The 288,358-nt window shown below is 42.0% G+C and overlaps 10 protein-coding genes and 1 long non-coding RNA gene across 12 annotated transcripts in view; 7 read left to right on the top strand and 4 right to left on the bottom strand.

Moving 5' to 3' along the window:
• The window catches only part of DLL4 (delta like canonical Notch ligand 4), a gene marked incomplete at both ends in the record, with an annotated part of 8,302 nt that extends 5,184 nt beyond the window's left edge, over positions 1-3,118 (top strand). The window contains 3 exons of the mRNA XM_080619073.1: positions 869-1,088; positions 1,514-2,222; positions 2,980-3,118. Of these exons, the coding sequence (XP_080475199.1) occupies positions 869-1,088; positions 1,514-2,222; positions 2,980-3,118 (1,068 nt within the window). The remainder of the gene's footprint in view (positions 1-868; positions 1,089-1,513; positions 2,223-2,979) is intronic.
• A 31,979-nt stretch (positions 3,119-35,097) lies between these two features.
• On the top strand, positions 35,098-36,126 carry CHAC1 (ChaC glutathione specific gamma-glutamylcyclotransferase 1; the record flags this gene model as incomplete). Its single annotated transcript, XM_080619623.1, has 3 exons — positions 35,098-35,358; positions 35,457-35,492; positions 35,695-36,126. The coding sequence occupies 3 exons, from the start codon at positions 35,098-35,100 to the stop codon at positions 36,124-36,126; spliced, it is 729 nt and encodes a 242-aa protein (XP_080475749.1).
• A 13,908-nt stretch (positions 36,127-50,034) lies between these two features.
• INO80 (INO80 complex ATPase subunit) lies at positions 50,035-115,223 on the bottom strand. Of its 2 annotated transcripts, XM_080617680.1 has the most exons (36): positions 114,746-115,221; positions 105,764-105,949; positions 104,889-105,055; positions 104,718-104,785; positions 102,478-102,636; positions 100,774-100,894; positions 98,962-99,176; positions 97,920-97,973; positions 96,191-96,394; positions 95,138-95,333; positions 94,874-94,941; positions 94,355-94,564; positions 93,285-93,365; positions 91,984-92,079; positions 90,541-90,600; positions 89,780-89,922; positions 88,630-88,714; positions 88,014-88,131; positions 86,988-87,073; positions 85,850-86,017; positions 85,300-85,433; positions 84,415-84,482; positions 82,333-82,426; positions 81,099-81,276; positions 75,286-75,426; positions 70,672-70,897; positions 64,808-64,935; positions 63,153-63,247; positions 60,689-60,761; positions 58,355-58,513; positions 56,853-56,955; positions 56,199-56,287; positions 55,253-55,408; positions 53,966-54,125; positions 52,944-53,162; positions 50,035-52,371 (listed from the first exon to the last, which is right to left on the bottom strand). In XM_080617680.1, exons 2-36 carry the CDS (start codon positions 105,904-105,906, stop codon positions 52,154-52,156), a joined length of 4,683 nt encoding a protein of 1,560 aa, XP_080473806.1. In that variant the 5' UTR covers positions 105,907-105,949; positions 114,746-115,221; the 3' UTR covers positions 50,035-52,153. The 2 variants fall into 2 exon arrangements, with proteins under 2 accessions (XP_080473806.1, XP_080473807.1); XM_080617681.1 differs by lacking the exon at positions 55,253-55,408 and having other exon boundaries at positions 114,746-115,223.
• Positions 115,224-117,388: 2,165 nt separating this feature from the next.
• EXD1 (exonuclease 3'-5' domain containing 1) lies at positions 117,389-137,586 on the bottom strand. Its single transcript, XM_080617229.1, is given in 13 exon segments — positions 117,389-119,046; positions 119,048-119,128; positions 119,130-119,303; positions 122,878-123,069; positions 127,028-127,171; positions 130,335-130,415; positions 130,533-130,637; positions 131,715-131,801; positions 133,262-133,329; positions 134,568-134,695; positions 135,880-135,931; positions 136,895-136,963; positions 137,428-137,586. Coding segments are annotated over 13 exon segments (1,374 nt in total). The 5' UTR covers positions 137,555-137,586; the 3' UTR covers positions 117,389-118,980.
• A 208-nt stretch (positions 137,587-137,794) lies between these two features.
• CHP1 (calcineurin like EF-hand protein 1) lies at positions 137,795-154,656 on the top strand. Its single transcript, XM_080619622.1, has 7 exons — positions 137,795-138,042; positions 142,310-142,382; positions 147,863-147,943; positions 149,207-149,334; positions 150,248-150,309; positions 151,315-151,437; positions 152,722-154,656. Exons 1-7 carry the CDS (start codon positions 137,976-137,978, stop codon positions 152,773-152,775), a joined length of 588 nt encoding a protein of 195 aa, XP_080475748.1. The 5' UTR covers positions 137,795-137,975; the 3' UTR covers positions 152,776-154,656.
• A 7,795-nt stretch (positions 154,657-162,451) lies between these two features.
• Positions 162,452-168,096, top strand: LOC308221587. The gene is made up of 3 exons (XR_013956925.1): positions 162,452-162,488; positions 163,053-163,275; positions 164,076-168,096. It is a non-coding gene; the product is annotated as an uncharacterized lncRNA (long non-coding RNA).
• An 8,156-nt stretch (positions 168,097-176,252) lies between these two features.
• Positions 176,253-181,108, bottom strand: OIP5 (Opa interacting protein 5; the record flags this gene model as incomplete). The annotated part of the gene is made up of 5 exons (XM_080618318.1): positions 176,253-176,481; positions 177,630-177,711; positions 179,549-179,671; positions 180,676-180,742; positions 180,826-181,108. 5 exons carry the CDS (start codon positions 181,106-181,108, stop codon positions 176,341-176,343), a joined length of 696 nt encoding a protein of 231 aa, XP_080474444.1. The 3' UTR covers positions 176,253-176,340.
• A 403-nt stretch (positions 181,109-181,511) lies between these two features.
• On the top strand, positions 181,512-193,189 carry NUSAP1 (nucleolar and spindle associated protein 1; the record flags this gene model as incomplete). Its single annotated transcript, XM_080617544.1, has 12 exons — positions 181,512-181,607; positions 185,440-185,505; positions 186,574-186,765; positions 187,782-187,956; positions 188,128-188,217; positions 188,870-188,982; positions 189,730-189,795; positions 189,961-190,145; positions 190,667-190,851; positions 191,871-191,981; positions 192,541-192,649; positions 193,102-193,189. 12 exons carry the CDS (start codon positions 181,512-181,514, stop codon positions 193,187-193,189), a joined length of 1,476 nt encoding a protein of 491 aa, XP_080473670.1.
• A 1,914-nt stretch (positions 193,190-195,103) lies between these two features.
• On the bottom strand, positions 195,104-203,189 carry NDUFAF1 (NADH:ubiquinone oxidoreductase complex assembly factor 1). The gene is made up of 5 exons (XM_080619137.1): positions 203,003-203,189; positions 201,165-201,726; positions 198,784-198,969; positions 197,607-197,681; positions 195,104-195,526 (listed from the first exon to the last, which is right to left on the bottom strand). Exons 2-5 carry the CDS (start codon positions 201,672-201,674, stop codon positions 195,386-195,388), a joined length of 912 nt encoding a protein of 303 aa, XP_080475263.1. The 5' UTR covers positions 201,675-201,726; positions 203,003-203,189; the 3' UTR covers positions 195,104-195,385.
• Positions 203,190-203,327: 138 nt separating this feature from the next.
• RTF1 (RTF1 homolog, Paf1/RNA polymerase II complex component) lies at positions 203,328-238,622 on the top strand. Its single transcript, XM_080619072.1, has 18 exons — positions 203,328-203,475; positions 206,657-206,767; positions 217,737-217,884; positions 219,748-219,952; positions 222,284-222,398; positions 223,979-224,090; positions 224,929-225,064; positions 225,660-225,837; positions 226,969-227,051; positions 228,857-228,944; positions 229,032-229,139; positions 229,710-229,787; positions 230,939-231,060; positions 231,429-231,486; positions 232,034-232,111; positions 233,244-233,339; positions 233,639-233,750; positions 235,872-238,622. The coding sequence occupies exons 1-18, from the start codon at positions 203,398-203,400 to the stop codon at positions 235,976-235,978; spliced, it is 2,013 nt and encodes a 670-aa protein (XP_080475198.1). The 5' UTR covers positions 203,328-203,397; the 3' UTR covers positions 235,979-238,622.
• Positions 238,623-283,448: 44,826 nt separating this feature from the next.
• On the top strand, positions 283,449-284,848 carry LOC308221996 (carbohydrate sulfotransferase 9-like; the record flags this gene model as incomplete). Its single annotated transcript, XM_080619476.1, has 2 exons — positions 283,449-283,542; positions 283,998-284,848. The coding sequence occupies 2 exons, from the start codon at positions 283,449-283,451 to the stop codon at positions 284,846-284,848; spliced, it is 945 nt and encodes a 314-aa protein (XP_080475602.1).
• Between the last annotated feature and the right edge of the window lie 3,510 nt (positions 284,849-288,358).

Genomic DNA, 288,358 nt, shown 5'->3' with positions numbered 1-288,358 from the left:
AGAACTAGTCAACTGATCCTTAGGTTTCTGTGGCAGCCATTATGAGAACTTGGCAAGATGCGAGGCTGGTGAGGGAGCAGGCCTGTAAAAAATAAGCTGCTCAAACCAGGGTTCATACAGAAATGTGCTAAGTCTTTATTTTAATAGCAAATAAAAGAAAACTTCTGTTTTCTGCTGCAGTGTCAGACAATCTGAGGGCAATCAGCTGGAACACTTTGTATGAAACAGGGTTCTGCAGTTCTAGTTTCCTGCAGTCTTGTGTTTCAGTATGTTTTCGGCTTCAGTCAATGATTGATTTTACCTGTTGATAAAGGCTGATCAATTATAGATAGCAAATATAATCTGATGCATGTTTAGATTAAAGCTAATGGTGCAAGACCCTAGCTCCATTCTCCCCAGGCCTTGGATATACATGACTTGGAAAGAAAAAGCAGTTTGGTTGTGAGCTGGGTGGTGGGGACTTACCTATGACAAAGCAGTGTAAGCCCTTGTAAAATAAAAAGGGCTGAAGACAAATAGCCTGATCCCAGCTGTGTAGGCTGACACATACCACATTCTCCTCTGGGAGACCTCCAGGATCCCAGTAGACAGTAGTGGTATTAGTAATGTTTTTGTCTAGCTGCCTGTAGGCTCCCTGCAACTGCATCTTGCGTAGCTGCATACGGCTGGTTCACAGCTCTATCTCTCACAGTCCAGCCTGCAGCTATTTACTCGCCAAATGTCACCTTTGTCAAATCAGTGTGGCAGGGACTGAACATCAGTGGATGGGCAGGGACTGAACAGTGCTCGCTGATGACCAAAATCAAGTATGCAAACAGCTATTATTTGGTGCCATCAAATAACAGTGGCCTAATGTTGTGTTTTGCAGGATATGGAGAATGGTTATCACTGCCTGTGCCCCCCTGGCTACTATGGCACTCACTGTGAGCACAGCGCTTTGACGTGTATAGATTCTCCGTGCTTCAATGGTGGCACCTGCCTGGAGAAAGACCAAGGAGCTAGCTACACTTGTATTTGCCCTTTTGGCTTCACAGGGTCAAACTGTGAAAAAAAAGTGGACCGGTGCACAAGCAACCCATGTGCAAACGGTGAGTCTTCTTACCCCAAACTCCGTGTCCCTGCATCACTCGTGCTTTTCAGTGTGGAAGTGATAGAAATCCAATCTGACCTCTACTCTTCCTTCAGTACATTAGTCCCTCTCCCTGCTGTATTCCACATCTACTCTAATTCTACTCGCTTGTTGGGCTATTCACTGGCATTTTCTGTGCAACAAAACAGTGCACAAGATTTATCAGATGATGGCAGGATTAAGTAAATTGAATTAACTTTGTTGTGTATTTAGAAGGGGAATATTTTAAGGCATGGTGATACAAATGGGATACAATGAGCTTGTTCTGTAAAATAACCTCTTTCTTATTGAGATAGCACAAAATGCTAACGGGGGGAGGTTTAGTTTTCCGAGTGAAGTGCCTTGCAGACTAACTTGTTTTTAATTGTACTTTATTCTCCTCAGATGGCAATTGCTTTTACCTTGGTCAGATCCGTGTGTGTCGCTGTCGGCCTGGTTTCTCTGGTCAGAAATGTGAGATTAACATCAATGATTGTGCCAGAAACCCATGTTCCAATGGGGGAACTTGTCATGACCTGATCAACGATTACACCTGCACATGCTTGCCAGGCTACAGTGGCAGGAACTGTGACATCAAAACCAGAGATGAATGTGCTTCTGGACCATGTGAGAATGGAGGCACATGCTACAGCGGACTTTATAGTGCCAACTTCGTCTGCTACTGTCCTTCTGGCTTCATGGGCAACCGTTGTGAATTGCCAGTTTATTCAGTGCCCGTTACACTTCCTCCTAAGCCAGTCCCCTGGATTGCTATATCCATGGGGGTGGGACTGGTGGCTTTGCTCATACTGTTCTGCATGATAGCAATGGTCATCAGACAGATGAGGATGCACCCAGAGCAAGACTTGGAGACAATGAACAACCTCTCTGATTTCCAGAAGGACAATCTCATTCCAGCTTCCCAGCTCAAAAACACCAATAAAAACAAAGACCTTGAAGTGGACTGTGGGCTGGAGAAATCAAACTACAAACCCAAGAATCATAAACTGGACTACAATCTGGTAAAAGACCTGACAAGTAGAGGGACACAGGAGGAGAAATACTACAAAAGTGAAAAGTGTTTAGGAGAAAAGTCCCCTCTCCGATTACACAGGTGAGAATGCAGTCTTCCTTCTAGTGTTTGTTAAGGCTTCTCATCTTCATTCCAATCTAGAAACAGATGAGAAAATATGGGGCGAAAAAGAAACCTCAAACAGCTAATATACAAAACAAACCAGGGCAAATCCAGGAATCTTCATATTGGAGTATGTGTGTCACAGTCAAGTGTTATCCTTAGCTAAGTCAATTGGATTAAGTGTTTGTGCAGGGTGTTGCTAGTATGGGTACTGTGAAGGGGAATGGGAGTGGCTAAGTCAGTGGTGAAAGAAAGAAGTGTCTTTCCTTCCTCAATAGAACTTGGAGGAACAGCAGTTTAGGCATATAGTGATTAAAAATAAGTATTTTACTTACTAAAAAGGCAAAATGATCTGCTTACTGAGGAGGATAGAGTAAAAACAGCTACTGTTCTTCAAAGAAGGAAAACGGCAAGTATTCATTGGCTCATCAGTTTTCCTATGCATGTACTGAAAGTCTTGTCTGGGATCAGCTTGGGGCTGTTACACTGAGGGATCTGAGAAGTAGGCTATTAGGTTGGACACAGCAGAAGCGTAGGAAGACAGTAGCTATTGCTTATTTCCATTTCTCTAGTATAATGTCCTGCCACCACATAGAACATGTTAAACTTCATCCTCTGCACTGCCCTCCCACACCTTTACGGCTATCTCATTACACCCCTCCATATTCATGATAGATTTTGAGAGTCAGGCTTGTTAGAAGTCAACTAATGTTAATTTGTCTCTCCCCTGCCTTAGTGAAAAGCCGGAATGTAGGATATCAGCGATATGCTCTCCGAGGGATTCAATGTACCAGTCCGTCTTCGTGATAACAGAAGAAAGGAATGAGTGCATCATAGCCACAGAGGTAAGTAAGAACATAGGTGGAGGAGCATAAATTGACAAAGTAAAGGGGTAAATCATCCTTTTGAATTGCATATAAGGATGTTACTGTATTTTCAGGGATCCCGATGCTTCCCAGCATTCACCTCTCCTCTTTTGTGGCCCACACAGAACATACAGTGAAGAAAATAAGGAAATTGGCAGCCCTGATTCTATTAAAGCAGAGATTTTGAGCTTAGATATGTCAGCAGGGGATGAAAGCACAAAACATCAGCCCGTAAAAATTCAGCATGTTGTAGGATTATTTCCTCTTAAATAGGTAGCCAGCAAAAACAGAAACAGTAATCATTCATAGGCCCATTGATGTAAACCCATGTTTTTTCCCCATGACTGCATGGATAATCTGTGTTCTGTGGAAATGGGCAAAGCTATGTAGATTTCCAGCAGCAGATGGAAGGTAGCTGGATGTGTTGTTGGATAGGCATAAAAGCCATGTAGGAAGTCTTGATGTTACATGGAAAGTCAGAGGACAGATACACGGAAAAGGAAGAGCATAGCGTTGAACTCTGAAGACATTAAAAAGGAGTTATTAAAGAAGCAACCAGTTCCTAAAGAATTACTGACCCTTTGGAAAAAGGCTCCATGGAAGTTAAAGGCAATTTGATGTTAACCAATACCTGCTTCCTTTAGTGTAGCTGTCTTTAGGAGCCGTTTCAGGCTTGAGGAAAGAGAAGCTTGCTGTGCTGTGTAGCAGTGATCTGTGAAGTCGGATCTCCAGGATTCTGTCTCCCTTGCCAGGGTGGATATCAGATTTCCCCTTGAAGGCAAGCTGGAACACAAGTCAACCAACAGTATTAAAAGTTTAAGACTAAGTGAAAGGATTTTCAGAGATACAGATGACAGCTAGACGCTTCATTCCCATTAACTGACCTACATACCATATCTTCCTTTGAAGATCTTGCTGACCCAAGCTAAACTCTCACATTTACATCAGACATCTCCAGAAGTACTTTTATTTTCAGAATGCCAGCCTCTGAAACCTCTCTCCACATAATTGAGGTTTCATGCTTCTGAACACAAGCTATTTAACTATACTGTATGCGTTTTACAGAGACATAATGCACACATATTTGTAAGCATTCTTGCCTTCAGTCCAGATAGAGAGGATACTCATCATAAAGACAGCTTCTTTTGCTGGTGATTCCTTGTCTCTGGACCCAGCCAAGACCGTTGAACTCTGATAGTTAATCTGCAGTAATATCCGGCTTAAATTGCTTTGGTTTGACACACTTGTTCCGCAGTACTCTGTGCTGTGCTTCCTTCTCATTCCTGGTATTCTTTTATATCCTGACAGGTATAAGACTGAAGATCAGCCCATTTGCACCTCAGATATGGTAATGCCAGTAGATGGACGTTCCTGCTGCATTGTTTACAATTCAGAACTGGATTGGACTGTTTTTACTTACATGCAACTTGCTGCTCTCAGGCGGAGGATGGAACTGGGTGAACTGGACAGACTGTGAATTTACTGAAAGATGCAATACACCTTTTTGTTCTTACTGCCCTTGTTTGAAGTTTGATACCAGAAATCTCATTGGCTATAGAAGAGGGGAGGCAGAGGGAAGAGAGAGGGGTTAAACATGTTGTTGGATTTTGGTTTTAAGAGATACTGAGGCCAGTTCCTCATGGACAGACCCCTGGCTTTCCAGAACTCTGGTTATGGGAGGTGCCGGTAGATGAGGAGGCACTTAACTATCACAGATGTTGCCATGGAAGGTGTGAAGAAAGACACATTGCTATGCAGATAATGGATACAGTATAAACGAGGTCTCCATGTTTTTCTGGGTTTAAAAGTGCCTAAAATGTGTTAAGAGAATCTAACAATCCCAAACAAAGACTTGACTGCTCTTCCTGCAGTTACCTGAACAGTATTGGGCAGGGGTGGTTGATACGTCCTGCTACACAGCTACTTGCGTCTCCTCTCTCCTGCTGCATGTATTGGAGACTGTGTAAGGGGCGAGAGGAGGAAGGAAAGAGGAATACCGAATTTACATGTCATCTCATTTGGTGATGCTTTGGAGAACTGATTGACCCAAGCCACAATGTGGGACAGGATTCTTGTGGATTTAAACATTCGAGAAGGAAAAGTTGCGATAAGGAACGTGTACAGCCTCTTCCCCATTGATAAGGAGGAGGCGTGATCCCAGCTCTATTTAAAGCCTTACAAATGCGTTTAAAATCAATCAGCTCCTAGAACCTTTATGTGCTGAGCTGTCTCAGCTGTTTTCATGCCCTTTGCACTACCAGTGATTGTGAATAGACATTACTTTTTACTTCTCCTTCCTCATTCTCTCCCTCCCCCTGCCTTATTTTGACACAGAGTTGGGGGTTTATGTTGTGTTTCTGAATTAGGTGCCACCTTCTACTGCAAATAGTCTCAAAATTGCAGCTGTTATGTTCTGAAGGAGAAGCAGCAGTGTGACTCCCCCCCCTCCTCAATTTCTCCATCTGGTTGCAAAACCCCACCTCCCGTCCTTCATCCCAGTTCCAAACACCCAATAGTGAAGCATCCACAGAGACACCCTCTGCCAAGACAGGTAGAGATTGGAGTTAGAAGGTTCTAGGCTCGTCCTGTTTCTTTCATACCCACTCATTGCTACACAGAAAGGGGAAGCCTGCCCCCGGAAACCAGAGGTGTGCAGAAGCTCTTTTCTTATATGCATATTTACAGCAATACTGGACACCCCAGTGGAAAGTGCTGTGACATGAATGAAATGAGACCATGGGGTGGGACAGAATGAGGAGGGAGGAAACAAGATCTCTTTGAAGAAACCTGGATCATGCTATCTCTCGGACAGCGATATTCCTGCCCTTGTAAATCCTGTTGTTGGACTTACCCATTTACTGCCTTGAACTGTGCAGACAAGACCCCTTCATAATGTCCACTACTGACCTTCTGCTCTGACCACGTAGGACCAGTTTGAAGATGACCTTCAGAAATCAATAATATGGGTTTTAGTTTGTCTGTTTGTAGTTTATTTTGAAGACTAGTATTTCAGTAATTTAAAAAGAAAAAATCAGAAGCACTGAACTTTCTACGTTTTATAACATTATTTTGTATATAATGTATATTTATAATCAAAACAGAAGTGTAAATATGTTTATTACTTCTCATGTAATGTTTTTAATGTGATGACAAAGTTTGAAGTTTATTTTTTTTTTCAAGCAATGAAAATACTTTCCTGCTACTACGACGTTTCTTGTGGTTTGTCCTTTTACACCTCAGGTTCCGTCCTTCTGTGACAGGCCAAGCTTACTTGAAGCCCCTGAAGTAAGCTTGCCTGCCTGCTCCCCGCAGCCAGCCCTACAGTCACACTTTACACACCAGCTGCTGTCAGCTGCTTTATGTAAAACAGTTATACTGCTAACTGCTGTCAACAAAGTTGTTCAGCCGAGTGGCATTCATCTGACAAAGTTATACATATTTATATTGTGATATATAACATACATATATTCACACATATATATACATCCTCTTGCTATGGAGTGGGACTGAACTGTCAGGGAAGTTATTTTTATTAACATCTCACTCTTCCTCTTCCACGACAACTCATGGCATGGAAGATGCAGATACAACTCATTTCAAAGTGGCTTAATATTTGTGCTGGGCTGGCTTGGGTTTCACTTACAGAACAAGATGCGATTACTATTTCTTTGTAATCCCATTTCTTTAAAGACTTTCAGTAAGACCTAGGTCTTGCCCTCAGGTTACTCTTGCCCAGCATCTGCATTTACACCTGCAAGATGGTGTCCTTGCTTGTTTGATTGTGATGGGTGAGATCTGTCTTTCACTGGTGGGATTAGAGGGAGTTTCAGGCTTTCTCCTCCCAAGTTCCCTCCACTACACCAGCAGCTGTGTCCTCCCAGGGCATCACAAGGTCATTATCCTTCACAGCTCTTTTGGAGCACGTTGCCACAAAACAAGTGTATAAAACACCCCCAGCAAGTTTAGTAGCCTTTGAAGCACATACATTTACGGACAATTGAATCTCTCGCTATATCAGCTAGGTGCGATAGGGCCAACATCTGAATGCACAAAAGCAAAACCTGTAAGAGCAGGAAACCAGTGCTGCTCTATTTTAAAACCAGACTTTTTTTGTTGCTGCTGCTGTTGACAAAATGCCAAAAAAGCATCTTAGTGGTTGATGCTTTTCCTATCTTTCCCCAAAATAAAATCTAACCAAAATCTGCTGGTTTTGAAAAGAACACAAACCCCCAAACCCCCACTGGCGTTAGATAAGCACCATAGCAAATTGTTTTAATTTTTTCATTCACATACTGCAAATAATGGTTTATAAGGGTCCTTCTGGGTGTGTTATTAAGGTTACATAAATACTATTTACTCGGGATGGTTTTGTTTCACCCTCAGTTCTATTCTTAGCAAAATTAACTTTCAAATCCCAGCCAGTTTTTTCCTGGCCACCATAAAAACAAATCTAGGATGAAACGCAGAAATAAAAAGCCACCTCCCCCTCCCCAAACATTCACCCTGTAGAGCAAATTATGAAAAACAAGCCATTGACAAAAAGCCGAGCAGATGCTCCCTGCTTGCAGTCCTTCCTCGGCAATGTGAAATAAACCCAACAGATGCCTCTCTTAATTGAGCACATGGATTACATACACACATGCACTCTGTCCTGCTTAAAACAAAACACACACAAAACTCAAACAGGAAAATAGCCAGAGAACTCTTCTCGAAGCCGAAGCAAGCAGGAATGCTAAGACCAAAAAAGACTCGGCTTTTCCTGCTCAAAACGAGACAGGAAATCGTATCCGTAGACAGAAGGGAGTTGAAATCCATTAAAACCCATGGACCTGATTATGTAGATCCCACAGGGTAAAGCAGGTACAACACATGCCTTTGTGTAGCCACACAGGAGAGAGGAAAGAGAAAAAAGCATCAGCTTACAAGGAAATCTGTGAATATTTACTGGAGGCACGACTGCACTATGCAGCTACCAGAATAGATCACAGATCCCACACAGGAAAAACAGGAGCGGTGCCTGCTTCCACACAGGAGGAGATGGAAAGCATATGTGAATCTATGCACGTGTGCACATCCCCGAGTCCTTGCCAAAGAAACCACAAGCAAATTAGCTGAACACAGAATATGACCTGGATTTAACCCACAGCTTGGCCAAAAATGTCCTTACTGAGAGGTGCTGTGCGCTGACTGCTCATCAGCCTGCCCCCCGCCGTGAGTGCATCTCTGAGCCACAGTATGCGAGCTCACCAGGGGGAGCTCCGAGATCCTTCTGGGCTATAAGGACTTGACCTGAATGTCAAAGATTCCTTTTGAGGGTCACAGATGATGCCAGGACTGCAAATGTACCGATAAAGAATACCTTTTCTCTGAACAAGCTGATAGAGTTCTCAGGTCCAACTGTACAACTAACGTCTCCCAGCATTGTTCACACCAACAGATTTGGCTCGAGGGCTGCACCAAAACTTGGTTTTCGTTTTCAAAAGACTGCACAAACTCACTTAAATGCAATGTGACAAACCAACAATTTTAAGAACAGACTCTGACTGAGAAACTCTGGTGTTCCCTTGTATTAGCACCTAATAGAAGCTATTTCACGGCCATGCAGAGCCCTTCAGCCTAAACAATTTCAGAGCTGGTTTGAGCGAGAGGGGTGCTGCTCCCTGCAGTGCCTCACTGAAGTTGTTCCATGTTCGGTTACAGCCCTTCATTTACCTCTTTAACCAGCCTGCTGATGAGGGGAAACAGATGCTGGGATATACCCGTAGCTATAGCACCCACTGGTGCTGAGACAACATGCAGCAGGACTGTGCTGATGCAGACACAGCTCAGGGCGCAGAGTTCAATTAGGGCAGATGAGAGGTGCTTGTAGAAATTCAGTTTGATACAGGATGTGCCTAAAACAGGATAAAATAGAGAATCTTGATAAAAATGCAGAATGCATTTTATGATACACAATACTCGTCCAGCAACAGCTCTGAATGAGCTGCTGAGAAAGCCGAAATTAGTTGTTGTGCAACTGCAACCATGTAGTCCAACAGATGAAACCATCTCTGTAAAAATGCATTTCAAGCATTTTCATTGCTCCTCAGTCTTTTTTCATTACTTCATGATAAAATGAGACAGGCACAGCAGCTCACTAACAGGTACATTAGTGGCTTAAGAGACAGTTATGTATCTGTGTTTGCCCATCATTCCCTTATCTCACATACCTGATTCATAAATACAGACTGATTTTACACAGCAGGCACGGCACTACCAGCACATTTTGTTCACAATTCAAACTCTGGTTGTGCAGAATTGACACAACTCCATGGCCCTCTGCCATGCTTCACTGTTTTCATAACTTCAGTTTTACAGCCTCTATGGAAAGTCAACATCAAGATTTCCCCCTTCCACGCTCTCTTTGTTCAAGTTTTGCCAGCTCAGCTCCCAGATCTTGCGGGCAGTGACCCTGCTGGCTGGTGACACCCAAAGCACTGAGATTTCTCCTTGATCATCACTCTTGTGCCTGCTCTAACCCTGCCTACTCTGCTCTCAGACCTCGCCTGGGCAACAGCGTGACTCAGCACCATAAAACTATCCTTTCTCTTTCTCCTCCCTCCTGCTGGTCTTACCACCTCCTTATGTCCTTAGGTTTCTCTTCCCCTGTGCAGCTTTGGGGCATGTTTCTGCAGCACAGTGGTCTATCATGCTGCAGGGTTAGGACAGAACTCTCTGATTCATCAAGTAAATGATGGGGCACAGAACAATAATTTCAGACGCTAAAGCAATTGTTCCATGCACAGCATTTAATTCTGGGGAGCAGCATGTATCTTTGTCCTGTCCCTTTTATATCTGATGGCAGACCATCACCTTCCCAAAGGTGCTCCCATCTCCACAGATAGATCAACCGCCCCTTCCATTGCGCTCTTCAACCCTGGGGAGATGCAAAGGGGGGAGACACAATGTCCTTCCCTCTGACTGGGTCACTCAGAGCTTCTGACTGACATATCATGTGAGGAGAGACCTGATAGCTAAGGCAAATACAGTGGTCCATATCTGGAGATAACATAACCTCAGATGTTATGTGGCCTGCATTATACAGGTGATCCCACAATTACTTTATGTCTTCCACATACTGTAGTGATGGACTTGCCTCTCACATAGGTAGCAGTGTTGTAGGTAACTACTACAGAAAAGCTTAATCCCTCATTTCCTCTGCAAGCACTGAGTCTTTCCTCCTGCCAACCACAGTGGAGACTGTGGTCAGACTCCATCTACCTCTGCAGCCAACCCACCCTGGAAGAGTCCCAAAGTGCAAACCAGCACCTTGTTCATAGTCATGTTTAGCAAATACGTGGACAAGTGAGGGAAACACGCAGTTTGGGGAGAGGCTGTTTGGTGATGACATCTTTTATCTGTGCTTTATGACTTATTTATTGAGCTGTTGCTGGCTTCGCCGTGGTTTTGTTGATTATGTTTTTAACTGCCTAGAAGGTCACAGAGGCACTGTGTTTGTTTTTATAAATTAAGTTAAACCAACTCATATTTAATATCCAAACAAATCTGCCAAGAGTTAGGTTTATAGCTGCAGAGGCCATTACCAGTCAGAACAGGAATCGACCATTCCTGGCACAATGCAAGAGCTCTGACGATCCCTGTACTTGGGCACATGGCTCCCATAATGGTTTAAGAGCAGGGTCAAGATTCCTGCTGCAAATGTGAATCACTGTGTGCTTGAAATTCCTTTTCTATTAACACTCTTTAATATTTGCCTTACATGTTCCGCTTTGGCAGAAAATGCCAAAGCATTGCCAAAGCATATTTGTTCCTGCCCTGCTCTTCCTAAACTCATTTGTTCTCTGGAAGATTGTCATCAAAGAAACTCAAGACAATGCATTTGGGGGGGGACATGATCCACATGGGATAAAAGTGTGATAATTACAAAAGAAAAGGCCCTGCTCTAATCCCTTCTTTCAATTCAACGCAGTAGGTCTCAGTGTTAGCTTCTTTATCAATAGCTTCTCCCCCTCTGCTGTCTCCTTATAGCACAGAGGCTCTTTTCTTCCTCCAGACCACCTCATACCCCCCGCTTCATGTTAGATTAAACTGATTTTCACACTACTAATGGTATTTATGTTACAGTATCACAGTATGTTAGAGATTGGAAGGGACCTCAAAAGATCATCTAGTCCAATCCCCCTGCCAGAGCAGGAACACCTAGATGAGGTTACACAGGAATGTGTCCAGGCGGGTTTTGAATATCTCCAGAGAAGGAGACTCCACAACCTCCCTGGGCAGCCTGTTCCAGTGTTCCGTCACCCTCACTGAGAAGAAGTTTCTTCTCAAGTTTAAGTGGAACCTCTTGTGTTCCAGTTTATACCCATTACCCCTTGTCCTATCATTGTTTGCCACTGAGAAGAGCCTGGCTCCATCCTCGTGACATATAGTTATATGTCAGTTATATGTTACAGTTATAACATCCCCGTTTATATATTTATATACACTAATAAGGTCACCCCTCAGTCTCCTCTTCTCCAAACTATAGAGACCCAGCTCCCTCAGCCTTTCCTCATAAGGGAGATGCTCCACTCCCTTAATCATCTTAGTTGCCCTGCGATGTTTGCCATTAGTTGCTTAGAAGGAGGGGTTTGAAATTCTCCAGAACTCTAGATACAATTCACAATGCATGGCTGGGTTTCTGGAAACAAGAGGCAGAAATGCCCATGTGCTTATAGCTACAAAAAGCTCTTTTGGATGAATGCAAGCGTGGTTAAGAAGCCTTTACATCACAGCCCAGAAAGCCAACCGTATCCTGGGCTGCATCAAGAGCAGCATGAACAGCTGGTAAAAGGAGGTGATCCTGCCCTTCTACTCTGCTCTTGTGAGACCTCACTTGGAGTATTGTGTGCAGTTCTGGTGCATACATAAAATTCATAAAATTTTATAAAAATAAATTTTATTTTTCATAAAAATTCATACATAAAATTCTGGTCCTCAACATAAAAAAGACATGGAACTGTTGGAACAAGTCCAGAGGAGGCCACGAGGATGATAAGGGGATTGGAGCACCTCCAATATGAAGACAGGCTGAGAAAGTTGGGGCTGTTCAGCCTGGAGAAGAGAAGGCTGCGTGGAGACCTCAGAGCAGCCTTCCAGTATCTGAAGGGGGCCTACAAGGATGCTGGGGATGGACTCTTCATGGGGGACTGTAGTGACAGGACAAGGGGTAATGGGTTCAAACTTACACAGGGGAAGTTTAGATTGGATCTAAGGAAGAAATTCTTTACTGAGAGGGTGGTGAGGCACTGGAATGGGTTGCCCAGGGAGGTTGTGAATGCTCCATCCTTGCCAGTGTTCAAGGCCAGGTTGGACAAGCCTTGGGTGACATGGTTTAGTGTGAGGTGTCCCTGCCCATGGCAGGAGGGTTGGAACTGGATGATCTTAAGGTCCTTTCCAATCCGAACTATTCGATGATTCTATACATGTTTTTCATAGGTGGGAAGAATTTCCTCACTGCTCTGGCAGTTGCTTCACAATCTGCTCCATTGCCTTCAGCAGACGCAGGTTCATCTCACCTCACCGCAGCCATCCACGCGTGAAGCGTCTACTTTAAGCCAACCATGTGGCTTATCCAGGGTCATGGAAAAGGTAAAACCTTCCGGCGTTCTCCCTGGAGAGGCATCTGACATAGCTGTGAGTGAAGGGTGACTCTTGGAAGGGTCAACGCTGTTAATGGAAGTGTGACAACTACCTTCACGATGGTTGCAGCCATGAAAGAGGCATCCTTAGGCATGAATCTGAGGAGAATGCAATGCTTCTATGGAGATGCAGATGCTTAACCCTTACATGCTGTTGAGAAAGCCTCCCTTTCAACAGCTGCCCTTCCCCTCTCCTGACATACAAGGTGGAGTTGTTAACACTGACATGACTCAGAGGATGTTGTGAAGACTCATTCATATCCTTCAGACTCCTCGTGGCCGCACAAGTGCAAATAAGCCTTTACCATTCTCATCTGATTGTTTAAATAGCAGCTCAGTGTAAATAGCATCTGAGCAAAGCACACAGTGGTACACAGGCGCTCCCACTGCCTCCCCTCGTGGCAGAGGAGAGCTTTCCTTGAGCAGGAGCCCAAACCGGGCCCTGCTGTGCTGCCATCATTGCTTCCTGTTTGTTACCTCACGACACCGTTTCCTGTTTCCTGCCTGATTACAACGTGCCAACTGTTTTTCCCAAGCCTGAACCAGCTTCCCAGCACCCCCCTTTTCGGCTCACACACTGGTCTGGTGGTGAGGGGTGCTGCTGGCTGCCTATGAAGCACAGTCCTCTTCCGCAACCAGTGCCTTTCCTCTCCCTGCCCATTTGGGTGCCCAGTCCCAGGCTAAAGAAGTGAGTCTCACGCATCCCATAAAATGGGAGAGAAAGAAATGAGGTGCTGGTAACTCATAGGGGTTTATTGCAAGCAAACACAAGGCGGCAAGGTGCCCTGCAAGGCATCTGAGTCTGCTGGATGCAGAAGGTTGTGATGTGAGGGACTTGTGGGGTTCATCTCTTCAGACACCCTATATGTCACAGGGCTTTCTGTTTATTCAGCAACCTGGCACTGAGCTGACTAAAGCAAATGGTTTGGGAAAGCACATTAAGGCATCAAAGTATGGGGAATTAATGTGGTGCCCAGTAGTTAGTCCCAGTGGCCCACCACCGGATGTTAGAAATGCTCCCACTTTTGTGGGATGTTAGAAGTGCTCCAACTTTCTTCTCTCTATTTAGGGCCTTGAGTGATGTCCCCAGTCCTGCTTTGGTACCTTAGGTAGCTGAGCCCTTTCAATCTCACCCTGAATGTCACAGCCTCCAACACTGAGGCAAGTTCCTTGGCTGGAGTGTAGAAACACACAGAAGAACAACCTGCATTTAATACCAATTCACACTAAAGCACACTGGAACCTCCTAGGAGCTGTTAAGTAACTCTGATCTTCACCTGCTCTGCTGCAGTCACAACAGCAGCGACCTGTTACAGCCAGATGAAGAGAATCCTCTTTAGCATCCAGTACTCAGTTCAGTGCCTGACCCAGCTAATGCATATTGCCACTTATGGTGTTGGGTCAGCACCTTTCAAGTATGAAGAAAAATAAATAGCCTTTGCAGACATATACCAGAGGCATATGCCCATTTAAGCTTAACAGTGCCAGGGAAAATGTCTGCTGGCACTTTGTTTCCTCACATCTCACCTAAAGTAGGCAAAAAAACCCCCCAAATCCTCTCTTTTCTTCTGCTCCTTCACCTTTTGCCTGCCCTGTGTATTTAAACTGTAAACTACTTGAGGAAGGAACTGTTCTTTGCTTCAGTGTTCATAATATTCAGGTGTTTCTGAGATGCAGCACAGGAAAGACCTTGGACATCCTAAACTGCAGAATGAAGACATCAAAGTGGCAATAACTGATCTACAATCAGAAAATGAAAACCGATTTCCCTTGCTGACCCTAAATGAACATGATATAGCATGCTTTGAACTAGCTGTTTCTTACTAAAACACATGGAAAGAAGACTGTACCACTAGGAGTGGTCCCATTGCAGTATAAAGCTTTATGGCTATTTCATTTGAGCAGGCAATGGTAGCAGGGCATTTTCTGTCCATTACCTTCACTACAGACTATCCCACCATGAGTAACTGTGAGGCATGCTGCTGGGAACAGGTTGGAGACAAACAGATCATACCATGCAAATCCAAACTGGCAGCACGTGAGAGCTCTGGTGTTGAACGAGCTCTTCACCGTATACCAGCTACTGCACTTAACAGTTTGTCTCAGGAAACCCGAATACATTCATCTTGTGCCAGAGGACAGGGAGAGCAGCGGGAAAGGGATGGAAGGATTTGCAGCAGTTCCAAAAGCCTCACACATACACGTGTAGAGGAGCCTTGTAGTTTTACAGGAGCGAGAACCGCAGCATCCCTACCAGCGCTGTTCAGCCAGTAGAGGTCTGTAGAGCAGTCGCAGCCTGAGGCTGCAGCCCTGCGGCTGGGAAGGCTCAGGGCGGGTGGCAGACTCTGACCACCTCTCACAAGAGGCACCTCAACTGAGCAGAGCTGTAGGGTCTCTTGTGACTGAAGACACAGCAGGGCTCTGTCACTGTGCACTCTGGTTAGTGGAGAATAGAGTAGTGGGGCTAGCAGAGCGAAATGCCCTGTGCTGCACAGCTGCAGGCATGTACTGTTACTGTGAGCAAGATCTGTGGCTACCTATGTCAGGGTTGCAGGGTCACAGATGGAAGATGCCTGGCCAAAGTGCTTTCTTGGCACAGTTAGAAGGTTTTGAGCAGCTCTGGGATCGCAATGGCAAGGTCACAGATGAGCCTGTGAATAGGAAGTCTGTATCACCATGGGAAGTGCACTGAAGTGCTGCAAAATGCTGCCTGCAAGGACAGCTTCCAGGCTGGAGTCGTGGTAAGAGGGTGTACAGCAAGAAGACCCACATTACAATACAGACAAGGTATCAGGACAGACCCCTGCAGCCAAGGGGAGGCAATACAGGCATTTTCAAAGAGACTGAAAGCTAATGCCCTCTCCCAAAGCTGTAAGAGATAAATCAAACCCTACCCTATGAGAAACCGACAGGGATCGGGGAATTTACACCCTGACTCTCAATGACTTATTGCTGAGTGGCACTTGATGCAGTGCACCAGGTAATGCAACACATGAATTCAGGGCCAGGAAGGGCATCTCTCTGACAGTCACTGCTCACATTGCAGCTTCAGACTGCAGCTGTACACAAGGAGCACTACTGCAGAGCAGCAAACAGCATCACTCCCCCTCAGTATCAGATTCCCACCGCAGGACCCTGCTCTGCTGTGCTCCCCCAGCCACGAGCAGGATTCCTGGGCTGCAGCTGTAGCATCAGGATGAATTCTTCATCCACAATAGACAGCTAACAAACAGAGAAAGAGGTTTGTGTGGGAGACAGCAAGCTGCAACTCTCCCCAGGCTGCTATTACAAAGCTGACTGCAAATAGCTGAACTAGAGGGCTGCAGAACAGCCACCCTCTGGTCTATGATTTGAAGGGCACAGAGAGCTTTCTGGTTTTCTCAGTTGTTGCTTTAGGGAACACCTGGCTCAGCAGCAGCAGTGGGGGACCATCTCCAGCCCCCCAAAAGGCAGCCTGCACTACACAACGTTGTGTTTCTTGTCAGAGGCTTATTAACGTATCAATATTTAATCACTACCAGTAGAACGCAAAGGAAGAGGGGTTGGGGAGTGCAGGGCTTTCAAATGCTTGCAGGAGAGGCAGCGCACGTGTCAGTGGGGCTGCAGGCTTGAAAGCCTGACTCTCAGGGCAGCCTGAAGATGGGTGGGAGAGGAGGTTTTGTGCTTCTCTGTGTGCTTTGTCGTTGGTTAAGGATATCAGCATGTCCCCTCAGTTACTCACTTCTGCAGCATCGATGGTTTTGGGGTATGGCTGGTTGGCTTCTGATTTCTTTTTCTCAGGCTCACACATAGGATGGAAATTATACCCGTGAAGGGCAGTTAGCATAGTTTAAGGGGTATTTATAACCCTACAGCAAAAGTAGAGGTTAAAAAAAAGGTTATGGTTATGCACTGTAGCTTACAGCAGTTGTTTGTACAGTGCTTTGTCAGTGGAGGCTGTGTTGCCATTAAAGACAAACACCTCTCTCCAGTTCTGCCCTCCACCTTGTTGTCAGTGCCACCTTACCGGATGTGCCCAAGTGAACGGCACAGCTCCTATCCCGACACAAGCAAGGCGATACTGAAGAGACTCCTTTTCGCTGCAAAACCAGACTGCCAAAGCTGACTGCTTGTCCAAAAAGAGGTGTTACCACACTATGGCGCTGTAGCTCCTGTGGGCACTCCAGTTCCCCCACTCTGAGCTGAAAAGCATTTATGCTCTCGTGAGACCTCACTTGGAGTATTGTGTGCAGTTCTGGTGTCCTCAACATAAAAAGGACATGGAACTGTTGGAACAAGTCCAGAGGAGGCCACGAGGATGATCAGGGACTGGAGCACCTCCCGTATGAAGATAGGCTGAGAAAGTTGGGGCTGTTAAGCCTGGAGAAGAGAAGGCTGCATGGAGACCTCATAGCAGCCTTCCAGTATCTGAAGGGGGTCTACGAGGATGCTGGGGATGGACTCTTCATCAGGGACTGTAGTGACAGGACAAGGGGTAATGGGTTCAAACTGAAACAGGGGAAGTTTAGATTGGATCTAAGGAAGAAATTCTTTACTGAGAGGGTGGTGAGGCACTGGAATGGGTTGCCCAGGGAAGTTGTGAATGCTCCATCCCTGGCGGTGTTCAAGGCCGGCTCGGACAGAGCCTTGGGTGGCATGGTTTAGTGTGAGGTGTCCCTGCCCATGGCAGGGGGTTTGGAACTGGATGATCTTAAGGTCCTTTCCAACCCTGACTATTCTATGATTCTATATTGAACAGCTGGAAGAATTAAGTGAACATAGGAAGGGTTGGTCTTTACCTGGTGCTCCACTGGGCTCAAATGTTTTCAGCATGGGTTCATTTTTTGCTCCTTTCTGCCCCCTTCTCAACAAAACGACTGCAGATCCTCACACATACTGTTACACAGAACACAAAACCTCTACACAAAAGAGAGACATGAGCTGTGCTGTGCCATAGAGGACTCTTTTGGTGCATAGCCATTTATGCTTGCCTGACAGGTGAGACACACACGCACATTTTCTATTCATGACTACCTCATTTAGGGAACAGTTAAGCTATGCTTTTGGTGATGTTTTCCTCTAGGGCCATGGGGACCTCTCAGGGGATGAGAGAATGTACCCTTAGTGCTGTTAGACAATCACACGAGTCTTTTGAATAAGCCCATAAGGAATTCAACCTTCAGCTCATAATTAAGTGTATTATTATCACTATTACCAGTGTACTGTGCAGTTTCCAATAGGCTATTGTCACTGCCCCAGGACTCATGTTCTCCAAATCATTATGAATGCCAGATGCTGTTGTATGGCTCCTACTGGAATTCTCCAACACAAGCCACTGCTCAGTACATAATCAGCTCTTTTCTTCTTATGTTCACTTACAAATTCATCTGCCATAGAAGATGTTCATAAAGGGAAACACTATCTTTCCCAGTTGTGCTTTGCCATAGGCAAAGTGCCTACTCCAAGAAGTACCTATTTATTTAATGAATATCTCGCTACTTCCAGGCTTCCTCTTCATATTCTAGGTCAGCAGCTGACAGTGAAGTTTGAGGACTGACCATGAAGGATGAACCTTCAGGCTCTTTGGACCACAGAGGAGCTCACTTGTGATGCCTTTAAACCTACTCACTCACACTTTCTTGCAGAGAAATTCCTACTAGCTCAGGATGACATTCCTGCCAGACTCTGAATGTCATCATATGGAGATCTGCTCCCACACAGAAGGGTGCAGAAAAGATGATGTGCTAATGAGCTACCTTCTTATCCCTGCTGTCAGTTCACTGACTCTCCCTCCTCCTCTTCCCTTCCCATGAACTGCAAATGTAATTGCTTTCCAGCAGCACTGTGAAGAGCCCAGTCCATCTGCAACCCTGGAATCCCTCCAGAGGGCAAAGTCTTGGCTTTGTGCTTCAAATTATCTTGTCTTTTCTCTAGAGAAGAAGGAAGGAAATACCAACCAGGGCACTGATGCAGCCAGACTGAGCAGTTGAAATGAGGCCAGAATCCCTTTGGCCATCGGACTACCTAGGCTGTCCTGCCAGCACTCAGCAGGCCAGCGCAAGCCTGTTGCCACCATGTCACTAGTACTGTTATTCTGCTTGGCAGTGCAACTTGTGTCTCTGAGCCTGCTCCCCTCATGCCTTTCTCATTACCTAGCACCCAGCAAGCAATATAATAGCCAGTGTAAAATGGATAGCCCAATGCTTCACTCATCTCCTGTGTTCCATGAGGAACTTTACAACCTCAGGATGCACAAGGTTGGGATGCAGGCAAACAGGGTACTCCAACATCACTCACACCAGCTGCCACTTAAACATGGGCAAGCCACTTTCGCCTCCCACTCTTCCTAGGTGTAAAGTGGGGCTAATACTTACTCATCTGCATCTGAGAGGGACAGCCTCAATTAGCTAGTGTAAGAAGAGTTCTGTGCATTACTAGAGGACACTGATGCAATGTCTGAGCCTGCTCAGGCGGGAAGTATGCTTAGGCTAGAGGCAATGGATACAGCAAGATAAATGCTATGGTTCCATGCTACTTGTGGTCTACTGAAGGCATAAAATCATTCCAAGTGTCATGGTTATCAGCATCTTTCTTTCATATCATCTCTCCATATGCTGATTAGCATGAGCTGAGAGGCAAATAGTTCTGCTTAGGGCCCCTGGAAATGAATAAGGAGAAAGGGATATCAGTAGAGGAAGAAAACTGATAAGTGAGAACCCTGCATGGGAAGAGGAGCAATTTGCCAGACCAGTTTTTTGGGAGATCCATAGGTACAACATTTGATAAATAACAGTATCTAAGAGGTTACTTTAATTTCTCTCATACAGAGGCAATATACCAGAAAAAGATTTGTCAAGAAAAATTTGATGAAAACCAGCGATGCTTTCAAATTTTGCTGTTCCCCAACTCCCTTGTTTATGAAATCTGTGCCAGCCATTTCAATTTAAAGGGTCATATTGAGAGCTCAACACTGTTTTTCTGCCCTCTCATTGTTTCTCAGTTTCCTATTTATAGCTGCTTTTTGACAAGCCTGGTCACAGAGTATGAAGTTATTTGTTTTCATATCCAGTGCACTTGGTTCTCAGCAAACAGCACAGAAAAACTGGGGGATTCAACTTGTACCTATTTTGATCTGATGTGTTCTGGGAAAAAGCTGGATTTTCCACATGGATTTCTCCCACTTTGCAGCTCTTCAGATGGTCTTTACTGCTAACGCTCAGCCATCTGATGCAACCTCTGCTACATATAGCACCAATACTGTACCATGCCACAATGATCCTTCCACTCAGGTACTGAGTCCTCTCACCTCATTGCATGAGCAATATGGAAACCACGAAGCTATTGCACAACCACACCATGACACCTTTCTTCCATTACCTCCACCACAGCGTCTTGTAATTCCTTTTTAATGGCTCTCATAATCATCCTCTACCACATCTATATATAAAGCAGAAAATAGCCCAAAGGAAATAGGCAAATTCTGTTACGGGAAAGTGGCTAAAGTTTCACAGAGGGGTTACTTCTCAGGCTGAAGGTGTCACAGAGGATGCTACGGAGTCTGGTTTTGACTCTTCTATGGTGCAGAACTCATGATAGTGACAGAACTAGAAGACCCCCCCACCTGCTGACGTTTGAAAGAAGACACATGACAGAATTCTGTTTACGTTCAACATATACCAAGTCACCCTGGCTTGAAGGGAGCAAGAGAAGAGACCCAGTTCTTGGCTTGGATTCGCTCTCTCATATTTGCACTACTTGACTGCACGAAGTGCAGTGTGTAGGCATTAGATGAGTGGAACCCTCCTCAGCTACATCCATCACCACTTTGGTCCAACTCCATCACCTTGCAAGCAAAATCTGAACCCAGGCTGCTGCACTTAATCTACTTACCCAACTATTCATTGACAGTTATTCATAGCCAAGCCCTTGACTATGCAACAGCCATCTGCTCCCCTCTGTCTGCTCACCCATGGAAATCCAAGGGCTAAGTAAACCCAGCGTTCTACTGTGCTGCTTTGCACTACATGCAAACTTGGAAAGCCAGTTTAATGAGGCAGCGCAGGGGAAAAGAGGAATGCTGGAGGTGGATGGGCACTCTAAACTGCTGTGCCATCAGATGTGAGCTTAACCTGTTGAATGGCAGTTTGCTTGTCTTGCTTATTTAGGCTAAAATGTATACACAGAACCCTGCCAGCAGGTCTGGAGGGCAGTGAGGAAAAGCTGGGACAGACTGAGTGTGGTGAACTGTCCCACCAGCCAGATCTAGAAGAGAGCAACCATCCACAACCTTCGTTCAAAGAGATTTCATATAATAGGCCCCCATTTGAGCACAGAAGGTAATGAAATAGGGGACAAGAGAGGGATAGGTAACAATGATTCAACTAGAGACGCAGAATTAAACAGTCCCTGGACAACAGTTTGATCACCTCAGCCATCTCCAGGATCAGAGAGAAAAAGAACTGACAGATTTAGAGAGATTCTTCATACCTCTGACTCTGAAGGCACTTGTCATGCATAGACTCAGACTCACCATAAAAGAATCACTAACTGCTCAATCTTAAGTACATGATTAATTTCAGCATCAAGTGATTTAAACACATTCTTTCCAGCCTTCACCCAAGAACCTCTGATAATTTTGACAAAGCCTTGCTCTGGCAAGATCCTTATTTCCATGTGTAAGCTTTAAAACAGAACAGGGTCTGATCATAACATTATACACACAGACAGATGGTCAGTCCATGAGTGTGCAGCACTATGACTACCCTTTCCAGTTTGAAAGAGTGGAATATGGAATAAAGCTAAAGATTTTGGCATAAGCCTGCAGCAACCAAGATCCTACATAGCAGAACACTTCTGCCCTCTCATCCTACATCCATCTCTGCATTAAGCCTCTCTCCTCCAAACAGCATCTAGGTGCTCCAGCTGAGGTTGCAGGCTATCTGCTGCTAGAGGCTAGGGTCTTGCCAGGTTGTAGCCAAGCTCTACAGGACTGGAGGCAACATCCTTCCTAACTTAGCTGGGACAGATTTCCTAAAATGGGACTTCTATTAGAGAAGACTAAAATATATTGGAACATATATTCCTCACTGTACTGGGACATGACATGTATGTGTGCCCTACAAACAGGACCACAAATAGGCTGTGAATGTCCCAGCACTGCCAAGAGCAGTTTCATATTCGTCACAAGCTGAATGCAAGCAACTGTACAACCACTTTGCTACAATAGTCCAGGAGCTCTGGAAAGAGGGACTGAAGGAACAGGTTTCTATGTAACAGAGGCAACAGGACAGAGTCTTTCCTCAACACTGCAATCTGTACCAAGATGGGGTTCACAGGTCTTTGAGGGCTTAAAATACACGTTAGCTGACAGTTGTGAAATCTTATGCCAAGGATACCATCCAGGGAACATTTTGAGGCTTTTCCTCAAAACAAGAGGAGGAAAATACCTATCAAAACCAGCTGACATTATCAGTTGTTGTCTTGGCACCAGCCCAGTGTTTTCACCTCACAAAAATCTGGCCGTGCTCTCCTTAACCCAGTGTAACCTCAGGCTATGTGTAACACCAGAGTTAGTAAACAGGCGATGATGGTGCCTCTGCTTGTGTACAGCATTCCAGTCCAATCGTTACGTCACATACCAGTCACGCAGGTCATGACTTTGATATTCCACTGACACACCAGTCATCAGCTTCCAGCGTCTGTGCGGCCAGGGTGCCCACAGCTTTAGCCTGCCTCAGGAGAAGATTCCCCATAGTCAGCACTGTACAGCTCACAGCCACATCTCACGCTGGCCATTAAACAGGGAGGATGCCCTGGTAAAATTTGGGTCCGATTCATCCAAACTACGCTGCATTTCACCCTGTGTTGTTATGACTGGCTGGGTGGCTCTGGGGGATGAATGCTACAGATGACATAGAGAGACGAACGTGGAATTCAAATTGGATTAATTTAATCATAGAATCAACTAGGTTGGAAAAATCCTTTAAGAACATCAATTATAACCATTACCCCTTAAATTAAGTATATTGCTTGCAAAATGTAAGCCACATCAGCCTCACTTCTCACTCTTCAACAACTCCCCTCAAAAAGTCCCATTGTTTTTCAAGAGCCCAATAGGCCCAGATGTCTGTATCCCTGCACCCACACTACCCTTTACTTTAGCCAAGGCATATAAACTGCACTTACATTCTGATCTGGTCACACTGCCACTGTCACAATGCACAGACACGCGTTAACTAGGCAGGGTATCTGGCACTGGGAAGATGCCACAGCCCCTCAAACTACCAAAGAGCTGCTGAGTGCTGACATTAGAGGGGAAACAAGAAGGAAAAATCTGGCCTTTTTATAAGTAGATGAAGCTACTGAATTCAGCCTGGCCAAGTTGAGCTTCTGCTCTCAGGTCAGTTCCAAAAAGCTCAGCAGGTAGCAGCGTCTGGGATAAGGTTAGGAACATAACAAGAATTAAACTCTGCAATGGAGAGATGTCATGGCAGAGCTGGAAAAGGTCAGTGCCAGGTCAGGACCAATAGCAGAACCAGAGCAGATGGAGAAAAACAATTTCATTGGGAACACTGATAGGTCAGAGTCAGCCAAGGGAGCAGCAGCGCCAGGACATGGTCAGTGAGTACAGGAAAAAGTTCAGTCCGTGCCACAGCAGCTACATGTACAGAGGAGTTACACAAGCAGATGTGAGAACAGGGTAACAGTAAATACCTTGTTCTGGCAACACTGGATGCTGTTTTCATCCACAGGGATCAAAACACTGGCAAATTACAACAGCTTCTGATGGACAGGAGCTCTATTTGCTGGTGCCCACAGGCCACTGATCACTGAGGAACTCCTAAGCAGAGCTTAAATGCCTGGCTAGTGATCTTAACCAGCCAACGGCTTGGTCACTGCCAGTCTGTACCATTTTGCTGTCAATCTTACAGATACCATGTGGCCCAGCACCAGTCCCTCAAGTCACCATGTTCCCCGTGCAGAAGGGGATGCAATGCCACATGAGTCACTTTCCTGTTGTCTCCCAATTAGGAGCACAGACCACAGAACTGCACTGTCAACACTTCCCACACACGGCTTACATGGCGAGAAGGTGCAGCAGGAACATCTTCTCTGAGCCTAGGAAAGCTGTCAAGTTATCCTTCCTTACCATGCATCCCACCAAAAGGCTTACAGTGACCTTCTCACATGTGCACTGGGAGCAGGGAAGCTGTAACTGGTTAACAAACTGGCTGTTGAGGGCTGCAGGAGCTTTGCTTGCTTAGGCACTCAGACACAGCGTGGCAATACAGCTACCAATTCATGCAGAACTATGCCCAGGGAACAAAAGCAAAGGACACTGCCTCTGGGTAGCGAGTTCTTGTTTCTGCCCAGAGAAGGGAGGTGCAGTCAGTCCCTCCAGGTACAGGCATGTCTAGATGACACAAAACCAGGGCAGAAGCACCAGTGATCACGGTAAGCCCAGCTGGTACAGCCACACAGTCCAAGGCTCTTTGCACTCAGAGTGCCATGAGTCATGAGCAGTAGAGGTGGAGTAGCCCAGCAGCTCCTGGTCTTCATACGTGCCTGGAGTCAGCTTCCCTAAAACACACCCCCTTGCACAGTGCAGCCACAGGGAATTCACCCCAATTTATGCTAATGCTCTGACTCACCCTGTTGATCAGCCTCTTTGCAGCCACTACAACAGGAGTCTTGGCTGGGCAAGTCAAGTGCCTGAAGCCTGGCCATTGGTGTTCCTCCCACCTTCCTTCTGTTACCACCATAGCCTGCAAGTTGATGCAATATGCCCCCACAAGCCTTCTGTTTCCATCTCAGGGCAAGACAGCACAACCATTCTGCCACATGGCCCAGGTTTTTCATACAGAGCATACACCTTCCCTCCCACAAAGAGCAGAGTAAGACACACGTAAGGCTGGTTTTCTTTTTAAAGCCAGACCCAGACTGCGACCAGAGCCATTGCCAGTCTGGTACCAGACCACACAAAATCATGACTTCTCTTTAAGAAAGAATCCATTTTATTTCACCAGAGAAAATCTGGTTCTCACACAGGCTACAGCTGCGCTTTCTGACCCCTCATTCCAGAGGATGTGGAAGCATCGTATCTCCTAAAATGAAAGAGGTTTAATGTTTAAAGCATTTTATCTTCATCATCTTTAATAGTTTCTAAGTGTTTGAGAGTCATGATATCCCCACGATGGAAGTGATAACATTAAGCTTTCAAATGCTGCTACAGTGAACTGCCAACAAACGTTATGAAACATGGAATGCCCCAGGATCATCCAGAATGGGTCACAGCCAACACACACAAGAGCTCTGTCCAGGGAGATGCTTTTCCTGTTTTGATCTGGTATGTGGTTGAGCGCAGGAAGACAATGCCCATTACTGGCCATACAAAAAGTCCAGCAGCCAGATAACTTTTGAGTAACCTCAACTGTCCAGCCATGCAAGCTCTTGCTGTTCCCATATACAAGAAGGTGGCAGACACTTGACTTCACAGAGCAGCATGACTGGCACCTAGGTTACAGGCAGGAGCATATCCAACTTTGGAGAGCTGCTCAAGGACTGATGGCTGGCCCAGAGCATGGGGAGGATGGTGCGGACAGGCTGCTGGGCAGCACATGTTACTTAAGCATTTATGCTCCAGGCTGGAGGAGTGTTTCTGTGGAACCTGTGCGTATTCACGCACGTCCTCCATGCCTGTTATCCTGGCACTCAGCTTTGTCTTCTGGGGCAGAGAGAGACAGCCTGATCTGATACACAGATGCTCTCTCTGAATTAAAGAGCTGGCAGAACTTGCTTATCATATTTGCCAGGGCACCACAAGGAAGACAGGCAATGCTTAGCAGGTGTGTGAGTCATTTCTTGGCTTATTAAGTGTTTTTTTCCATAACATTTTGTTCTAAATAAATAGGATTGTGCTTTAAGGAAGGTGGTGATCGCTGACACGTTCTGCTCCTCATCTTTGGGAAGAGCACCTGTAATTAAGGACAGAGCTTCAGATCTCTTGGGCTAATCACAAAAAGATTCAGAGGGAAAACTGCAGACCTTGGTTACCAAACTAAAGGGAGAAGAAAGCAGGATTTTACTTTGAGACAGCTGAGAACCAAGAGCTTAAAACCTAAGTGGGCATGGTTTAGGAAATCACAAAAGGAATGGAGTTACTGTTGAGCCAGAATCTGTCCTATAAATTAACACTAGACACGTTAGCTCACATGCAACACATCTACAGCTCTTTTTCAAACCTCAGTTTTCAATATAGGTCCTAGAGGTACTAAAATATACAGACAAATATTTTCAGCTGTTTATTATAGGAATTTTCCCCAGGACTGCAAATTGCCTTCAGACAGAGACATAGACTTAACATCAGAACATAAAATTCTGCCCAGTCTGGCCATGTTTAAAGAAAAGTCTTTCAGTATTCATCACTAACAATAATCTACTTGGGTTTTTTGTCACAGGCTTTTAGTAATTCTAGAAACAAGCAAATCTCATCTGCAATACAACAGCATAAACCATTTTGTCTTCCTCTGCAATGAGAATCACATTAGCTAGCTCTGTTGCTCGCGGCAACACTAACCCATTCAAAAGAGTAAATTGCAGTGTAAGTGAGGCATACTTACACATTAGAAGCTGTAAAGGAGAAAGGATCCAATGCAGGAGCAGTTTCTTATCAAGATTACTTATCTCTCCTTCTCCACACTGATCTATAAGCCCCACATGGGGACTAGTTGGTTTATTGCTTTGATTGGATAGTCAATACACACATTTTTCTGCCCTGGAGCAATCAAGAGTCCAAACAGAAGCACTGTTGCTATCCTCCTATTTGCCTTGATGGGAGTTTAGGTGAGTGGATAGCAGGTGGGTTTCTTTTCTCTCTCAGATGAAGACTATTAGTGGCTGCTGCAGGTACAAATCCTTCTCTCTGGCCACACAAGGACAGGTAAGGTATGCTGGGTGTAAAGGGAGGATTTGGTTCCTCTTTGTACTGGTTACTCTCATTCTAGACTTCATTCTTACTCATTCTTCATCTCTTTATGGGCCTTTTCCACACTTCCTTTGCTGTGTGGTTAATGGGCTTTGTTTCTAAGGAGAAGCCTCTTATGGCATTATTACACTTGGGAACCTGTTGCTTCCTGTCTTCAGAAAGCATGCTGGCTAGTTCTGGTCCTTTCTTAAAGCTTGGTGCCAGAACTTGTAGTTCACTTCTCTGCTGGCAATTAGAACATGAATTTCAGCTTCCTTTCACCCTGCAGAATTCCAGTGATACTGTAATGTCAGCTTGTTTGGGGGTTCTCAGTAGTCAGGGGATGAGATGGTGCTTCATGGTGTGCATTTGTTCTGCAGCTCTTGCTTTGCCATGTACCTCAATCAGATATTTCAGAACTCTTAGTTTGTGTCTGGTTGGGGCTTAGTAGCCCCAAACTTAGCTTTGGTCATTCTCTGACTAGCTGTGTCTTGGGCTTAGTAGAAAAGAAATCCGTAACATCTAGGTCACACAGAAGCAATGCTGGTTATGAAGATGTTGTGATGATGTCTGCAAGAACAGCTGCTAGCAAATCAGGACAAACCTTATCGTTGCAAACCAACGAAGCCTTTCTGACACCATAAATATGTGAAAATTCATCTCCTTTTAGTCTGGTAACCTAGGTCTGCAGTTTCCCGTATGAATCTTTTTGTGATTACCCCAGCAGTTCTGAAGCTCTGTCCTTACTAATTTCAGGTGCTCCTGGCTCCAGCTGACTGAGACTACACTCAAGCTATTTTCTGTGATGCTCCTGAAATGGAAACCTTCTGCTCTTCCAACAAGAGCATCAGATGGAATGGCGCTGTAGGTAATAGACACAACGACATCACATAATCTCTCTTGCAGTTGAGTCTATATAAAGTAGTTATTTTTTGGTTATTGGCTCTTCATCTGGAGGAATGCAATTTTAAAAACTTGCTGCTCTGCAGGTTAGGATACTCTTTCAACCTTCAGGCTATGCCACTCATGTCCAGTTAATGCCCTTATGCTTTTGTGCTAATTCAGTTTAAATAACATCTCCCTTCTCCTCTTTCTCCCAGTCACCAGGATAAAGTAAGATGAATGTAACTATGTCCTACTTCCCTGTTTACATATGGCCAGACTACGCAAATCCAGCATCTCCTAGGAGGGAGGGCTCTTCGTGCCCTCAATCAGTCTAAAAGCTCTCCCCTGATCTGTCCATGCTTTCAGTTTCATTTGAACTATAAATGTCTTTCAGTCACAGCTTCAGCACAGTATTGTGCACCAGCATTAACTCTTGTTCATCTGACTGGTGTTCCCCTCATGCAGCCCAGAACCACACTGGCATGTCTCATAATAGCAGCACTCAGTTAATGCCCCCCAGTTTTTCTCTCTTGTCCATTGCAGTCATCTTTTCTTTAACAGTTCCATCTCCATCTCACCTAGTATCTAGTTATGCATTACCCTCTTAAATACTTTGCTGAAGCCTAGACAAACTACATCTGCATATTCTACTCCCTGCAAAAGTCAATTACTGAAGACAGTTGGGAAGTTAGTCTGCAGTTTTGCTAAGCCCATTGTATGTTTCAACTACACTTGCATCCGGAGCTATTCTTTCCGTCAAAGCATATGATAGATTTATGTGTTATTGAGGTCAGGCTAACAGGTCTTCAGTTTGCTACGCTGCATTTTATTTTTCATGTCTCAATACAGGCACTGCTTGCCATTTTCCAGTCATATGGTACCTGCCCCATTTAGATGTTTACATTCCTTGCTAATAAAGCCTTGGTTTGTGTCTGTTCTTTCACCTCCTTTGACACAAGCACCAGGAGTTTAGAACTGTGCTTTTGCTTCAGATGTGGTAATTTATTTAAAAGCCTCACAACAATCACCAGCCTTGTCTTTTATTAGTTTGCATTTATCTTTCATCTTGACAGTCACATCAATGCCTGTTATCTCACTTCTTTCTTGATCCTCTTTTTATTGGGTTAGAAAGCTTCAGAGTCTTAACTCTTTTCAATGTGTAAATTACCCCTAACTTCCGCAGCTCTTGCTTCATTCCATAGCGAAGTGCCAAAACAGAGGTTTCTCTTGCATTATTCCTTTTCCATCCTGTATGAGCTCCCTTATTGAAATGAGCTGGCTACTTCCCTATTCACTTCTCCTTCCCTGCTTAGGATGCAAATCACAGATTGCTTTTTAGCTTAAAGTTCTGAGGGTCTTCCACATTTCTGTCTTTGGACTTTTCAGTCTCTCTGCTTGTATCAATCAGATCCTTCAGGTTTTTCTTAAATCACCTTTGTTAAAGTTTTAGCTATAAGCCCATTTTTCTTCTCTTTATACTGGAAGTGAAACTAAATCACCTCTCGAAGTGAAACTAAATGACAAACCTAAATCAGCCATGATAAGGTGCTGATGTTGACAGGCAAGGCTGAGGTTCCCAGCCCCAGCGGTGTGAGCCCATGTGTACTCTGCTTATGTCTCTCTTGAAAGATGCCAACGTGGACATCCACATGACTCCTCAAAATGCCCTTCTAGGTGTCAGCTTAGCATCTGGCAGCAGAATGGAACAAAGAACAGGGAGTTATGCTGCACCGGAAGATGAGCCTATCTAGTTCACAGCCCACAGCCTGGCACTCAGATGAGCTCCTAGGCTTGGGATGCTCTGGGCTCAAGGAAAAGGAGTTTCCAGCAGGTCTGTACTCAGCTTTTATGCTCAGTATCCAATCTTCTCATCCCTCAAGTTGTGCTAGTAGAAGTGTTTGAGTTTCTTACCTACCCTAAAGGAAGAAGACAGAATTCCCTAAGCTCCTGCTACAACCTTCCACACTCTCTCAGTCTCTGCTCACTGTGTCTGCCTTTAACCAAGATAAAATCCAGTCTAACAGAGGAGTTCCAACTCTTCATGGAGAATACCTTCATGGACCAGTGCTTGGGTACCTCAGTATTGGACAGCAACATGGAATGTGACAGAGGGACAGGGTGACCAGAGCAACCAAGGGCAACTCCTGCCAGCAGAGTCAAAACTACCCACCAGCTCCAAGTGAGAAGGGGAGGGGGAGCTGGCAATAAGCGTAGTGCATCAGATCACTTTGGTGTACGAGACTCAAAAGTTAAACCAATAATGCTGGGTTTTCTTCAGAGGCCTTCTCTGTCAACTTCTAGGCCACAGGGGATTGATGGCCCATGAAAATGCTCTTTGGATCTATAGATTTATTATTTTTTTCCCTCATGTCACTAATTCAAATACAAATCAAGTTTGTTGTGGCTCAGTCACGTTTGCCATTCCCATCTGTGGGCATTCAGCAGTCTTTGGGGTCTGAATTGGGCACACTGCAAAAACTACCAACAGACAACAGCAGTCAGAGCTGTAGCAGCCGTGGGGGTGAATAGACTGAACACAGAGTGGGTCAGCATCAGCTTAAGTGCTGTCCTGCAGAAGAATCTCCCCTGACTATTAATCCTGTTATTAGTGTTGACATGTAGATAGAATCATAGAATAGTTAGGGTTGGAAAGGACCTTAAGATCATCCAGTTCCAACTCCCCTGCCGTGGGCAGGGACACCCCACACTAAACCATGTCACCCAAGGCTCTGTCCAACCTGGCCTTGAACACCACCAGGGATGGAGCATTCACAACCTCCCTGGGCAACCCATTCCAGTGCCTCACCACCCTCACAGTAAAGAATTTCTTCCTTAGATCCAATCTAAACTTCCCCTGTTTAAGTTTGAACCCGTTACCCCTTGTCCTGTTACTACAGTCCCTGATGAATAGTCCATCCCCAGCATCCTTGTAGGCCCCCTTCAGATACTGGAAGGCTGCTCTGAGGTCTCCACGCAGCCTTCTCTTCTCCAGGCTGAACAGCCCCAACTTTCTCAGCCTATCTTCATACAGGAGGTGCTCCAGTCCCTGATCATCCTCATGGCCTCCTCTGGACTTGTTCCAACAGTTCCATGTCCTTTTTATGTTGAGGACACCAGAACTGCACACAATGCTCCAAGTGAGGTCTCACGAGAGCACAGTAGAGGGGCAGGATCACCTCCTTCGACCTGCTGGTCACGCTCCTTTTGATGCAGCCCAGGACACAGTTAAATCACCTAAATGTGGAGACTGTTTTCCCTGATTTGTTTGATTTCCACCTGAATCATGCTGTGTATGCCCACTTCTTTGTTATCTTAGGCATGCAGACTTTTGTTTTTCAGTCTGGTGTCCTTACTGTACTGTATCCACTAGAGTTTAGGGTTGCTCTCTTTAAAGTACTTGTATGTCCTTTGCCAGAGTTTCTTCTTTTTGCTTGGGACCAGAATTGCACCCCACGAGTTAGAGCATTTAATGATGAAAAGTGCGTTCCCTTTGGATGTAGCATACAAATCCAAATACACCCGTGGCTACCATTCCATATATAGTTCCTGATCCTGGTGCTTTAGTATGGAAGCTTTGACAAAGCCACTTCTGTGTCTCCACGTTTGAAACAAGGATGATTGCATATTTGTATGGTAAATGTTTACATTTGGAGGAGATTTGCAAATGCTGCAAGAACTGGGTTCAACAAACAGAAGTAAGAAGAAGAAGGCTCCCTGGAGACCTCATAGCAGCCTTCCAGCATCTGAAGGGGGGCTACAAGGATGCTGGGGAGGGACTATTCATCAGGGACTGTAGTGACAGGACAAGGGGTAACGGGTTCAAACTTAAACAGGGGAAGTTTAGATTGGATCTAAGGAAGAAATTCTTTACTGTGAGGGTGGTGAGGCACTGGAATGGGTTGCCCAGGGAGGCTGTGAATGCTCCATCCCTGGCGGTGTTCAAGGCCAGGTTGGACAGAGCCTTGGGTGCCATGGTTTAGTGTGAGGTGTCCCTGCCCATGGCAGGGGGGTTGGAACTGGATGATCTTAAGGTCCTTTCCAACCCTGACTATTCTATGATTCTATGATTCTAAGACCCTTGGTGATGCACATGGACATGGCATCATGAATATCAGGGGAATAGTACTGATCTACATCACTTTAAAATGCCTATGGCATCGTTTGAACCTCACTTCTAGTTGCAGTAGCTGTAATTTTTGCTGAAGCCTCAGGGAAAAGGGGCAGATTTCTGTCTCAGATTCTCCTATTTGCTCACTATAGAGAGAAGAAAGCAGCGCCCAGCTGTTGGAGGAAGATGTGGTGGTACCTGGCAATGAACTGGCAATCCTCCTGTTCCCTGTTAGTATTTTACGAATAGAACAACTGGCAAAAGCCAGTGTGTGCCCTCAGCTCATTGAAGCAAATAAGAGCCTGAAACATGAGATGCAGCTAATGACAGTTTCAGTCCACTGTTACGTGTCCCTCCAGCCCTGTTGTTGGTTCCTCTGGCTCTGGGGTGATTCACCACTATCCTGAAAAACAGGCAGCTCTGGCACTGTTAGTCACCCCGCACGGACATGGGAATGCTCACTCTGGGGAAGCAGAGCACATACTGCTAAAGAGAAACTAGCTCCTCCTTTGCCCGAACCCTGGAAAAACTAGTTGCAGGATGTAACAAATAAAGTTATGTTTGCCTTTTTCTCCTTCCTAAAGGTTTCCAGGCCAAACTTGTTTAAAATTGCAATTAACACAGTATGACCATTATCTTCCTGTCCTTTTGAACTGTTGAAGTCCTGTGGTTTTTTCCATCTCCTTTTGTTGCACTCCTGAATCTACATCATGTTCCTTAACAGTTAACTCCATTGCTCCCCCACATCCTCCTTCACACCTAGTTAAGCATTCCTGTGGTTCAGTTTGGCAGGCTGTTCTTCTCTTATGAATGCAAGCTCCAACAACACTGACAGACACTAAATCCTCTCCTTAGTAGCTACCTGCTTTACTTGCATAGCTGCATCTACACTATCTGCACTCACCTCTCCTGCTCAGCTCTTCAGCCCGGTGATCCTCATGCCCTTGGTTTATTTAACCAAGTACCATGACGGTACAGTCAGCAACAAGAAATGGAGTAATGAAAGCTTGAAACCAAAAAGATTCTTAACCTCTTGCTGTATATGCCGCAACTGCAGTAACAGTCTTCCCACAGGCTCTGCTCCTAAGGATGGAGCAATATCCCAATATCCTTACACAAGAAAATCAGGGGCTTGGTTTCAAAAGGAGTTTCTAACCTCATATGTAATGGATTTGGGTGTAACAGCACTGAAGGGAGCAGAGATCTACAGTGTTAAACTGGTGCAGGATCTGAAGCTGGTCCCCTAATGCTTTTGCTTTATGCATTGGCTCTGCGTTGTGAATCTGGCCAAGCTACGTAGCAGAGCCTGTGGCACAGACAGATGTACAACTGAGGCAGCTCTACAATGGAAAGGAGCAATTCTCCTCCCACCTCAGCAAGCATGCAGTCACTTCCCAGTAGCATGTTTTTCATTTCTTGATTCAATTTTCTTTAGCTTTTCCTAGCAGATATCCAGTGCTTTGTCTGGGAGACACGCATAATCCAGCATGTTTCTCAGATGGATAAAATCACATCCTGAGGAAAGCTGAAGAAAGAGCCTAGATGTTTTTCATTGCATCACTAAGATCAGAACCCAGCAAGAGCTTTTTCAGCTTACCTTTTAGACACTGAATTGTCTGTCACTGTTTGTGCTGTTGCATGATAAGGATGATGCAGCTACAACCAAATGTCTTTATGCTTTTATTGACGGCATATTGGGGTTTTGCTCAAATTTCCTTGATTTTAGCAGGGGGTGAAAAAAAGAACTAAATATGAAATATATACACTTGCTGCAATGGGACACAGAGGACTGGTTTAATACTCCGTTTATACCGGTTTAACTTGATTGAAAGGACACATTATTTTCACATTGACAAACTGCACGGCTAAGGAGGGAGTCTTGTATCTTAAGAGCCAGGATCCGCAAGACTGGAAATGTAAGAGTAGAGATTTAATTCTTGCTTTGCCAAGCAGAGCTTTCATACAGACAGCTGCTAAGAAGGTCACTTTCTAGAGCACTTTCTTGTCTGTGACTAAGACCTCCAAGTACAGCAGCCATAGGAACAGGAGATGCATTCACATTCTGTTACAGAAAGGGATTGATGAGGAATCAGTAGGAGGCTGCAAGCCTGTAAGAGCACGGGTGTGCAGTGCGAAGGGCTGGGGGGACACAGCACTGACCCCATTCCTTTGAGCCTGAGTAAGACAGAGAAGGTGACCAGGAAAAGCACAAGTGAAGAGGAAAACTCAGGAGCTTTGTGTTAAGGCTGACCTCGTGAAGGGTCATCCAAAGAGGCAAGTCAGAGAGTCAGGAGTGAAGGGCAGGCTGTGTAGGGCACGGCAGACAGGCGAGAGAGCCATGCCGGCTGTTGATGTCACCCCTGGTCAGTGTGCCAAGGTACAGGGAGCACCCACCACGGGCTGTGTGCGTGGTGGCTGCAACGCTCTGTTAAGTGGAAGGGAAAGGTGGGTGCTGGTTAGATGGGACCCAACAGGAAACTAAAGAAAAGAGTCTAAATAGACTGTTTGGAGCGATTAGAAGCAGAGGACAAGAACAATAATGAGAAATAACTTCTACAACAATACCTCAATGGGTTTGCTTCTTGTTCTTTCCTCCTCCTTTTCTCTCCCACTGCCAAAATGAACAACTCTGTAATCTGAGCCCGTGTCTTTGGCTTCTTCAGTCATCACAACCTGCTTAAAGCTGATGTACAGCCAGGTCTCCCGCTGACACACAGCTCTCGGACATACATTACGTACCACAAGCCCAGACTCCAGCTGGATGTAGCACAAGGCAAAATACACTCAACTGCCCAGACTCCGCACCATTTCCTTGCATTTTTGTGGATTTCATTGCTTTGTTTCACTTACATGCTTTACACCTCAGCCCTCTTGATGTAAGGAGCTGTTACTTCCCCCAGTTTAATATTAACTGCTTGTTTTTCCAGCAGCAGCTGGCAGAAGCCAAGGGAGTATGAAGCAGGCTGCTCATTCCGCCTCAGTTTCTCCCTTTCGGGCATGATGTAGCCTGCTCCATCCACCCCAGGACCCTGGCTAGGACAAGTGTGCAGGGTCTGACAGCGGGTGAATCCCGGGCATCCCCAGGCGGGCATCCCGCAGGCGCCACCGCGCTCCCGCTGACAGAACAAGCCCCTCGGAGCCCACCAAGCCGCAGCTCGCACCCCGACCCTGCCGCAGCCGCTCCACCCCGATCAGAGCCCGATTGGGGCCGGGGTCCCTTCCCAGCGCCCCGCCTGACGCAACCCGCGCCCCCCTTTGCCCCACGGGCGGCGAAACATCCCGCCCTCGTTGCATCACCCGGGTGGGGCGGGGCGGGCGGCCCGGCGGCCTTTAAAGCACCGCGTCCCTGCCCGTCCCAACGCCAAACGTCGCCATGAAGCGAGACCTGCAGTGCCCCGAGGAGTACCCCAGCCGGCCCGAGCCCCCGCCGGCCCCTCGCATCACCCCCGAGCCCACGGGGGAGGCGGAGGACGCGGAGCTGAAGTGCGGCTCGGCGCCGGTGTGGATCTTCGGGTACGGCTCGCTGGTGTGGAGGCCGGGCTTCGAGTTCACGTCGCGCAAGGTGGGCTTCATCCGCGGCTACAGCCGCCGCTTCTGGCAGGGAGACACCTTCCACCGCGGCAGCGAGAAGATGGTAAGGGCAGGGGCGGCTGTGGAGCCGGGGGGAAGGCGCTGGGCCGCCGGTGGTGCGGGCTCGGCTTCTAACGGCTCTGCCTTTGCTCTCCCTCACAGCCCGGGCGGGTGGTGACGCTGCTGGAGGACTGCGGGGTGAGTACCGCGGGGCTGGGTGGTGGTTCCCATCGGCTGCCGGTAGCTGCAGCCCTCCCGGGATGGGGGTCGGGGGGTGTTCTCCTCCTCTGCCTTCGTATCAGTTGTGCAGAGACCCCAAAGCGAGGCAGGCTTGCACTGAAATGTTAGCAGATGTGTCCACTGCAGTGACAGCATCCCATAACCACCTTTCTCTTCTTAGGCGTGCACGTGGGGTGTAGCCTATGAAGTCCGTGGGGAACAGATCCCTGCATCGCTCCAGTATCTCAACATGCGAGAAGCTGTCCTGGGAGGCTATGACACCAAGCTGGTGAAGTTCCACCCTCAGGAGAAGGATGCAGAGGAACCCATCCAGGCCCTTGTTTACATTGCAACACCCCAGAACCCTTCTTACCTCGGCCCAGCATCTGAAGAAGACATCGCAGCTCAAATCATTGTCTCAAGTGGCTGTGCTGGTCATAACATTGAGTACTTGCTGAGACTGGCAGACTTTATGCGTTACTTCTGTCCTCAAGCAGAGGATAAACATCTCTTCTCCATCGAGGAAGCGCTTATTTCCATCCTTCCGTGCCTGTGCCACACAGAAGAGTCTCTAGAAGAAAGTGCAAGCAACCCTCAGAAGTCTAAGGGTTGAAATAGGTTGCAGGGTCCCAGTAGAAGGGACGTAAGGGACAAAGCAATGGGGACAGTCTTAACTGCTAAAACATCCTGAATAAAGGGAGCATTAGCAAGTAGTAGGGGAGGGAGGAAGTGGTGTAAACCGTGCTTGCTATAGGACTTGTGATTACTATTTGCTCCACTCCACAATAGCTATCACGGCTTTCCAGCTGGGGAGCAGGGATCTTTTGCTGGAATTCTGCTCTGTGAGACTTGCTTCCAGAGACAAACCTGAAGCACTCAGAGAAGAAAGAGGCTCCTCTATTCTGTCTACTTCTTTCTTTTTTAGTTTGAAGACTAGTTGAGCAGGACTTGACTGGGTTTAAGCAGTATATGTGTAATTCTACCTCAGACTGGCAAGAAGCTCTTTGTGTAGTGGTGGAGACTTGGGCAGGTTCTGCCAAATAAGACCTTTCAGTTTTTCCCCTGCCGTGTCCCACCTCCAGTACAATGACCTGACACTAGATTTCAGGACTTCTGTGCAATATTAAAGGAAGCAGCCTCTGTGGGCTCTTGTGAAGCCTATTTCCTTATGTTGTGAAGGATCACAGCAATGCACTTATTTTCTAACATGTATTTATTATGTGTTGTATTTCCCCCTAGGAGGGGCATCTCAACTGCTCCCATGCCACAGCAGCCCACATTCAACCTTGCATTTGTGCCTTCTAGTTTTAAATCGGTTTCCTGAGGAGCTAAGCCTGCTTTAATGGCAGCAGCTTCTCTCCAAGCTTCACTGACCTTGTGCTGCTACGGTCCTGCCTGGGTGGGAAGTCCGTGCTGCCTGCAGGAAACACAGCAGCATTTTTAACTAGCCCTGTACTGGGTGAACCTCTGGTGCTTCAGGATAACGTGGGTTTCTATGGAAGCATTTGAGGGTTCTATTTCCACACTGGGGTGTCTGGTATGCGTTTATCTGACTGCAGAGGACCATGACTGAGCATACTTGCAAACGTTTGAGCTATTGCCTTGAGTGTGTTAAGCAGAGAGGCGCTGCTTCAAGCTCAGACTTTCAGCTTCACATCGTAACAGCATGAAACCCCATAGTATTTTGTAAGAAAACTTGCTACTGCAGCAAAGCAGCTCTTGGGAGCTGACCCCTGGGACACTTGACTCCTCCCAGGTACCATGTGGGGTTTTTAATTATACAAAAGGATAGGGAGTGTTTGTATTACTGTGGCTTGTATGTATATGAAGTGGTACTGTGCTGTGCCCAGTAATAAACCAAACTGACAAAGTTAGCCTTCTGTACTTTGGTGTTGGTCGTTTTCATTACTGATTTAATTAAAAAAGGATCAGCTTGAACTTAAATGAAACCAAACCAAAACCCAGAAACCTGAACCTTAGCTGGAAACGCTGCTGTAGTTCCTGTGATGTGGGGTTTCTTTGGTCTGTTTCAGACAAAACCCAACACCTTGCTGCTGAGCAGCTGGCCTCTGCTGGGTGTACTGGAAGACACCCGTTGACTTTCCCTTTGAGAAAAGCAGATTCAGTGACTTTCCCTTCCTGTTTTCCACCTCTGGTTGGTTCTGCAGTGCTAATGCTGATGACAGATGCAAGCCAGCCCTCCTGACTGTACAGGGCAGGCACAGAAATTCAATTCTCCCTTGGCAGGACAAAGGATTTTTGTTCCAAGTGTAACTTGGCATTGCTGTGTCCAAGAGGTAATAGTGGAAGGACAAGAAACTGCTGCCACAGCCAAATCTGCTGCCTGCAGCAAGGGAGACAGTTATTTCCCTTCTGCCTTGTGCACAGGGGCAATGTGCAACTGCCCCTGTGATTCCTCTGGCTGCCTGCTGCCTGAGCGGTAGCAGATCGCAGTACTACCTGCCTCAGGACTTGAGTGATAGGGAGAAAATGGATTGAAACAACTGAATTTAGCACTAATTAAAGGCAGTGCATGTTTCAGGGGTTATAGATCAGGGAAAATAGGCTTTCCCTGTGCTGTGGAGCTCTCACTGCAACTGAGCAGCTGCATCTTCCCATGGGGCCTGTATCCCCCAGCTGATAAAGCAAAGGGTTAAAGAGCCAACTTGCCTGCAGGGAAACGCTCCCTTACAAGACAGGGGTCAGGTACCAAGTTATCTCCAGGTAAAACAAAACATTTTCACACCTTTCAAATGTTCAAAGGCACAAAGACACCACTGACAGGAATTAATAGCAGATGAGCCCCCAACAACCTGCATGGAGAGTCCCTTGCTTCATTCATCCTCTTTAGCGTGTGTCACCCCATAGTCTTTCACATCACTGGTAAAAAACAAGCAGCGAGTGCCTGTGAACAACCCATCAGCACTTGAATGTTTCTTCAGCTGCTGTTTCTTCTTCCCTTGAAAAACTAAGTGGTTTAAGCACAGATAACACCACTGAACTATCATTAATTCCCAATTAATTCTTTGCAGTGGACTTCCAAAAAGGATCCCATTTTCTTCTCATCCTGTAACTGCATCTTCAAGTCACTAACACAGACAATGAGATAACGTGACTTCTTTCTCCTGAGGCTTTTGCAGTGCCCTGTGAGTCTCAGAACTGGTCCTGTTCTGATCAGTTGCTGAATTTAAAAGATTAAGAGCCCGGATTTCAACTTTGGCCATGTGAGAGAAAAGAGGTGGCAGCCTGCAACACTTAGAATCACAGAATCATAGAATAGTTAGGGTTGGAAAGCACCTTAAGATCATCCAGTTCCAACCCCCCTGCCATGGGCAGGGACACCCCACACTAAACCATGTCACCCAAGGCTCTGTCCAACCTGGCCTTGAACACCACCAGGGATGGAGCATTCACAGCCTCCCTGGGCAATCCATTCCAGTGCCTCACTACCCTAACAGTAAAGAATTTCTTCCTTAGATCCAATCTAAACTTCCCCTGTTTAAGTTTTAACCCATTCCCCCTTGTCCTATCACTACAGTCCCTAATGAAGGGACTATCTGCCCAGCTTCTCTTTGTGCTGCTGCTCAGAGATGGGGACCACGGAGGCTTGCCTCTGATGAACCGAATGTGAGCAGGATAATTGCTGCTTGGAGGCAGTCATCACACAACCACAGCACTTGGGAGTGCCAGGCCAGTTGTGACGTGCAAGGACAGTGTCCTACCCCATACGCATTTCACTACAGGCTGCCTCTCCCCATGACACGACTTAGAGCAAGGCAGCTGGCTGTGGGTTTCTGGCAGCTCTGCCACTGGCCTGGTGGTTGGCTTGGGAATGAGCACCCACCTTGTCAGAGGGTGAGACAAGTGCCCTCCTTTGCAAAGTGCTGCAAGGCATTTCTGGAGATGCATCCCTTTGCATGTGCAGTTTTCTCTAACATCCCTATGACCAGCTTGTGCCTATCAGGTCACCTCACATTAGAAACTGGTTGCAATGGAAACATGTTTGCAAGCACTGTCAATCACATTTAGACATCCCAAGTCTTAAACCCAGCACAGTTCATATGATTTCAGTCCCTTCTTCAGCCTGTTCAGTTTTCCTGCCCAGCAGTTCCCCCATAGCCCTGGAACACTGGCCTGAGTCACCATTCCTTGAGTACATTAGGACAGGACCTACCCAGCTGCTTTGCAGTGGCCCAGCCAGCTAAATAAAGTAGATGACAGCAGTAGATGACATCCAGCCCTGGCCCTCCTATGTATAAAGTGCTCCTGAGGACATGCGGTCCTTAATAGGGCAGGAGAAAGGATAAAGAAACTCAGCAATGTTAAAAGCATGCAGAGAATACAAAAACAGAAGGAAAAGCGTCTGGTTCTTAGGTGCTGCAGTGTCACTTCAGTTTCAAAGGTGAAGTGTTGAGAACTGAGGAGACTTCACGCAGATAAATCTCAACCAAGATGATTCCAGCTTTAGTAAAGATGTAGTTTCAATACAGCGTCACTAAGCGTGAACTTACCCGTGCTTGGTGCACTTCTCTACATGAGATGCTGGGTCAGAAAACTAGTGAGACCAAACTCACATTTGTGGCTGAAGGCAATACAGGCAAGCAGCTTGGCAAGGGAGGGAGGTGGTAGGAGAGGCCAGTGGCCTAGGAGAGGGGTAGCAAACAGACCAACATTCCTCATTGGGGTGCAACAGCAGCCAACTGATTGAGTCTACTGGAGGAGAACATACGTTTGAGCATCCAGAAAGTGGGGCCAGCACAGTTTGGAGGCTATCAAGGAGCCAACGTGGGATCTCAGTCCCAGGAGGAGCTGAAGGGGAGATGCATGGCATCTGATGCACATACACAGTCTTGAGAGGGTCCACTGTGTGCGGTGGGGAGAGACTTGCAAGTCACAAGCTGGATTTAGCAGCCGCCGCAGGAGCGGCAGCTGGTTGTACACAGCACGTGTTACTCCATACGTGTCTGCTTGCCACTGAAGAGACAGGCTGAAACGTGGATTCAGTCACTTACAGATGTTTCACAGGCAAATAAAAAGCAAAGGATAAAACCCCCAAGGAATGCTCATTGCTGCTCCTGGGCAGCTTCGGCAGTGGTACACAGGCTGGCCGGCCAGTGCTGTGCTGTTAGGAGCCTGTCAGGCTGTGCTCTGACACGTGCTCCCCTTGGCAGCAGAGGCTGGATGGCACTTGGTGCACACTGTACATAGAGTTGATGTGTCCAGAAATAACATCTGGCTCAGTAACAGCCTGTTCCGCTCCTGCTACCAGGAAAGGTTGGATGGTGAAGCAGGGGAAATAGAGTCTATTTAATAGGGAAATAATCTCTATAAGTGACACTGACTTTGCAGAACAGAACATACCCAGCACAAAACATGCAGACCTGGTCACCTCTGCACTTAGACACTTCCCCATATAACATGTTCCATGTTGAGTGCCAGGGTGGTAGCGCTGCCAACGTGTCCCAAAACCCAGAGTCAACCTAGGCAGTAGCACCAAATCCAAAGGGGTTTTTTCATAAGTCAAGGACAGATGCAACATGAAGAAGTGCAGTCCCAGCACGCGAGTGGGCAGTGATGTACCAGCAGCACACAGCCTAGCTCAGCACGGCACGGAACAGGAAGGGACTTACAGTCAGGCCGTGGAAAACTCACTTGCAGCAAAACCAGCAGCTGCTCAGTGGAGTTTGGAATTTCCTACTAACGACTTGCCTTGGCTTAAGCAAAACCCTCCCTGATTAATGTGCTGCATTAAAGTTATGAGAGAAACCCCGCGTGGCTTTGAAAGAGGGGAAGAGAGGGCGGAAGGAAGTGGGCACTCTGGGCAGCACTGGGAAGCTCTGCATGCTGTGTTTACAAACCCCGTACACTTTGTGTTTGGCTCTTGGATGTGTTTTATCCCTGCCCGTCTCATCGCAGTGCCAGCCACACTGAGGAGTGTTTATGTTTGCGAATTCCTGAAGCACAGCCAGTACCTTGAACGCCAGAGAATGAGACTGAAATAACCTTAAAGGTCAGGGAAGTTCAAAGACACAGAGGTGCTGTTTTTCTAGCTGGGGACACCACACTGTTCCCAGACCACGCTGGGCTGCTCTCGGGACACAAGAACAAAGACTTCTCTCTTATGTCCTCCTGTTTACGCTGCTTTTTGCCTCCTTCACCTCACTGTTTTAATGAGACGCATTTCCATGGAGCTTTGATTAAAAGCACCAGGGATCAGTGTGGCCTGAGCCTGACAACTGAAGAGACACCTGATAGCTGCTGGCACTTGAAACTCCTATCACCAAAGGAAAGGGGAAGTTTTCATCCTTAGGACTGTTCAAGCTCTACCAGTTGACGTCATGGAGTGAGCCCCAGAGCAATGCTTCATCCACAAGCAGGTACCAGCTCTTGGAGCACCCACAAACCTGTGAGCACCCATGGGAAGACAAGTCAGAGGATGGCTTTTGACAAGGGGATGTTTCATTTAGCCTTGTTGGTTAGCAAGCCTGTGCTTCAGAACAGGAACATGATGGATGCATACCTGAGCTGATGAAGCACATGGCAGGTACATGCAGCTCAACTGTGTTATGCAGAGTGGTCATGGGCAGCCTCCAGCGCCATGGGCACACCATCCCATGCACAAATCCATTGGTTGTACTTCCAGCTGCAGATTTCTACACAGCTAGCGCATACACATACACAACACGACGTGCTCATTGGCACAGCCCTGCATCTGCCCCACGTACCCTCATCTTGAGGGGAAGGGAGGAAGGGAACAGACCAGGTTAACATGAGCACTGGGTTTCACTAGCTCACGGCCTCAGCTTTGTCTTGAGCTGGAGCTATGGACCGAGTGACACTATTGCAGTCATGTCACAGCCTCGCATCCAACTCACTTACAGCAATTACAACCTCATCTACAAACAGACCGCCTCGGGGGGCAGCCAGAGCCAGCTTGCTGGTATTGAGCTCTGTCAACACAAAACATATGTGACATTTGAAAACATTCGGAAAACAAACTGAAAACGCAGCTTTTTATCCCCTCCTTGTCTAGACCGCACTCCAGCCTTCCCAAACCCCATGTCAGCACCGACGGAGCACGTGATGCCATGGGAGGGAGGGAGCAGGATGGTGAGGAGAGGCAGGCGCTGCCTGTGGATGTGTTGGTGTTACCTCTGCTCACCCTATGGGCACCCCGTGCCAAGGCAGCGCTGCTGTGTGCGTGTTCACGTGTCGCAAGTGTCAGTGCTGCAAATGACCTGCCAGGACCGAGGGGCACATGCTGCTGGTCAGCTGGAGGTGCGGAGGGGTGGGAGATACTGTTACAGACAACAGGGGTCAGCAGCTTCATCCTCAGGATGTCACTGGCTGAAATCTCTCCCTTATTTTTGTTTTCCAGTGAAGTATCCATTTCTTCCAGTAAAATTGAGCCAAAGGTGTATTTCAAATAGCTGGACGGGTTTAGATTGTACATTCATTTTAGATCATACAGACATTTGTTTTAGATCATACGTACATTCGTTTTAGGTTATACATATGTTCATTTTACATTATACTTTCATTCTGCCACATTTGGATTATAATTCATTCTTTTGGTCTGCTTTACAAGAGTATGTTTTTCTCCAAGATGTTCCTCTCCATAAACAGATAATCCCACTTTTAGAGGAGAAAAGAGCAGGAATGCCCAGCTCCTCATGGCTGTGATAGATGCTGCTTTTTATCTTCCCTTTGACAGCAACTGTTAAGAGACTTAATCACCTCTGTAGGGCAGGAGCCACATGAAACTGTGTCTCCTGTTGCTGCACAGCGCAGTCAATTCTGGCAGCACTTGTGTCTCTAAACTACATACATATTTAATCTATTCCTGGAAATACATCCTATAATTTTAGGGCAACAAGTTCAGGATTGAGGATAAAAAGTAACTGTGGGACGAGCCTCATTCAGAATAAATATGCACTGTATTCCTGCCTCAATTCACTTGATGGGAGGATGCCAAAATGAGCAGCAGTTCAATTGCTTTTGGTCCTGTAGTCATTTATCCACACCTTGCTCCAAACACGGGAGGAACATTCCTTTTGCTTTTTCTTTGGCAGAGCACCACAGCAACCTCTGCAAATCACTGCAGCACCGTTGCAAACTGTAATTCCTCTTCACAAGGCCTTTGTGACGAGGTACTATTTCCATCTTACGGATGGGGGACTGTGACATCAAGAGTGTGATTTCAAAAGCACAGAGTGACTTTGAATGCACAATGTGAACACTGAGGGATGATGTTTTTCAGAGTACTCAGAACTGTACATCAGGTATTCAGAGGCCATGTGGGCAAACAGATGTGTGCTTATGTAATCAGCACTAGATCCCAGTGCAAACATGCGAGAGTCATCTGAAATGCTCGTTGTGCCAACCCTTATGTTTGCCATTGCGCAAAGAGGATCTGTGTGGTTGCGAGTTTAGCAGTTGTTTAGTATTCTTAAACCCTCACATACCTAAACTTGCATAATGGTTATTTGCCAACTAAAAATGAAGCTCAGCAGAGAAACATTTTATATAGCTTGGGATGGTTTTGCTTTATGCACATCACTCAAATCTGTGGCAGCCCCTTTTTGAGGCTGAGGCTCACAGCTGCTGGCAGTCCCACACTTCTCACATGTGTTTATTCCTGTAACATCTCAGACACGAGATCTGTTTTAAATTAAAGTATGTAAACAACATTACTTGTCTCATTTGCTATCAGTGGTATCGCTGCAAGGAAGAGCTGGGCTTCTCTAATCTGTCTGGGACTATTCTACCAAACCATCTCTCACCCTCAACATGTAGTTATTTGATTCCAGACACAAAGATACATGGCTAAGGACAGCAAACCTCAGTGTAGCTGAGTGACATTAATTATAGAATCATAGAATGCTTGGGGTTGGAAAGGACCTTGAGATCATCAAGTTCCAACCCCCTGCCATGGGCAGGGATGCATCACAGTAAACCATATCGCCCAAGGCCTCATCCAACCTGGCCTTGAACACTGCCAAGGATGGAGCATTCACAACTTCCCTGGGCAACCCATTCCAGTGCCTCACCACCCCATCAGTAAAGAATTTCTTCCTTATGTCCAATCTAAACTTCCCCTGTTTCAGTTTTAGCCCGTTACCCCTTGTCCTATCACTACAGTCCCTGATGAAGACTTCCTCTCCAGCATAGGCCCCCTTCAGATATTGAAAAGCTGCTATACAATACACAATATATAATATGTACCTCTGATTGCATATGTTAATAGCAACTTATCAGAGCTAGGGAAGCAAGCCTCTTCCAGCAAGGCTCATGATAGTGTGTTTCAAAAGCATCTAAACCACTTGTGGATATATACAGCAGCCATAAGAGAAATCATCATCACTTCCAGTCCCAAATCAACACCGTGTTTAAAACCCTACTTGTGCATTACAGAGTCAGCACCACGATGGCATTCAGTTTTCAGCTTGTCCATAGGAACTGAGCTGAGTGACAAACTACTAAAACCTAGGCAGCAAATATTTTCTGTGTTTACCAGATTAAATCTGTACCACAGTGAAATTATGACAACAAATTAGATGTGGTAACTTCTTCCAAACTCTGAACAGAGAATGGTGAGAGACTGCAGTCACTTGGACAAACAGACAACACGAAGCTCAGTTATTGATTCAACAGGACCTCAAATCCAGAGCTGGAAACGGACTATTGTGCATCTTTAGAGCTATTTCAAGATCCATGTCAAAGAAATACCAAAATACTGTAGTACTATGGCTGTAAATGATACTAAATCAAAGAAGAAAACTGGATTAAATGTCAAGAAAAGAGAGGTCTGTAGGAATGCAGCAGTTGTCCACAAAAATGTCCATGTTCTATGATTCTGTGATTGACAGGCAATAATTAAAGTGTCTCATCTTGCAGTTAGGGAATGAAGATGAGAAAAGAATGCATCAGAAGATGGAAAAGGAGGCTTTTTGAGAGCAGCACATCCCTTCCTTACTACAGAAGGTGTAGCGTGAGCATTTATGGGCCTCTTGGAGGTTGCCCAATGAAGCTGTGGCTGCCTGATCCTTGGCAGTGTTCAAGGCCAGGCTGGATGGGGCTTGGAGCAACCTGCTCTAGTGGAAGGTGTCTCTGCTCGTGGCAGGGGTTGGAACTGGATGAGCTTTAATGTCCCTTCAACCCAAACCATTCTGTGACTCTATGTGAGCTCTATGGAGACAGCAGGAGCCACAAGAAGCAAACCTCTCACATCGGCGCCCAGCAGACACATGGAGTGAACAAAAAAAGGAAAAAGGGGTTTTTTTAATCTTTCCAAGCTTCTCTGGAGGTTCACACAGCCCAAACATCCTCCTCCTTGCCAAGGAAAACCCTGGAGCTTTGTCACAGGCAGTGAAGCATCACGCAGGGGTGTGTCGGGCCAACGTGCCACTGCATTTACGGGGCCGCAGCACACTCCGCTGAGCAGCACGTACCCAACTGCAGTCACGTGCCGAAGGATTAATGGAGCTTAAAAACATAATGAAAAGCAACATTGAGCCAACTACGTGTGAAATTTGCTGGCTCTTCCGTTCTCTAAACAAAACCCAGCAACCTTCTACAGGTAGAAAATACAGACAAGAACTCTTGGCACTGCTGTTTAGGACTAACTGCAGGGAGGACAAGGATTACCAAAGGCAGCTGCTTCAAAGATGCTTCTGTGAGGAAGTTAGACGGGGTTTAGAGTAATTTCGATAGAAGTTTGGGCTTGTCTATGGAGAAAAGTTCCTTAAAGAATTATGTGAATTAGAGAATAGATGTTCCCAATTAACGTGAATGTTCTTACTCTGCATCAAGCTTACCTAGGAGGGGTTATTCAGGACCATCATTGCAGTGGTCATGTGACTGTCCAAACCAGTATCATGGAATGGTTTGTGTTGCAAGGGACCTTAAAGCTCATCCAGTTCCAACCCCTGCCACAGGCAGGGACACCTTCCACTAGAGCAGGTTGCTCCAAGCCCCTGTGTCCAACCTGGCCTTGGGCACTGCCAGGGATGGAGCAGCCACAGCTTCTCTGGGCACCCTGTGCCAGCGCCTCAGCACCCTCACAGGGAGGAATTTCCTCCTAATGTCTGATCTAAATCTCCCTTCAGGTTAAAGCCATTCCCCCTTGTCCTGTCACTACATGCCCTTGGAAAAAGCCGCTCTCCAGAATTCTTGTAGTAAGTTTCCAACTAGGTACCAGTTTTTCTTGGTTTTGAAAAAGCTGGTGAAGGTTTACTCAGGGTAACAGTGCACACAGAATACATGCTTTGCTTTACCTTAATTCACAGTCCTCATAATGCTGAGATGCAAGGCTATGAGTGTCACGTGTTTAAATACTAACACCTTTAATCAGAAACATTTCTCCTGCCAACCAAAAGCCCTGAAGACAACACTTGGGTCTTGAGAAGAGTTGGGCGAGTCCGAGGAGCAGGGAGGAAAAACCCAGGTGCTTGCCAACAAACATCACAAAGATGACAAGGGATACAGTAATTCCTGGATGCTTAGAAGCTCACATCGACTGCTGTCAAGTATAGCGGCCTTAACGCAAGCAGCAGTGCTGTCAAGGAAGAGACCACAGGGGAACTCCAGAAGGCACAAAAGCAGGGTTTCAATGTTTTCCTCCCCTACCTCATTCTATCAGTGATGCTCATGAGCTGAGGGAGGAAGGAGTCATCATTTCATACCTGAGTGCTGAACCATATCCTCATGCCTGGGATGCAAACAAAGTCCCTCATACACCACTAGAAAAACATGATGTAAATAGAATTTGGTACAAAAAATGCCTGGAAGACCCATTAGCTTTGGAGTAACTCCACTTTCCTGAGGGATGAGACAGGAGCTAAGAGGAGGGCGAAGATGGAGGAAACCCAACTCATCATGCATGGCTCTGTTGTCGGCTTTGCAGAGGAGCAAATGCTCCGTTATACTTTACATGCAAACGGCATCCCTTTGGGTAGCGAGTTACCCAAAACTGGAAAATTGTTTTTTCAACCATTCCAGCAGAACTTTCCAAAGGACAGCAGGGAGTGCATCACCATCCCCTATTGAGCAGGAAGGGATATGCCTGCAAGGGTCCCTCCGAGTTATAAGGTGTGTTTCAGGCTGAATAGTCAACAAATAAGACAGAGGTAGAAGGGAGAAGCTGAGGAGCCTGTAAGTGTATCTGGAAGCAGAAACAAGCCAGCTTGCTCTACGAGGAGCAAGATATCAGGACTGGCAGCGCAGTGGTCACAGGGCAGCATTTCCCAAATTACACTGATCCACATCCTGTCCCCTAGTGACTCTTACCAATTTGTGCTCTTCCTCCTCCCAGCTGCGGCTGTTCCTGAGCTACAATCACAGTGCAGATCCCTGTTCCTTCTGCACCGAGCTTTCCTCACTGAGCTTTGTGTGCCTCCTCCACTGGGAAATGCTGTTAAAGGAAATACTTCAGGAATATGGGAATAAAGCAAGATACAGCCCTAGGCAGACAAAGCTATCTACAAACAGAAGAGGAGGCAGCAAAGAGCAGATATACAGTGGTGGGAAAGCACACAAAAGAAAGGGGAGAAGGCATGGAAATAACGCTGCATTTGCACAGTGAGTATTAGTATCCTGAAGTTAAGACTTAAACAGCTCTAGGTGAAAACCCTCCTGCAGTAACCACTTTATCTCCGTAGAACAGGATCTAGTGGCTAAATGAGGAGGACAACAGACTTTGACCACTGATAGAAAGAGAAAACAGCTTTCAGGGTAATTAATCTCCCCTTGATTTAGATAAGGTGGACTCCAATTGATAACACAATAATTAAAAACAGATATTAAAAGAATTCTGAAGGCACCATGAAACCAAGGAACCAAGCCATTTGTAAGGAGTGGTTTAAGCGTTTGTGTGCCAGGGACAGCACAGTTAACTACAGCCAAACAGAGGAATTCGAGCACAGTGTGATGCAAGTCCTTGTCTGATATACATGATTTTGAAGAGGAGTTGAGAGGACACTGGAGTGCTCTACTTTTATAACATCATAATCCTACATGCTGGCTTTCACAACCAGTCTGTGCTGGGCAAGGACAAGCTTTTCCCTCACTTCTTTGATGCATCAGTTGGCTTGGGACTTTTCCCCCTCCCGGCGTTTTCCTTGGTTTTGCCATTCTCTAGGGTACTGATGATGAACCACATGTAGAGAGAACATGTAAGGCAAACCGCTTGGGTGCTCATAATGGTACATTTTACCAGCGGTCTGGCTGGAATGTCCGGTCCACAAGCTTGAGGGTTAAATTCAGCATCCTTTTCCCCTGTCTCCAACTACCCTGCAGTATTTCTTAAGAAAAGGTAATGGTTTCAATCACTTTTGCTTTCTGCAAAACTGCCACTGCAGTTTTTGGTCTTAAAGACTCAACTTTGTCACTGCTTGGTTAAGACTCTATGACCATGTGTGGCAGCAGGAAGAACGCGTGTTCTGGGGACCCTTCTGACCTAGACATCCCATGTAGGCTGAACTACAAAAATGTGTGTGAGCGTGGGACAAAACAGCACCTTTTAGTCCCAACTTGTCAGATGACCTAAGAAAATTATCACTTCTGTCTTCAACAGTAGTATTAAGCAGTGAACTGTATTTAACAGCTTTGTAGTAATTGATGAGTAAAATGCTGTAATCAAATAGCAGGAATACCCAGCATGCCCAACATCCCCCAAACATACCAACATCTAGTTCACCATTCCAGCTTAAAACACAAACTCAGTTCATTCAATATTCTCTTTCTGCCACTAGCAAATACCTTGAGGTATTGCAGGAAAGTGACTTTCTGCCATTAATCCCTAAGACAGGCACACAAAATGCACTTGTAGTGAAAAGCTGCTCAGACTGAAACTTTGAAGAACAAACCTTCAACGTGCATGTCCATTTTACTCACTTCAACATAAGCATTTCCCAGTGTTGATCACAAAACTACCTCCACTTCCTTCAAATAATTCCCCATCTTTATCTTTCTAGCAGTGATTCCTTCTTCAAATCAAGAAATCAGAACAGCCATTGCATGAATTCTTCCTAATTCCTTGATTAATATCACAGAATCCCAGTTCTTCTATGATGCACAGTACAAACAATGAATCTGTTTAACTATTTACAGAAACTGAACTGGGTATGATCTAGCAGTTCATCCACTTCACTGCTGCATTAAATCTTCCTCAACTTTTGAGCCTGACACAAGCTTCACAAGCACTACTTTTGTCACAACTTGTGATGCCATTTGGTATTTCTTTTGAAGACTAAATGACTTTAAATCTACTCTTACATTATCAGTTTTTAAAATAGCAATAATTTAATCTGCCAAAAGAACAGCATGCAGCAGTACATATTACATATTTGCAATGTTTTTACCTTACCAATTCTTTTTTTCTCTCCACTTTGGATTACAAATTGATGCAACTGTCCAGCAGCTTGAAAATCAAGACTGCACACAAAGAAGTCACTTCTACTCCCACTAAAAAAAACAGGGGAAAACAAAAGACCTGTAGAGAATGATGTCCCAAAACGGTCAACTGTATTGAATTCAACCACTGCAGTTCAAGTACTGTGTAATTACACATCTTACACTTGCTTCTGTTTTCTTGTAATGGGCTGCACACCTACTCCAAAACACAAGACAATTGGTGAATACAGACATTTGATAAGGATACAACTGTACCTGAAAGGTTACTAACATGATACCTGGAAGAATGTAGACACTAGAGCATTATAGTGAGCAGCACACATTTCCAGCTGCGTTTCCAGATGCGCACCCTCCGTGCTCTCTTCCCTAATCCTCTCATTCACACAGCTACATGCATAAAAAACGCAAAGACACCGATTTACATAAAATTATCTCACTCCATTTTATTTAAGATTTTCTTCTCCAGTTAGTAAAAGAAAGATGTGTCTCTCTTTATACATATGTACAAGTTCAGTTATAAAAATAGACAGCACATTCAAAGAGAAAAAAAGGCTTGGCATTTGTCTGATTCCCTCTAAATATCATATATACATGTGAATAAGAGGGGAAGGGGGAAGTCTTCATGAGTTAATTAAACATCACCTCCCCCTCAATTATCCCCTGCAAATCTGCTTAAAAATCAATCTAAACTCAGTTCTGCTATTTTCAGGTGTGCAAATTAGAGGCAGAGCCAACAGGAAGCACTTGCTCCACACTGTAGGACGCCAGGCAAAGGATCTGGGGTTGGAAAAAAATTATAATAATAAAAATAATAATGAAAACAAAAAAAAAGTAATCTTCCACTGTCACAGCCCAGACCTGCAACTCAACTCGCTTCTCTCTTAAGGGATGAAAGTGCCCCGGCAGAACAGCCTTTTCATTCAATGTGTCAGACAGAAGGACTGCCCCACACCTAAATCTCAGTGCAATGCAGACAACACTTACAGCAAAGCAGGGGGCTACGGGGGGAGCTGTGCATTGAGAATGGAGAAGGAGCAACCAGAGACTGAGAACACAGATGGGCACTGGAAGCGCTGCCTTCTGTCAGCCTCATGGAGCACAGCTACCGGTACCTGCACACTATGGTGAACTCAACCAAGCTGGTACGTGTGATGATCACAAAGATGAAGGGAAAACACACTGGAAGAATAGTCAGGATGGCTGGGATGAGAGATTTTTTCCCAGGGTTTGGCTGGAAGGGGGAATGGCACAGTTCTCTATCTCTTTCTGTTGCTCCCCATGCAGCACTGCAAGCTGCAGAACCACACTCTGCTATGGCTCGGTGAGAAGAGCAGCAGCAAACTCTTCCTTGGCACTTCAGCTCTCCATCTTCTTGACATTTGTACAAATAGAACCTTATTTTGTTTCTAAGCTTTCATCAAGAGTTCTGCACACCTCAAAAGTGAGAGGAACCATTTTGAACACAAGCGTTTGTGCTGATAACCCTGAAATGCAAACCAAACCACTGGCAGCTTCTACTCTGTGAAGAAGAGGCAGTGCTGCTGCTCTTACCAGGCCTCCCAGTCTCCTCTGTATTCTGCAGTTCTGAGCCTTCTCCTGACAAATGGTACTGAAAAGACACCACTCCCTGCAAACCCCCTGAGACACCTTCCATTGCATTTTGAACTTTTAAAGAACCCAGAGGCCCATGCTAGAAGAATACAAGATTTTTTTAATCACACATCATCTTCAGCTTAGCCCTCAGTTACCCCTGCAGTGTACACACCAACCAGCTGCCAGCATGGAATCATCTTGCAACTCTACAGGATACTGCAGGGGTTCAGATACCAATTTCGTAAGATAAAACGAATGCTGGGTTCCACCTCAAGCTACAAGAGAGAAAGTACACTGGTGTGACTTCAAGCACACACAGAGCTGCAGGATATTGCATGGAGGAGCCAGATGCTTTCTTGGGAATCTGTGCCAGATGCATCAGTAAAACACAAACTGACACTCTCCCAGTTACCCCAGACTCCTCTCTCTCCTTCTCGCAGTGTCTGCAAAGATAGTTTTTTGGAATACAAATAATCAAAGTGCTCACATAAACCACCCACTCCAATTGTGCTTTGATTTTCTTTTCACACACGTGCTGGACAGCAACAAGGCATTCGTTTGCATGCCTTCAACTGGCAGGGTGGTCTACTCTGAAAGCCAACACAGTTCAGACAAGCTTTGGGGGTTCAATATTACTACCGACCACCTGAGGTGTGGGCACCTTTGCTTTGCTTCCGAATTGGAGTTTCTGATATGAGACTGCTGGTCAGGTTTAAGCTTTTGGGGGTCCCACACACACTGTTTCCTTTGCTCAAAGGGGAACTCAAAGGAGAAGAGGCGCTTGAAGGTCCAAAATCTGCAAGTCCAGAAGGCCGAATAATTGCTGTTTGCAGAGGGCTATTTGCGGACATGCCTAGCAATGAAAAAGAGAATCAAATTCCATGTGAGCATATTATTCCACTTATGATTCTCCCAACAACAAACAACAGACTACCTGTCAGCCCTAAGACCACCATGTATACGTGATTTATGAGAGTTTAATGAAGAGGGAAGTCCTTAAGATATAAACCATCTTGCAGCTATACCCTGTGCCACCTTCAGCTGCTGTAAAGCTGAAGCTCCATCACCATGAGGCAATGGAACCTCATGCTGTAACTTCAATGTAACAGCAGTGAAGGAAAGCCACAGCCATACCCATGGGATAAACATCACTACCCAATCTGTCTGGAAGAAAAACATTTGGTATGAGGTAATTCAAGGGGCAGACGAAACTTCTGCAGGACTAGCCTCTCAAGGTCATCTGTGGTGAAACTGGCTATCCACTCACACCACTGCCATGTCGCATTGTGTATTGCCTGGATCTCAGAATATAATGGACAGGCAATACCAACAATACAATGTTTTTTATCTATGTTTTGACAGGCTGTAAACAACAATCACCCCAAGTCATGTGGTTGGTTCTGCTGCTTCCCCTTCCCCACATACCTTTTGAGACACTGTACCCATATGCTGCGTACGCAGCTGCCGAGGCTGCTGCTGCTCCTGCTTTGGCTCCTGCCATTGCAGCTGCACTTCCCGCTATTGACTTTCGGCTTCTGCCTTTCCCTGTGCCACCTTTTGAGCCGCCGCTTGAACCTTTAGGACGACCCCGACTTCGATTTGATTGGCCTCTCCCAGTGAGAGGAGTATCTTGCATTGAAACACCTTAACAACAAAAGAATGTTATAACAGTAACTGCTATAGTATTTCAGGTGACTCACAATGAATACAGCATCATAACTACCTGCCATTGACATTAGTACTGCTCCTATCAACTGATATTTTTCATTTACATTAACAGGAACACTGTTAGCAAGCAGTGATCGCATGAAAAGAAAGTATGTTTACATACTTCACTTTGTATGTATACAGAACTTCACTCTTCATTAACCACATTCTTACAAATTCCAAGTACTTATCATTATTATGAATCCAATCCACAAATAGGTGGAGAATTCTGGGTTCTACTTCAGGATGAAGCACTTTCTTACTTGAAGACAGATAGGAAGTTTCTTCCATTTGCTATCTGTACAGAAACTTGCCAAAAACTATGGCTCTACTCATGTCAGTGTAGAAAAATATGGTAGTTAAAAACATCCACCATTATTTAAAATTACAGCTGCTCCAATCACCCACTGGAAATAGCGAACTAATTATTAGCTCAGCAGCAAATTCAACAAAAAGCTTAAAGATTAATAGTTCTGTGGCTGTCTGTAATTTGGTAGTATGAACATAATGGAAGGAGAGCCCTCCGTAACACAGGAACAAAGGACAACACTTTTAAGAGTAACTAACACAGAAGAGAGGAAAGCATGGTGAATGAGACTATAAACACATTTCCTATCTAATCAGAAGTAATTTCTTAATGAAGAGGCAATTTTTTCCCCAAAATCTTGCCAACTATGCATATACTCTGGTTAAAACACAGAAAATGTATCACCTAGCCATACTAAGTCAAGAGTACTGACCATTCACGGTATCTGAAACAGAGCCAGTAATGGAAGCAGGAGAGTTTGTTGCCCTTGATTGAGGTGCTGAAGAAGCTGGATCATCCACAATCACAAGCATATCACTACTGCTCTCATCGGGAGGGATAGAGCCCATATGTAATTCACTGCTGATGGATATCTAAATATGACAGAGAACAAAGCCGTTAGCTTCTCAGGTTAGGCAAGGGCATGGTACAATAATAAGATGATCTTTAAAAGACATACAATCACAAGTAATTAACTGGTACTTCTGTTCTCTCTCATTTTCTCTATGTGAGGCTATATAATCTGCCTAATCACACCACACCCTCTATTTACATGCTGAGCAGCAGTAAAGACCTCCAGGAGCTACATCATTCCAATTCATGAAAGTACATGTTAAGAAGCAGGAGGCTAATAGGCTCATCAGAGGTTTAAGAATATTGCTGTTCAACTGTGTACCTTCAACTGCAACAGAGAAAGAGATAGGATTTTAAGATAGGATTGTAAGAGGTAGGATTCTTAACCTACCACTACTGCTAAATAAAAAATCTTGGTCAATAAGGGAACAATACAACTTAGGAATGTTAACCAACATGGTATAGAACAAAATGTATTTGCTGCCTAAACCAGTCTGCAATTCTTTACAAAAGATGAAGTAAAATAAGATGTGTGCCACTGAGAATTTACAATTTAAATTCCAGAGGAAAAAAACCCCACAGTAATTCAGAATCAGAAGCAAAGAAGGCAGCAGAGGAGACGTAGATGAGACTATAGCAAGGAGTACTTGCAAAGAAGCTGAACATCAAGCAGCTATTTGAGAGATACTGTTTAGTTCAGGAGCAGACAGACACTGTTCTTGCTATGGAAGGTGTTCGTATGGGAGAAGGCACATGGTTATAAATGTGAGCATGACAAAGGCAGGAAAAAAGGCAGAAAAAAGTAGGAAGTTTCCAGGACTGCAGGCGGTGCAGGCAGGAATGGAAAATTTTCAGCAGCTGAAAGGAAGGAGTCAGGGCATGAACTCACTGTAAGAAAAGGCGGGCAGAGAGTGAATGAAGAGGGGAATAATGGAATGTCCAATAACATGAGGTGCTGTAAGACAACTTACTAGCAGCTGTTATGTTTTCAGTATATTTTTTTCATTTCCATGGTTCACCTTTAAGACATTTCACTTCCCCACATACTCAAAGTTCTACACTAGCTAAAATAACAGAAAGTGAGAATCCTACAGGATGTAAGGCCACAACCGAGACAGAATATGTTTAAAGCAGCAGTGAGTCTTACCTCACTGAAAGGGCTGGGCATGGCAGAGTCTACACTAATGAAGGAGTCATCCCCATCAGCAGACAGGTTGGAGTTATCAGCTGAGGGAACAAATGGGATCACAAGGTTCATGCCCTCTTTCTTTCTTTTCCCATCTAATTCATCTTCCTTCTTCTTCTGAAATAAGTAAAGCAATACCAGGAATGAAAAAAGACAGTAAAACAGAAGAAAGAGAATAAGCAACCCAAAATCTCAACATCTAATGCAGTATTATAACTGAAAGAATGCCATGTCCAGAATTTCCCAAAACAAGTTTCTGAAGGTCACAGTAACAGATGCCTTAAAGGCTCCTTCTTTAGATTTAAGTAGGGGGTGTTTTTCTGTCATCCCCCCCCTTCCTATAATAGCTAGAATGATAGAGACTTACTTTGATTTCCATTACCTTTCGGAGTGAGCCTGAAATTCTTTACCATTACACAACCAATTCTAATGATCTTTTTAAAACAAACTGACCTTCCTTTTTTCCACAGAAGCCACACGGCTATATGGGTTTTATCTGTGTCTGATGCTTCATGTGGTGCTTTTTGTCCTTGCAGAACAAAATCTGGAGTAAGTCACCATTTTATGTGCCATAGAATGATCAGTGGATCACTTTGGTTTTTCATGCATGAGTCCTCAAATTGTTTGTAAATTACTGGTAATCACTAGTGTTGGTTGGGTATGCCGTATTTCCTTAGTTTTCAAGTTGCTAATGATTAAAATACAGATCACTATGCATTATGTGTTTTGTAATATCCCTCTTCTGCAGAAGGAAGTGCCACAGATTGATGTTCAGTGGTGAAGGGAAGAAAGCTTTACTCTAATATTAGACTGCCTTTGCATAAAATGTTTCCAAACCACGTAATAGTGAGTCTGAAGCTCTTCTGGCTCTATCACTGACACAGGCAACCTCTTCACATCAAAGTACCTTTTCGGCGTATTTTTCCCTTTTACGTTTACGTTCCTTCACACGATTTGTTTCCTCTTGCTGTCGCTTCTCTTCTTGGCGCTGACGCACTGTCAGAAAAGAAATACAAAGTTGTTCACCACCGTGAAGATATTGCATATCCTTTTGTGAATCTTACAAGAAATTCCAGTTCTAACAGAACTGTGAATTTAAGTCAGCTGTATTAAAACTAAACACACTGAAAACGATACTGTATTAAAACTATTTGCATCCAGATTACTAAAAAGTCTTACAGTGAAATCCTTCTTTCAAGCAACATAAAAGCATCTATACAGCTTCAAAGGTATGATAAAATACAGCATTTTTACTAGTACTATTCTTGTCATGACCTACATAATTCTTGTTAAAGCTCTGTCATTCAGGAACAATGTAATGATCCTGAATGAGTGCCAATAAAAACTTTATCACATCATCATGTCTCTCTTGCACAACTTCATCTTTCAGCTCAGCAGTGATATGAAACCAGCTTGTACTAACAAGAGTTGGCAATACAAGAAGAGCCAGGAAACAGAAGTTGTTATCAGCAATACATGTGTTTGTAGAGATAAAAACACAGATTTCATAAGCTAATGAAGTGGAAGATGAGGAAAATGCTGCAACATGATTTTCACATACATTTCTTTTCTAGTTCCTCGTCATCCAGCAGAAGACTGACCACTTCTTTTGGCTTCAAGGTGTCAGGTTTGAAATTGCCACCTGAAATCACCATTCGCTGGATCTAGAAGGGAAAAAAAAGGAGAAAAAAAGGAAAAATTACTCAAAACAGCCATGAACCATTCTCACTACCCTTCACTGAAAGCCAGCCAAAAAAAGGTGCCAGGGCATCTGTGTAAGTCACAATTGACTCAAATTCTCTTTCATACCAAAGTTAGTAGCAAAATTTCAGGGAAGATTTATTAAAAGTATAATTAAGAGTATAAAATATGAGAAACAACCAAGCTAGAAAGCAGAAAAATGCCATCCCTTGTGCAAAGTTTCACTTCTTCTAAAGCACTAAATGCACTAAACAACAAATTATAATAGTATTAATATATATATACTATATATAATATATATATAATATATATAATATATATATAATATATATATACTATATATTATATATACTATATATATATATATATACACACTGAACATAAAGAAAAAAAACCCTGCAATATTCCTGTCAGGTCTACATTATCAGTTCAATTTTTCAAGTATCTGCACAGAGATCATGCAGATCACATTCTTAAAGGGTACAACATTTTTAGCCACCTTGACTGAAAGCTAAATCTCATATTGAATCAGTGTCTCAGTTTAAGGAATTCATTCAACCTCTATTACTGCAACGACATACATAAAGAAACCCCAAAGAGCTGTAACTTAACAAAGGAGAACAAGCTTCAGTGTAAGCAAATTGTGATGATTTGGATCACCAGCAAAAAGACTATGCTTTTATTTCCAGGTTGGTGTTAGGTGACTCTAGTGCAGTATCCTAGAGAAAATGGGTAAGTTCCAACAAGGTAAATGTGAATGCATTCAGCAGGAGATGCTTCAGTTGCTGCAGCACCATGACCAGAATTTAATTAAAGACAAAAGCTAAAAGAAATCTCATGTAGACAAAATATCTTCATGCTGTATACAGTATACCTGCTGCTACCAAAGAAAGTAAATCCACTTCAATTTTTCTTGCCAATAAAGATTCACAAGGTTTCAGGTTTCTAATACACTTACTGCTTGATGCTGCAAGACACTGAGCTCTTCTGGCAACCCTCCCACCTCAAATGATTTTCACTTGATTACCTTCCAAATTTCTTTAAAAAATCAGCTGGGATGTAACGGTTTAACATGAGAGGAATCAGGAGCCCTGACACAGCAAAGGTAGAAGGCTCTAGTCTTAAAGAAGCCCATGTTGTTTCATTGCATCATAAGAAATAGCTTCACGAAGTCATACTGTGAATGATTAGCTTCTTCCTAGTTCATATAATGCAGCTGCAGTTCTGCTGTGTTAGGGTTTGTTTATGTGAACAAAAACTTCTGGCTTCTCTTTTGTCTCCCTACAGATACTTTTTCTGTTTCTTTACTCATTTTGGTACCATTTCTGTAACTTCTTCTTCCAGACAATTTCTTATTCCTACCTCACTCTTTTCCTTAGCCCTTTGTAAGATGCGCTCCTCAATGGTGCCTTTACATATCAACCTGTACACAGTGACTTGTTTGGTCTGACCCAGCCTGTGTGCCCGGTCCATGGCTTGCTGGTCTACTGTTGGGTTCCAATCGCTGTCATAGAAAATTACCTGCAAAACAACACCAGAACAGAAAGGATTAAATAAACCTACACATTTACAGCCCCATAAATAAATGAAAATCCAATATCCTGATAAAATATACATCTCACAGAATTATCCCCTCTCTGCAGGCTGTATTAACTGAGATTTGCCCAGTCCTATAAAGTCTTTTCCACTGCATTTCAGATAAATTCAAACTAATTGACACTGTAAATGTTTCAACTTCCATAGGATGTCTTCAAAATCTTCTTGAACAAATCTGCTTCAGAGGCACAAAATTCCTATATTTGCCACCACATTAAATCACTGTCATGTAATTAATTATAGGCTTGCCACACCATGAACCCATTTTAATGTTACTTTCCTTAAAAAAAAAAGCCCATCAAATTAGAATTTCACACAAAAGTAATACTCCAATTTATTTTTCTTTCAAACCTGGATAAAGTCTGGTCTAGCACTTCTGGTGCTTTTACTATAAAAAAATGAAATGCCGCCTTGCATCCACATTGCCCTGTCATTCCAACAGTACTTTATACACAGGAAGCACACAACCCAAAACCGTTTAAAAATAAATCTGGACAGCAAAGTATTGAGAAAGCTACAAAAACACAGAACTTGTGTTTTTGTAACAGCAATGCTCATTTGAGGAGCCTGCAGGAGCATGCCTGTGCTTCCATCTGTTTATTTCCTCTGTTGAAGCAACTTCGAGACAACTTTTCAGGTCTGAAAATGCTACAGATACTTGCTTGCTTCTGATTTCTTGTGACAGGAAGATATGATGGGGTATTTTTGAAAAAGAATTATGCAGTATTTTTGATTCAGAGTTCTTTGGCTTTGTGGGGCTAAGGACTACAGGCTGTCCTGGGGTCAAATCTGCATGCACACAAGGTATTGGGTTAGAAGCACAAGAATAGCTGTTACTGCAAAGACAAAATGGGTCATGTAAGTCAATATTCCTTCCCTAGTGATTAGTGACAGCTGCTCCAGAATGCAAATCCTTGTAATTCCCCTAAATCAGCATGCCTTTACACCTCGAATGAGTAAGGGGGGGGAGAAATTTATCCTTCCCTAGTAGCTGATATTCAACTACAAAATACATTGTACTTTTAGAGGCATTGCTTCATTCTTCTGTGTACAAGAAAAAGCATAACCCATACCTGTCCTACTGATTCCTTTGCAGCTGAACCTTAGAGCCAACAGTCACACATGAAACAGCACTCACTGTATGAAAATGTCAGGTGCATCTGTAGACCCCTTCAGTCATCCCTCCTTTCTAGACTCTGGTACTAAAGTATGCGTGGAGAAGGAAGATACTTCCAAATACAACCCAAAACTGTGTACCATGAGTCCAGTATTCTACAACTTTATCATCAACGTAATACTATATTGTAATTATGATCAAAGTAAGCAAGGTTATGCAATTTCATGATGTGGATGGCTGCACTGAAAATACTGAGCAGCATGGCTAAGAGTGCTGACTTTCATACAGAAAGACCAATTTTCCTACATAAAAAGTGAGGCTAGTAGGCAGGACATGAGCAGTTTGGGAGGAATGGTGGTTGTAGGCATATGAGGCAGGAAAAGCAAAGAAATATTTATACTGAAAACTATATACTATATATATAAATACTGGAGTATTGTGTACAGTTCTGGTGTCCTCAACATAAAAAGGACATGGAACTGTTGGAACAAGTCCAGAGGAGGCCACGAGGATGATCAGGGACTGGAGCACCTCCCATATGAAGACAAGCTGAGAAAGTTGGGGCTGTTCAGCCTGGAGAAGAGAAGGCTGCGTGGAGACCTCAGAGCAGCCTTCCAGTGTCTGAAGGGGGCCTATAAGGATGCTGGGGAGGGATTCTTCATTAGGGACTGCAGTGACAGGACAAGGGGTAATGGGTTAAACCATAAACAGGGGACGTTTAGATTGGATATAAGGAGGAAGTTCTTTACTGTAAGGGTGGTGAGGCACTGGAATGGGTTGCCCAGGGAAGCTGTGAATGTTCCATCCCTGGCGGCGTTCAAGGCCAGGTTGGACAGAGCCTTGGGTGACATGGTTTAGTGTGAGGTGTCCCTGCCTATGGCAGGGGGGCTGGAAATAGATGATCTTAAGGTCCTTTCCAACCCTAACTCTTCTATGATTCTATGATCTTTTAATTCTGTATTACTTTACCAAACTTCACTTACCGTATCTGCAGCTGTAAGGTTAATGCCCAAGCCTCCAGCTCTTGTGCTTAACAGGAACACAAAAATATCATTCCTATAGAGGAAAAAGATTTATATTGTGAGTGATAAACAAGAAATAATCACAGAAGTAAATTTTTTGGCCCACATAAAGTGATCAGGGCTCTTTCTATTACTTGAACACTTCAGAACATTATGTGCTGTTCATTCATGTTCAAGTGAAAAAAAACGTATGAATGAGAGAAGTTAATCTACAAATCAGGACTGCTGGAACAGGCAAATATCCAATTTGCAACAGCATCTTATTAATCTCTATCAAAACAAACCAGGGCTTATCTTGCCTGAAACGGAAATTCAGATTTCATATGGACAAAGAACAATTCATTGTTTCACTGAACTGACCACTGTTGAAAAAATCTCGCCTGAACAATGCTCAATTGATAAAGAAAGATAAATAAATGTTGAAACTGTGTAGATGCATGTTTTGTTCTAAATAGGGTGCTTTGAACAGAACAAACCAGGAGAGAGGTCTCTACAAAGGATGACCAAGTACTATTGAAAATCAAGTGGTAACAGTGAAATCAGGATTTCCACAAAGGTTGTGAACCTCACTAGTGCTACTGGGGAGTCAGCAGTATTTAAAATTGTTAACCATAACCAGAACAACCAAATATATCTGTGAACAGGTTGACACTAACAAAGCAGATGGTACTAGTAAGAAGTCCAAAGACACTGACATACTGTGCCTCAGCAGTGACAGAGCAAGGCCCTCTGCTTAAGAGAAGACACTCTGCAATGCCACGTCCTTTTGGTACCAGACTGTCCATATGCATATGGTAGTCCAAAATCTAACAGTACAAAACTCCACCGTGACCTATGGACAGCTGGGAGGAATTGTAGCTGAGCTGTCAATCTCTAGACCTCATCTTGCACGTACAAAGCCAAAGCAGGTGCCTGCTCACAGTGTAGTTAATCCTTGGCCAGGAAATCTTTTCAATCTCATAATAATAGTGAAATGTGCAATACAGGCAGTCACCTGTGAAATCCTTCTGGAAATGCCGTATGTGAAGGAAAGAAAGTGGACAGTGCTATAGACTAGGGGAACAAATTATCATTCCATAGCTACATATTTTCTGCACCTTGCTAGGATATCCTGCAGGATAGTTTAGTCTCAGTCAGGCTTTTTTTCCTGGACATATTTCTCATCAGTAAATCATGTATAAGAGGAACTTAACTAACATTTTAATAGGCATCTTTGTTTAGACTGGCTGACCTGTATTTCAAAGGGACTTCCTGCTGAAATGATTATTTTTCTTCACTTGTTCTATTCATTAATAAAAACACATTCTGTTCACTAATAAAAATAAATTTCTTCACTTCTTTTGGTTAAAGGACCTTACAGGAAGAAGGGTCAGGATTCCAGGAGGAACCTCTTTCTGACATCTGGAAACAGGCAGAAAAATACTGCATGGTCCTCTCGCTTCAGGTATTTGGCACACACTCTTTCCAAGCTTTACTGCTCTGAGGAGTTCACTACAAGACTCATCATTGCAACACAGTCCTTAAGATCTTTAAGCCTGAAAGGCTGTATACAGCTTCTCTCCTATCTTCAGCTATGATACCTTGGGACCACGAACACAAGGACTATTCTCTAGTCTAAAATGTTGCTTTCACCCTACAACAACCAACCATCTATGAACCTAACTCCTCTGAAAAAGAGAAGTTCTTAAAAGCTCACATCAACATCCAGGGAGGATAACCCTACTGTGAACTACCATACCAAAGTGACATCCTGTCAAGCCACATCCCATGATTAAATGAAAACTTAATAACCATAAACTCAATCATTATAAATAATGTGCCTTAGTGGAGACAAAGTTATACTAAACTATATTAACTTCTAATAACATGATTACACACTTTTCTTTCTTGATGTGCTCATAAATGGACTGCAAGCATCCATTTTGGCTTACTAAATGAAAAGGTTTATAGCGTATCTTACTCTCTAATAAAATCCCCATTTTATCACTTGTATATTAGTTCAAGGTCTCTTAATAAAACATGCTTGAATGGTTTGTTTTGCAGAAAAATAGGTCATTTTCAAAGCTCTAGCATATGTGAGATTTTCAATCTCATCTTCACAGTGTCAACTGTCAGGGTATATAATAACCAAAGAACATCTGCCTTTCTCCTGAGCTTCTTTATAAGCAATAGCATATTTGGAATGGCAAGAAGCACAGTAGAGGGGTACACTGAAATTGCTTCCAGTACTGGTTCACTGATGACAAAATCCTAAACATCAATACCACTGACTACTGGTCAGCAAATCTCCTAGAAACTGCTTCACCTAAGAGGCCCGTTTGATATCAGGAAAGATAATTTAAGTGCAAATTTAATCTATTTCCATTACATCTAATACCAGCTCTGTATGTACACACAATTTAGCACACGTTGTACAATACATTACCTGTTCTGAAAATCTGCTACCATGTCCCTTCGTTCAGAAATCTTTGAAGAACCATCCAATCTCATGTAAGTATGTTTTCTATAAACCATGTATTCCTGTGAAGGACACACAGCAGAAAGATAGAGTTGTTCTTGAAACTACTCAATCTTCCAGAAAAACCCAATAAAACCAGAATTGCTAATTGAAAAAAATATCCCCTAAATTTCATCAACATCAAATATTCATGCAGAAATATGATCTGACCCCTTGTCACATGAACATAATGTGATTCTCACTGAAATTGTGGACAATTTCACACAGGAGAAATCAAACACATTGAGAAAAAACAAGCATAAGCTTAAAAAGTATGAAATACACATCTATATGAAATAACATTACTTTATCCCTTTCTGTTGAAAGAAGGTAATTTTCCTCTTTGTATTTGTATGTGCCATTTTCTAATGGCTGAATTAAGCAGCAGTTCTTCAGCTGAAGGCAAATCAAATAAAGATGGTTTTATAACTCTGTAAACAAGGTTTTGGGATCTCTGCCCTGCATAGATTAGGTTAGTATGATACCACAGCACTTACACTGACACAGTTCAAAGAAATAGGACATATTCTGTCCTTTCATATTCAAGTAGGCAGAGGAGATGTATTTTGATCTCTCAGGTCGTATAGCTATGTCCTGGGTTCAGCAGTAGCAGTAATTTTTCTCCTTCTTAGTAGCTGGTGCAGTGCTACTGTATCTACTGCTATATAACTTTTGGAAGGATTTTCTTGCAAACTGAGTCCTCACTTGATTTTTAGCTTGCTTAACTCCAGCTTCTGTTACATGGGTGGGAAGGAAGAAAAACTTGCTAGGTGGCTTATCCAACAAATAAAGTTGAGCATTTAGGAGGTCAAATAGCAAAATAGTGTACTCCCAAGCCTTTAAACGGAATGCTAACAGAAAACACTGATTCCTTTTTCAGATCCAACCAAAACCTCAAACTTTGCTGTCTTCCACAAAAGCCCAGAGAAATAAAGGTATTTCTTTCTAAGCACTGTAAGTATTACCAATAGGAAACCAAATAAATAGTTCTCCTACAAATGTCTCTTCAGACCAGCCCTTTATCGGTATGGTTGCTAATCTAATATTCTTTTTTTTTTCCCTTCTGAGGCAGACTGGCTGTATTTAAATAACAAGTAATGACTTAATTCCTATTTTCCTTCCTATTGTATGTGCCAGAGAACTTCTATCAAACTTTTGCACAGGATTAAGATGATAGAAGGAAACAGTAAAATCTGTGAAATTACAAGCAACACAAACAACATAAAGTTATTGACTGTTCTCCCGCTTCCTTCCAATGAAAGGGCACATGAGCATCATATGAAAACAGAAGGAAGCTGTTTAAAACCAGCAGAAGAGGATAACTGAGCTATGCAACCCCTCTTGTACATTTTCCCCATAGCATCTGCTGTTGTACACTGCCAGAAGCGTAACACTAGACTGGACCTTAGATCTAACTTTGTATGGCAGCTCTTATTTTTTCATATTAATGCATTTACTGTATAACCTTCAGTATAATTTTATGTCAGGTTTGCTGCATCCAAATGATAGTATTTTCTCCAAAACACTGTTGCCAAATTTGCATCTTCAGAATTTGTCTTCTGAGGAGGCTACAGCTCTCCTACCTCCAGCAAGTCAATCATCCGTGTCATCTGGGAGTAGATGAGAACTCTGTGTCCTTGAGATTTCAGCCGTGTCAATAGAAGATCAAGAGCATGAAGTTTTCCACTGTCAGTGATCAGACTCTCTTTGTCTAAAAGAAATGGATGTAAAGCAGGTAACTAATAAAGCCAGAACAGCTACATGCAACAAGCTAACTTCTAAGTTTTCCCAGCACTTCACTGCATTATAATCCCTAAAGTAATGAGCTGTGATCAAAGAAACTGCAACGCCCCTTCTGGCTGACATTACAATCACACTGCTAACAATAACTTCTGTTTGCTAAGATGGGAGTATATGAATATACCCACATGGCAAAATTTCATCACAGATTGATCTCCTCACGAATACAGACTCAATCCTTTTTTGGACAGCCATTTCCCTCAACTAAGGATTCTGACCACATCAACAAGCACAATATGCCTTGACAGTTTAAGAATTTTTTTCCACTTCTCATGTTAAAACGCTGTCCTTTGGACATTTGCTGCTACCTGCTGAGCTTTGTATTCACTCTCAAAAGATCTAGTTTTGAGATCAAACCCCTCACTGATATAGAAAGCAAAGAACAGGAACAGTTCTCTAGGGTGGTGAGGCACTGGAATGGGTTGCCCAGGAAAGCTGTGAATGCTCCATCCCTGGTGGTGTTCAAGGCCAGCTTGGACAGAGCCTTGGGTAACATGGTTTAGTGTGAGGTGTCCCTGCCCAAGGCAGGGGGGTTGGAACTGGATGATCTTAAGGTCCTTTCCAACCCTAACGATTCTATGATTCACAGCACTGCCTTAACTCTTCTTTTTCCTCCCTGCCCTCTGCCTTTAGGAAAAAAAGAAAAAATAAAGATTGCCATCTGAAAACATTTCTTAAGTCTCTTCAGATTTCATACTTCATGTCCTCTCTGTTTCAGCACTGCTCATGAAGTATTTTTCAGGAAGGAGATCTTCCTGTTTGTACATTCTGTACATAAACTTCAGTAAACAATACACTACTGCTGAAAGAGGATAAAGAGACATTTTCTTCCAAAAAATTATCAGTTGGAAAGGCCACTGATGATTCTTTATTCTTTGGGATGTCTGATTTTAGGTTTACAGCCAAAACGGAAAGTTGACAACTGCAGATGGTGCAGGCTAGTACAGAACCCAAATATTTTCAACATGTCTAGCAGGTAACACTTCCGCACACTTCTTGTTGCACAGAATGAATTAACTCACAGGCTGAAGAAAATCCAGCTTCTGGAAGGCAATTAACTGCCTTGCACAATATTCCAGCTACATTAAAAAGGTATACATAAAAATTAAATCATTCGTCTGAACATTTTCCTACAGCTAAAACCAGTGGAACAGAGGAGTACAGATCACACAACAGTGCTCCTAAGAAGATCTTATCAGCATGGCAGGCAATACAGTCCATGAGTACCCAAGTGCAGTGATGTGGCACAGAGGGCTAAGTTTGATCCTTGCAGGTGCAACAAGGGCTTTGGTAAGAAAAGCAGGAATGTAGATGTTGTTCTATATTTAATTCAAGAGGTCATTTTGAAATAATATGCCCAGGTATAATACACCTTTCAGACAGGTTGTAAAAACCAGAAAGCATTCAGGAAAAGTCCCCACTATTCCATTGTGTTAAAAAGCTTTTCCTGCAGTAAGGGAATTCAGTAACTTGGTTTGTTTCAATTTTTCAAAGGGCAAATGGCAATACTCAAGGTTCTTCTGTTGGACAAAGGCTTTAAACAACTGAAGAGAACTGTATACCAGCAGAGAAGGGCACAGTATCCAGTGACTTATTAAAACTGTAAAAGCAAGGCAAACTTCCCTCTTAATCCTTCTAACAGTGAAGAAAAACTAGTCAGAAAACACTTTTATCCAAAAGCATGGGAGACTCTTCATCATTTTAATATTTCAATCAATATTTCTTTGAAAAATCTCCTTTAGCTTAAATAAAAATAATGGACTTGATGCTGGAACCAGTGGGATCTACATTAGACATCAGAATAAGGAACCAACAATACTCCTTTCCGAAATTCAAAAAACTGAGATGTCAATAATGCTTAAAATTATCAGCTCTTTTATTTGCACTGTAAGTCAATGCTGTGAACTCTTTCTCCTTTGGTAAAATTCAGACCCATGCTCCTGCAATTCACTAGCTAAGAATCCAAGACAAGAGAGTTCTGCTCTTTCTTGCTTGTTTGCCTACCCAGACAGTCACTATTTTTCCTCCAGTTTGCTCTCCCTTCTGAGGGTGATCTTGTTGCCTTGCCAGGAGCAAGTGCCATCTCTTTGATTGAATCATTAGCAACCACCTCAGGGAATCCATCAACTCAGGAGCTAAGCCAAAGAGATACTGTAAAGAAAACTCTAGACCACAGCTCTGGATGGTATTTGTTCCAACTGCAACATATTTCTAATGACACACTCATCTCTAGAGAGAACTCAATTACATACTATTAACTATTGTTAACAGTCTCATGAATTCTTCTAAAGAAAAACAAGCTTAGAACTTAGGCAATTAAGTAAAAATGGAAATTACTTGCAGTTGTTTGGTTTTAAAATACCAAAAAACCTCCAGAAGTCTGTGCAATAGCAACGGTTACTCTATACAAAATGTTATTCTTTCCTTTAAATCCATGAAGCCATGGCATTCTTTTATTGTAATTGGTCAGCTTGCTGTTTCAGAATGAATTAAATTGAGTGAAGCAACATGGAAAGTCTAGATATACATGACAAACTAATATGATTATTAACCAAAAGCCATCTGACTGGAAGGAAATGGAGAACAAACAGGGTCTGTCCAAGTGTCAGCCTTGACTAGCTCAGATTAACATATTAGCAAGCTTCCGAAAGCAAAACGCTCCTGGTGTCTCTCACACAGGCATAAATAGGTAGAATTAAGTTTTGGTAACTGGAAACGATGAGTGTCCTTTGCTGCTGGCTCCTTAGGTCTCCATTGTGTAAGCTACTATTTTTAAATAGCAATAAAATACAAATTACAAGTAAAGAACTTATTTGCAGATGGTCTTAGAGTCTGAAAAGTTACCAACTTATTAACAGCTCATAATTTCTCCAATATCTTAGTGTCAGAGCAGACTGCACTGGTGAGAAAGTTGCAGGGTTTGGCTTTTTTTTTATGGTTGGAAAGCAAAACAGAACTAACAACAACAACAAAAAAGATTTATTGTCTCTGGAAGAGAAAACCATTTGACTTTAACCTGGCATCTCTAAATGTGCTATCTTGATATCATTGTGTTTTGTAAGATCAAACAGTTTTGCATGCTTAAAGCCTGCCACCTAGTGCTTCAAAGGACAAATTCTGGGAAGTGGTAAGAGAAAATGTACTTTATTCATGCCATCTTCAGGAAACACTATTGAGTATTCAAAAAAGAAAGTGTCTTCTACCTCTAGTTTCTCTCTATTTCTCATTCCCTTGTATCTTGGAGGACAAAAAAGGTGGTTTACTTCTATTTTTACATGGTATTTCCGAAATTTGCAATTCCACATTTTCCATTTTTAATGATTGGTGAAAAATTCCAATTACAATGTCTTTGGATATATATATATTTAATGTTGGTTTTTAATAGCATCAAAAGAGCTTTTGAAACTTTAAGCCAGTCAGGAGACAGAGGTCCTGGACCGCACGTGAAAAAACTCTCCCTAGGATGCAGATTTTGGGTTCTTCAATAGTGCATCAAATAAACAAGAAAAGAGAACCAGATCAAAAAGAAAGTAAGTGTCAACTGATATTGTTTAGCTTTCAGTCTGAAATAAAAAGTCCCTGCCTCCAGTTATGCAGGGATATGGACATAAATTATCTATGTGGGGATGCAGTGGGATCCTATGGCCTGGGAAGAACAGTCACAAATGATAATGACTCAAAATAACCCTTGTCAGGAGCTCTGGCTGATTACTGTAGCTGGGCTCAGTGCTCTCTGGAGAATGAGAAAAAGTGCCTCTGGGCATGAAAATGCAGAGGAAAGAGAGATAAAGTCTGGGTTCCAGTTGACACCCCTGGTTCCCCTCCCGACAGTCTGCACGGCACAATGGGGTCAGTGAGGAGCTAGCTGACTCTCACAGTAAACAGCCAGTGAGGCCGGTGCTTTTTATCGATGCTAAAAGGACTCAGACACTTCCTGCCATTTAATCCAGGACCATTTTTCTTTCAAAGAACAGGAAAAGCCTCAAGAGATTCCCACAGTGATCGCAGCTGAGCCTGCTGCCAGGGTACTGGGAACACCAAGACTGGGAGAGAATAGATGAGGGTTAGGAGAGAGATATCCCCTGGTTCTTCTTGCCACCCATTTACTGCAGACCTTCACACCACCCATTCCATTTGACACTTGCTAGACTTCATCTTTGTAAATGGTTCCTTCAGTGTATCAGTTGTTTTCTGTAATGCACTGTGCATGCTTCTGCACACATAAACACAGCTGTAGGCAGTGGTATGTGCCCTTTCCCTTCAGATTAAGTTTAGGTTTGAATGCTACCTTCGACCTAACTAAAACACAGCTGTATGAAACTACTCTTCTTTAAATTCACATGCAGTTCCAACATCTCCTAAATGCGGGCAGCTTTACCTACACACTCATCCCAACCATCAAAGTCATTAGCTTAAATGGAAGTCTTCTGAAGAGAATGCAGCCCTCTCTCAATGCTACATCTGATACTTTTCTTCATTTCTCTATGCATGCATCCACCTTAATTGATCCCTTCACTATTTCCCTCCTTTCTGCTACAGCAATTCACTTCCTGTTCCCAAATAATGGGTAATTCAATGAATTCCTGAAAAAACTATAAAGTCATCAACTGTCGCTTAACACTATAGTCTAGTGAGAGCTCATGAAAAATCGTTTCTCCATTACATAGGTACAAACATGCACGTGCTTCAAAAGACTCCAAGTACTTATGAGGTACCTTCTTAAACCGGACTGTAGCAAGCAAAAGGCCATTTTCCTTCTACTGTACTAACTTCCCCTGCCAAACATCCTTGACCCAAAAGGGTCTGGGAATAACTTAGCATCTGGCAGTGTAAGCTGTTTTTCCTCTTGGCTATCTCTCAGATCTCTAGTACTTTCTGCAGAACTCTGCTCACTGCTCAGGACCATCTTCTGACAGCCAGAATGTGTCTGCCCCATGGAATTCAATGCAGTATTGGCAATCAAATTCTAGCAAACCTTGGATTACTTTAGTCTAATTCTAGGAAAAAAAAAAGAAGTATATTTACAATTACACTGGTAAATTTTCCCCGCTCTACCAGGAAATATGAGTAAGTCCTCTTTATTCCAACTGAAACTCTGTAAATCCCACACCCCATGCCTTGTTGCCCAGGCCAATTTCCTCTAACTTGGTCCCCAAACCCATCCTTCCCACTGTACACTGCTACAAGTAATTTTTATCTTTTCACTAGGAGGACCAACAAAAGATCTTTTAGGTCAATACAAAGGCCTTCCAACACACTAAGAGGTAAGACATGATTGTTACTTTTCCTGCAATCTTCCTATCTCCAACCTCAAAACAGTATTTGGTTGTGAGAAAAGACTGTGCTTCAGTAAGCAAATCTCTCTCTTTACAGTCATTTGGGGGCTAACATGCAAGGAGGGGTTTGTAAGCATTAGAAAAGTTTATGTGAGGCTTTTTCAATATCCATGGACAGCTTTACTGCAGATAGAGGATGTGAAATCATGGTGTGTTTTAAGATACCAGGGTTAACTTTCACTCAGGAGGAAAAACAAACACATAAACACACAACCATCCCCTCATAAAGCCCATAACCAAGTATAATTACCACCGAAGAACAGATGTCCTTATTTATCTCATCTCTGTTCCATGACAACCTCCAAACTTACCTGGTATCCTGATAAAAGACCAGCCGTTCTGAGGCCGGATCCCTAACAGCCCTCCTGGATACTCTGGGAAGAACTGAGAGGATTGCTTCAGCCAGTCAGCTGCTAGCTCAGGGGCTCCATTGAGTACACACTGCTTTGCTTCCAGACAACCTCCTTCCTTCAGTGCCCTGCGCTCGTATTCTGCACTTCGGTCATTGCAGTAGAACTCCAGTGGCACAGCTGTTACCTACAAGTAAAATAATCATCAATATTCTTGTTCAGATTTCCCCTCATCCCCAAATCCCCAGTTCAGGTACCTTCCCACAGGATCAAATGTTAAGAGTTAAAGAGTTACTGACATGTACAAATGGAAAACAATATTAAGCTGGGCTTAAAATAAACAAAGATGCAACATCTCCCCACCGCACATAAAGTCCTGTGAACAATGAGGCACAGACTGTTGCCTTTTGATAAACAATGCCTCATGCCAACTGCCACACAACTGATAGAAAAGCTGAGAGGAAAAAGAAGAGTATCCTTGCTGCACCTTTCATTTTTGCCCTTCACAATCAAGTATTTACCTAGCAGATATGAGACTTACCTATCGTCCTTAACAGAAACTCATGTGATAATTTAATATTTGGAAGAAACATAAATTAGAAAGGAAAACAAATGAACAGGGAAACAGCCCTATTTTGGAACAGCACATTTCTTGGGCTTGACAGCTGATCTGAACAGAAACGGGCCACAGGAACAGTGCCAGTGAGCACAGGGTGATCTTTTTCTTCTGGCCATTCTCCGAATTCCTTGCCCTATTACCTGCTTTAGTATATACAACCCAGCTGCACAGACCATTGTTGCAAACACAGCAACTCTGATTTCATGCCATGTGAGCTATTCTGGAATGGCTCCATCATCACTTTAACTCCCTCTGCTCTGCCACATCCACCCAAAGCTGTACAGAAAGCAGAAGGTCCATGTTAGCCAGACAGCTGTATGCCAACGACTGTAATGTCCTCAGGTAAGGAGTCTGTTCTAGCAGACAGGGATGTCCTTTGTACAATCCAGAGCTTTCTCTTACCTCACCCATAGCAGGGCAAGGGACAACTTAAAGATACTTCAGTAATAAAAACCAAAAGCAGAAGTGAGCCATGGTACACACCACAACAGCCTGGGTTTTAGTTTTGATACTTCACCAGGAGTTAAACCACATGATCCAAGCAAATACAAGTAGAACACTCTCACACAACTATAAATACACAACAATTCACTTATCCAGCACAAGAATCATTCCAATAAAATGCGGATCACCAACTTCTTTCTATTTTTCCTGAATATAAATATGGTTTGGGCCAACATTCTTGTGTGTTTAGAAATCTATTTATAAGCAAGTTTAGACAAGAAAGCTGGCAGAAACTTTCACACAGTACCTAGAGGCTTAATAATGTGTTGAAACTCATCTAAAATGCATCTAAACTTTAATATTAGACAAATTAACCTTACAGTATGGGCTAATAACAGAGCAGTTACAAACTTGCAATGCTTCGTAGGTTTCTTCACCAACATGGAAAGCAAATGTATCATTATTTTAGAAGTCACTGTTGCTTTGATTTCAAAAGTAAAATAGGGAAAAAAGAAGTCCATGTAAATTCATGTAAGTTAAAAATATTGTCATGAATCCTAACAGTGTGCAAATGACATTACCTATGGGAGTATGAAAAAGCAATGTGACAAATGAAAATGAACGCAGGGGAAATCAAGCTTGCAAAAGTTTTCACATTACAAAACAGGAAGTGGATCTGTGTTGGAAAAAATAGCATGGGGGTCTTCAGGATTCGGTAGGGAACAGTAAGCAGTGGAGTTTCTGCACAATTGAGTAGTGGTGGAAATTAGTGCGATACTGGAACAACTGAAACATTAACCATGAAAAGAAGTATCTTTTTATTGCAGATTAAAAGCTTTCACATATTTGGAAGGGTTTTAATTTTTTGTTCCAGCTTACTCTATCATGACATAATTCAATGCTGCATACTAAGAATAATAGATATGTAGCATTATATCATGCAAATGAAGGTATTTTAATGACTTAACTAAATGATAAGCAATAAAATAGTTTAAATATCACCAGTTTTAAATACTGTACTTCAGAACCGTAAGGTGAAGGGAGCAACCCACACCTCAGGACATACTGCCTAATACCTTAGATGCTGGCTGCACCTCTCTGAATATTTACCAGCTAACCCTAAGTAAAAGGTATTGAACAAGATCTTCTGGCTGGAAGCTGTGGTCCAGTCCTGTTTTACAGGAGCTCTGTGGAATAGATTCATCTCACAGAGACTTCTCTTTGCAAGAGCCAAACAATTGTTTAAACAGATTCATTAGCACAATTATAGCACATATTGAAATAAAACTATAAAAGCAGACAAAATCTTGGCAATAATGGTAAAGTCACTGCTTTGCAAAAAGCCAAGAGCTGTTTTTAAACCAGTCTGGCTTATGGTTCTATACATACAGCCACCTGAAACACTGCAAGAGGAACAGTCTGTGCTAACACTTTGTACGTATTTCCATCACTCAAAATAGACTTTTAGGGTTGATGCTATCTTGTACTGCCACCTGCAGTCAAAGCATAGGACTGATTTTTGGGGGAGATAGCAAAATCTCTCAATTCAAAATGCAATCCCAGCTCTCTCAGGCCTGTCTCCATAGCAGAAGTGCTCCATCCCTCTGAGCATCTTCGTGGCCTCCTCTGGACTTGCTCCAACAGGTCCACATCCCTCGTGTGTTGAGGGCCCCAGAGTCAGACGCAGGACTGAGGGTGAGGTGTCACAAGAGCAGAGGAGAGGGGGAAGAATTACCTCCCTCAACCTGCTGGATGCACTTCTTGTGATACAGCCCAGCATACAGTTGGCTTTCTGAGCTGCAAGCACACACTGGATCTACTGAAACCAAACAATACTGCCTGAAACTGAATTAGTCAGCTTCCTAATCAGGATACAAGATCCATCCTCCAAGCTATATGTACCCCAGAAAACTGCCTGCCTAGAAAGAAAACTACGACACTGACTCGCCCCTCACCATCCCATAGCTGCTACATAAACATGCACTCCTATTTCTATCATTCACTCCATTAACTTCCCAAAATTCATCACAGGTCAAATGACAACAGAAGGCTATAGTTTCTGAGAACATATGTGCCCTTTCTGCTGTTTCAGGTCTTCCGCACTCCTGCCAAAAGTTTTGAACAAGCGTAAAATTAAGTCTTTGTATTCCTAGAAACAAAAAGCTATACTTCCACTTAATCATCTTTAAACACCAGCCAAGCCAAAACAAGTAACTTTTATTCACGAGAATACATATTAGAGACGATCTCTACTTGCCCTTCCCTTCCCCTTCATATGTAGCCTTCTAAGCCCCTTCTCCTCCCTTTCTGATGTAGGGGGAAGTATTTCACATATTCTTCATCTGTAATGCAAATTTAGGTACAAAGAGTGACAAATCAAAGGAATCTGAAGAAGTGGCTTTCACAATTTACTCTCGGAATAACTGCTTGCTCTTGAACTAGGTCACGGATCATAAAATCATAAAATGGTTTGTGTTGGAGGAAGCTCATCCAGTTCCAACTCCCTGTCATGGGCAGGGACACCTTCCACTAGACCAGGTTGTTCAAAGCCCCATCCAGCCTGGCCCTGAACACTTCCAGGGACGGGAATATGTTGTGACCGGGAGGTGATGTGTGACTTTCAGAAGTTCACTTTGGATTCCTGGCCCCTGGAGCTGCAGGCATAGATGAATTCAGCTCAAGCAACAGCATGTAGGTAATAAGCACAGAGTCCTACCCCTACCTCTACCCTTCTCCAGATGCGTATGTACAATTGCACATGGGCCCATTTGATCAAGCCCACAGCAATTAACATCGACAGTGAGTAAAGAATGTAACATCTGTATGGTCTGTAATAAAAGTATGTTTTGCCCAATTTTGTCAAGATCCAACAACATGGAATTCAGTATCCATAGACTTCAGAAGGTCTCTTGTGTCAGCTCAGGAAATTTCAGCTAAAGTAATTTAAAAATTCAATTGATAGGTGATGGACAATCCCAAGCAGTACCACTTAATATCCAAAAGACTTAGAAAATGCCAGTTCAAGTAATTCTTACACAGTGCAATTTGGTGTTTCCTTTTTGGCTCATAAGCTGATGCAATGAGAGAAAACTAACATCCTTTTCAAAAATCATTGCTCCTCAGCTCCCTTCTGTCATCAGTGTTGACCAAACTATCACCCCATTCTGTTCATAGCACACCTTCATCTCCCTTTTAGATTATTGGGGAACAATCTGCTTAACCTCTTCTGTAATTTTACTGCTTTTGGTACTAGGAGAGAAAGTGAAATCTTATGTATCTCAGAATAACTCCTGAGAGGTACATCTCAGAACTCTCCTTTTCCCTTCAGGGCACATTACAGTCACTTCCCCTACAAAAAAAACTACTATTGAATACAGTAGCAAAAGGATATCCTCACAACAGTTTTACCCAACCAAAAGAAAGTCGTAGATCATCCTGTTCCTAAGACACAATTCTAACAAGATTTAAAACACAATAGAAATACATAATTTACAACTTAAGTTGGGACTTACCCGTGGACTGGCTATGCACAGGAAGGATGGCAGCTCAGTCACCTGGCAGCACCGTACACATGAGGTAGCTGATCTCCTTCGATGTATGACATGATCTGAATAGCCAGTAACTGCTTTACAGTGGCTGCTGAACACAAGGTTCTGAAAACAAAATTAAAACTAGTAAGTTACTATGTCTATAAAGAAATACTCCTCTTAGATATTGTGACCACCCATGAGAAAGACAGACAAGAAACACTGACCAAGTATTTCTGTTTGTAAAAGGAAACTACACATCTTTTGCAGTGAGAATGTATAGGATCTTTGTGTAATTATCAGAACATTCAAATCCTGAAACAGTTGAAATCAAAATAGCCTGTACCAATACCTGCGTTTATGCCCAGCTGGAACCAGAAACAAGTTTTACGCTCTTTGAACCTTTTGACCTTAGCTTTTATAATGAAGGAAGGACAGGAATATCCTAGGTCTGCCCCTCAAGCTGTTTTGAAGCTAATCCTTCATGTATTCTGAAGCATAAGTAAAATGAAATTTTGCAGAGAAAAAAATTAACATTCTAAATGAGACTAGTCTGGTACCCTTGGACTTTCATTTTTTCCAACTTTTTCTTCCTTTTCTTTGCAAAACAGCTCTGAATTTTAACCTGAGAACTTCCAAGATGGTAGCATGGTTACTCACACACATAAGCACACCCATGTGTAAATCCTGGAGCTTGCCACATGTGTATCAATATCCTTTTGACAGAGAAAAATGTACTGATTCAGAAGTGGGTGCATTGAGATGCCACAGCATTTAAAAAAAAGGAGAATTTTGAAGATGCTCAACCCCACACAGAAAAATATCAGCAAACTGAATTTTCTAGAGCAGGTTGCTCCAAGCCCTGTCCACAACTTGGCCTTGGACACCGCCAGGGATAGGGCAGCCACAGCTTCTCTGGACACCCTGTGCCAGTGCCTCAGGACCCTTATAGGAAAGGATTTCTTCCTAATGTCTCATCTCAATCTCCCCTCTGTCAGGTTAAAGCCATTCCCCCTTGTCCTGTCACTACAGGCCCTTGTAAAAAGTCCCTCTCCAGGTTTCTTGTGGGCCCCCTTTAGGTATTGAAAGACTGTTGTAAGTCCTCCCCTGAGCCTTCTCCAGGCTGAAGGAGCCCAACTCTCTCAGCCTGTCTTCATAGAAGAGGTGCTCCAGCCCTCTGATCGTCTTCATTATGTATTATCATTACGTATAATTGTTTTTTAAAGCACGCATTCTTCTGCATACTACAGGAAACATGCAACAATTTTAGACACATAAGAGGTATACCTCTCACTGATCACAGGATGTGCCCTCCTGGCATTTCTAGCAGCTCACTTAAGTAAAATGTGCCTAGTACCTGAAACTTTGGCGTTGCTCTGGTCCAGTTCCTAACACACCAAAATCAACTGCATGCTACTTTCACTTTACAGAGCCTCCCAATTTCCTAAAATTCCAGTGTTTGAAGTTCTATACAACAGGGTACATGACAGAAGCGGATGTCTTGTCTATAATGTTATACACTTGATATATGCATTCCTCCATATTAAGAAAAAAACCCTAAAACCATCCACAGCAGCAGTTTATTATGGATCATGCATTCTGGGCCCTTTCCATTTCCAGATGTAAATTCACTGGGCAAGATGCAGACGGCTAGCATGTGTAATTCGGAACCTGCTGACAAGGGAGAAATACAGTCTTACTGGACATATGTGCTAGCACCACCTATGAAATACAGTCACTCCTAGCGTGTAAGTGGGTCTTTCAGTTGCTACCAGCAAGACTTGTGGTGTGGAGCTGGCAAAAATAAAGTTCGTATGCTCTGACTGAACATCTGCTCCTCCATATAGAAGGTGAGTGCAGAAAGAGCTGACAATAGCCTTTCACTGACACTCAGCAGGGCTAAAAAGCACAGGTCAAAGCTAGGGCCACACTGGATATGTGATCCCCAAAGCAGGCTCTACTCAGCTGGCAATTCTTCATCAGTAATGCTGGCTTAACACAACTGCTTCACATGTTCACTCCTGTCCCCGCAGAGACCCTTCTTGTTGACCTAGCTGTTTGTACTCCTTAAGATGCTGATCAAGATGAAAACAAATCCTTGCCCCTCCACTCCAAGTTAGTTTTGTGATCTGTTTCACCACCTGGTAAAACAGGCCGTGTGCTGAAACAGCAGTGGGAAATACAAGGCTGGGAGTACATGGCTGTGGGCAACAGATGTGAATGGTGGCTTATTCATCTGAGGACCAGAAGTGGTGGCAACAAAGCACCAGCACCGCTGCTGAAAAGGGGGGAAATACCTTCCATGACATTTGTGCCACTTCTTGCCCAAGTTTTATCACCTGCCTATCACTGCAGAAGCCTATTTAACTACACATGTAACCAAAGAACCAATTCAACAGCCATGAAAACAGTAAGTTTTCTGCAGTTGGTGCATACAGGATGTGACAGTGCAAGCCTACATCAGTGGAGGCAGAATTCAGCAGCTGGGAGTAAAGAAAGTACAGCAAGGATCAGAAGGGAAGAGTGACTTCCTTCCCAGCAACAGCAGGCTAGTATACGGACTCAGACCAACTGCCTTTGAGCTAAGTAAAAGCCCACTCACTGGGGGTACAACTCATTTTACAAAGAGGAATCAGCATTGCATGCAGTCACAAGAGCTTTCCAGTAAGTCTTACAACACCAAGTGCTGGCATACTGATTGTGGCCCTGGTCACGAGAGGAGTTTGGTAACTATTTCCTGGAAAGCAAAAATACAAGAAATGGCTAACAAAGTGTAATTCCAAACCTATGCAAGTTTGTTATTTAATTCTCTTTTGGAAAACAGTATCAAAGAGCCTCAAAGATGGCTTTAGCCCTATTAGAAGTACCCAGGAAGAAATATAAAGGAAAACTTCCAAGAAGGTATCAAAAATAAGTGAAAAATATTGCTTTTGCATATATAGAGTATTAGAAGTAGGTCTTGGACATGGGCATTGATCTGGTTTTCAGCGCTATGCTTCCTGCGTACAAATTACGAGCAGGGCACAAGAAACATCCCTCTCTGAATTCCCTGACATACGTAGCAGTTAAGTATTCATGAACAGAGCAGACACCAGATACAACAGGGACAGCGGAAACCAGCTTCCATCAGTAACATACATGGAAAAGACTGGGTAAGGTTACAGAACTGAGCACAGCCACAGCCTTGAAATGGATCCTATGCCTTAGTACAATAAAGCCAAGAACTCAAGAGGATTGTTAAAAAGTAAGAAGTACACATCTACTACAACCGTGCAATCCAAAGAAAGTGTTGGAAGAGGTTCTTCCATGTTGCAGAGCTCCAATTAAATATGGGTGATTGCTACCAGCATCTTAAGCTCATTAACAATCCTACCTAATAGAAAGAAAACTAGGAAAGCAAAGGATAGAAGGGTTCATTTCAACAGATCAGATTTTACATTAATTTAAATAGAATCATAGAATAGTTAGGGTTGGAAAGGACCTTAAGATCATCTAGTTCCAACCCCCTGCCATAAACCATGTCACCCAAAATCAATGGATACAAATTAAATAACATCATGCTGAATAAGGGGAATGAAGAGACCTCACACTTCTGTGTTTATGTGAAGGAACCCATACTATATTTAGACAGATGTTACCTCAATTTCCGAAAGATCCATTAAAAATAAATGTGGGCTTTTGTCTACTGACTTATTTTCATGGTTTGTCTCTTATATCGGAAATGCTGATCTGAGCAGTTAAGAAAAGCCTTTCCAGATTTATACCATTTCCTTTTTCCTCTGTTTCTCCCCCTCCTCACTCCCTACACGTTACTATCTTATGAAACCATAGAGAAAGCCTCAGGGAATTTTACATTGAAAGTTTCTCAAATTTGGGCTAAGATGAAAACAGTGAGTTCATTTTCACCAATGATGCTGCTCGCTGCTAAAAGGCATGTAAAACTCAGCTCGTTTTGCACCCTTTTTTTTAAGAGGTTCTACATATAAGCTCTGAAAACAAAATCCTGCAAATACAGGTTATTTTCAAGTGACTTCAGGTGGCAATTTGTCTAACATGCAGGTTAGAAAACGGATCTAAAGAATCTGTCGTAACTGTAGGGCTGAATGTCCTTTAGATTCAGTGGGGTTATCACAAATGCACTGTATTGCACACACTGATGAACTCTGCTTCTCAGCTGGCTGTTTTCTCTGTAAAAGGTAGTAGTTATGCCAATTACTTGTTCCACATAGTCACAGCACTGGGACCTCTGAGATATAAGGAATAACTTCCTCAAAGGACAGAAATTACTTGGAGAAATCAAATTATATGCTTAAGTCATGCTAGGTTGTAGCACAGGTGGGTCTGTAGCCTATCTATATGCTTTACATTTAATTTTTAATACTAAAACCTACATCTGCACATTCCACATTTCTTATTTAATTTCTATAACATTAACTCACCTTCTCTAAGAAAATTTAACAACTTCCATTTTTTAGTATTTATATACACTAACCCAAAGGGTATACAAAGAACTATATCTTTCTACATACGTAAAAATGAATGCTACCTTCTATAAAGGCATACAACTTTTTATACCATCTTCTACTCCTTTACTGTTAGGCTGCAATATTTATGATGCCACACAAGTTCTCTTTAACCATACCAAGGAAACAATAGAGCTACAGTGCAGTTTTAGAGATAAGTATTACACAGTCACTATACCAACTGCTGAATGTAATCGCAAAAAGCTAACTGAAAGCAAATTCATACAGCACAGACATTTTATCGAGCTAGACATGGAAACACAGAATATCTGAACACCAGCACAGCCAGAGTTAACTGCCATACATGCTCGGTTGGCTTGCTCTTTGTTTGATAACTAAGAGGACTCATTTTGTTGGCTTTGCTGTTAACGCTGCAAAACATGACACCAAGTCCAAGGTTGGTTTCCTACTGCTTATGCGTCTTCAATTTCAACTTCCTCTACACGCTATTCAATTGAATTCTGGCTATCTCCTTTCCCCTTCCAGACCCATGAACAGAAGCAATATTCCCTAGAGAAATTTGGCACAATCTCACTGTTTCAGAAGTTTTTTACTGCGTATCTGCTAACTGCCCCAGATGCTTTCCTGACTCTGTGCTAGCACTTTTGTGAACTTATTTCCCAGTGAAACAAATCAATGGAGCTATAACCTAACTCAGGAAATCAACAGCAATTTAGTCATAAAAAGACAAAACCTTCACACACATCCCAGGCAAAAGATTTGAGAAAACGACCTTGCATTACACAGTAAGATGAAAACATCTGGAGTCTGTCAGCTAGCAGCAGCAGCAGATTTCAGAGTAGAAAGACACCATCAACAATGCTTGTCCACCAACTCTGAAATACTGCTAGGCTGCAGTGTCTGCTTTCCCCAGTGCTGCAATAATGTATTGAATTTGATCTGTTTCAGTCAGAAACCAAGCACCTTACATGTAGAAAACATTACAAAACTCTTAAGCTGACATGTAGAATCCATCCCTGATACGTCATGAGTCTAGTTCTGCTGCTTCAGTAGCATTTTTAAGACTTCTAATTCAACTGATTTATTCTTTATAGCAGTTTTTAAATGCGTCACCACATGGGAGTAAGATAGTGGTTAAAATTACTTCTCTGTTCAGCTCTCTGAACTTTATTAACTGTATCTAATAAAACAGATAATAAAATCATCCTGCTTCCAAGTTTGTTTTCCCCAGTTGTATAAGAACAGAAAGGTTTAAATCATTTCTCACTCATGAGGATTTGCTACTTGTCTCCATGGCACAAAAATGTTGCCTACCTGCAGCAAAGTGCAGCTGTGCAAGTTAGGGAAAGACAGTGGGAAATTTACATCAAGCAAGAAATCCCTGTTCCGCAGAAAACATGACCCCTGCTGTTTCTCTCCTTCGGTTTCCCCCCAGGAGCGCATGTGATGAAGCCTGTAGGATGCTTTCAGAGACAGGAAAAGAGCTAACCACCTGAAACAGAACACAGTAGATACCTTCATTCATTGCTTTGTGAAAGAAAGGCTTGAGGATATTTACAGCATAACTATTTGATGCAAATGTTTCTTTCAGAACATCAGGCTTAAAGTGTCCTGACTTAAAGAAATATTTTTTGCTTGACATTTTCAATTACATTACTCTTATTTTATTTTTTCCTAAGGCGGTTTAAGTGAAGTGATTAAATCAGAAGAAACTTCAAAGCACTTGTTTAAAAGGCTTGAGTCCAAGTTAGCCACTGCTACTTAAAACTGCACTCTGATTGCTCTGTTAATTGCTCCATATATAAATTACTCATAACCTGCATAATGAATGCAGTATTTATAATATAGATAATTCAGACAGGTCCAGAGAAACTGGATTTATGTTACTGAAACACAACAAGAAATACTAGTCCTAAATAGCCACAATAAAAGAATATTAGCCCTAAGCAAAACACATTTATTAATAAAGACTTGCTCTTAATCTCCGATTTCTTACAGTCACTATCTAACTTCAGTCAGAGTACTGTCCATTGCATACACTGTAACAAACATATAGTTCACAATGCTAAAATTCCATTATCCTAAGCTTATGCCTTGGAATTCCATTACTTATTAAAACCAGGTATGTGGAAAATAAACAACACAGTTCACAGCTGAAGAACAACTGTCACAGCACAAGTGTTATTTCATGTGTTAAAACACATGCTAAAGAGGAATTGGTAAGCACTGCAATAAACTGGCCTTCAGAAGTCTGGATTTTGCACTTGCTAATGTCAGCAACCTACAGTATGATGTTAAGTAAACTCTTTTGTGGCCCTTTGACAATCTTGTGTATTTACAGTGTCAAATGTTTGTAACAGAGGTTTTCTATTGACAGAGGCATACAAATCACCTTGAATAATGGTGCCTGTAATATTAGGTAACAATAGACAAATGGTAATATTAAGAGGCACAGAAAATGCATGTTTACAGAGATGCTTCTGACATCACCTGTGCTTTTCCTACAATTACTAAAGGGGAAAAAAGAACTCCAAAAAGTTGTCCTCACCTGGCTAAATGTCCCTGATTCATGAGGTTTGCCATTTCTGCTGGAGAGACATCAATAAACCGGAGGAAAGAAAAACAGCTTTCTTCGTTGATGCCTACATCACAGAAATACTAAAGTTAGGCCAACACATTTCGCAGACACTCAGCTGAAAACAATAAACTTACTCCATCAATTCAAGACACGCATTCTCTCACATACGACAAATCTAGGTGACGAAACAGGGGATCATAATTTAACCTGGATCTTTTAGAAATACTGGAAATTTAATCTGAATCACTGCTGGCTGATTCCAAGTTCCAGTTCATTTTTCAGTCTGGGCAAGAGAAAGGCATTTACCAAGTCAGAAACCCCATCCTAGGCCAGAAAATCATGCAGAATTGATAGGCAGTGTGCACATTTGCGAATGCAAACATGTATCTACCAGACAGCTGACCAGAACACCACACCTCAGGATGTCCACCAAACATGCTTTCTCTCACCCAGCCAGCCAGCCAGCCAGCCAAATGGGTTGGAAAGAGACGTAGGAATGGATAGAGGAATGTGAGTATGAGGATAAGGATGTAACAGGCATGGTGAGGATGACAGAAACACTGCAGTGAAGGGTGGGGAGCAGAAGAGATACCTTCCACTGTTAATAAAGCAAGCCTTTCAGGCCCACCCATGCACACCGCAGATCCCCAGTACCATTTGTATCTTTTTTATTTTTTAATTTCTACACAAAAACTATATTGCCAAACTTAGTTTCCGTTTATGGCATGTCAAAAAGGGTCCCCAAGAGAAAGCCTCTCTCATGAGACCCCACTTGGAGTATTGTGTACAGTTCTGGTGTCCTCAACATAAAAAGGACATGGAGCTGTGGAAGCAAGTCCAGAGGAGGCCAAGAGGATGATCAGGGGGCTGGAGCACCTCCTGTATGAAGACAGGCTGAGAAAGTTGGGGCTGTTCAGCCTGGAGAAGAGAAGGCTGCGTAGAGATCTCACAGCAGCCTTCCACTATCTGAAGGGGGCCTACAAGGATGCTGGGGAAGGACTCTTCATCAGGGACTGCAGTGATAGGACAAGGGGTAATGGGTCCAAACTTAAACAGGGGAAGTTCAGGTTAGATATAAGGAAGAAGTTCTGTACTGTGAGGGTGGTGAGGCACTGGAATGGGTTGCCCAAGGAAGTTGTGAATGCTCCATCCCTGGCAATGTTCAAGGCCAGGTTGGATGAAATCTTGGGTGACATGGTTCAGTGTGAGGTGTCCCTGCCATGGCATGGAGGTTGGAACTAGATTATCTTAAGGTCCTTTCCAACCCTAGCTATTCTATGATGATTCTATGAATACCAAAACAAGCAGAAAACAGAATTATCAGCAAGACATACAGAAGTTAAAGTTACAGAGAAGCAGAGACTCCTATAGCTGCATCTGGTTCTTCATACTTGTAAAGCGTTTTGCATAACTGAACAGGGCCATGCTAAGAGATTTCAACAACAGTAATGCAGCCATTATCTCTTGCTTTTTTCTCCCAGTTTTTCCTACTCTTAGAGTGAAGCAATCTAATCAGCTATTTTGAGAAAAAAAAAAATCAATCACCTATGATAATAAATTGTATTTGTCAATATAAGCAGCTTATGTGATTGTTTTCGCTCATTGGTTAGTTCCTGGGTCACTTGCATCTCATCTATTTTCTACTTGAAAGAGAAGTTGGCAGTTTAACATATGATACAGAATGTACTGAAATGAATCCAAGATTTATCTGAATTGAATCTGTGAAAAACTCACATTAAACTAAAAAGGCAGCATTAATCCCTTGAAGCAAGATAAAACAAGACAGGAGGAATAGAACAAGAGACTGCAGTAGGATTAAACAGTAACCAACTAACAAGCTGTCTCCATATAATTCTTCCAGCTGCTTCTATCTGTTCCTTATTGAATGCTGCTCCTCATATGTAGAAGTATAAATACTAACAAAATTTTGTCAAATTTTAATCAGATTATCTCAGCGAACTAATTGATCTAGCCTGTCAGTCCTTCTCACTGAGTAAGTTACATCACATGCAAGTATGCATCCCCATTTGCTTCCCAGCACTGTAAACCTACCCTTCCTATGGAAGAGAGACTGCTGGATGTGGTCTGGTGCAAATGGTGAAAGTGAAACCCGTAACCACCTGAAAATGAAAGCAACAAAACCAAACAAAATCACTAAGGTGTTAACACATACAGTGTTCAATCACTCAATCAGCAGAAAATGCAGAGTAACCATTCAGTTCTCCACTGTAAGTATTTCAGCACTCTGGACAACTGGAATTGCATGGAAGTAAGAGAAAAACATCATCAGCCCACAGGCACTACTGTTAATTTGATGCCGAGGCACCCCATTGTTCTGGAATTGCATTATACAGTGTAGGACAGTTAGTCTCATCTTCAAACATGGCTTTCTCATCTCTGCCCTGAGCACTCCTCATAACTGAATGCACACAAAATTAATCAAGAACTGCCACAGCTGGAAGAAAGAGCAAACTGCACACAGGCAGCTTCTATTCATCCCAAATAAGCATTAAAAGCTGTCAAGGCACTAGTAGATGATGAAGATATACTATGTCACAGACAAGCAGATACTGATAGCTTCCTTAAACATGAAAACTCACTGAAGGGAAACCAGGGCTTTTGTTTTTGTTTTTTTTTTTTTTAAAGAATTCTTTTAAAGCCTAATTCTATTTCACATCATCAGCAACAACTCTGAGTTCCTCTTCCTGACTTTCGTATCCAAAGGGATCTTTGATAATCAGGATTCCACCAAGGGTAAGAATCAGGCATCAGATGCTTAACAGCTGAATGAACAAAAGAAAACTAGGAATGCATTGCTTGGCCAATGTATGATAACATATATCAGGTAAGGGAGTTAATTAGCACTTACAAAGCTAAAATAAGTCTAAGTAATAATATTAAATATGCTAAACTGGAGAGGGAGCGGAATAGGCTTGCCTGTCCCGTGAGTGGTTGAAGACCCTGATCTGTCCATGACGGTAGATAAACTTCGAAATCTGGTATGGCTTTAGGGAGATGTGAAATGGAGACCAAGTTTCTTGTCGCTCAAACAGTTCTGGGTGATTGCACACCTATAAGAAAGAGAGCAAGTCAAACGCTGGGAATAATTAATTTAGTCAGGTGCAGCACTTACATCCCAAATCAATACAACCATTGATCACTATAGTATTGCACAGCTATTTTAGTGTATCTATCAAAATTTGAATACAGCATCATATCTTTCCCTATTCACATAACAGCTGTTGCCTCTTCTTCCTAAGTGAATGATTTCCACATAACCAATTTGGAAGCAGACCAGTTAGCAGATGCATGCACCATTTGGCTAAAGCTCTCTCACCCCAACATCATGCTGCACTGCATCAGAAACACAACTGAACTGTGTTCAAATTTGCTTGCCTATGCCATAATTTTTTTTATATGGTGCTTTCTAGAAGCCATATTTTAGTTCTGTGCTAATGAATGATAATTCCTTTTAAAATAGCCTTACCTTCCTGAACTGCATGACTAGATTCATGAGACTACTAGTGGTGGTCTGTGCTTGCTGAGTAGTGCCCATTGAGGACTGCAAGAGGTCATCAATAGAGATTTTGTTTTTCAGGGCTTGGTATAACAGCTTCTGTCGACTTGTCTGCTGGCAGTACATAAGAATTTCAATCTGAAAAATAGTAATTAAGATTTAGCCTTTCGTGTCTCTGAAATGGAAGATGAACCACATCACTACACACAAAGCAGAGAGAAATATATCTTAAGGAAAACATAACTTCCCTCAAAAATACATATATTCATACATTGGCTACATTCACACATAATTCAGGATCCAACCTGGGCAAGTTTAGGTAATGATGCAGGAGACAGATCTTTAAAAGCATGTGAGCACAACTAAGTAAACAGATTGGGAAGAAGCTCTGAAAATATCAGATCTGCAGCTGATCAGCTTAAAATCTGACCTCAATTCTACCATCCTACTGTTAAAATGCTACCCATTTGGAGCCGTCTTCAACATGTGTCAGGAGCCCATGACAGTGACAGATGCATCACATAATAACAGTGTCTGTGGGAAGCTCTAGTTATGAAATTAGTAAGAACATCACAGCCCCATAGATGTCTCTTAACCAGTGGTCCCATAACCTGGGGACATGTTGACTACAAGATCATCCAGTATTGCTAATACCCACATGAAATTAAGAGACTACAAGAGAGAAGAGTATGATGTTGCCATTATGCATTTCTTGCTCTGTAGAGACAAGCAAAAAGAACCCTAAATCCATGCCAAACCCTTCACAAACACAACTGGTGATGTTTATCACCCAATCACTGCTGTATCAATCTCCTTCACCTCAGTTAGTGATATTTCCGTCAACTTAATCAGGCTTAAAGGTTTCTATTTGTAACCATTAACAAAAGGTTTTCTCTAGAAGAAAAGTTTATTAATTAGGGATTCTTCAGTTACATTCACATCTAACGAGATTGCTGGGATGTGGTGCCAGAAACCGAAGGTCTGTGAAAGGTCTACAATCAAACTTCAGGTATGCAGGCTGCCAAATGAGTCCGCAAAAACCAAATCAGAGAACAGAGCTATGACAATGATGTTGAAATACTCATTCCAGATAAACACTTTTTCTCACCTTATCTGACAGCTCGTTTTCCACATCCTTCTTGATCCTTCTCAACATGAAAGGCTTCAGGATCATGTGCAAGCGGGATAGTTGGTCTGAAATAAAGGGAATGGGGAACAAGGAACAATTACTTCACCAAAGGAGAAAACTATATGGCGTTCTGCTACAAATTAAGTCCCTTACTCCTTACAGCACATGAGTCCTTACACCACAGAGTTGATATTTCTCTGTTGCTATTTCTTTTACCAAATGAATGCTGTGCTACACTGTTTTGACTTACGAATTTGAAGATCTGCATCAAAGAATGAAGTTCTAAAGCATTTTTTATGTTCTATATTCCTCTGGGCTGAACAATATGGGCTTAAATTTATCACTGACTATCAGTGCAAAAGGAAGTTTCAGATGAGACGTTGCTAATTCACGAAAAGAGATCATTACAGTTCTAAGTCTCACCCACCAAAATTACAGCATCACAAGAACAGGGCATATATCATATTGACAGACAACTACAGTCTTTATTATAACCTGCAGAAACAAAGCCTCTGGGTATCTGAGAACTCTTAAAGCCTTTACTTTGTGACAAGTTTCAACTGTGCTGTGTTCTACTCCAATTACATATCAACTATCTTACTCAGCTAGATTTTTCTATCTCCTAAAATTTGCTTTTAAGATTTCTGCCCCCCTCCAATTTTTATGCTTTTCTTCTGGAGCACAAAAGGTGTTTAGTGCTTTGTATTGCAGATACTTACTTGTTTTCCTCTGTTTGGGAAGGAGGAAGACTGGAGACAGGCAGCAAATCAACATTTTCACTAGATGTTTTTCTATGCATTGCACATGCTACATTACAGTCAGAAACACAAACTTGCGCATAAACTATGGACAACAATCCTTAACATTCCAATCCCACTATGTACCCACTACTTTAGATGATGTTTCTCATATAAAAAAAGAGAGATAAAGTTTAACCATTAGTAGTTGGGAAAGGCAACAGATTTTTTTTACATAAAAATTACTGCAGTTACACCCTGCACTCACTCTCATCAATGGCGGACTTGTTCTCTGCATGACTCTCTATGTCCTTGGAAAACCACTCATTGAACTCTTCATGGGAATCAAACAGCGTTGGCATGATAAAATGCAGTAGGGCCCACAGCTAAAAGTAGAGGAAGAAACAACAGATCAGCAAAAGTCACCCTACTGTGGGCAAGGTAATCGAGGATCTCAAACCCTTGCAGGTCCTTATAAGCAAAATCACTTTCCTAGAGAACAAGACACAGCAAAATTAAACAAAAACCCAGCTGCATCTTCTTCTTCCTCACCCTCCTGACAAATGCCAGATATATCAACAAGACACCATTAGAAACCAGTGAGAAACACACCACAGTGATTTCAGCAAACTGAAGGAAAAGCCACAAGAATCAGATTTCATCCTGAAATCTAGCTATTACTCACCACCAGGTATCTTCAGTTTCATTTTTATTTGGATGTGTAGCACATTTCTGTATTTTCCCTCCCAGAGCTGCTCCCATGTTTGTTTGGCAGTGGTTTGCCATAACCACACAAATACAACAGGTTTCTCAACTGTTCACATATATATTTAGTGTATATTCTTGTTATAAAGAGAAGTCCACTCCTGTGAGCTCGTGCATACCTCAGCCATCGTGTTCTGGATTGGTGTCCCAGTTAACAACAGTCTGTTTCGACACTGGAACTGTAGTAGGATCTTCCAACGAACACTAATGAATAAAATTAAGAAAGATCATTAAAACTGCTTTTTGTAGAAGGACATGAAACAAAGTATTTTAAGACCAATTGCTTCCAGTGACCTTGCCAAATGATTTTTGGAGGTCACTGGGTAAAACTATCACAGCTACTCCCCAGTCTTTTGAAAGACAATTACAGGAAGAAGTAGCCTTTAACCAATTATAAAGATACATGCATAATTTATTCTATTTTTCTAAGTGTCTTTTTACTCTTTTTTAATACAAATCCTTTGATATTAATAAGATCTTATGATCAGAATAATTAACTTCCAGAAAGAAACAGTTTTTATGAATCAGAATGTCATGTATTTGTCAGACTTTACAACATTGAGTGTATACTGTGGCAGGAACACTAAGCCATACATTACAGCCCTCTTAGAAGGGCAGTTTCCAAAGAATGCTGAAGAAACAGACTTTGGTCAGAGTGAGTCTGCATCTAAAGCAATCTTCAACTTACTGTGTACAGTGGCAACTTGGACAAAGGTTATGGGAAAGCAATTAGAGAAGCAAAGACGGACAAATCCATTACTTGAAAACAAACAGAAAACTTTCTGGCATCGAGTCTTATGACAAAGATTGGGCTTTACTGCAGCCAACAGTATTCACAGGGTTCTGACCTTCATTTGTGCCTGGAAGTGCCACTAAAGAAGGAATCAAAATAATGCATTTAATGGAGCCAATATAAGCAATTTATGCTAAAGACTGTGGACTGTTCAGTAGGCAGAATTCTGAGAGTAGTCAGGAAAGGTGAACAGAAAGAAGCATTTCACACTGTTCTGTTTAACTGTCCTGTACTCCATGCAAGCTTCTCCTCCACAATTACTTTTTAATTTCATTTTACATATTTGGAGAAGGAAAATCTAAATGCAAAGAACTACTGGATTAATCCAGTGATAGAGAATTATACAGATACGTAAGTAGGTTAGACAAAGGGTGTCAATTTTAACTTCTATCAACTTATGGAATCATGATGTTTTTGTGATATTCCTTCAAGAGGTTGATACAGAGGGCAGACTTTATTTCCAGTTAATTTATTACCTGGAGCTACTCTTGAGTGCTTGTGCTTCATCCAGCACCATATATTGCCACTTCACCCGCTGGAAATACTTCACATCCTGTACTACTAGCTGATAACTGGTAATCACCACGTGGAAAGGAGCATCCTGAGTATACAATGTCTTCTATAAACACAAAATAAGAAACAAATATCAACATAAGGTAAATACTTTGCAAATAGTTTACTTTTGTGCCCTGAAATTTCAGGCTTCTGTTTCATAATCTTTTCTCATTATTACTGCATTTTTCCCCAGCTGACTTTATAAATTAACTACAGCACAGTTATTCAACTGGTGGATCTGGACTTCAGCCCATTACTCCCTGAACAATTTCAGATGGTTCTTAATGGGCCAGACAAGACCCAGGCACTGAACCCTACAAAACTCTGTTGTTAAATCAGGAACAATCTGACAGGCCTGCAGGGATGCTCGACTTGGGCATCCTGAGTTAGGTTACTTAAATAGAACGAACAGTCCTTGACACTGAAACTTCCTGCTTTATTTACAAAGCTCTCGTTTCTTCAGCTGAACTCCACACTACTGTATGGAGCCCTGTACAGTACTGCTCTCCAGCACAAGAGAAGCCTTCTACCTTATTATCTTAATGAAAATACTACTATATGGATGAAGAAACAGAACTCTGTATCCACACATTGTTCAACTTGGTGGCATGTAGCAACAGTTTCTGGTTTACGCTGAACAAACAACAAAGATGGCCAAAGTGCACAGACATGCTGGTATTACCTGACTCCAGAACTTCCTGATCACCTTTCTGTCATGGGGATTTCCCCAATAAGGGAGCACCTGGAAAAGTACAAAAGTAGAAAGACATTTTTTCCAAATAAAGACATACCTCCTCTAGATTTTTATACTGTGCATTCTACAGAATGAGAAGACAGATCTCTTTCTCCAAACAATAAAAAGGGATCTATCTTTCTTAATAGAGAGAAAAATTGGAAAGCACTTAAAAATACTTAGAAACAAGGTGCTCCAGGCAAAGGCATCAAGCAACTTATGCCTAATATACTGACTAGATCAAGGTATGCCGAGAATCTCTAAATGCCCAGTAGCATGTTATACCTTCTAGTCAGGTTTTTCTAAGAATTAAAAATGATACTTTGCTTATGGCAGAAAAAGGTCTGCCCTCAACCGCTACAGTTAACCCTTACAGGACTAGTGAGCTCGTTCTCCTGTTTAACATTCCTCACTGTTCTCTTGGGTTTGCATTTCAGAACCGATTCCCAAAATCTGAGATAAAACATCTGGTCTGGACATATTTAATATAAGAATTTTTAAAAGTGAACATTACTGCCAAAGAAATCTTTAATCCATTTAGAGCTCAACATTTCATGCATCCTTATTACTCAGAACAGGTTTTTGCAGTGCACTGAAACCAGTTACTGATCAACAATGTTGTACTGCCATCTTCTGTCTGATTAAAGTACTACACTCAACCAAGACAAAGTGAGGAATGCTCATTTCTGAGGTTGCAAAACCTCTTAAACATCTCCATCCTTCAACTGGCGAACTCCAAATTTCAAAGTGTCTTTTGCTGAATGTTCTTCCAGCTGTTCTGAAATAAGGACGCTAGTAAAGAAGCAGACTAATCAGAAAGTGATCTGCCTTTAAGTTTGCATATTCTGCCACAGACCTGAAGAAATTAATTCATCACGATTTACTACAAGCATAACTGACTACACACTTCTGAAGCAGGAACAAAACTGGTTGAAAAAGACTGATCAAAGTTTTAAACATGTGACAATCACAAGTTTAGAAACCTTCTTTTTAAAGGATGCTCTGTTCGATGGCTGAGGTAAACATTACTATGCAATAAACCCGAAGAAGAAATGACAGAAAAAGGCAAATTTTTTAAGTCGAAAAAGGGAAAATTGTCTTTTCACAATCACCATGACTACATTTTTTTATATTTTTTCTGTATTTCGTTCACAAGGAGGAAAAAGCATAAACAATTGCTTGTCTATTCTATACAATGAACTGATTAAAGGAAATGAGAAAGTAAGCAGAATGGCCAACTGCTCTAATGTTTCCACTCTAAGGTTTTTAATCAGGGCCCCTATCATTTTGGACTATGCAAATACATAAAAGGATTATTTTTAGGCAAAGAACTCAGGAGAACGAAACAGTTCGCTTTTAAGAAAACCGAACTTTCTTGCACATGCTCCTTACCTTAAATTTAGGAACAAATCTGGCAAACTCCTGGTGCCAGTTGTTAAGAGTAGAGGCAGGCGAAATTATTAAAAAAGGTCCCCAGATGTTCTCTCTCTGAAATGCACACATAAATTAAATTTAACATAAAATTTAGGGAAAAAATACATCCACAACTTAATTGAGGGCAAGGGATACACAGAGAGTTTGGTAACAGCTTTACAACAACTAAATGCCAGCAGCTGCATAAAAGATGGAAATATATGCAACAGCAAAAATTCCTCCCAGCACAGCAGGTTATTATTAGCACATAGTAGAATCAAATAGAGCAGATCTAATGTTTAACTAAGTGTATTTTGTAACAGCAAAATTGTTCCCACAACAATCTCCTTTGTGTCCTGGAGTTGCCACCTTCACATTACTAACAATCCCTGGCATTTTAGGAAGGAAAAAAACTCCAGGTGGCATTGGAAAGCTTTGCTCCATTACATCACATGAGAATGCCTCCTGGTGAATAACAAAGCTGATCCATTCGCATATTGGTAGTTAGAAGCCACCTGCATAAGGGAGAGCCAGAAAAAGTAAAAGCCCTGTATATGCTTCCAAAAATCTCAGGTTGCTGTGCAACAGGGAGACAAGCCTATCTGTTACCCCTTTCATACAGAGGAGCTCCAGAGCCTCTGGCTCTGTACAGCATGCCAGTATGGTGGTTGATAGTGGCAGTGAACTGTTACCAAAAGGAACATAAACAAATGCATGTAACTGTTGTTTGGTCACTACTGCAGCTACTTTTGCTCTCCGTATCACTTAGCTGATATCTCCTATTTAAGACAAGTGACTGGATGCCAATCCTTTTTTCTTCTAAATAAAGAATGTCTATTTCTGCATGAAGAAGCAAGCTCCTGTTGCTTTTGCTGTTTGTCTGCCCTGGAACAGAAGAATGACTATGCTTCCCAAGAAAAACATCCACTGAAATATGGAACCACACTGCCATGAAGCTCAGAATTTGGGCTTCATTTCTACAAGTTTCTCTGATTCGTAAAACTTGGTGAACCATCGAGTGTACAACCTGTTCCCTCCTCAAGCTTTCACATTCAGTGTAAGTGAAAAGATACTGCTCTGTGAATAAATGAAAATTGTATTTCTATTTATATATACATTTATATATAAACATATGCACACCCCCCCACCAATTTCAAAGGCTCCACTTTAAAACAAAGGGGTTTGCCCCTTTTAAGACATTTAAGCTTTATAATCTAGAACGCACTGTCAACTGTGAAAAGTACGCATCTTCCATCAGGAATAAACTATAATCCACCTACCTCAGCCAAATGTGCAAGGAGAGCAATACTTTGTACTGTTTTACCCAGACCCATCTCATCTGCCAGGATTCCGTTGATGCCCTGCAAAAGAACCATAAATTAACACCTTCATCTTACTACTTTTAACTTATACTTGTTTCCTAAATAATCAAGAATACTAATATGCAGCTTACATTATATTTTCCTTTTTTCTAAAGACATTACAGATTGAGTATATGGGGTCTGGGTCGGAGCAATCCCAGGCACAGCTACAGGTTGGGCAGAGAAGAGATTCAGAGCAGCCCTGCAGAGAAGGACTTGGGGGTGTTGGTCGATGAAAAAATGAACATGAGCCGGCTTCAGTGTGCGCTTGCAGCCCAGAAAGACAACTGTATCCTCGGCTGCATCAAGAGGAGCGTGACCAGCAGGTTGAAGGAGGTGATCCTGCCCCTCTACTCTGCTCTCGTGAGACCTCACTTGCAGTATTGTGTGCAGTTCTGGTGTCCTCAACATAAAAAGGACATGGAACTGTTGGAACAAGTCCAGAGGAGGGCCACGAGGATGATCAGGGGACTGGAGCACCTCCCGTATGAAGATAGGCTGAGAAAGTTGGAGCTGTTCAGCCTGGAGAAGAGAAGGCTGCATGGAGACCTCAGAGCAGCCTTCCAGTATCTGAAGGGGGCCTACAGGGATGCTGGGGAAGGACTATTCATGGGGGACTGTAGTGATAGGACAAGGGGTAATGGGTTCAAACTTAAACAGGGGAAGTTTAGATTGGATCTAAGGAAGAAATTCTTTACTGTGAGGGTGGTGAGGCACTGGAATGGGTTGCCCAGGGAGGTTGTGAATGCTCCATCCTTGGCGGTGTTCAAGGCCAGGTTGGATGAGGCCTTGGGTGGCATGGTTTAGTGTGGGGTGTCCCTGCCCATGGCAGGGTGGTTGGAACTGGATGATCTTAAGGTCCTTTCCAACCCTAACTATTCTATGATTCTATGATCTGTTTTTAAACCCAGTAAATCTTTTTGACCAAGTTTACTCTAATGACTAATAATCCTAGAAGTGTAAAAAATTTGCAAGATGTACTAAGATACCTGCTCATATAGGTTGGCCAGCCAATTCATGCCTTTCAGTTGGTAACCTTTCAGTTTTCCATTGAAAATGGTAGGCTGTGGAATATCTTCTCCTGCTCGGATGGATGGGTTTGCTAAACTGTAGCTCTCTCCAAAGCCAGTACCAGACTTGTTAGCAGCCCGTAAAGCAGCTGCCCGACTCTCCTTTGCATCTTCATCAAATGATCTGGTCTAAACAGCAAGAGGAAAGCATGCGTAAGATGATGAACATATGTCAAGAAACTATAGTAAAAGGCTCTACATTTCACATTACAAATAGGATGTCTGCCAGAAACTAATAGAAAACAAGCCTGTTCCTAAAGCCCAAGTATTTATAATCTGGGTTTCTACCTATTTAGCACAGAAAGTGGCAAAGGAATTAAATTCAGATCTGGCACCCAGGACTCAACTTGACTTGGTTGCTATGAAAGATCCTGGTTCTGTGGCCTCTACCAATCACTCTGCTTTCTTTTCTACTTCACGAATCCAAAAAATACATACCCGGGCCTGATGAATCTGGTAAGCATCCTCAGCATTCTTCAGAGCTTGAGCCTTGTAATAGTTACTGTCTGAAAACAACATCTCCAAGTTAGAGTTCTGCAGCAACAGCCTCCCAAATTTACACGGACATAAATTCCAGTAATTATAATAGTGCTTCTTACACAGAAGGATTTTACACTTGAAATTGTAAATTTGTACAATCATGCAGGGAGTACAGTAAATTTCAGAAGAGTGCACAGGAAGTATTGTAGGTTAATCACTTACCATAATCTTCTTGGGTGATGTTGACTACTACTCCTCCACCAATATCAATCTGCCTTTGGGTAGAGCTGTCTTCCAGTTTCCGTAGGATTTCCTCCTGTATTCCATCATGTCCCATATCTCGTTTACGACTCATAAAGTGGGCATATAATTCAGTTTGTGTGATCAGGAAGTTAAGTTTTCGCTGCTGTCTCTTAGCCTAGGAGAAGAATCACAGAATTGTTAGGGTTGGAAAGGACCATAAGATCATCTAGTTCCAACCCCCCTGCCATGGGCAGGGATGCCTCACACTAAACCATGTCACCCAAGGCTCTGTCCAAACTGGCCTTGAACACTGCCAGGGATGAAGCATTCACCACTTCTCTGGGTAACCTGTTCAGCGCCTGACCACCCTCACAGTAAAGAACTTCTCATTGCACATAAGAACACTGACCACCACCATAAACATCTATATTAAAATATGAAATTGCTGTAAATTAAAAGCTCTTTTAAATTCAGTAATCATGGCAAACACCAACATAATTTAATACAAGAAAGTTTAAAAGATGTGTTCACACTGAAAAATTAAAAGGTTGACAAAAATAGAGGATTTTAGTGGTCCAAACTGAAAGAACTGAACAGTTAAAAAAATACTGTCATGACAACCTAACTCTAACACTCTGTTATTTACTAGTAAAGAGAATTATGACAGAATACATGAAATACATCACTAGGTAATACAGTTCAGATATTACCCCTGTTTTGCATTCAGCAAGACATGAGAACTGTTCATTCTTAGGTTCTGATTAAAAAACGCTATAGTTAGAAGTTGTCTATTCATCTAGGTCAGCTCCATCCCACTCACTTGTAAAGAATTTACAGTTTGAAGGCTTTTTTCTTACCATCCCTAGCTAACATTTGACAAATTACAAGTTTTAAGATAGCAGAAGTATGTGGAATACCACTGAAACAGAACAAATAATATATTCACTGAGTGAATTTAGGAACTCAAATTGTCCAGTTACTTCTGTGTCTCCTCAACAGACTAATTATCAGCAATCTGTGGGTTTGCTGTACCTCTCTCATCTCCTCATCCAGTTTGCGTTGCTCCAGAGCCTCTTTCTCAGCTCGTTTGCGATGTTCTTTTTCCACCTTTTCATACTTTTTCCAATAGAGAAGCATCTCCTTGGTAAGACGACGTGCTCGTGGTAGAGTTTCCTTACAGTTCTTCTGGGCCTGGATAGCAGCTCGGCGTACCTCCCTCATGCACTGATGGGCAAGCTAGAGAGAAACAACATTTTTGAAACAGTGGTAAAATGGACAGCTTTCAAAGAAAGCCCAAATGTAATCATAACCAAGTCTGATCCTTCAGTAAAGCTTCTGAAATGACGTGAGAGACAGTGAACTTCCAAAAACCCCCCAGGATGGCTGAGAAGACAAAACCTGAAGACAGTTTCAGCATGGTGTGATACTTACAGGACTGGTCTAGGGGGCAAGTCCTTGGGAAAGGACTCAAGAGAGAGTTCAAGGCCTGCCTGCAACTCTGCCTCAGCTATCCTAGATACTTCTGTGGTTCATTTCTCGCTGTTCTAATAAGGCTGCTGCAGTTTTGGTTTAACACAATCCCACTCATATAAATACACTGAAAAGTAGGGCAGTATCCCACATTTTCCCTACCATCTCATGAAGAAGCATAATACAGTGTAATTTTTCATTCTGGTATAAACCAATTGATGTATTGTCATAATGGTCAAAGTTGCTTGGTTTGTGACAAGAGTTTTTGTTTCCTCCACTAAAATTTGCACATCACCAATTCTAACACACGGGTTTCAAATGATCAAACAAAATAAAAACAAAGTGGAAAAAAAGTGGAATTGCAAAGCCTCTAAGTCTGCTGCATCACTCACTTGCTACAATGCAATTTGTGATACCTACAAATACAATAAAATTACAGGCTGTTTGCCCAGACAACACAAAGAAATCCAATCTCCGCTAGCTAAGGAGAACCACAAGAGATAACCTACCTACAGCAAAGCTTCTTTAATATATACATGTAGGTCCTGTTTTCTGCATGTCTTACACAGAAAATGCTCCCTTTTTCCATTTTGTATATACATTACAAAAAAAATTCCGCATCATCTTGTCTCTGATGATTCTTAGCCACACATTTAATTATCTTTTCATTAGACATATAAACGAATCAGACACTTGAGCGTAACACTTGAAAACTGCACTGAAAGCCATCACCAAGTGTTTTTAAAGTAAAGCTTTCTAAGTAGAAACAATAACACTTCTCAGAGAAGGCTCTGATGAGGAATGAGATGAATTCCTTTGCAATCACTTAAGCACAAAATCGTTCTATTTTTAATCTTGTCTCCTATATATCTTTATGTAAATTAACACATGTAATATTCCAAGAGCTCCTTTGATTTAATCAAGAATGCTTCAACCAGCAAATTCTAGCTAGTGGATGGATAGGCAGTTCAAAAGCCAAAAGAGTGGACCAAAATCATTAACTTATTGTATCAAAGATCAGTAAACTAAAGATGTACAAAGCAGTCTTATGAAAGCCAAAAAAATCTCATGAAAGAAACTCCTGTTGCTTGTTTCATCTGTTGCTTATGAAACATGCCAAAACAACACATCTAAAAAATGAAAAGCCTTATACTAAATGACATACAGTGCTTCCTCCTATACTGCCCTGCTAGTATAGTCAGTATTGTAAGAAAGAGAAGAAACATATAGAGGTTACAGTTTGCTTACTACATCCAGTACAAGTAACCGTATAAAGCTAAAAAACACTTACCTTTTTGCTGTTGGTTAGGAAAAGGTTGCGGGCTGAGGCTTTTTGTTTGTATGCCTGTAAAAAAATACAAACCATCTTAAAACTAGTTAAAGGGCAATGGCTTCACAGTGTTTTAAAAGATAACCATGCAGACTACAGCAGATACACATGCCACACTGCTATAATTGGGTACAGGTACTGTAACCATTTTTAATTTGATTGAAACAGCTTTTCACCCTTCTGTATTCCAATTCTTGAAGGAAGCATGTAAAACACCTCCTTTTTCAGGACTGCTCCTTTAATTACTACTATTGCAAAGTAGGGTTCTACTTTTCCACAGTTATCACTGAAGTAATCAAAAATTTCCACTGTATTCCAAATGTGTTTAGGATTAATGGAGATTTCTGTGTTCCTTACATGATCAATATCAGTGTTTTGAAAAAATAAGGTCTATCACACTGCACATATCCTTTGCCTGGCTTCATAAGGGATGATACAGCCATCACTCATATTCAACTTCCTAGGATTCAAACTCTATTAACTGTGAACTCCAAAAAGCAAGGCTGAAGGTCCACTATGATCACATCTCAGAAAATCAGCGACACTGAACCCAGCTTTCTACTTCAAATGTGCCTGAAGCTCCTTCTGTAAATAATACACTCTTCCCTAGACTGTTTCTGGTCAAAAACCACACATGCTACTATGACTGAAACACTCCTTTCCTGAACTTCATGTAAAACCTAGACACTGGTTTGCTCTACGTTGCTATCCTGTAGACCAGTAGGAGTATCTGCTAGAGTTTACTGTGCTTTTCATAGAAAAGGGCTGAATAATGAAAGCTGTGGCAAAGCACTGCATGATCCACTTAAACATCACTAGAGGTAAGAAATCCGAACTACATTTTGCTTACTGATTATGGAGTATCAGTTTGGTCATTAAAGACCACCAGAAAGATCAGCTCTTATTTCACTCTGTTTTTCCAAGTGTCAACTTCCTACTAAGCTAATTTTCTATTTCACTTTCTTGCTGTCATCATTGATCTAGTGCCATCAGCCACTCCCACCTTTGGCAACTCCTTTTTAACGATGCTAAGCCACACTTTCCGCCGACGTGCATTAAGTTGCTCAATACTCAAATGCTTTTTCTTGGACCCAGGTGGTGGTGTATCTTGAGAAAACTTGGCAAAAACTTTGGTCTGGTGATGGTGGCATCGTGGTGATTCCTCTGAAGAGAGTTCTTCATCCCGTCTCCTCTTTTTCTTTACTTTTTTCAACTTGCCTGCATGGCAACAATGATCATAAAATCAAATTTAGAATCATAGAACAGTTTGGGTTGGAAAGGACCTTAAAATCATCTAGTTCCAACCCCCCTGCCATGGGCAGGGACACCTCACACTAAACCATGTCACCCAAGGCCTCATGCAGCCTGGCCTTGAACACGGCCAGGGATGGAGCATTCACAACCTCCCTGGGCAACCCATTCCAGTGCCTCACCACCCTCACAGTAAAGAATTTCTTCCTTATATCCAATCTAAACTTCCCCTGTTTAAGTTTTAACCCATTACCCCTTGTACCGTCACTACAGTCCCTGATGAATAGTCCATCCCCAGCATCCTTGTAAAATTTCTGTTTTGGGGATACGCTTACTCAGGTATCTTTCCTGAATAAACTACTTTAGTTGATTTATGCATGGAACCAACAAGACAGCCAAACTTATCCATGTTTCCTAACACAGGTACCATCAATTTATTGTATTAGATATTTTCTCATTATTTTATAATAGAAATATCTTCCTGTTTAATGAATAAAATGGTGAAATGCAATTTTTCCACCCAGGAAAATATGCTTTAGGAGTTAAAATGTCTGGGACCTGGTGCACTGCTTGTTGCTTTGAGGTTAAACTGTACTTAAAGACATGTAAAGGTCAGACATTTAAAGGTAACAGCATTAGCATTTGGAAGGATAAGTCTCAAACTGAACTTCTCAGCAGCTGAAAGAGATTGGCATGTCACCATGTATTACAGATACCAGCTTTCAGAGGAAACTGATACTGGTATCAGATACTAAAAATATTCTTTGTGAGTATGTAAAGTCACTGATGCTGCAAGATTAGTGCAGGACAAAAAAAAATACACAGTTAAAGGAACTTGCAGAAAGATAGGAAGGAAGGAAGCCTAAAATAGTCCCATTAAAACACAGCTCAAACTGAAGTACTTGCTCTAGAGAGGATTCACCTTACGCTGACAGTTCATAGCCTTCTCTTCCTGCTTCCTTACAGATTTACAGCTGCTGCCAGCTCAATCCAGAAAGGAAATTTGTAGTTCTTGGCAAACATGCAACTGAGAAGCTCCAGCTGAGAGGTTACAGAAGTAATTCTATTTTAACTCCCACTGGACATCAGTTCTGAGTTCCCTCTGATTTCCAGAAAACACTCCCTATCATTTCTTGTTCACTAGAATTACACATTCAGGAATAAATGCAGCAGGTACTGGATGAGTTCTTACATTTTCAAGGTACTATGGTGTTTTCAAACAACTCTGAGTAAACGGACAATGCTACACAATGGTCCATATGGATTCTGAAGCAATGAATAAAGCTGTAAGGTACTTACTGAATAATTCTTTCACTCTAGATTCAGAGGTCTACAAAGAAAATCTAAAGCTGTGAATTCTCAAATCACATTCCTTTTTTTCTCCCTAGCTTTCTAGAAGCTAGAAGATAAAGCACACTATTTTCTAAAGATTTTCTTTGACAGAACTGGGTATCTCCATGCAAAACCCAAAAGTTTTACACATTTATATTTATACAAAGGAAACAATGTAGGAAAGAAGTTTGATCACAACAGCCGTTTAGAAACACAAGGTAAGTTACTTTACCTTTTAATTTTTTCTCTTCTTTAAACTTCTTTTTCTTGGGCCCTAGCAGGTGGCGCTGCTGCTCATAGTAAGGATCATGTGTAGACAGCAGTCCTGCACTGTAGTACTGATATTGCTGCAACTGAAGTGGATGTAAATGAGCACAGTAATGGAAAACAGATATAGCAGATAACAGAGATAGCAGGTAAAAAAGTTCAGATCTTGATCGTAAGAGATCAGAAAGCATGCATTTCTCCATATTCAGCATCATTATCAAGGATCGTAAGTGTCCAAAGTGAAACTACTCCTGGAGGTGGCCTCCAAGTTCTACACAGGGAGCCAAGCCAACCCAGTTAAGTAAAATGGGAAGAACAGGCAGTGAATCTTACACTTTCCAAAGATACTGCTCCTCCTCTTCCATATGGGTGCTGCCCAGCAAGATGGCACATTACATGAAGCGGTCTAATTATAGACCTTCTATTTATTTTGCTTGCATTCCCAAATTACACACGTGTTCTACTCTACCATTCCAAAGAATAGGTTTAGATAAAAACAAATCTTTTATTTAAAAGATTTCCACAATGATAAACAACTCGAACGTTCAGATTGTCAAGTAAAAACATGGTCGCCTCAGCATTTTTTTCCCCAAATTATTAAAAAAGTCAGTATATCACAAGCATTATTCAACTAAAACATGAAAGAACTATATACAGGTTATGTATAAACAGGCAAACTAAAGACAGTACAGGTCAGAAAGTAATCATTTAAAATCTAAGCATACCATTAAGTTAATAAAAGAAGCTAAGACAATCAGGGTTTAGAACTTAACAAGTAAACAAAGGAAAGAAGTGCACAGAAACAAAGACCTGGATGGGAAAGTATTGCTTCGCTCTTCTGGAGAAGTTTCAAAAGAATATGAAATAAGATGATAAATTTTTATTTCAGACACATCCTCTTAGGAGGACTTCCTCCATCTGAGACTACTTTCTGGTGCAATTCAAAATAGCGATGACAATGATTTGTGCAAAAGTCCTTACAATTTGAAGAAACAGACTACTAGAATCAAAATAGTCACAGAATTTGGCCTAATATTAAGAAAAATACAGAAATGTGGTCGACTATGTTCTTACAGGAAGGGAAAAAAGAGAATATAAGAAGGAAATCCAAAATAAAAAAGGTAAGAAAGAAAAAAAGTCAAGCAAATTCCCACAGAATGACAGAAAACAGTAAGAAAGATAGTTCCTAGGTTTCTTCCAAGAATGTAAATATCACCTTATTACTCATCACCTCACTGATGATCCAAGTATATTGCTTTAAGTTTAAATATACAATTTTAGTCTTAAACAGCAGCTACCACCTGTATTAGAACTTAACCACAGCACTTCACTTTTCATATATGTTATCCAAATCTTGCATTCTAGCACCCTGTATTTGATCTACTGTCTGGGACACAGCACTGTGGAAGCTACATATAACACGTGCCAGTACCAGCCACATAAACTGACAGATTCTCAGCATAATGCATCAACAGCTTTTCAGTCTACATAATTAATTAAATAACACTTGTCTGAAACTGACGGTAGATTGTTCTTGTCTAACAAACAACAGGATGTTTTCCAATCCACAAAATATTATGGGTTTTGATAAATATGTAACAGCAGTTAAAATAATGCAGTTAAAGGAGAGAATAAAAATTAAGGAAATTAAAAAAATCTGGATTTTTACCTCTTTGTCTTTGCTATATTTACTTTGATGCAGTTTCTTATATTTGTGTAATCGCAGCATATCGTGAAGTTCCTCCCTTGAAAGGGAAAATTCTTCATCGTCCTCGCCATCCTCACTCAGTGAATCTGTGTCACTGGAGTCATCACTCAGAAGGATACTCTAACAAGAATAAACAAAAACTAATTTAATAATCACAAGTCCCTATAGTGAATTGTTTATTTATGTTAAGCACTATTGAGCCTTTACCTAATAAAGGGCTGTGAGTCTGGCCCAACAACAATACTTGTAATTTACAAAGTGTCTTCCATCTGAAACACCTCAAATGGAAAACAGTTTTCTGAGGTACAGCCCTGTGTAGCTGTGAATGCAATACACATTTTCTGGTCTGTGGGGAGGTTTCTGTTGGTTTGATGATAGTTACATGATTTTAGAATCTACTCTGTGGTTTTAGAAAAGCAGCAGTGAGGAAAGTCATGATAGCAGCAAGGGCATTTTGTGATGCATGGCTCAAGGTGCTTTCCTACCCCATTTGTAGCTTGCCCTGCTATTCTACCACTTCCCTCCTGCATTAGTTGCAGCAGGTTTGGCTCTTGTCTGACCTCTTGGCAACCTGCTTTTGCTAAATAAAGAAGGCTACAGTACAGTGAAAAAGCAAGGATGGCATAAAGCCACCATTCCACACTCTCCTTCCATCCTCATTTGGACCTTGCACTGAGTTAATCTTAGACACAAATATTCAGCCAAGTCCCAAGGTCCGTTTAATATATTTCATAATAGATCATTTTAATTTGGACTGTGTATTAATATTACTTCAAGTTCCTGAATGCATACTCACTGTGAAATCAAAATACAAAGCTGCTGCTCACCCAAATTGAAATGCCTACTCTCCATTCAGCTACACAATGAAAATGAAAGCCTTCAGTCTAGAGAGACTGTAATTCTATTTTGCTCTACTCAAAATCTAATATGATATTTATTATCAACTGTCACATACTCTTCTTACTTTCAATTTCCAAGATAAGAAGCCTCTGTAGAATGTATTTTTTGCTTGGGGAAGTGTTTTTTTCTTAATGTTAAAAAATAAAAGCCCCCAAAAAAACCCAAAATCCCAATTCCTTTCTTCTTAGCAACGGAGACCAACTCCAGTTACCTCCAAACGGAGCAGCAAACAAGCAGCGAATATAGAACAAGACTAGAGAATTCATTTGGAGCCCCCTTTTCAGCAACACAAAATATTACCACATCTCTTTATCAGCTTATGACTCTTTCAGTGTGAGATTTTGCATCAATTAACTTGCACCATGTGGGTTAGGCAGCTCTTAAAGCACATTAGTCTAGCTTTCTGAGGTTTCAGGAGGGCATTTAAAATAAAATCAAATGGACAACTGAGATAAGAACAAACTAGCGGATCTGAAAAATTAATTTGTGATAATGTGCTGACTAGTGCTCAATGTATATTCTTGTTGCTCTTTGCTTGCTTACATGTTTCTACACCATGACCTACATCAAATGACAAAATGGAATTACTTAGAATAGAATAGAATAGTTAGGGTTGGAAAGGACCTTAAGATCATCTAGTTCCAACTTCCCCTGACATGGCCAGGGACACCTCACACTAAACCATATAGCCCAAGGCCTCATCCAACCTGGCCTTGAACACCGCCAAGGATGGAGCATTCACAACCTCCCTGGGCAACCCATTCCAGTGCCTCACCACCCTCTCAGGAAAGAATTTCTTCCTTAGATCCAATCTAAACTTCCCCTGTTTAAGTTTGAACCTGTTACCCCTTGTCCTGTCCTACAGTCCCCCATGAGTAGTCCCTCCCCAGCATCCCTGTAGGCCCCCTTCAGATACTGGAAGGCTGCTATGAGGTTTCCATGCAGCCTTCTCTTCTCCAGGCTGAACAGCCCCAACTTTCTCAGCCTGTCTTCATAAGGGAGGTGCTCCAGTCCCCTGACCATCCTCGTGGCCTCCTCTGGACTTGTTCCAACAGTTCTATGTCCTTTTTATGTTGAGGACACCAGAACTGCACACAATACTGCAAGTGAGGTCTCACGAGAGCAGAGTAGAGGGGCAGGACCACCTCCTTTGACCTGCTGGTCACGCTCCTCTTGATGCAGCCCAGGATATGGTCGGCTTTCTGGGCTGTGAACGCACACTGCCAGCTCATGTTCAGTGTGTTGACTGGAACTCTACTCACAGATTTCATAACAGCAGCATTTCTCCCCAGTACTCTTACCTTCAGCCACTTTCTGCTTTTCTTCAGTTTGGAAAAGTTATACAAGCTTCCTTTTTCAGACTTTGGTTCTGTTTAGAGAAAAAATAAAAAGAAAGTTGTTAAGAAATGCTGCTTAATGCTTTTCCAAACTTATCCCAAAGAAAGCAGAGATTCAACCTAGTGCACGCGTACCTGGCTGCAGCACTCCATTCAGGGAATGTGTGTTCAGCAGCCCAGAATTCCCTGCTCCAGAAGACTCCCCAAGCAAAGAGTTTGAAGGCTCTTCCTTAACTTGCATCATGGGATCCCCAGACTGAGGCAGCAAAGGATTGTCATCCAATCCATCTTCACTTTCATCACTGCAAGAAGATAGGTAATATGGTGACAATGAAAGAAAAATACTCAAAACAGAAGCCCATGAAACTTTCTTACATGTGGCCATTTTTCTAAAGGTTTGAGAATTGAGGCAGCTTCAGATCTCGTTTTATACATTGGAAATATAGCTAATAATAATTTTCTGTTAACCCTTCAGCACTAGTTAATCATCAGACCAGCCTGGCTATGCTACTAACCTGCACCTTCAGTCTTTAACTGGGTACCTACTTTGAGAAGCATGAACTCTACAGTTCCAAAACACTGATGAATTAAACATAAATTGTCTTGGGAGAGAAATGTACCCTGGTGACTCACTTCTCATTGCTACAACTTACCTACACATAAATTCTACATGTGACAACAATCTTTGCATTTCACCTATGGCTACAGGCCATGTTCTTAAAAAATCAACTTTGTGCTTCTCCATACTACATTTTGCAGACAAAAAACCAGTTTTGACCACTCAACTATAAAAAAGAGCTTTGAAACATCATGCTAATTTGTACACAGGCTGGCAATACACTGCATTATCAGCATAAGCTAAGAGAAGCACAGTCAAAAAACACTGAAGAAGAGTTTATAATGAACAAGTCAGTAATAAATCCTTAATATGATGTTGTCTGGAAACAATATCATAAAAATGTTTGTCTTTTCATGGTATTCCCAAGGGAAAATGGAAAAGGTCTTGGTACCTGGATATACTCCTGTTAAAGATGGCAGAGGTCTGTCGTAAAAACTGATCCAGTTGCAGAGCTTTCTCCAGATACTGCAGATAAAGGGGTTTTGCCAGCTCTGAGCAGCTGCCATCCTCCCTGGCACCCAGCTCCGAGGCCATAGAACAAATTTCTCCTCATGCACAGGTGCCTCTGAACACACAGCTGTTAAGAAGAAACAACAATCATCACCATCACCTCCTCCAAAAGGGACCAACTTGGTGAGCAGGCAAATCTACTGCATACTACACCAAATGCTAGTACTTCACAGTACATATAACCAAGGTAGTTCTGGGCAAAAAGCTTAGGCTGCTGTTAATAGGTATAGTAAACAAACAGAAATTCACACTAAACTTTCCACCACAATATTACCATAGTCTAAACCTAGATTATTAGTTTTCTGTTTTATGTCTTCATGGATGCTGTTTGACAGGACTGAGCACTACACTGACCTAGTAGTGACATAAAAATTCAAAGTACAATGAGGCCAGTCCTTGAACATCTGAAGTAAACTACTACCACTACTAAAGATAACATGTGACCCTGCCCATGGCAGGGGGCTGGAACTGGATGATCTTAAGGTCCTTTCCAACCCTAACTATTCTATGATTCTATGTTTCACCCTGAATAGAGAGCAGCAGCGCATCATGGAAGTTGAATGAAAGCAAATAAACTATTATTCTTAAGTTGAATCATATATATATAACCTTACTCCACAAAGGAATAATTACTGAAAATACTGTTTTTGCCATTCTGTTCATAGCTGTAGTCTACAAAATACCAACAGGACTTTTCCTTTATTTTAAAGGAATGGTACTCTTAGAGCACTCAAAATTGTTACCTGCTGACAAACAAGCTACAAACAGTTGACCAAAATGCCCTGCATTCTAAAATTCAACTGTTATCTTTATTAAATTAAAACCAACATATAATTAGCAATTTATTACATACTTTGATATTTACAAATTTAGAATATGTTCTAGCTTTATGTTTTTTTCAACTAGGAAAAACAGTCTGATTTGTATTTTTCCTTTGTTCTCAGGATTTTAGATTCTTAAAGAGCCACATCCCCTTTGCAATATTTGCATAATACATACTTTAAAAACAAGGCTATCAAAACATTTCATTGCTCTGTCAACTGCAGTTTTATTTTCCTTCAACTACAAAAGATGTCATAACAACTGTTACAGTAATAGCTCTGTCAACTGGAATTTTATTTTCTTCAATCACAAAAGATGCCATAATTGTCATAATAATAGTGAGAAAGATCATTTTAAATTCCTTCCAAAGTCACAGTTGTTACCATGTAAATGAAAGTGCTGTCAATATCCTAAATATTATCATATTTACTAATAAATAAATGCCTTAAGCTTTTTCTTCTGGTGGAAGACAAGAATAAAAGCAGTCAGCTTTTGAAAGACCTGAATTAACTGTTCTTCTGAAGGGTTCTTCTGGTTTCTAACAATTCTTAAGAATACTACAAAACCTGAAGAAAATCTCATGTTAATTTCATGTGAAACATTTTATATTTCATCAATTATTAAACTGTTAATGACTAAATTGTTCTAAGCTGATGTAAGTGAAAACACAGGTTGAGTATCTGGCCTTCAAATTGTTCACGCTTCACGTATACAGTCTGAAAAACAACATCTGATTTTTTCCAAGTGTTTTATCCTCAAAAATGGTAGAAGAGATTTAGAACTTCTAGTTACAAAACCTGTGCTAAGTGATTACTGCCGTGAGACTCTTGGCTGTGGCTGAACAAGAGCAAATCTTAGTATTCCTTAATATTCCTTAATAAACATCTCTATCCACACAGAATAAACCAACATGCCAGAAATGCTTAGAGGGACAACAGCACTCATTTAAAAACTGTTTTCAAACTGAAGCTATGCACGTTCAGCTTTCTATACACTATAAAGATCTTTGTACGCTTGATAGTAATGACATGATTGATCTCTGTTAGCGAATACCCGCTTCCAGCAGAAGTTAACAGAGAGAACAAAGCACCTGAAAGCTTTCCCTATGATAAGGGCATCAAGAATAATGTTTTCCAGGAAACTTTTATCTACATACATGGTATTTCTTAACAGCCATCTGGAAAAAAAAAACAACCCCAAACCCACCCTAAATTGTCCTCCAAGAGACAGGGCCATGAAGAAAGTAAAGAGGTTGGAAAACATGAAACATGCATCTCTGATGGAAGAAATCACTCATGAGGAAATGGAAAAGGACACCCAGAAAGTGAAAGTGGCTTTCCTCCAGATCACCAATGAAAATGATACACATTATAAGCACAGGAATCAACCCCTGGTATCATATCAGTACAGTGACCTCTTTTACCACTCCATTCCAAAATGTATCCGTCAACAAGAGCACGTGTTATGTTAACATGGTGTTATTTTACTTCCCCAGCCAAAATGCCACATGTGACCATTGTTCAATGGTTTAACTCAGAACCACAAGGCACCTTTCACCTGTCTGCTCTTTGCAGAAAACCTCCTTCCCAAAACTCAACATTTACTGGCACTGTCTGTCCTCGAGGCACCGCAGGAAAGAAATGTGCCCCAAGGAGCACCAAGGACCTTATTTGGATTCAACAGACCAAATGTACTCTTTTGCCCTTCCCAGTGATCCTTGCCTTTACAAACCTATATAAGCTTAACAGCAAAATAAAGGGAACAAATTACAACAGATTTGAGGTCAAGTTTTTAATTGCAGGACAGCAAACAGGCCAGAGCCAAAACAAACACAGTCATATTCCTGATCTAAAATGAGTAACTGGATGCTTTTCCAGCTGCCCAAGACACGCTTGCCTAAGTGCTGGTCTACATGGATCCACCAGTCTGCTGTATCAGTACCCCAGCTCCACACAGGCAATGGTGCTCATCTGTCTCCACACTCATACAGCTTAGGAGATAACCCAAGCAGAAGATTGACTCTTTACTCACGAGATATAAATGATCCCAGGAAAAGAAGATGCTACCAGATGTGTCCAGTAATTAGAAAACTAAGATATTTTCACAAGAGTGGCTCATTGCTACAGCAGAGTTCCTAGGCAAATACAAAAGCAAGGGAGAATACCCTCTGTTTGCAATGACTGCAGCAACTGTAAAGCCTTGGTTTCCATTCTATATCTTAATACATTATACCCCCTCATTGTGTACACTATGCTAAGTGTGCACATGTAGTATGGGGTACATGCTAAGTACCTCTCTCATCCATAATCTTTTCAGATACCTATGTTCCTAAATATTACTTCCCAGATCAGGAAACCTTACATTTCCACATTTAATAACGTCCTCCTTGTCCTGATATAGTGTAAACACTCTGCATTTCACCCTTAGAAAAAGACATGCTTTTGCTTGTCTTCCTATTTTAGTTGTTCCATGAGGCTGCTGTACAGACAAAGTTAATTATTCTTGTCCTCAAAAGAGTTACTCTTCTCTGGGTAACACCTAACGAATAAACAAAAAATCACAGAAGAACTTAACAATAGTCTTAAGTGAATTAACAATGCCCCAAACAAATTTAATATGTTACACAGGCATACCGAAGGGAGAATAGCTCAGCCACTGAATTCAGCCTCTCATTTATTTATATGCTAACAATCACACAGGGTTTCTCTGCTGATCAAAGTAATAACATGGAAGGGTAATTGACAGATACTTCTTTATTCTCTGTTCTTTTGTTCTCATTCTAGGTTTTAAAACCCAAAGATTTCCAATGGCAAAAAACTGCTTGAATACTGAAGCACGAGAAGATGGGAACAAACAAGCCAGAGGTACAAAACAGCCCAACCCCCTACAGCAGGTAACAGTGTTCAGGACATCACCAAGGCACTGCTTGAGGGGATTTACATGGTGATTACAACTTCATTCCATTTTTCTTTGTCATGTATGCAATGCATCTATCCTTTTGCATACTCAGTTTAAAGAATATTGCAGAAAGACAGATTTTCAATATGTTTTCATTGCTGATAGAAATATTTAGGTGAATACTTGTATGTTATAGGTGGTAAAGTAACTCGATGCTGTGGAGTAATCCTGCCATCAGGACTTCCTTATATACATACACCAATTTTGTGTTACCTTTCAGTAGTTATTTGCTTGCTTTCTTCATCTCTCCAAGAGTTGTAACAGTTTAGAAAATCAGCATTTGGAAATAAATGGTTGCTGCACTGCCTGGCTGGCACCTTTAATCCTCTAACATTCTTATTTAATCAGTAGCTCACATTGAAACCATTTCATTGTACCATGTGGCCCTTTGAATTATTAAAAGCACAGGTAAAATATCAGCAGGATCTGTGTTTAGTTATATATATATATATACACTAGCTTCATACAAATAACTTCTGTAATAATACTTACCTTTTAAAGATTTAAGTTCAGCTCTGATGAAGCCTTCCTAATCCTGTTTTAAATCACCCTGCTTAATTCAATGTTAATGTAGGTGTAGGGTTTCTTCACCCACTCTGTTTTCTCAAGTCTGCCCATTATAGTCTAGTCAGTAAGTAAACACCCAGCACTGGAGAAGAATCCTCCAAGGCCATCCTCAGAGAGCAGAGTTTTACAACAAGGTTTCCAAGTTTCATACCCATCGACCTGCACCACCCAAACAGCAAAACCACCACTCTCATGAAGCAGCCTAGCTTTCAAAGTAGGTTTCCCCCATTTAAACAAATATCCACTGTCTATTTCTGAATGAAGTCCAACAAGTATTTGCTACTGGTATCAATTTAAAGAAGCCCCATAAAGTGGCAAGCGCACAGTTCTGCACTTGTGCCTAGCATGTCAGAAAGGACCTCTTGTACAGCTGCTTGAAATAGTACTTTTTCCTCCAGAAGTCTCTTGGTTTTCTCTTTTTTTCCTTCAGTTGCTGGCATCTCTACAACTCAGGTAAGGCCCTTCTCTTTATGACTAACACGAACATCAAACATGATCATAAGTAATGGTAGCAACTGCACTCTAAGCTGAGGGCACATGCACACACACAGACTGCCATGAAGGTAAAAAGCACAACACACCAGCTCATCCATAGTACTTCTCAGGTGCGTACCTGTGACAAACATGAGGCAAATCACAGACAGAACACAAACTCAGCCTCACCTGCCACACATGAAGTGCATGTAGATGAAGTGTTACCAGCTCACAGATGAGCCACGTCTTTGTTCAAATGCTTCAGCCCACAAAAGCAATCTCCTACCTCTACTCCATCAACACATTTAAGCACGCTGACACAAGATTCACATGGGCAAAAAACTTAAATCACAGGTGACACATGGAAAGTATGTATTCCTCGTATCTCTATCTACAGCATTGAAACGGTCATCCATAAAGTAGGATAAAAAACTAGAAGCAAGAATACAACCTTCTACGCTATCTTAATTCCCTCACAATTATAGCAGTTTTCTGGGTTTTTTTTCCACACATCGTCTTTTTACGCTTTGCATTTTGACACCAACTTACTTGGAGAGATTTTCTAAACTCATGTGAACACCTAAGATACTTTTCTTTAAGTTACAATTGAGACATGCAACTCTCATCAGAATAGCAGAATGCTGTAAGAATTTCCTACAGTAATATCTCCAGAGTAACCCCTGACACAAACATACACAGATTTAGTCAAGATCTATACAGAAAACTTACATTAGTACAGTACTATAAGGTAGGTATAATTTTGTCAGATTTCTTCATAAGTGTATAATCTCTAATACAGCCAATTGTGGCATAAAAAACCTGAAGAGGTATCCTGCTTGGAGGAGAATCACACACTCTTCTTTCCCTGTCCCATTTTAGCTTGCTTTGATGAATGTAAAGTTACACTGACACCCTTTGTCCAGAGTACACTATATGCCAGGTCTGAAAGCAAAACATAATACCCATAGAGTGGGTTTTATGGCAGTGTCTTAAACAGAACTTTCATACGTAAGAAATTATTGTTTTAAAAAAAGCAAATAGGAGCGTATTTAAACCTAAAGCCCTTAGATTCCACTACTCAAGTTGAATGAGTAAAAGAAATGTTCATACAACTGAAATGTGAGTTCACATCATTTTGGTTCAAAATAAAGAAGCTTTAAGTGCTTTTCTGAGTAATGAAATCTAGTTAAAACTAGATACTGTCCTATATATAGTACTTCACAGTTTTGCTTTTGTGGTAAGGCTATATATTGTTTTCCAACGAATGAGAGCATTGCATGGATCTCTGTTCCACCTTTTAACTGATTTTAAATACAGAGAAGAGCCTGTGGGACACAGATGCTGAATTTTCTAGTTGCTGAAATAACTGCCACAGAAACGGCCTGATTTAATATTTAAAAAAAAAAGGAAAAAAAAAGTTATTTGGTTCTACCAAAAAAAATTATTTGTCAGAAGCATATACATAAGTGTACAAAAGCATACCTTAAAACACACCCAGTGCAGCAGCTGGCATGCCACAGCTTTGCTTCCATATTTAAACTAGCAGAAAAAAACCCTAACCATTTAATTGTTCAATTAGAGTAAGTCTGGTCCCAAAAGGGCAGTAAACATCATTTACAGAGACCTCTGACAATGCCTCCATACTCTGTTCTACAAACCAGCACCAACTGTTACCCCCACCCACTGCCATTGCTTCACTCCTCTCTGTGTACACCACACACTAACGGCACAGTTGGTTTCAGTTTTGTTTGGTTTTCATTCTCTCCACCCCCAACCACAAAAAGGGAACTATGTCCAAGAAAGCTCTGAGAGGATCACTTTCTTCCTGCAATCTAGAACAGTCCCCAGCTTTTAATTTAGCTTGTCAAAAGCACACTTGTTACAGAATTTATGGGTTATGCTATACCTAAATGGAACAAAACTTCCTCATTTGAACAGTCAAGAAATCATAAAATCATAGAATGGTTTGGGTTGGAAGGGATCTTAAAGCTCGTCCTGTCCCAACCCCCTGCCACAGGCAGGGACACCTTCCACTAGACCAGGTTGCTTCAAGCCCCATCCAGCCTGGCCTTGAACACTGCCAGGGATGGGGCAGCCACAGCTTCTCTGGGCACCCTGTGCCAGCGCCTCAGCACCCTCATAGGGAATAATTTTTTCCTTATATTTAATCTGTCTGCCCCCTGTCAGGTTAAAGCCATTCCCCCTTGTCCTGTCACTACAGGCCCTTGTAAAATGTTCCTCTCCAGATTCCTTTGCAGCCCCTTTAGGTACTGGAAGACTTGTAAGATCTCCCCAGAGCCTTCTCTTCTCCAGGCTGAACAGGCCCAGCTCTCTTAGCCTGTCTCCAGAGCAGAGCTGCTTCAGCCCTCAGAGCATCTTTGTGGCCTTCTCTGGACTCACTCCAACAGCTCCATGTCCCTCTTGTGTTGGGGGATCCAGAGCTGGATGATGCAGGAGGGTCTCCCCAGGGCAGAGTGACAGGATCACCTCCCTCAATCTGCTGCTCAGGCTGCTGGCGATGCAGCCCAGCACACAGTTGGTTTCTGGGCTGTAAGCACACACTGCTGGCTCATGTGGAGCTTCCCACTGACCAACACCCCCAAGTCATTCTCCTCAGGGCTGCTCTCAATCCAGCCTCCACCCAGTCTGTAGTTGTGCTTGGGACTGCCCCAACCTACGTGCAATCCTTGTCCCTGCTGAACTTCATGAGGGTTGCAGTGGTTTGCAAGGCAGTGTTTTAAGCAACTTTATAATACATGTGCAAGAGAGAGACTAGAAGTGAATCACAGGGAATATCCTTAAACTCTGAGAAAAAGTTCAGTATCTCGCCAGCCTCTGGATGTCATGACCTACTCCTATAGATAGACGAATGACAACACAAATCTGATTCATGTTATCAGTCACATCCAGGTGTATCAGATGCGCTGTATATATCCATAGAGATGTGTTCCTATCAGAGAACTTGAATTCTAGTAACACACGTAAGAGACATTTCAGTATAAATAAAAGGAACTTGACTTGCACCATTTTCTTCATGAAAAGATGAAAATAATCTAAAGGAATTTATTATTACCACCTACAACAGTAAGGAGAAGGAGTCTTACCACACAAGATCAGCAACAGTCAGAATGTACAACGTTAAATAATAGTAACTAAAACAGAAATTGTATCAGGCTGTGTGTCTGCAGTGAAACAGGAGTGACTTTCTTTGCACCGTGGCTCTGAAGAGGTGTTTCCTAGCGCACACAAACACTGAACCATGTCTCAGGTAGACTCTTGTCTAGGAAGCGATGTCACCGGCAGCGGCCCCGCTTCGACAAGCAGCACGCCCCGCTCTCCACACTGAGCTTCTGGGAGACCCAGGCCTCCCCCGAGCAAGGCCCCCCAAGCTGGAGCAGCAGCGTCGCACCGGGCCTTGTCGGCAGAGAGCAGGTACAGGCCGAAGGCCCAGCCTACACCTCCGCGCCCGGTCCGAGGGCGGCCGGAGGGTCCCAGCGCCGCGGCAGAGCCGGAAGGCCGCCGCGCGCAGCAACCGCCGCCGGTCACACCACCCGTGACGCCGCGTCGCTTCCCCCCGGCCCGTTCCCCTCCGCGCCTCTCGTCCGTCGTTCCCTCCCCCCTTCCTTTCCTCCCCACCCCCACCCCCCCCCCCCCCGCGCACGCGCCGCCGCCCGCCGCGCGCACGTGCGCCCGCAGGTGCACGGTGGCGCCCCCGCCCTCCCCTCCGCCCGGTCCCCCCGTTCACCCCCGCGCCCCCCCTCCGCCGTGTGTTGGGGGGGTGCCGAGGCCTCCCCGGTTGGGGTGGGAAGGGGGGGCGGCTGCCGCGGCCGTAATATCGGGGCGCATCCGGCGGGTAGGGCGGGGAAGGGGCCTGTCTCTTTAAGAAGAGGCCCGGCTGCCACGGCCGCTGCTTGGCGGAGAGGAGGGGGGGGGTGGGGGGTGTGGTGGGTGTGAAGCCGCGGCCTTGCCCCGGCGGGGCCCCGCTACCGCCTCTCGTCGCCCCGTCCCGGCGTGTCCTCGCCCGGTCGCCGCGGTGGCTCACCTGTGTGGCGGGCTCGGCTGCGGCGAGGCGGCGGCGGCGGGGGGCTGGGGGTGTCTCCTGGGCTCGCTCCCCCGCTCGCTCCACCCGGCCTTTCGCCCCGCGTTGCCGGGGCTGGCGCTGCCTGTGTGCTGCCGCGGGGCGCTCTCGACTCCTGCCTCGCCAAGATGGCGCCCGCGCTGCTGCTGAGGAGGAGGCGGCGGCTGCGGGCGCTGGGACGGCGGCGGCGGCCACTTTCGCTCACTGAGAGGAGAGGAGCAGGGACACGGGGAGCCATGGCGGGGGGGAGGAGAGGCGCCATGCCCAGGCCTGAACAATCGAGCCCCGCATACCTCCCCAGCACCCCGGCCCCGAGCATGGTCGTGCCGCCCCGCTCGCCTCGCCGCAGCCGCCGCACGGGTCCCATGCCTGCGCTGCGGGCAACGTCCCTAAACGCAGTCCGCGGGGGGCCCGCTCCTATCGATACGCTCCCGAGACCGATTGGTAGAGTCTGGCAGTGACGGAAATTGCCGAAGGGACTCGGCCGAAGCGGCCGGGTGAGCTAGCGAGTCTCGCGCGAGGCGGGGCGGGCTCTCGCGATGCAGGGGAATGTGTACCGGAAGCGATGCGCTCTCGCCCTTGAGGCGCCGGAAGGGCGGTGAGGCGCGGTAGGAGAGCGGCGGGGATGGCGGTCGCTCAGCGACCTCCCCGGGGCCGCTTCCTGCGGGCTCACCGCTCCCCGCCGCGGCAGGACGGTCACCGGGTCCTCAGCCCCTCGGGGCAGGCCGGGAGCTGTCCCATCTCCCCGGCCAGGAGCGTGGCGTGGCAGGAGGTGGCATGTGCCCCGCCGCCCCCGCGCCTGACAGGGTTGAGGTGCGGACGGTGCTGGGGAGCGTAGAATCATAGAATCCGCCAGTTTGGGAAAGGCTTTTAAGACCATCAGGTCGAACCATTACCCCAGCACTGCCAAGGCCACCACTAACCCATGGCACTGAAGGCCTCATCTACATGGATTTTGAACACTTGAAGGGGCGATGACTCCACCACTGCCCTGGGCAGCCTGTTCCAATGCCTGACCGCCTTTTGGGTGAGAAGCTGTACCTCATCTCTAGTCTAAACTTCCCCTGGTGCAACTTGAAGCAGTTTCCTTTTGTTCTGTCAATTGTTACAGGGGAGACCAGCCCCAACCTCTCTACAACCTTGCATCAGGCAGTTGTAGAGAGTGATGAGGTTGCCCCTGAGCCTTCTCTTCTCCAGCCTAAACCCCCTGGGTTCAGTCATTCCTCTTCAGACTGGTGCTCCAAACCCTTTTCTGGACCCACTCCAACAACTCATTATGTCTTGTAGGAGTAGGGCACAATCATGGTTAACGTTACCATGAGCAGAATGGGGGTACGTGGTGGAGGGAAGTGCATTTTGCCACATGCCCTTTGCCATGCATGAGGAATTGCGTCAGAGGAGCCTGGGACAAAATAGGCCCGAAAGTGAACTGTGAGGACACTTTGTGCTTACATAGCAGTGGGGCTAGTTGGTGTGCAGCACAGCTGCCTCCCCAACCCCATCCAGTAGTGCACTTGAAGTAAATCATTAAATGAATGATTAAGATGCATCACTTACTGCCTGAAGACAGAAATTTCTAGTTTGTGACTAAGCTCTGTGGCATCCCAGCACAAACAGTAGCTACTACAGATACCAGGAAACAAAAATAAGGCCATGGCTATTGCCCCAGCAAAGCTTCACTACAGAGTTGTACTTAACTAGGCATGGTACTTACATCCCTAACTACAACCAGCAGTTAGATTGATCAGAAGCATACACAATTTTGTCACACATTATGAACAAACTTAGAATTGAGTACTTAGCACTGAGCAGCATGAGAAGGTCTTATGGAATATTACAAAACAAAACAAAAACTAAAACCAGTCCTTTCTCTCCTTTAAGAAAATGATCCCTTTTAACCTTGTGTATTAATGAGCAATCACTCAATTCCAATCTATTTCTGTATGCCATTCCTAAAAGAACTAGGCAAAGCCACAGCCATGTTTACTCAGGCAGGTTTTTCTACTTAAAGCAAGACAGTGGCACAGATTCAGTGATGCTGTCCAATTCCTGTCTGGAAATCCTTATTCCATCGTAATATGGTTCCAGATAGAGATTTGCTTCTTGGAAGAAGCTGAGAATGCAGCTCAGTCTCTCACTGAGAATGGAGCCTTCAGCAATTTGTTTGTTTCCTGCACAGAGGCACTCTAGACCACTTTCTCCATTCCAAACCTGACACCTTCACATCCTTACTCCTCTTCCCTCTCTCCTTCCATTATCTGATACATCGCAGTTTCCTCTCTCTCTCTCCTAGTAAGAGTGGGTGGCCCCAGATGATTTCAGCTGTGGGAATACAGTGTAAGTGCTCTTGAGCAGTCTGGCTCTGAAGAGCCTGTATGGGGTATTGTGCCATACCTTGCTGCTTTGTGATAGCACTTCGCTGCTTGGAAGAACCTTGCTCCAGAAGAGGACCTCCAGTACTGGAGAAGGGCCCAATCCACCACCAGCATCTCCTCACAGACCAATGAAACACAGGCTCAATCTCCAAATTAAAAGTAGGACAAACTCGTTTCAAACCTGTTTTTATTCTTCTAAAGTGAACTGAGACAAAGGAACTGTACACTTTGACTACAGAATACTGTTAAGAGTAAAAACAAACGTAGAAAAATGTACTGACAAAGAGCAAACCTTGTAAGTTCTACCAATTTTTCTGCCACTCCTACAAGTAAGCAACTCCTTTCAAAAAAGAGACATATTTAAATACTGCTGGTCTATGTACTCTCTGTGGAGAGGAAAAATAAATCAAACGCAAACCCCACCAAAAACACTAAGGCACATTTCGCCTAACAGTATTCAAAAGAAATGCACACAGACAGATCAGGAGCATCAGGTCACACCAGTTTACATCCAAGGAAAACCATCTCAAATAGGCTTTGTATGTACTCACACACAGACATCATGTCACCTGCAACCTGGTGTCATTACTAGTACCACACATGCAGATTGCTCTGGGGCTGCAGTCTGGTGGGGACAGTTACTGTCATCTCTTCCATCTTCCACTCTTCCTTATTTTATGTTGCTCATCAGTGTTCACCAATACTCATAGCCACAACCCTGAGAACAAAACCTTCTTTATACGGCGGGGTTCCCCACCCTGTCTGAAGCATCTGAATGGCAAAGCATGCTGTATTTTTAATGTATTTAAATGCATAACTGTGTATAAATTCATCATTTCAAAACCACAGAAGTTTCAACAATCTTGTGCTTGCAAGTCAAATACAGGAAAATGCCCCTTTCCCCTTCCTCCCCCCAGTAATAATATCAAGACTCAGGCATGGCCTACATTAATTTTGTCATGTGATAGAATAACTACCCATTGGAGGAGCTTTACTTCTGGTGCATACCAGTGTTGTGGTTTAACAAAACAAGGATACTGGAAATAAACTGGTTTTGCCTTGATATCTAATTTTATTTTGGGGGGGGAGAGGGTGCTATTTGTTAAAGCTAATTTAACTGCTTCCTCTCCCTCTCCCTTTATACACACTTGTCCATCTCCATACCACATTAGTGTTATAGTCTTATCCAGAGGAGTTTGATAGAGCAGTGCTGACAGACAACACTCGCATGTAACCTTCAGTGGGAAGCTTCTTTTCCCAGCCTAAAATAACTCTGACTTGGCAGAAAAGTCCTTTTGATTAGTACAACCCTGGTTTTGCCAGCACAGTGCTTCATTAGGGTGTGATCTTTTTCACTCTATGTTGTACAGCTATGCCAAGAGACTTATCTGTATGGAAACCAAACCCACATGGGATGGCCAGAAGGTTTTTTAATCTTTCCAAGCCAACTCTTTCTAATCTCAATGAACAGGCCTCTTACAAGCTCCCCTGTTTACACATGTCTGAATTGAATGAGAGTTTTTACATGCCTACAACAGGCAATAAAAGAACCAATACAACTTGAGACATTGGTCTGATAAAGCAAGAAAACCAAAAGTCACTGTTTTAAAATCAAAAATAGCTCTTGAAAAAGTGGATCTCAAAAGTAAACCCACAGAAGAACAAGACACAGAAGGAATTTCCTTCAAAAGAAAGACTATTATTTCCATTCAACAATGGGTTTACCAATCATTGTAAAGAGGAGCTTTTGTTTGACACTTCTGCTTGGGGATAGCCCCTTCTTTCATTTGGATGTCTTCAAACACCCAGTCTAAGCCTATCAAGTCACTTGTTCAGCCAGCTTGAGGCCGGTTTAAGGTTCTTCCACAGATTTACCTCTTGCTTTTGACTTTTCAAGCTTTTCTTGACTAAATACATCCTCATTGTAGAAGGATGCAAGATGGGACACCCCTTTATTTGTGGGAGAGTGATCCGTCTCTGTAGTTTCCATCCTCCTGTGGGTTGTTTCTCTTTTTGAATTCCGTGGGTGTTGGTCTGATCAAAAGACCATCCTTGTTCATTTTGTAGTGTCTGACTGCTCTCTCTTTTCGCAGCGTCTGGACATCTAAGAGCTGACGCAGCTCCTTTGGCAGCTCCATGCAAGTGGGCTGATAAGGAAACAGGAAAAGAAAGAGAAAAAGAAGTAAAATCAGTAGATATGCCTACACATGCTCTACTTCTGTTAGTACCAGATAAGATCTCCCTCTGTAATTAGCCAATGAAACAGAACAATCATCTCTTATTAGATCTGGAATATACCAACTACCTGCTTACACAAACAATACCTCAGGGGGAAAAAGGTCCCCCCCCCAAACTCTTTCTTTTAAAGGCAATCTAAGGGGAAAAAAATTAGACTTGCATTTACTGTTTACTCCTTTATTATGAAGATCTTCAAGATTTAAGTAATAGTTCACATATGGGGGGTTTTAGATGTCTCCTGAGAAACCTTTTGCACAATGAAGTTGTAAACCCCCAAAAGAGGCATAACCAGTCCATGTTTCCTTGTAGGAAAGCTTTCCCAGCTTTTTATTCAAAACTACAGTGTTCTATCCTAAGGGTAAAAGAAAACCTTTTGTGGAAGAAGCCAACATAGTTAACAGATCATTGAAACAGCTGCTTAGGAAGTATGTGAAAGAAAATACGCTCCTTGATTTGGTCCTGAGCAGGGCATGGGATATTGTTCAAGATACTGCATTCAAGGGATCTGCTCCTCAACAAGGACTGCAGTGCTGACCATCTTTGTAGGAACAGCAAAATCCACATTTGTGAACAGCTGTAGAAAGGGGAATTATACAAATAAAGAAGCTTGATAAAAACTAGTAAGAGGCAGCCAAGCAAATTCAATCCTAGCAGGTAGCATGGAGACAACTTCAGGACAACATCCAAGCAGCGCAGGGTAAATGTGACCTAACAGCAAAAAAAACCACAGAAAGAGTGAAAGGAAATGGGCAGGACTACAGATTAGGGGAATAGAGACTATGAAGTAAGCATCCTTCAGGAAAGCAAAGCCTCATCCAAGTGAAGAAAATAGGAAGGATGAAGTTACAGAAGATAACCAAAGGGTGGGCCAGAATAATTTTATTAATATTTAGCACAAATATAACAACTAATAAATTAAGCACAAAATGTCAACCATTGCTGCAGGGTCAAGAAATTATCAAAATACAAAAGCAGCACAATAAAAACCTGAACAACAGAAGATGAAAAAGCTGAATTAGTAACTATCGTATCTTGTCTGAAATCTGCCTTGATACCCAGGGGCTGGAAGATGGTAAATGTTCAAAGAAGGTCCCAGGAAAAAGATACAGGAAGCCGCATACTGCTAAGTCAGAAATCTGTATGAGCATACTGGTAGAAACACGAAGAACAGAATGAGAGGATATACAGATGTAATGCACTGGAAAAGACTTACTAGAGCGTTTGTAAAGGGAAGCCGTGCCTCACAAAAGCTGTGTCTAGAGTGTGCACAGATCCAGACGAAGGCTAAATAATTTAGGCAGGATTACAGAAAACTGGCAGAGCAAGCACTTGAAAACACCCCACCTTCAGTTCTGTTTAACCAGGAGAATGTGCATCCAGCTTCCTAACTGCTACAGTATCCTACAGTGAGAGGTAATCCATGCCCTAAACCATTTAAAGTGAAATTGTATGTCCATAAAGATAAGCATGTGTTGTGTGCAGTCCCACCTCACCTGCCAACTAGGAAAATTCTTGGTTCAGGCACCCGATTATATTTAGACACAAAGAACAAAGTTTATGCCATCACATGTCATGAAGCTGTTAGCTGGTATTATATACTGCACCACACCTCATCTGCTGCAGGTTTACCGTAAGTGCATTGGGAAATCAACCATCAACTGTGCTGCACAGGGGTGTTGCTTTCTCTCTTTTTTGTTTTTCTTCCTTAAAACAGATTTAACTGAGCTCAGACATGCAAAGGATTCCCTTAAAGTTAACTTTCATTGCTTACTCAGTGAAGAAACTGAAGTAACAGACCAGATTTAACTAAACCAAACTCCATATTTGAACAGGTATGGCAAGCAGATTTTCAATGAGATAGATGACACTTTAATTAGTGTGATCTTCTCACAAGATACAGAAACAATGATTAATAGGGAAATGATGCTGAAAATGGCTACTTTTACTATCCACACTACAAGATTTCTAAAACCACTGCAGGAAGTATGATTATCAGATGTAGTATCAAACAGATCTTCAAAATGCCATTTGAAATGCTCAGGATCCGATTAATTCCTTGGCTAATCTTATGGAATAAATGGATTTACAGAAGGTCTGACTTCAGCAACCTGAGTACCACAAAACTTCTACAAATAGCCCAACGCAAACCAGAATTTGTACGCTTTTCACTTTAGCAGACTGTTCTTTTTCCTGTGTCATACCTACTTTTGCATGCGTTCCACATGGGACATGCAGATGTCAAGCTCATTTTTTTTCCATGAACTATGAACAACCTTCTTTTTTTTTTTTTGGCAGCTCTCCTCTAAAAAGAAAAGGTTTTTAGATATGACCTCTTCTCTGCCTTCTATGAAGCAACTATGACCTCTTGTGGTTATCTAAACTAATCTCCTAAATCCTTAGTAATGGGATTTACTGCTCTGAGCCTTTAACTAATTCCCAAAGGATTCAAGTCTATGCTTGAGTGCTTTGTTAAACCAGGGCAAAGAAGAAAACAATTTCTTTCAGTGAAGATAAACCTGCATTCTTTTTTTCCTAATACATATTTTGAGCCATTTACAACTGCAAAAATGAGGCAGTAACAAGATTTGATCAGGTTAGTTCAGTCTCTGTGATGAATGACAGTATATGACCATTCACTTTTCACCCAAATTTAATGCCAGCAGTGTCTTACATAGTTATTGCAAACCCCAAGATTACTTCATTGAGAAGACAGAAAATCCCCACACCAATAGCACTGCTTCTTTCCATCAGTGCAAGAAATCATCTCCTTTATCATCGCCACCTCCTCCCCCGTATTAAAAATTAACAAGCAATTACACAAGAGTCACTCCAAGGTGTCTGGACATGCAGCACTACTGGTTCTGTGTAACCAAAGATGAAAAGTGATTGATTTTCTTTATTTATTTTTTAAGATAACACAGTTGAGAATAAATTATGAAGACAAAATAACTCAGAGATGTTTCTACAGAAATAAAAATCTTTGGCCAACAAGAGATCACATTACTCAGCAGCAGCCAGTATATGCAAAACAGCTCAGCAGTAAAGATAACAGAATAGGAGAAAAACGGAACAAGATTTGGGGACTAAATGTTACTACCAAAACAAAGCAACTCTGGCAGCTCCAGGCACCAATGTTTCACAACTGCCTGTACCTCTTCATGCCCTCACACATACACGGTCCCTGTTGAGCTCAGAGGTTCTTAGCCTGAGATGAGAATGAACAGAGGGCACATGTGCCTGTGCCCATGCCTTAACAGCTGTAGGACACCATCCACAATACCCTGTGCTAATGGACATAAAATGCAGCTAAGTAGATACAGACATCATCACATATGCTGCTGCACACAGGAAATAAGCTATGTGGCATCAAGTAGGGTGCACAGTTGAAGAAAAGGAAGCTGCTGTAGCTAGGTCCTCCAGAGTGCATCCATCGAAGACTTAGATCAACTCACTAACCAGAGAAACAAGCAAAGACTTACCTACCTTTGTGCTCCAAAGGTGATCTCCAGACCAAGAGCGATAAGTATTCAAGTAATCATGTACTACAGCTGTTAGGTCAGACATCAAGTTCTCCATTAGGGATGAGTGAAGCAGCAAAAGGTGCATAGCCTTCAGAGCAAGTGCTTTAAGCAGCGAAGGTGGAAAGGGTCTCAGGAACCATATGTCAGGATTCTCCTGTGCTTCCCAATGCAAATTAAAACAGTTATTTAAGTAGCAAAAAATAGAGCAAAGCTTTTCATCACATTCTTCTGCAGTTTACAACACATCTCCCAGTGCTGATCCCTATTTCAAGTGCTACTGAATGCTTGCAGTTTCCAAGGCCATCTGTGTACAAAGCCTGCATATGTTAGAAAACATGGAGTTTGGGAAGTGGTATTGCTTCTTTAAAAAACCCAACAAACCAAAACCCAACACACACCTATTCCAGCATTTAATGCTAGATTCTCTCTCACCCATCTCTGAAACAAGGCTGGATTCCTAAGAGCTGAGCTGAAAGATCTAAAGGGAAAAAACCTCCCATCAAGGGAGCCAGGGAAGCAGCTGGGGATAGTGTCTTCAGCCATCACAACTGAAACCAGAACAACATGAAAATAAGTCCCAGTTAAGCACTTAAGAGTGATTTACACTGGTGTACTTACTACATACATATTACACGGTCATTTTCCACTTTTAGTCTTCAGATCAATAGAAGGATTTGGTCTGGTAAACTAAGGAAGGCTCAGATCTGCCATACAAAATTCTCTACATTGAGGTTTTGAGAGTCACTATTATAGTTCCAAAACTTACATAAAATTAAAGCTGTGTTCAAATTAGAGGTTTCACTGAGTAGCTGTTACAGCAATAGTGATTAACATTTAATCCAGGCTTTTGAGAAAGGTTTTAAGTCTATGACCAGGCAATGCAAAACCACACAGATTTACTCAGGAAGTTACAAGGCCAGTGAGAAAGGAGAAAAAAAAATGATCTGGTAGGAAAGAAATAGTTTCTATTCAGAAAAGAAATCCTGCATATATAGTGAGGTCTCATCAAGTATCTAGTCCCCATATTTAATAACTTCCTTGGAACTCTGTCTCCTCCCCCTCATCCCAGAAAAGCAATTAAAAACCCAGCAAAAAGAGATGCCACAACTGGCACTGGCATATTTATATATTATTTAACTAATTTGATACCCTTCTCTGATACCCCCTCATGGATGAAGGGAGGGCACTGGATGCAGTTTTTCTGGATTTTAGTAAGGCTTTTAATACTGTCCCTCACAGCATCCTTCTGCACAAGTTGCCCAACTGAGTGTCCTGGTTTCAGCTGGGATAGTTAATTTTCTTCCTAGTAGCCAGTACAGTGCTGTGTTTTGGCTTTAGTCTGAGAACAACGCTGATTACACACCGATGGTTTAGTTGTTACTCAGTAGCACTTACCCCGATCGAGGACTTCTCAGTCGCTCATGCTGTGCCAGTGAGGGGCACAAGAAGCCAGGAGGAAGCAGACAGGACACCTGACCCAAACTAGCCTAAGGGATACTCCATACCACAGAACATCATGCCCAGTATATAAACGGGGGGGGGAATTGGCTGGAAAGGGCTAACACTTGCTCAGGGACAGGCTGGGCATGGGTCAGGAGGTGGTGAACAATTATACTGTTCAACACATTTTTCTTGGGGAGGTGAACTGTGGCCAGTTCAATACATTTACCAATGATCTGGATGCAGGCATTGAGTGCACCATTAGCAAGTCTGGTGACAATACCAAACTGGGAGGTGCTGTTGACTCTCTTGAGGGACAAGAGGCCTTGCGGAGGGGTCTAGATAGATTGGAGCATTGGACTATGATTAATGGGCTAAAAATTTAACAAGTCAAAATGTCAGATTCTGCATTTAGGTCAGATAACACTGGTGTGGAATAAAGGGGGGAAATTAAGAGACCACTGCCCCCCAAAATCCTCCAAGTTCTGTTAAAATATGAAAGAAATTTTAGGGTAAAATGCAGCTGCTACTTCTAGGATGGACTGCAGTTAACATGCACAGAATCTACCCTACAATAGTTCCCCAGGCAACCCTGTGACCTTGGCATATGCCAAGGTAAACTGAATGGAGAGTGGAGCAGAGTGAAGACACCGCAGCCAGGCTCTGTTACACTCCTACAGATAGTGAAGAGACCATGTACTGATAAGGCACCTCACAAACAAGGATTGTCAAGTGAGAGATTTTCACACCAAAATGTGTATGACTAGAGCCACTGGAGCTCCATGGCATCTATTTAGACTCCATAATCACATACAGTTAAAATTCCATAGGTGTTTAGTTAAGAAACTGAAATCTGCATTACTGTGAAAGAGCCTAAGCAGATGACAATGGCCTCTTAACGGGTCAGGAGATGTGAGAAACAACAGTGATTTATGAGAACTGATAGCTGGAGAGGCTTTGGCCTTGTGGGCAGACTAAGAGAAACAAGACTGAAGAACAACAGAACTGAGGAAAATAAAACTGAGAAAAACAAGCTTAATGAACCTCTAATCAAGAAAAGACCATCCTTGAAGTCTGCCACATCCTGACAACACCTGGATAATCGTCAAAATATGTTTTTCACGAGTGAGGAGAAACATGACTAAGTGTCCTTCTGGTGAACTATCCCCATTATAATTTTGTTTCAATACAAAAATCACATCCACAGGTTAAAAGACCCCTGCCCAGGTTGCGACAGCCTCCCCTGACCATACATAGTTATGTACTCCTTATGCAAATTAGTTGACCAATTAAGGATTGTGTAATCCTTATTCAAATTAGTTGTCCAATTGGTAAATGGTGGAAGGGTTACAGGGAGTTACTAATTTGAATTAAATTATATAAATATGCAAAACTGGGGGGAGGTGATTATCTGCTGTATTCAGCACTGGTGCAGCCTCACCTGGAGTTCTGTGTGCAGTTCTGGGTCTCACAATTTAAGAATCATAGAATCCCAATGGTTTTGGGTTGGAAGGGACCTTAAAGCTCATCGGGTTCCAACCCTCTGCCACGGGCAGGGACACCTTCCACCAGACCAGGTTGCTCCAAGCGCCATTCAACTTGGCCTTGAACACTGCCAGGGATGGGGCATCCACAACAAAAGAAGGATGTGAAGGTTCTTGAATGCATCCAGAGGAAAGCAAAAAAGTTCGTGAAAGGGCTGGAAGGAACATACTACAAAGCAGCGGCCTACGGGCTTGTCCAGCTTGGAGAAAAGGAGGCTGAGAGGTGACCTCACTGCTCTCTACAGCTTCCTGAGGAAGGGGAGAGGGAGGTGCTGATCTCTTCTCCATAGTATCCAGGGATAGGACACATGGGAGTTGTTCAAAGCTGCACCAGGGGAGGTTTAGACTGGACATTAGGAAACATTTCTTTACTGAGAGGGTGGTCAAGCACTGCAACAAGCTTCTCAGAGAGGTGGTCAATGCCCCAAGTCTATTAGAGTTCAAAAGGCATTTGGACAATGCCCTTAATAACATGCTTTAACTTGGTCAGCCCTGAATTGGTCAGGGAGTTGGACTGCAAGAATCAGACGATTGTTGTACATCCCTTGCAATTGAAATAGTCTATTCTATTTATCAAGCTTATGTTCCCTAAATCTTAGGAGCTCATGGCCCTAAGTTTTCCTTTGCTTGTCCCCATCCAAAAGATTAACAAAACCAAAGACAATAGAGAATAATGATTTGGCAAATGCTGCTGAACTGCACAGGCAAGAAAAATTTCACCAGTCTCATTTTTTCATTCTAATAGTGCTGGCAATAAAAGCTTTCCCTTTCCTTACTTGACTCATTTTAACCAACTTGTTCTGTTGTTTCAAAATTCATCAAATATATTAAGATATCCGTGACATTTTTTACCCAAGTTATATATATCCTCTATTGTATAACAAGAACCTCTATTTGTGGTTCTTCAATACCTCAATTTCAAATGAGCTATTAGGAAATACCAGCATAAGCACTGATACCAACTAAAGCCTGCATATCTCCCAAGCCAGTGTTAAACAATGTCCTTAACCAAAGCAATCAAACCACTGCATAGTACCATGTGCTTAAAAACACCAAACAAACATTTCAAGATGGGCACAACACAGCTCACAGTTGAGTCTTCAGAAGATGCCTCACTCAGTCACTCACTGAAGCCATCTGCTGCCTGCAGTTCATGATGGAATCCCATTTGGAAGGTATCTTCAAGTGCTGCATCAAACACTCCTGTAACGTGCAGACACGATGTGGAAGAAAGCCACCTGTTTCCATTGAGAACTGCAGAGCATCAGCAACCTGTGATGAGAGGGATCAATACGACATGACTAGTGTCTGTTAACCCAATGCAAAGAATGTGGACGTTTTACAGTGGGAATGCGTATTAGAAGTACTGCAAACAAATTAATCCTCTTTTTGACTGCATACAGGTGCACACCTAGTAAACTGACTCCTTTGGCAGCACCTGCTCAGCCGCTGCAATAGCGATCACAGATTTTTAACTGTCCTTTTCTGGCCTCCTATGGTAAAGATAAATTCCAAGACCCATTCCTAACTTGTCTATAAGATCTTGCCAGGGAGAGGGAATCTCTTCCTGTTCAATACCAAAGGCAAACAAGCTGGTATGATTTATTAATGACTAAAGCTCCCTCTGAGACATCAGCTAAATAGCTAACGGCTGCTTTCTCTGGGACAGAAGCCAGGTATTTGCCAAGCTTACTAGAAGAAAGTGCTAAGCCAATCCATTCACTGAATTTCCAAGGAATAAAAGATTGTATGAAGGTATTATGAAGAAAATGCAAAATGTAAAAGCTTCACAAGTAGAACAATCAATCTTAGACTAAAGAAAGAAATGTGAGACCTCCTATACCCTGTGCTAGGGCAGAGAGTATAGGCCTGCCTATATTTCTGCTAGGCTAACTACATTGCTGCAGTCCAAAGAAGTCTAAAACCACCAGGTGAAAAGGGGCAGGAAACGCACCTGGGGAAAGGATCGGCAACAATTCAAACTGATGAGTTAACTGAAGAGAAGAAAATGGAGAAGGCCCAGGAAAAGCTGGACTTCACTGGATTATAAATCCAATTCACCACATCAAGAGGAAGTCTCCATCACTCATAGCTGAACAGTCTTTTTGTACTTCTGACCACTAATACTTTCTCTGGCTTTTCACTCTCAGTGGCCAAACACAGATGAAGAGAAACCTCAAGAAAGACCTTCTCAAGGCAAGAAGTTACTTTTACTCAAAGTCAAACTAAAGATGATGTTCAAATCTATGGAAAGTTATTGCATTCTTCTAGATGGTTACAGAAAGCATTTCTAATAAAAAAATGTCAACGCTTTTCAGACAAGGAGAGAAAAGACTTAAATATTTAAACAAAAGTGAAAGCATCTTTGTGATCAATATTCATAAAAATACTCATCTGAATGAACAAGGTTATAGAATAAACTTGCCCACAATGAAAACAAAGTTTTAGCTTTCACTGTGAAGTTTTGTCCAAAGTCACTGCATGCTCATGGTTCAGATTCAAGGGCAGAAAAATTACAGCATACTAAAAAGTAGTGTATGTGGAACCAGACAGCAACAGTGACTTCTTCACTTGCATGTTTTGTGATTCAACCTTGCATGGACCTCTGTGTCATGAGAAGTCTACAGCTGCCAAATTTTCTTTACTCTTTCAGCATACACCTCTAGGAAGAATTGTATTATTTCTCTTGGTAGTACACAGATATGCAATCATCAGCATTTTAAAATAGGCAGTGATTTCAGAGTGTGAGAATGCTCTAGCCTCATGATGCAGCGTAGAAGTGTCCCAGAACGCCATGTTAGGGATGCAAGCACTGACAACAGCCAGTTGCCTGGTCACTACACAGCTCTTTAGGCTGCTATAACCCAACAAGGTTCATGCCCCTTCTCCCTTCCAGGCAGTCAAATGTGAAATGGCAGTACCAGACTTCCACAAACACTACAATTCAAAGTCAGTTCAACAGGTGATGCTTAAGTACTATAAGAACATCAAAGGGGCAGACAGTGAAAATCAGAAGCTTTTCACTGTCATCTTCTACATGTCAGTTATATTAGGTTACTTATTGAAAGAAATAAACAGTTGCAGCAACTGGCCAAAACCAGGGATAAATAACGCTTTTCAAATGATGCAGGTGGGATCCCATCTAAACTACAGTTCTTCATTCCATTGCTGTGTTTTTTAGGCAGAGTCTTACTTGTGCACACAGCCTGTTCCAATTTTAACAACACTAGGAAGTTGTCTTTAAGAAGAACTTAAAAAAAAAAACCATCTGTGAGAGTTTGCTCAGAGGTATCTTCCAGTTACTTGGTGCAGCAGTAGAAGACAAGACAGCTTAATTCCACAGTATCAGGTACACTGCAGGGGAGCTAAAACCAGATTGCTTCACTAGCTTACTAACATCAGAAGGATTCAGGCCAATGAATCAGTGTAATTGAATCTAAGTCTAGAGATCTGTCAGTGCAAGGAAATCACGCATGTCAGCTTATACAAGACAGCAGAACAATGAGTGCAATTCCGTGTACTTTGGACATGAGGTTGGATAGCTCTGATTAGTTATCTCCACAGTTCCAGTTACATTCTAGCCAGTCCAATTGAGAGCATTGGTGGGAATTTTCACCCCTACACTTTTCATGCAGTCAGGACTTAACAATATTGACTGATATTTCATCTCTAATGAAATAACGTAATTTTGGGGGGCAAAAAGCCTAACTGAGATCAGCAAAGGACTGAAAGAAACCTCTGCTCTATAAAGCTTACTACATAGCCCAGATTAGGGCTTTAAAGTGCTACTATATGCAGTCATATCTATGACATGAAGTCAGTATATATGCAAGGACAAGTCATACATAAATGTGTGCAACATATCCATATCCAATATGAAAGATCATAGCCACGATGTTGGTTTTTTCCTCTAATTCTCCTGTTAGTCACAGATTAACTACCACAACTGCCAGTGCCTGCATCAGCAAAAATAGACTTTTGTGGTAACCTAGGGCCTGTTCTCTCACTTTAACCACTGCTTTTATTAGCAGGTGCTTCCAAGTGTTGGATACCTGTAGCCTGAATCTGCTTCCACACTTCTGAAAGGGGTAGAAAGAGTAACAAAGAATGTAAAGCAAAAGCTGACCTGGCTTCTATTTAAGTCACAGTAGCCTCAAGTTGTGCCAAATCTAAGCAAGACCAGCTAATACATCTTAACACCCCCCTCATCAAACTTGCTACTAACATTATTAACTATCTTTTAAAATAGGCCTACAAAAGACAAACACCATCACCCTTGCCTGCTGGTTCTTTTTAGCTAGAACCGCTACAGTTACATGGTCCCACAACTGTCACATTCTAGTAATGTTAAACCTTCTCTGAGAGAATGCCCTAAACAAGGCTGAAGTTTCTCCTGTTGCAACTTTTGTTCCCAACCAGAATATTCTGCGGGTACCTGTGTATCAAAGACGTTGAAGAGGAGAACACCATACTGGTGGAAAAGGCAGTCTGAGATCCAGCGGCAATCATGCATGACCTGAAGCAAGAATGAGCTGTCAGACAAACCTGTGTCCAACTGCAGCTTTTTTGGTGCAGCTAGATCATTAGATGTATATGACCTCTGCCACCACAAACATCCTCACTCACTCCTTACCTTCAAGATTTTTTTATCTTCCAGCAACATTTGTAATCCATTTTTGAAAGCCTGTGGTCCCAGAAGGAAGATATCAAATAGAAAAATGCGGCTCTTTGATGCTATCTACAACAAATTCAGTTGCAGAGAAAATGAGTGAAGGACAGAACAACAAAGGGTGTGAAAATAGAAGAGAATGTACTGTTACCTACAAGCCATAAACTCCTACATAAAGGTTGTTGGGGAGATCAGGTTTAGTTTCCTTAATGCTAATTCATAGACAAGTCTTGCTTTTTCCAGAGATGCTCAGAGACTCACAATAGAAAGAATGGCCCTGTAGTCTATTACACAAGTTAAATACAGTATTTTGAGACATATCAAGAGCAAACACTATGCACAGTACTTAAAATAAATTCCCACACCTATTATGGTGACATTCTTAAAGAAACCACTTCCAACAAAATTCTTGTGCCCATGACATTCCTTTCATTGTCAAAGACCACTACCAAGGAAATAAAGGACGTCATTTTCCATCCTAGCATTTGAAACAGGATCTAAAATTTAGGTTTTGCCTATGTTCAGATTCATAATAGTTTAACAAAGGCTGTCATTTGAAAGTGATTTAGCCATACCAAAGCAATCATTTTGTGGACACTTCTGCATAAACAAGTTAAGTTTGAAGGATGAACTCCTGGACAAGTGTTTTGTTTGAACAAACACTCACTTTAAAACCTATTTAAATATAAACTAAGACAATTTTAAGCTAACATATTAAGCTACTCTCCCTTCAGTCCCTTTCTTCTCAGATATTGATAATATTGCAGCTAATTAAGATACATGCATCTTTAGATGGACTTTACTCCTTCAATTATACTGGTGTTGTGATTAGGCCTTGCAGTTTTTCAATAGCTGTACTAGTGTAATACCTCTACCTGTGTACACGTTTGTAAAGACGGCAAACCAAATATGCTACCCTCCTATATACAAATGTATGTAGTACATACAAGTTTAGTAATTTGCTTATGGCCTTATAATGGCCTAATTCTTTCCATAACAGGTATTTTACTAAATGCCTGATCTGTCTTGAAGAACATCATTCTAAAAGCATTCACATGAGTAAGTCTTAAGCACAGGCTAATCCCCAAATCTTTCTCAGTTATGCCTTTGTTTAGTGGCACATATTGGGAAATACCTGCCTCTTACCTCAAGCCATGAGAGTTTTCCGTAACGACACAAATTAACACCTTCTCCTGCTATACTGACCACACACTGCTGTTTTAGGTGCAGCACCTAATGGAAAAAAAACAGGGGTAAAGTAAGTAGTGAGAGAGAATGACAGAGAGAGGGACAAATTGTAAACCTGGTACTTTCACAGACATAAAAGGTTTTCAGACAATTAAGATCAAGCAATCTGTAGTGCACGTGTAACACACAAGTAGAAAGCATAAACAGAAGTGGAAAAAGAAGCTGATTTTTAAGTGACAGTTAATTTCCTCTGTAAGAAGAGAAATCTCTTCCTGTGGCTAAGAGCTTTTTCCTCTATATGCGCAATAGATTTACCATACAAAGAGCCCAAATCCCAACTGATGTTACTGCAAGACAAAATGGCAGGGAGGATCTGTAGTATTGCTGGTACACTTCAGGATCTAAAAAATGTTATTAAATGGAACAAAAATATTTGTCATTGGCAATGAATTTGGAAACAAAGCCTTTCTACCACGTCCACTCACGGGATACATGATTTAAGAGAAAAGTTCAGGCATGTCTGAAGTTCCAAACACCTACAAAAACAACGCAATCAATTCCCTCTCCAAATGCCAACAAATCCTTGCGTTGTTCCCTTCCTAAACAAAATAATTACATAGTAATACTGACCCTTCACCTCAGTTACTGGTGATACAGTCTAAAAAATGGCAACCAACACGGACTGATGCAGATTCATATTCACCCACTGCAAACTCACATGCACTGCCATCTTTTCCTGCATCTACACACACTTCAAACATATTTTGATGCCACCAGAGATACCATTTCTACTTGACTTAAAGAAGTGTCGTGGTTTAAGCCCAAGCTGTAAATCAGAACCACGCAGTCTACTGCCCCCCCCCACCTTTCTTCCCTCCGCTTCTGGAGGGACGGGGAGGAGAATCAAAAGAATGCAGCTCCCACGGGTTGAGATAAGAACAGTTTAATAACTAAGGTATAACACAAATCACCACTGCCGCCACCAACAATAACAACGACAAGAGAAATAACAAGGGAAGAGAATACGATACCGCCCGCCGGAAAAGACAGCCCGACCGACCAGGGGACGTGCCCTTCCGGGTAGCTCCCAGTTACATCCCCTGGCATGATGTGCTGTGGTATGGAACACCTCCTTGGCCAGTCTGGGTCAGGTGTCCTGTCCCCGCTTCCTCCCGGCCCCTCCTCCTCCCTGGCAGAGCATGAGACTCACAAAGTCCTTGGTCAGTCTAAACATCAGTGTTATCAGTTTTTTGTTCCCAAGCCAAAAGTCAAAAACACAGCGCTGCAACAGCTACTAAGAAGGAAAAAAAAAACAAACTGACTGCCACTGCTGAACCCAGGACAAGAAGACAGTTACTATCTATTGCTCAAATTTCACTACAATCTGCAAAAGTGATTTCCAGCATAAGAGGTCCTGGAAGTAGTGCTTACAATCCTGTCACCTAATGGAACTGAACAGGCTTAAAAGTCATATATGCTGCATAACAGCTTTTATCAATACTTACTGCTGGGCCAAATTTCTCGTGGAAAGAATCAATAACTGTGTACTCCACATTCTCTTCTTCCTTCTCCTCTAAAAGGAAGAAAAAAGAAATCATTAGATGCTTCCTGTACTCGAGGGAACTTTGCACAGGATATGTACTTCAGGTGTATAATCACTCTCCTTGTTTAGCTGTTTGGTTATTTTCCCCCTCTACCTCCTGAACGCACCCAAAGAGGTTACTGAACCATCCGATTCAGGTATGTACAGTCTAGAGCATGACTCAAAATTCTGCTTTTTGACACAAAGACTGGCTGTTTAGAAGTGAGTTGCAGCATTACTTCTTGTTTTTATGCTGCATAAAGGAAACAAAACAGTTTCAATTTAAAAAATTACACCTGGGGTTTTTGGGGGGGGTTGTATTTTTTTTTTTTTTAAGAAGGACCTAATTCCCAGGGTTGTCCAGGGAAGGAAAAAAATTGGAACAAAGACAAAACCAACAGACAGTGCCACATAGAACACAGGTAGCTAAGTGGGCAAGGAGTTAAAGAGAATTTAATCCAGATTTTAGTATTTTAAACACCTGCTTTACAATGTCTAATGAACAGGCAAAGAAGGATTCTCTTAAGAGATTCTCCCTTCTCCTTAGGTAAGTTGGAAACGTTAATAATAAACTCTAAAATAATAGTCAATTTAATGATGATAAGAACAAATGTTTAAAAGCTCCCCCAGATCACATCGACCCTTGCTTATTTTCTCCCCCACTACTCAGGTAAATGCAGCTAACCTTCCTTCAACCTATGTGGGTCTTGCACTCTTACCACAGCTACGAGAACAGAAGGAGCTGATCACATTTTGCATCTGTACATGTATATTCATATACAGCAGGAAGCACACAACAAAATCAATGCAATCACATGACAGCCAGCACAAAACCAAAGAGCAGTAGTCTTAGTGAGCACTGAGTTATCTATCATGCCACATACATTTCAGAAACAAGTATAAGATTAAAATAATCACGAGAGGAATGCTTACTGGCTAAAAAGCACTTTGATTTCCCCAAAAGTTGTGCTGCTCAGCCACTTTTACAGTTGATGACAACTACAGGATAAACATTCTAGGAAGCAGATGAGTTTCCTTCTGATATCATGAACGTTTCTGCAGGCAAAGAGCATGTTTGCCAATAACAAGCTCTGTACCTATCTTTCTGTGACCACTGTTCTTTCACAACACATCCTGTTCTGGTACAGGCAAACCAAGAGATGACAGCCTCTGGGAAAGATGTTGTCTGACACAGACTAACTGCATTGCTTGACTAATATCCACATTACCTGAAAGGGAGCATTTTAAGCTGTTCGAGGCTCTGAGCTGGCTCTCTAAGGAAACAGGAGAACTACATGATCCACAGCCTGCTGGTCCTGTGTCTGCTTGTTTGTTCCCTTCAACAGCTGAAGTGCACCTGCATGAACAAGGCAATCACACATAGAACAGATGTCAAAACACTACACATTCCATCAGCATGGACATTTTAATAAAGAAAAATATTTCTTCCACTGCCATCCACTTGCACAAAAAGGGCCTTTATTTCATATAAAATTTCATATTTATTCTGAAAGTAAAAGGTGAAAGCAGAACCTGAATAGATGTTTACTGTCAAGGTCAGCAATGGTTTCAAGGGAAGAGAGTTCAAAGAATGAAGTACTTGAACTGATTACAAGAACCACACAATTTAAATATTTGAGTCTGTCACACTGAATCAGTAATATTTGATCCATTATTTAGTTACTGTAATTGGAGGGTTATTTTACAAGTTCACCAATACATAAAGCATTTATACCTGAAATTTTATTGTAATCAAATGGAAGTTATTAAATTATACAATTTTCATTATATTGATATAAAACCATCCCATTATGATTACAGAGCTCAAATTATGTACATATCTATCTCAGTAGAATAAAAAATTAAAGAAGCCTTTCAGATAAGCCCTCAGGTGTAGCTGAAGAATCTTGTACCTAAAAATGTGTATTTAAAGGATTATCACTGAAATCTCATACTGAGAGGACCATATTCAAGTATGTGTGAACATAAGCTTACTTAACAGGGAGAAAGAAGACAGCAGCAAACAAGAAGATTGCTGCTAATCGGAATTCTTTGTGCCTTTTAACTATATTTTAAGGACTATTCAGTAGACACTACTTCATTCCTACTTCTTTTAATAGAAAGGATAAACTATTCAAATGTGCTCTTGTGAGAAGACACAAACCAAAGCCATCTAGGAGCATGGGTCAGGAGGAGTTTGAACTATATTTTTACCAGCTTCCCAAAGTCACATTTATATATGATTTGAGAGCATCCATGTAAATCTAACCTTCCCTGTGTAATTGTCCTGGAACTGTTCCACCACAGAAGAATTGATTATGGGAAATCCTCCCTGAAACCACAAGCTGACAAGGAAACAAACTAAGCAAATTCTTCTACACTGGAGGTCTTCCACTAACCACCTCTGTAAAGCAGAGAAATACAAACTTAGCACAGGTCAGTCTGAACATCAGTATTATGCTAAATGTAAGTGATGGCTCCCTTAGCAAGTGCATCCCACCCCTTCTCCTACTATGAAAGGAAGGAAACTCTTCAACATACTCAGAGAGCACTGTTGTTCCCTTCCCTGAATCTGGTTCATCCAGCAATTCCACTGCAATAAAGAAAAACAATTTATACTCTAGTGCTGACAAGCACTTGTTATCTCCCTCCCGAAAAAAAAGAGAACCATAACTGATAACTACCACAGGACATGGCCATACATGCAAAATCGCTCTGATGTACAAATCTATATAAAATAACTTCCATGGGTAGCCTAGGCAAGGTACATTTCAGAACACTACCAGTTAAAACCAAGACTAATGGTTTAGCATCTCACCAAAACAAAGTCAGTATCAAACAAGAAGTAATTACTTCAAAGACTACAAGGAAATTACTTTGAAGGTACAAGGAAAAAGGCAAAATGGAATCAGTTAATAACTTGGTAAGTCCAGTAACTGCCTTCTAGATATTTTCCCCTCAGAACTTTGCTCCTTATCCCCAGATAAAGGCAGATGTCAACAGAAACGCACAGGACTTTCATACACTGGAACATTTTTCTTAAATAATTCCATATTCTTATCACTAGTGAATCACAGAAAGAGGTTCAGATAAATAGACCATTGAATAGGGATGCTTTTGCCTGTATAAGTAAAAGCAAAACCAAGTGAACTACAACTTTAAGCAATTTCACTTGCCAGCAGCCCACTAATGAAAGTCTTGCACGTATAAGAACATATACAATGAACGTAACTTGCCTTCAGGACGTAAACATTGGATGTGCTTATCTCAACTGATTACCTTCACAGAGGTTACTTTCCTTACGTGGTCTTATTGAATTTTATTATTTAACTAATAAGCTTTAATGCAGTACAGTCACTAGACCTTCACAGAGTGGGGAATGACTATCATAACTGGGGGGACAAAGGTTGTGTAATTTATATAACACCCAAATTCCTACTGATTTTAGAAGAAAGATGTGCAACTGAAGAATTCAGTGACCAAACTGGATTTAAAATATTGAACTAACAGCATGTACAATCCCTGTGCCCCAAAACACAGTTAAGAGAAGCCTCACCATTTACTATTTCAGGGCCAAAAAATATCTTTATTCCTGGACTGCTTCTGCCAGTTTCCAAGTTCTTAACTGAAATGAAAAAAAAATAGACATACATCAAGTTCCACTGGTTGGGGTGGCAGCTTATCATTTGCAGAGCAAAGCAAGAATATAGGATCGGGTAGTACTATTAACTAGGGAAAACAAACAAGCAGATCAATAAATGAGCTGTTTTCAGCGTCAGCTCTCACACTCTACAGGTGGTTTCTGTAGGAACACCGTGCACCAAGCAGGACACAACTCGGGGCTGCTACACCCGTACAGCCTCGTACCTGAGCGCACAGGCAGCTGCTACCAATTCCTACGTTACGCTTCGTTTATCCCAACGCCGAGGCTTCCCGTGCCACAGTAGCGCCCTCCCCTCCGCTGCCAGGCTCAAAACGCGGGGCCTGCCCGCGTTCCCTTCACCCCCCTCCTGTCCTCACTCAGGCGGCGCAAGGCACCCTGAGGGCGGGCGAAGCACGGCCCTGCCCATCGCCGCGGCCGGCCCCAACCTGTCCGCAAGAGAAGGCTCCGGTCGGGGTTCACATGCTGCAGCACCCCCTGGAAAACGCCACATTTTAAGGTGACTTTAACGGCTCTGCCCAGCAGAGCAGCGAAGCGCTCGCTGCTGTCGGCCATGGCACAACCCGGACCAGCACACCCAAAGCTCCGCCAGCAAAACACCACCACCACTGAGCCGCGCCCTGCCCCAGGCACCACTCCGGGACCACGCCCCGGGGCGGGACCGTCGTCGTCCACAGCCAATCACAGAGGGGAAGCGTGCGTTGGCAGCGCGTGCTGTGCGCGTGCGTATGCCCGTCGCCGGCCGGCTGAGGGGCGGGGTGAGGCGGGCAGCGAGGGCCGGAGCGGGCCGGGCCCGGCTGGACGCGGCGGGCGGGGCGATAAGAGTTGGTGCGGGCTCCCCTTCCGCCTCAGTACAGCTGGGCAGCAGCGGCTGGGGCCGCGCTGGGGGGGCTGTGGTGTCGCTGTTGCTGTTCGGCTACGTAACTGCCCGCTGCGGAGCTCGGCCCTTCCCTTCCACTGAGGCTCAGCGGCGGTGATGGGTTCCCGGGCGTCTACGCTGCTGCGAGACGAGGAGATCGAGGAGATCAAGAAGGAGACGGGCTGTGAGTGCAGGGCCGGGAGGTGCGGTGGGGGCTGGGCACCTGGAGCTGTCTGTCCGCCCCGTCGCGGCTGCGCGCCGAGCCCTGCCCGGGGCGGTCGGCGCTCCCCGGCAGGGGAGGCGAGCGCCGCTGCTGTGTTCCCGGCTGGACAGTGTCTGGTCCCAGCTGGCCCCCGGGCCGGTGCCTGCCTGTCCCAGCCACTGCGGGCGGGCATGTCGTGTAGGCCTGCGGAAACCTGGGAAGCGGCTCTCGGTTCGCCTGGTCGCCGCGCAGGAGCGGCCCTCGGGGCTGACAGGAGAGCAGCTCCGTCGGTCTGCCGCTCGCTCGGGGCTGCCAGCGGCCGCTAGCTGTAAATACTACTGTTATCGTTTGGGGTGCTTCTTGGGCTGGGGTGGACGCGGCAGGACCAACTGCGGAGGCTGATGTTGCTTGGCGCACTAGAACGCGAAAGCTGCTGTCATCCAGCCCGCCGGCATCTGCGAGTCCCTTCGGGTCCTGGATGTGCTTGGAGCTGTAGGGTAGAGGGAGCTATGGCTGTGTGATCGGGTGTTCAACGGCAGCGAGATCCGGGTGGGGAGGGAGATAAGAGGTGCTCCTGGTGTCCGCAGTGTTGCGTTAGGTCAGAGATAACTCTGGGGTTTTGGAGAGTTCTGTGTGTCTGGTGCTGGAGTTTCTCTCCAACAGCTGCTTTTAGCCCGAAAAGGCTCTCGTGGTATAGTGCTTTTTTTCCAAGTGCTATTTGTTTCATAGGTTGTCACGAAAGTTACCTTAAGGGTATTCAGAATGAGTGCTGAGTGGCATTTAAAACATAAAGGAGGTAACGCAACTTGTGAAAGTCGTGTGTACTTAACTAAAAGAAGTGAGAATCCCTGTGCGAGTCAACAACTGGGAGAGCATGATTGAATCAGGACTGCAATATATAGCTACTCTACCTTGTAGTTTCTGATCGAGTTGTTCTCAGTAATATAAAGTACCTTAGAAAAGGTAACAGTGTTGTTAATTTCGCCGATAGAACGGTTGCCTATCTGAGAGTGTTAGCAAATACTGAATGATAATAAACGAAGGGTGTCCTCCTAACTGGTTGGAGAGGGGAGGTCATAAATCATATGTATCGTTCTGCTGTGTCCCTCCCCTCTCAGGTAAATAAGGCCTTCCTAGATGAAACTCTTTTCCTGCTTACGCTTGTTGATCTGCTCTTGCTAGATGAAAATACCTCCTTCAGTTTTCTTTCAAACAGAAATAGTATTATGTATTCCTTCTAGGTGATAGTTTATTTGTGTCAGGAAAACAAGTGGCTACAGAAAAGGAGTGGAAGAAAATGAAGATAGTACTGGCTAACGTAATGGATAGCTGAGTGAGTTAACATAGCTTCCGTGATCCTTTTTCCATCTGTCAAGGGAACCTTCTCCAGGAAGGCTGTGATAAACAAGTAGTAATATTCAAGTGTGTGTATCCAGCAAGAACTTACTGTTTGGTGGCTATGAGGTTTTTTATTTCTTATTTCATAAAGGTAGCATCCCCTCGTTTAGAAATACACTCTAAGAACCAACCCCCGCATCTGGAATGTTCTTCCAAAAGGCTTCACTTGTGCCAGTACTTGATTCATTGTCAGTGGTGTTTCATTCCTAGAGTTTTACTTGCATGGTAGTTAAATAAATACCACTGAGATGACTGTATAGGCATTCTAAGCAATAAAACCACTCAGCTCTAGTTGGCCTCTTATGCCTTCAAGTGGAGAGCTTAACATTGTGATGAGTTGGGCTTCAGCTCTGTGGCCTGTATTTTGTACTACTCAATTTTGTAAGTCATAACACTTTGTTAATCAGGCATTGCTAACCTGAGTCATGCTTGTTGTCTCTGACTTTATCAAATACATATTATTTTTCTCCCAACCTATAACCAGAGTTTAAGAATGTGATTTTCCTCTGCCTCTTATACTTCTCTAGGTAGATGGAAAATTCCACCAAGCTTTTAGCACTGTTGTACACTTCATATGGGTGCAAATATTTATGCAAGGTACAAGGTAGGGGGAAAACCCCAGGATGCTGGTTTATCTGGAGCAAAGTTCATGGGTAGAATGCCAAGTTAGTGTTATTGACTGGAATATCCTGTGGTTTGTTAGAAACTTGATGCTGATGATACCTTACCTACTAAAGAGTATGAGAAAGGGACCTCTTAGATATGAAACAAACTGGCAGTACATGCCTATCCTTAATCCACGTTGTTCCTAAGGGTTCTTTTTTTTGGCCTCCTTACTGTGAAACATGACTCCATCAATTCATCTGGGGTAAGTATGAAGTACTGAACAGAACACTTAACCAATTTGAGTAGAAGGGACCTTGGTGGGGTAGCAGTACAGGTAAAATCGTGTTTCAGTTATCTTTGAGCCTTAAGCTTTGATTTTAAGAAGCTGTCATAAATTGCTTATCTTTTCTTTTTTTTTTTTTTATGGTTGGCAGGGAATGACAAAGTCTTTATTTTATATGAGAAGGCCTTGAAAAGTGTCTAGTGATGCAGCTTTCATGAGAGATGAGAACCAAAAAGGAAACTGTGAAAGAATACAGTGAGGGACCTGAATCATCTTCCTTTCTTTATAGTGATTATGTGTTTTTTGTCTAGTATGAGATAAACAAAAGCATTTCTTCTTCTGTCAAGAGTTACATGCTATTTATCACATACTAGCTGTTATGGAGGTGTTACAGAAATGGAGTTGCTGACATTAGTTTGGAAATGGTACCTAAGTAGAGTTTTCATCACCCTCTCTGTTTCCAGGAAGAAGTTGGGAGCACAGGGCTTCTTATTCCAGGCTATTCTGTTTTCACCATCAGTTGTTGTTATGGCATATCATATCTAAAATACTTAATCAGAAATGCAGAAGTCTTTAAAATACTGGTGCCTGCTGTTTATTGTGTTTCTTAACTTGAAATTGTGGGGTGTTGGCTTAGGTGGAACTGATCAAATTGCCCAACCTTGTGCAAAGAATGAAAGTTGCAGAGAAGACAAGGGAAGACAAAAAAAAAGCCCCACACAGTTCCTGGCAGGTCACCCTAAAGGAGGGAACCTAAATAAATAGGCTGGAAAAAGAACAAATCTGGGGAAAAAAGAGAACCTAATAAAATGCCTCAGTTGTCACAGATCAGATGACTGCTGTGCAACCTGTTCCCATATAAATTTTACCAAGCAATTTCACCAAGTATTGTACGTGTGCTGGTGAAGGCTTTTAAAACAATTGAATCTGAAAATGGCACAAGGTTCTAGTTTGACATTGTAGAAAAATCACATCTTTACTGAGTAAACATTAACATTCAGTTCAGTCTTATTATTTATTAACTTCATCCAAAGAGGCTCTGAAAAGCCAAGATCTTCTGTAGGGCATTCTTTCAGTGTTAAAGGAATTGATGTTCTAGCTAGGTTTAACCTGCTCCCATCATGGATTGATCTAATGATCTAGATATCTTGTATCTTGGGTTGTCTAATGTCTTAGTAATGTTGACAGCATTATGCTAAATTTAATACTGGCTTTGAAATTTGTGTTCAAATTGCAAACTTAGGTCTGCAATAACTGTCAGCTTTCTTTGTGTCCTAACTCCTTCCCAAACTTCTTTAGAAATAGGCTTTTTAATTTTTAACTCAAAGTCCTAGAAGCTTGGAAATCACCTCAGTGAACCCCTAAATGAGCAAACTGCTTAGATTCAGGCAGTCCAGTCAAGGAGGAAGAGTGATCAGGTGTGTACAGTCTCTCTGACTGCTCACAAGATGCAGGGAAACTGAGTACACTTTGCATCTTTACATGGAAAAAGACGACAGGAGTAGAGAAGGAAAGACACTATAGCAGAGGCCTGCAGTGTCATGAATGATGCAGGGGTCATCAGTGGAGGCTGTGTCCACATTATTTCTAGCCCTAGAGGAATTAAGGGAAACAGAGTGGAACTGTGACTCAAACACCTTTTCTTTTTGTAATCAGTAATTGCCATTACTGACTCAGATAACCAAGGGGTGTTGGAGACCAAAAATACGAATGCAAAAGTTAGACAAATTTTTTAGGCTTATTCGTGGATTCTTGAATACTAAGATGCAATTTACAGCTCATAAAGTCACTACTCTGCTGATTGCAGTGTGCTTCCAATAGAACTTGTTTTGTGTGATCTGTTTTTGAATGCAACTTCTGGCAACAGTGGCTCAGTGTAATGAGATCTGATTGAGGAATTGTTCTGATGAGGAATCGTTGCCATGCTAATTTGTATTTCTTTCTTTTTTTTTCCTCCTTCAGTCTCCCACAGTCAAATCACACGCTTGTACAGTCGCTTCACCAGCCTTGACAAAGGAGAAAATGGCACTCTTAGGTGGGTATCTACCAATTCAGCTGTCCTTGCACTGATGTATTACATATCTGTAATGGTGGCTTTGCCATTGCAGGATGCCTGCATGTTTTCCTCATAGAGTAGATCAGTGAGGCTATTCTAACAGATTCTTTCATACCTACTGTCTACATGGATGTTCACATTTGTTCTCTTTTGTGAAAGGTCAGGAGAAACCTGATTGTTGAGCTTAGGTGCTCTAAATACCAATTGTCTTTGCTGTAGTGCTGAAAGTTTGTAGCAGTTAATACAAGAAAGGTCAGATTTGGTATTCAAGGAATTACAACAAATGTTCAGAAATGTTAAACCACACTTTAGATTGTTATTTCTTACCTTTCTTTATATGTTGCTTCTAATAATTATTACAAGAATGATTCCACTATGTCATCTTCATCCTGGCTTTCAAATGAAAAGATCATTTATATTTTTGGGAGCATGGGCTCTTAAATTGTTTCGGATACCTAGTGTCCTTTAACACTACTTTGATCTGCAAGCCATTTACTGTCGTTAACTTTACACCTCTTGTTAAACATCCATGTCTATTAGTAAGCTCAAAAATAAAAAAGAGCTGGAGCTGGGACCAAGTCACTGTGAATAAGCAAATAGATGTTTTATTCTTTAAAATAGTGCAGGATATTCCAAGGCCTTTGAAGTATTTGTGTTCTGTGTACAATTTGGAAACTACACAAGTGAACTGGTTTCTTACAGCTTAATCAATTAAATAAAGATGAGGCTTAAACTTTATCTGCAAAACAGTTTTCACTTTGGACTGAGTCTACTGGAAAGAATATTCTCAACTGAAGGGTAAACTAGTGGGATGATTGCCTGTGGTCTTTGTTCTCTAGCCTTTCCCACTCTGGTTATTGTACTGTGTGTTGATACTGCCTTGCTCTTTATTTAATGAATAATTATGAATTCTGATTTTATTAAATTGCTTATTAATCTTCTCTTGTGATTATGGCCTATGGATTGCGTAGTACTATGGAAACATGACAAATTAGAGCTGTCAGTGATTGCACCAGGGAGCAATTTTGCAATCAAGATAGTTGTTCTAAGACCATACTGCCTCTGAAAGTCTGTTGCTTTTCCATGTTGATGCTGGTATTCAACGCTTATCTTTGGAAATTAACCTACAGCACTGAAAACTTGCCAAAACTACTGCAGAACCAGTGCCCAGGGAAGCTGGAGAGAACACAGGAGAGAGTAGGAAGGAGAAAGAGACTTTGTAGCATAGTATATGAGGTCTTTCTGGAATAGAGTTAATTTCTTTCATAGGAACTCTATTCCAGTCTAAACTAGTAAACATGGATTCAGGGATTGCCTGGGGTTTTGAATGTGGTTGTAGGATGCACTATAAACCTATAAAAGCTAGACTTGCGTGTAAAGCGACAATCACTGCTTAACAAGTGAAGGTGACAAGTTGTAAGATACACTGGTTTTGGCAGGACTACTGACTTACTGTAATTTCCTTTCCTGAAGGAAATATGCAGCTCCTTCTGGTTCCACAAATTGCTAACTTCTCAGTTAACTTTTAAGTAACTGGTTGTGGAATTGTGCTGTAAACAGGACTACTGAGTATTTCTGGTTTAAAATACTCTCTCTCCCCTTTTGGCTTGTATAGTGCTTTTTAAGTATTTTTAAGCTGACTGGCTCCAGTGACAGGGACTGTGGCTGTGCAGTAAATGTCTGGACTGCATAGCTGAAGGGATGACAGAATCGATTGTGGGTGTGGAAACAATTGGGGTGGGATGGGCAGGAACTCCTTAAGCCCGCTCTGTCACCAAAGCCAGTGTATCATGTAAACTGTAACATTGGCTAATTGGCAATTGTGACATACAGATCAGCTGATGATACTGTAGGTAAGGTTAATACTATTCATGTCTCACTATTATATTACTTGAAAAAGAGCACTAACAGCCTCTTCAAACTTGGTATGTGGGTTTAGTCTTCACTGATGATAGCTGCCACACTAGTCTAGTACAGTTTGAACCTAGCACACATTCTTCCTCAACTCTTGTCTCCAACTTTAAACTCACCTACTGAGCCTATAAAGTTTGTGTAAACTTCAAAGTGATTTTACTCGGTTTACGTAAGAGGAGTAATTAATTAAATATGCTGTGAATGTCTGTTGCACAATGCTTGGTTTCGTAGTGTTATGGATGAGAAGCTGGACTTCTATTGTTGATAATCATGTGGTACTTGGGAAGGGAAATGAAGTTTGTTTGGAAAATCCCAGTAGCTGTGCAAATTGTGATCCCTTAACTTGTAGTCTTGGCCTCTGAGCTTAGGCTGTTCCCAAACATGCCTGACAGTGGCATTCAAGTTTTGAAACCTGTCCCAGCACCCACAATATGTGGAAACCATGAAGTTTAAGTAATGGAAAACTACTTCCTGAAAAAAACAATGAGGGCAGAGTAAGAACTATAGCTTGAAAGATTGTAAATGTTGGTTTCTGAAATACTGATCAAAGAGAACTCGCTACTGTGAGGCAAGTGAGATGGAGTTACCACTTGCTTACTAGCACCAAACAGTTTGGAAGGCATGTCTTCTGTTTGTTTCCTGTGAGCAAGAACAACTGTTTCCGTAGGGATGACTTACACCTTTGACTTAGAAATCAGACATGACAGAAGTCACTCATGTGACTGATCAGGAAAAGAACTGGTAGGCAGTTCTTTCTGGCATGAAATAAATCTTTAAATGTGTACCACTGTTCTGAAGAAGGGGTTTGGATCATAAAATATTAGGGTACTGGAGTAGTGTGTACTTCCATTCCTTTCCTCTAGTACTTCCGTTTTGTACATGGTTTGTTTTCTTTCCATTGCTTTACTTGCCCGTACCTCTAGGTAGCGCTACCCTTCTCATCCCTTTTGAGGGAACAGTACTCTGCCACTATTTAGAAGTAAAAAGGATGCACAACCAGAAATACTGGGAGAAGAGTCTAGTAGGTTTCTTGCAACCTTTGGGGTAAGGCAGAGCCACCTTTATGGTAGGGATCTGCTGTGTGCTTTGGAGGATATATTCATGCTTAGAAATACTTGCCTGTCTTAGAATGTACAAATTCCTTACTGCAAAGTATGTCTAAATATGAATGCACTGACATATATATATATTAAGTGGTTTGCCTGCATAATGATAACATAGCATGTAGTTAAAAGTTGCCCTGCATGTTATGTTTGAGCAAGGATTTAATAGAAGCCAGATTCCTGGAAAGGAATTTTAGAAGAGCCTTGTTGCTCTGGCATGTGAACACAGAAGAAATAGAGGGCATCTCATTTCCTGTAAGCTCCAGCCTCAGCCAGGTGAAGTCGGTCCCTAATGACTGCAGGAATCCTTAGTTTATAAAGTGCAGAATAACTTGCCTCATGCATTCATTTACTTTTATGGCTGTTACAGCTATTCCAATTACAGCACTTGCTCAGTAATGTGCTCTTAATAAGCAAAAGCGGTCTATTGCAATCCTGATAATGACAAGACAAACAGATTTGAAACCTGGGGAATTGGTTGTGGTTAATTGTTAATCTTCTGTTAGAAAGCAGAATAACTGGAGGCTGAAATGCCAAGTGTAATTTGAGGCTGTATATCAAAAAGTAGCGATATGCAAGTAAAAAATTCTGAAGAATTAGGATTTTGCTTTAAATGACAGAGAGGGCAGCTGCTGCTTTTATCTTGTAAATGTTAGCATTGATGCTGAGCTCCTGTTGGTAAAATATTGTTACTAGGCCACAGGCTTTCCACATCACTGCATCTCCTGCCTAAATGGCTAATGCATACTTTGCCTTTCAGCTATAGCTGAAAATGCAGCAGTCCTGAAGGGGCTGGTAACAAGTTGATCATGTTATACAGATGATACCTTTGCCTATTACAAATAATTCAGACCTGATCAGAGCAGAAGTTTGCTGGAATAGCATAGACACACAGTCAGGTCACTCTGTTAGAGGTCAAACAGTTTAACCATGTTACAAACAGATTTATCGTAATCGGGACTCTCAGCAGCACTGTGGTGTGACCGGGTGCAAGGTGTGCTTTAGAATGCATTTAAAACTAGAACATCTTGCTTCTTTGCCTTTCCCAGCCCAGACTAGTAAACAGGTTTGCCAATTCCTTCTTTTCCCCTGTGTCTTAAGATGACAGTGTTGCAAAAGGCCAGTATACTTAAAGTAATAGCAAAACCTGTTTGTGTTCACTTTGCCAGTTTTTTGGTGTAATGACATCATGAATCAAACCTTGTTGCCGATTCATTCAACAGTAGCAGACATTTAGTAACCAAGTTGGAGACTTTGACCCAAACTTCAAAACCAGCAGGACTGTATTTGACTTGAAGGCAATTGCTGAAATGTCAGGAGATTGGGCAGGAAATACCAAGTTACGCATCCAGATAGAATTGTTTGGGTTTTTTTACAGGCTCACCCCATTGCTGTTATGTTTGCAATTAAAAATATAAATTATTATGGAGTACATCTTGTACTGACTGATAAATTGGTGTGCTCTGTCATGGACAAGACAAGGGGGGGGGGGTGGACCCAAACATGTTAACCACACTGTTCACTACGACACACTTGGTGCATCTGTTTTGATTACACTAAGGTTGTCTCACTTTCCTGCCAGTGACATTCTATTAGGTTGAAAGAAAAGAAAAATGAGTGCAATTCTAGGAATAGAATGAACCCTGTGTTCATGTCATAGTGATCTAAAATGTGTTGTCATCAGTACAGCTCATGACAACATCCAGATCAGAAAATGCTATAAGAATGTAAGCATAGCTGTGCTTATACTGTACTGTCTACATACAATCGTGAACAGAGAAGGGAATGGCTGGCAAAAGTATTGAGTATTTTTAATGTACTGGTGAAGTTACATCTGGTGTACAGGCCCTTGTCAAAGTCTAAATTTTCTACTTTAAAATAGGAGTGCTGCTTGATTGAATCTAAAATCTGAAATTTGGCACTTATATAATAAGGTATAAAGTTGTGCATAAATGAGAATTTCTATTAGAGTATGCAAATCACCTGGGGTATGTTTGGAGGAGTATGGTATTGTCCCAGGCTCTGGACTAGGGTGGTCTGGACAATGCGAACTCAAATGATTCAGTACCAAAATAATTATTAAAATATATATTATTTTCATTTTGAAGCCATATTTTCCTTCAAAGCTATTTCAGAAGCTTTCTTTAAATTGCAAACTAGTTGGCATCTTACAGGAAGATTTCTAGCACAAATATCTGAGAAGCACTGTTCATGTGGTAAATGGGCACTGGTGATCTATAATGTAATACAGCCTTGACATTGTCTTTTGTGCCATTAGTTGTAGAGAAAATGTGATTTAAAGAGTTACACCTTAAAACCCACCAAGTGTCTGGCTGTGACAATAGAGCCCAGTGGATGTTTTACTATGAATTCTCTTCAAGGAACTTTTTCTCCTCTGACTTCAACTTAATGCAGTCATCTTATGTTTCTTGCTTTACTCAGTCGGGAAGACTTCCAGCGGATTCCAGAGCTTGCCATCAATCCACTGGGAGACAGAATTATCAATGCCTTCTTTCCAGAAGGGTGAGTTCCAACAGAACAGGCACAAAATGTGTAGTTCATCAGAAGTTCCAATGGGACTGAAATGCTGGTAATTAAAGCACAGATTTTGGATTTACTAATAATTGAACACCTCAAACTCATCATGAAATGTGTGTGGGTACATTGTTTCCTCAGCATGTTTGTATTCTGTAATGAGAAACACCAACCTTACAAGTCTTCTGCATGCTTTGTTAGATGACAAACTCAGGCTTCATGTCAGTTTTCTGCTCTGGCTGTGCTGCTAAATGCTTAGGAAGCAAGTAAAGGGCATGTATTTACTTTGGTTCTAAAAGCAGACTTATAGCAATGCTATTTTAAGCTAAGTAATACTGCAATTACTATTCAGTTTCATTTTTCACCTTTTAGCCTCTAAGCATACTTTTGTTATTAGATCAGCTTTTTTGTTTTCAGTTTTTGATAATATTTAAGGCCTATCTTATGGCACTTCTAACACAAATCCAAAGAGATTATCAAATTTGCAGTACTCTCTCTCTCTCCCTCTCTCTCTCTCTCTTTTACCTCTCTAGATTGTTCTATGTTGCTGTTCTTGAACACATTTGCCATTACTGATTCATGAAGATTGGAGTGACTAATCGAGTCATAATATCAGCTAACACCAGGCAGACTTTCCTGAACAGAAAGCAGGAGTCACGGAAAGTAGTTAAATAGCTGGTTCCCACAGTGTTAGAGAAGAGAGCTGTTATCAGAGCAGTGAGCAATGACTACCCCACAGACATGAGCAAAGTGTGACAATAAAGCTGGCAAGGGCGATGTACTTAATGACAAAGGGCACAGCACCTGAAGAAGAAAAGCAGAGCAGCTCCAGTGACTTGTCAGGTCAGCCAACAGTCCAGTGGTTGCCAGACAAATTGACAGGTCAATCCAGAGAACAGGGGTTCAGATCAGCAAGATATAATGCCAGGCTTGGGCACAGCTGCAGGACAGCTCAGGCAAGGGCCAAAGGTGAGGGCTTGAGCTTAAACAGAACTTGCAGGCAGGGACTGGGGCGTCCTCAACAAGACTTCTCACAGCTTCTTTTTTTTATACATCATACTTCATAACAGCATGATCCCAGGTTGGAACTGCACTGTTTCAGAGCTGGGTTTGAGCATAGGCAGCCAAACCCTGGGGGGGTGGGAGTGGAAGAGTCTGCATGGTCTTGATGCTTTAGCTATCCATGCTCTACTGAAATACAAAACCCCTATAAGCTATGCTAAAACTGACCTGCTATAATGCTTATTGCAGAGAGGACCAGGTGAATTTCCGTGGATTCATGAGGACACTAGCTCACTTTCGACCCATAGAAGATAATGAAAAGAGCAAAGACCAGAATGGACCAGAACCACTGAACAGCCGAAGTAACAAGCTCCACTGTAAGAAATGTGAACCTTCCTATAGAAGCAATTATTTTTCCTTTTTTCTGCGAAGGGAGTAAAGGGGCTTGGGGTCTCATAGAATAGTTAGGGTTGGAAAGGACCTTAAGATCATCTAGTTCCAACCCCCCTGCCATGGGCAGGGACACCTCACTCTAAACTATGTCACCCAAGGCTCTGTCCAGCCTGGCCTTGAATACTGCCGGGGATGGAGCACTCACAACTTCCCTGGGAAACCCATTCCAGTGCCTACCAGTAAAGAACTTCTTCCTTATATCCAATCTAAACTTCCCCTACTTAAGTTTTAACATGATTAAATGGCTTGCACGCAAAGTTATTTGAGATTTAGAAGCACCATCCCTTACATGAATGGTCTTTTCTGCCATTTTCTCCAGTCTTCCGTGTAATGCAAGGCTTTTTCCTTACCTTCAGCTGAGTACTTTCTTGAGTGTTTGGATGAGTGCCTACAGTATATGAGAAGACTGCTCTTGCTGACTAATTGAAGTTGGCAACAGTCCTCAGAGCGCTTAAAATTTCTGTCTTATCTCATGCAGAATATAGTCAAAGAGAATTAATGGTAATGTAAAAGTAGTTGGCTCTGAGGTTAAAGTACTGAAGGTATCTTTGTGGTAATTATACTTCCATGACTTGGGGCTTTGAAGAAATACCTCTGCAAGCAGAGTGCTCCTAAAAGTACTCTTTCTGAGCACTTCACTAAGATTTTTCACTTCTTGGCAATAATTTTATTCCTGAATGCAGTAATAACACTTTTATGGAACTGAAAATGAATTTTTATGGGGAACTGAAATTCTAATTCTCTTAAAATAACTTAGGAGCACTTTTATATATGTATATTGTTACAAGAAAAATAATAGCACTTGAATTAAACTGCTCATTCTTTTCTTCCCTGTAGTTGCTTTTCGGTTATATGATCTAGATAAAGATGACAAGATTTCCAGGGATGAGCTTCTTCAGGTAAATAGCACAGGGCTGCTTTGAATGACTCCATCCTGACCTTCTGTATGACTACCCTCTTCATTCTAAATGGATGTGGAGTTACAACAGTCTTCTCAAAAGAACTCCTGAAGGAATTTTGTGACTAAAGTCTCATACCTTATCTAAAGCTTTAAACCAGAGATAAGCAATTAATCTCGTTTGGTAGCCTCGGCTGTTCTTTCATACTGGGAAAGCAGATCCTATTGGAAATGATACCTAAGCATCCAACAAATACACTAAGCACCTTAAGAACTACCTTCTAATCTAACAGGACTTCACAGGGCTAGTCACTGAGGTGGATTAGGTTGTTTTGTTGATCCTCTATGCATCCTCTCAAGAGAATAAAACTTCTTGAAATTGCAGCAAAGGTAATCAAAGTTCATCAGTGCTGCATATATACATGAAACTAGGCTTGAGCTAGGAGTAATTACATGCTACTAATCCTGGGAAGTAGACGTGGCAATTTGTGGTTCCTGCTGTAGGACAAGGATTTGCTTTTGACTGAAATTGCCCTCTGTCTGCACAGGAAATACTAATTGTAGAGAGTAATAGCAGTTATCATTTGATACTTAAAAACTCCCTGTAGGCAAGTATCTCAAACAGCAAATACTCGATTAACTGTTGGTGTGTTTTGTGGGGAAAAATATGGACAAAAGCATTGGAACAGAACGTCCTCATTCCTAGTTCCAAAAGCTTTCTCATACTCTGCCTCTTCCTGCTGTCTAGTGAAAAGGAATGGTTCTTTGTCGAAGGTGGCTACAAAAGGAAACTGTCTTTCCTGAAAGCAGTGATGTACAAAGGACAAATAGAAGTCTATCTAGAAATGACTTCCATGAAAATCCTCCAGGGCTGTTCTTGTATGGTGTTACTTTGACAGTGTACGCAAGAGAAACAGCACTAGGAATACTTCTGTTCTTATATCAGTAATGGTTATTTTATTTGCCTTTAAAAATATAGTAATCTGGGGACTTCTGTATGTTTCAGGTATTACGGATGATGGTTGGTGTAAATATTTCAGATGAGCAGCTGGGCAGCATTGCTGACAGGACAATCCAGGAAGCTGATCAAGATGGAGATAGTGCCATCTCCTTTGCAGAGTTTGTAAAGGTTGGTAAACTATATTGTTAATGACTAAAGGAAACTGCTCAGTAATGGGCAAGTCATTCAGACTTAAACGCAAATGGAAATTGAGAGAAAGTTATTCAAATAGTCCTGCCTGAATTTGGGCAAAGCAAGCTTTCTGCTAGCTCTTTTTCTTCCCATCTTTATCAGGACCCTAATCAGGATACTAATAATTAGTCCATATGTTTCTTCATGCTGTTACATGAAGTAACATATGCTGTATCTCTTGCAAGCTGTGGCACTGAATACACTGCAGAATTCTCACTTTTTGCAACCACTTCTTTCTACAGAAGTAGCTTGACTAGCACAGTTACAACACAGTAGTTCTGCTCTACTTGTGCTGATCAGTTTTCACTTGTAGATTTTTATCTGTTAGCAAAACAACTAATATTAGCATTCAAGTTCCTAGTTCTAGTCCTTTGAATTACATCTTTTGTTAATCAGAAGTAGTAATAGTAAGGAGCCATTATATAGTCAGTGGAGAAAGCTGTCCCATAGCAGAACAATTTCAACTACCTAATAGGATGGCATTGATAGGAGGAGCCAGACTTATCTTGGAGATGGACAAGAGGCAACAGAAACAAGTTGCCATGTAGGAAATTCTGGTTAGCTATGAGGAAGACTTTACCAAGAGGATGATCATAGTTTCTGAAGATGTAGAATCTCCTTCCTGGAGAAACTTAACTGAAGAAAGCCCAAAGCAGCCTGATCTAGCTGGTTCTGCTTTATGTAAAAGTTCAGGGAGTTGGATTAAAAAACCTCAAGAGGTCTTTCCAAATTTAAGTTACTCTGATCCTGGAACAGTGAAGTCTAATGCCTGAAACAGCCTGGAGCAGGCTGTCTTTGTACCTCAGTGTCAACAGCAATTCAGTGAATGAAGTTGTCAGCTCAGTTTTACAATTATCTGTGTTAGTGATGCTGTGCTCTTGATTTTAGCTCTTCATTGACTGCTCATGCCCCTTCCTCTGCTCCATTCTTCCTTCTGTTTCCTGCCTGTGCATTCCCACACAATCTAATTTTGGGAATCCAAGCCTTTCTGGGCTTTTGGCAGACTGAAACTGCATTAGTTACATCTTGGTTGACAGCCTTTGTCCAGCTTTAATGGACTTTAATCCAGAATGAAAAACAGCAGTCTGTAGATGAAAGACTAGCATGCCAAATTGAAGACATCCCACATTCCTGCCCACTTCTTATACACTTGAGTAAGAAACTTTGTAGGAGAGAAGTATGTACAGTAACTTAAGTAGCTGTTTCTGAATTTTATTGCAGGTTTTGGAGAAAGTGGATGTAGAGCAGAAAATGAGCATTCGATTTCTTCACTGATGGATGGAGAGCCTGTTCCTTTCTACCCCTACTATATAATAAGTAGAACTTCATTTTCTCCTTAGCACCTTCACCCAGAGCGTTGCTACTGGTGCATATACAGTACATCTCCAACCCCTCCCTGATTTGTTCTACCAGTGTGAACATTCCCTGTGCATCAGGAACAAAGGGAAATGGCTGCCATGCAACTTGGAAAGGAGCATTTTTTTTTTTTTTTAATATTTTCCTTCAATTTTTTTTTTTTTAATCCTTTCTCCCTTGCCTCCTCCTGCACTACTGTTTCAGCAAAAATGCCTCTCCTTATGTACTGCTGTTTAATCTACAAACTGATTCTTCTGAGCTCTGAATCAGAATGGAAAACGGGAACATGCCACAGAAATGCCCTCTGAAACATTTCGGAGACAAGCATCTACTCGAATCCTAGGTGCAGTGATAATTCACTTTTTGCTTCCAGTAGCAACACCACTTTACAACTGCCTTTCCTGCCCCCCCCCCCCTTCCCATTTGGCTCTTTACATGCAGATTTGTTTCTTCCAAGTCTGCCTTTTACTTGAGGACTTCTCAATTTCTATGGCTTCATTGTACAACTGGCATTGAATGCATGATGATAGCCTAGAGTACTTTAAAGTGCTGTGAATAGATTTTATTCTTTGTAGGATGAATTCACAGGGACAATAGGAGAATCTGTGGCAGAGACAGGCTGTGATGTCCTCAAAAAGAATAGGAATTCTGCACTAAGCTGCTTAAATCGTTCCAGTAGCACATGCAGAAACTTGGTTTTGTCCTTGACAGCCACTGGACCATGAAGTACTCTCTCCAGGTTACTTTGCTCTAGGATCCCTCTTCCCATCAGGGTTGTTTTGCCTCTGGAAGTGTAAACTTGTTTACCAGTGTACATAATGCAAGAAAACTAGTCATGCCAAAATCTGGATTTGCAGTTCTGTCACTGCCCCTGGCAATGGTGTGAACTGGGTTGGTTTTTTGTTTGATTTTGGTTTTTTCTTTTAATCATAGTGGCCTATAAATAATTATTTACATTTTCCAGTATGTAAGTCCTGGTGTGTTAAATTTGTGTTGAGGGTGGAGGCTGTATTTATGAAAGCTCTGGCTTTCATAAATACATAATATGTTCTTTCCCAAATTATAATATGTTCTTTCCCAAATTATATCTTATCCCAAATATTTTAGGATATATTTCTACACAAATCTCTTAGCAAGTATAAGATGATTTAATACTGATAATGTAGTGCTAAAAGTTCAAGTGGTAAAGATCATTGAAGATTCAATAGTACCATAATTTTCTGTGGCTAGATTGGCAAATCATCTCATCCAGTTCAGCTGAAGCATCCTACAGTCTGGGAGATCCTTCCAATAAAACCAAAAAACCCAGGAGCTTCTTTGTTGAAGAATTGGTGTTATAACTGCTTCTCTATGTCATGTGTTAACATTTCTATAAATACTTACCAGTCTCCAACTACTCTCAAATGCGCATTTCCTTTTTTCCTAGTTCCTTTAATCATCACTTGTGTTAAAGAGTAACATGCAAGTGTCTGAAGGGTTTTTACCTTGTTTTAAGGAATGGAAAAGTGAAATGTTGCACTTCATTGTTTTGCAGAGTGCCGCACAATTCCAGGAAAAAAATGTACATTAAAAACTTCTACTCTGTATGAGAGAGGAACATTATAGTTTTATAACAGTGTCATGTAAAATAGGAATCTAACAATGTGAAAAGACTGAAAAGTTTAGGCTTTGTGATTTGCTTAACAATAGGTGTTGCTCTCTTCTGGCTATATAGTTGTAACCTACAGTTGTGCCTTATTGTCCCAGTGAGACTGGAAATTGTATTTATCCATAAATAAACCTTCCACTGTATAAACCCTATCCCCCCCCCGAACTATTCCTGTATGTTAACTGACTATCCTCTAATGATTAGAGAAGTTAAATACCAGTAGAGTGGTGCTAGCAGGCCTTACAAATCAATTTCTTATCAATGAGCTTATTTTCAGAGTATTAATGATCCTTTGTTTGGCTGGTAGAGTGGAGGAAACTAGTGCAAAATATAAGCCCCAGAAGAGAGGGCAGGCACCCATACTACTGCACTGTAGATCATGTAACAATGTGAGCTTTACACCTCTCTATGTTTCCAGACTAGGCCTTCTTTTTTCCTCTCTCCACAGTGGTGTAGCATTGTTCTAATTAAGGGATATATAATACCAATGGTAGCGATGTCTGTCCTTACACGTCCTCACCTTAGACATCAGGTGTTCTTGCTAATGTGCGTTAGGGTGAACACAAATACTCTAATAGGAGTTTTAGAGTCGAGATCTTCAATTTGTTAAAATTGTTCAAAACTAAGCTATACATAAACAAGACTTCCACAACAGTCGTACTTTGCTTGTAGAAATTAAGTCTTCTTAGGATAAAGGTCATCTGTGAAACTTAAAGTCTGGAAGAGGAATAAGATTATCCTTATGGATAAATGTGGCATGAGGTCTGTGCAAAACAAACTACTGTATTCAGTACAGCATTTGACTCATGAAAACCAGGACTAAAAATGTTAGTTTCCATAATGTTACAATGGAAAATTGCTTTCAAAGTCTGCTTTCAGTTCTTTTAATTGACAACTTAGCTTGGACAGAGCCTTGGGTGACATAGTCAAGGTTGAGATGTCCCTGCCCATGGCAGGGGGACTGGGATGAGATGATCTTAAGGTCCTTTCCAACTCAAACTATTCTGTGATGCTGTAAGTAAGTGTGTGGCTATAATACTTAGGTTGGGAGCAGTATTTCATTTTAAGCTGCCAGTCTGCACTGAAGCACTACCTAGTAGCAAAGTGCGCGTTAAATGGATTAAGATTTCAACTGAAAGGGCTTGTAGTAGCTCTCTGTGATGAATCACGGTTAGACGGGGGTGTTTCTCCAGAGTTTTCTGAATGGGTAAGTACTCCTTTTCACGCGGTTCATCGCAGCCACCCTTCAGCTTGAAGTGTAAAATTACTGCTGCTTAACGAAAAAAAGAACAATAGTTTCTGCCGCTGACACAGACCCTGGCGCTGTGAATGACGGTTGTCATTCAGCACCGACAGCCGCGGGCTCCGCTGGGTCCGGCGGGAATTAGCGCGGGCGGCGGCCTGGGGCACATTGCTGCGCAGTGAAATGGAGGACGGGCGAGCGGGCCGTCCCTGCGGGCCAGCAGCGCAGGGGCTGTCCTGGGCATGCTCCCCTTGCCTCGAGTGCCGGCCGGCACCGTGGCCCGAGAGGGAGGGGTGCTGGCAGAGCTACCAGAACGGGTCCCTCGCAACCCATTCCCCTCCTGCCGGCCGGGCACGGCCGCGGCCCCTCACCCCGCGAGCGGCTCCTTTAAATCCGCCTCGAGGTCACCGCAGGCTTCAGCCCGGACCGGCCCTGCTCGCGCGGCTCGAGCCAATCCTTTTCCAGGTGTGTGCCCTCCCCGGGGCCAATCAGAAAGGAGATCCTTGGAGGCGGGAGGCCAGCCTCCGTGATGGACGGCCCTGCTGGCCAATCACTGTCCAAACTGGACGGCTAAGGCATACGTGCAGCACCCAATAGGCTTGCGGCTGAGTAGGCGGGCCCGGCGTAGCCGGGCGCCGTGAGCCCCCCGCCGGGTGGCCGCGGTGAGGAGGGGAAGATGGCGGAGTGAGAGGAAGAGGCGGGGAGGTCGGGGCCGGCTGCGGCCCCGCGGCCTGGGCCGCGCTCAGGTGAGTGCGGCGGGGAACAACGACGACCTTCAGCGCGGAACCGCACCCAGCCCGGTGCCTGGTGCCCCGCTCCCTGATTGGGCTGGGGCCGGGTGCCCGCGCGCCCGCCTCCCCGTCCTGCTCCGTGATTGGGCTGGGCCTGGGCATGTTCGCGCCCGCCGCTGCCTGAGGCGGTTGCCGCCCGCCGCGGGCCGGGCCGGTGAGCCCAACTGCGCGGCTGCCTGCCTGTCCGCCTCACCTGGCAGCGCGGCCTCCGTGCTGCGGGGGGAGGCGGCTCGAGTGTGTGTGGGTCCGTGTGGTGACGGCGAGTGCCAGGCGAGGCGCGGCGGTGGGACCGTGCCCCTTCGACCCGCCCGCCGCCTAGAAAAGTCCGAGTAACTTCGGAGCTGGGGTGAGGCCGTGAGCGGGCGGGCAGCACTGCGGGGCTGTAGCAGATGGCTGGGAGGGAAGAGCATGCCTCCCGCACAGCAGAACCTCCGGCCGAGCTGGGAACAGGCGGAACGCGCTTTCGGCGAACAGCTGCCGCTGACAGCGAACGTGCAGACGAGAACCCAAAATGTACCATCCGAAATTAGCCTGCTTGTCTCCGGCTGCAGGCATAGCGCTGGGTATAGTTACTCTTCTGTTATCGTTGTTATTCGTGGAATCTGTGTGCTGGATGGATTTGGCTAATCTGAATAGTTTTATCCTTCTCTGGTGTCTTTATGCTATAGTGACACAGGCGTGCACAAAGGGGGTGGCTTCTAAATCGTTTGACAAAATCAGAACGTGCAAGTGGTCTACAACGCAATATATATAGAGAATATAGAGGAATTAATTGTAGCCTTATGAATTCGAGTGATTGTTGATAGTGAGACAAAAAGGACTTTGCATGTGATGAAACGTAAAACCAGTGTCTCCATGTTAGTAACTTGCAGGTCTTGTATGCCCTGAATTTTTCAAGGTTATCGGAGGTATTTTGTACTACAGAATGGAACTTGGTTTAAATTAAAAAAGGAGGGGAGGGGTCTTACTAAAAGAATTACTTTCACTAGCCTGAAATTCTTGATGTGCTGTATTTGATAACAAATCTTTATATCTCGAGTTTGTAATAGAATTCGAAGTGTCTGCATTTTCAATGTGCATATCAGGTAGAAGTAAGAGATGGAAGTGGTTAAATGAGAAGCAGTGGCTTTAGATCTTGTGGGGGTGTATTGTACATATTACATTATGTACATCGTACGTAATGTAATAATGAATTAGTTGTTTGTAACTGGTGAAATAAGTCAAAGAAATACAGTAAGCATATTTGATACAACCAGTTCCAAAAGCGGTAGCTGCTTATGAGAAAAATTTCCTAGGGCATGTTTTACCAGTTTCATGTGCTTTATTATTCACGTAGTAACAGTAATAGCAGTTTATGAGCAACATAACATTAAGGCACAATATGCTGCTGATGATGAATATTCCTACGTATACATGTCTGTGTATGAATTGGTAAAATATACCAGGGGATTTGCCTTTGGCATATTGCATATAAAGGTATTTCTGCTTTATATTATCATTAAAAGAATAATAACCAATCAGCTTTCTTTCAGAGGAAGTTGTACGCTATTTTTGCAGTAAGTGAATTCAGTTGGATTAACATTTGTTCTTAAATGCTTTGAATTCACAAGAGCTGCAAGAAGCATCTTAGAAAGACAAAGCAACAAAAATATCAGTTTTCTGTTACCCTGGTCTATGTCAGATCAGCTCTCTCCACTGCTTTACAGTCTTGCTCACAGCGCTGTGAGTCTGCAGTGTGAAGATTTGCACGAATAGGGCGTGCATCTTATGCTGGTGACCCGTCGTTCAGGGCTGTCAAAAACCGTGAGCCAACGAAGGGTAACAATTCTGACCGAGCCTGTGAAGAGTCTGGAGTATCTCTTGAGCGCCTCCCACGTTCATTCTTAAAAGCTAGAAAAGGGACAGTGAAGCCAGCCCTGACATGCCGGAGGTTACGTGAATGCAAGATGTGAGGACTCGTGCAGTCTTAAAGAGAAAATGATGATATCCCTAAAATAGGATGTGAAGGGATGTTTCGTTACCTGAACAGTATTCAAGGAGCATGTTACTACAGTGTGTGTGTCATGGGATAGAAAGCTCAGCTGTAAAACAGCCTTCCCTGTTTTCTCTGCCACTGCAAGAAGTACTGTTCAATGTTGTACCATCAGTGTAAGAGTTATCCATTGGAAACCTCACAGGAGGGGGAAGGTGGTTTTATTAAAAATATACAGCAAAGCATAGCACTGACTCGAGCTTGAAGTCTCCTGAGTGGCAGAATGTGTGCTGTGCCTGAGATGTCTGTCCAGCAGCCAAGCATCACGGCAGGGGCATTCAAGCTGTGTGCCCAGCAGTCTGGTGCTACGTTGCTCATGTCCAGATGCTAAGTCCGAGATCCCTTATAGAGGACAAGGGAAATCAGCTGGCAGGTCGTTATGTCTTCTGGCCTCTTCCTAGGCTGGCCAACATTCTAGGTTTCAGATATGTCTTCTTGTACCCTTTTGGAGGTGATAGTGGTCTCTGTACCATCGAGCTCTGAGGATAACCAGTATTCCTTATCTCCAGATCTGGTGTCTTATGAAATTGCACGGGAATGTACTGGGATCTTGATGACCTGCTAACCTGGGTGCTATTAACAAAAGTGCTTTTGAGAGCACTATTCCTGTTCTATGTTCCTTTTGGTGCCTCCACACTCAGCCACTCCTTTTCTTAAAGGGGCTGGAGTACCTCCCATATGAAGACAGCCTGAGCAAATTTGGACACTTCAGACTGGAGAAGAGAAGGCTGCCTGGAGACCTCATAGCAGCCTTCTAGTATCTGAAGGGAGCCTGTAAGGATGCTGGAAAGGGACTCTTCATCAGGGACTGTAGTGATAGGGCAAGGGGGTAAACAGGAGAGGTTCAGGTTAGATATAAGGAAAGCTCTTTCTCCAGTTACACCAGTCTTAGCCTTTCTATTACAGTTCTCTACATTGGGTTTAGATGACTAGTTAGAAGGTAACTAGAAAGTGGAAGGAGCACAGAGGCAGCTAATGTTTTTTGCAAGACTGTAAGTTACTTCTGTTGTATTTTGTGCTTCTAGTTTAAGCTTTTGTCATTATCGGCTTTTCAGGTTAAATTTGACCCTTTTTAAGCCGTGGGGAGAGATCTTAGTGGAGTTGTGGTCTGTAGCACTGATTTTGCTTTCTGTATCTTCTCATATCACCACAGTTAACTTTTAAGGTTTTTGTGTCTTGGTCTTTTTACCTAAACCTGTTTCTAGATCTTTCCTTCCTCACCTACTTCTCAGGCTGTAGGGAAGAGATTATCTTCTGTGTCCCTGTTAATACTGCTTATCTCCTGGAGCATTTGCATGTGTGGGAGAAAAAGATAGTATTTTGGAAAGCTGGATTTGTTGGATCTGAGTTTTTGCTTACCAGTATAATTAAAACTAAGGGTGCCTTAAAAAGGAGTGTGTGGGGTGGGGTGAAACTTGGTAGCATAATTGTAAGCTGTTGATTTTTAGTATAGTTTCCAATTCAATGTACTGATTATGTCGGAACATTGACTTTTTTTCCTCTTTTCTCTTTTGCCCCTTGGTGCATTGATCAGAGAGCATGTAGATCTATACCAAAAGACAAATGTTGCAGTTTTGGTGGTAAATTTATTTATGAGATACTTTGGCTGTTTTTATCTTTGAAAGTCTTGAAGTTAAGTTGCCTGTATCCAAGAAGTTGTCTATCTGAATGTGAGATTTGATGTTCATGGAAACTTAGCCTTTAGTTATGGTAGTTAAAAAAAAAAAAGGCATGAATGGGCAGTAGGCCAAAACTTAATAAAAATAAAACTTTCTGAAATCTTATCATAACAAGATTAATATATATATTTTTGAGTTATATGATAAGAATTGAATTTTCATAAATATTTCTTGTCCTAGTTCAGTTGATAGTATGTTCATTAAGGTATGAAACAAGAAAAATAGTTCTTTTTTTTAGTTCATAATTTCCATTAGCTTTTAAATGTAGAGTTGATCTTGTCACCCTCACTTTCAGTGTCTGCTAATTTTCAGTAGCCTTGATTTATATCCAACTGCATTTGCAAGTTCTGTTGGTACGAGTGTGAACTCTGCTCCCACACAAGCTATGAAAGTCTGATAGAAAGCATATCAAGCAGAGCAGTTAAAACCTAGGGCATGCAAAGGCAGCGAACTTGTTATAATGAAAATTAAAAATAAAGTAGATGAAAGCCAACTAAATTTCAGCATTGGATAAGTCATTCTTTTGTATGAGTTGCTTTAAGTGTCACCTCCTGCTTTCTTATAATAAGCTTTACTTTAGTATTTAGTTTAGTTAATTCAGAGCTTCAGAATAAGTGAAAGAAAACCCAACTTCTCCAAGATTGGCCTTGGGAGTTGTTCCTGTTCTGATAAGTAAGTTTGGGGGAGTTCCTGATAACTGTTCCTTATCAAATTGATTGGTTTGTGAATCATTTGCTGTTTGTTCCTCAGCCTCTAAAAGCCAAGCAGTGCTTGGCAGGTGCTTGAGGGAGGATTTGAGTAGGAAGGGTCGGAATTGATAACATGAGAATGGAATAACTACCCTGAAATTCAGGGCTAGGGGTTATCTCTGGATTTTCAGAAGGCGTAGGGTCCTGATGCTTGCAGAAAGGTTGTGTTGTGCAGGAGGTGCTTTGGTGAGGATACTAGAAGATTTTAATAATGTAATTACTGTGTGATGAAATAGCTCTGCCTGTAGCAATCCATTATTCTTCCTGTTAGGTTGTCTGCTCGGCATCCTGGAGAACAGTCATTAGGCTTCCTTGCTACAGTGGTTTGTTATTAATGTGAAAGAATTTCCTGCCTTATTGGAGTCTGAAATTGTGTGTAAGTTCCTATGAAATGTGTGTCTGTTGATGGTAGCTTACCATAACAAGGGCATTTATCTTCAGAATATGCACAATTAAAAAGTTATTTTGGTAGTGGTGTATACTTCATGCTCCAGAGACAGTCAGTTGAGCATGGGCTGTAGGCTGTTCTCAGCAGAAATGAAGAAATTCCGGGAAAAAGGGAATTCAGTACTGTGTAAACTACATTCTGTGGAATGAATGTCAGACATGATTTCATTCCAGGGAGCAGAATGGTTTCTGAACAAAAGCCTTTCAGGGATGTGCACCTGGAATACTGTGTTCAGTTCTGGGCCCATCATTACAAGGAAGACATTAAGATGCTGGAGCAGGTCCAAAAAAGGTCAACAGAGCTGGTGAAGGATCTGGAGCAGAAGTCCGAGGAGTGGCTGAGGGACCCGGGGTTGTTCAGTCTGGAGAAGAGAAGGCTGAGAGGGGACCTTAACCACTCCTTGCAACTGCCTGAAAGGAGGTTGTAGTGAGGTGGGGCTCCATCTCTTCTCCCAAGTAACAAGTGATGGGACAAGAGGAAATGGCTTCAAGGTGCACCAGAGGGAGTTGAGATTGGACATAAGGAACTATTTCTTCACCAAGAGTGTGATAAGGCATTGGAACAGGCTGCCCAGTGCAGTGGTGAAATCACCATCACTGGAAGTGTTTAAAACCCATGCAGATGAGGCCCTCAGTGACATGGTTTAGTGGTGGACTTGGCAGTCCTGGGTAATGGTTGGACTTGATGATCTTAAGGGTCTTTTCCAACCCAGCTGATTCTGTGATTCTATATGCTGCCCCGCAGCCTGTTCTTAATTCAAGTTTGCTGCCTTGGGTCTTCCATGCTTGGGCCCAGTTCACTCCACCATCCTTTTCCTTAACTAAAGGAAGGGGGTGGGAATGACAATTTGAAAAATAACATCAACATTTTTTCTGTAGAATGTTTAAAAACATCCACTGGTTCCTGGAAGGCACAGCTAATCTTTTGTGTCTGTGCACATAATCATGTATGAATTGAATAGCTTCCTAGATGCAAATTTAATCTCATTTGTTCATCTCTCTCTAGGCTCAATGAAGAGAATGTGGATTGATCAAAAGTAATGGTGAGTAAAGCCATAGGTACTAAGTATCAGGTACTAAACTTGTCAAATTTGTTGGTTGATTTAGGGTTTTTCAGGTTTTGGGGTTTTTGTTTTGTTTCTGTCCAAAGAAGTCAGTCATTCAGATTTTAATATTTCATAGGATACTTTCAGAGAAGTGGAATGTTGCCACAGTGCCAGCTTTCAGCTTGGCCTTCACTTGAAAGAACCTTGATTTATTATATGTTCTAACAGGAATAAATTCTTTAAGTTAGACAATTTCTGTCCCATGATATCCTTTTGCTCTGCTAAGAGACACCAATGGTGTAACTGTATTAACTTGGAGTAGTTATCTTAAAAGTTGTATTTGTTAAACAGTAGGGTTGGAAGAATGGTAACACAGATGTCAATTATCAGATAGAAAGAAGCGCATTCAAAATGTCTTAAGGATGATCAACAACCTGTCGAGTTTTAATGTATTTTATTTTTCCATTGAGTGAAATAAAGATAGTTTGGTAGTTAAGGTGTGTAACAGTGCTCTATTCTGTTCTTAGCTCTGCCACAAACTTCTGGCATGTTTTGTTGCAGCTCTCCAGGTCTGTTTTCCTCCATCTTTATAACAAGAATAAGACTTTCCCAACAGTGTGATGGTGAAGCTCATGATCAGCTGAAATATTTGAGTGCCTCAGAGAGAATGTGATGGTGATGTGTGCTCTATTTCCATTTCATGATCTACTTGCCACTTTTAACATAGGAGTTGAAAATTGTCATGAGAAGATTATTTCTGAACTTGATCAACTAAAGGGTTAAGGTAATTAGAATAAGATAAGAAATACAGACAGAGAAGAGAGGAAGGGGTTAGAAAATATTCTGTATCCTCATGTTCTTGTATGGAGAAAGAGAAACCAAAGGAAAAAAATTCTCTTTCACATCTCTCATTGTAGTATAGGAGAATGATAATAAATATACCTGGCACTGGAGCACATGCATGTTTCCTTCTAACCCAGGCTGGCATCAAACTTAAAGCAAAAAAACAAAAATCATGTCTTAACAGCTACTGTGACTCGGTGATACCAGATCGGTGTCACTGTGGAAGGCCAGGAGATCAGGCACAAGATGAGTTAGGGTTACTAGTACCTAGTCTGTGTGATCTTCCAACTGTCATTAAGTGCTTTTTTTCTCTACAGCACTGTCAGTTTTGTGGTTAACTAGGGGATAGTTTATGGTGTTTCTTTGAATTGTGACCTGCCATAGCAGAACATGCTTTGTGTATGCAGTGTGTGTCCAGGTGCTACCTCAACATTGTGATGCTGTGTGTTGGAGGCACAGTTAAGGAGCCCTGTACCTAATTAACAGTGGTATATTTTTGGATGCATTGCTCCTGAGTGAGTGTAGAGTTCAGAGTTTCTGTAGCATTTCTTTAGCCAGTTTATGGAGATCTACAGTTGCATAAAAAAATCTTCGAGCAAGTGATTATTGCAGTTTGGGAAGCCAGCTAATTTTGTCCATTAGAATCAGGCTTTTAAAGTAATGATCCAGTAGGCATGTTAATGTTGAATGTATTTTATTCTGATTGCTAAACTACCCCTCTTTTTTATTTTGGGATTCCAGATCTTCTCCTGACATTCAAGAAGGTGGTCCTGTTGCTTGCTCGTAGGCTGTGAAGTGTTGATGTTTCTCTTCTAGCAAGCAAAAAACCTGTCCTTCACTTCCATGGAGCTGAACGAACAAAGATCTCTTCACCTCCTGTTTCAACCATCTCACCCAACGTTTGATTCACCAGATGACTTCTCCCACAGAAGTAGCCCATCATTTTATCACAACTCAAAAGCAGAGTAACAGAAATCAGCATTTGTTTCCCTGAAGAAATGTCCTCTGTGCAAGCTCTTCATCTAGCTCTTTGCATTCTTTTTTAAAATAAGAAATATTCTGTAATCAGGTGCAAGTGGAAGCTAGTATTCTTCACTGATACCTCCTTCTTCATTTTAGGAAGGTTAAGTACTTCACTGTGTCGTTGGAAGTCCTAGCAGATAAAGTGTCTGCATGCATTGCTGTGTCAAGCTGTCTTGATATACTTAAAAAAATGCAGTAGGAAAAACAGAATGTATTTTCTGCTCTGACATGAGGAAGAAACTTACCAAGCAATTGGAGACGTCTCATACAGGTATTTTCTAGCCAGGACCCAGGCTTGACTTTGGAGATAGATGTCTTTGATGTCAACTTGCAGCTAGTGCAGAGGAGCAAATGCAGAATTACCTTGTCTATAGTGTGTAAATGCATCGACCAAGTCTGCGATCAAAATGTATATTTGCCTGTCTAAACCTGATGTAGGTGCTGGATATGAAGAGCTTTCACCAGAAGGAGAAATTACTCTGCACCATTTAATTTTTGGCAAAGAAAAGTGAAGCTCTAAAGGCCTCTGGGGTAACAGGATAATGATTAGGTTTATGTTAAATCATTTCCCCCTGTCTTTTCATGAGTCCTTAGCAGCAAAAGGAAGAAACCCAGGAACATGTGGTAGAAGAGATGGAGCAGAACTTCTTTCTTTATTAAAGAAATTAACTTCTGGTGGGATAGAAGAGACCAGAGAGGTCAAGTTGCAGTTTATCCACTTGCCTTCCTTGGCACAGTTTGAGTTTTCAATACTGCTGATGGAATCAGTTTTTTGATTCTTCTGTGACTGAGAACTGATGTAACCTGTGTGTTACCATCTTTAAGGTAGAAACAGGCCCAAGAGAACAGGCTGTTACCGCATAAAAGGGGCGATTTGAGAGAGAAGAAATACTTAGGATGGGCCTTTTTTGGTTCCTCTTATTCCTTCCCAAACTAAGATTCAGTCTGTTGTTCTTATGTTTACACAAGGTTCTTTGTCTCCATCATTTGTGATTATATAGGATGTTTTCTGTCATTCTGAGATGGGAGTGTATGTTGGTTATGTGCTCCCTGCTGTGGTATTATATATGGGAAGTAAGATTTCTTGGCAAAAAACCCCAAGACTGGGATATGTATTCTGTTCCACTTCAAATCTGAAGCTCTTCTTAGTGCACCTTATTCCAAGCTTGTGATTTAGCAAATGTGACTTACTAGCTTAAAGTAGTATTTTCAAATCTGGATCAAATAAAGGTATATAAGTTCTGTTAATAGGTTTTGGGAGATAATAGAATTATTGGGGTGGGGATGGTGTTTTAGATTTCTTTTCTTCTGTTTTTCCTTTTAGAAAACTGCTGGAGAGAGTCAGACAGCCTGAAAATGGCTGACAAAGCCAACAACTGAAATCCTTAAATCTTAATGATTGATTGCAAGGGCAGTATTCTGATACTTAAAATGTAGTCACATTTTATGGGACCAAGTTCCATAGCAGAGTAAGGGCAAGTGTTGATGCTGATCCTCCTTTTCAGAGATGAGTCTGTGTTCAGACTTGGATTGTAACGATACAGTTTAATGACAGCTTTCCCATTTGTTGTTTCCATGAAGAAAAGAGCAGACATGAAAGCGGTGGGCAAGACACCGCCTATCAAAGTAATGCCAACTGTAATGAGCACTAAAATTTTTTGTAACATTGCAATGAGCTGTTTGATCACAGTCATGTTGACCTTGATGAGGCAACCACCAGCTTGGCCTGACTGCTTTTAAAAACATAGGATTGCTGAATATGGTCTGAATTTTCTGCCATTGGAGGCTACTAGAAAAGCACACTTCTTTTTAAGGCTTCCTTAGGTTGAAACCAGTGGAATTTAAAGTAGATGTCTGTAGAAGCAGGATCCATCTCTAAGTGATGGAAAATACTGTCAATATTGTAGGATTGTAAGTGGTTGGGAGGTATCTGGTGTAAGAAACAGCTGATTTTTTGAGTTTGGGAATTTCCTTTTCTTCCTTCTGGTGTTAGGACTAGCAGTTGCTTCTTGCATAGCTTGATGGCAAAATAATTGGGGGACAGGAAGGTATTTTTGTTTCCTGTGGACATGTACAAAAAACAAAGCACTTGTCTGACTGGAGAGTAGACACTTTGATTTATTTTTCCATAGAAATAATCCTCACCATTTTGTAACCCTGCATTGTAACAAAAAATAGGATTGCTGACTTTTCCTGACTCTTCTCCATGGCAATGTAACATTAGTTTTCAAGTTTCATTTTAGAACAGAATATTTCTAGCAGGGCTAAGGATCTGTGGCTTTCACAGAAGTAATACCCATGCATGCCCAGAAGACCCTCACTGCCATACATTTCTGGCCAGCACCTTACATAACTGCTATGTTGGGAAATGCTGCCTCAGCTGACTTTTTATTGTTCCACTTTTTTTTTTCTCTGTTGGTTGGAAATCTTCCCATGTGAAACATGACAAAAACAAGGGGCAAGTGCAATAGAACATATATATATACATATATATATTTTAATACTTGTGGACAAAATGATGTTACAAGTTGTTTGAAAACAACAAAATCACCAATGTCTTCCATTTTGAGATGTGTATAGTTCCATAAGCATTAGTGCTTTGTAGCAAACTGTAGTGCCATGTTAGGATCAGTGCATGAGCCTAGTAGTATTTTTACAATTTGAGTGACAAATTTATTAATAAACAGTGATAATAATGTAATTAACAATAGAAAGGATACAATAGAAATGTCACAAATGTGGTCTAAACATGCAGTATCCTCCCTTTGACAATGGCAACGCCGTCTTTAGAAATGAAATGCCTTTACCTAATGGGCTTCATAGAATCATAGTTGACTTTGTGCTTTTAGTCAATCTGTTCAACTGCAATAGTAAGCTGCTGTATGTAGGTATCCAGGATTCTCATCTGTTATTGGTGGGATTCTTTTTAGTCTTTGTTTAAGGTGTTTTCTTTCATGTGCAGCTTTTACAATTTTATTATTACCCATCCTGTTATAGACTCAAAAGTATGAATATGTTGATGAGTTTATGTGCATTTTGTGCACATCTCTGCTACTGTGAGATCATCTACAATATCTTAAGTAATTTTTTTCTTCAGCTATGACTATATAATTGTTACAACTAGTTAAACGTTAACCTCATTATATAATAAGTTGATATTTGCAAAATGCTATCTGCATAATGAAAGTAGAAGGCTTTTATCCATTATTGCAGGAATGGGGAACCTTTCTTGACTGAAGTCCTGTTGAATCTTTTAGTACCTGTGGTGGATCCTGCATTTACATACATCTCAATAAAAGAGATTGTAATAAGGTCAAGGGCTGTTGAAAAACAGCACTGCAGACTGTATCTGTGCAGCAGGCTATCTCAGGCCTATGGGTCAGAGATTCCCCACCCATGTATTACTGAGAAATCAATATCCTGTATTTTAGGTAACTTCTAGTGTTGCTTTCCAGCTCTAAGCTCAATTTTAATAATTTCTGTCTCTCCCTCTGCTTTTTTCAGAAGGAAAGTTTAGACCAGGGGAGGTCCAAACGATTTTGCTCTCAATGGGCAGCTTGGACTGGTATGATTCCAGATGTGTGATGCTCTGTGGATGGCATCCTCTGATTTCCTAGGAGAAAGTCTTTTATTTGGTGACAGTATTGCTCTTCACCCATTTCTATCTTTTTAGAAGAACAAAATTCTCCTTCAACTTAGAGAGGATACTGCATCTTTTTTTCCTGAGACCTGCCTGTAAATGGCCATTAGGGGGAGGGAGGGAATGGGTAGCTTGGTTTTGATAAGATGTATCTCTAAAGTGATTAATCAAGAAGCATGTTCTTTGGTGCAAAACCAGTAACTGGGCAGAGTTAATGTATGTAACAGGGAAAGCAAACAAATAGAAACAAACCCCTGAACAACCAACCCTCTGCATCTAATTGATTTCCAAGAAAATTGGTCAGGGGGGCCATTTACAGCAGTGCTCTGGGAACCTTTGCTGAGAGTTAGGCTCAGTTTTCTATGGAAGTAGCTGTACCATTAAATGTAATAGTTTAGTGCTTGGGAGAATCAATTGAAAAATACCTCTGAAACTGGAATGCAAAATAGCACAGTATGTAGGGGGAAGAATCCCTGATGCAAACAAAGCCATAAGATGATTTAATAAGAAAATAGAACCTTAGTAGCAATAACTGTTTTGCATGTGATAGTAAATAACTTGCATTAGCAAGACTGTACAGTAGAATAAGTGGATAAGAACCAAATAAGTTTGTGGCGCTCTGTGCTGCAGGGAGTTGCGCGAAGAGTCTCTTCCTGAGAACATGGGTGAATTCCTCTTCTGTTCCTCTCATTGGAGGGAATTTAGCACTTGAATACTTTGTTAATGAGCCTGATATATATATATATATATATATATATAAACAAGAAAGCTCTGTGACAGATCTGAAGCACTGCAGTGAGTGCTGGGGAAGAGCAGACAGTCCTTTTTTGAGAGGATAACTGAAGTTCTCCTCTAGTTTTTTCTCTTTTGTAGCCTAGCACTTCTGTTTCTCTGAGAAGAAACTAAACCCTCCCAAATACTGGAGTGTGACGAGAACCTGATTCTGAAGTTAAAAGCTTTTATTGTGGAAAGTACTTTTTGTTTTCTTTGCTTAAAAAGACCAATCTGAGATGGTCTTTAAATAAGAAATTAGAGAACACTTGACACTCAAACCATTTGTTACAGCCACAACACAACTGTAGAGGTCTAAAAATGTTGCTTTACAGGAAAATAATTTTAGCCTTGCTAAACACTGTTTGAAACCATGATTGATTTCTGTATGCCTGAAGTTTTGCAGAGGCAAGTACTGTGGAGCCTCTGGTAAAGGGTTATTGATCTACAGCTGTAGCCTCTGCCCCCAGCAAAGTATTTCCTATCAAAGGGTTACATAAAAGAGCCACAGGAGTTCTAAAATGTTCGTAGTTGATGCTGCTTTCAGTGCAGATAGGTGCAGAGACAACATGGCCTACCAGATAGTAACTCTGTTCAGAACACATTATTACATCAGAGGTTTGAATCTGGCTGGCTGGATTTCTTCTAGGAAGCTGAGGCAATTTGAAGTCTAACTTCCAGCTGAAAAGAAGTTTCTAGTGTTCTGAAATTATGGAGGTGAAGCCCTTTGGCTCTTCAGAAGTTGAGAATGGCACTGTGAGGGCTGTGAGCATTTTTGCAGTATAAAGTTACCAAGATAAGCATGAGAATGTCTAAATTAAGTGTTGGATAATCTGGAATATGTGTATGAAAAGCTAATTGATCTGGGAGGTTGTAATCCACTTAAATTCCAGCTAATGAATTATTGATCAAATTGGCAGCTGCCCACAGGGGACTTTAATTTGATTGTTATCTGCTTACATTAAAGAAGTTACAAATTTATTCTGGTCTGTGGTCAGCAAATACATTTCCATAATAATGAAAACATGGTCATGCTCCTGCTTCAGAAGTAAGAACTTTGTGGCTGAATAGAATTCAAGGGTTTCTTCATTCAGAGAAGCGTAAGGAGAGTGAGATCAGGAATCAAGACTGCTGTAGCCAGGCAAGCTATCTGCATATTCTTCCCAGATCAGCCTTATTATAGTGGTATGTAGTCTGTTGTCTACTAGACTAGAAATCACTGTTCACAGCAGCAAAAGGAATCCCTTTGCCTTTCAGCTCTTGTACTATGGCATGACTTTTGCTCCAACCCCCTTTATTACACTGCTTCTAAAACTAAATAAAAGTGTTAGATGCAACCACATTGCAGTGTGGGGTATCAAAGGTGTAATGACCAGTACTGACATGCCTCTTTGCAGAGCTAAACCCAGTTGATTACAAGTATGTGCTGTTTCCACATCCATTAGTGCTGCCGCAGAAGGTCTAGCCAGAACTTGTGTTGGGAATTGCACCTTGAGGAATCGCACCTTCTGCAACTGAGGATAATTGTCAAATTCAGGACAAACTAGAAAGTCTTGCAAAGGCTCCTTGATAGTGAGTGAAAAGAAACTGTACAGAGCTTCAGGACACTGACGTGTTACACAAGGGTTACGCTGTCAAGAGCTTGCACTGGTTTTTGGGCAGGGAAAGGAACAATATGGAAGAACAGTTTCTGATGGATAATCAGGCTTGGAAATAACTGCTTCCTGCATCCCTAGGAAACTGGTCTTCCTCCAAAACCAAGATTCCTGCTTGCTGTTCAGGTACAGAGCTGCATGATGGCAGTTCAGGTTAGATTCCATTTGATTTCTTTTACTGAATGATCTCGCATTGTGCCCCTGTAGTGCTTTGACTGGCAGACATACAAGGCCAACAGTTGAACCAGGGTGTCTTTTTTAACAGTGCAGAACACCAACAATGGATTCTTATGTCTCTTCCCTTTCAGTCTGCTCTATACTTTCTCTTGAGTTTTGGAGAAGGTGTCAATGTTCATGATGTAGGCAGGGTGTGTTTCTGTGTCTGAGCCTATGCACCAGGTCATAATATAGATAGGTTCCCTGTGGCTTTACAACATCTAAAGCTAAAGATAAAAAGTAATTTAGTGTTTATTGTGTCCTATGTAAATCCTGTGTGCTTCTCTCCACTTCCCTCCAAGTGTGTGCTTGCAGGTCAAATTAAAGGTGTCTAGTTCATAATGCCTTAGGCATGAAGAACTGCATGGAGAAACTGAAGGCAAGTGGCACAGGCCCACAAACCAAATCTTAGAGCTAGTATTCTGATTATGCATGATTCAAAATGTCTAGTGTAACGTAGTTATTACCAGTAAATTGAGATATGCATTTATACATAATGAAGCAATAGGAATTAATATACCAATAGCTTGAACTTCCTGCTTTGATTCTCAGATTTTGGGTTTTTTGGTTTTTAGAGAATGTGCTGCCCTTGTAGAGAAAGGGGCAGAATGTATAGGTAGGGACAGAAGCATGGCACCAAAACTGTAAATCAGGAGCTAGGATCAGCAAAACTCGCCTTTATAACCTCGTGTCTGGTTCAGAGTAGTGTCCTGAGCATGTAAAAAGCAGGGCATGGACTAAGCATGTTTAGGGGCGAGATGAGGTTTCTCACCTGCTGCAGCTGTAGCAAGGAAAAGGGTGCAGAGTTTCTTACAAGGTGCAGGGGGGAGCAACTGGTGGGGAAAAAGCAAATGACAAGCAAACAAGTAGTGGAAATCACAGATTCAAATTGAGTGTAGTATTTACCAGAGAGTAGATAAGAAACTTGCTTGTGGTGAGAGAAATTATTTGAAGACTGAAATTAATAAGCACAGTACATACATTTCAGGTGTTGAATAGCTTTTTAATAGACAGTATTTTCAGGTAACTCTCTAGCCACATAGGCAGCTGTACTGAAGCATACTGGTACCAGCCAGCAATAATGGCACCTGCAGGAATGAACCTGAAAATACTGGTAATCTTCTTGTATAGTTTTTAAGTTCTTTAAAGAGATTTTTAAAAGCAGTAACTGAGATTTGAGCACTGAAGGTCTTTCTCATCTGCAACACAGGTTGCAATAGTGTTGTTTTCTCTTTATTTCACTTACTAAATAAAAGGGAATTTGGGTGCCATCTTTCTGTAGGCTTTTAGCGTGTTCTTCGAAATATTTCCCAAGTCCTTCAGTGAACAATGCAGTGAATGTCTGCTGGCAGTTTGAAAATAACCTAAACCTGTGGCATAGCCTATGTCACTAATACTTTTCCAAGTTTAACCTTGTACTCAGACATGTAGAATACTAGCTTTTAGTGCCGATTTCCATACTTCTAGCTTAGCTTAATTTTGTAGGTGGGCTTAACTTGTGCAGAACACTTCTCCATGTACAGGGGCACAGTCCTCTTAAATAGAAAGCGTCTTGGAGGAAGAAATTGTGTGTCAAGTTAACTCCTGTTCATGCTTCATAGCCAACCATCCACAAAGCACCGTGATTTGGGTTAGAATGGGGGCTGTGTTTTTCTCATGAATGCTCTTTTTAGACTTAGAAGAATTGCCAAATGAAGCTAGTAATGTTCTAAGAGAAGATGACTATTTTATGGCATCAGAAGTTAGACTAAATGAAATCCTTTGAGCCAACTTCTTCAAGCAAAAAGGGAATTTGTAGAACAAGTTTAGCTCAGCGGTTAACCATGGTCACCTAGTTCTTAGTGGGTATTCTTTAGAACACTTTGCATGCTTTTAAACTTTCATGTTTTCTTTGGTATGGTGAGTAAGCAGTTGTATCCTTTGTTAATGCTTATTCCCCTCAATATAAAACCTGGGAGTAAGCTACTTTAGGATGTCAGTGAAGATGATCTCCTTTTCAAAAGCATGGTACAACAGCAAAGGAGAAGTATTAGTGTTAGATTCTTAAAGATTACTTTAGTACTTAAAGAACAAACTAGAAAATACTTCTTATGTTGAACTTCTGATGCTGTGCTCTCATGGGTTAGTAATTATTGGTGTTGCTAGGAACTATGTATTCCCGTTGCACATGTTTTACATGGTAACAGTGAAAGAATGTCTCCCTGCAAAATCTGATGTTTTTCCAAAAGGCAGCTTGCTTTTATATCTATGCATCTTTGAGGATTTCAAGATAAGATTTTATTCTTTTGACACTGTAAAGAGGAACTGTTTAAAAATGAACTTGGAAACTCTGCACCTGTATACAAATTTTTTTAGCAATAAAGCAGCACAGGCTGAGAATGCACTAGAAACTGGACGTGTCATTTGTTCAGAAGACAAATTAACCAACTTGCTACACACCCGACTTCTGAGATGTGTTTGTATTTGTTGTACCTTTGTGCAAACCCAGCAATTTGGGCTGAACCTGCACAAGCTGTATATCTGCTGTGGGTCCAGCTGTTCCAGCAGACCTCAAGCACATGAGCCTCATGACTTCTTGGAAGGCAGATAAAGAAAAGTTACTCCACTCATACTAAGATGGGCAACGTATCAGTTAAAGCTTTAAGGGCTCTTTTAGATGATCACAGGAGGCTTCTTGCTTGCACAGACCGGCTACATTAATAAGCCCTCTAGAAAACTTTCATCTATGTGGATTGTTTGTTGATTTGGCAACTCCATGTCTGAATAATTCCTCCTATGGTGGGCATCTCACAACGTGTAGCGAGGCACAACTTCCTGTGCAGTTGGTGCCGAAATGCTGTAATACAGCAGGACACCAGCTCAGGAGGACTGTACTGATGAAGCCGTTGGCTCCTAACCCTGGTACAACCTTTCCAAAACCTGTTACAGATTGCTAACCCTTAAGCTACCTTTTTCAGTATGATTGTTACTTCAGTAGCATGTTCAGCCACCTTTTGTTTTATTTTTCTGGTTGGTTTTGTCTTCAGATTCCAGAGAAGACAGCTCTTGGTGAGGCCTGACTTGTTTTCTAAGTGGCTGTATTCACTTAGAGAATCCATCCCTTCAAAGCCAGACTGGCCCTGGCTGCATTTTAAAGCTGGAATGCATTTCTCAAGATGCCTGGTTAGTGGAGATTAGGTCCTACACTAGAATAGGAACAACAAATATTCACTGATCAACCACAGATTAAAAGGAATTGGAATCTGGGACAGGCTGCAGGATCAAACGCTGAATGTTTCAGGAATAAGTTTATAAGCATCACTTTGAAGTACTGAAGAGAATGAATTTAAGTGAATGTTACTGCTTTATCAACTTAAACCTATGTATTTTGATTTGTGGCTTACTTAAAACAGAATGTTGTTGGAACACTGCTGCTGCTGTGTCAGCAGGTACACCAGGCAACAGTGCCAACAAAACCCACATCATTTGACAAATAGACACGAAGGATCATGGCTAGACTCACCAGAGCCCTCCCAGTAACAAAGATTAATATAGTTTAAAAATTTCCCAGCTATTATTTAGCACATGCTCATTATTTGTTTAAATTCATGCTACGTAATGTGAGGAACCATTAATTTAATGCTTCATAATGAACCAGGACTCAGCAAGATAAACTGATGGGTTTTTCTGCAAAAGTCATCTAAAGAAAAGAATTGGGTTTATGACTCATGAGTCATCAATGATCTGCACAAAATACATCTCTGAATTTCAGCTTTTATTTACAAATTCTTTTCTTTGCAGATGTACAGATAATACTAAAAACCCAAAGTAACTGGCAGCTTGCTTTTCCTTTTAGGGGTGGACACTTAGCTAAATGAAGCAAGACAGTTTAGCACTATTATACAGAGCACAGATGTAAAGTATACAGCAAGAAACTGTCTCAATGCAGAAACCAGACTAAAAGGGCAAAAGTGAGTAGGCCCATTGTCAATGGATGAAAAAACAAAAGGCCTGTCACTTGGAAAGTAACACAAAGGTGAAGTTCTACAATGGAAAACACCTACCTGAGATGCTTGCGCCAAATGAGCTTAAGTCAAAAGACCTCAGTTAAAGACCAACAGGCCCTTGACCATAACACAATGCAGAAGACACAAAACAACACAACCGTAAAGATGTCTTTGTTCTTAATAATGGAATAATCAAATACAACAAATCCGAACTGTACATGCATATATACAGAGACTACTCTTATGAACAACATTCCAATGAAGGGTTCAGGATAGCGCTTATTTTAGAGAAGTTACCATTTGTCATTACAAGCAGTGAAAGAGATCTCAACAAGAGTGTAACATTTACTTTGGGTAGGTACTTTTGATATCCTGAACTTAGCTGTATATAGTGCTGTATAGCGCTGTATTTCTGCACTTACGCACATCAAATTTGTAAAACTAACAATAAAACCATTTATATAGCATACAGTAGTAACATTTAACAGAGAGCATCCCTCTTCTCTCTGCAGAATGGCTGATGGTATTCCAAGTTACTGCTTCATCAGAACGAACTGAGACAATCTGAACTCTCAATGACAAAGCAGTAGCAGTGCAGGTACTGGCTGGCCACCTGAAGCCTCTGAGGTGCTTTACAGTAAGTTTTGTCCTCTCTGCTCCAAGCCCACTACAAGAGTTATTTCAGAAATACAACAATTAAGACCATGAAATACAGGGAGTACTGGCAGTAGCAGCAATGGGGAGTGCAATCTGCCAGTCATATATGGAAGCAGAAGTAAGGGGATGGAAAACTGCATCACTAGAATTAATGAAGTAAATACAGTCCTCTCTGGACTACTACATACAACTACTAAACTTTATGGAAGGTTTAAAGCATCAGTCCTTTAGGCAACAAAAGGGAGAGGAAACTGACCTTTTATCTTCCAAATACCAAGAACTGAGGTTAAAGATATTCTGTCATAAAACCAATGGGTGTTCCTTCTTTTCCATCAAATTACTTTCTAGATGTTTGGAAAAAAGCAGCACCCATTAAAACCAGAGAGAAATACTGGTGGCTGGCACATGTATTGCCCTGGAATTTGAAATCCAAAAATTTGTGCTCCAGCCAGCATTGCGCCACTTGCTGCAGATTCATGCACCAAGCACTCTGCAGCTTCAAGGCCATGCTAGCTTGCTCTTTTTGCAGGCCACACACAGAACCAAGTCTAAAAGAACTGATCAGGAGACCCTTTAGTAGTGCGTCACGTACCAGATGTAGCTAATGGCAACAACTGGCTGCCATTAACATGGTATCTCTATGAAAGGGTAGGACAAGCACTTTAGATCTCCATAAGAATGTTCAGTTTATAATAGCTCCTCTTGAATATCATCTTAGTATGTTTTGTATGTTGCAGAAACCTAATTTTTTTTCAAAGCCTGATTTTCCCCCTGAATTCACTAGAGAGAATCACTGTTATACTGTCTTGGAGAGTGATGTGCTGCACGGGTGAGCTATTCGTTTTTCCAAGCATATCTTAAAGATGTCAGATTTTCAGGTATTTCTCTTAGACTGAAGGGATGCACTTAAGCATCAATTCTTTCTGTGCAGAGATAACATGACAGATCAACCCTCAAAGCTGTTCTGGTGCATTAGTTCATCATAAGGAACTAACTCAGCAGAGATGCAGAAACAACTCCAGCAGTTCTTGAAATGGTGTATTATTAGCTGACCCTGACTATTGCATATCCTGGCAGTAGCCCAGCTGCATCTGATGCAGAGCTCTGCCTTTCTGGCCATTGTTTTTTTCCTTCAGTTCCTTCAGCATCTTCATCAGTGATTCTACGCGTGTGTGGCTCTCCACGAGCTTTTCCTTCAGCTAGAAAAAAAAGAGAAAATTAAGAGTAGTAAGACTACAGAGCAATACCCTAACACTGGATCTCTGAATGATCTGCACCCCACTTGCAGTGGTTGAAAAGCAGTTGACTTTGAAGACACAAAATTATACTGGGCTTTAATCTCTGTACTGCATGTCGAGTACAGCCAAAACTGGCACCCAAATCAGGCCTGTGCTACAAGGAGACAGATGAATGTGTGGCAGCATAGCCCTTTCAGGGATGTATGGAAATACTCAAGGAGACAGAGTTGCTGGGACCTTTTCACAATCAATCCAATATTCCCTAACTCTTGTTTTTACACAGCCAGAGACCTTCTTTGACAATATGAGGACAGACTGTTTCATCATTAGCTTAGGAAAACAGGTGGACAGTCCTTCAAAAATGCCATTTCCAGAGCCCGGGGTTTAAGTTAACACATCAAAAGCACAAGAGGAAAATCCTGCTGACATTGTGTCTCAAAAAGCAAAGACCAGGTTCTTGCTCTTGTTCTACTCAACAAGCAAACTCCCCATAGTTACATGATTTGTGTTTGCAATCAAGTACTATTGTTTTACTTCAAAATAATGTGTCTCAACTTTAAAAGTCTTGCCTGCATAGGATTTTTGCATTTTAGCCTCACTTGACCTATAAAAACACTGATCTTATAGTCAGACACTGGAAGATGACTTTAAGGAGGGCAAAACTTAAGGAATGCTATGGGCCCATTTCCATGCTTAGTACAGAAGCTAAAAAGAAACAAGTTAATGTGAATACTAAATACATGTGAATACTGGATACACTGTCTGTCTCCTACACACAGTAACTCTGAGCTATGAGACAGACAATATACTAAGACAACAATTAACCAAGTTACAGAAAAACACATCCAATTTAAACGCTTCTTTTCAAAGTACAGAGATAAAAGGATAACACACTTTGGAAGCAAACAGCTAGAACTGGGTATGTTTTGGAGATAAGTGGTTCTAGAAAATGTTTTCCACGTCTTACACATTGAAGTCAGTCACTGTGTTAAAGGTCAGTACTTCCTCCATCTTGTGCACTTAAAAAGTAATTGTATCCATATTTTTTGACTTATATAAAAAATAATCTTTTTTAATATTTTCCATGCAAATTAATGTAGAAACTTTACTTTCTGAAGTCGTTCCCATAAGGTCTCAGGAGGAAAAATCATCTTAGAAGCTTCTACTATGATTTGGGATTTCAAGAGGTAACTGGAAAACAAAAGGAGAAACATCAAGAAAAGCAGTTAAAACACCCATAGTTGAATTAAAATCATAGGATGGTTTAGGTTGGAAAGGACCTTGAGATCATCCAGTTCCAACCCCCCTGCCATGGGTAGGGACACCTCACACTAAACCATGTCACCCAAGGCTCTGCCCAACCCAGCCTTGAACACCACCAGGGATGGAGCATTCACAACTTCCCTGGGCAACCCATTCCAGTGCCTCACCACCCTCTCAGTAAAGAACTTCTTCCTTATATGTCATGGTTTAAGCCCAGCTGGTAACTCAGAGCCACACAGCTGCTCGCTCACTCCCCCTGCTTCTTTCTCCCCCCTCTCCTGGAGGAATGGGAAGGAGAATCGAAAGAATGTAACTACCACAGGTTGAGATAAGAACAGTTTAGTAACTAAGGTGTAACACAAATCACTACTGCTACCACCAATAATAATAATGATAAGGGAAATAGCAAGGGAAGAGAATACAACCGCTAACCCTAACCCAGCCCGACCTAAGCAGCGATCTGGGCCTTCCAGGTAACTGCTCTCAGTTCTACATCCTGGGCATGATGTGCTGTGGTATGGAATACCTCTTTGGCTAGTTTGGGTCAGGTGTCCTGTCCCTGCTTCCTCCCGGCTTCCCCTCCCCCCTGGCAGAGCATGAGACTCACAAAGTCCTTGGTCAGAGTAAACATTACTGAGCAGCAACTAAAAACATCGGTGTTATCAGCGCTGTTCCCAGGCTGAAAGTCAGAACCACAGCACTGCACCAGCTACTAAGAAGGAGAGAAATGACTGCTACTGCTGAACCCAGGACAGTGTCTAACCTGAGCTTCCCCTGTTTAAGTTTTAACCTTGTCCTATCACTACAGTCCCTAATGAAGAGTCCCTCCCCAGCATCCTTGTAGGCTCCCTTCAGATACTGGAAGGCTGCTCTGAGGTCTCCACGCAGCCTTCTCTTCTCCAGGCTGAACAGCCCCAACTTTCTCAGCCTATCTTCATACAGGAGGTGCTCCAGCCCCTGATCATGCTCGTGGCCTTCTCTGGACTTGTTCCAATAGTTCCATGTCCTTTTGATGTTGAGGACACCAGAACTGCACACAATGCTCCAAGTGAGGTCTCACGAGAGCAGAGTAGAGGGGCAGGATCACCTCCTTTGACCTGCTGGTCACGCTCCTTTTGATGCAGCCCAGGATACGGTTGCTTTCTGGGCTGCGAGCACACACTGAAGCCGGCTCGTGTTCATTTTTTCATCGACCAACACCCCCAAGTCCTTCTCTGCAGGGCTGCTCTGAATCTCTTCTCTGCCCAACCTGTAGCTGTGCCTGGGATTGCCCTGACCCAGGTGTAGGACCTCGCACTTGGCTTGGTTGAACTTAATTGTTTAAATGGATTATTTAACATTATTTTAAAGCAGATACAAAGTTGTTGCCAAAATAAGTCAATACACTATGAAAAGTTTAAAAACGTAACAATGGTTTTACTTGGAAATCATAAAATCCTCTCATCACCAAGTATAAGTAATTTCCATTTACTATAGCCAAGTCCTCAGTCTATCATGGAACTACTTTGACACCTTACTTTAGCTTACTGAATCTGGAAGTGCAGGAGATTTCAGTATTGCAAACAACTACATTTAAACCTCAATGTTACATGGGGCCACTGAAGACAAATGGAGTCAGGCCAACACCAACAATTAAAAATACAGGATATTAAAACCCCACATCAATGCACTCAGTCGAAAGGAGCTGTAGATTAATTGTACACCCTGTTGTAATGACTTACAAACTGCCATGAAATCACTGAGCATAAGAACAGAGCGTGCTCACCAGATGATGCTGTCCTTGAAGAAACAGAAGAAGCCTCGGAGATATGCCAGCTCTCTGGAGGCAGAATAAAGAATGAAGCCCACGATCAAGCCACACAACTGACAGGTCAATGTGTTGTAAGCACTAAAAGGAGCAAGGGGAAAATAGTATTAAACAGAAGCTTCTGAAACCATGGATAGAGCACGCTTGTGAGAGGAGAGCGAATCTGTAGTTCTATTAGGACAGCAAACTGAGGCATAATAATGCTTTCTCCTTAAGGAGACACTACATACAGAGAACATGAATGTAAAACGCTTGGGTATGTTGTGCAAGAAATAATCTCTGTAATAAATGAAGCTGCAATTAAAGAAGAAAACAGATGTCTTATTATCATAGAATGGTTTAGGCTATAGTACTCAAACAAGATTTAACTGGTAAAACAACACCTGTGCCAGATCATAGATGTGACATTTCCTCCTGATAAAACAGATTATTGCCTCGTGCAGAGAGGGGAAGAAAAAGGAAAAAATAAAAAGCAAGTCTTATATTTTAAAAGTTCCTGGGCCCTATAATTATTAAAATACCCTTTAAATGCCATGTAAACAAACTACAGGTTCTGTAAGTCCTCAGGTGACATTTACAACCTTCCCATCAGCCTCATCCCAGTTACCAAGCCTGTTGCTAACTGTAGCCTTGTGAACAGAGCAGTAGAAGTTGATAATTTTCAGAGTGTGTATATATATATATACATACATTTTGCTTTTTATACATATATATATAAATAGTGTGTGTGTACACACATATATATACATGTATATATAAAACAACGAACAGCCAAACCCCGAAGAGAGATGCTTTAATTTAGGTAACAGACCTAGGGGAGAAGAGCCCTGAAGGCCAGGCTGCCTGCTCAAACGTTCCTCTCCACCAAGGACAGCAGCGAAACCTCTGATTTTGACCACACGGAAGCTGCACCTTCAGAACCTCCCTCGCTCCGCAGTGGTGAAGCACGGCTACGAGCGGCGCTCCGCATCTTACCCATCCCCGCAGCACACCCCAGCCCAGCTCCAGCCCAGCCCGCTCAATGCCCCGCGGCGGCAGCTCCCGGCAGGCCGGTGCCCGGACGAAGCAGTAGGCGAACTACGCACCACCCCAGCAGGGGTCCCTCCAGGCCGATCGTGAGCGAGTCCTCCCAGACCACGTCCTTGGTGACTCCTGAGGAGAAAGACGGACCCTTGAAACCCCGACCCGCCGCACCAACCGCCCCCCGGCACCCCCCGCCCGAGGCGGGCACTGACTGTAGCAGACGAGGAGGCCGAGCTGCCCCTCCTCGTGCGCGCACAGCTGCAGCGAGTCGCTCAGCACCGCCCAGCAGCCGCGGCACTGGAACATGGCGCACGGCTCCAGCAGCAGCAGCCCCTGCCGCCGCGGTAGCGACACCAGCCCCGCGGGCTGCGGCGAGGAAGGCGGCGACACCTGGACCGGCGCGGCCGCTACGGGCGACGGCTGCCGCTCCACCACGATGGCACCGCTGAGCTGCGAGTCGCACATCAACTCCTGCAGCTGCCGCCGCACCGCCATCTTCTCCCGCCTCGCGTTCGAGCGCCTCGCCCGCCTTCCCAATTGGAGCGCGCTCCACCGGTCTGCGCTGCCATTGGTTAATGCTTGCGTCAATCCTCATCGCCTGAGACTATTGGGAAGTGGGCCGCACCGGGTCATTCCGTCGCCCAATCACGCGGGGGAGGGCGGGGCTTCCTTTCGCCTCGGAGAGCCTATCGCGTTTCAACAATCAAAGCGCTCCCCGATAGCCACGCCGCTATTGGCGGTTTCCCTGCCCTTAGTCCCAACCCATTTACCTCGCCCAGCCAATGGCGTGGCGCGGAGGGCAAGTTCGAACGGCGGGGACGGGCTGAGGCGCGGCGCGTCAGTTGGGCGCGAGGTTTGAAGCGCGGCGGTTGAGGCGGTGGCCGGTCCGTGCCCTGCCATGGCGCCGTCTCCGCTGCGGCAGCGGCTCGAAGAGATGAAATACGTCGAGCTCCAGCAGATCGCAAAGGCCGCCGGGCTCAAGGCCAACCTGCGGGTGAGGGCGGGAGCAGCACCTCCTGAGCGAGGGGTGGGCGGGAAGGGGGAGCCCCGGCTTCTCGCACTTCCTTTATCGAGGGGCCTTGGCGATGGGGCTCCCGCGCTGCCCGGCCGGGAGCTGAGGGAGCGGCTGTAGTGCGGGGAACACTCCCGTCCCCGTGGACGTTGGTTTTGGGTACGGCACTGCTGGGGTCGCTGCCCTGGCCCTCGGGAGCGGTGGCAGCTTCGTGTTGAAGCGTCCCTTCGTCCGGGAAGAAGGTCCCGGCCGTTGACTCCCTCCGTGGGGTGAGGAGCTGTGCCCGTGTGCCTTCGTGACGGGCACAGGCCCAGAGGAACCGCTGCTTGTGCGGGCTCCGTTTAACCGGAGGGATTAAGGAGGGGATGTGCGGTGGGCGGCTGTGTTTAGGATTCGTTTCGTTCGTTTAAGACTCGGAAGAATAGCAACACCAGGGTGCCGTGAGGGACGAGGGTGCGTGTGTTTGTTTACCGGCTGCAGTTAAGAAAGAGGGATTTGAGCGCTCACCGGTGTTTCTTCTCTAGAGCCACATGGTGATGCCCGTGCCCTGCCCTCGCCTGGTGGGTACTTGACCCGCGGCAGGCACTGCCGCACTGCCGCTGCGAGAAAGCATAGAGCCTTAAAAGAAAGAAGATCCTTGTCCACTTCAGTGGACAAGGGGGCTCATTGTGCTGCCAGGACAAAGGCTTCGCCCAGGGCTTTCAGCTCTGAGTTATTTTGTTCTTAAACCTCTAGTTCTGGTTTGATTTTATGCTGCCCTTTCCCAAGAGTCTTTCGTAGCCTAAAATATCAGCAGCACGGTTTTGTTGTTATTTTACTGCTGTTACTGTTGAATGGATGCACGGGGTGAGAAGAGGAATGCTTTGCATGTACTTTGGGTGAGAAAGCAGTTTGTGCAGATATTTGATATGTGCTCGCTTATGTAGTGCTGCTAAAAACAATCTCATTCATCCTTGAATAATTACATTTCCTGGAAAATAAGCAACCAGGAAGAAAGCTGGGCAGGGAAAACTCTCTTTGTGTCTCTGTGGATATGTTATGTATTTATCTGAGGCCTTAAGCACTTTCTTTTATTTAGAGTCAGGGAATGGTTTTGGTTGGAAAGGCACCTCAAAGATCCCCTAGTTTCAACCCCCTGCCGCAGGCAGGGACACAATTTCACAGTATCACAGTATGTTAGAGATTGGAAGGGACCTCAAAAGATCATCTAGTCCAATCCCCCTGCCAGAGCAGGAACACCTAGATAAGGTTACACAGGAATGTGTCCAGGTGGGGTTTGAATGTCTCCAGAGAAGGAGACTCCACAACCTCCCTGGGCAGCCTGTTCCAGTGTTCGTCACCCTCACTGAGAAGAAGTTTCTTCTCAAGTTTAAGTGGAACCTCTTGTGTTCCAGTTTGTACCCATTACCCCTTGTCCTATCATTGTTTGCCACTGAGAAGAGCCTGGCTCCATCCTCGTGACACTGCCCCTTTATATATTTATATACACTAATAAGGTCACCCCTCAGTCTCCTCTTCTCCAAACTATAGAGGCCCAGCTCCCTCAGCCTTTCCTCATAAGGGAGATGCTCCACTCCCTTAATCATCTTAGTTGCCCTGCGCTGGACTCTCTCCAGCAGGTCCCTGTCCTTCTTGAACTGAGGGGCCCAGAACTGGACACAATATTCCAGATGTGGTCTCACCAGGGCAGAGTAGAGGGGAAGGAGAACCTCTCTCGACCTACTGACCACCCCCCTTCTAATACACCCCAGGATGCCATTGGCCTTCTTGGCCACAAGGGCACAGTGTTGGCTCATGGTCATCCTGCCATCCACTAGGACCCCCAGGTCCCTCTCCCCTACACTGCTCTCTAACAGGTCGTCCCCCAACCTATACTGGAACCTGGGGTTGTTCCTGCCCAGATGCTGGACTCTACACTTTCCCTTGTTATATTTCATCAAGTTATTCCCTGCCCAACTCTCCAGCCTGTCCAGGTCTCGCTGGATGGCAGCACAGCCTTCTGGCGTGTCAGCCACTCCTCCCAGCTTAGTGTCATCAGCAACCTTGCTGACAGTACACTCAATTCCCTCATCTAAATCATTGATGAATATATTAAATAATACTGGTCCCAATACTGACCCTTGAGGCACTCCACTAGATACAGGCCTCCAAGTGGACTCTGCCCCATAGACTACAACTCTCTGGCTTCTCTCCTTCAGCCAGTTCGCGGTCCACCTCACTACCTGATCATCCAGGCCACACTTCCTCAGTTTAGCTATGAGGATGCTGTGGGAGACTGTGTCAAATGCTTTGCTGAAGTCAAGGTAGACCACATCCACCGCTCTGCCATCATCCATCCACCGTGTTATTTCCTCATAAAAGGCTATGAGTTTGGTCAAGCATGACTTCCCCTTGGTAAAACCATGTTGACTGCCCCTCATAACCCTTTTATCCTTGATATGCCTTAAGATGGCACCACAGATAAGGTGTTCCATCACTTTCCCAGGGATGGAGGTGAGGCTGACCGGTCTGTAGTTACCTGGGTCCTTCTTCTTGCCCTTTTTGAAGACTGGAGTGACATTTGCTTTCCTCCAGTCCTCAGGCACCTCTCCCGTTTCCCAAGACTTGGTAAAGATGATGGAGAGTGGTCTAGCAATGACTTCCGCCAGTTCCCTCAGCACCTGCGGGTGCATCCCATCTGGACCCATGGATTTATGGATGTCCAGATTGCTCAACTGGTCTCTAACCCGTTCCTCATCAACTAAGGCAAACTGCTCCAGTGACCTGACTTCATCTGAGGTCTCAGGGGTACAGGGCTCTTCAGGACTGCCTCCGGCAGAGTAGACAGAAACAAAGAAGGCATTCAGTAACCCTGCCATCTCTGTATCTTCTGTCACCAGGGCACCCATCCCGTTCACCAGTGGGCTTACATTACCTCTGGTGTTAGTTTTATCTGCCATGTATTTGAAAAAGCTCTTTCTGCTGTCCTTGACCCCTCTCGCCAGATTTAATTCTAAGGAGGCCTTAGCCATCCTAGCTGCCTTCCTACATCCTCTAGCAGCAGCCTTATATTCCTCCCAAGTGGCCAGCCCCTCCTTCCATGACCTGTGAACTCTGCTCTTCCACTTGAGCATACCTAGCAGTTCCCTATTTAGCCACGCAGGTCTCCTGGCCCTCTTCCTTGACTTCCTAAGTGTCGGGATGCTTTGATCTTGAGCTCGGAATAAGCAATCCTTGAATGCCAACCAACTATCTTGGGCCCCTTTACCTTCAAGCAGCCTTGCCCATGGGATTTCCCCCAGCAATTGCTTGAAAAGGCCAAAGTTTGCCCTGCTAAAGTCCAGGGTTGCAATTCTACTTGCTATTGTACTGGTCCTACCACACAAGATCCTGAATTCCACCATCTCGTGGTCGCTGCAACCAAGGCAGCCCTCAACCTTTACTGCTTTGACCAGACCCTCCTTGTTAGTGAGGATGAGATCCAGCAGCGCTCCCCTCCTGGTTGGCTCATCCACCATTTGCATGAGGAAGTTATCATCCACACACTGGAGGAACCTCCTGGACTGTGGCTGGGTTGCTGAGTAGTCCTTCCAGCAAACATCAGGGAAGTTAAAATCCCCCACGATGAACACGGCCTGTGACTGTGAGGCCGCTCTCAGCTGCCTGTAGAAGCAATTTGACTGACTTGGATGAAGCTTTAGTCTTCCATTGGATTCAGGAACTGTTCTGCTTGTTTGCTGGGTCAATTGATAGGACACTGTTTGGATTTATGCAATGTTTTGTTTGATGATTTAATGCGGTATTTGGTTCATATGTTGTCTCGGTTTCTCTCCAGGCAGACAAACTGTTGAAAGCATTGAAGCAACACTTTGATGGAACAAAAGAAGAAAGTGCAAATATGGTAAGGGATGATAAATAGGCCATTCTTAGTAAGAGATAGATCTAACTGTGATTAGTAGAACAGGGCATGTACTGAAAGTTAATTTTTACCATCATAAGAATTGTAATAAAAATACCTTTTTTTCCTCATGGTGCCTTTAGTTTAATACACTCTGGTACTGATGGGAACAGATGTGCTGCTGTTAGCTTTAAGTGGCCTCCTATCTACCTAAAGCTGATTTCCTGTCAGCTGCCAAAATGAACAGTGTACTTTTCAGCATCAGTACAAAGTTATTCTCTGTGAAAACCAACATTTACATTTCCATTGAGCAGATATTAACTCTTACCTTTGTGACTGCAGGTGATAGTCAGTACCAAACATGAACACATCTTACTCGTTTTACATGCCTAGATTAAAGGGATTAGATATTCATTGGAAAGCATTTTGCATTTACTACAGTTTACTTACACGGACACTATAATGAGAGTGATACAATTGTGATGTTTCCTTTATTTGTCTCTTCATGTATTGGTTTCTCTTTTAAGTCTTCTCTTCTGTAAACTGAATTATTTCATTGGCTATGGTGATGGCTTTTAAGTTTTTGATAGCAAGTAAGTTGGTATTTGCTTTTTCTAAAATACATCTCTAAGTGCTTCCTTTAAAAATCTTTTTTAAAGGTTTGAGGAGCTGGTAGAATCCTTGTGATCTTATTTTTAACTATAACAAGTATGGAAGTGCCTCTGAGTATTTCTTTTGGTGAAGAGCATTTCACAGAAACATGAACCTGGGAGGGTCACAGCATCCTGCAGTCAGATTTTAAATATAGTGTTAGTCTTATAGACTCTTACTAAAATGCTCTATAATAAAATTACTCTAAGCTTTCTTTTTAAAGCCTTCAAATAATAGGCTTTGATATCTAGGGAAGTCTAGACAGTGCCAATTTCTTCATCACTACACTGTTAGATGCATGCTACTGCTTTTCCTCTATGTGAAATACTTCTTGCAATAATAAAATGGAAACTATCTCTTTGGAGTATCTAACTGATGTTCATGTCAGCTACTCCACATTACAGTATTTTTCTGCTATAGGACTCTGAAGAAAGTGCACCTGGTGTCATCAAATCAGATGAACTGAACAATGAGGAGGAAATGATGCCAAATTCAGTGGCCTTTGTTACAAGAAGATGTGGTAAAGAAAAGAAAGTAACCAGAAAAAAGAGGAACTCCACTGAGGATACTAACACCAGTGAGGAAAGTGCAGAGCTTTCTCATGAGAAAGAGGTGATTCACATTGCTTGGCTTTGTGTGCTGTCCCCTTTCTTCAACATGATGTAAACTCATTTGATTTTTTTTCCTACCACCATTTAGCAGCTGGTTTAAATGTTATATATATGTGCCTATGTGTGTGTGTATATGTAAGACTTTTATATGCAAATATTCCGGTACTGGTTTTCTGTACTTTGTAGTACTGATTTTGTCTATCTTGACTGTGCTATTCTATAACGAACAGAGACTACTCGCTAGTCACAGAAGTAAATTATATTCTTCTAAGAAAGAAGTGATAATCCAGACCCTTCACTATTCATTATAGTGTTCTGAACATTAGACTAGTTTCAGAATTTACCTAAAAATAAAGCTGTTCTCTCTTTATATAGAAAAAAAAATTATCAGGAATTGGATGATTGCCTAAACCTTATAATTTTTAACTCCCCCTCTTCTCAGTGGGTTCTTTATTCATGGCTTGTAAGGCTGAGGGAGGGGAAGATTCGGTGTGAGATGGGGTGGAATTGTTTTTCTTTAGCATTACATGCACTTAGTGGGTGAACTAATGTGAAAGAACTTTTCCTGATTTAGAATGAGAGAAGGGAAATAAGAAATGAGGAGTGTTAATCTGTCAGTGTTAGACACTTGTACAGTAGCCAGAGCTACAATAGTAAAAAGTAACATAGCCAGGGAATTAATTTTTACTTGCAAACAATTAAGTTTGTCAATAAAGGTAACTTTATACTAACATGTTAGAGCTGTGCAGGTAAAAGCTTTCTGATATAGTTCTGTGAAATAACAGGGTAAGTATTTCACAGGTTAATTCAGGTTGGACTTCAGAAAGTCTCTTGCTCAGTCTCCCAATCAAAGCAGGGTCAACTATGAGGTTAGACCACAATGCTAAAGGCTTTATCTAATCTGATATAGAAAACCTCTAAGGGTGGAGCCTGTTCCACTGGCTGCTTTCAGAACAACAGCTCTTCTTTATATCCAGCTGGAACAAAGTATTTAAATGAAGTATGTTTAAACTGCAGGTGCATTTCGAAATGAAAGAAAATGAGGTGCCTCTGGGTGAGCAAGGAAAGGGACAGAAGGTATTCCAAACTGAGGAACAAGTAACTAAAAAGAGAGCTACTGAGAGCACAGGGATGGGTACTGCTCAGAAAGAACAGCCAAAGAGGACTTCTACTAAAAATGCTGGAGGTGAATGTAAGTAGGAAATTCCAAAAACTAAGTTTAATGACTTGTACTACTTTAAATGTACCCTTGGTTATTTTGTTGTGTCTGCAAAGATTGCTGTGGCCTGTCTGGTGATCAGCACCTTATCTGAGGAGACCAGGGTCAAAAAAAAAATGATTTTGTCTGGCCTTACTGTCTCAGGTGATGCTCTTAAGGGAGGAGGGAAGATCCCTGTATATGCAGGCCGTGCATCTAGGTCTGGGAAAAAAGGAATGAAGGCTACTACACCAAGTAAGCTACCCTACCATCTTTAGAAATAGATGTGGTGTCTGTGTGTGAAGGGTTTTTTACAACCCAAATTCCATTTCTGTCTGAAGAAGAAACCATTTCCTCTTTAAAAAGCACGCAAAGAAAAAAGTTCTCAACAGTTACACTTTAAGGTTTATCTGCTAACTTGTAAGTTCATAGTAGCAAATGACTCACGTATATGTTATAAAACTGGTTATCAACCACTTAGGTGTCTTTTGGGTCTTATACTTGCATTCATGATTATCAAAACCACAAAGAGCAGGAAGATGTGCTGTTACACCTGCTTGTTTAATTTTACCTTATAAGCGCCACCTTTGGGCTGCATTACTGTGTATTAGCTCACTTTCATCACTTCATAAAATACATTAGTTCGTTTAAAGTATAGAAGTATCTATATTTTTTCTTTAACTGCAGAATGTGGGGGTTGGACCAGATGATCTTTAAAGGTCTTTTCCACCCCAAACCACTCTGTGATTCTCCAGAGCATGCACCAGCTCTCTGGCGATGTAGCTGGTGAGGTGGATTCTATTTCATACTGTTTAGTTACCTGGGTATACCCGACCTTCAATTAGAGGGTTATGTTATATTTTTTTGTGTCAGACATGTGACTCTTCTTATTTTTGGAACTTCTTAGACTTTAAGAAGTTGCATGAGGCTCACTTCAAGAAAATGGAATCAATTGCTGACTACATTGAGAGGAAAAAGAAAATTATTGAAACCTGCAGCAGTTCTCTCCATGAAGTCAAGGTAAGTGACAACACCGGAAGATACACATTCTTCCCCTATCCTTTGATTTCCAGAGCCTCCCTGTAAAAGCCTTGTAGAGTCTCTTTAGAGGAGCAAGTACATGCAGTGTAATGTGATGGTCAGTGAAGTTTAACTGCAGTCCTATATAACTAGTTATAGATAGCTATTATGTAGTCATAAGTGTATATATATTAATAGTGTATGGTTATAGTTACAGAAACCAACAAGTAACTTGTCAGTTTTCAGTAAAACCTAATTCTTTCATGATTACTTTTGTGGAGGGTCTCCTGAAGCCTTTGTTTGCAACTGTCTGAATGGCTGCAGAGTTTAACCAAGGGGGTGGGTTGTTTTTCAAAGAGTAGGAGCTTAATATTAAAGTTCCTCTTTTAAAGCACCATTGTCCAATGACTGCATATAACTGTCCTTTAAAATACATGTGATATGTTGTTCTCAGTGGCCTTGATTCTCAGTTCTTGTATTTCACACTTGCATGGGTGAAAGCTGCTAGTGGACCTCTTTGAGAGTGTCAGTAATGTATCAATGAAGATATGAATAAATATGTCAGTGGACATAGAATCATATGATTGCTTAGGTTGGAAAAGACCTTTAAGATCATCAAGTCCAACCCTTAACCTTGCACTGCCAAGTCCTTATTGAAACAGTAAACACTGAAACTCCTGAACTACGTTTCTCTTTCTAAGCTGTGCATTGTAACAACATATACTTAAGACAAATTGCTCTTGGCAGGTGCTGACCAAAAAATCAAGTAATTTAAGAGCATCAGAAAAAGGCACTCCTTGCAGCACTTCTAAGGTATGTGTTTTCAGATCAGTTTTATTAAAGTACTTATGTTTTTAAGAAAAGAAAGAGGAAAACTGAGGAGACTGTGCATATCTGATTCACTATTTTCCCTTTCTCTTAGCTGCTTTTCTGATGAATGTTTAGCAGTCTTCTAACTTGGGATTTGCTCTTCCCTAGAAACAAACCAGCAGCAAAATGTTCTTATTCAGCCCAAATCCAGAAAGAGGCAGATTCTCCACCACCTGCACCCCCAGTAACCGCCGTCACTCACCGCGCAGTTCTCTGAACACCAGTCAGAGTATTTTATCCAAGAAATCGTCATTTAACCCTTCTGTCCTTTCAACAACCAAAATGAACGTCAGGTAAAAAGAACCAACCAGACCCACCAGTGAGCTATTTGGTGTGATAAGCATGAAATAATCAGTGCTGTGATTTCACTTCATTACTTCTGTTCCAAGCATTACCTACATGAGACTGATTCTGGTTACTAATGTTCAGCCCAGCTTAAACCAGCCTTACTGTGCTGTTACAACCATGATTCTTACATTTCGACTTCTGGCAGAGGAATCTTGCATCTCTTTCAGCTTTCAGTCTGCTAAACCAGCCAAGCCTAATTATTTTTGTTAATGTGTTTTCTCTCTTGTCAGGGAAGCTAATCATCTCCTTTATATCTGAATTAATTCCTAATATTACTTTCTGCTATCAGTGATGGCTCATAACTTGAAAATTGCCAGCAAAGTTTTTAATGTGGCTTATGCAGAAGCTATGAATATCTTTTATACTTTCTACCTGTAAGAAAAATAGAACACAGAACCTTCTGTGTTCTGTCATGTTGCTTCTATTCCTTGTAGATTACTAACTTTGTCTTATTAATAACTTTCAGGTTCTCAGAAGCCACAAAAGATAATGAGCACAAACGCTCCCTTACCAAGACTCCATCTAGAATGTCTCCATACCTGCAGATGTGCACACCTGAGAGCCACAGGAGCTGCAAATCAGCAAGTCAGAAAACCAGTGTAGGAAATGCAAGAAATAACGATCCGACTGCAGCAAAGGGTAAAGGCGAGGGTGAATATTTGGCTCTTTCAGGTCAAGACTTTTCTCTTACTGAATTATTATAATTTTTTTATAGTCTAATGTCATGTAGACCTAGGGTTTAACTTAATTCTCTCATTTATGACTTATTCTTTAGAAACTGCCTTAGTTTCTTTACTAAGCAAGTCAGGTGCTAAGACTTAAGTAGTAGCTACCTATAGAAAAGGGGATAAAAAAATCTTATAGGGACTTCAGGGGCTATGTAACTAAAGGTTTGTTTAACAGGCACAGGGAGATCCTGTGTGTGGCGAGAGGAGCTCCTGATGCCTTTCAGAGGTCTTAATCTCCTTGTGGGTTTGATATGTACCAGGCTTCTAGCTGTGTTTTAAGACAACCTATTATTATCAGCTTTACCAACCCTGAGTAACTCAGGAACTAAAGCTCTGTGAGAAAAAGCAGAAGTTTAATTGTTACTGATTTCTGCACTAGCACAGGTCTGCTACCTAACCACTGATGTACCACAGGTACAGTGGCACAGGTCAAGAATGCAGAGTTGCCTGTCTTGCTGTATGACAATACTGATCTTTTTTAGGGGGAAAGAAAACTCCCACTGCTGATGAAGCTGGTGTGTTCTAGAACACTTCTTGTTTTAATGGGGAAAACCACTTAGTTCCAAATAGGCACAGAGACTGGCAAACACAATTTGTTCTGAAGGACCGAAAAATATGTGGAGGTATACATGCAGGGGGTGGGAATGAGATAATCTTAAGGCCCTTTCCAACCCAAACCATTCTATGATTCTACTGTACAGCATAATCAGAGCAAAAGGGATAATACTCTACAACTCTTGCTCTCTTCAGACCTGAAAGCTGCCGTTTCAAGTGAGCTGTATTTGTGCAACTGTGTTGCTAGAGGTAGCAGACGGTACCATTTAGCGGCTCTTTGGTCTTGATACTTATAAGGTGGTCTTCATGCGTTCTTTCTGACTAGCTATGTCAGTGATGCTCTTGCTACTATAATTAAGTATGGTATTATCTTGATGCCTTTTGTAGCTGTCACCCCCTTCAAGTTTTCAGCTCACCCTGCAGAACCCACAAGCACCAAGAAGACATTTGATCTCAAAGCAAGTCTCTCAAGGCCGCTTCGGTATCAGCCACATAAAGGTACTATGATCCTGCGCAGTTTGTGTTGGTCACATCCCTTCTACTCAGCTGCCTAAAAGGCATTGACACAAACCATGACAATGAAGTTTTCAGTCTCTTTTCCCCATCCCTTTCCCTGTCTGTCTGGGTTCCCACATAGTCTGTGGACTAACGTTAGATTTCTATTTAACGTATGCTTTAAGAGCCTCCCTACTGAATCTTTTATGACCAAAAGTCTGTAAGAATAAACATCCTTGTATTCCATTGTGTATACAGGAAACATATTCCTCACACAATTAAGGTTATTTTTAGTTTAGTTTTTTAAAGCATACTGTTGTGTGAGAAGCTGAACTTTGTGTGCTGAGTGTTGCTTTTAAGTACAGACACCTGCTACTACTTACAGAAAAATGACTTGTATGTAATGAGCAGGTGAAACTGATAGTACAGCTGAAGAGTTATTTCATCTTAGAGTTGACCAGCAAAAAGCACTCTAGCCAGTATAAAACTCACAACAAGAAGTTAAGCGTACAACTACAAAACTAGTGATTCAATAGTATCATTTTTTTCCCTGCACTTGTAGGACGACTAAAACCTTGGGGAGAATCGACAGAAAATACTGTCCCAAATAAGCCTGGCAGCAACATCTCTTCATATAAGAAAGACTACAAACAGCCCCATCTTCAGACAAGGTTAGTACACCACTGGCTTTCTATGAATATTGTTACTTAAAATAATATGGTGACTCCTTTTTAGTATTTAAATATGCAAAGAAAGCTTTTGTATTAAAGTGATCTTTGCCTCCAGTAGTCTGGTATCAGGGAGGCCAACAAAGAGGGCAGCTTTGAATCTGACAGGCTCTTATTCTATGAATGCTACCAGCTCTAGGATTTGAAGTTTGGCCTTCCCCTTGGAGGAAGCTGTGAATACTGATGTGCTGTTACCTTAAATGTTAGACCTGTATATCTAAGCAGAAGTCTTTGCTTCAGTGTCTGAAATCAGTCCAAACCAGTACTGCTCTGCCTGCTATTGGCAAATGCAGCACACTGGTTAAATGGATGCTAGGTCTTGGTCAGATTCCTTTGGTTGCTTGTGTGTCTGCCTTAACATAATTTCATGTGGTCTGTCTCTTTTTCCCCTTCAGGGAAGAAAGGCGGGAGAAACATGAGCAAGAGAGAAAGAAGAAAAAGGCTAAGGTTCTTGAAAACCGCAGAGGAATATCTGTGGGTTAGGAGGAATAAGAAATATCTAAGATATGACTGTAAATACTAGTTCTGTCATGTAAATATCTGTGCTGTGTGTGTAGTTCAGCTTGCTATTAGCTAGTAGAATCAAGAGAGCACTGAATAAGACTTCAAAGTGCATCTGAGCGTAATGTTTCAGTGATCAACTTCTCCAATGAGATGAGAGTTCTAAACTTTAAGGAGCTTAGAACTATCTCCAGTTGCCTCATGTTTTCATTTAACCAAAACATGTTAAAGGAGAAAATATAAGTGGGGGGAAAAAAGATCCTCAAGAAGTCTACTTGCAACTTAGGCCAGACTTCACCTGTGTATGCATTTGTTACTGCTAGATGCACACTTTGGATAGAAAGCTTCAAAGTGTTTCACTGGCAAACTACAATTAATTCAATTGCCCCTTTCTCCAAATCAATCCTTCAATCCTGTGACAACAGTGACAGCAATTATTCAGTGTTTCTCATTGCCTATGAGGTAGTAGGGAATTTCCAAGAGCTAAAACATGCAACTTCTCTGGAAAACTAAAAGTTTCCAGCATAATTGTAACACGATGTATTAAAGCCACAACTGAAAGGGGGCTTTACAAATGACCAGTGGGATACTTTGAGCAGTTTATGTTGTTTTGTTCCTTTCTGTGCTAAATAGCAGCTGTTAACAGAATTGTTCTGCTTTTCATCTCTCCGATGCTTAAAAGAGGTTACAGTAATATTGAGGCACATTCAATATGTTAGATTTAAAAGCTGTTGTTATTTTAACCTTTAAAAAAAATACATAGAGCTGTCTGGATTTATGATGGAACTGGAAAGGTACTTTAGCAGTTTTAACCTCAGCTACACTTCTGTGCTAATAATTCTCAGTGAATTTAGGGTCCTATTGAATATATACTGAAATGTCAAGAACAAGCAATTGTTTGTTTTTAAAAAACAATGTGGAGAATAAATGTTTTGTACATATTCTGTTTATCACTGATTCTATCCTCTAATGTACTATGTGTAATGACTCCATTAATGTAGCACTAGTTTTGTTCACACTTTTTTTCTACTCAGCCTCTTTTTGTGACAAGTTGCCTATGACTTTATAAAATCATAAAGTGCTTTCATAAAGCACTGTTTGTCTGGTAGCTTTAGAAATGGTAACTATCATTCCTCTTCTGCTCTTAAGCTATTCTGTGCAAGGGGAAAATGAGAGCACAAGACACTGCTTCAGCTTGCCTTTATGGTGGCGTCTTCCATATAAAATATAGGTATGTTTAGTATTTGTCAAGTATACTTAAGGTCACTGCAGCAGAGCTCAGTGTTTTGATTAGACAAGTTTATGATGAGTGAAGTGGAACAATTCACACTTGTTCTTTGAAGTGTTTGCCAGGTCACCCAAAACCAGACTTCTTAGAAAGAAGGCAGCATTGAACCTCTGCACCACCAGCTGTAGCTCTAACTTCTCCCAATACAGGCATGTTAAGTTAATTGCTCACATCAGACATATAAAGACTCTTAGACAACCTATACTTCCCTGAGGAGACATCAGGGATGGGGGCTTCCCCCAACCCCTCCACAGAGCACTACTTCTGTTCAGCAACATCAGCTCTGGCAAGCTGTAGGATTATCATCACCAGCTTTAACCCAGAAGGCAAGCCTGCTGCACAGCTACTGCTTCAATCTTGGCAGGGGCAGATTTTTCTTTTTATAGTTATTCAGAGAAGCCAAAGCTGAAGGTTGAAATACTTCTGCCTCTTCCACTTTTGGGGCTGTAAAAGTGCTCTCTACATTTCAGCACTGAGTCCCACTTAAGCACCATCCCTCAGGGTATTAATTCTCCTCATACTTTTTCCAGTTTAAAACTAGTGGATACAAGTGTTTTACAATGTAGAAAATGAAATTGTGAAAGAAAAAAAAAAAAAACAAAAAGAACTACAAGAAGCTTGTGAAATACTTTTATTTCTGTTAAGGTCAGGACAAAAGCTAGAACTTACCCAGTCACCAGTTCCTACTGGGTCACCCTCTTCTCCTCAGGCTGTATTCCAGTCCATGTATGTACAGTCTCTCCAGGATCCCGCGTTTGGCAGCTTGAAGATGCCAACAGTGTCACTCCAACATTTACTTAGAATCTTCAAGTTGTTACAGGCCACACCTTAAGTGCTTTATAGAAATGAACGAAGCAGCTGAAGGATGTCCCAAAAGCCACCTGCCCAGCTTAGAGTGGAGGATTCTTTTCATATGTTTCATAGGCGAATTCTTCTGTATGAGCTCTATCATTCAGCAGGCCAATAAAATCAATTTCCAACTGGAATGGACCATTTACTTTATCTCCAATAGTGAATCCCAGGGTACTAATCTAATTAAAAGATACATGCATTAGAACAGTATGTATAACATCACAAGCAAACACACTTGTATCTACCACATTTGTATTTTACAATTCATGGCCATCTACTTCATACTGGTATCTGTTCAAAGTGCAGCAGCATTTCTTAAGGCTTGAACACTTCACTGTTGTGTTTCCACACAGCTCCCAGTGGGACAGTACTTCACATCTCCCTTTCTACAGCTGTGTAGAGCCCTGTATTAAGAGATAACCTGAACCTAAAGCAACACTGCAGTTTTTATCCTTCAAGGTTTGTGTGTGGCCAGTTTCATCATGACTGGGTGTACAAACACATTTTCATAAAGTCTGTTACAATCTTTCATGAGGTGGAAACACAGAGTATAATTGAGGATGGAAGGGAACGTTCAATCTGGATCAGGTCCTACACCTGATATGGTGTGGAAGTGCATCACACCAGATGTTTTAAAATGCACAAATCTTTGCTACCAAGTTTTACATTAACGCAAGGTTCTTAGGCATTCTTTCCCAATTAGAATAAGGTTTTTAAGAACATTCCTTATTCCGTTCCCCTAATGTTCTCCCCCAACACTATTAAGTAACAGAAGCCAACTGAACTCCCTGCTTTGCATAGTCTATTCCCCCGCAAGCCTGCAACACTTTGGCTATTTCCTGACTTTATTTCTGCTTAAGAATGCCTTTCCTGGTTCCTGGGAAAACACAGCAGCACCATGAGGGACCAAGGCATGTTATCAACATTTCTTTGATGCCTTCACACCACTTCCCTATTTTCAGGTTTCTTTAACATATTTGTACAACTGCACTTAATATTATATGCACATGTTTTACTGTGAAATATTAAACATAAGGCAACAAGGAATGAAAATTAAGTAGAGGATGCTTAGATCAAGAACTGTTCTGTCCCTTTAACTCCAGGTAAATATGCTTAACACTCCACATATGACTTGGTTTTCATTTGCATTTTGAATGAATCTATATTCCAAATCCTGATAAAGTCTTCAGTGTCTTTATTTAAACACAGGCCTTTTATAACAGCTTTCTTCCAAAAGCCTATTTTTAGTTTTAGTTGATCCACCTTTCTCACATCATCCACACTTTCTTCCTACAGCCTCAACTTCTGGTTTGCAGCAGATTAGTTTCAGGCTGTCAATCACTGAATTGCCCTCAAAGTTTTCCCAATTTGTCTGCTTTTGTTCTTGCATTACACAATTAGGAACCAAATGCAACATTATCATAGAATCAATAGAATGGTTTGGGTTGGAAAGGACCTCAAGATCATCTAGTTCCAACCCCCTGCCATGGGCAGGGATGTCTCACACTAGACCATGTCAGCCAAGACTGTCCAACCTGACCTTGAACACTACCAGGGATGGAACATTTAACTAACACAATTCAAATACTGGTCCTTTTATTTTCTCTCCATATATACTTTTAACATTGTCTGTTTTCCTGTTGGTAGTCACTGGATATTAAGCTGCCCTCAATTACATAAAGGAGGGTAACTGAATTTTAAGAGAGAAACACTATTTTCCAATGTCTCCTGTGAATCAGGAAATTAGTTTACTTATTTGCAGAAAGCAAATGAAAAATACCACATTTATTTAATACTTAGACTAGTACTAAGGCCTGAAAAACTAAAAAAGAGCCTATAAATCTATGCATTTACTGCTCACCATCAAGGGCACATCCTCAAATAAAATCTCAGTCTTCTATTGGGAAGCACATTTACAGTACTTCTACAGCCCTGTGCCAAGTGGCGTTTGAGATTTCTCAGTTACTTTGATCATTCCTCAAAAGAACCTTGCTAATCTTTTCCTTTCGAAAGCCAAGTGAGCTGTTTCTTGGTTATACAGATCTCTTGAAAATATTTTTGGAGCTCCTTTGAAGTAAATTGACACTGCTATTACAAAGTAGGATAATTTAAATGTAAAGATGAGCATACAGGGTAAGTACTTTATAACAACAGGCCCTTCATTTTCAAATTCACAAACATTAAAGGATTTGTAAATTATATCATGACAATATAATCTTAAAGGCAATTTCATACAGATAAAGGCTATGGAAAACTTGCCTTGTCTAGCCAGAGAGGATGCTGGTCATCCTGAACTCTTCCCCGACTGGAGATGAAGAATTTGGAGAATGGAATCTGACAGAAACAAACCAAACACAGACTTCAGCGTCACCAATACATAAAACAAAAGACTTAAGAAAAAAAATAAAAGCCTGCCTTAAGTAAATGAAGTAATGCTACACATGGCCCCAATACTAGCAGGTACATGGAGCAGTGGGCCACATTAACCCCTTCACTGATCATCCATAGGCAGCCACTGGGTTTGTAGCCATCATACAGGGTTGTTACCCTGTGAGGACACAAGGAGAGGCTGCAGCACAGAAGCTGCTGCTTACAACTAGAGTATCTCCTTCCAGTAATGTTGACGTAAAATGGAAACTAAGAAATCTAGCACATACATGTGTTGACAGCTCATCTGTACCCAAGTTGTCTATTTCAGAGTGCAAACTTCATACTGAGACATCAGTACTCTAGGCTAAGCTGTTCAGAGTAACCTAAAAGCACTTTGAATGCAGCGGGAGCAAGAAATAGGAGAGGCTGATGAGAAGGAGAGGAAGACATGCAAGCCAGCAACAACACTCCTGACTCCTCACCTGTGAAAGAGTAGGCTGTTCTCACATGACTGGATACGGTATTATGAAGCGCTCATAATATGCCAGTGCACAAGGGTGTGCAAATCCCCTCAACACTGCCAGCAGCAAATTACAGACATATCCCAATTTTGATCAGAAAAGAGCCAAAATTCCCACAAACGTGTCACAGATTCGAAGGCCAAGAATGACAAACCACACTGAGTCTGACTGACTCCAGGAAGTCAGTGGGTTTAGCAAATCGTGTCACAGGGTCCAAATCCTACCCCAGCCTACATCCACTTGTACTACATGGTTATCACAGAGAATGTTCATGGCAATGCCTGCTAAGCTTCAATTGATTCCATTACTCCAGTAATAGCTCTAGCAGGTGTTCCACAAAGTGGGTCAAACCTTTAGTACAGTTTGTATGGTGTGCCCTTCCACAGCCCAGCCTGGGGAACTCCCAAGCCAAAGGCACATGCCAGTTGCACAAGGATACATAACAAAGAGCAATACCAACAAGCTGTGACTGTGGAAAGAATTCCTCTTCCACAGAGCCAGGACCCCAGGAGAGTCTCGTTAGTTTGCAAGACTCATTAGTTCACCTTTATTTCCTCCCAGTATGGGCCACCGCGGGTGAACATGAAGTAGTTGTAGAGGTCTTCCTTTTGGTGAGAGAAGTAAGGGTCTGTGTAAATGTTTACCATCCAGGGTCTGCCATCACCACGCACACGTAAATACAGACTGTTGAAGTTTGACCAGTCGTAATACTTCTTCCTCGCGAAAGATCCCTACAAATTATTAAGAAATAACATTATTCCTCCTTAATAAAAGGAAACTATGAAGAATAGAGCACTACTGCTTTTAACACTGCCCTCTTTACTATGTCAAATAGCATCTACTGTGACACAGTGAAAACTGGGAAACTCTTACATCATACCAGCTGCTGATCTCTCTGAATTTCCTTCAGCACTGTATCAGAGCACACAAATAGCAGTATTACCACTCTGCTGACTCCTGCTTTAACTATAAACCACAATCTTGTAACGATCAGAGATCAGGCTTCCTTCCTAGGGCCAAAATCCCTACCAGGAAAGTACACGAACACTACAGTGATGGATCAGTAGTGATGCAGTTAATTAAGTTTAATAGTCTGTGGTCAGTACTAGATTATTCAGAGGTGATTACAAGAAATAGAAGAAGTGAGATAATTTATCCCCTGTGATAACTTTTCCTACGGAAGACTGATATAAGCACTGGAAGCACTTAATGTTCTCCAACACTTTATGTCATTAACTGTGCATAATAATCGCAAGCATGTCTAATTCTTTTCCCCCCTGAGATCTTAAAAGTCCCAGTGTTGTGATTTGCACATAGGCAGATCCAAGACTCTTCAGAGAGTTACACTGAGGTCATTTGGAGCCATGAAGGGCAGGGGTCAGGTCTATTCTTGGCCAGAATTGCTTAAACCAAGTCAATCTGCCCCTCTGCTCTCGTGAGACCTCACCTGGAGTATTGTGTGCAGTTCTGCTGTTCTTAACATAAGGAAGACATGGAGCTGTTGGAGCAAGTCCAGAGGAGGGCCACGAGGATGATCAGGGACTGGAGCACCTCCCCTATGAAGACAGGCTGAGAAAGTTGGGGCTGTTCAGCCTGGAGAAGAGAAGGCTGCGTGGAGACCTCAGAGCAGCCTTCCAGTATCTGAAGGGGGCCTACAAGGATGCTGGGGATGGACTATTCATCAGGGACTGTAGTGAAAGGACAAGAGGTAACGGGTTCAAACTTAAACAGGGGAAGTTTAGATTGGATCTAAGGAAGAATTTCTTTACTGAGAGGGTGGTGAGGCACTGGAATGGGTTGCCCAGGGAGGTTGTGAATGCTCCATCCCTGGCGGTGTTCAAGGCCAGGTTGGATGAGGCCTTGGGTGGCATGGTTTAGCGTGGGGTGTCCCTGCCCATGGAAGGAGGGTTGGAACTAGATGATCTTAAGGTCCTTTCCAACCCAAACTGTTCTATGATTCTATGAAAATGAGCACCAAAACCTCAAAGGTTTCCCCTTTATTTTACAGAACTACTACAGCTACCTATCAGGTGTCCTATCAGCCCACCATATAGGTAACAGGATGAGTAGATTACCAATAATACAAACAGTAATAAACACATTAATATAAGGCCTGTGGCCATTTGATTTTACGGTTTTGCCAGATTTCAGCCTTTTTACTTAAATCAAGAAAAGCCTTTGCATTTATGTTTTTACCCGCTGATTTTAAACAGCATTATGAAGATGGACTGATACACTCCACTGCTTCAGAATCAGGAGGTGACAGTCACCCTTGCTCAAGTCCACGGCAAGATCCAACTTGCTGTTCCATTCCTCTGACACAATGTCACCATTTTAAGCAGTGTTCATCTGCCTCTCGTTTGCCCATTGATTTTGCTCACTCATATTCTCTGCACTTCAAGATTCTGGCCCAGAAAAGATTTTACCTGTGTACCTGTGCCAAGTCACAAACAATAGAACAGACTAAAAAGTTAAGCACTTTACACACAGAGTCTAAATGTTCCTTTTCTCTTAAAAGTGCTTAAATATAAGGAATAAAACAAGCAGTATCAATAATAAACACATCCATTTCTGGTTCTATTTTGCTCAATTCTGAGATATCAAAGATTTGTCTCTGGCTTTTTCTGATGTGCATTAGGAACCAGACCTTTAAAGAGTGTATTTCAAAACATTATTCTCTTCCTGTGAGAAAAAAAGATGAGCTCTTTCACCTAAACCAGGTTTGATGAATATACCAAGTTAAACCCCAGAAAATTTTTCCTTATGACACACTCTTCAAAGTTAGAGAGACACCTATTAATCAAACCAATTTTGGATATAAAGTTCATTACAGTTCCTTCATCTGCAAGGAGCCTACAAACAGGGCTGTCTTATTCTGCCCCGGGATTCAATAACAGAAGCTATGCAAACACAAGGCTGTACTTACCACTAGTGGTTTAGACCTCATACTACAATATCCACTGTATTTTGTCTCCCCATCACGAGGTACTTCTGTATTGAGGATTCCATACAGCAGGGCAGTCTGGTTATTCCTACCCAATTTGAGGTAAACTTCACTTTTCCCTCCAATCTCTACATCAGACGAAATAACCCATTTATTTAAATCTTCTTGGCCCCGAAACTCCCACACCACCCTTGTCTGTTCCACCATATAATGGGTTAATGACTGGCCTCCAGGTCCAACTAAGTGATCTTCTGTCTCCTTCTTCAGCATGCTTAACTGGGTCTTTAAGATTTCAATGCTCTTCTTAAAACTGAGATCCACATTTTGCCAAGTTGTTTTTTCCTCAGGCTGTGACCCTGGCCTCCTGTAGCTACTGTATGATTTTGACATGGAATCACTGATAAGAGGTCCAAGTAAGGGCTGCAAAGCTTTGTGCCTGCAGCATCTCCCACGGAAGCAAGTGTTGTACAGTAACGTGCCAGCCAGAGCCATATTGGTACACTTGAAGAATTCACTTCCAGTAAGGCAGTTAACAGGTTTGAAACTGAAATTGAAAACAACAAAACTAGTATCCAGAATTACTTTAGTTTATCCCCACCTTTAATGAAAAAGAGAAAGATTAAAAAAATTCACATGGGATGCTTGTAAAACTGTTTAGTTTTTAAACCGGATATTAACTAGAAATCGGAGCCACTGGAAAAAGGAATAACATCAGGTATTACACTTCCTTAGAGTTCTAGTTTACTTAAGGCTTTCCACCCTATGTGTTCCACCCTCCCTGTGACATGATATCCATGCAAATAAGAAAAACCGAGTAAAATATTTCAAATAAAACTGAAAATAGGAAAAAAGGCATTCCCATTTACCCTTTTACTATAAGTAAGTTAAGGTATTATAAGTAACATCAGCAAAGATAACCTCAAGAAGAAGGTTTCTGAAAGATGCCATCTATGTAACTATAAAACAGCATCCACTGCAAGGAAATCACAAATTCACAACAGACAGAGCCTGCTGCTGTCTAGACCAGAATGACAGTCTCATCTGACAGTCGTGGATGACAAAAGTTTTGACATATTAAGTCCTATAGCAATATATGCAGTCCTACATGCTCCTTCCTTAAGTCATCCAGCCCTTTGCTCCCTCAATGTATCTGGCTTGGGATTACAGAGAGGACTGTAGAGACCAAATAAATTCACAGAATCACAGACTGGTTTGGGTTGGAAGTGACCTCAAAGCTCATCCATTTCCAACCCCCTGGCATGGGCAGGGACATCTTCCGCTAGACCAGGTTGCTCCAAGAACAAGGGGGTTGGATCTAGATGATCTTAAGGCCCTGTTCAACCCAAACCATTTTATGATTAGACTTATAGAATAGTTAAGGCTGGAAAGGACCTTAAGGCCATCTAATGATTCTATGAAAGATGCAGAAAAGCATTGACTTGCCCTTGCTCTCTTCCCCCTCCTCTCACCCCAGGTACCATGAAGACGAAAATGGGAAATGTTAATACACTTTTGCCCGCTTTCCATCCTTATGCAACGTTCTACCAGCACTGATCCACCACCCAACAGTTCCAAACCTCAGCTTCCAACGACGACCTCCCTTACCCCTGACAGCACCCCCACCAGCAGCCTGAGCACCGGGCCCAGATCCCGCTCGCCTTCTCGACACCCGAAGAGCAGAGGCAAAGCCAACACACGGCAATAAGCAATAACGGCCTCACCACAAACGCAACCACCTCAAACCCCGCTCCGTGACCGACTCCCCAGCGCTGAGGTAATAGCGGTCACGCCGCTTCCGGGCCCGGCGAGGCAACACGTACCACACCGCTCAAGTTCCGCCGGCGGCTGTAGACACCGAACTTCCCACCCCGACAGCAGAGGGGAAGTATTCCTTCGGAGACGTCGCTGCTCGGTGTAGGCTATTAAAATGTTCGCAGCACTGCAAAACCACCCTGAGAGGAAAAGGACACGGATTAAGCACTAGCAGCGATCTATACCCTCTCCGCGTCCCCCTCCCCTCACAAGGCAGCAGCCCCGCCTTTCCTCCCGCCCTTCTTCCCGCCCCGGCGCGGTGCGCATGCGTGGTGCCCTTTGTGTCCCAGGCGGGCGGGCGGCGCGGGGCAGGCCGGGCCGCTGCGAGCGCCGCCGCGCCGCCGCTGCCGCCGCCGAGGGCGGGGAGGGTGGGAGGTAGTGAGGCGGAACAACCGGCTCCGCCATGGTGAAGAAGCGGAAAGGCCGCGTCCTTATCGACTCCGATACTGAGGATAGCGGTAGCGAGGAGAACCTAGATCAGGTGCGCGGGGCAGGCCCGGCCCGAACGCGGGGCCTGAGATCTCCGGGCCCAAGCAGGGCTTGGTGCCACCATCCCTCCCTCGTTCCCTCGCTCCCGCCCAGGGGTCGAGAGCAGCCGTCCTTCTCCTCAGCCCCATGAGGGACCCCGCGGGAAAGAGGCCCGTTCTCCTCCGCCGGATCCCTGGCGGGTTTCGGGGGGAGGGGGGGCTCTTCGTAGCTAGGCCCGGTGCTTGCAAGAGGGCGGGACGGAGGGGGCGATGCTCTGGAGCGGTTCAGGCCCGAAGAAGGGGGGAAGCGAGGCCCGGCTGCCATCACCCCTCGGGTAGTGGGGGAAGAGGCCCAAAGGGCTGGGCAACTTTTCAGTGCTGCTTTCGCGCGGCGAGAGAGCAGCGTGTCATATCAGGTCCCTTCGTCCCGGTGAGCCCCTCGGGGCAGGCGTGTGCCCAGGGGGGGTGGTTAATGCGTGTTCAGTGCTCCCTCCTCAGTTTTGGAGCCTGGGCTCTATTGGTGGCAAACAGAGTTATAAGCCTGCATTTACAATCACATAATGTATATACCATCACATGTAACAAGAAGTATTTACTTACCATAAAGGCATCTCCTCGGATTGGAAGTGCTACTTCTGGTGTCAGTTCATATAATCATAGAGTGGTTGGTGTTGGAAGGGACATTAAGATCCGCCAGTTCCAACCTGCCTCACACTAGACCACGTTGCCCAAGGCTTTGTCCAACCTGGCCAGGGATGGAGCATTTACCATTTCTATGGGCAACCTATTCTGAAGTTTAACCCTTACAGGCCTTCAAAGGGGTTGTTTTCCTCTTTGGAGGGAGCTACTTCAAAGACTTATCGCTCTGTGTATGAGGTGTTGATGATGTGATTCAAATGGTAAATAAAGACATTATAGGTGAATTGTGTTACAGCCTGTATGACAATGCTTGTTCCAAGAAGTTTGTCTGGTTAAATATGCTGAAGCCTACATGTCAGACGTAATTTATGTGCTGGACCTTCAGGGTTTTCAATATAGAAGCTGTTGCTAAGTTGCAATAAAAAAGCCTTCCCAAACACTTAAAAATAATTTTGCAGCTTGAAGCTTCAGAAAAGTCAAATTGGAGGCTCTGTCAGACAAATACACTGGAGCAGAGCATTCCCTGATGTTGATCATGCAGGCCTCTAGAGTCTTTAGGGCTGCCAATATCTCACCACTAGTATATTAGTTTGGTAGTTTCTTCAGAGCTTGAAAATAGAAGAGTTGGACTAGCTTTAGTGTAAATCAGGCAACCGGAGTGATGATGGCAGGAATAAACTCATAGTTCTGCTTCTGTGCCATCCTTCACTGGAAGCATGCATCTGCAGCTGTACCCGAGTACCTGAGGTTCTTCCTCCTCTGCTGAGCTGTTGGTAGTAACTCTAGCAGCAGGGATACTTAGGTGCAAGATTGAAGATTAGTTAGAAGGGAAGCAATGATTTTGTGATATAGTTGAAAGATGAGAGTATACTGAGTGAGGCCCCTGTAGGTTAAATGTTTGACAGCTTCCCTTGGGGATCTAGGCTTTTTGAATCCGTGGAAGCCTTTCTAATATAGTATTTCAGTAAACAGAACAGGAGTAGAAAGAAGGAAAATTGATCGAAATAAAAGTAGTGTTAAATATGCTAAAATACCATCCAGGGAGAAGATAATCTGGATTGAAGGACTACCTAGAGACAGTTGTGAGAGAATTTCTAGAAAAATTTGTAGGAAACATCAGGAGCTTCCTGAACAGTAGTTAGTTTTACAGATGTGCTCTGATATTGCATGCCTTCTTCAGAGAAAGGCTTGTAAAATGCAAATCCTAATGGAAGGTTTCTTTGTTGGTGAGTAGCCTAGGCCATAAGTTTCTGCAGTGTTCTCATTTGAGGTACTAAATTGTAATCCATTTGGAGATAATCTTCCAGTTGTGAAACTAGTGCAAACAGGTCTAGTGTTGACTTCCCAACACTGTAGAAGTTGGTGTGACTGTATTTCTACGCACAGCTCAGGTTCAGCCCCAAAGCAATGTTTTTAAGAATAAATTATGTAATGGACAACAAAGACAGTAGTGCAGCTTCAGAAATGGTTGTTTTATGCTGTTGCTTCTGTCATCTGAACAAGGTATGAACAGCAGATTATGAGATTATTTGAGAGCCCTTTAGTTCTTTGCACTGGTGTGTGTTCCCTTTGAAAGTGCTTCCTTTAGAAGAGAGCAGCTCTACTTAGTCTCACAGAGTTTGAGTTTGATGCCTGCTCTCTGTTTATCCAAGGCTTTAAGTGCATTCTGTGGTATGTAGGGACAGTGAAAAGGATTTGAACAGGCTGACAAATATTATCAGCCATGACATTGTGGTTATTTCCCTTTTAAAGTGCTTAATTGCAAACATCTCTTATTTAGTAGAAGGAGCTGCTCTCTAGTGGGACTTGGCTTTTTGGGTTAATGCTGCACAACTGTAGCTCGGGCATTTTTTAATTATTATCCAATCCAAATAAAACAGATCTGGTTGGCTCTGAAAGTAATCTGGTTTATGTCATAGAATCATAGAATAGTTAGGGTTGTAAAGGACTTTTAAGATCATCTAGTTTCAACCCCCGCCACCGTGGACTCCTGACGTGGTTTAAGCCCAGCTAGTAACTCAGAACCATGCAGCCGCTTGCTCACTCCACCCCTTCTTCCCTCCCCAAGGTGGGGCAAGACAAGATTTTCCCACTTATTCCAAACTGCCTTCCCAGAGAGCCAAATAGTTAGGCCTAAACCATGGCGACTCACACTGGACCATGTTGCCTAAGGCTCTGTCCAGCCTGGCCTTGAACACTGCCAGGGATGGTGCATTTACTGCTTCTTTGGGCAGCCTGTGCCAGTGCCTCACCACCCTCAATGTCATTTATACTAAGAGATTAGTTATGGTAGTATATTACAGTATTATTTACTTACTACAACTTTTTATCCTCAAAATCCTTTTGTAGCATCCAGTAGTATTAAAATCATGTTTGTATATATATATATATATATATATATATATGTGAAACACAAGCAGACTTTGTCCCTTTGTCAGTGGGGATAATCCTGTCGCTGGGATGTGCTCGAATATCACAGAGAAGGTGCATATGTTCTGACCTGGATTGGTAAAACTAATTACAATGTTTTAAACTAAGTGTGGTTTTCCACTGCAGGAGCTCTTGTCGTTGGCCAAACGGAAGCGTAGTGACTCTGAAGAAAAGGAGCCACCTGTGAGCAAACCTACAGCATCTTCAGACTCGGAGACGTCAGACAGTGATGATGAGGTGAGTTTGTCATGTTGTTAGTGAAATTGCTGTGGGTTAGTTGTCTGGTTGTACCTAAGCAGTGAAAGTGTATTTACAGCGTATTTAGCCTGCTGACTTCATAAAATGGGACTGGCCATCAGTGGCAGTGATGGAGACCCATTAAGCCCAGAGGCTATGTACTCAGAAATACTTAATTTTAATTCATATGCTATTAATTATAACTGCATGCAAAATAGGCTGTGTGTCTGTAGAGAAGGTGACTGCCTGTTTAATCCCATGTTCATACGGTCTGAATGGTCTGGTGATTTACCTGCTTGAAACTAGGGTTTTTCCTGTGTAACGCTTGGGGTTGAAGTAGCTATGACCTGCTTACTTGGGGTTGAAGCAGCAGTGAAGCTGCTGAAGTTGGACTCTGAATTAAGGGAGAAAGGTTCTCAGCTTTAGAAGAGAGCTTCCTTCCTCAGGGAAGAAAAGGGTCAAGGCAGGTGGTACTATTTTACACGTGGTAAAAATCTTCTGTTTAGTTGCTTTGATCTCCAAGAAGTCGGGTGTGAACTGGCTTATCTGGTCATGTGAACATGTAAGAGTGTGTTTTTATTGGCATTTTTTAAGAAAGTAAGGCAAGGAAGAGTTTCGCATTACTTTGTTCTAGGGTTTAGTAAATTCCTTGTATAGTGGTGCTTATCTGCTAGATCTGGTTTTGTTGTATTTTCTTGGTACTCTAGAGCTGGTTAAAAGTCTCTGCGTTCATCTGTAAAGGAAAATGGAAATAGACTTATTAAAACAGAGGAACTGACAAACAGGTCATACAGGTATTTGAATAAAAACACTTTCTTGGAGGCTTACAAATGTCTTTTGCAAGGTTTCCACACATGCAGTGAGGTCATTTATACATCTGTTCTTAAAAATTCATCAGGCAGTTGTTAGGGTTGGATTTTCTTCCCCTGAAACTACAGAAAATGACTACTGTCATTGTGACAACTTGAAGACCAATAGGGTGGGCCAGTGAGAAACTAGTAACTATTATGCATTTGATAGTGTAGCGGAGTTCTGTCAATAAGTGTAAAGAACGTGTGGATTAATTTTCTTGCTGAGGCATTTTTGAAATAAATATACTTGGAACTGTGTTTCCATCAATCCTTTTCTTGTTTTTTTAAAGGTGACTCTTTAATATATGCTTAAGTCTTAAGGAGAGATAAAACTCTGACTGGACTGGGTATGTTAGATTTGCTATTAGGTGGCTGCTCAGACTGTCGTGGTGCATGTTCAGATTTTTGGCATGCAGCTTAGTTATTCTAAGCTGTGTGGAGACCAGCTTGACTGGAAAGGTAGACTTAGGTGTGGAAAGTATGTCAGTGATAAAGCCTTCTGTGTTTATCTCTGAAAACTGACAGAATAAATAATATTAGAGTTATTTTTTAGCTTGTGTAACTACAAGACCTACCTTTTCATTTATGTAGAATATGACAACGTATCTCTTCACAGATTTGCACAGACTTGCAGATCCAGTAGTATCTGTTGCACCATGTGCATTTGATACTCTTTCTAATCTGTGCATAATTTCTAATTGATACTCTGTTCTTTCTGACCTCCATGCAGCAAGAGGAAAAGATTTAGAGAAGAGGTAATTAGGACACTTGTTTCTATTCCTGTGCCTGAAATATGCATTCTGAACTGCTGCTTGTCACAGCAGGCTGAGACAGACTGGGTTATAACAGTTCTGCTTCTGCCAGTCATTCAGTTGTGTTCATCCCTAAGCTTGACTGCACAACTGCTGGACTACTTTGGTTTTATCAGTGTTCTTGTGGTTGGTTTGATGTTTGCTCAACCCTGGAGGCTGGGAGAGGGGGTCAGAAAATTGAAATTGTTTTACTGGACTTCCTGCAAGATGAGGACCTTGAGGCAAAAGCATGGAAATGTTGCCTTGGGCAAATGTGCTTAATCATATCCATGTGTTTCCACACAGGTTTTGTAGTGTGTACATCCTTTGTGGTTCCTACACTACATGTTCCAGGATAGTTGCATCAGATAGTTGTACCAGAAAGGAGCCTAAATCTCTGCTTCAGAGGCTAATGCTGCTCTTCTGCCTTTTGTTAAAAGGATGAACATTTGTGGGTGTAGGGGAGAGAAATTGCATTTTGAATGACAGAATAACAGCATGTACAAACAATGCCACAACTATACAATGGTGCCCAAGGGATTTCAGTAGACCTTTAACATTGTATTTTGTGTGTCTTGGTGAGAATGCACTTCTGTGAAAGCTGTTATCCACGTCAGGTATTGGTGCAGATCCTACGTTCTGTAACACTTTAAGGACCAGTGTGGTTTGGATCAAATTACTTTGTCAAGGGACTGAAGGTGCGTTGCAGGCAATAAAATAGGAGGGATGCTCTGAAGCATCATCTGGTGGGTCTGTGGAACATGCATGTCTGAATTACTATGAACTGTTATTCAAAGAACTAATAGCAATGACTGCAGGGCTTTGCAATGAGAAGTGCTACCTTCACAAAGAGATACACTAAGCCAGATGCAGATGTGAAGGTAGACAGCTCCTTTATCTGTGGAGCAACATGTGGCTCTAACTACTCAAGAGATCACCGTCCCAAACTGTTAGCCTGCTGCACATAACCGGTTTGGTGTTGGCCACGTTACTGTTTGGGCTTCTGTGCTAGAGGTGTATGTTGTGTCCGCAATGTACCCTTGTTGCTTATTGAAGACATTGTGTGGATGGTGTTCTTTAGTTGCAGTGGGTTAATTCTGGGTTCTTGCTCCTCCTTTTCTCCTGGCATTGTTGCTTTCAATAAGAAAATTCTTTCTGTGGCATGGTGAAGCCTGGATGACTTCTGCAACAACTTCACTACTATCAGTGTAGGTTAGACAATGCTGTAGGAGCTCCTGTTTTGTATCTCCTGAAATGTTTGTTGTTAGCAGTGCTGCCATAAGTCCTGTATCCTTCTACACTCGTCCTAATGTGGTGCAGGGTTTGGTTGTGCCTTTTAACAGCTCTAGGACAACAGCAGAAGATAATTTCAGGACAAGAAAAGTTCTATCAAGAATGCTTGGTACTAGCATGAAGTTTAGTGAGGAATATCCATTTATGCCTTTATTAGCAAAAGTGCAGATTGAGTAGGAGATGGCATAGCTGAAGATCTTGTCAGTGGGACAGAGGAGAAGGTGAGCAGTGGTCATGCAGCTAGTGAGGAAATCAGACTTGAATAGGGACCTTTTGCCACTGTTAGGAAGAAATGACTTGGAAGTTTAGATCTGCTTACTGCACTTCATGTTAGAGCACTCTAGTAAACTACAGATTAGCAGAAAACTGCATATGTTCCTTCTGTTTTGGGGGTGTCTTTTGTGGATCTGTAGAGATTATGATGCTGAATGTCTTCTTTCCCCAACGTGTGTTTTTATTCCATAATACTGCTTTAATTAGACCTTCAAGAACAAGTGGGTTCTCCAGTCCTGTGAGGCCTTTGCCATACATTTTTTTAAGCTTAGGAAATTTGAAACGGGCTGTGCTTTAATCTTCTTACACACAGCCCTCCAGCATTACAGGCTGTGTGCTTTGTAAATTTGACTCTTCTTGGAAACAGTTTCCTTCAGCTGTTAATGGACGCAGTAGCAAAGCTTTTCTTAAGGAAGAGAGGTGCTGTCACTTCCCCCACCCCAAACAAAGTGCAAGTGCAAATTTGAATAGTGCAGGCTCATTGTATGAAGGCTGGAATGTCCAGAGTAGCAACGTGAACCAGCTGTGGACAAAATAGGTGCAAAATCTGGTCTGCAAGTAGCTTCTTAAAATTGCAAACTAGCATGGGGATAGCTTCAGGGGTTATGTGTTATGATTTATGTGTCATGAGAGTCTGCAGGAGCTCTGAAGTGGAGCAGGTTGCTCCAGAAATAGACTCATGAAAGTATTGGAATTGAATATGTGATTTTATTTAATTTTTTTCACTAAATGAACTTTTTCTGATACCCAGGAGTGGTTCTTGCTGAGGCAAATCCAGTAATAAGGCACTGTCTGATACTTAGAGAAGTCATTAAGCTTTTGTTAGTCCGGATGATGCTTGCTGGTTGGCGATATTAGAGCTATGCAAGGCATTCATTGACCAAGTGTTTTATGGCTGTTGCCATCTCCAGCTACTAGGCCCAGACTTCCTAAATAAAACACTGCAGGTTTTCTTAGCCAGTGGTATCTCCAAGTTTGTTTTGATTATGGAGAGTGCTTCTGCATTGGCATTTGGTATATACCATCTCAATGTTGTCACTCAGCAGTTCATGCCATTTTTGCAGTACATGGACCTCACAGAATACTTCCAGGGCAAATGTTAATTTTGCAGTTTAAGCTGAATTTATAACTATTACAGATTTCTTCTTTTGTTTGGTTATTTGTGTCTGGTCTATTTTGCTGGTGTGTTTTTTTGGTGGTTTTTTTTTTTCCATAGTTACCTTTCTGTGAGCTCCTTTGAGGAGTTACTCAGGTGGAGGGTGGATCAAGTGTCTGATGATATTTTGGTGCAAAGCTTTCTTTCAGCCAACTCTTTGAAAAACCTCTTCTGTGTCTTCAGAAGGTGTTCCCTTTATTTCATGTAATCATAGAATGGTTTGGGTTGGAAGGGACCTTTAAGCTTATCCAGTTCCAACCCCCTACCATGGGCAGGAACACCTTCCACTAGACCAGGTTGCTCCAAGCCTCCTCCAACGTGGCGTTGCACACTTCCTCTGATCATCTTTGTGATGATCCTCTTGACTCACTCCAGCAGGCCTGCATCCTTCTTATATTGGGGGCCCCAGAGTTGAATGCAGTACTCCAGGTGGGATCTCACCAGAGCAGAGTAGATGAGGAGAATTCCCTCACTTGACCTTCTGGTCGTGCTCCTTTTGATGCATCTCAGCACACAGTTGGTTTCTGGGCTATGAGTGCATGCTGCTGCATCATGTTCAACTTATAACAAACACCCCCAAGTCGTCCACAGGGCTGCTGTCAATTCATTCTCCACCCAGCCTGTGTTTGTGCTTGGGATTGCCCCAAACCACATGCAGGACCTTGCTCTTGGCCTTGTCGAACTTTGTGAGGTTTGTGCTGGCACACCTCTCCAGCCTATCCAGGTCCTTCTGGATGACATCCCTTCCCTTCAGCGTGTTGACTGTACCACACAGCTTAGTGTCATCAGCAGACCTGCTGAGAGTGCATTCGATCCCACTGTCCCTCATCGCTGACAAAGGTGTTGAACAGCACCGGTCCCAGTACTGACCCCCAAGGAATGCCACTTATAACCAGCATCTCCAACAGTCTCCAACTTCGATCTGTTGACCACAACCCTTTGAGTGTGACCATCCAGCTAATTCCTTATCCACTGAGTGGTCCGTCTGTTAAATCTGTGCATCTCCAGTTTAGAGACAAGGATGTTGTGGGGAACAGTTGTCAAATGGCAGTATTTTCTTACCATCTTTCCATTTTGGTTTTAACACCTTGAGTCTCCTATTTGTGTTTAAAGAGGTCTTTTAAATCTTCTAATTACTTGGCTGTTGTCACTGTGAAGGTGTTCGAGGTATCAGAATGACCAGTGCAGACCCTGAAAGGCATGAAAAGTAATGGGACTTTTTATTTAGTATTTAGTTTTAATAGTGGTGGTAGAGACAATTTTCCTCCTTGTAGTCCGTGGAGTGCTGTCTCCAGAGTTCTCCCATCTTTGAGAAACCCTGAGGACAGCAAATGCTGCCTTATCTTCATATCTGTGCTGCTTCCTGGTGTCTTCAGACAGGCTGAAACTGCGGTTTGATGACTTGCCTCTGAAGGACTGCCTTTTGTTTTCCCGGGGTGAATGGAGGAGAATGGCTGAAAGTTTGTAAGCTGGGCTAACTTTATGTACCTTGGTACTCTTAAACTGTCATCTTATCATGGCCTAGAAGTTTATCTGGCCTGGGAAAGGATCACATTCATAGGGAACTGTCCAGGTTTAGCAGTAGCAGTCATTTTTTCTCCTTCTTAGTAGCTGGTGCAGTGCTGTGGTTTTGACTTTCGGCCTGGAATAGAGCTGATAACACCGATGTTTGGTCTGAGCAAGGACTTTGTGAGTCTCATGCTCTGCCAGGGAGGAGGGGAAGCCGGGAGGAAGCAGGGACAGGACACCTGACCCAAACTAGCCAAAGAGGTATTCCATACCACAGCATGTCATGCCCAGGATGTAGAACTGAGAGTCCCCGGAAGGGCTGGATCACTGCTGGGTGGGGGTGAGGTACCGGTCGGTGAGGTGTTGTATTCTCTTCCCTTGTTATTTCCTTTATCATTATTATTGGTGGTAGCAGGTTTTGTGTTATACCTTAGTTACTGGACCGTTCTTATCTCAACCCGTGGAAGTTGCATTCTTTCGAGTCTCCTCCCCATCCCTTCAGGAGAGGGGGCAAGAAAGGGTGGGGGAAATAGACTGCGTGGTTCTAATTTACGGCCTGGGCTTAAACCATGACAGGGACCTGTTGTGCTTTTGAAGTTATGGCTTCTAATTTGCTTTTTGCTTACAGAAGCAATATTCGGGAGAGAGAGATGTTGCAATGACAACCTTGCAATGGCAACCTTGGTTGTGCATCTTTCTGATTTGATGTAAAAGGGGAAATAAAAAGGGCAAGGAAAATATTTATTTTCAAAATAAAATCTCAGTGGATAATGGATTTAGTCATTGTGTTTCTCTATTCACAGTACCTATGTGAGCAGCGGGGGGCAAAACAATTCCACTGCTTTCTGTACTCTGAGCTCACTTTTAGTTTTTTCTCTCCTTTTCTTTTCCCTCGGTCTCATTTCATCTCCTCAGTGAAAATATGTTCCAGGTTTGCTGAGCTACACATGGTTTTCTTCAATCATTTTGTGTAGTTGCTTTTGTAGAAGCTCATTTCTAAATCTGGCAGATTTCTAATGTGATGGGGTTTGTTGTTGCTGTTGGCAGTTCATTCTGGGTACTGTGGCTTAACTTGGACTTCTTAAAATCACAGAATCATTTAAGTTGGAAAAGACCTTTAAGATCATTGATTCCAACCATTTCTTGGGGAAAATATGCAAGCTGTTAGCACTGTGAACCTTGAGAGGCAGAGGAAAATTTGAAATGCTCTTCTGGCTACTTCCTGTGACTGAACCATAAAGCTCTGTTGTTCGATAGTGCTAAACAATAAGCAGAAAGCCAAGTTGCAGCACACTTCTGCATGGGGTTATTAACTTGCTGTGTCTGGAACCATGGAGGATTCCAGATGGTGGCTAAGGAGGCAGCAGTGAATAGAGGAGCTGTTTATGGGAAGCATGTGAGAAGTGTTGACTGGCTGTGCCTGACTGGAACGTGGAAGAGGGAATCTGGAGAAGTTGCAGTAGAAGGCATATTTTGCTTATTGTTTGCAATTTGAGATGCATGGTTAAGGGGAACAGAGCAAACAAATGCTTCTGACTGTCACTGTGTGTGTTTTTACTAGATGTTACATGCAAATATGTCGCTGGCTTTCTGATTTCCACTGGTTTGCCAGAGATTGAGGAAGGGGCTCAAGACTCTGGATTGGACTGGAGGTTGCCATGCAGTTCATGCCTTTCCAGTGTTGTCATGTTCATGTTTTCCCATGTGTTGTGTCCTGTGTGTCCTGTCCCCTCCCCAGCCTGCAAATCTCTCTTAAACTTCCTCTGCTGTAAGAAGAAACTCAATGTTGGCTAACCTCTCTCTGAACAATACAGAGTGATTGTTCAGTATCCAAATGACAACTGATGTTTCTTGAGCCTGCAGAGCAATTTGATTTGTGAGCCTAAAAGAGCATCATGCTGACTATGTACTGCACTGATTTGTTTGTCCATAAAGCTTGCTCAAACCCTTGTCTGGTCCTGTAGTGGTACCAGAAATGACCGGGCATTCATCAGAGATTGGGGTAGCTAAATAACCCCTGAGGCACATGAGTTGGATGAGGAAAAATTTGGCTGAAACTGAGAGGTGACAACCAGTTATTATGACTTAAAAGGCATAGAGGTCACTTGCATAAACAAGTGAGGTGAAGTGTAACTTTCAGGGTGAAATAGAAACCAAAGCAAAATATTCTAGATTAGGGCAGGGTTTTTCCTTATTACTTGTTTTTTGTCCAAGAGGTTGTCACACAGCTTTCTCTTCAGTCCTGGCTTCTTGGACCCAGGCTCTCTCCACAATTCCACTTGTAAGTTAAAGGCTGAGAACAGTGATCTGTAATACATGTATCTACAGCTATTAAACATTTTATTAACAACTGAAGTCACACTGGTTCTATCTGATCTTCTTTCATCTCAGCATGACCTCTCGAGGTCTTGATAGAACTGCGGTGTATGTTAGGGCTTTCTCTGTGCTTCCTTCTTGCTGTACAGCATGCTGACACAAGGTATAATTCAGCGTTAGAACACTGAAAAGAAGTGACAGAGCTCTGGGAAGGAGACACTTTTGCTTTCCTGGTTCAGAGGGCTCTGCTCTTCATTGCAAAATGCTCCCTTTCTCACCGGTGTGTACTTACTGGTGTGCTGACAGGAGGTGGGCTCCTGAGCAAATAGCACTCTTCTGTAATACCTAGGAAATGATTCCTTAACATTGAGGTTTCAGCAGATTCAGGTGAAGTACAAGCTTGTTCTTAACTGATTTACTTGGGCATAGTGAACTAGGAATGTTATTAGGCAGCAGTATTGTAACACTGAACAAGTAAAGCTTCAATGTGGAATCCAATAGAGACTTGAATGCAAGCTCAGGCTATATGAAGTCAGGTGCTTTCTGTGTAGCTTCTCACATGGACCTCACATGTATCTTCTGTATGGACCATAGCAGGCTGGGGTAACTGCATAGAGTATGGATTGCAATAAGGGCTCACCACTAGGTAGCTGTACTTCTGCCTCAGAAAACTGCCTGGTCTCTGACTGACACTTCTGAATACAGAGCTAGTGCTTAAGGTTGATTATGAAGCAGGTGGTAATGTGGAAGGTACAAGGCTGGCTGTGAGAGTAATCAAACCCAAGGAAATTCTTAAGGTAGTAGGTCAGGTAGTAACCTATAACTACTTGGATGAGTTTCATTTAGAGTGTTTGAACACCAGGGTTCTCTGAAGATGGTGCCTAATCAGGTAGAAATCATCAGATTTGATGGGATGATTCCTGCCTGCAGAAATGCGCTTGATTCATCTCCTAGGAGGGGGTGAATAGATGAGAAGGCTGAAATGTGTGTTCATCTGAGGTCAAATCTAGAGATTTCTTTTTTTGTTTCTTTCCCCAGTTTTGGAGTAGTTTTGATCTCAAGGTCTCAGTTATGTAAAGAAGTATTTGCTCACTTGAATTAGGAATATATTTTTATAGTAGACTGCATGGTGGTGATGTGCATGAAGGATGAGAGTAATATACAGGTACAAAGAGGGTAACAGTTTAAATATATATATATTTAGAAAGAAATTGTCTTATCCCTGAAGATCTTATGCCTGGAGAATTTCTAGGAGAGGTAGTGAAGTGCAAAATATTGTGAAGCCTTAAAATAATACACAGCAGTCATTACAGGCTCTGTTCCCTCCTGGCTTTACCCAGTCAGTTGGGACCATGCAAAAATTCTGATAAGAAATCACACTGTAAGGTAAATAGTTCTCATCCTGGGACTTTGGGATTTAAAGTTGCTGTTTGTGTGTGTGGTGGGGTAAGTCTTGTACTTGGAAACTGAAGTCTAAGTTAATTGAAGGTATACTATTAAGAGAAAATCAGGACTTGACATTTGGTTGTTTTTTTTCTTGACTTCTGTGATTCTAATTTAATTCCGGCTTAAGTATGTAGATGCAGGCAGTGGCATTACCGTCTGTGGGCGAGTGTGCTACTGGGTTCTTGCATGGAAATACAGATGCTGTGTACTTTTGGTAAAACCGAGATTTTTGCAGAGTGCCATGTGCAACTAGTGTGCCTGCATGAAGTCTCTTAAACGTCATGAGACCGCACTTGGAGCACTGTGGGCAGTTCTGGTGTTCTTAACATAAGGAAGACATGGAGCTGTTGGAGCAAGTCCAGTGGAGGCCACGAGAATGATCAGGGGTTTGAGCACCTCCCGTATGAAGACAGGCTGAGAAAGTTGGGGCTGTTCAGCCTGGAGAAGAGAAGGCTGCATGGAGACCTCATAGCAGCCTTCCAGTATCTGAAGGCCTACAAGGATGCTGCGGAGGGACTCTTCCTCAGGGACTGTAGTGATAGGACAAGGGGTTATGGGTTTAAACTTAAACAGGGGAAGTTTAGATTGGATATAAGGAGGGAATTCTTTATTCTCTATAAGCCTGGTGGGGCACTGGAATGGGTTGCCCGGGGAAGCTGTGAATGCTTCATCCCTGACGGCGTTCAAGTCCAGGTTGAACAGAGCCTTGGGTGACATGGTTTAGTGAGAGGTGTCCCTGCCCATGGCAGGGGGTTGGAACTGGATGATCTTAAGGTCCTTTCCAATCCAAACCATTCTGTCATTCTATGAATATCATGCTCTTGAAGAAACTAGTTTTGGAAACACATCTGTTGCTTCTCTTGAATAGTAGGTAAACTGAAGCTAATCTTTACAAATGCAGTTGGTCGCTTGTTCAAAATCATTTTCCTAGGAAAATGTTTTCAGTACCTCTTTTCTCCTGGTGGATATTGCAGACTCTGAAGTCTTAACTGTTTTGTTTTTTAAAGGAGTGTCCTACCAACTGTTGGCTTGCACTGATAACTGTTTTTTAAGAGAAACACAAAACTACTCAACACTCCACATCCCCCAAACTCAAAGAACCTTTTAAATGCTTTGATTTGATAATTTTCCTATTTTTTGCCTTTTTTTCAAAGAATCTTTTAAATGCTTTAATTTGATAAGTTTCCTTTTTTTTTGCCCCCTTTTTTTTTTTTCCTGTGTATGATTGATTTGTCACTGTCAGGTCACTGTTTCTCAGTTGTTTTTACTCCACTGTTTCGGGGAGGGAGAAGAGTTCATGTCTCATGACCCCTTTCTTGGTTCTTTCCTTGCAGTGGACTGTTGGAGGTTCTAAAAACAAGAAAAAAGGCAAAGCGGGTAAGGCAGAGAAGAAAGGAACCATGAAGAAGCAGACGAACAAAGCTGCCTCTTCAGGCAGCTCAGATAAAGACAGCTCTGCTGAGAGTTCAGCACCTGAAGAGGGTAAGATAACACATGTGCATCTACTTACAGTATGAAGTCACCCCTTTGTGCACACTGAAGACTAATGTAAAATGGTGAAGTTAAAGACTGTCTTCAAAGAGTTTTCTTTGTATTACTGGTAATCTGGATGACTCTTAAACTTGTCATGGTTTGAAGTGCCTATATTTCAGTATAGCATTGTTGTAAGCACTCTGTTACAACTGCCACACTAAATACTGTTTCAGCTGAAGGATGTGTAATGTGTCTCACTACTTGACTTTCTCCTGGAAAATTCTTTTTTTCCTTCTAGCATGTCCCATCTGTCGTGTGGGTAGCGTTTTCTTTTATTCCTGTTGACGTATTTTTCCTCTCCAAACTTCTTGTAACAACAGAGGGAGAGGTGTATGGTGCTTCATGATGCAAATAGCTTATCTTGCGTGCATTTGCTCTGAATTGGAATTCTTGCACATTTACACTGACATGGAAGAAGAAAAATCATTACTATGACTTTGTCAGAATATTTTTTAACGTAAGTATTGAATCTGTTCCAGTGCTGGGCAGAATTCCTGTGTTCTTTCCTGTTTTCATCGTGCCCATGAAGGTTTGCAGGGTGTTAGTTGCAATTTCAGTTGATACAAAAAAACCCAGCAAAGTTGAGAAAGTATATGAAGGAGCCTACAGTGTTAAGTATATTAAGCACAGTGAGGACAGACCAAAGCATGAAATGATTGAAGGGAGTATATATATCAAGTGTTTTCACAGTGTAAGCTTGCAAAGCTGGGAGTTTCCAGAAATACTGAGACTAGAATGAACGTGAGAGAAAGAAGCCTAATGGCTGCTTTTGCCATTTGGTGTAATGTAGTAAATTAGCTGAAATAATCAAAGCACCTGGACTTGGATCAAATTTAAAGGTGATGTTACCCTGTATTATTGGGGAATCAGCTGTTTCTTAAGCCTAGCTGGGAGGGCTTGTGACAGCAGTGGGGCATCATAGCCTTGCCAGTCCTGAGAGTAACATGTCTGAACTTTATCTTCTGATGTAGCGACTTGTAGTGTTGCAGTCTTCAAACAACAATTTTTAGTTTCTCAGATTGCTGTAATTGGGAGCACTGATGGTGATTAATAGTGGGATTTGAGGTGCACGCATGCACTTAAAGTTATGGATGTATAAGCAATTTCTCAGGGACATAAGCATATCGGCATAGAATCCTAAACTTAAGTCCCTGACACGCTAACTAAAAGGCTTCCTGAAATTTGCTTGTTCTATTAAGAATTTTTACTTACAACCCAGTTTCTGTTCACATGTAATACCACTAATTTTATAATTTTTTAGCATGCATATCTTACAGTAATAAAGTGTTTCCTCCTGGGTTTAGTTTTCACCTTAAGCCTGGAGAAGAGAAGCTGAGTGGTGACCTGATAGCAGCCTTTCAGTATCTGAAGGGGGCCTACAAAATGCTGGGGAGGGACTTCATCAGGGACTGTAGTGATAGGACAAGGGGTAATGGGTTAAGCTTAAACAGGAGAAGTTCAGGTTAGGTATAAGGAAGAAGTTCTTTGCTGTGAGGGTGGTGAGGCACTAGAACAGGCTGCCCAAAGAAATGGTAAATGCTGCATCCCTGGCAGTGTTCAAGGCCAGGTTGGACAGAGCCTTGGGCGACATGGTCTAGTGTGAGACGTCCCTGCCCATGGCAGGGGTGTTGGAAGCAGATGATCTTAAGGTCCTTTCCAACCTTAACTATTCTATGATTCTACGATATGTATGCTTTTAGTATAGTGGATGAGGAGTGTAAAATTTATTCTTGGTATTCTTTGCTAACAAGCTATGGTGGAGTGCTTGGGCTTGCTCCAGTTGAATCTTGCTGCCTTGTATTTTTGTTTTAGGAGAAGTCTCTGACTCAGAAAGCAATAGCTCCTCATCTAGCTCAGATTCAGATTCTTCATCTGAAGATGAGGAATTTCATGATGGCTATGGAGAAGATCTGATGGGAGATGAAGAAGACCGAGCTCGTCTGGAACAAATGACAGAAAAGGAGAGAGAGCAAGAGCTGTTTAACCGGATAGAGAAGAGAGAAGTGCTAAAAAGAAGGTGAATTTTATATCTGTTGATATCTGGCAGCAAATTCATACAGGCTGTAAGGAGAGCATGCTGACTGCTCTCATTTTTTGGATCCAAGCATTCAGCACTATAAAGTGAATTAAGCTTCATTGTAGGTTGGTTTTTTTTGGCATAAACTGTCCTTGTAGCAAGTTGAGAAGGGCACAGCAAGAATTCTGTGTGTTCTTGTAAAAGTCAGTGTCTGAAAGTTACTGTTGTAGCCATATCACTGCATTTTAAAAATGGAAAAAATGAAAACCCAGGCAACTACAGACCAGTGAGTCTCACCTCAGTGCCTGACAAGATCATGGAGCAGATCTGCCTCGAAACTATGCTAAGGCAAATGAGTAGTAAAGGAGTGATTTGTGACAGCCAACATGCCTTCACTTTGGGCAAGTGGTGTCTGGCAAATTTGGTGGCTTTCTACAATGGCTGCTGTAGCATTGGTGGATAAGGGATTGGCTGGATGGTCACACTCAAAGAGTGGCTCTATGTCCAAGTGAGTGTTCTTCAGGGGTCTGTTTTGGGACCGGTGCTATTCAACGTCTTTGCTGGCAACTTGGACAGTGGAATTGAGTGCACCCGCAGCAGTTTTGCTGATGACACCAAGCTGTGCGGTGTGGTTGACACCAGAGGGAAGGGATGCCATCCAGAGCGACCTTGACGAGCTTGAGAAGTGGGCTCATGCGAACCTTATGAAGTTCAATAAGGCCAAGTACAAGGTCCTGCATGTGAGTCAGGGCAGTCCCAGGCACAACTACAGGCAGGTGGAGATTGAATTGAGAGCAGCCCTGAGGAGGACTTGGGGGTGTTGCAGTTTCCTAGTAGTAAAAGTATTTTTCTTTCTATGTGTCTGAAGTGATAAATCTGGTACATGTAGGGCAAGTTTTCTCCGGTTGCTTCTCTCTTCAGTGACTTTTCTCTTTCCTCACTTGCTGAGAAATTTCTCTAGAGGACTGACATCTGAGTAAATCTTGTCAATACAAGCTACCGTCAGACTATTTGTCCAAGCCGTATTTAGTTAGAGCCCTGCCTGTCTATGGTCTTAATACAGCTTTCAATGTCTTCTCTAGTCTGCTGCTATCCTCAAAGGGATCAGAATGAGTGAAAGACTGGATTTAGATCAGGTAGAAGGACACCATATTTTTTCACTTCATTCACTATTCCATGGTAACTCAAATGTCTGTCTTTTATAGAATGAACACGGGAGAATACTTGATACAAACAAGCTTGAGTTGCTGATTTAGTATTAAACAAGTTTGCCCTATGTAAAGGGGTTGGCAGGTAGAACTAAGGAGGGGGGTGGTAGTTATTTAACTCTATGGTAAGTTGGATCTTTCAAAATGCTGTCTAGCTTTTTGTATGTATGTTGTGCTGTGAGTTCATTTGGATTACAGCAGGCACTGTGATACAATGCCTGTGCCTTGTGTAATATGCTTCATGTTAAAGGTGTAATGTGAAAGGGCAATGAGTTCATCTGGCACTTCAGTTTCTTGTCTACAAAATCCAGGTATAAAGGACTGAAGAAGAATGGACTGTGTAATATGCATGTGGATAACACTTTTTGAATTTCAATTATTGGAAGTTAAGTAATCTTTCTTCTTGTGTTTGTCTGTATGCACACTTCACTAAAGCAGTGACCAGTTCATGGTGCAGTGGCATCTCAGTCACAGGACAATTCTAGTGAAATCACTGCTCCTCTGAATACGGTGGCTGAAAATAAGATTTCAGGGTGAAATATTTCATGAAGGTAGAAATGGTAGTGCTTTTATTGGACTACAGAAACTGCTTGAGTCTCATTGGAATGTAGCTACAGAAAGAGGACACACTGTGACTTCTTTGCAGTTATTCTTATACAGACCAGTACTAGTAGAAAGCTGGAGTTTAAGCACTGAAAAAGTTAGCATGATAGTGGCTTTAAACACCCACTTAGCTGTTGAGATGCAAATGATGCAAAATAGCCAATTGTTTTTAGAGTTGGAGGCAACATGCAATGGTCACTACACTGGAGAATATGGAGTAAGGACAGATTTCTGGGGAGTAGCCATTACTATGTGATTTCATCAGCACTAAAGGTTAGCTGTCTGTTGTCTGCACTTTTCTGTCCTCAGCTTTTCTTCACCTTATTTTTCTTGGGGAAGGAAGGGGATGGGAATAGGGGGCACGATAGTGTTAAAGGGTTATCCATCTGAGGCAAGCAGTGGAAGCATTCCTTACAGCCTACTAACAACTTAAGCTGCGATAGCATCTGAGTGGTACTTTGCTTACTCAGGGAGAGAGCATTCTATCATACATTCTTTTTGTTTCAATATCTGCCACTAGGTTTGAAATCAAGAAGAAACTAAAAACGGCAAAAAAGAAAGAAAAGAAAGAGAAAAAGAAAAAGCAAGAGGAAGAGCAGGAGAAGAAAAAACTCACACAGATCCAGGAATCCCAGGTAGGAAATAAAATTGTCCTTAGTAACAAACCTTTTTCCCTTGGCAATAGGAGATAGGATGCTGCCTCTGTCTGCCCCTAATGTTTCCCCTTAATGTCGAGCAGTGTGATAAGCAGGTCAGAATTTAGTTCATTTACATGCTCAAGCTATCTTTAGCCTTTCCAGTTCATCTAAAGAAATTAACATCTTCAGTCTGCTGAGGGGTGCACTGATAACTTCTTCTAATGAAAAATGAAAAATCACAGCTGTATCTTGAGTTGCTGTGATAGTCCTTCCACATGAGAACAGTAGAGCAACCTTTTGCAGTTCCTTTAGCCAAAGTTGTCATTCAAGTGAATCATTATGTGCAGTCTTTCTTGTGTGTGAAAGCTTGAGAGAACAGGCTAGAAAATGGTGAGCTGTTGTCTTAATTACTTTGCATGCACATACAATGGAAAGACTGGTTATTTTCTACAGGTAGGGGTGTCAAGAAAAAGCTTGAATGCTAGAAGGAGCAGAAGTTCTATAGTTTGTCCACCTCCAATAGAAAGAGGATAATACCAGTTGTGGGATTGAGGTCTCTGTAATAGAACTATAGTTTCAACTGGCTGAATTGGCTGCGGTTTCAAATGGTTAAGACCATGACCTCAACTATTTATAGAGTCTGTGCAGATAGGCTCCCAGAATGGGATGGGTTTCACCTGACTTTAGCCATCTGAGAACTAGTTGCTTGTTTGCACTTGTTGCCTCTGTGCAATGGAGGAGGGCATGTCCAGCTGGCAATTCACTCCATGTTATTTTCTAGTGAAATAGATGTTTGACACTTAGGTAAAATTAGGTGAAATGAGTTTTCCTTTACGCACATGTTAAGTGGTGTGAATCTCATCTCTCTGCCCCCTCAACTCCATATGTATATACTTGTGTGTATACAGTTATGTAGTCCCTTATGTAATACATAATGTGTAGATGTGTATACACATATGCATATGTAAAAGGATCTTTGCAGAGTTCTTTTACAGTGCTTTCTAGAAATTACTTTGACTTACCTCAAATGACTGTCTCTTATGCTTGTTATTAAAACTACTTTCGGTGCTACCTGGTATTCCAGGTAGACCCATTAGAAACTGAAAAGATTAGAGGATTTACAGCATTCAAGATTTGGATCCATATTACGGACGTTACACATGACTTTATTTCTGCTTTAAATATTTTTTAGCATAAATTTCTCTTTGCAATTGAATGAGAACAAGTGTCTTGATTAGACAAGAATCAAGACTTGGAAGAATATTCACCCAGGTTTTCCTCATTACTTGTTGCAGAATTACTTCCATTTTATTTCTCTAGTTCTGTTTTAACTTTAAGGAGGAGTTTTGGGGCTAAAACTTGGTGGCAGAAACATTGAAGTGTAAATATGTTCATTGAAGTAGAAAAAAGAAATACTGTTTAGACTGATTTCAGTCTTCATAGCCTCTAAAAATGAACTTGGGGAAAAAAACTGTTTCAAAATGGAGCTTTCAAAGTGTGCAAACAATCTTTGTTTTAATGCATTTCAGTTTGTGGATTGCACTTGGTGTTGAGGGATCTTCTGTGCATGTTTTTAGGTCATGTCGCATAACAAAGAGCGGCGATCAAAGCGAGATGAGAAGCTAGACAAGAAATCTCAGGCAATGGAGGAGCTAAAGGCAGAAAGAGAGAAAAGGAAGAACAGAACAGGTATGAAAGCGTGTTGCTATTGCTACAATTTTGAAGGCATTTTTACAGCTTTCTGGAAGTGCTGCTTCTGTCTCTAGTTAATACAACAGCCCTACACCTTGGAGTCAATGAATTGTGTCTGTGTTTTCCTTGCTGTCTTGCCCAACGTGATAACCTTGGGTATTGTTTGGGTATCACTGATGCTGTATTTCTCTGCCTCGCCCCTCTTTGGAATGGTCTGAAATGAAAGCAGACTTTCATTGCAGTCCATTGAGTGGCACTTCGTAATGTTTATTTCATGGATTTGAAATGGTTGCTTAGATTCTGTTATTTAATCTTTAACCATCCAAACTGTGTTTATTATACTTGTGCTACCTTGTCTACATTTGCTTGTTTCTTCACTGGTACATCATCTTGTCGGTCTTGCCAGACTTTAGATGCAACATTTTTTTTTTACTCTGCTGGGTGTTATTGTGGTCCTCTCCAAACATGAGATTTCTTTTTTTCCCTTGCAAAATAACAATGAGTTGTCTGATCATAATAGTTTTATCTTGTATATCCAGCTGTTATGCCCATCTTGTATCACTATGTGCAGTCAAGTTGGGAGACTGAAGATAAGTACAGCTGAGATTTAAGATGCTTTTAAATACTTTGATTTCTTTCTTTGAATGTCTAATATGGAGTGCTTAGTTTACTAGTGGATTTGAACATGTGGCACTTGGATCCAGCATAAAATAAACAGCTACCTGCCTCTCTTTTTCTGTTTTAAAAACAATCAATAAGGTTTCAGCTCTAAGAGGAAGCTTTCATAAAAAATTTACAGCTTATTTTTCCTTATTCTCTGTCCTCCTTAACCCAGCTGAATTGCTTGCAAAAAAACAGCCATTAAAAACCAGTGAAGTATACTCTGATGATGAAGAGGAGGAGGAGGATGATAAGTCTAGTGAGAAAAGTGATCGGTCATCCAGATCGTCATCCTCTGATGAAGAGGAAGAGTAAGTAGTAAACATTACACTACAATTACTTGTAAATGTGTATTCATGAAAAGATCCACTTCATGTAGACACATTGCTGTCATAGAGGATTGTTTGGGGGCAGTTCAGTGTCTCTAAAGTGGTTTTGCCTCTGGGTACACCTGCATTGCTCATTTGAGTCCTTGGCTTCTATATAACGGTGCATGGGACTGATTTACCCTGAATAGGCTTGCAACTGCAGTTCCCTGCTGTTACCTTGAGCCCCATTTGCACTGCTGTTTACAGATGTGTTTAATTCTAGAGCTGAGCAGCTGCAGAACCCTGGCATACTAGCAGGATAGAGGTGTGTGCTGGCTTATCTTAAGGCATTGGCCTATAAACTGCATTGGTGTATGAGTCTGCTTTGTGGTATCAGAGATAACAAGTCTGGGACTTTACATTAAGCCTTTCTCATGAATGCTAAATTCACATACCTACAGTCAACTAGTGCTTGATGAATCTTTCCTTTTACTAGCAATTTAAATAGCACTCATGCTGCACCTAGCTCAGGACCCCTTTTCTGGTGATTATGCCTCTACTTTCTTTTCTTTATTCTTTCTCACCTTTCCCAAATCAGGAAAGAAGAAATTCCTCCTAAGTCCCAACCAGTGTCCTTGCCCGAAGAGCTGAACCGCGTGCGGTTATCGCGACACAAGCTGGAGCGCTGGTGTCATATGCCCTTCTTTGCCAAGACAGTCACTGGCTGTTTTGTCCGAATTGGCATTGGAAATCATAACAGCAAACCTGTTTATCGGGTGAGTTTACTTCCAAGGGATTTAGTTCTTTTTCTAAGATTGTAATATAATATTTGCAGCTTTGCAACTCTGGGGTGCCTGTGATTGTTTGAATAATTAATATAAAAAGATTGCTTAGAATAAGAAGATGTAGTTGCTGCTGCTGAAGTGGAGAGACCAGCTAGGTGAAGAGAGAGATTTAGTGAGAGAGACTGAGCACTGACAAAGCCTGTTCTTCCAGCTTTGGTTCATGCTGTTGTCCTGGGTTCAGCAGCAGCAGTCAGTTTTATTCCTTCTTAGTAGCTGGTGCAGTGCTGTGGTTTTGACTTTCGGCCTGGGAATAATGCTGATAAAGCCGATGTTTTTGGTTGCTGGTCAGAATTGGTCCCTGACCAAGGACTTTGTGAGTCTCATGCTCTGCCAGGGAGGAGGAGAAGCCAGGAGGAAGCAGGGACAGGACACCTGACCCAAACTAGCCAAAGAAGTATTCCATACCACAGCATGTCATGCCCAGGATGTAGAACTGAGAGTAGTCCGGAAGGGCTGGAACTCTGCGGGGTAGGGGGTGAGGTATCAGTATCGGTCTGTGAGTGGTGAGGTACCGGTCGGTGAGGTGTTGTATTCTCTTCCCTTGTTATTTCCTTTATCATTATTATTGGTGGTAGCAGTAGTGATTTGTGTTATACCTTAGTTATTAAACTGTTCTTATCTCAACCTGTGGGAGTTGCATTCTTTCGATTCTCCTCCCTGTCCCTCCAGGAGGGGGAAGGAAGGCTGGGGGGGGAAGTAGACTGCGTGGTTCTAATTTACAGCCTGGGCTTAAACCACAACAGCCGTCTTGTCTCATCATTTGTATTGCAAACTAGAGTTCAGGACTCTGCTTTGACCAAGTCAGGAAGGCAGAACTGAGAGATGAAAAAACTGCATCAAGCACTCAGATGATATAATTTGTCAACTCAAAGGTGATACATGCATTCAGATGCAACTAATTCAGTACCTGATAATGTACACTGAAGAATCTTGCTTTCTGTGATCTAGTTAGAATTGTTAGTTAGATTAAGGTTTTTGATCTCTAATGAAAATGCTTGAATATGCCAGATATATTCCAGGACACAAAAAAACCCCTCTTGTTTATTTTACTCTGTGATACAGGTTGCTGAAATAACTGGTGTGGTAGAGACTGCAAAGGTTTACCAGCTTGGCGGTACCCGGACAAACAAAGGACTACAGTTGAGGTAAGATACCAAAGTAATCCTTATCAGTTCATGAATCAGTGTCCTCTCTGTGCCATAGTGTGTGGTTTGGAGATGAGAGCTAAAAAGCAGACTGGACCATATCACGACATTTACTGCCAGAATATTGGGGTTTGGTTGGTTGAGTTGTTTTTGGCGTGATGGAAATAGTGAGAAAAAAAGAAAAATCTCATGCAGGGACTTGTGTTTGTGTTGGCATCTGAACAGTTTGTACCTCTTGAGCTTCACAATAACTTGTATCTTTTTCTCTGCTGCTGTTATCAGATGTGAGAAAATATGTATCATTTAAAGGCATACACGATTGGGTCTGGTATACATGTTACAACATAGAATGTACTTTGGAGGGAAGAAGTTGAAAGTAGTGTCGGATTTCTCGGTTGTGGGTATGGCCATTTGTCACGGTCCGACTGGATAAAGTGTCAGATGTAGTGTCAGAAATGTTTTGTTTGTGATCCCCAGAGTGAAATTAAGACGCAAGTGAGGTCAAGTACCATAATTGATCAGTCGGTTTATTATAAAAAGATATAAAAAGTTGATGATGATGATGATGATTATTATTAAAAAGGTAGAGATAGGACAGATCGGGGAAAAAGGATAGAAATTGAGCAAGAATTCGGAGTGCAGAGGGATAGTCACCACTGTGTATCCAATGACGTTCAGAGGGTCTGTAGTCATCTTCAGTGATGTGGGTGTCACCCTGGGTCAGTAGTTGTCATCGGTGGTGAGTGACCACAAGGGTCCGTATTCGTCATCAGAGGTGTGTGAGGACCACAGTGATTACCTTTTTCCCCTTTTATTATGTGTTGGGGAGAGTACCTCTGTTCTTAATGTACTGCACATTCCTGGTGGATCACATCATCCAGTTTTGCTGGTCTTGCAGTCAGCTCTTCAACTGCATGTCTGCAAGCAATCCTTGGGATAATGGACAGAGGAGTCTTATCTCAACTTCTCCCACCCATCTCTCAGGCAATGAATAGTGTAGAGTCCCATCTCAGCTTCTCATACCAATCTTTGAGACAATGGACAGTGGAGTCTGATTTCAGTTCAGTCTCTCACATCCTCGTAAGAATCATGAGGTGAAGGTTAACAGTTAAAATACAAAACATCCTGTAATACAGAAAGACATTAACCACTGGGGAGAAACAGGAAGGCATGTGAAGAATGTCTTGTCTAAATCCAGTGTGATGACATTCAGTAACTTCTTAGGCTACCTCGGGAGAGAGCTCTTCATGCTTTGAGTGAAATTTACACTATGGCAACTAGTTTTAGTATTGCTAGTAGCAGTATAGTAGTGGTAGTTAGGTGGTAGTGCCAAAAGTAGTGCTCCACAGAAAATGTTTAGTGATTTTTGGCTTTTGCTTGGCCAACAAATGAAAAATTAGATAAGGGCTGGCTCCAGCACTGTGTCATTCAGTACTGCTTAAAGGTGACTTCTACTGGCCCAAACATGAAGGAGCCTTGTGTTTCTGAAGATCATGCCATGGACCACCAAATACAAGGTTTAGGTGTGAGAGAAATCTGTTTGTTTCCTCCTGAGGGTTTTACTGCCACAACTCCACGACTGTTTCCTGCAGACTCAATGTCTGTATTTCTTTGAATTACTACAAATAGCTGATCTATGCTCCTGACCTGTTGCTGACCTGACTGAAGTCATGAGTGGATAGCATGTGTGCCATGAGAGTAGCCTAAGCATCTGGTTTTGGGCTTCTTGAGTCAGTTTACACTTATAGATCCAAGATCACAGCCCTGCACCATCAGAGAGGGATGTTGTTACTTTCTTGTTGCAGGCATGGCAGTGATTCACGTGTGTTTCGTTTGGAGTTTGTCTCAAATCAGGAATTTACTGAAAGTGAGTTTATGAAGTGGAAAGAAGCGGTAAGTTTGCCAGACTTTAGTTGCTTCTTAGCAGCCTTCTGCCAAGAATACTTAGTGGAAAGTAACCTCTTTGTCTCTTGTGTTTAGATGTTCTCTGCTGGGATGCAGCTACCCACATTAGATGAGATAAACAAGAAGGAAGTGTCCATCAAAGAAGCTCTCAACTACAAGTTTAATGACCAGGACATTGAGGAGGTAAACAGTGTGTTGTAGTGAGGCTGTGGCAGTGCTTAAAGGTGACAGGAACTCATAGAGTAGAGCACTAGCTGTTATGAAGCAAAATGATCGTAGTATTTGCTCCCTAAGAAGAAGATAAAAGGCTCAAAATGAGGTTGCGTAACTGAATAGAGTGGCTTGGTGATCCAGCTGTTGTTTGGTGCTCTCTCCTGTTTTGCTTCATCCTTTGTGCCCTGTTACCTCCTCTTGAACTTCTGTTACAGAGCTCTGAACTCCTAACCTGCGTATGGCAACTTAGTTCTCAAGTTCTGGAAAGCTGACAGCTAACATACATGTATCACAGTTTCTGCAGTTTAATACTTGCTTAATACTGACCAGCATCAGATTTTTGTAGGCTGTAAGTAGGGGTAGTGGGGCTGTAACTCATTACCAAGTCACAGATTTAAAAATGCAGCAGAGAGAGCATGAGTAAAAATTCTGTGGCAGTAAGCACATTTCTAAAGTGATATTGATCTGCTGCTTCTAGTGTCCAAGTACTGAAATAGACATTTCATATTTGCATCTTCTTGTTTCCTCTGCATCTTACAGATTGTGAAAGAGAAGGAAAGGTTCAGAAAAGCACCTCCAAATTATGCAATGAAGAAAACTCAGCTGTTAAAGGAGAAGGTGAGAGATGAGATGATGCCTGCAAGCTTAATGCAGTCTTTGATTTTGAAGAACTCATGAAGAGCTCATCTGGATTTTGGCAGTAGTCAGCAGTAAGCTTGACTTTAACTCTGCAGCTAAAAGGTGGATCTCAAGGTTCATTGCTGAGTTCAGAACACTTAGAACCCAGTTAAAGCTATTGCATTTTTTTTCCTAAGGGCAATTATAGCTGGCTTTTTGTGTCCTTTAAACAGAAGGTCTTAAGCTGCTTTAGAAACCTCTTCTTTTTTATTCTTTTTCCCCCAGAGTACCCCATTTGAAAGTTCATTTCCTATACTTTTTAAAATAGGGGAAGAAAAAGTCATGTTAAATTGTCTTATACTCAGGGATGACTGAATTGTCACTTTGTATTGAAAAGAATACATTGCCAAAAGATTTACTTGCCACTGAACTGTTTCACACATAGACTTCCTGTTACAAATAGACCTAATAGTCCTGAGAAGCAAAAGCTGGGAAGTCAAGAAAACACGGCCTTCAGTATCTCTGAAGACAGGCATAGCACATTTTGGTTTTATTTATGCAGTCCTTTTATAAGAAATTCGTGCTTAATATACAGTAAAAACCAAAGAGTTTGTCTTAATCTTTAGTTTTACATTTTCTGGTTTAACCGTACTGTTTGGTCATCATTTTACTATGCACGAATATGTAAATTGTTAGTTTTCCATTGCAGAAGGATGCAGTTGCTGCTTGTTGCCACTAGGTGGCATAATGAGCTAATGCTGTTGGCCTGGTGGTGCAGTGGGGGATTGATTCTCCAACTCCTTGAAAGAAGAGGCAACTCACAGTTGCAGAAATGATAATTCTTTTCCTGAGCTGGTAAATAGTGATGTTAAATCATCCAGCTGACTTGCACTTCTCATGCTGGGACTAGTGTTCGTGTGCCTTCCTTTGTTTAAGGGGTTTCAAAGGTTCTCAGAGTTCTTCAGAGTAAGAAGTCCTGTTTCGCCTTTAGCTGTAAGGAGAGTTTAGGTCTTTGTTTAATTCTTACCACGCAGGTTAGAGCATTTGCAGCTGGAATAGGGTTAGCTGCCTGATTCATGGGTCTATCCCTTGTTTCTCTGACTAGTTCTGAGGTAAGGAGTAGTGCCTAATGAGTTACTATTTGATTGAAGGCTATGGCTGAGGACTTGGGGGACCAAGATAAAGCCAAACAGATTCAAGATCAGCTTAATGAACTTGAAGAGAGAGCAGAGGCCCTGGATCGTCAGCGAACAAAAAACATTTCAGCAATTAGGTAAGAAGCAGATATTGCGAACTTCCTTTCTTAAATTATGTCAATCAAAATACACAGAGAAGAGAAGCTAATGCAGTAGTGAATTAATGGTCAGATTTCGTCTCTTCTTTCCTGTACAATATATTCATGAAATGTATATCATGATGGCTCTATTAGTGTTTCCTTGTCTCTGTCATTCAGTTAAAACTGTTAAAAATGTAAATCCTCTTCCACATACCCCATATAGCAGTTTTGTTGCAGTAAGAGTAATCTGTGATCAGGATGAAGCTGCAAGAGTGCTATCAGGCGTTTTGTTGTGTAGGGATTGATAAATGACGGTCACTTTATTTTTCTTTCCCCCTACCCTCCTTTTTTTTCCCTTTCTGCAGTTACATCAACCAGAGAAATAGAGAGTGGAATATCGTTGAGTCTGAGAAGGCTCTTGTGGTAAATAGTGCTGAATTAATACTTCTGTACAAGTAGAGATGAAATGATGCAAAGGGGGATAATTGCATGGTGAAGTTACTAATTTTTCTAATGATCTGTAAACCCTTTCATATAGGCAAATGACATGATTTTAAAGCAGATTGCTTTCTCCTTTTGATCAACTCAATTATCAGCAGATTACTGACTGTAATAATGACATAGTGCATTTTATCTGAGAAAAAAATCAGAAAGGAGACTTCAGAGAATAAAAGTAAAGGAAATATTCAGTTCTCTGCAGTGACACCTCTAAGGAAAAAATAAGCTTGTTTAGCAAATCCTGAGAGTTGTGCACTTATTTGGTATGTTACATTCAACAAGGACAGTTTTGCCCTGTGAAGCATAGGACAATAAGTGTGTTCAAATCTTTCCAATCTAATGCTGTTGCTGGTTTTCCTCTGATCTTGGTATTATAGGTGGCTGATGAATGCTTGCATGGGCAGGGTGCTGTAGGAGGATTTGCAAGGGTGCAAGCAGCTAACTGAAAAACCATGTGCTTTTTCTTTTTCAGGCTGAAAGTCATAGCATGAAAAACCAACAAATGGACCCCTTTACTAGGCGACAGTGCAAGCCCACAATAGTGTCTAACGTGAGTGCAGTACTTTGGTGCAGTTGAGACAATTTTCAGAGAAACAGAAACCAGTGTAACTCAGAGAGCAGGCAGGAAAATGTTTGTATTCATTTCCAACTGTGCTATATGCTATTAATGCTCCAGATGCCAGGGTGAGATACAGTTGAGTGAGATCCTGGTTTCACTATACCAAAAGAAGGAAAAAGTGGTATTTTTTTAATGCAAAGTGAGAAGGACATGAGTGATGTGGGTATGTACACGAAGAAGCAGCTATGGCTTAGACTTTTGTCTAGTGAGTTCTTCTATGCAGAATTACTCAGATTAGTTAGCTCTGGGGAGACAGCTTGCTTCAGATGTGAGTTTTACTTTTAGTTAGTTGAAACTTTCCTGAAAGATCTGTGAAATGGGAGGGTACCAGACATTTTGGGCCTGTGATGGATAAAGTAGTTCAGCACAAACTTCCCCCATAACACTGTTGCAAAACCTGCTACTGCAGTCTCTGGCTATATAAATGATGGATAGCAAGGTGGTCAGCTCCTACTTCTATGTAATCTGACTTTGTTGAGGCTTATTCTGGAATAGTATATGGTTCTGATATCAGTACTTAAAGAAGAACTGGTCAGATTGGTTCCCATCTGTCTCCATGAACTGACAAGGGAATAGAACAGGAATCTTATTGCAAGGTTTGAATTCAATAATCATTTCTGAAACAATTGTTTATTAGAAAAGAATCATAACTGAGTAATTTCATTATGGTAGACAACTGTTATGTAAAGAAAATAGTCTTCTAAAGATTTCTTTTCTCCAGTAGCCAGAACTGTAAGCTGAATGCAAATACACCTAGTGGTAGTGTTAAGAGTGGTCATGGCAGCAAACCGTATTAACAAGAAAAGTATTTCTCATTTTCCCATAGAAAGACTTTCTGAAGAATAGCTTTTAGTTTGTTACATTACACAGATATCAGGATGATTTCAGTTGCGTCTCAGATCCTGAAGATGGGGCTAACTGACCTACAGCCTCTTATGGTTCTAGATTCATAGATGTGAGCCATTTTAACAAAATGACAGTCTAGTTTTTGTGGATTTAAATACAATGATTTTTTTTCCTTCTTTCTCTTCTCATTTTTTGTTTTCTTTTTTCCCCTCTGCAGTCCAGAGATCCTGCTGTCCAAGCTGCCATTCTTGCCCAGCTTAATGCAAAATATGGGTCTGGTGTATTGCCAGATGCTCCAAAGGACATGAGTAAGGCAAGTTTCCATTTTTGTCTCTGTTACATTTCTCCCCCATCATCATTTTTCTCTAGAAGCGTATGACTAATAGTAGATGTGCATGCCAGTGCTAGAAATAGGTATCCTGCAGATCATTATCATAGAAAAGAAGCAGCTTTTTCTTTCTTGGGGAAAGAAAATTGTATTTCTCTAGCGATATGAAAGCTAAACTAAGAGTGTTTAAGTGTGTTTGTGACAGAAGTGGGGAAAAAGCTTTTTTAGTCTCTGTTTCTCTGGTCAGGTAAAGACTGGAGACTTATCTGTAGTTTTTATTTCAGGGTCAAGGGAAGGATAAAGATGTGAACTCTAAATCAGCCAGTGACCTCTCAGAAGATCTTTTCAAAGTGCATGACTTTGATGTAAAGATTGATCTTCAGGTTCCCAGTTCAGGTAGGTGTTCCTGCTGAATTTGGGGTGTGATTGTCCAGCTCATAATGGTAGAGCTCACTTCTTCCAGAATAGTTCTTTCAAAATCCTTGGTGGGCTTTTGAAAATAGGAACAAAGACTCCATGTTTATTGTCTTGATGAGTATCTTGAACTGAGGAGTGGATATGTGCTAGTGACATCCTTTGAGAAAATGAGAACAATTGTATTGTGTGTCAATGAAAGCTTGTAGATCCCCATATCCTTGTTCCAAATGCCTAGGGAGAAAGGTAATGAGTGTTTCCTGATGTATTCTTCCAGTCTACAGTGTGTATCTACAGACTTGCATAATCTCTGGGGAGCAGACAAGAGTATTGTATTTAATAAGCATTGATACCTACCTTGATACTTGCTTTGTTAATTTGTCTAATCAAAGCATATCTGTCCTCAGAAATGGGTTTCTGATGTCCTGTTCCATAATCTGTGTACATGCTATGTGGATACTGTTCCCTAACATTGGTGTTGCAGATAGTATTGAAGTAAAATTTTAGGGGAACCAAAATGCTGGGCAGGGAGTGATGGCATGCTTACAGGCACAAACTTGCTGACCCTTTCTCTTTGTGATCTTGACTTTGAGAGCCTGGGATGTTCAGCCTGGAGAAGAGAAGGCTGCGTGGAGACCTCCAAGCAGCTTTCCAGTATCTGAAGGGGGCCTACAAGGATGCTGGGGAGGGACTCTTCATTAGGGACTGTCGTGACAGGACAAGGGGTAATGGGTTCAAACTTAAACAGGGGAAGTTTGGATTGGATCTAAGGAAGAAGTTCTTTACTGAGAGGGTGGTGAGGCACTGGAATGGGTTGCCCAGGGAGGTTGTGAATGCTCCATCCTTGGCAGTGTTTAAGGCCAGGTTGGATGAGGCCTTGGGTGACATGGTTTAGTGTGGGGTGTCCCTGGCCATGGCAGGGGGGTTGGAACTAGATGATCTTAAAGTCCTTTCCAACCCTAACTGTTCTATGATTCTATGATGTGTGTCAAGAATGGTTTAGTATCAGTAGAATCATTTAGGTTGGTAATGACCGTTGAGATCATAGAGTCCAGCTATTAACCTGACACTGCCAAGTGGACCACTAAACCATGTGCCTAAGCACCACATCTACATGTCTTTTAAGTACCTCTTGGGATGGTGACTCAACCACTTCCCTGGGTGGCCTCTTCCAATGCTTGACAACCCTTTTGGTGAAGAAATTTTTCCTAATATTCAAACTAAACTCCCCCTGGCGCAGCTTGAGACTGTTTCCTCTCATCCTATTGAGCTGTTTTCCAGTGAAGGGAGAGCATGGGGGTGCAATTTGACTCATGAGGCTTATTCCTTCTCACATTACTAGAAGGATTAGAGCTGTAAAGTTTCTTGGAGGATAAGTTAGAAAGTACTGTGAGAATGCACAAAGACTTAAAGCCTTGTGAAGAAGGGAGAGTAGGAGAGGTTGTCTTTCCAAACTAGGTCAGGACTGGAACTCTGGGCGTAAGACTACAGAATGAGGTAGGAGACTTCCTAAAGCAGACAGTGAGAGTTAAGAACTTCAGAGAGTTAGCAGGCAGATGCTAGGCATTAGGCACTAAAGGACACTGAAAAGTGGGAAAGGGACTGAAAAGAGAAGGATGAGAGACACACAGTCTAGCTAGAGGTTTAAGCATGGGTGTTTTTCTCAGAACCCCATTTGGGCATTTTGGTTTGTGCAGTTTTCTTTCTTAACGGAAAAACCTGGGGATTGGTTAAAATGTGCATTGTAGACATGAAGTTCTACTTCTCTCTGCTTATTATCTGTCTTTGTGCTTGCTATTCTCATGGGGTAAGGATTTATCAAAGATCCCAGAAAGGCCCCGAAGGCTCTGTTTGTATTGTGATTTCGGTGTGCTATAGAGTAGTTTTCTTAGAAAGTATGCTTATCAGCAGAAAGCTGGATTAGCAGATTCAAAATTGCACATGCTTTACCTATGAAAATAAACTACCAGATACTGCCTGTATTAACTGAAGGTCTAACCTGATTTATATGTGATTTTGTGGTGAAGTTGTTAGCAAAAGCAACAAGTCAAAGCCTGTAGTTTACATGTATTTCGATCCTCACTCTTTTCTTATCCCCAACAGAATCTAAAGCGTTGGCCATCACCTCCAAGGCCCCACCAGCAAAAGATGGTGCCCCTCGGCGATCATTGAACTTGGAGGACTACAAAAAGAGGCGGGGGCTAATTTGAGCATGCCCACTCTGCTGCTTCTGATCCTGCATGCTCCATGGCGATGTCCTACCTTTTCTTCCTCACTTTTCAGTTCTTCCTTCTGGGTTGGAGCAGCAATGGAGCTGGGAAGAGACTCTTTAAAACTGCCAGTCATCTGTAACATAAACCATTCAACTATTTACTGTATAGACCTCCCTTCTTGCCCTTTCCTCCTGCCCCCCTCACAAATGTGGATCTGTGCTATTTGGGGTCTTCCCATCTCTTTTAGTTTGAGTTTTGTTTTTATTTTGTTGATGCAGCTCGTTGGTCCACTCTGTGTTCAGTATTAGCCTGAGGTCTGGATTTCCATAGGAATGTCTTGGTGGTTGCAGAATCGGCACTTGGTGATCTTCCCCCAGATACCACCACAGGCACGATGAATAAACATTGGCGCAAGACCTTTGCGGCTGGAAGGTCATCTGCACTTTCTTCCTCTTCTTCTTCCTCCTTCATCCTAGCTTTGGAGAAGGGAATCTTCAAAAACTGGCTTAGGTTCAAAGTGTAAATTTTTTTGGGAGGGTCGTGTGACTTTTTTTCAGGTGTTTTTTATCATTTTTAAGCTGCAGTACTATTTGTATCCGTCTGTCACAGTTCTTTACGGCTGTTTTGAATTTCTACCAGCTGTACTCGAGCATCTGAAATTGCAAGAAAGAAACTCATTAAATGTGATTCTTCTTACTAAAACGGCTTGGCTGATAATAGCTGTTTAACTTCATGTTCCCTTTCTTAATTGCACGTAACCGATGAGAGAGAGGCACGCAGCTCTTGATGTGGGACTTGTCATCTATAGCACGTTTGGAGTCTCCAGCTGTAACTGAGTGGAGTAGCTTTTTCTGGGATGGCCCTGGGGTGCTCATTGATTGGGCTTTAATTCCTTCTCCAAGCCTCCAGTATAATGCATTTGTAAGTCATCATGCCTTCACTGGGCTCCAGCTCACTTTGTTTCGTGCTTTGTGAACCATTGAAACAGGGCTTCTATAAACAAATGAACAAACAAAATCACTTTGTGTGGAAGGGGAAGGATACAATAAGGACATAGTAGAAAGGTCAGTGGGTAATGTATGACAGGTAGCTGATGCTCATTTTTCATATGGAAACTGGTACAAGAGTGCAACGCTAGCACAGGAATTGTATGGCTTTGTGGAATGTTTGACTGGACACAAAGTGACAGCTAAATTATCACTCAGGTGTAAAAAAAAAAATTTAGAAAATCAAAGTGTAAATATAAGTGACATTTAACAAAGAACTTTTCCAAACAAGATGCAACTGAATATATGGGGCTAAGAACTAAATTAAAAGAGAATTAGAAGTCTAAAAGGTTAGAGGCCCTCGTTCAGGTAAGCGTGCAAGCACGTGTTTGTTCCTACTCAGGCCAGTACGTATCTAATAACTTAAGCACTGAACTGGATAGGAATGTTTCTGGGGGACCCTGAAGAGGGAAAATGCTGATGCTCTTCTTGTGTCAGAGCATTACTGTTTTTCTGAAATCATTCACTGGTTGTGTTTAAACCTGTGTTTGATACTTTCTTGTTGGATTCTTAATGAAACTTTAATCTAGTTCTTATTTAACTTTCTCTTCCAGTTTTTTTTTTTAACAGTAGCTTTAAAGAAACATGTAATTGTGTGCAGATTGATACTATGAACTGTGTATAAAAAGAAAACCTATGAAGCAGCTCTTACCTACCATGTAAACAAATAATCCGAAGTCCTCCAGTACTTATTTACTGAATAGTCCATGTTTCTAGGACACATGTGGGTTATTCTGTAAATATGTAAGCATAGACTGTTTTATTTGGTGGCCTATTTTAGCAGCTTCTCTGGAGTTGTAGTAGGCTCAGGTATATGTACTTCTAACTTTTTAAGAGTGAATTTATGGAATCTGCCATACCAACTTCATAGGAGACATCATGATTCACTGTGTACATATGCATTTGATATGATTTTGGTGGTTTTTTTTCCAACAGCTTCAATGATGTTACAGATTTGTAATAAAAAAATACCTAAACTCATTTTGCAATAGCCAGTTTTCCAAACAATCACTCTGCAATGCTGTGCAGAGATAATGCCAAATCAGGAACTGCTTTTACCACAGAAATGCCTCAGAGCACTGAGGCGCAGTGACAGGTGGTCTCAAAAGGAAAAGTTAACTCCAAGTCAATATTTTTAATATGCTTGCCCTTGATGTATTGGGTTTAGGTAACTTCTACACTTGGTAACACAAGAATAGGCTGTACTACACCCAAAATGTCAATGAGACCCGTACGGTGTTACAAGTAATTTTTAGTGGAGATAACCAGAGCAGTGAGTTAAGAATGCAGACCTGAATGATGAATTAATCGTGGTTATCTGCAGCTATGAAACTGCCACTTACCCTCTCAAAATCTCTGGATTATGATGAAATACTGGTTTTAAGAGAGGTAACAGTAAATTACCATGCAAACCTCTTATATCAAGAATAATACATCAAGAAATTACTCTTGAATAGTTACAGAACTGTGTATGAAAGCTGTATCTTTTTTCCTTTAAGTGCATGTAAAGGTGAGTGACTACACCTCCCACTTGTTAGAGAGGGAGAGATTTGTTTGCTTTGTTTCACTGGTGTCCTAGCATAGTTCATCACAATTGTACAGACTTCTATAAATAAACTTGGTTTGTTGGTTTAATAAGGTTGATTGTTTATCCCTTGATCTGAGGTGCTAAAGGTTGCCTGTCTGGATATTCTTATTTAAAATACTAATACTGCAAGTAATGAGAAGTAAGCCTCTTGTTTTGAAAGGGTGACTATTGACTCCTAAATTGCTCTCTAACAACTCTTAACTATTCCTAGAGCCTCTTCAAGGTCAGTTCACTTGTACCTCTGCTGCATCTCACTGAAAACACAGACATTGCTCATCTTGTGGATATCCAGACTACTTTTGTAATCAAAGATGCTAAAGCACGTAGCTGAACTTGGAGAAGCTGCAGAATGAGGTGAAGCAAGGCTGTTCTCAGGGCGTGCTTGGTGGGAGGGTGAGGCATACAACAGGCATAACTTGAAGCGAGACAAGTTCTGTCAAGAAGTAAGGAAGAAAAATCTCACCCTTAGGACCTTAGCTCCTAAGGTCCCAGTTCAGACCTTAGTCAGAGAATGGACTAGGTTGCCCAGAGAGATTGCTCTGTCTCTATTTTGGAGCTTTTCAAGAGAAGGCTGTATTAAGCCATGAATAACATGGTCCACCTTGCAGCTCAGCCAGCTTTGAGCAGGAGGGTGGACTAGAGACCCCCCTGAGCTCCCCTCTGACCCAAATGTTCCTCTGATTCTTTAAGTAATTTCATACTGCTTTCTCCAGTTTTGTCTGTCAGCCCTGTGTGCATTGACCCCATCCCCCTTCCTACATGCACACACAGTTGTCTTTCAGACGTGGTCAATCACCATGAGCTGTATGGCTTTTCCCAACATACGGATGATTTCTGGTGTGCGCTGGGTGTGTGTCTGTAGAGCTCATACTAGGGCTGTCCATGAAACGGAATTCTCTCCCTAGATTTATCACTGACCAGGCTGAAAGACTCAGCCTGTTGCCCTGTAGAGTGAAGAGCAGTGAGTTTGATAGCAAAGTGTTCCTGTGCTGCACTTTGAACAACAAAATACATTTTGAGTTTTCCACCTCCTTATGAGCTTTTTTTTGAGTGCATGTGCAAGGTCCCAGATCTTCAAGAAATCTTTAGGATACAGGGTCTTGAGGATGAGTTGGCAGTTTTCTAATTGGCTTTGGGAAGGATAGTCAAGCAGAGGAAAAGATGTGCCTCCAAGGAAGAGGAATCAGCGAGCTGTGATGAAAGTGCTTCATAGCTTGTTCATTCCCAGCAGAAGATGGAAGAAGAAGAAGAAGATGAGAACTGAGAATGAGGGGTCTGCATGAATGCATCACTGGTTATACAGACTGGGGAGTAAAAAGGCATGTGGAGGTCTTCTCAAATTTGGCCTTTGGCAGCTTTGGTTTTCCCTCCATCTTAAGTAGAAGATCATTACACTTGTTCAGACCACTTTAAGCATTGAATTTTAGGGTTCTTAATTGTGGGCAACGTACTGTAAATTTTGATATTTAAACTGCTGATGCACTTCAGCACAGTAACTTGGTCTTTTAGAGGGAGATGCTTAAATAGCCAAAAATGGGTGAAATTTCCGCTTTTTTTCTTAGTTATAGCTGGTATAGTTAAGCACTTGCTGGTTCTACCTTACCACCATCATCAACCGCTTGAGATTTTAGCCCCCCTCCTGCTCAGTGGTGAAGGAATATCAATATATTAGCGATTTCTTTACATTCTTAGACAATGTGGAGTTACCTGGGTTAAAAAGAAAAAGGCAGCTTTCTTTTCTGCTTTGTTATTTGGACTGCAGAGGTATAAGCACACACACTTGTGGTGACATCTTAAATTTTTCCAGCTGTTTGAAGCCAGCCATTAGATAGTTCCTTCAGGTTCTGTATGCTTTGACAACTATAGGCTTCTATGGCCCTATGGAGTCAGGCCATAACAAGTAGGTATTTCTCATGTGCCACCCTTTAGACACTTGACCATTTTTCATTAGAGTTCTCCTACTGAGTAGAAGCAGTATCCCAGCTAAGAGAATGAGCAAGTGAAGTAAGAGCTTCGCTGGAATAGCTAATATATTGCAGTTATCTTTGAGTAACAGAAGGCACGGTGAGTATTGATAGTACTTATGATGGTGTGTCTGGCATTTTGTATTAGACCAGGTGCAGATTACTGTGTCCAGTTTTTGGGTTCTCCAGTTCAAGAAAGATCTGAACTACCTGGAGCAAGATTAGTGGAGGGCTACCAAGATGGTCAGGGGTAGTGGTGGTTCAACTGGAAGATGGTAATGATGTAGTATTATATTATATTATATGAAGTATACCATACTACTGTTGTTAGTAATGGGCCATAAGCTTAAGACTGAGTCTGTAAGGTGAAAATAGCAAGATATAAACCAGATCTGCAGTGTAACAGAAAAGGCAGCTTTAAGAGGAGCTAATAGCAGCCTTCCAGTAATTGTGGAGTAGTTGTCTGCTTTGTGTAGTAGTTGTGTGTGATGGGACAATGAGACAACAGCACAGTTTGAAACTAGAGTTTCTGATTAAAGGTAATGAAACCACTCTGGCTTCTCTAACTATACAGTCTACGTATAAGTTTCTTAATTTATATCTTTTAATTGAATAGAAAATGTAAGAGCAGTTCTGCTACTATAGCCCACTGCTGGGGACAGTGCCTCTCTCCTTAAGAAGAACCTGGAATTTAACAACTTGATCTTATTAAGTTCTCATAATCCTGCATTCCAGCAGTCTGTGGGTGATAAACTGTGTTTTCTGTATAGCAAATAATTAATGGGAGTGTGAATAAGTTGGGTAGAATGTATTCTTATCATTACCTTTGCATTCAGTCTTCAGGAGTGAAACATGAGAGAAATTACCGAAAATGGAAAAGGACTGTGTTCTCTTTAGAAGTGCTGGCACCTGGTGTCAAAGAGTGAGCTGAATCCTGTAAGAGACTTAATACCCTTATGCAGTACGAAGTAAGGCGTTGTAATTTGCTTTCTTAAAGCTGAATAGTTATGGAGGGGTTTTCTCTGTGGGTTTTTTTATTTTATATTTTTATTCATATCAAGCTTAAAAAAAATCAAAAATGCTTGACTTTCCTTATGGTTTTTGACCCTGACAATAGCTGATGTCCCTAATTCCTGAAAGCTGGCTGCAGAGCCTCTTCTCTACTAAAATTGTTTATATGCCATTCTGAGCTGCTGTCTCTCCACACCTTCATAATCCCCTGACAACAGCAGAAACACTGAGCCCCAGTGAGGGTGGAAAAGAGTGGTCATAAGCTGGAAAGCACTGAGAACCTTTGATCCTTGAGGACAAATACTGTGCAAACTTCAAGACATAATGTGCACTGCTGTCCGATAGCTAGCTTCCAATCTGTGGCAAATGTGGCACCTGGTTTGAATGAACCGTGTTATTTCCACCCATATTGTAGAAAACCATCATGTAGTGATGGTTTCTGAAATGATTTTTAAGGGAGCTTAAAGTTTTCAAATGGACTGATTGGGAAACTGGTGGTTACTCATACAAATGTGTGCAAGCAACACCTGTCAGTTAACTGCATGTGCATAAATTACCATGGATCCTGCACAGGTTTGTTTGGTCTTTGTATACGTATAACATTTTGCTATACAAGGACTATGTTTCTGAGTGCTGTTGTGGAGAAATTACAGTAGGGCAGAGCAGAACCCCATGATCACAACAAAGGAGGAAAGGAAGAAAACCACTGGAAAAACCTTGCTGGAATTCTCAGGTTAATGTCCTAAATATCATGTTAATTCTCAAATAAAAATATCACATTTCCTTATTCTTTCTGGTGCAGGTTTTTGGTTTGTTTGGTAAACCCCTCTTACTTTGTTCTGCAGAAAATGCAAGGGTGGATAGGGTAACAAATCACACTGCACAGAAGTGACTTTGCCAAGTTGCTAAAGCACAGTCAAGATTCATAAATACAGCTTAATACTAAATAACGTATGTGAAAACAAAGAATACAGGTTCTTCTTTGGCACAAGTTTATATACGTACAATGACTAAAATGCATGAAGTCTTTGGGGAGTTTAGGTTTGTGGTTCAGTGGGTTGGAGGAAGGAGCAGTACTGATTAGAAGGTGGGAGTGATTTGCCTTTGTAAGCAGCATGAACAAGCCCACTGTGCCTTGTTTCACTGTGTCTTTGAAGGAAAGAATTGAAAGAAATTCAAAAGATCTTCGCCTAGGAGCTGGGAGGGGGAAATCTCAAGAACTCTGAAATGTGCCACTAAATCAAACAGATAAAACTTAATCAGAAATCCATGATGATTGTGACCTTGTGCTTTATGAAAGGACTGTTCTGAAATCATTTGTTTGCTCTCCTTCACAACTATGGTCAACTAGGCAATTGCCAGGTAGCCCCCCTGGAGCACAGGAGTATTTCTCTTGAGTGCAACAGCGTTAAGTGGTGTCTGCTTCATCCCTTCTCTGTAATGCTTCCTGGTGGCACATCTGCCAGCAAGTAACTTACTTCTGTTACTTGTCAAGGTGAATTGCTGTGCAAAAGACCAGGTATGAAAACCAGATGTGTGGCTGTCAGTTTTTAGGTGTTTTACTGGAAGTGGAGGAGTACAAGGTGATGTGAAGTCTGTGCACGCCACTGACTCGGCAGTCGATGTGTGGACACTTGCTCAGTTCTAGTGAAGCCTCTGCTGCTTACCTATACCTGGTATTTCTCATCTTAATCATGCAACAACTGAGTTAAAATAATTACTGGTATGGCAATTAGAAGAAAATTGTTCCTTGTATCCCATATAGAAGATTACTTTTAAAAGATTACTAAGAATAATTGTGTCTTCTCCCAAGAGCTGGTCCTAATGCAGTGGGGTTTTGGGCTTCAGTTAGCACAAACACAAGCTCAGCAGTTGGTTTAATATTGTTGGCTTCCTTGATTTGGGCAACCCCCACCCCTTGATCTACAAAAACCAGCTCATGAACAGCATAAACATGAGAAAAGAAAAATACAGGTTTTTGTTCCGTACTTTGCTCTTGAAGACTTAATACTAGCCATGAAAAACTGAGAGTAGCTATTCTATGTGTAATGAAGCTCTCCCCTCGGAAGTATTATAATGGAGGCAAATTGTTTTTCCACTATTAAGGTAAACTTGGACACTTGAATAAATGCTGTCTTCATCTGAAAAAGACTGGATTAATTTCAAATGCAAAGCAGTCATTTTCAATTTTGTGTCACGATTAGTTGATAATTAATTGATTTTTATTTCCGTTGCAAACTTCCAGGGTGTTTTCCCAAATGGTCAAAGTTGAAGATAGCAAAATGTGATGGCAACTACAATTTAAAGTAAGCTGAGAGCAATTTTAGCATTTTGTAAAATTGTTTTACTCCCAGGAAAGGATCTGCTGTGAAGAGTTCTGCAATCCAGCTTGGCAAAGCCTGGGAGCAGGAATGAACTGTTGTAATAGCATGGGATAGATGCTCTTTAACAAGAAACTTTCACCTTAAGCTAAAATCCCTTTGCTGCTTAGCACTGAAGAGCTTTTAGTATTACAGCATTAATGTTACAGATTGCACTCCTGGGTTTCCTGTCACTGTGCTGCCTGTTTCAACAAGTATGATCTGTTCGCAGCAGCTAGTACTTCTCCAGAGGCAGGTAAGAGTAATGGGGGGGGGGCGGGGGGGGAAAAGATGTTTATATATTGTATCTTGAAACACTTTAGGGATGAATGGCCAGAAGCCTGAAAATGCACATTCCCAAATACTGTACAAGTCTATTTAGCCTCAGTTGCAGTGGATGGGAAGACTCCGTGGGAGGCAGTGGGAATTGGATAGAGTGCTCATGAAGAGTATTGTCACTCACAAGTGACCTGAACTGTGAAGTCACAGGACAGGACTGTTCCTGTGGTGATTACTTGGTGTTACTTACTGAAAGCTAGGACTGATATCTTTGTAGACTGACACACACTGAAGTTTTGAATGCTGGGCAGAAACAGCCTGGGTCTGCCTCTGGTCCCGCTCTCTTCACGAAGTGATGTGTAATGGGACACACTCTAATCTACCATAAAGCGAGTAATTGCTCATGACAAGGTTGTTGATGCCTTATTAACCATAAGTTATGACTATAAAATCAGAGAGCATTTAAATTCTGAAGGCTGCTTATTGCCCCTTTGTTTTTCTGTCTTCCTGCTCATTAACTTTTGCCATGAAATAAATTCTTCATTTTACCCTAATATTTACATTGGATACTAGTTCCCTTTCTGAAGGGAACAATGATTCTAACCTACCCTTGGAGGCAGAAACCAAGTCCTGTTCATTCATAAAAGATTTTAACCCATTTGTTGGGTTTTCTTTACACATACTACATCTCAACTAACACTGTTCTTCAAAGTACCTGGGTATTTTTGGCCTGACTTGTTGGGGATGGTAGCAGAGGGCCACAGCAGAACAATAGATGGTTTTTGCAGATGCTAAAAGAGGGCCAGATTGATGTGTGAGTTTGTCAGGAATGTAACTAGATATCAAATGTGATCTCAACCTCAAATTCGAAGGAAGAGGCTAGCAGAGGAGCTGAGTGGCTGTCAAGAGGACAGAGTGAGTGGTCCATGCTGTATGAAAGCATTTCTAACTCTTTGGCTGAGTATGGGCTTTCTTAACACCAAAAATGAAGTGTGGGGTCTAAGCCCTACTACTCTCCTGTGTTTATTCACTTGAACTCTGTGCTTTGATGAGGTGGCAACAACAGGAATCAGGAAGGAGGCACAGCAGTTGTTCCTCAAACAACCTTTTTGACTGTCCATTCTGTACCTTTCCCCCTCTGCAATGGGGGAGCATGGGGCTCAGAGAAAGCAAGGTTGGAGGTGCTGGGACGGGGTTAGGTGATCTAGTGATGCTGAGGCTGCGGTGCCCAGGGTGCAAGGAGGATGTCAGGCAGCACCTCGAAGGCTGACCCATACAAAGCTGGGAACTGTTCTTCAGAAGCTTTGCCTGCTCCACTGGTGGTCTCTTGACCCATCTTCCCAGTTCCCTGAGCTCAGGAGAGCTAGAGGCAATGCTGCTACTGAGCATGCTCAAAAGCACCTTCCTCCAAACACCTTCCCTGGCTTTTGGCACAGGTTTGTAATAACACAGCTGCACTTGATTGGGTTCTGGAAGAAACATGCCTGGAGTTTTCTATTGCCTTTGGTTTCTTTATTAAACAATATACATATATATGTATATTTCTGCTCTTATTGCTGTGGCTGAAAACTAATCCTGGGAAAAGACCAGCATGGTATTGTAGAAAGTCATTCAGTATTAAAAAGAATCTATTTGTCAAGTTCAGGGAGGCAAAGCACCGTTCAGCCATGGCAGGGAGCTATGGTAACCATGCACTTGGGCAAGCACATTCAAAAACATCCCCTTGAGGAGCACACAGGGTTTCCTTTCATCTGTCTTTGAAAAAAAAAAAATAGAACAAATGGCTACAGAATGCATTCATCCAGGAAATCAACCCCATCAGGAAACTCGAGGTTCTTCAGTAAAGCAATTGATGAAAATATCTTACCTGGAACTTGTCTCTGTAAACAGAAGACAACAGAAGGCTCAGCATTTAGAAAACCTGGTGCCTGTTCCAGAAGTCCTGTGGCTGAAATTAGACTGTTAAAACCCGAGACAAAGCTACTGAGTGTATTAGAGTAACAATTACTGAGCAGAAACAGATATACACAAACCCAAAATCCAGGGAGGAGTTGCTTTTGCAAGTGGCCTGAGCCACATGATTTGACCAACTCTCCTTTTAGTGGATTAGCACTCAGGTTGTTGTTACAATCCCAGGTGCTTTTCTAGCTCTGACATTGAGCAAGGATAGCAAAATCTGAGTTTCTTGTAGGGTTTTTCTTAGTGTGGGAGGACTAAGATTGCAGTCTTTGGATGTGAGTGAAACTGTTGGGTTTGATTGCATGCTTGTGGGAAGAGCTAATGGCTGTCTTGCTGAATGGGTTGATAAAATGTTTGTGTTCTTTTTGTCTTCTGTGTCTTGATCCAAGACTTTAGGCTCAGACGCAAACACATGTAAGACAAATGTAATTTGATAATGCAAGAAAGCCCCTGTTTGAGTAAGAGAAAAAGAGGAGGAGCACTCATTTGTTATGGTAGAATACTTCAGGTGAAATTTCCTGTTCTAGGCAGTAGCAGATCATGAAGCTACAGAGCTAACTGCCACCAGATGTGAACACTGCAGTCAGTTTCCACATATTAAACACAGACACTCCTAAAGCTGGTAATCAGGCTGGAGGGACAGGACTTTTGCAGGATAATTCCTTTCTGATCTTTAAATTTATTTGGTATTCATTTAAACCAGCAGAAAGCTCATGAGGATCTCTCTGAAAAAGTAAATGTTTCCTGTGTGGGACAGACACAAAGCTACCATAAGCATTACTTTCTTACTTATCTGACCAGGATGTAGGAGATTGATCTCTCTTTTCTATCAAAGGACTGAAAGTTTCACAGTAAAATTCTGTGGTGAGGGAGAAATAGAGTAGGTTTTCTAACAGCTTCCCAACAGGAGGGACTTATAAATCCTGCAAATCTATCAAGTGGAGAAACAAAGATGCCAGGTGGGGAAGGGCTCCCACAAGAAAGCAGTTAGACTGACAGATGTTTTGCCAGGGAATACTCTATCGCTTCTCTAGAGGGAGAAGCAGCATTCCTCTTCTAGGTGGGGAAGGGCTGCCATCAGAGCTGCCCTGCTGAGTCTAATCGAATATCCCTTTGAGCCATCATCCTGTCTCAGACAACAGCCAGTGTGGGATGATTAGGACAACAGTATAAGAATTAGGGCACAAGAAAGTGCTCTTTCCCTTTGAGATCTTCTTCCAGCTTCTCAACATCCACAGATCAGGAGCATCCTGAGCCAGAGGTTGTTTTGAAACTCACATACTTAGTAACCACCAGCAGACCTAGCACCTTTGGGTTTGTTCACCACCCCTTTTGGAAGCAAGAGAGAGCAAAGGGGCAGAAACCACCACATTTTTTACAAGCAATAAACACTGAGAGACATGGAGAAGAGCATGAGATCTGAGATCCACTGATAAGAGTCTATTGGAGGAGAAGCAAGTGTCAAGGAGAACCTATGATGGTCTTCACTGTGTCCAAAATCTGCAGAGGAATTGCATAGTGTAGGTATGATTGTAGACTTTAAAGTAGCTGATCTGTTGCTAAAGATCTTGATTATTTTTCTTCCTTTTTTCTTTTCCTAAGCAATAAATAGGTGAAGAGGAACTAAGAGAAAAAGTGGCACTGAGGGAAACGGATGTTTTAAGTACTTTTCATTTGTGGTAGTACAGGTACGTTTGTGGTGAGCAGATGTCAGCGGTACTTTGAAAAGTACCTCCACTTCTTATCTGGAACAAGAGAACAAAGAACAATGTGAGTGGAGTAGGAGCAAAGCAACTGCCCAACTGGCTGGTAGCTGGTGTGTGTTCCCTGCTGAGGTGTCAGCAGAACCTTTACAGGGGTTTTGCTGGTGAGGAGCAGTGAGCACCATTCTTCTGGCAGGCAGCCATGCTCACAACTCCTCTGCTGCTAGGGCTGAGAAAAGATTGTGGAGAAGTTGTTATAGAGCCCCAAGACATTGCCATTTTTCTTAATTTAATTACAGGATAACTCTGTTGGGGACTTGCCCAAAATCTTGTTTCTTGCAGGTGGGTTGACAACACACAATCCACTCTCTCTTTTTTGAGCCCTTTTCTGGCATATACTCTTCTAATTACACCAAACATTGGCTATATGCCTTCATTTTCAAGGCATTCTGCTGTTTATCCCCACCTTACTAATTACCTTTCACCATTAATGAGATACCAACTCCTGCCTCTAATCTCTATGGCCAACTTAAACATCTTTCAGACAAGCTCCTTCATGCTTTCTACCATGCTGCTCCTCAGGTTTTGGAGAAACTTTGTGCAAACACTGTCAAGGGTCTCAAGTCATTCTTCTGTTTCCTGATTAAAATGTTTGGGATTTTTCCCCAAAATCTCCAGATGTTTTTAAGGGGGTTACAAGAAAAAGGTCAAAACATACAATTTCAGGATCTGATTGGCTGAGGAACTGGTAGCATAAATCATAAAATAGTTAGGGTTGGAAAGGACCTTAAGTAAATTTGGTGAGTTCATTTTACAAACACCACTCAAATAGGTCATGAACATATGGGTTAATTTCAAGGATACTGATGTCTTGTCTGCTAGTGTCAATCCAGTTTGGAGCAAACAAGTATTTCCACCTCATATCTTACCAGCACAAACAAACCCATAGAGGAACTCTTGTAAGAAGAGTCAGATCTGTATCACAGAAAAGGCACAATGACTTGATCCCTTTACTCTGTTCAATACTTGAGAATTTTTACTCATGTATTTATCATCTGAATGAACAAAGCAAATATCTTATGGGACTGTATTTTATGTGAATCAAATCTATGAGTTGATTGCTCTTTCTTACAAGTATTCATTCCAGTCCTTCCATGCATTAATCATAGGGCTTGAAGGAAAACTTTTGTCTTAAAACATTGCTTCCTTTATGTTTGTGCCCACTTCCAGCATCCTCAATAGGCATCTTTGTGTGGACAGAGGACATTGCCCAATGCAGTAACTAAGCCTAGCTGTGGCATTCTGTGGCTTTGGAAGACAGTGCTGTCCATTCAAACTCCAGGCACTTTAACATATCCATTAAAACTATGAAAAAGTTAAAAAGTCATCATTAAGTTGTTATGATTAGAGCTCAGAGATTGCTGCTATAATAAAGAAAAGCAGCTACTTGTCTACTGTATCTCCAGTTTGAAAGGACTGATACTAATGAAATTTGTAATTTACTTGATTTTTTAACTGTTTTATTGCAGTAAAGCCAAGACTCCCCTTGGATTAGGCAGTCAACATCCATCTTCAGTCAGCTGTTAGAGCCCTTGCGTAAGCACAAAGCCATGGAATGGTTGAGGCTGGAAGGGACCTCTGGAGGTCATCTTGTCCAACCTCCCTGCTCAAGCAGTGTCACCTACAGCAGGTTGCCCAAAGCCATATTCAGATGGCTTTTGAATATCTCCAGGAATGGAGACTCCACAGCCTCAACCAACAAACTCTTCCAGTGCTCCGTCATCCCCACGGTAAAATAGTATGTCCTGATGTTTGCAGGGAACCTGGTTTCCAAGATTAGTTTTTTATCCCCTTGCCCAGGATCAAGGTGGTGCTGACCGGCCTGTGGTTCCCTAGGTCTTCCTTCTCCCCTGTTTTGAAGATAGGAGTGATATTTGATGTTTACTCCTGAGCCACTTCTCCCAATCCAAATGATTGTTCAATGATAATCAAGTGGCATCACAATGACATCAGTCTCTCCCTAGCACTTCTTCCTGTTCAGATGGCCTATAGCAGACACTTACTACAATGTTATCCAGACATTTCAGCTCTATAGCCCTTATCCATAGGCTCTTGGTTGGCTCATCATCCATCTAGGCAAAGCTCCATGCACTCAACAGTCATGCTCCATGACTGTTCTGTCATACAGAGAACGGCCTGTCCTTCCCTAAGAGCCTGTATCCCCCCACTGGAGCACACCAGCCATGTGGGCCATTCCACTATGTCTCTGTGACCCCTAAATGGTCACAGCCCTAAAAGCTTCACAAAGATATCTGATTCCTCATGTGCAGTCCCGATGCTGTATGCATACCTGCACTTTGTGGGGGGGCACACTGGCTTGCTGGTGGGTTTTCCCATTTAGGCACTTCCTTACTGACATGCAATTGCCTGTAGGCAATTGAGATGACCTTGCCTAACCCTTTGTTGTTGATTTTATGTTCCCTTACATTCACATCACCCTGGGCCCTTCACTTGTCAACCCTGTCCATCACTCTCTCACAGGGCTCCTGGTTAACCCTCTGCTTTCCCAGTCATAACACACATAACTTTCTGTTCCATCCTCTAGAATAGCTGTTCTGCAGAATTGCTTGTGCCTCCCGGAAAAACAAATCCAAGACCAAACCAAGTTTATTTTAAGAATGCATGATAGGGACAGAAAATTCTGTCCATTTATGCTTACTGGAGTTGCTGTTTCTTGTCATGCTCTACAGGAAAGACTACACAATGTGTGCACTGGTGCTAAGGTAGCTAGGAGGAACTGTCTCTTTAACGCAAACAAATGTTACTCAGGTCTCTTCCAAAAACCTGAACCACACAATAAGCTTTGACAGCAGAGAAATGGTTCACTATGTTCACATGTTTATAAATATTTCTGAATAAACTCAAAAGGTCATACAGTTCTCAAGTGGTCAAACAATGGCATACCACAGTGGCTGTTTCATCATCTCCCTGTCTCCTTCTGTCTCTCTCTATCCAAGCCTGAACACGCTTTCAGCTTCACACCATAGTCTAAGTGAAGATATTAAATGCTTTAGGGTGAGGACTGAATGTTTCTGACACACACAATATGAACTTCACAGAAAACTGAGAAATAAAGAAAACTATGACTGTCCTCTTCAGAAATCTGTCCTTTTAGATTCAAAAGAGTCTGTGGCCCAAGCTCATGAAAATAGATTTAAACCAATGAACAATTTGATCTAGAAAGAAGGAAAATGGTGTTACAGGAAGATTTACATTTCACTCAGGAGAAGCTGAAACCCTGGTGCAAAAAAACGCTACGACAACCTGATCCATTAATGTTATGATCTGCAATAGCTTGGCCTCTGTTTACTGTGGGCGAACATGGTGATGGTGGACAGTGCCTGTCTTGCAGCCCTGCAGATGAAAGGCTTTTGTCCATTCAAGGAGCACATACTGTGCTTCATCGCCTTGATGCCAGGCCCTCCTACCTGCCCTGGAAAGAGGAAACCTTGTGGCAAGAGGCACAGAGACACAGTGGTGCCCTGCCAGCAGAGCTGTTATTTTCTTATTAAGGGCTTTTCTTAACTCTAAGCCACCAACTCTGACTTCATTCTAGCTACCATGGAAAAGCACTGCCTGGTACCAGGGGCATCATCTTCATTGGCAGCCAAGCACAGGCAATTGTGCCAGCAGCAGAGTAGGAAAAAGAGTGTGTCAAGAAGCTGCATACGAGGAGAGGGAACTAAAAACCCTGAGTGTCTCAAACTCCACAGGACTGTAGCAGGCAAATTGGAGATGCTCAGGTGTGAGTTGTGTCTCATCCTGAGCTCCCCAGAGAACCATGTGAAAAGGAAGTAATGCATTTGTTAAAAAAGGTATCTATCAAAAATACAAGGAAAGTTAAGAAAGGTCAGTTAGGTACCAAAGAACACTGGAATTTCCAGAAAGAAATAAATTTCCAGAAAGAAATATATACAGTTAAAGTGCTTACAGTACAACTGAGTAAAAAGATGTTGGGAAGAGCCTGTCTGATCCAAGGACGTCTTTCAATAGGATGCTGACATCCAAAACTGTGGAAAACATAGGTGGAATTCCCCTATTTAAACTTAGAGAACAAAAATCAAACTGCACCAGGATGCAAAATAAAACCAACAAAGTTCCAAGTGTTGGAAGGGGAAAAGCCTGTATTAGCTTGGATTATATTAAACAAACCCCAGGAAAAAAACAACAATGAAAATGGGCAGAGGAGAATGGAAGTTAAAAGGTCCAAGAAGCAGTCTGTCAAAGACAGTGATCATACACTAACAACAGGGAGCAGTGTGTTGGGCTGCACAAGGAAATATCAAAGGCTAAAGCAGCTGCCAATATTTGCAAAGAGACAGTGTACCTGCCAGGAGCAGAACTATTTTACAAAACCCAAAAGCAAGGACTGAAAATGCTCACCAAGAAATTACGTAAATGTATTTTGTACAGCACATTAGAAATATTCTGATGACATTCTATGATTCTCTGATTAAAGGGAGTGCTGTATCAAGAGACTGAAACATCTACTTACTGCCTGAAATCTTAATACACATTTACCAGGCAGTAGGCTATTAAGTTAATGTGCAGCAAGAAAAACAATGAGAAAAATTTATTCTTGTTAAACATGATTCACAATGCACAGCAGAGAAATAATTTCCCAGGCATAAGTAGCTTAGATACAAAGATGAACTAAAATCTTGGAAATAAATGGCTTACAACTGGTTTTGAGATGCAAATATTTATTCCATGCTTGTAAGCATGCCAAGGCTTGTCAGGAGGATGTGTATATTAGGTACACATGTACTCACATGATCACAACGATCAATTTAGAAATATTTTAAAGTGCAAGAAGGAAATTGATGTAATATAAGATATAGTTGTACTGCCAAAAAAAATTTGACTACAAATGTTTCCTTAGTGTTCCAGAAATAATGTAAAGAGGAATCTGATAAATAAAATAGCAAAGAAAAGCCTATTAAATGGCTTAATTCTGTAGTAATTGTGGAAAATGAAGGTGTAAAAGTCTGCTTAGCTTTAGCTCCAGTATACTGCTAGCCTGAAATGAGTGTAGGTGTAGATGTATAGCAAAGAATGTTAAATGTAAAAAAACCCAGAAATGCCCAAGAAAAGTTTGTAATGATAATTGCAGGAATTTCAGATCTGCAGTTGAAAATGGCCTCGATTTGTCTGCATGTGCTTGAAAGAAATTCTGTACTAATTTGGATTACTTTCACACAGAAATAGTATTGCTCAAATACAAAATATGTAGTCCAATTAACCTCCCCCCCTCCTTAAATAATATCTGGTATGTTTGTGATACCATGCAAATGTGATAACTGCTTATAAATGGTACCCAATTTGATTCTTGTAAGTTCAAATGTTTTGCAAAAGGATATGGCTATACCTGTTTTCTATTGAGTATAGGATATCTACAATCCACTATTCCTAAGGAAAACAGTACAGATGTTTTAAAAGACTTGAGAGCTAAGCCCAAACTCTTAACTGACATAGCTGAAAGTATTTGAAACTGGGAAGGGTTCAATAAAAAGCTGAGAACTGGACTTCCATACAGAACGATGGGCAGTATTAAAGGTATGAATATTGTGGTCTGTTACTTGCACAAGGGAAAATAAAACTGAACATGTTCTAGAAAAAAGCAGACTTGAGACAGTGCCAAACAAGGTGAAAAAGACTGAAGGCTTTTCTAAATTGACATCAGGTCTCTGCAAGATGAATGCTGAACATGATCAGTTATATAAAAGGAATAGTGAACATTTGAATTCTTACACAGAAAGGGAAAGGAGATAAAAAGGAGAAGTAAGAGTTTATAAGTTAAAAAACAAGACAGACTGTTAAAATTTGGCATATTTGAGTGACAGGAGTGAGGCAAACTTTGTAGCGAGTAAGTGTTAGGAGCTGTTCTGGAGAGTCATGAAATGATGTACGAAAATGCCTTGTCTAATCTTTTTTTCCTTATGTAAGGCAGAGTTGTAAACATAATTGTCCCCTTATGAAACAGCATGATTGATCCAGATCAGCCGCTGATACGAAGCAGTGCAGGATATACCAGGTTTCTGTCAATACTTCATTCTGCCCTATGCTCCTTTTTTCCCTCCTAAAGTCTTTTAACTCTATGTTAAAAATATACTGCTCTTAAAAGTGAAGAATAGATGGGAGGATGTAATCATTTATACAGAAAATAAATTAAGCCAAACAGTTTAAAAATAGACCATGTTAATTGGATTATCCATGACCTGGTGGATTGCTTGTAACAGTTAGGTGCAGAAGTTATTTCTGTCTTATTACTCACACTCTCCCCTTTTGCAGTAGCATAGTGGGAATGAGGCCCTGAACAAACAAGAAAAGGAACAAAAAATGAAGATTTTAAACTTGAATTGCGAACTGAACGTTTCAGAGGATTAACTGAGGGTCTGTTAGAAGCTGAATGAAAAGAAAACACGCAGTTACAGCACAGCAGTACGATTGTTTCCATTCACCGTTTATCTGGGTTTCTCCAGCAAATGAGATTAAAGCTACAACAGCAGATATGGAATTTTGTTGGAAAGGTCACTTTTAAAAAATTATTAACTCCATGTGCATGAGAGAACAAGGTCATGTGGCCATTTCATGGGAAACCAAAGCTCCAAAAGCCTCACCAATACAATAGTTGCTGCAGCACTACAGGGAAGCCACATTGTGAAGTCTGTTGCAGCCACAGAGTTTGTGTTAACCAGGGTTTAGATGGAGGAGTGCTTCGTCTCCAACAGGTGCATGGGGACCTATGGAGAAAACAGTCCATAGATTATTTTCATCCATAAATCCAAGGCAGCTGCAGCTCCCAGAGGTGAGCAGGATCCTCTTGACTCAAACACCAACCAACCTGAGCAAAAGGATTCGGCTTAAGGAAAATGTTTCTCGCAAAGTGCAGCAAATAAATTAAAAGAACACAAAACAAGCATTGCATAAAAGAAATAACAGGAGTATAATAAGCAGAAGGAGAGGTACCTCAACACTGAAGTTGCAAGGCTGTCAGGGAGTGAAGGTTCAGGCCCACGGCTGCAGCAAGCAGTGGTGTCAGATTAAGGCTTCCCTCACAGGGTGAGGGCCAGGCCTGGGGGACACCACCGGGTCCTGTGATGGCCCTGCCTGGCCTCAAGTGGGGCCTCCCCACACCCATGGGCCCTGTGTGAGCGCAGCCCAGGCCGCTCAGCCCCTGCCTGGCCCAGTGGGGTGCTGCTGTGCAGCTCAGCTCTGCCGGAGGAGCACCTCGCTCTGAGCCTTCACCCTGGCTGCTGGCCTGGTATGGTCTTGTCTCCATGGCTGTGCTGGGAGCAGAACCCCTGCAGGGTGGCTTTTAGCACTGCCCCGCCCCAGCACCATGGTCCTGTCAGTCAGACCCAGCTGCTGCCATTGCCCCCAGGCAGCGGGACAGACCCTGCCACCCTGGGCATCCCCACCATTGCTGCTCCCTGACCCAGAGCTGGCAGCTTCTCTGTGCATGCAGGCTTCATTTGAGGAATGCTCCCCTGAGGAAGGGTTGTGGTTTTAATGTCTAATCGTTAGTGCAGAGCTGTGCTATGACAAACAGGTAAGCATGTGAGTAGTGTATTTAATTTGACTCCCTGTTTCAAAGCAAGCCAGGCCAAACCTTTGCCTTGTTGATTGTGTTTTGTGTTACCTGAACCCTGCATCTCTCTCCTCTGTTCTACCTCTGGAAAATAAAATGTTCAAGTATGTTGTGTTTGCTTGTCTATTAATTCCCTTCTTCCCCTTAGCTCTCTTCTGGCCTAGCTTACGTTAAGAGCCTTTATTTGTAAATTGATGTGTATACTGTATTTTAAAGTTGTAGGGTTTTTCCCTGTTTTTTTGTTAAGTGTTGGGGAGGGGTGGTTCTCAAGACACTTACAGGCAGATGGCTTTACCTGGAATTCTGTTCCTCTTAACAAGAAACTTCATGTTTTCTTCCCCATAGAGTACCCAGTGCTCCCTAGACTAATGAGGGAAGCTTTCAGTCTGACACTTTAGACTCCGTTCTTATACCAGAAGATCCAGCTCAGGTTATTTATAGGAAAAACTTGGTGAAATGATTGTCTGATATTAGTAATCAGGCAGAAAGAGGTTTCATTGGAGTGTAACAACTGCTCCTTTAATTCACTTTCCTGAAAACGCAGTGCAGAGCTTTGCGTCCTCAGAAAAACATGTGGTAGTCACAGTCCCATGAGTCAGTTCTGGCCTATCTTTGTCCAGTGGTTCAAATGGTTTATTTACAGTACCAAATGTCTTTAATTTATGTATCAGTTTTTATGGAATAGCTGGACCAGGAGAAACCCAGAAACTACAGCTTCTGAACACGTATCAGGTTCAGAAGAGCAGGATGCCTGAAATTCTCCCTTTTTTTTCACTCCAGGCAGACGCTGGAGTTGAGAGTCACGTAAAAGGCAGAAAAACTGGCAGAAGATGAAGATACGAAGATTGCCTAATTCTGTGAGTAAAAACATCAAAACATCAGTCTTGCATTCCTGAGAACAGGAAGACTCTCAGGTAACTTTCCTTTTCACAGCTAACATCTTGTCAGTAGGCACTTGCAGTGTTTTACTACTTCGGGATTTTCCTTAGGGTGTGGGCAGCTATGTGCAGGGCAGACTTTCTCATCTCATTGTTTCTGTATTTTTTCATCTGCCTTCACAGATCAAGATTCAGCCAAATCCCTGCAAACAGTCTGAAATCTTAATCAGACGTCCTGCCTTTTTTTTCTGATTGGAAGCTTCTTAGGTGTCTGTTATCTATCTGAAGGACAGGGGAAGGATTAAAATCAGTGTTTAGCCTGACTTACAATTACTGACCCAGAGCTTCCCAAGAATTTGGGCGCTTGAATGTCTGTTGGTTGCTTAGATCCTTGTCATGGTTTAAGCCCAGGCCGTAAATTAGAACCACGCAGTCTACTTCTCCCCCCCTTTTTCTTCTCCCCGCTCCTGGAGGGATGGGGAGGAGAATCGAGAGAATGCAACTCCCACAGGTTGAGATAAGAACAGTTTAGTAACTAAGGTATAACACAAACCACTACTGCTACCACCAATAATAATGATAAAGGAAATAACAAGGGAAGAGAATACAACACCTCACCAACCGGTACCTCACCCCCACCCAGCAGTGATCCAGCCCTTCCGGGAACTCTCAGTTCTACATCCTGGGCATGACGTGCTGTGGTATGGAATACCTCTTTGGCTAGTTTGGGTCAGGTGTCCTGTCCCTGCTTCCTCCCGGCTTCCCCTCCTCCCTGGCAGAGCATGAGACTCACAAAGTCCTTGCTCAGACCAAACATCGGTGTTATCAGCTCTATTCCCAGGCCGAAAGTCAAAACCACAGCGCTGCACCAGCTACTAAGAAGGAGAAAAAATGACTGCTACTGCTAAACCAAGACAATCCTCCACACTGGTTCTATTAGCTACATTGCTTCCCATTAGGGTAGCATAGACACTGTGCTTAGTATCAGGTACAATGATTAGCAAGTTATCTTGCTCTTTGCAGTCCCAACTTTCACCTTCTAATCTTGAAGCCAAAATAAACATCTGTTTTTTCTCCTTTAGGAGTGCTTCTGGTACTAGTTCTTCAGTTTTGCTGAGGTTTCTGGCAGGGAAACTAAGGGTTCTTCCTGTGACAGAGACATGTTAAGGCACCTTCACCAAGAGTATGCATGGTACTAGGAATATCTGGATATCCATGCATGTTTGCAGTATTGATGTCAAGGAGAAAAATGAGGCAACATATGGGATCTTTTCTTGCAGAGGTTGCTAAGTCCTTTACAGCAGTACTTGATGTTGGCAGCTACAAGGACTCTTGAAACTCATACTGGACTGTATACACCAGATCACAGTAGGCACCCTGAGTTTAGAATGCTTCTTAGCAGCATAGATGCAGCCTTGTTTTCCAGTCCTACAGATTTTGTTACAAGCATCAGAGTAAAAATAATCAACCCAATTTCTCAGACAGTTGCTTCTGCATTAGACTGCCCTGTTCTTGCACACCTTCCACGCTCTCCTGCAAAGGCTGAACTCTTCTGTGTAGCACTGTTTAAGGTTATAAAACTACATCCTGACAGGGGTGATATGGGTAAGACAAATAAATTAATCCTGATCTTCTTCCAAGTCATGAAAAATGTGAGTTGTAAGTGTATAGTGGAATCTGAGAATAGGTTGCACAATGGCTGTATCGTACGTGATTGTACAGAGATACTATCAGAAAGCTGGCAGTAAACTTGCTCTTACTATAAAGCAGAGGAAAGGAATCCAGACACACTGTATGAAAACCAGTCAACATAGCTGATGGTAAGTACTGGCACTGCACAGCATAAATACGTTTTGATTTAACCCATCAGCTTGTTCTCAAGTGTACAAGAGCACACTTGTACAAGTTGTACAGCAAGAGGCTATGGAAAAGATTGCAGGAGAGTCAGATATGTAGATACCTCCCTGCCTCTGAAATGGACATAGTGGCCATGCTGGTATTAAGGTAAGTACATGGACTTTCTGAGGAGGTGTCACTAGAAAAAAACCTGCCCTCTCAGATGGGGACTGGTGGAGATGGTAAAGAATAAAGGCCTGGATGACTGTTACTGGAGGTGGTATGGGTGCATACTTTCCTTGTGTGTTAGGGTTATGTGAAAAACTTTGTTAGATTGGATTCTGAGCAGCCTGATATAGTTGAAGATGTCCTCGCTCATTGCAGGGGGGTTGGACTAGGTGACCTTTAAAGGTCCCTTCCAACCCAGACTATTTATTAAGCACAATACCTTCCTGAACTTGCCGGAATCTAGTGAGTATGAATTGATCCTTTCTCAGTGGGATAACTTATTCTGAGTGTCAGGGAGAGCTTCCTGTCAGCAGTTTCCAAACCTTCTAGATGACAGCCTTATCTGTGATTTCACTTGCAATCCCAATATCCTATTTTCACCGCTAACACTTCTAGTAGCAGCGAAACATCATCTGTGACCCTTCATGAGGCTTTAAGTGTTAACTTGGAGCACTTGTTTAGGTGAAAACTTTATTATGAAACAGAGGAAAAGATAGCTATTGTTTAATATTGCTTGTCTTAACACGCCTTGTTCACATCAGATTTGTGCTGAATGATCCAGTTTGTTCTGTGATTTTGTCAAAGCAATGATAAATACACAGCTAATGGATGTCCTATATTGCAAAGTATGTAAAAGATAAACAAGGAGATTATTTTCATCAGCTGTCTTCAAACACCCTTATGCTGTATTACAAAGACTAGAGAGTAGAAACACATGTGGTCAGACCAGTATCCAAGGATTTTTATCTTCTTACTGTTAATACGTCTCAGTGAAATGTTCCAGTGAACGAACACACTGAGGTGTAGTAGTACCCTCCTGTGGTACCCTCTAACTCACTGTGCTTCAGTTTTTCAAGACTTATCATAGAATCATAGAATGGTTTGGGTTGGAAGGGACCTTAAAGCTCATCCAGTTCCAACCCCCTGCCATGGGCAGGGACACCTTCCACTAGACCAGGTTGTTCAAAGCCCCATCCAACCTGGCCTTAAACACTTGATAAAACTGTGGGTGATCTGATCTGGTATCAGTGATTGTCCCACTTTGAGGAGGAAGGTGCACCAAGTGACTTTCAGAGGACTCTTCTGATCAGCGCTTCATGCTTTTTTTCTTGTGGTATTATAGTCTTTGCTTTATGACCTACTAGCACAATGGCAGCATTTGAGCAGTGAATGCAATATTCCAAGAAAAGCATGCAGACTATCAGGAAACTTTGGTCTCTGATTCAACAAAATAGAAGTGGATATACAGTTATGGCAATGAGGAAGCTTGTTAAGAAAAAAACCTAACAAAACCCAAACAAATTTTGTGGGTAGATAAAGAATTATGGTCTGAAGGCTGAGATCCAAGCACTGTTCACCTACACTATATTCACTATATAAGTAAAGTGAGGAAATAAAAGATTACACCATTCTGACAGCCACAGTCTTGATTACTACATTTTTGTCACTGTAGTGTTTGTTAGTAGAGCACTGTCAGAAGCTTTCTAAAATTATTACATTTACTGGTGCCAGTACTATTTTAATTTCTTTTTAGTTTAGTCACAGCTGATTGAACTTTAAGAATTGAACTGCATCTATACCTTTCTGTAACAAATCTCCTCCCTTTGCACTGAAGCCTGAAGCATTTCAGTGGTCTGATTTCTTAGCAGCAAGAGAAACCAAATTATTCATTATTGTAACTTCACTACAGTGGACTCAGACTAAGCTTTCTGTGGAGTTTAAAAGGGTGGATGCAGGGTAAGTTACAGGATATTTATCCCCTTTTTGTGGCCTATCTTCTGCCTAGTTGACAAATGCATTCTCTTCATCTGTTGCATAATACACCTGGTGGTATATTCACATCTGTAGAGGTATGGGATGAGATGATCATTTTAGTGTGCTGATAGGTGATCTTTGGCATAATTATGACCCCTGACTTGATTGAGAAATGCTCATAATGCTGGAAAAAATAAAGCTTTCTTTTCCTCAATGTGTGTGCTTCAGGCTTTTGGAAGCACTCTACTAACAGTTGTTTGCATCAAGGATTAAAGTCCTTGTTCTTTTCTGTCCCTGGCCACTGATACACCTATTGCATGGTATTCACCGTCAAGCATGAAAAAGCAGCAACTCTGATGTGCATGTGTGGGTATACATAGACTTTCCATACAGAACAGACTCTTGGGCCCTGTTGTAGGATACCAAGGCAGAACAAATCTCCTTTGTGTGGGGAAGTCATGATGGTTCTCCAGAGACAGCTCTGCTGCTGCTATACTGCAGCTACATGGCTGTAGCTGGGGCTGTAGCATAGGCTGGGGCTGAGAACAACACTGTCTGTAAAAAGACACCCCTTTCTCCCTCAGGAAAGTGAAAACCAAAGCTCTCTCCTGAGTCCTCCTTGGTTTGATGGAATCTGTCATGAAGTGCTGTGTCCAAAATTGAACAAAACATATGATAATGTCAGGAAATCATGTCAAATTTATTTCCCCAAATGTTGCAGTGCAGGAGTATGATACCAAGGTCTCATTATTACAATGTGAACCCTTCAGAGTGTAGCCTAATAGTGTGAATCTTCTCTCAGTCCTGGTTTGTTTGTGGTGCAAACATAAAGCTATTATGCAACTGACTGTGGCTCCCTTGGGCCATTTAGAAAAAACCCTAACTATAACATCCAGCAAACACACTGAGATGCAGTGATTATTAAAGAATGTTAATATTTTAATTAGTGAGAACTACTTGGAGTATGAAGTTTTGGAGAACTGACAATTATTTGGATAGCTCTTTCCTGTCTCCTTCGTTTTCCTGTGGATGATGACATAGGGACACATGACATGGAGGAACATCCGTATTCTTCATTTATTTGAAGAACAGAGAACACATTTGTGCTAATATTGACACAATTAACTGCCCTGATATACCCAAACTAAAGCACATTTTCTCTTCTTAATTGTATTCCTTTTCCTTAGGTGAAGATTGTCCCTATTGCAGCATTACAGCTAAGGTTTTACATGACTAGAAGTCATATACGCTAAAGAAAATTTCAGTTAGCATGCCATGCCTTTGAACGTCCTTTGTAATAACATTTATGCATAGTATGCAATGGCAGTGAACCATGTTGTAATGGCTTTTTTGTGACAGCTAAGCAATTTACTTTTTGCAACCTCAGGTTTATATTTGAGAAAGTGTCCCAGGGTTCCCCAATATCAAAGGTGCTACCGCAGAGCAAAAAGTATTAGGCTCAGTATACAAAATATGAACTCATCCAGAAAAAAATCATTGAGTCAAAACCTGTTTCTTAGATCTACCAACACTGAAATTTAATGCAACTTTATTGCTTTATCAGTCTTTTAGTAGAAATGCCAAGTATTACTGAATAATATCAACAGTTCACCAGAACAGTGACTTCTGCGCCTGCAGTCTGGCACCTGTAATGCAGGGAAATTCCATGTGGATGTGAATGTCTTTCAGGTACATTGGAAAGATCTGTGGAAGGAACATGAAACTGTTTATGCCAGAGATGACCAACCCCATCTGGGAATAATAGACCATTGTGTGTTCTTTCACCACTTCAATGAATAATCCTGAGAAACATGATAAAAGAATCCACAGAGTGAAATATATTAACGTTAAACATGTCTCACTTTGGAACAAAAACAAAGTTAAATCGTTGCAAGACTACTCTGACAAACTTTAAAGGTTTTCTACATTAGTAGATGATGATGGAATTTAATAAGTAATCTGTGTGCTCCAACCTGTATCAGTAGTCAGCAATCAGAAGACTGTTGCTTATGAAAGTCATACAGGAGCTCATTAATTATCACAGTGCTATTTGAACTGTGTTTCTATTTCCCTAAGATAACTGTATCTTGGGTTTCTTGTGTTTTATTTAGCTTCGTGTTTCAACTTAAAGTTACTGACTACTAGAGCTCAGAATTTAGACAGTAGAATAAAGACAGTAAAAATGTCTGGAAATTTCTCTGTAGAAAGTCTTTCTTTAATCAGTAGGAGGTTTCTTTTGCCATGTCCCCATGAGAAAGAGTAAACAAATAAAGAATAGGTACAATTGCTCATTTAGAAAAGTCAAAGTATAACTAAAGTGTTACAAAAAAGAATTGGAGAACGCATAAATTATGTACATACATTTAAAAGTGAACAAAGAAAGGTAGAGGAACAAATCTATTCTTTCCTAATTGCAAGGAAACATGAAAAATTCATAGTCCTTAAATATAAATATTAGAATATAAACCCAAGGTTTTTATTGAATGACCCCATATGGAGGCTTACAGTTCTTCTCTTTATAGAAAAATGAGTAAAGCAGGGGTTTGATCAAGTTTGCTTTGCCTGTAAGAATTTGATCAAAAACTTCTTGAAACTTATTGTTCTTGGTCTTTTCTCTGAAGCAAACCCTAGCAGAAGGGTAAGGTTATCTGATACTTCCTCCTATATGTTTGGCACTGTTTCTTGCTCTACCTGTTTGCTGGCTACCCTGAAATGTGTGACTTCTTTCAGGAATGAGGTTTTGGATACATACTTAAACCCAGAAGCATTCCTCTAACACAATGGTTGTAAGAATATCCTAGAGGAACCTTAGACATAATAGATAGTTATTTAACTAAGAGTTTATCAAATGGATGTTAGAAAGTATATGTTAAGAAGCGCAAGTAAAGCAGAGTCATAGCTTTATATATGATCATGATATAAATACTCCAAAAAAGGCAGAAACAGAATTTACATGTGAACTTCTGAAGTTCAGAGGAAGCTTTTATTCAGGATATAGCTTTAGTAAGCTTGCTATACCCAGGCTTGAACAAGATGCTTACACAACTACATGCCAATTAATAAACACAGTTTGTGTATAGGTAAGCAAACAAAACATTGCACAAATGTTCTTTTGAAAATCTGTGATGAGCAGCTGTATCCATTGATTGCTGATGCTCTTTTGGTCTCTGTTGGCACACAGCAAAGGAGAAAATAGCCCACAGAGATGCAATCACCCCACATCCAGAGGGTTAATTCTTCCAGAGGAAGGAAACACTAGTTAGGAGATTTTTAACTATACCTGCCAAGGCTTTAGTCTTTCGTGCCGTCCATCTGTTAGTACTTGAAGATAGGAAATTCTCTAAGATCCTCAGACAAGCCCTGTTCTGGCTTTCTCTTGGGGCATTAAAGAAAAATGTCTTTTATTCCTTTTTTTGTAACATATTCATATATTGTAGCTTCTATTAAGGAAGAATAAATTCGAATTCTATGTAAGGAGAAAAACCCATGATCAGTCAAGTGCATATGCCAGTTCCTTTAGTATGTGTACACAGGGACTGACAGAACATTGAGTATAGGGATATTACCTCTAAGAGAATTCATCACTGAGTTAACCATCATGGCAAACTGTTTTGAAGATCAGTAAAGCAGAAAATCAGAAGTGGAAGCTTCTATCATTATACTAAATAGTTCAAATGAGAAGAAAGAATGTATTTGTTTTTCTTTTCAAGCCAGCCAAAACACTTCAAGTATTTGAGTGCAAGTCTGGGGAATGCAGGCTCTTTGCCCACATTGAAAATGAAGTTATAGTGAATTTTCTTTGAACAGCTATAGTACTGTGAAGGCTATGGAAAATTATTTGACTTTGATTTTTCCTTTTTGATTAATGGAAACTGCTCACTTTGATTAAGTAAGCCTTTGAAAAAATGCAGCTTTCTTATTAGCATGATTGTTAGATACCCAGATCCCAACATACAAATGCTTTTGGTGCTAGTGGGGAATGGGCCATGCTCAATCCACTGCGGCTCAATTGCTTCAGATCATGCATTTTGCAGGACTATCAGTTGCTCTTCTAGCAGATACTGTACCTATATTAAAGAAGGACCAGGAGTGGCAGGAAAACTGATCCAGGCAACAATAGGGCCATTAGTCTGACTCAACAGCGTGCAAAGCTTTAGAATAGATTTTAAAGGAAAGAAGTAATTAAGTTTTGACAATAAAACGGAACATATGTTTTTCCAAAGGTAGATCATGCTGTACTGATCTGATATCTTTGAAAGAAGAAATTATCTAGTTAAGAGAAATGGTGTTGATTTAGTTTGCCTGGGCTTCAGGAGAAACTGCAATGTAGTACCAGTTTGAAAATCTTGCAGTAGAGAGAGCTGCACTTCGAATGGACACAATAAAGGCATACAGAGTCTTCAGAGCCATTGATGTGTGGTATGATCAAAATGTAGGATAGAAAGGAGAGAGAGCATGTGACAGACTTGAATTATTGAGTACAGCAAGGTAAGGCTATATCTATAAAGGCCTGAGAAGAGGCAGTGCTAATAACTGATGTGCTAAGGGCAACAATCTAGTTATGTGTTTTATTTTTTGAGACATAGTAACTGAGAAAGTGTGGAGGTTTCTCCGTGTATTCTCTTTTCCTTTTTGTGTTTTTATGGTTTTTTATGTTTTTTATGTAATGAATATTGCTTTTTCATGTGTAATAAGTGTATGCTACATTCCCTCCTTTCCCCTGCCAGGAGGAAAAATATATCTGTTCCATACCCAGATCAGAGCATCAACAGTTGCAGAACTTGCTTATAAAATACCAAAACCAAATATATTGTGCATTGTTTATTTAAATAATAAAATTTAAATAGCTTTGAATGATGGAAAAGCTGGGTGGCAAATCAACTACCCTGAGATGAACAGAGTTTATGCAGAGAATGCAGCCCAAGCACTAATCCTGCTATCTGCTTCCAGAGGTCTTGCTGGCTTCTTACTAGGTTACCCTGTCACTTCATCTATTTGCCTCAGCATTCAAACATATCAGTAACATACAGAGGTATTACTGTAATCTTATTTTTTACATGGAAAATCTTATCCCCACATCAAGTGCTGAAGATCACCCTGTTTGACTGTGAACAAGATTTCTCCCTGCCAAATGTTTGTTTGAGACACGCCTGCACTTACAAACGTATCTACAGGTGATTTAAATATATATCATCCATTTTCATCAGTTTACTTTGGGCAAATAATACACTGGTTTATGTGTAACTGATATTATTATGCTCTGGGCATGAGAGTATAAACGTTAACAGTTATCCACATATGGAGGTAAAGGGTGCCATATGCAGATACTCCTATATATAAATTTATACAACTTTTTTCTATTGTAAGAGTTTATTAATTATAATCTTTCCCAAATTTAGTTGTTCAGATTGAAAATGCGCAGGTTTAATTTTTACCTGTTACTTTTTGCAATTAAAGCTAGAATTCATTTGATATTTCCAAAGCAAGATTAGTGTATTATGTTGCAGGTCACTGTTTTAGAAGATAAAAGAGTAATAAGTAATGCCTGCCACAAGCCATCGGGTGAGAAGAGTGTATGAAGTCAGCCCTTTAGGCTCCTGTTTGTTACATTTTGGGAAAATATGCATTTCAAACATGGACTTAATGAAGCTGAATGTTTTCTCTGTGTTACTGATAGGTGTTCTTTCCTGGCACCAGCTCCAGTACTTCTGTTCGTTCTTTAAGACTGGGGAGGGTCATAAGAATAATCAAAGTACCTGAAACATGTTTGTGATGAGTACATTTCCAAGTCACCAGCTGTTCTTCCACTTTGCAGGCCAAAGTTCGATTGTAGAAGCCTGTTCAGTCTGTCTGGAGAAATGTTTAATGAGGTTCTAGTGCCGGTGACTGACTTCAGGCAAATTCAGGCTGGGGAAAAAGGTGAAAAATGTTTATTAGGAAGAATATGAGCAGTGGTGAGTTAAGATAGGTGACCTGAGGATGGACTCCTTATTGAAAACAAGGTATTTTCTTGAAAAATATGTTTTAGTCCAAACCCATGGGTTTAGTTTCAAGCAATAACTGAATCATGTGTGAACTGTTCAAGGAACTAGGTGAGATAACCGAAGTCTCTTGTCCCATTAGATCAAGTAATCTTTCCCCCATACTAAAGCTCTTGGTTGCTTCACTAGGAAGCTCTCATACACCCATAATGTGAACCAGGAAGTTATCAATGTTGTTCCAGGAATGGGAAAAGAATTTTGTGAAAGTACATCCATATTTGGATGCTTTATATCTCTCTAAATAAGTCTTTTAAGTCATAGAATTTTTCAGCTATATTCTTCAAGAACTGTGTGTATGGCAAGCAGGACTTCCCAGCTTTGCAGGAGCTGTGGGATGCTGTAATACAGGGTACCACAACTGAAGATATGGGCACTTTTTTCCTTTGCTGTAACTTCTCCTTTTCCCACCACAAGTGGAAGTTAAAGTGAATTTAAAAAAAGCTCTACTATAGAGAGCAGCAAAGTTACTTAAAAGACTTAAAATATCCTCTTCAGTTTGCACCATGTTATTCTGTATTATCAGCATTTGCTGATCTCTCTCCCTTTTGCAAATGTAAGCAAGTTCAAACACTTTTTTGTGATCTGCTGTTCCTTTTCTGTAACATAAATATATATGCCCATGCTTTTGATAAAAACATGAGAGTGAGATAAAGGAATTAAAAAACCTCTTATTTCTCTAATACTAAAGACACTTACTGTGATATGTTGGAAGCTTCTGCTTAGGCTCCCTAACACCAAGTGCACTCCGTCAGGATCAGTTTGCTTTATTAGTACTCCTTTTAATTTAGGCTTTCTGGGTGTGGATTTGCTTTCTGTTGCACTTGCAGATAAGGACAAAAAGCTTCTGATAATTCTCTAGGTATTTCTGTTGTAAAAACATGCCTGATGATTGTTACCTCTATGTCATACTTTTGTCACAGTTGGTTTAGTTGGTAGTTTAACTCATGAAGTTTTACAGGTAACATATAACTGATGCACTTGAGGTTTTAGCTGATGAGATGTTGCTCCGCCAGACAGGATACAGGTCAAAGATCATCTGGAGATTATTCAATCTTAAAAGCTTATTAAATTGTGATTGGCCAAAATAATGAAAAACTGGCCTTCATCCATCAGAGGATAAATAAATCATAGACGACAAAACAAATGTATTGGGGAGCCAACTCCAGTGAATTTCTGTGGCTTTTCTTCCTTTTTTTAAAATGAACAGTAGTTAACATAGTGCTATTCCTGCTGAAGGAATGAAATCAGCAACTTTATCAAGAAAACCACTTGAACATTTTTTAATGGAAACCATACCACTTTTTCTCTTTACAGGAATTGAACACATCCGGTTTGTACTGTGGACTAGGCTCTTAGGGTGTTGTCCTTCCCTTTGGATAGGTGTGTACCAGTGATACACATCTTTAGGTGGTTAGTGTGATCTAGTGATGAAGTCTGATTTTCGTTTCCCACACTAAACTCTATTGCAGACTGCAGAGTCTCAGTTTTGAGGTACGAATAAGGGTATGAAATGAACTAAAAGACAAGCTTAGGCAGAGATGTTGATGCAAAACTGCAGGGAGCTACTGTGTCCCAAATCAGACCTAAAGCTTTTGTGAGCTCAGTTTGCTGTGAGTGTCAACACATGATGAGTGAGGCTTACAGAGTCTAGTTTAAATCATATTTCTTCCTGCTTATGACAAAGGTACAGTCACGGTACACAGGGTGCTTTGTGTAGGATAGCCTCATTTTCTGTTTACATGTTTGTTAGAGTTGAACAATGTTTTCCATAATATCATCAGTGATCTGCAAGAGGGTTAAGGACAGACACTGGAGAAAGATTTCCAAATCTTCCTTTTTGAAGTAGAAATAAACAGGCTGCATAGGATAGAGGAAAATGTTTAAAATTAAAGAAAATATTAAAAATGAAGGTAAAGGTCACTCAGCCCAAATAGTTTCTTGAATTTTTTCTTAGGGTCTAATACGGCTAAGAAAAAAATTCCTAACTCTCTTGCTGAAGACAGACCATAACGGGTTGTGCTGCACGTACAGTATTCAGGGATACACCTTCTTTTTATTGGAGCTCAGGTATTAAGTAAACAGAAAGAAAACTGGAGCCAGAGTTCTGCAAAGTGGTATCTGCACAGGAAGCTCCAGAGGCAGAAAATGTTGTAGAGGTACTTTCTCTTCTTTTTTTAATATTTCTCTTAGAACATTAGTATGATTTTTTTATTCCTTTGAGATGTTTGCTAGAAAATCGAAGTATTTTTATTCTCTATTTGTGTTTTAAAAGCTACTGTGTTCTGACTTCAAGTTTAGTGATGTCAAAGGCTTTTCAATTGATCTCTACAGACTCATAAATAATTTTGTGGTTGTTAATGCTTTGGTGTGTTTCTGATTTTGTTTTTACATTGCCTTCATTGCAGTGAAAAGAAAATAATAAACACACAAAATTTTAGCTAGATATCCAGTAACTAAATCCTATGACCTGAGTATTGTCTGTAATCAGGATAAAAGACAAGCATAAATAAGATAAAATGCTAACTATTTTGTAGGCAATAGATTTAAAATAGTAGTATAAAGAAGAAATCTTGTTGTATTTTATAGACTATTTTAACCTTGACAGATATTCTACATTTTCTGTATTTCTTTTCTGTCTGCCTTGATCAAAAGCCAGGACACAATCTTATTTAACATCTCCAGTTTCTTCTTTGCTATCTAAAACTTTTAGCTGCAACTCCTAGAAAGTGCTCTCAAAGCAGAAGAATTTTTGCCATTCTGACCTTCCGAACTATGTTTATCTACCAATGTGATGCTGTAAACCTATTTTTATGCTAGTGCAAGAACATTTACTCATGAAAACATGGAGTACAAAAGTGCACCAAAGTTTCTTCTTTTACTGCTGTTTCAATATTGAGATTATTTCCAGAATACTCTTTCCTTTTGTGTCACAACCTGAAGCTGCTTTGGAAATCTTTTCATAATTAAACTTTTGAGCACTCTTACCTGCAGGATGATTTCTACTACGCTGTTTCAGAAGTAGTAACCTGCCTTTGTTTTTCAGCTCTTGCAGTGATTAAGGGTTGCCAAGGCTTATTGAGAGTACAGATTCATTACTAGATTCTATTTCAAACTCTGCTGTAAACTTTTTTAAATTTTAGGCTTTTGAAAGGGGTTAATAGTTCTAAATTTGGAACAAAGAAAATTGAAATGAAAGGTCACCTTGGGTTTTTCCCCTCAGGCTTCACATATTCTAGGAGTGCTTCACTAGTTTCTTGTCAACTGTATTAGCAGATTTTCTTGACTAAGCACATAAATGTAAAACAGTGGTATGCTTTATATATTTAGTCATCCCTGTGTTGTGTGGAGGAAGCAAAAGATACCTCTAAAAGGGCGATTTAATTGTGACTGCACAATGTGATTCTGCTATCTTCCTGTCATTCATATTGACGTTCTTCATTCTGCTATGGTGAATAAGCCCTGAGTGAGCCAGGCATATGTATGGTTAGTCACTGTAGTTAGTATTATGGTTACACAACATGATATCACATCCTGTTTCTTAAATAACTGTGAAAAGGGCTATTAAAAGCCATATTTTCTTTGTATTGCTATGTTCAGGGTGAACTAGGATCTGTTAAAAATAATAATCAATGTAGAGTGAATAATTTAAAAATTATGATCTTTTCAGGGGGTATCATTGCAGGCCTTCACGCAGATGTACTTTTCCAAGGCTACATTAGTTATTCTAAATCCAGATGCTGCTATTGCTTCTTTTCTTTTTGGAGGGGTAGAAGTTGTGGGAAAGCTGAGGTTTATTGTAATTGTTGCTTAGTTTTAGATACTGTTCTTATGAATTAGCATAGTTTAGACTGACATCTCTCATCTTTGCAGCCTTATAAGAACACTGATACTGTGAAACAATTCCACATTGTCACAAAAATCCATCTTACATCTGAAAATATCAATGCATCTTTTATCTTCGAAGGACCAGCTATTGCTTCGTGTACTGGAATGTGGGGCATGGGACTTTTAAGTTTATCAAACATTTTACTACATCCTCCACTTCACCGGAAGACGGGCTCAGGAGCACAGCTATTGCATGTTGGGCCTCAATCACTGATATTGATGGTATGTTGTAGTTGAGAGGACTGTGCTCAGGCAGAAAGACAGAGATTGCCTTTATATGTAAGGCTGTTATGGGATCTCCACACAGCTTTTCTCCTCCAGGCTGAAGAGCCCCAACTTTCTCAGCCTATTTTCATACGGGAGGTGCTCCAGTCCCTGATCATCCTCGTGGCCTCCTCTGGACTTGTTCCAACAGTTCCATGTCCTTTTTATGTTGAGGACACCAGAACTGCACACAGTACTCCAAGTGAGGTCTCACGAGAGCAGAGTAGAGGGGCAGGATCACCTCCTTGGACCTGCTGGTCATGCTCCTTTTGATGCAGCCCAGCACACTCTTTTTTCTGGGCTGCAAGTGCACACTGAAACCGGCTCATGTTAAGTTTCTCATCAACCACCACCCCCAAGTCCTTCTCTGCAGGGCTGCCCTGAATCACTTCTCCAACCAACCTGTAGCTCTGCCTGGGATTGCCTCAACCCAGGTGCAGGACTTTGCACTTCACATTGTTGAATTTCATGAGGTTTGTGTTGGCTTGCATCTAAGACATGTCAGGGTCTCTCTGAACGGCGTCCCTTCCCTCCAGTGTGTCGACTGCACCCCTCAGAACCTCACACTTGTAAACACATGTAAAAACAAACGCATTTTCTCCTACAGGTAATTTCTTCTTATTTGTCAACAGCATTCTGGGTTTAATGTGTCCTGCAGTGTGTTACCTCTTCATCTGGGTTTATTGTTATCTACAGGTTTGAAGGACTTTTTCTTTATCCAAGTCGTTAGTGACTTGGGCCGTTACCTGGCCAAGAGCAGATCCCGACAAAATCTCACTGATTATATTTTTGGAGATCAATAGCAAATGATTAAAAACTAATCTTAAAAATTCTTAAAATGAAAATATACTACATGACCTTCTGCTTCTCTATTTATGAGACTTGTTGCCCTGTTATAGAAATTAACAGCCAACATGTCAAAAATAGCTTTAAAAACTATTTCATGAATAGGTTTTTTTAATTACAGTATTTTTTCCCAGAATTTGTTTCTTCCTCATTTTTTGGCTTTTTAAATCTGAGCAATGTGGTCACCTCTTCACACGTTTCTCACACAACTTCTGAGATTATGCAGAGGAATCTAACAGCTCTGAGCTTGCTTCATTCCATTCTCAAGGTATCTTCATATGCGCTTCCTCAGGCCCAGCTGTCACTATGGAGATAGGACTCATTTCACCTAAATTTAGCTGCCTATAAAATAGCCATCTATATCTGTGCAGGGGTGTAGGTTCCTATCACAATCGAGGGAGACTTAGTACAGTCAATGACCAATATAGAGCTCTTCTGGAGACATGTTGTACAGGCATACTTGAGGATGAGGTGAACTGCAGTATTTCCAAATTATTCTCAGACCTTTTCTTTTCCTTTTAGATTAATTCTTTCTTACTGATTTTAGTTATTAGTTGTGTAATTACTGGTCACTCTTTTATAAAGAGTGATGGAAAATGTACTTAGCCTTCTGCAAGTGGGCTATCACACAGGTTTTCTTTTTGTTACAGAGTTGTTTTCTTGCTATCCCTTCTGTCCATTTCTTTGCACAGTTAAATTTGTGCTTTATCCTTTCTGACTTTGTTTCAGCATCTTGTGCTATTCTTTCATACTTATTCTTAGGAGTTTGACCTGGTTTCTACTTGCTGGACATTTCTTTCTTGTGTTTCAGGTCATTGAAGACCATGTTGCTTAGCCAAGTTGATCTCTGACCATACTTCCTATCCTCCTACTGTGTGGGATTGTTTGTGTTTGTACCCTAAACATCATTCCTTTAAGGAACTGCCAACTCTACTGAATTCCTTCTGCTTTGGCCGTGTTTCCCATGAGAACTTACCTTCCAGTTCCCAGGGTTTATTGGAGTCTTCCTGTATAGAGTCGCTTGGGTTTGAATTGATCTTTTCTTTTGTCCCTCATCTAAAAATAATATACATTATCACATCACAGTTGCTATCAACCAAATTACCTTTACCCTCATGTTCCCAACCATCCTCCTTGGTTGTTTAGCAGACAGCCTCTTGGCAGGCTGCTGTTGAAGGGTTTGGCAGGCTCTGACAGCTGCTGTAGACCATACACAAGGAGTGGTTAAATGCTGCTCATTATACCCAGAGACAGACACAGCACACTGCTTTTGTAATATGCAACTGGAGATGCTTACCTAAACATTCACAGGGAAACACTTGAATCTTTTAGGTGGACGTTTAATCAAAACAAAGACAAACACTACGTTTACAGTGTTTCAGATGCTCTTCTGGGAAAACATCTATGTAGAAGCAGAAACGCTTTCCCCAGCCTTGAAGTCCAGGTAAGGAGAAGACAAAAGCCTCTTCCCTATTTCCTTTGCAGACCTAGGCATAAAATTAAAGTACTGTGTCTCTTTGTATTGATCTTTCTTTGTCTAATCTTTATTTTCTATTTACCATCACTCAGAGGAATGGGCAATCTCCACTGAGGTTCTCTGATAGGGTGAGTAAAATTGTATTGTTAATAGCTTTTTATGTTACTGTGATTTTCATAGTATAGTCAAATCTTCACAGAGAAAGATTTCTTTGTCACAGAGGTTTTTTTGGGTTTGCTTTAGTTTTTTCATTTATATATTTAGAAATTGCTATTGAATCTCTCAAGAAATAAACAGAGACATTACTTAGCATTTGGAATCACACCATGATGAAGTGAATGTACAGAGGATTTTTTTTGGCAGTCTATTTTTCATTGCTATAGCGCTTCTCAGTTAAGAACAGGGGAGTTTAACATACAGCTAAAAGTTGGTGCTGCAAGGATTCTGGTGCCTGAATGAAGAGACAGAGGCTCCCATTCACTTTCTGTTTCTGCTAATGGTAATATGCACCTTAACTCTTCTTGTTTAAATACAGTTTGCAGGTGCATAGGACTTTGTCAAATTTCAGGTGTTCAAGCAGAAATTTTCCATGCTAGGTATCTGCCTCAGATAACTTTTAAAAGCCTTTGAGCAAAGATAATTTACATGTTTTTATACAGGGCATTTGGATACTATGCTCTTTTTTCTCAACCTAAATGGTTCCAGTGACCTCTCCTCTAAGTATTGCAGGCTTTGGAAAAAGCGTATGAAAACTGAGGTTAAGGGGAGATTCCTCTTGTTTATTCTCAGTGAAACCTTTGCTGGACTGAGGTGGCACAGGGGAGTAAACCATCCGTTTTAAATAACAGAGCAAGCATGAGCAAGATTTTATGGGGGAAAGTTGGGGATCAGTGGTGAAATAGATTCAAAGAACGAAATCAGCAGGAAGAAGCTGTGACTTGATCAGTAGTGTGAAAATGGATGTGGGAGGGAAGAGAAAGGAAAATGTGTCAGTACAGTTTGGGAGATACTAAAATAGCTAAAGGAGCTGAAGTGCAGAGCCTGAGACTAGCTGAGTACAGGGCTGAGAGCGAGAAGCAGTGTGGCTGTGTGGGAGGCTTGGAAGAAGGGAAGACAGATCTGATGAGCTGGGTTCGGAAGTGTGGGGGGCTGTGAGGCTGACTGAGGAGACTAAGGGAGGAGTCTGGCAGTGGGAGCCAGCAAAGAGCTGGTTTGTGCATGGGGAAGACTGAACAGCAGAATTCGGATGAGCTCGAATGGGCATTTGGGAAGGTGGAAAACAGGATTTGCAGGGCAAGCTGACTGGAAACAACAAAAGGATGGCTTTTGGAGGTAAGGGTTTGCTTGAGACTGGGTTAAAATTTAGCCTGAGGAGTGGAAGCAGAGACTGGGGAAGAAGGAGTCACACCTGCAGTGGAAATGGGATGGGGGATGAGGGAAAAGCACTGGTGTCCATGCAAATTATGTCCAGCAGGAGGGGAAGTCAGTGTTGGAAAGCTGCTAGGGAGCGGGGTGCAAGGGGGTGGAATTGGGGGTATCAGGAGTGGAAGACTGGTCAGGCTGTGCTGATGGTGGGAGCAGGGGAAGCAGGGACAAACTCTTCCAGTGTCAGGGATGGCATCCTGCATGCCTCAGTCTTGCCATTTTGTGGCTGTCGGCAGGTAAGTCTGACAAGCTTGGGTCTCATCATTACTGATGCTGGGTTTGTTCAGAAGATAGCAACCTGCTGCCACTGTCAGTTATGTCAGAGTATCATAAAGTCAGTCAAGGGAGCTAAATGATTTACCCCTGACAGTGATTGTTGTGCATGTTGTTACAATGCCACATAAATATATTTTTCTTTAGTTTTTTAACACTTGTGTTTAAGAAACAAAATATTCCACACAACTTGACACATTCTGTTCACAGGATGGACGTGCTCTTGAGATGCTCTAGGGCTGTGTAGTAGGATCCCCACTACCTACAGTAGATGAGGGAAGGTATGCAGTGAATCAGGCAAGAGGTTTTAGGGTGAAAGTTTGAGTTCTTTGTCTGCCACAATAATTCCTCATGGTGTGGAGCACCCACCTTTTCAGACACTCATTGACTTCATTTTCTGGGTGCTTGAGCGGGCTCTGGAAACCAGATTTGCAGATTTTTTGAGCATTCATGTCTGTAACTGAATCAGCAAGACTATTTTGAACTTAGAGTGTACTGTAATGCTAAATACTCTGAGGTGTCCTCTCTTTAGTTTCGAGACTGTGCTGCCAAAAGCCAGCTGATACTTCACTGCTCTCTGATTTAGCTCATGCACCACTTTAATCCTACTCTTTCCTAACTTCTTTATAAAGATTTGCTACTGCATGTGCCATAGTATGATGTAAAAGCATGTTTCATATAAGCAGATTTTAAACATAACATTTCTGCTGAACAGCTTGTCCCACAATACAGAGAAGACCAGAAAAGAAAGGAAAAATAGGCCTAGATTGATGTAGGAAGGGAGAAGAATACATGCACATAGTTTGTCAGGAAGGATGTTTCAGGTGAAGAGGCTATTTCTGTAAAAGAGCAGGCACCAAAACACTGGTGTATGTACTTGTACAGGAGCACGAGAGCTTTTGGAGGGGTATAACAAAGGAAGAGTTGCGGGTAGTGAGAGTAGAGGTATGGCTTTGAAAAAAACAGTGTTGGATCCTGAAAATGAGGGTCAAAAGCTGGACTAGAATGATGGAAGAAGCTGATGAGATGGGTGCAAAAAGGAAAATAATTCCAGGAGAGATATTTTGTATGCACTGGTGTATAAAAAGAGAAAGTGAGATAATGGCTGCCATCAGTTATGGTAGAGGGGTACTAGTGGAGGGAACACAAGAAGGCTATAAATGAGGTGAACAGCAGCCAGGAGGCTGGGCTATTACAAACAGTCTGGCAATTGGTGTGCAATGGCAGGAATGAATGAATCAATTTTACACAGAGAGGTGAAGAGCGGGAGGGGACAGAGAGGATCTAGGGTTGAGACAAGGTACATAGACTTCAATGGCAAGGACAACATTGCTATTACTGGCAGTGACTGAGAAATATGGGAGGGAACTGTTGGACGCATGAAAAGCCAGAGACCTAGTTATAGTGAGAAAAGCAGAGGGATTTTGTGAGGCCTCACGTCCCAGAAACAAGCCTGACAGGAGGTCATTCATTGCCACCGTAGTAGGAGTGCGTCATGTTCTAAGCTTTTTTTCCATGCTCTCTTTTCTCCCTTTCGTCTTACTTTCCAGGTTTCTTAGGCTCATCTAGATTCCCTAGAAGAAAATGGTAAAGGTTGCTGCCCTATGGTTAGTTTTATAGTGGATTAAATGCCAGTTGATATGTGCATGGGACCTTGAATTACACATTCAGATAAGAAGTCCGCACAGTCCATTACCAGTTAATCAAGTAGAGGGGGCGGATTTTGTTCCCATATTATCTGCCAGGCCCCAAAAGCACTAACAGGGCACCAACTATCCCTGCTCAGCTCCCTTTGGGGCTTTTCTGCTGTTGTGGATTTCATCTATCCTGTCCACAGCCCCATGTCAGCCCCTCAGGGCCGTCAGTCCCTGCCCCAGCAATGCTGCTGCAGGTCCGGTCCCCAGCTCCCCATGGCCCAGCCAAGCTGGGCTCACCCGTGAGCTGATGTTACTATGGTGATGGTCTGGTTTCTTGACTGAATCTGGCCACCATCTCCAGGTATCACCCTCTGCAGGTGGTGTTGGATCCAGGCTGGTCAGGCCTCTGCCACGCTGGCCATGTGGTTACTGCACTTGTCTCCCAGCTGCCATCTGAAGGGAAGAGCTGTCCCTCACTGCTTCCTGACAATATTAATTGGAAGTGGCCATACTTACAGCATCAAAAGCCTGTGGCCTTTCTGGCTACAACTACAGGAAGAAAAAACATAGACAAGTTTGATCACACAAGGGTTGGGTTCCAGTGCATGCGTGACTGCAGTGCATTTAATGTTTGTTGATTAGTTTTGAATAGTCCTTTCTGTTCTCATTTCTTTGAATTCGTTCTTCTCCATCTTCACTGATTTATGCTTCACATCTTTTCCATTCCCATTCTCCACCTCCCTTTCCCACAACATCATTTGAGCGGGCTACACAGCCTTGCTATTTCCCATGGCCTGGGTTCTGCCACTAAGGTTGCTGCTCCCTGCCTCTTTGGGACTTTTTTCTGTCAGACTCTGCGCTGCCTTTACTCATGTACCCTTTTTTTTTCCCCCTCATTTTGGTTCTTTTCATCCCCAGATTGGCTTTTCCTTTAGCTTGCTCTTTTGTGGGCTGTTTGGTAACAGTTCTAGCACACTGGCAGCCTAACTGGTGTTGGCATCCCTGAAAAGAAGGATTTTAAGGAGTGATTTTAGGTGAAAAACGTAACAGCTCTGTAGGTGCTTCAGAAACAAACTTCTTCCAAAAAGGAGGAGAGCACAGGAGAAAGCAGAAGCTATTTATTATTGAGGGCTAATGGTTGCAGAGGCTAGCAATATGACTGATCAGGAGGTAAAGGTGAGCTTTTAATACTGCATGAGAAATGATGGGTAAAGAAAAACCTTGGAAGACAAGACAAGGAGATGCCATGGGATGAAATAGAGAAGGAGAAGCTAAAAGAAAGACATGAGAAGGTGATTTAATGAGAGTAATAAGCAGTTCAGTAGTGGCAATGAGGAAGGTAGCACTGCAGTTGCTGAGACCAGAGAGAAATGCAATGCAGTACTAAGGAGCTGAGATGACCGCTGCAGGGAACAAGAGTTTTAGCTTGTGCCTGTGTTGGAAATTGTGACTTTGTACCCCCCTAACTGCTGTGAAGTGTGCTACTCTGAGACACCCCTCATCCTCTTCCTCAGTAGCCCCCAGTCTAGCTCATATGTTATCTCCTTACTGAGATTGTACCTGAGCTTCCACGTACTGAGCATAACTCCTTTCAGCCCTTGCTGCTGCAAGTGAGATGATGTCAGACCTTGGCTCTTGTTGGCAACATGAACCATATCAGAAGGTTCTCCCAGCCCTTGGCTGACTGTGGCCTGTTGAAGGTCCCTAATCTACTAATAATTTTCCACTAAGTGGAGCAGGCCAGCCTGCCTGCTAAGACTCCAGTTTCTGGGGTCTCCCTCCCTCCCTTCCTCCTGTCTGTCCATAGCAAGCAGAGGAACAAGGTGGGTACAGATTTAGGTGAGCAACGCTCTTGCTTCTAAAGGTGCAATTCCCCCTGTTATAACAGCACAATCAGAAGTTCATCCAGCAAAGCTTGTTTTTCCTGTTTGTTTTTTTTTTTTATTCTGGCTGTCCCTGGGGGCTTTCTACACGTCATCCCCTCCTTACCTTCTGTGTACCCAGGTACATATCAGTACGTATGTATTTGCAGTTGTCTTTTTGGAGGGATTAACAGGGTTTAAGTACAGAATGGGACTCAGCGACTGAGAATGTTATCTGTTTCCAGAGATTTTCCCTGCCTTCTACTGAGCTGTGCTACTGGTACCTTTTCTAACTTCTGGCTTCAAATGTATCAGGAACACAAAAAAGCATTGTAAGTTCACTCTTTTAATCTGGCAAGTCCCACTTATCATCAAGTGGGGTACAGAGGATCACCCCGTATGCTCAGCTGTGACCAAGTTCTGTCTGCAAAAAATGAACTTGGGACACACCTTTGTAAGTTTATCAGCAGGAGAGGTTAAATACTTATCAAACTACTTAGTTTACTCAGAGCAAACAATACACCAGTATAACTGATATTAATGTGTTTCTGAACTACACTTGTGTGTGTATTTATAGACACATCCATATAGTTCAGAAATATACACACACATGAGTGTGTGTGCATGAATTTCTGTACTTGGGTAATAGGTACCATACATAAAGACTTAACATTATTCAACATTTCCAGTTATAGGGCTTCTAATTTTTTAAAGGATTGCTTTTTTCAGACTGATTTTTTTAATACTTCTTTACAAACTGCAGATTTTTCAATTGGTTCAGGAGAATGGATTAAACAATGATTAAGGAATGCTATATTATGAATCATTTTTTTAGTAGTGCAAGGACAGAATGATTCTATGATTCTATGATTCTATGTGCCAGTGATACCTGTTCAAGGCAATGCAATGTACTTCTTGGGTGCTTATACTAGGAATAAACCTGCGTGGCACGAAGGAGAACTTCAATCTGAGTGTGATGTGCAAGTCATTTACTTCTATGACTTTCTCATTAAAACATCTTTGGACTGTCTATTTCCTAATTGAAAGAGTACTAGAGATTCTATATCAAACCTTGTTTTGTTCAGGGGAAAACAAACTCAGTACAAAGCCAAGGTTGGTGGTTGAGTGAGTGTTTGTGGTGTGGCTACATATGGTATGAATAAAGTCCAGACCATGAACAGACATATGGGATGGTTGCAGAAGATCTAGTATCACAAAGTGGAAAGCAAGTATGAGGTGAATGAACCAAGAGAAAGGAATTTAACAGAAAAAGTTATCTGATAACTCAGGCATATGATAATTCTGTGGCTGCCCTGGAAAAGTACAATCTCATCGAGACAGACCTCTTCTGGGTCAGATGATCTAGCTTGACATACAGGGATGTGTAAGTAGGTTTCCAGCCACTCCTCCATATCCAGTGTATCACATAGAAAAAAGGGGATGTTGAAAATAATAAAAGCAGAAAATTGTCATAAATTTCTTGAAGGGAACAAAAGAATGAAAAGAACATTTTATGATCAGCAAACTTAAGAACAAAGACACAAACAATATGATGTAACTTAGTTTGATTTTGTTGTGAGGAGAGTGTATATCAGGAAGAAAAGAATCTTGACAATGGATTAGCAGAGGGAGATGGCAGAATTATCAGCCATGCAATGAAAGCTGGAATTCAATAAGAATCTCTCATTTTATAAAGGCTTCAGGACTTTTCCCACATCTTGCATGAACATAAGATGATTAGCATTGCTTTCTCCAATAATCTGTTCCCCATTTGATACCATTCTTGGCTTGAGCAATTATGGATTATGTTATAGGAATGGATCTCACCAAACTGACTTACTATTTTTGTTTGTATTTTTTGGATTAAGGTAATTACATTGATATAGTGGATTTAGAATTGTATAAAGCATTTAACTTGATACTGCGTCATATTTTGGCAAACAAACTAGAAAGCCATAAGATCAGCTGGACACACATTGAAGGAATTAAGCACTACCTAACTGACAGGCCTCAAAAAATCTCATCAGCTGATAGAAATCCTTCCGAAAGGTTTCTGCAAGAGCTCTAATGAGGATCATTCCTCTTACTGCCAGAAAGTAATGGCCAAGAAAGTCATAAAAGGATTTCTGATGAAGTCTGCAGAATCTGGTAAGACAGTGCAAGGTGTCCCTGCCCATGGCAGGGGGGTTGGAACTGAATGATCTTAAGTTCCTTTCCAACCCTAACTGTTCTATGATTCTATAATTCTACATGCAGAGCTGGAAACATTAAGCCATAGTGATGAATGGTTGATCTATAATGATGTGATCTAAGAACAAGCAAACTCCAACAGTTCAGTGTACAGCAGTTATCTAGAAGATTTTATGCTTCATTAAAAATTACAACCAAAAAAATCCCCCCTGCCAACTATGTGTAGTAATGAAAAGGCAGATTAATGCCCTATAATGAGTTTTTAGTATTTTCTCCTCCTTCTGGGTATAAGTTAGTTTCAAAGAGACATTTAGATCTCTATTTGCTGTGCTACTTTTCACTATATTTCTGGGTTTTTTTTGAGTTCTATGGTACTGTTGTTCTGCTTTGCCTGTGGGAGTCTGTTCTGCTGCCCTTTGGTTACAGCAGAACTAGACTATTATGGAGTTGTTGTCCTAATAGATTCACCACACCTTGACTGAGGAATGCCTTGTAGTTACCCAGTTACCTTAAATCACACTTAATTCAAGGTAGGAAGAGGTAAAATGCAAATAGAAAGATTAATTCCTTGCATCTAAACCAGACAACACAATTACAAATATCTGGAAAACACAAGTGAAAAAATAGAAGAAAAAGTTCATCTGATCTACTGACACTGAATGTATCACAAAGGTTGTTTTTAGTTTGGATTTCCCTCCTCCCTTTTTTCATTTCCAGGTAACTTGTCCCTCTTCTGACAAAACAGCTCTCAGAGTTTTCCTTCCTCCTATTCCTCAGGTTGCTTTTAGGTGATTTTCATCACTGAAGACCTTGCATTATACAGAACTCCGTATTGGGTTGCCCCATCAGGAAACATCTTCAGAAAAAGCCTTTGGACTTCACCTTCAGGTAGCTTCTCTGAATTATCATTTTGACCTCACTTGATACTGGATGGCTTTAGCTCTTAGAGCCAGTCTGCACTTTGAAGTTTTGTAAGGGGTCCAGAAAGATTTTACCTGTCATCTTTTAGCTTGTTCTAGCCCTCCTTTTAGTCTGACCATTCTCCTCAATCAAAATAAGGATTCTTTTGCTTCCACAAATATGCAAATGTTTTAGTAGAGGAGTTGTCTCCTGTGTTTGACTAGCTCATAAACAGCTTCTTTCCCTCAAGGAGGCAAGTCTCCTCTGGTGACTCATTGACACGTTTCAACATGAAATATGTCTTACGGCAGACCTTATATTCTGTACCGGTAATTTAATTAACAAATGTATATCATAGAAGTATCTAAATAGGGTAAATTAATCTAGTTAATTTTCTGATTCCTGAGACAGGTATGATAACAAAAACTACCCTTATACTCTGAGGTGACAGCATTTAAGGTAAATCAGGCCCGATTTCTTTCTCCTAACCATACTCTAACAAGGAGTCCCTTCACAGAATTGTTTAGTGTCATATTTATTTTAATTGCTACACAGCATGAAATAGTGTCTTCAAACCACTTGTGAAGAAGAATACAAAGGGATCACTCAGTCTTAGACCTCATGAGTTCAATGAACAACCTGTCTGACTTTAGCTGGCCTTGAAAGTAGCCTTTGATGCATTAGAAATCAATAGATAACATGATGAAGGGAGAATTGATGTGCAGCGAAGCAAAGGTTTAAGGCTGAAGACCAACCCATATTTTTTCTTGTAGCCTTTATAATAGTCTTACTCAGCCAAGAAAATACAAAAATATTGACGAAATACCACAATATGTAAAAATGTTGCATTGATTTGGATGAATATTGTAACAATCGAACGTAACACAAGTATATTATTAACATATGTGACTGCAGATTTGTTCATAATGATGTTTACAGGTCAGAGAGAGTGTACAGTCATCCCCCTCCATTTCACAGGTCATGCCTAAACTAAGATTTAATCATGAGTAATGCTGTTAACTGTGTGATTTTGAAGATATTTGGGTAAACATGTGTGATACAATAATCAGCCATCATCCCTGAAAGGAAGAAGCCTTGTGTGCAGCTACAGTGTCAGCAATTTAACTAGTGCTGCCTCTAGTGCCGTCTCAGAATACACAGGAAAAGTTTCCATTGTGGCAGATGGAGTTCATGTACATCCACACCTGAGGGGATGAGGGCATCACAAATAACTTCCAGAGTGGTCCTGTTGTATCTCTGTAAAAACAAAACAGAAAGAAGTTTAAGTTACATCCTTAAGAAATCCAGGCAATGATGATTTTATTGCCAGCAGGTTCCGGGTGAAAAACTGAAAGTAGAAAAGGAAGATGGTGTTGCTTGACTTTTTTGATGGTACAGACTTTATGGGACAGAAATAGAATGTCACGTTTGCCAGTAGTTATGGTTTTGCACTTAACTTTGCTATTTCAAACAAAAAAACGATGAAAAGCATGCTGCTGAAGAACTTTGTAGTGGGGGCAACACAGGAAGATTGCACAGAGGGCTTAGAGAGCTCTCTCTCCAGGAAGTGCAAAGGGACAAAATGAGTGAGCACAGGAGAGGGAATATGTTGAATGTTGGACTGCATTGGTCTTCTCTCCTTTTATCTATGAACATGGGACATATCCTTTCCCGTTGTCTCCTCTGCTGCTTCCACATGCTTCCTGCCAGAGTGAAACACTTGGGAGCTCTTATGGCAGCAAACATAAACACTGCAATGTCTTTGGGAGAGAGAGAATGTGAGAATTCATCTATTACTAGCAGTTAGGATTCTCTGGATTGTGGATTCTCCTGCAGTGAATATTATTTGTACAAAGTGGAAAGCTTCAGGGCAAGAGATGGGAAGAATCTCATCCTGAATGTATCATAGGCTTGCAGATAAGCCTGTTGCAGGTTACAGCAAACTTTGTATTCCCATATTCTAACGTAATGTTATTTTTTAAAAGAATACAACTCTGTAATCATAAATGAAGCTATTGTTACACAATATGAAGGGATACAGAGTTTGCTTGGCAGAAAGACCATATTTACATGAGGAGAAGGGGGAAGCATTTGCTCATACACAGTCCATTGTTGTAAGAATGTATGTTTTAAGTTTTCTAATACTTTGAAATGGTCATAGTATTTGTCTATTCAGTTTAACAGTATAATTAGGGTGAGTCTTTTTCCTAGTAGAATTTTTACTTATTGGCAAAGCCTGTTTTTATAGGCTTAAAAGGTCTTTCTGCTATTATAAAGTCTGTAAGGGAATACCCTGTTATCTTTGTTATATCAGTTGTACAAAATCTAACTTGTATTGTTTTTCCTTGTTGACAGAAAGGCAGATTTCCACTTTAGAGTTCATGTCATCCTCCTTCCTGTGAAAATAATATGAACCAGAAGGTGTTAATTTTCCTTCTCCCAAATTTTATTTTTGGGATGTTTCTTTTTGGCTTTTTTTGTAAGAGACAAAAAAACCTAACAGGTGAGTAAAGAATTTACTAACAAAAAGACTGAATGTTTTCTAGAACCAGGGACACCTTTCCCAAATATTCTAGAAAGTAACTACAGAGCCTTAGTGGTAAACAAGGTTGTGAAAACATCCAAGGCCCTGCCACTATTGCTAGCTCAGCAATATATGAGAGGGAGAGCACTACAAAGAATCAGTTGACATTAGAAGTGTTAGAGCATCGATCTTGATTAAAGTAATACTGCTAACATGTTGAAAGTTTTCATTTTAACAGACTTTTCACTAAGCAGAACAGTTTATTGTGTTTTTGCCATAGTGGAGTCTGGTGACAGAAAACAAAATACTGATTCTAGTATCTTCATTAGGTTTTTATATGCAGGACGATAGATTGAGTGATATGAGTGTCACAAAGAAAGAGACTTAATAAGTCTATTTCACACTAATGGTTTAAAGTTCTTTCTTGGTTGCAGGTGTTTTTCCTGATCCCACTGAAAACTGGCTGGCAATTCAGAATGATCGCAAAAGCACACTGGCTTCTCTCTGCCTGAAGAACAGCCTCCTCAAATTAAGAAGTAAATTGGATTCTCATGTCGCAAGCCAGCTCTTTGTGGAGCACAAACATAAATTTATCTACTGTGAGGTGCCCAAGGTAGGCTGTTCCAACTGGAAGAGAACTATTTTTCTTCTCCAAGCAAACTTAAATGCTGAAGCTTCTGAAATTGAGCATGACCACATCCACCAAACCTCACTGATCAAGAAGCTGGTGGCGTATCCTCCTGCCATACAAAACGAATTTCTGAACAACTACACCAAAGTGATGTTCACCAGACATCCCTTGGAACGGCTGGTTTCAGCTTACAGAGACAAGCTTCTGCACTCTGAGCCATTTTACAGTGTCACTGTGGCTAATGAGATTAGGGCAATGTTCAGGAAAGACAAAAATTCATCTGAAAAAGTGAGTTTTCAGGAGTTTGTCAATTTCATTGTAGCAAAACCACCAAATAGTCTTGACATTCACTGGAAACCGATGTTTCTGCTCTGTGATCCTTGCAACATTCACTATGATATTCTGGGTAAGTATGAAACTCTTAGGTTAGATTCTGAGCATGTTCTGAAAGTCATTGGAGCACCAAAGAGCCTGCACTTCCCCAACTTAAAGAGGTATGGCTCAGAGAAACGAACTAATGGTGATATCACCTTGGAGTACCTCAGACAATTGAACTCAGAACAAATTGAGAAGATCAAAAAACTGTATCAAATGGATTTTTTCTTGTTCAACTATACTATGGAATATGAGGATTATTTTTCCCTGAATGACTAATGTAGGTTAAGCAAAGAACAGTTTCCTCTGTACAAAACAGGCTGAACCTGTCCTCACAGGTGCTTGATAGGTGGATTGTTGACTGACTGCTGCTGAGATTCTACTGGTGTTTGAAGACGTGGTTAATCATCCTAAGCACTCTTATAACAAATCCCTGCCATGATCTGTTGTACTGTACAGTGCTTTACCTATATGAAATGATTGTCTTCCTGTTGATCATTAATGGCATATGTTTGTTTCATGAAGACTGTTTATAAATAATAGATTTTTGTCTGTTGGTAAGAGGGGAAGGATGGAGAATGTTGCTTTTCACAATGAATATTTTTAGGACATAATTTTTTTTTACATTAAGGACTTCAATTTTTTACTAGAAAAAGACATAAGAAGCAATAAATTATCTTCTTTAGAGTTAAACCACTCGTCTGCAACAGCCTCAATCATGAATCCTGTAGAAAAGAAGCAAATAACTTCAGATGCTTGAAGCTGCATTGCATGGAATTTAATGCCTGATTATATTCTCTTTTAGCAGTGCTGTCACCACAGCCCACCAGCCTAATCTCTCAAGCAGCTTAGTTGGCAGCAATCCAGACAGGGTTTCCCTTATATCTCTTCAAAATCTTCTGATGAGCAGCAGGTCTGGTGTTCCTGGTGACTTTGCACTCTTCACCACCTTTGTGAGCATTATGGTCTGATTTAAGAGGGAAGGCCTGAAAAATATATCTTTTCTTTTGAGAAGTAGGTAGATGTACTCCTAAACTGTACCACTGAGGTGGTGCAGGATTTAAACCCTCAGTGGAAAGGTGACTCTTACCTGTTCTCCAAAAGCATTTACCACCCAGTCAACTGGCTGGGCAGTCAGCACAGGTGAGACAATGGGCTTTCCCCATTTGTGCCTGCTGGAGCCCATGAGCTCTTGGGACTAGTCTGAGCATGGCAGTTAGGTAGAGCTGGGTAACTTCAGGTAATACGTTTGTTCTGCCTACTGCTTTCTCACCTCACAGGAGATTGAGTGCAAAGAAATTGATTGTAGTATTATGGTGAGGGGAGCAATGAAGCATGTGTGAGAAGCAACTCAAGCCATTATCCACTTCTTATATTCCTATGTGGCTCTAGTTTTGGATCTGTAACTGCTATTAAGTACAAGACTTGCTCCATTTTTTGAAAATTACTGCCTAGTCACATTGGAAATTGTGACTTTATTAATTGTAGCCAGTTTTAGAAACTAATAATGAGTATTAGCATCACCTTTAGGGGATGTCAGTCTCTCAGGAACCATCTTGAAAATCTCTCAAATGCTCTTAGTTCCTATCAGCTATATCTGCAAATGTACAAAGGCTGGCAGGCAAGTCTTGGATCCAGAGTTGGCTCACGGCTTCTCAATACATAGAAAATGACAGGGACAAAATAACTTAATCATACTGCAGCGACCAGTCTGTACAGCCTTTGCTGCCAGCAGCATGGTCAAGGAAGAGGGAAAAGGAGGCTGATAAAAATGGATGCAAGGGGATTTGAGTCATAAGGGTTGTGAAGACAGCTTCCAGCGCAGGGTAGTCTATCTCAAAGGGAAGATGTAATGATATATTGAACATCAGCTAGAGACACTGATGGGACCATAGTGTCAGGAGGAAGCAGAGGAAGAAGCTTGCTACATCCCTCCTTGATGGCAGATGGCACACAGAGCCAGGACTACTGTTCGGTACATCTGGCAGCTCTTGCATGGCTGACTATTCCATAAATGAGGCAGCTTTGGCACAGGGAGAGATCCAAAGTGAAAAGGCCAAGCAAGAACAGCAAGAAAATAAAAGCTTGTGATTTCATGTAACGTGTGATTTACATTGGTGGTTCTGGATCTTACCCTCACCACTACCATATTTGGTGTCCCCACAGTCCTGTTATCCCCCAGTACTCGACTGCTTGTGCTGCCTTGGCAATGCTGTAGTTCATGTGGATTTCTTTTACTTTTTAATTATGCTGAGGCAGAGGAAGCTGGAGGTGATTCCCATCAGAGCTAAGGCTATGCAGAGGGATGCAGTCTCTCTCTCCCCTTCTCCCCCAAATCCGAGCCATCTCCAGCTACCTGCCTTTCCTGCTTTCTTTGTCAGATCATGCAGAGGAAGAGAGGAATAAGATTTGCTTCATAACTTGCTTCTACATGACAGATCCCTCCAGAACTATATCTAAAGCTGTAAATATATCTAAAGCTACTTTAATTTTCTGGCACCAACAGACAGCCTAGAAAAACTGAAGAAATGATACTGACAGTTTGATAAGTGTCTTTGTTATCAGCACTTGAGTAGTTAACACTCCCCTCCAGTTTCTTGCTGCTAGATGCAAGTTGCTTTCTATTCTTAATTCCTCTTTCACACAGGATCTCATATTCTTCCTACAGTGCTGACAGAAAACGGATGGCTAATTCATTCATCACAAGCACTAGTCAGCAACAGAGGCTATTGGTGCAGAAAAATCTCTGTAACTATTCACACCGGACATTTACCTATAGGAAACTGTAAGTAGCACACTGCCTGGAACCACTGGCTGTTGTAATGCTGTTAACTGGTTTGGATCTCAACAAAAGAAACCTGCAGAAGATGTGTGTGCATGTGTGCACATATAACAACAGTTTTAGGAAGCAAAATGATGTAAGTTGTGCATTACCCATGCTAACAAAATGAGATTAACAGGCTGATATCTGTTGGAAAACAGAAAAAAATGGACATTACCTCACAAAAGGTATTGTAACATTCCCATGTAGGCGTCTTTTAATTCTCAACCCAATCTACCACATTACCAGTTCTGTGAGCTTGAGAATACTTCCTAAGATCCCCCACCCAAGAGCTGCTGTGCTATGGTGCAGGAATATGTAAGAGCTCTGCAATATGCCTCAGAGTTAATGACAACGGCTATATGTTGTAAAAAGCTTTCACAGCTTGTGAAGATGGGCATGGAAGTTCAGGCTGAGCTCAAAACATGAGTCTGCAGGAGAAAATTGCTAGGTCTTTAGTAATTGCATTGAGTTCACTGTATTTTTTAGTGATAGCTGTCAAGTGCTTGTGGAAAACTGTGGTTTATAATATTTCCTAATGTGCGAGCAATAGAGCAGAGTGGGGACTGTAGCACCTTATTTATTTCCCAGGTGAATCCCAAGACTCATTCCGCTGGACAGCATAGTAAGTTTGCTGGTAAAAGGGCTTATTGTTACTTCATTCTTGATATTGTAATGTAATGAAAGCTGATGAAGACTCTGGAGCTTGTCCTACAAGAGCTGCAAGACACCTGTACGCTTTCTCCCTCTTCATGTCTCTTCATGGCCTGGGAGAGAGCGCTCCCGTACAGTCTTCCCTACAAGTGTACTGTGCAAAACAAAGGCTCTGAGTTGAGCCGTCCTCACTCCTGCTTTTGCCTAGAGAAGAACACTGAGTGGAGCTTCTTTCCTTCAGATGCTGACTCTAGGTGATGTTTTCCTGGGAGGGTGGGTGCTTGCAGTTGGGAGCAGGGATGGAGGGCTGTGTT

Source organism: Psittacula echo, assembly GCF_963264785.1.
Source record: "Psittacula echo genome assembly, chromosome: 5".
NCBI lineage: Eukaryota > Metazoa > Chordata > Aves > Psittaciformes > Psittacidae > Psittacula > Psittacula echo.
This window is presented reverse-complemented; position numbering and strand designations above follow the sequence as displayed.

Bases quoted from the DNA above. Each gene is read 5' to 3' on its own strand.
- INO80 (XM_080617680.1), bottom strand. From the start codon at position 105,906: ATGGCCTCGGAGCTGGGTGCCAGGGAGGATGGCAGCTGCTCAGAGCTG. The intron at 63,248-64,807 runs GTAGGAGAGCTG...TGTCCTTCACAG, and splicing joins GGATGATTGACTTGCTGGAG to GAATACATGGTTTATAGAAA. The intron at 60,762-63,152 runs GTAATGTATTGT...TTTCCTCTATAG, and splicing joins GTAGCAGATTTTCAGAACAG to GAATGATATTTTTGTGTTCC.
- NDUFAF1 (XM_080619137.1), bottom strand. From the start codon at position 201,674: ATGGCTCTGGCTGGCACGTTACTGTACAACACTTGCTTCCGTGGGAGA. The intron at 197,682-198,783 runs GTGAACTAATGA...TGTTTCTGTCAG, and splicing joins CATACTGGGAGGAAATAAAG to ATTCCATTCTCCAAATTCTT. The intron at 195,527-197,606 runs GCAAGTTTTCCA...TCTTTTAATTAG, and splicing joins ATCCTCTCTGGCTAGACAAG to ATTAGTACCCTGGGATTCAC.
- CHP1 (XM_080619622.1), top strand. From the start codon at position 137,976: ATGGGTTCCCGGGCGTCTACGCTGCTGCGAGACGAGGAGATCGAGGAG. The intron at 138,043-142,309 runs GTGAGTGCAGGG...TTCCTCCTTCAG, and splicing joins GATCAAGAAGGAGACGGGCT to TCTCCCACAGTCAAATCACA. The intron at 149,335-150,247 runs GTAAGAAATGTG...TCTTCCCTGTAG, and splicing joins CCGAAGTAACAAGCTCCACT to TTGCTTTTCGGTTATATGAT.
- RTF1 (XM_080619072.1), top strand. From the start codon at position 203,398: ATGGTGAAGAAGCGGAAAGGCCGCGTCCTTATCGACTCCGATACTGAG. The intron at 206,768-217,736 runs GTGAGTTTGTCA...CTTTCCTTGCAG, and splicing joins CGTCAGACAGTGATGATGAG to TGGACTGTTGGAGGTTCTAA. The intron at 229,788-230,938 runs GTGAGAGATGAG...ATTTGATTGAAG, and splicing joins CTCAGCTGTTAAAGGAGAAG to GCTATGGCTGAGGACTTGGG.